Source organism: Pungitius pungitius, chromosome 17 (genome assembly GCF_949316345.1).
Source record: "Pungitius pungitius chromosome 17, fPunPun2.1, whole genome shotgun sequence".
NCBI lineage: Eukaryota > Metazoa > Chordata > Actinopteri > Perciformes > Gasterosteidae > Pungitius > Pungitius pungitius.
In genome coordinates, this window is record NC_084916.1 from 10,273,793 (window position 1) to 10,546,811 (window position 273,019).

At 42.2% G+C, this 273,019-nt stretch overlaps 33 protein-coding genes and 7 non-coding genes across 66 annotated transcripts in view; 30 read left to right on the top strand and 10 right to left on the bottom strand.

Annotated features, from left to right (window-relative positions):
* Positions 1 to 10,928: 10,928 nt before the first annotated feature.
* LOC134107042 (zinc finger protein 846-like) lies at positions 10,929 to 12,366 on the bottom strand. Its single transcript, XM_062558314.1, has 2 exons — positions 12,140 to 12,366; positions 10,929 to 11,954 (listed from the first exon to the last, which is right to left on the bottom strand). The coding sequence occupies exons 1-2, from the start codon at positions 12,309 to 12,311 to the stop codon at positions 11,155 to 11,157; spliced, it is 972 nt and encodes a 323-aa protein (XP_062414298.1). The 5' UTR covers positions 12,312 to 12,366; the 3' UTR covers positions 10,929 to 11,154.
* A 4,332-nt stretch (positions 12,367 to 16,698) lies between these two features.
* LOC134107041 (gastrula zinc finger protein XlCGF8.2DB-like) lies at positions 16,699 to 18,287 on the bottom strand. The gene is made up of 2 exons (XM_062558311.1): positions 18,060 to 18,287; positions 16,699 to 17,913 (listed from the first exon to the last, which is right to left on the bottom strand). Exons 1-2 carry the CDS (start codon positions 18,229 to 18,231, stop codon positions 16,919 to 16,921), a joined length of 1,167 nt encoding a protein of 388 aa, XP_062414295.1. The 5' UTR covers positions 18,232 to 18,287; the 3' UTR covers positions 16,699 to 16,918.
* Positions 18,288 to 19,216: 929 nt separating this feature from the next.
* si:ch211-57n23.1 (uncharacterized) lies at positions 19,217 to 22,577 on the top strand. 3 transcript variants are annotated; one of them, XM_037474254.2, is made up of 4 exons: positions 19,217 to 19,708; positions 19,846 to 20,017; positions 20,656 to 21,211; positions 21,804 to 22,577. In XM_037474254.2, exons 3-4 carry the CDS (start codon positions 20,667 to 20,669, stop codon positions 21,943 to 21,945), a joined length of 687 nt encoding a protein of 228 aa, XP_037330151.2. In that variant the 5' UTR covers positions 19,217 to 19,708; positions 19,846 to 20,017; positions 20,656 to 20,666; the 3' UTR covers positions 21,946 to 22,577. The 3 variants fall into 3 exon arrangements, with proteins under 3 accessions (XP_037330151.2, XP_037330152.2, XP_062414299.1); XM_037474255.2 differs by having other exon boundaries at positions 19,217 to 19,441; XM_062558315.1 differs by having other exon boundaries at positions 19,217 to 20,017; positions 20,660 to 21,211.
* Positions 22,353 to 24,543, bottom strand: chrac1 (chromatin accessibility complex subunit 1). Its single transcript, XM_037474258.2, has 3 exons — positions 24,286 to 24,543; positions 23,968 to 24,094; positions 22,353 to 23,335 (listed from the first exon to the last, which is right to left on the bottom strand). The coding sequence occupies exons 1-3, from the start codon at positions 24,442 to 24,444 to the stop codon at positions 23,247 to 23,249; spliced, it is 375 nt and encodes a 124-aa protein (XP_037330155.1). The 5' UTR covers positions 24,445 to 24,543; the 3' UTR covers positions 22,353 to 23,246.
* gatad1 (GATA zinc finger domain containing 1) lies at positions 24,064 to 26,905 on the top strand. Of its 2 annotated transcripts, XM_037474252.2 has the most exons (6): positions 24,064 to 24,163; positions 24,869 to 25,392; positions 25,522 to 25,644; positions 25,734 to 25,793; positions 25,996 to 26,179; positions 26,254 to 26,905. In XM_037474252.2, exons 2-6 carry the CDS (start codon positions 24,904 to 24,906, stop codon positions 26,442 to 26,444), a joined length of 1,047 nt encoding a protein of 348 aa, XP_037330149.2. In that variant the 5' UTR covers positions 24,064 to 24,163; positions 24,869 to 24,903; the 3' UTR covers positions 26,445 to 26,905. The 2 variants fall into 2 exon arrangements, with proteins under 2 accessions (XP_037330149.2, XP_062414296.1); XM_062558312.1 differs by lacking the exons at positions 24,064 to 24,163; positions 25,734 to 25,793.
* Positions 26,906 to 27,291: 386 nt separating this feature from the next.
* On the top strand, positions 27,292 to 32,625 carry LOC119219221 (protein naked cuticle homolog 2). The gene is made up of 9 exons (XM_037474251.2): positions 27,292 to 27,507; positions 27,613 to 27,639; positions 27,724 to 27,797; positions 30,196 to 30,250; positions 30,663 to 30,754; positions 30,978 to 31,073; positions 31,168 to 31,303; positions 31,397 to 31,543; positions 31,657 to 32,625. The coding sequence occupies exons 1-9, from the start codon at positions 27,483 to 27,485 to the stop codon at positions 32,094 to 32,096; spliced, it is 1,092 nt and encodes a 363-aa protein (XP_037330148.2). The 5' UTR covers positions 27,292 to 27,482; the 3' UTR covers positions 32,097 to 32,625.
* A 133-nt stretch (positions 32,626 to 32,758) lies between these two features.
* On the top strand, positions 32,759 to 35,620 carry lrrc14b (leucine rich repeat containing 14B). Its single transcript, XM_037474250.2, has 3 exons — positions 32,759 to 33,168; positions 33,350 to 33,975; positions 34,487 to 35,620. The coding sequence occupies exons 1-3, from the start codon at positions 32,893 to 32,895 to the stop codon at positions 35,163 to 35,165; spliced, it is 1,581 nt and encodes a 526-aa protein (XP_037330147.2). The 5' UTR covers positions 32,759 to 32,892; the 3' UTR covers positions 35,166 to 35,620.
* Positions 35,621 to 35,695: 75 nt separating this feature from the next.
* Positions 35,696 to 37,331, bottom strand: LOC119219226 (cytochrome b-c1 complex subunit 7). Its single transcript, XM_037474259.2, has 4 exons — positions 37,244 to 37,331; positions 36,433 to 36,501; positions 36,177 to 36,343; positions 35,696 to 35,889 (listed from the first exon to the last, which is right to left on the bottom strand). The coding sequence occupies exons 1-4, from the start codon at positions 37,260 to 37,262 to the stop codon at positions 35,812 to 35,814; spliced, it is 333 nt and encodes a 110-aa protein (XP_037330156.1). The 5' UTR covers positions 37,263 to 37,331; the 3' UTR covers positions 35,696 to 35,811.
* Positions 37,332 to 37,770: 439 nt separating this feature from the next.
* On the bottom strand, positions 37,771 to 40,925 carry mterf3 (mitochondrial transcription termination factor 3). Of its 2 annotated transcripts, none has more exons than XM_037475126.2 (8): positions 40,814 to 40,909; positions 39,979 to 40,340; positions 39,722 to 39,874; positions 39,462 to 39,651; positions 39,087 to 39,234; positions 38,907 to 38,978; positions 38,669 to 38,830; positions 37,771 to 38,560 (listed from the first exon to the last, which is right to left on the bottom strand). In XM_037475126.2, exons 2-8 carry the CDS (start codon positions 40,331 to 40,333, stop codon positions 38,366 to 38,368), a joined length of 1,275 nt encoding a protein of 424 aa, XP_037331023.2. In that variant the 5' UTR covers positions 40,334 to 40,340; positions 40,814 to 40,909; the 3' UTR covers positions 37,771 to 38,365. The 2 variants fall into 2 exon arrangements, with proteins under 2 accessions (XP_037331023.2, XP_037331022.2); XM_037475125.2 differs by having other exon boundaries at positions 37,774 to 38,560; positions 40,803 to 40,925.
* Positions 40,926 to 41,150: 225 nt separating this feature from the next.
* On the top strand, positions 41,151 to 47,525 carry ptdss1b (phosphatidylserine synthase 1b). The gene is made up of 13 exons (XM_037475162.2): positions 41,151 to 41,417; positions 41,591 to 41,682; positions 42,305 to 42,349; positions 42,470 to 42,594; positions 42,739 to 42,897; positions 43,293 to 43,444; positions 43,579 to 43,720; positions 43,897 to 44,009; positions 44,190 to 44,255; positions 45,126 to 45,225; positions 45,690 to 45,749; positions 46,144 to 46,222; positions 46,301 to 47,525. The coding sequence occupies exons 1-13, from the start codon at positions 41,239 to 41,241 to the stop codon at positions 46,393 to 46,395; spliced, it is 1,407 nt and encodes a 468-aa protein (XP_037331059.2). The 5' UTR covers positions 41,151 to 41,238; the 3' UTR covers positions 46,396 to 47,525.
* Positions 47,526 to 48,032: 507 nt separating this feature from the next.
* nup153 (nucleoporin 153) lies at positions 48,033 to 61,447 on the top strand. Its single transcript, XM_037474345.2, has 22 exons — positions 48,033 to 48,165; positions 51,240 to 51,459; positions 51,554 to 51,829; positions 52,200 to 52,339; positions 52,616 to 52,744; positions 52,990 to 53,106; positions 53,240 to 53,299; positions 53,459 to 53,512; positions 54,365 to 54,505; positions 54,591 to 54,643; positions 54,814 to 54,949; positions 55,170 to 55,331; positions 55,428 to 55,523; positions 55,619 to 55,703; positions 55,799 to 55,900; positions 55,995 to 56,645; positions 56,782 to 56,961; positions 57,156 to 58,046; positions 58,275 to 58,679; positions 58,847 to 59,065; positions 59,179 to 59,365; positions 59,706 to 61,447. Exons 1-22 carry the CDS (start codon positions 48,037 to 48,039, stop codon positions 59,791 to 59,793), a joined length of 4,521 nt encoding a protein of 1,506 aa, XP_037330242.2. The 5' UTR covers positions 48,033 to 48,036; the 3' UTR covers positions 59,794 to 61,447.
* Positions 61,448 to 61,932: 485 nt separating this feature from the next.
* Positions 61,933 to 64,356, top strand: LOC119219566 (tektin-5-like). Its single transcript, XM_037474831.2, has 9 exons — positions 61,933 to 61,937; positions 62,081 to 62,249; positions 62,410 to 62,535; positions 62,647 to 62,852; positions 62,980 to 63,232; positions 63,445 to 63,552; positions 63,649 to 63,792; positions 63,914 to 63,993; positions 64,114 to 64,356. Exons 1-9 carry the CDS (start codon positions 61,933 to 61,935, stop codon positions 64,310 to 64,312), a joined length of 1,290 nt encoding a protein of 429 aa, XP_037330728.1. The 3' UTR covers positions 64,313 to 64,356.
* Positions 64,357 to 65,040: 684 nt separating this feature from the next.
* stmnd1 (stathmin domain containing 1) lies at positions 65,041 to 68,430 on the top strand. The gene is made up of 5 exons (XM_037474598.2): positions 65,041 to 65,220; positions 66,337 to 66,520; positions 66,592 to 66,716; positions 67,202 to 67,333; positions 67,421 to 68,430. The coding sequence occupies exons 1-5, from the start codon at positions 65,155 to 65,157 to the stop codon at positions 67,826 to 67,828; spliced, it is 915 nt and encodes a 304-aa protein (XP_037330495.2). The 5' UTR covers positions 65,041 to 65,154; the 3' UTR covers positions 67,829 to 68,430.
* A 1,694-nt stretch (positions 68,431 to 70,124) lies between these two features.
* Positions 70,125 to 79,468, top strand: rbm24a (RNA binding motif protein 24a). The gene is made up of 4 exons (XM_037475029.2): positions 70,125 to 70,613; positions 71,682 to 71,805; positions 72,091 to 72,145; positions 76,718 to 79,468. Exons 1-4 carry the CDS (start codon positions 70,446 to 70,448, stop codon positions 77,058 to 77,060), a joined length of 690 nt encoding a protein of 229 aa, XP_037330926.1. The 5' UTR covers positions 70,125 to 70,445; the 3' UTR covers positions 77,061 to 79,468.
* A 1,654-nt stretch (positions 79,469 to 81,122) lies between these two features.
* Positions 81,123 to 102,397, top strand: cap2 (cyclase associated actin cytoskeleton regulatory protein 2). Of its 2 annotated transcripts, none has more exons than XM_037474283.2 (13): positions 81,123 to 81,327; positions 84,610 to 84,737; positions 84,849 to 84,949; positions 86,080 to 86,157; positions 94,573 to 94,716; positions 95,421 to 95,506; positions 95,960 to 96,065; positions 99,874 to 100,054; positions 100,279 to 100,442; positions 100,554 to 100,677; positions 100,767 to 100,849; positions 101,056 to 101,196; positions 101,327 to 102,397. In XM_037474283.2, exons 2-13 carry the CDS (start codon positions 84,620 to 84,622, stop codon positions 101,408 to 101,410), a joined length of 1,410 nt encoding a protein of 469 aa, XP_037330180.2. In that variant the 5' UTR covers positions 81,123 to 81,327; positions 84,610 to 84,619; the 3' UTR covers positions 101,411 to 102,397. The 2 variants fall into 2 exon arrangements, with proteins under 2 accessions (XP_037330180.2, XP_037330181.2); XM_037474284.2 differs by having other exon boundaries at positions 81,123 to 81,312.
* Positions 102,398 to 102,498: 101 nt separating this feature from the next.
* On the bottom strand, positions 102,499 to 104,919 carry LOC119219234 (aurora kinase A- and ninein-interacting protein). Of its 3 annotated transcripts, none has more exons than XM_037474285.2 (4): positions 104,781 to 104,919; positions 104,164 to 104,277; positions 103,783 to 103,939; positions 102,499 to 103,642 (listed from the first exon to the last, which is right to left on the bottom strand). In XM_037474285.2, the coding sequence occupies exons 2-4, from the start codon at positions 104,254 to 104,256 to the stop codon at positions 102,633 to 102,635; spliced, it is 1,260 nt and encodes a 419-aa protein (XP_037330182.2). In that variant the 5' UTR covers positions 104,257 to 104,277; positions 104,781 to 104,919; the 3' UTR covers positions 102,499 to 102,632. The 3 variants fall into 3 exon arrangements, with proteins under 3 accessions (XP_037330182.2, XP_037330184.2, XP_037330183.2); XM_037474287.2 differs by lacking the exon at positions 104,781 to 104,919 and adding an exon at positions 104,703 to 104,766; XM_037474286.2 differs by lacking the exon at positions 104,781 to 104,919 and adding an exon at positions 104,698 to 104,764.
* Positions 104,920 to 104,954: 35 nt separating this feature from the next.
* On the top strand, positions 104,955 to 108,974 carry vps28 (VPS28 subunit of ESCRT-I). Of its 2 annotated transcripts, none has more exons than XM_037474289.2 (10): positions 104,955 to 105,086; positions 105,989 to 106,052; positions 106,160 to 106,188; positions 106,318 to 106,355; positions 106,479 to 106,568; positions 106,683 to 106,788; positions 106,901 to 107,002; positions 107,489 to 107,542; positions 107,620 to 107,711; positions 108,060 to 108,974. In XM_037474289.2, the coding sequence occupies exons 2-10, from the start codon at positions 106,013 to 106,015 to the stop codon at positions 108,178 to 108,180; spliced, it is 672 nt and encodes a 223-aa protein (XP_037330186.1). In that variant the 5' UTR covers positions 104,955 to 105,086; positions 105,989 to 106,012; the 3' UTR covers positions 108,181 to 108,974. The 2 variants fall into 2 exon arrangements, with proteins under 2 accessions (XP_037330186.1, XP_037330185.1); XM_037474288.2 differs by lacking the exon at positions 104,955 to 105,086 and adding an exon at positions 105,104 to 105,319.
* Positions 108,975 to 111,172: 2,198 nt separating this feature from the next.
* Positions 111,173 to 119,200, top strand: mapk15 (mitogen-activated protein kinase 15). The gene is made up of 14 exons (XM_037474943.2): positions 111,173 to 111,721; positions 112,877 to 112,975; positions 113,244 to 113,273; positions 114,080 to 114,170; positions 114,472 to 114,602; positions 115,301 to 115,464; positions 115,635 to 115,774; positions 115,877 to 115,934; positions 116,537 to 116,674; positions 116,898 to 117,003; positions 117,100 to 117,418; positions 117,868 to 117,998; positions 118,153 to 118,299; positions 118,380 to 119,200. Exons 1-14 carry the CDS (start codon positions 111,638 to 111,640, stop codon positions 118,572 to 118,574), a joined length of 1,833 nt encoding a protein of 610 aa, XP_037330840.1. The 5' UTR covers positions 111,173 to 111,637; the 3' UTR covers positions 118,575 to 119,200.
* Positions 119,201 to 119,660: 460 nt separating this feature from the next.
* On the top strand, positions 119,661 to 139,839 carry grinaa (glutamate receptor, ionotropic, N-methyl D-aspartate-associated protein 1a (glutamate binding)). The gene is made up of 7 exons (XM_037474749.2): positions 119,661 to 119,807; positions 134,315 to 134,654; positions 134,911 to 135,026; positions 135,163 to 135,363; positions 135,767 to 135,895; positions 136,711 to 136,854; positions 137,997 to 139,839. Exons 2-7 carry the CDS (start codon positions 134,351 to 134,353, stop codon positions 138,144 to 138,146), a joined length of 1,044 nt encoding a protein of 347 aa, XP_037330646.1. The 5' UTR covers positions 119,661 to 119,807; positions 134,315 to 134,350; the 3' UTR covers positions 138,147 to 139,839.
* Positions 139,840 to 140,172: 333 nt separating this feature from the next.
* On the top strand, positions 140,173 to 147,725 carry si:ch211-199g17.9 (uncharacterized protein LOC108180085 homolog). Its single transcript, XM_037474770.2, has 10 exons — positions 140,173 to 140,343; positions 140,976 to 141,020; positions 141,107 to 141,169; positions 145,282 to 145,356; positions 145,525 to 145,572; positions 145,695 to 145,749; positions 146,832 to 146,921; positions 147,003 to 147,066; positions 147,173 to 147,239; positions 147,364 to 147,725. The coding sequence occupies exons 1-10, from the start codon at positions 140,328 to 140,330 to the stop codon at positions 147,435 to 147,437; spliced, it is 597 nt and encodes a 198-aa protein (XP_037330667.2). The 5' UTR covers positions 140,173 to 140,327; the 3' UTR covers positions 147,438 to 147,725.
* On the top strand, positions 142,154 to 142,286 carry LOC119219786 (U8 small nucleolar RNA). Its single transcript, XR_005120545.1, has one exon. It is a non-coding gene; the product is annotated as a U8 small nucleolar RNA (small nucleolar RNA).
* Positions 142,613 to 142,745, top strand: LOC119219762 (U8 small nucleolar RNA). Its single transcript, XR_005120521.2, has one exon. It is a non-coding gene; the product is annotated as a U8 small nucleolar RNA (small nucleolar RNA).
* Positions 143,077 to 143,209, top strand: LOC134107187 (U8 small nucleolar RNA). Its single transcript, XR_009942683.1, has one exon. It is a non-coding gene; the product is annotated as a U8 small nucleolar RNA (small nucleolar RNA).
* Positions 143,538 to 143,670, top strand: LOC119219763 (U8 small nucleolar RNA). Its single transcript, XR_005120522.2, has one exon. It is a non-coding gene; the product is annotated as a U8 small nucleolar RNA (small nucleolar RNA).
* On the top strand, positions 143,999 to 144,131 carry LOC119219761 (U8 small nucleolar RNA). The gene has a single exon (XR_005120520.2). It is a non-coding gene; the product is annotated as a U8 small nucleolar RNA (small nucleolar RNA).
* LOC119219787 (U8 small nucleolar RNA) lies at positions 144,459 to 144,591 on the top strand. Its single transcript, XR_005120546.2, has one exon. It is a non-coding gene; the product is annotated as a U8 small nucleolar RNA (small nucleolar RNA).
* On the top strand, positions 144,970 to 145,108 carry LOC119219764 (U8 small nucleolar RNA). Its single transcript, XR_005120523.2, has one exon. It is a non-coding gene; the product is annotated as a U8 small nucleolar RNA (small nucleolar RNA).
* An 85-nt stretch (positions 147,726 to 147,810) lies between the features above and the next one.
* Positions 147,811 to 159,249, bottom strand: fam83hb (family with sequence similarity 83 member Hb). Of its 2 annotated transcripts, XM_037474769.2 has the most exons (9): positions 159,091 to 159,249; positions 155,164 to 155,320; positions 154,152 to 154,346; positions 153,713 to 154,045; positions 152,883 to 153,047; positions 152,607 to 152,731; positions 151,931 to 152,488; positions 149,483 to 151,820; positions 147,811 to 149,148 (listed from the first exon to the last, which is right to left on the bottom strand). In XM_037474769.2, the coding sequence occupies exons 3-9, from the start codon at positions 154,272 to 154,274 to the stop codon at positions 149,128 to 149,130; spliced, it is 3,663 nt and encodes a 1,220-aa protein (XP_037330666.2). In that variant the 5' UTR covers positions 154,275 to 154,346; positions 155,164 to 155,320; positions 159,091 to 159,249; the 3' UTR covers positions 147,811 to 149,127. The 2 variants fall into 2 exon arrangements, with proteins under 2 accessions (XP_037330666.2, XP_037330664.2); XM_037474767.2 differs by lacking the exon at positions 155,164 to 155,320 and having other exon boundaries at positions 147,812 to 149,148.
* Positions 159,250 to 164,252: 5,003 nt separating this feature from the next.
* LOC119219744 (receptor-transporting protein 2-like) lies at positions 164,253 to 165,838 on the top strand. Its single transcript, XM_037475134.2, has 3 exons — positions 164,253 to 164,410; positions 164,572 to 164,737; positions 165,205 to 165,838. Exons 1-3 carry the CDS (start codon positions 164,299 to 164,301, stop codon positions 165,557 to 165,559), a joined length of 633 nt encoding a protein of 210 aa, XP_037331031.2. The 5' UTR covers positions 164,253 to 164,298; the 3' UTR covers positions 165,560 to 165,838.
* A 330-nt stretch (positions 165,839 to 166,168) lies between these two features.
* On the top strand, positions 166,169 to 182,342 carry LOC119219419 (ankyrin repeat and IBR domain-containing protein 1-like). 4 transcript variants are annotated; one of them, XM_037474620.2, is made up of 21 exons: positions 166,169 to 166,379; positions 168,780 to 169,121; positions 171,122 to 171,293; positions 171,433 to 171,564; positions 172,228 to 172,419; positions 173,019 to 173,136; positions 173,278 to 173,498; positions 174,197 to 174,285; positions 174,406 to 174,550; positions 174,836 to 174,996; positions 175,231 to 175,319; positions 175,585 to 175,709; positions 175,815 to 175,949; positions 176,175 to 176,261; positions 176,380 to 176,446; positions 176,545 to 176,690; positions 177,369 to 177,547; positions 177,661 to 177,712; positions 177,844 to 177,900; positions 178,027 to 178,150; positions 178,500 to 182,342. In XM_037474620.2, the coding sequence occupies exons 2-21, from the start codon at positions 168,934 to 168,936 to the stop codon at positions 179,939 to 179,941; spliced, it is 3,921 nt and encodes a 1,306-aa protein (XP_037330517.2). In that variant the 5' UTR covers positions 166,169 to 166,379; positions 168,780 to 168,933; the 3' UTR covers positions 179,942 to 182,342. The 4 variants fall into 4 exon arrangements, with proteins under 4 accessions (XP_037330517.2, XP_037330518.2, XP_037330515.2 ...); XM_037474618.2 differs by having other exon boundaries at positions 166,170 to 166,379; positions 175,579 to 175,709; XM_037474619.2 differs by having other exon boundaries at positions 166,170 to 166,331; positions 175,579 to 175,709.
* Positions 182,343 to 182,882: 540 nt separating this feature from the next.
* Positions 182,883 to 185,556, top strand: snrpd1 (small nuclear ribonucleoprotein D1 polypeptide). Its single transcript, XM_037474625.2, has 4 exons — positions 182,883 to 183,039; positions 183,702 to 183,778; positions 184,822 to 185,013; positions 185,331 to 185,556. Exons 1-4 carry the CDS (start codon positions 183,026 to 183,028, stop codon positions 185,405 to 185,407), a joined length of 360 nt encoding a protein of 119 aa, XP_037330522.1. The 5' UTR covers positions 182,883 to 183,025; the 3' UTR covers positions 185,408 to 185,556.
* Positions 185,557 to 186,389: 833 nt separating this feature from the next.
* ggcta (gamma-glutamylcyclotransferase a) lies at positions 186,390 to 189,155 on the top strand. Its single transcript, XM_037474624.2, has 4 exons — positions 186,390 to 186,687; positions 188,362 to 188,507; positions 188,588 to 188,720; positions 188,880 to 189,155. The coding sequence occupies exons 1-4, from the start codon at positions 186,571 to 186,573 to the stop codon at positions 189,000 to 189,002; spliced, it is 519 nt and encodes a 172-aa protein (XP_037330521.2). The 5' UTR covers positions 186,390 to 186,570; the 3' UTR covers positions 189,003 to 189,155.
* A 128-nt stretch (positions 189,156 to 189,283) lies between these two features.
* adnp2b (ADNP homeobox 2b) lies at positions 189,284 to 197,029 on the bottom strand. Its single transcript, XM_037474622.2, has 4 exons — positions 194,747 to 197,029; positions 193,917 to 194,038; positions 193,138 to 193,242; positions 189,284 to 192,995 (listed from the first exon to the last, which is right to left on the bottom strand). The coding sequence occupies exons 2-4, from the start codon at positions 194,022 to 194,024 to the stop codon at positions 190,236 to 190,238; spliced, it is 2,973 nt and encodes a 990-aa protein (XP_037330519.2). The 5' UTR covers positions 194,025 to 194,038; positions 194,747 to 197,029; the 3' UTR covers positions 189,284 to 190,235.
* Positions 197,030 to 197,152: 123 nt separating this feature from the next.
* Positions 197,153 to 203,276, bottom strand: azin1b (antizyme inhibitor 1b). The gene is made up of 11 exons (XM_037474623.2): positions 203,104 to 203,276; positions 202,273 to 202,416; positions 201,708 to 201,906; positions 201,371 to 201,544; positions 200,956 to 201,128; positions 200,578 to 200,791; positions 200,346 to 200,420; positions 199,891 to 200,056; positions 199,562 to 199,671; positions 198,767 to 198,984; positions 197,153 to 198,659 (listed from the first exon to the last, which is right to left on the bottom strand). The coding sequence occupies exons 3-11, from the start codon at positions 201,807 to 201,809 to the stop codon at positions 198,584 to 198,586; spliced, it is 1,308 nt and encodes a 435-aa protein (XP_037330520.2). The 5' UTR covers positions 201,810 to 201,906; positions 202,273 to 202,416; positions 203,104 to 203,276; the 3' UTR covers positions 197,153 to 198,583.
* A 7,317-nt stretch (positions 203,277 to 210,593) lies between these two features.
* On the top strand, positions 210,594 to 216,229 carry atp6v1c1b (ATPase H+ transporting V1 subunit C1b). Its single transcript, XM_037474914.2, has 13 exons — positions 210,594 to 210,776; positions 211,913 to 212,096; positions 212,206 to 212,273; positions 212,406 to 212,491; positions 212,637 to 212,731; positions 212,903 to 212,994; positions 213,508 to 213,606; positions 213,890 to 213,958; positions 214,245 to 214,337; positions 214,688 to 214,781; positions 215,001 to 215,098; positions 215,251 to 215,374; positions 215,463 to 216,229. The coding sequence occupies exons 2-13, from the start codon at positions 211,965 to 211,967 to the stop codon at positions 215,559 to 215,561; spliced, it is 1,149 nt and encodes a 382-aa protein (XP_037330811.1). The 5' UTR covers positions 210,594 to 210,776; positions 211,913 to 211,964; the 3' UTR covers positions 215,562 to 216,229.
* Positions 216,230 to 216,802: 573 nt separating this feature from the next.
* si:ch211-215i13.3 (uncharacterized) lies at positions 216,803 to 219,372 on the top strand. 2 transcript variants are annotated; one of them, XM_037474143.2, is made up of 3 exons: positions 216,803 to 217,149; positions 217,366 to 217,510; positions 217,964 to 219,372. In XM_037474143.2, exons 1-3 carry the CDS (start codon positions 216,813 to 216,815, stop codon positions 218,196 to 218,198), a joined length of 717 nt encoding a protein of 238 aa, XP_037330040.2. In that variant the 5' UTR covers positions 216,803 to 216,812; the 3' UTR covers positions 218,199 to 219,372. The 2 variants fall into 2 exon arrangements, with proteins under 2 accessions (XP_037330040.2, XP_037330041.2); XM_037474144.2 differs by having other exon boundaries at positions 216,811 to 217,149; positions 217,366 to 217,490.
* Positions 219,373 to 219,858: 486 nt separating this feature from the next.
* On the top strand, positions 219,859 to 242,357 carry spire1a (spire-type actin nucleation factor 1a). 11 transcript variants are annotated; one of them, XM_037474133.2, is made up of 20 exons: positions 219,859 to 220,475; positions 223,598 to 223,629; positions 229,863 to 230,147; positions 231,966 to 232,091; positions 233,642 to 233,722; positions 233,804 to 233,968; positions 234,105 to 234,191; positions 234,810 to 234,939; positions 235,505 to 235,546; positions 236,319 to 236,366; positions 236,599 to 236,756; positions 236,955 to 237,024; positions 237,115 to 237,254; positions 238,181 to 238,204; positions 238,611 to 238,640; positions 239,440 to 239,577; positions 239,696 to 239,766; positions 240,205 to 240,232; positions 240,327 to 240,490; positions 240,575 to 242,357. In XM_037474133.2, the coding sequence occupies exons 1-20, from the start codon at positions 220,130 to 220,132 to the stop codon at positions 240,831 to 240,833; spliced, it is 2,424 nt and encodes an 807-aa protein (XP_037330030.2). In that variant the 5' UTR covers positions 219,859 to 220,129; the 3' UTR covers positions 240,834 to 242,357. The 11 variants fall into 11 exon arrangements, with proteins under 11 accessions (XP_037330030.2, XP_062414356.1, XP_062414355.1 ...); XM_037474134.2 differs by having other exon boundaries at positions 219,860 to 220,475; positions 233,642 to 233,716; XM_062558372.1 differs by lacking the exon at positions 238,611 to 238,640.
* Positions 242,358 to 244,080: 1,723 nt separating this feature from the next.
* klhl38a (kelch-like family member 38a) lies at positions 244,081 to 249,460 on the bottom strand. Its single transcript, XM_037473591.2, has 4 exons — positions 249,195 to 249,460; positions 246,821 to 248,177; positions 246,540 to 246,645; positions 244,081 to 246,137 (listed from the first exon to the last, which is right to left on the bottom strand). Exons 2-4 carry the CDS (start codon positions 248,174 to 248,176, stop codon positions 245,848 to 245,850), a joined length of 1,752 nt encoding a protein of 583 aa, XP_037329488.2. The 5' UTR covers position 248,177; positions 249,195 to 249,460; the 3' UTR covers positions 244,081 to 245,847.
* A 1,744-nt stretch (positions 249,461 to 251,204) lies between these two features.
* fam91a1 (family with sequence similarity 91 member A1) lies at positions 251,205 to 269,521 on the top strand. 2 transcript variants are annotated; one of them, XM_037474328.2, is made up of 24 exons: positions 251,205 to 251,460; positions 252,231 to 252,315; positions 252,628 to 252,779; positions 253,759 to 253,816; positions 255,066 to 255,133; positions 255,397 to 255,510; positions 256,052 to 256,142; positions 257,329 to 257,391; positions 257,589 to 257,695; positions 257,797 to 257,835; positions 259,439 to 259,551; positions 259,793 to 259,899; positions 260,044 to 260,156; positions 260,275 to 260,361; positions 260,503 to 260,632; positions 261,974 to 262,122; positions 263,296 to 263,430; positions 264,350 to 264,463; positions 264,750 to 264,822; positions 265,227 to 265,373; positions 265,842 to 265,943; positions 266,280 to 266,403; positions 266,514 to 266,583; positions 267,288 to 269,521. In XM_037474328.2, exons 1-24 carry the CDS (start codon positions 251,389 to 251,391, stop codon positions 267,471 to 267,473), a joined length of 2,499 nt encoding a protein of 832 aa, XP_037330225.2. In that variant the 5' UTR covers positions 251,205 to 251,388; the 3' UTR covers positions 267,474 to 269,521. The 2 variants fall into 2 exon arrangements, with proteins under 2 accessions (XP_037330225.2, XP_037330226.2); XM_037474329.2 differs by having other exon boundaries at positions 260,047 to 260,156.
* Positions 269,522 to 272,242: 2,721 nt separating this feature from the next.
* The window catches only part of lratd2a (LRAT domain containing 2a), a 16,576-nt gene continuing 15,799 nt past the window's right edge, over positions 272,243 to 273,019 (top strand). For 2 of the 3 annotated variants that reach the window (XR_005120471.2, XR_005120472.2), the window contains exon 1: positions 272,243 to 272,615. Coding sequence is in view for 1 of the 3 variants with exons in the window: in XM_037474060.2 (XP_037329957.2) it covers positions 272,570 to 272,615; positions 272,784 to 273,019 (282 nt within the window). In the remaining 2 variants the exon portion in view is untranslated. Of the gene's footprint in view, positions 272,616 to 272,783 lie in introns of all 3 variants that reach the window. The other variant, XM_037474060.2, reaches the window with a different exon arrangement.

The following is a 273,019-nucleotide window of genomic DNA, read 5'->3' on the forward strand; positions in this document are numbered from 1 at the left end:
TGTAGAGATTTGTGCCTCTTGCCCTCACCTTTTTTTTGTTTGTCCTGCAGGTGAGGGGCGGAGTATTGGCTGGCCCTGCCTCCAGAGCACCCCGGTATTGGCCCACACTCCGGCCAATCCGATATGGAGGGCAACTATAAAGCCTCTCACTGTGCGCTCTCTCAGTCTTGCTTTGTTTTCCATTGAGGTTTGTGGTGGGGGAAGTGGGACTGAGGTAAGACTGGGGTACCCTGTACACACCCACATCCACGCAGAGTTACTGTTATTCCACTAGGTTATGGGTTGTTGCCACCGATGTATTTCTGTTATTTTGAGCATTTGTAGAATAGAGTCAGGTCTTTTGTTTTCCTTTTTCTTTCCAGAGTTGAGCTAGGCCTGGTTTTATTGTACTTTGATAATTTTGTTTGGCACAACCCCCACAGTACACTCTCCCCCCGCCACCTTTTTCCAACCTACCCGTTATGTTCCTTTTTTTGTAAATAAACCTACTTATCTTTAACTGCCTCACACGGTCCCTGTTTTATTCCCCCATTGGATGTCAGCGTTTCCCTCTTAACCGGAGGAAACGTAACAAACATTAATTCCCTCTGCTTACTTTTAAGGCAAACTAGGCTAAATAATAATACATTTTATTTATATAGTGCTTAACATGGTAACACTGATAACCGCCCCAATACACGCACACAGACATGCACATACTGGTCTATGACTGACTGCTACTGTAACTTCATGTCACCAATTCTGCCTGCAAAATTTGCAAAGTGCACGGTGATCTTTAGCTGTATGCCTAATGCCTAATGAATATGTATATTGCTTTGGATTAATTATTTGCAGTTTTAACTATTGACTTAACTATTGAGGACACAAACATCCTCTCAGGGTCATTCTGTAACACACTGAGATTCAGATTAAATTCAATTCACTGAGATTTATCAAAGCAACATACACTTGCATAATCCGAGCTCTTTCCAGAAAGACCCTAACGAGGCGATAATACAGCACATTATTTCATGCATTTCTTTGACCATCCGCATTGAGCTCAACACTCCCCCTCTATCCTAACTGCGTAACTCTCCTCCTGTTGTGTCCCACTATCCTCCCCTCGTCCTTTAGTAGCCTCACCTATCTGGCATGTTGATGCTAGTCTGGCATGGTCATTCTGGTTGATTGACTATCTCGCTGCCCCCCTTCATTCTTTCTCCTAGCTCCTACATACACACCCATGAGACTTTCGTCCCAAACTCTCCTGTCTCCGTATCTGTTCAACCTGCTTGGCGTCTTACTATATCTGTCTGTGGGCCTCTTTCTAGCTTCTCCTCTCCCTCTGTTGAACTGTTACTCATGTACCTGGATATATAAAAATAGCTGTATCCTTACTTACAGTTTCCTAGAAATGATCATAATATGTTGAGTATGAGTACATGTTGGAGAATAATGTTTTATTAATGTACATCACTAAGCTTCTTTCCGGGAGTTCTTTGTGCTTTCTCGCCTAGCAGGTCTCCGTGGATCGTAGTTTCGTGCGGACCCCGGTTCTGACTCCTGGCATGGCTCTGCTGACACCTGCTGCTGCCATCATCATTACTTTAAATATGATTCATATTACTGTCATATTAAACCAACATCTTTCTGCTCTCCCTCCCCACAGAAGCCTCTGTGGATGGTGGTTCGACCTGATGGAGGTTGTCCCTGCAGTGGTCCTGCCGTACACTTGTTCTGCTACTTGCAATTACTATCATTTCTGTTTGAGAAATTTAATGTATTGTACATCTTTTACATTGTTGATTCTGTACACATGACATCCATTGCAGTCTGTCCATCCCGGGAGAGGGATCCCTCCTCTGACATTCGCCCTAAGGTTTCTTCCCTTTTTTCCCCATTCAAGGGTTTTTTCATATTTTGGGAGTTTTTCCTGTGCCGAAGTGAGGGTTTCGGGACAGAGGGTCTTGCATGTGTACATGTGACTGTAAAGCCCTCTTAGGCAAATTTGTAATTTGCGATTTTGGGCTATACAAAATAAAATGAATATAATAAAATGAATTGAATATAGAAACACTTCCCTCTACAATATACTGTATATTGATCGATTTCTCTCTTAGTGTATCTATGTAATTATGTAATGACAAAGTTCAATTGAGGTTTTAACCAAGTTTCTTGAATGTGAAAAACATTTAGTTTGACTTTCAGATCAGCTAAAACGTTCTTGCCTTTATGTAATTAGACTTCTGGCATTCCATTGTAGGACATGCATCCCCATTATGAGGTTCATCATCCTGAGCCTGTCCATCATAGTTGGGAGGGTTCAACATTTTATGAATCAGATAGGCCTTAAATTCTTTAATCCACAGTATCCTTTTGGCTGCCTCTTCATATGTGTTTATTCTGTCACTTTCTATCTTTTGTTGAATTGCCAAATTCATAGTTTTGCAAATGAAGGCCACAAAAAAGATTTCATCTACAATTATATTATCCTAATTAATCTCTTGTATGCATGAATGTAATTCCATTTGACTCTCATATACGAAAAGGGGAAGGTCCAAAAGTGGTTGTCTAATCCCAGATTTACTTCTATCATTTCTCTGGGTTTCCCTGGATGTGACTTCATTATTTTCCTTCACTTTTTTCGCTGCTTCTGCATAAGACACTTGGTTAAGTATTTTATATTTCTGCACTTCCCATGCTTGCATTTGAACCAGACATCTTCCAAAAGCACCGCTGTGTTCACTGACGCAGTTACAACATTTATTTTCTTTTATTTTGACCAGATTTTCCTAATTCATGCTCACCTCCACATCTTGCACATCTCGGCTTCCACTTACTTTGTCCTGAAGTGTGTTCCATTCTTTGACACCTGGAGGTCCTTAAATTGAGCGAACACATTCTTATTTCATTAGACAAGATCATTGCAAACTCGAGCAGCACTGATTGTAAATGACTTGCATCTAGATGGGACTGGAGGCTTCTCCAGCAGCCAAAGGAAGAGGTCTCACTTCACTACAAATTAAGATTTTGTTAGATAGTAAATCATATTTGTATTAAAGAGGTCTTGTGAGGTTGACATGTGACATGACATGTAATGTAATATCATTTAGTAATATCAAATTACATGTAATGTAATATCATTTAGTCATGGATTGTTGTTTGACCAAAAGTTGTCTCTATTAGAAGAGTATATTAGCATTTTAAAAAATACATTTTACACACATATCCTGTTTAACTGAAATTCAGGTTTCCAAATATCCCACAATCCAAGTATTTGGTTTATGTCTTCCTCCTACTCCAAATTAGTTTTATTTTAGTCAAAATATTTTACCTTTTAGAAGAATATACCTCTGAGTTTTGTAATAAGTGGAAAATGTTTGAATGGGAGTTCCCTATCAGGGAACTCGAGCTGCGTAAAGACGCTGTGGGAACTCCTCTGCGTGACCGCGTCATGAAGCACGCGTGAAATCTAACCAATGGCGAGCTGGTACGTCATAGGCGGGGGACGCCGGGACCAGGGCGCTATAAAGGGACCCGAAGGGCAGGACCATTCATCTCTGTGCCTTCATCTAATGCGGTAGTGAAGTTTTCCCACCTAGTAATGGCTGAGCGGTTTGTCCAGTGTGTTCCCCCTTGCACCCGTTTTATTACGGGCAGAGACTCACACGACCTGTGTGTTGTCTGCTTAGGCATGGAGCACGCCCAGCTAGCCCTTGAGTGGGCTAGCTGGGCGGATTGTGAGCACCTGTCGTGGCAATCTCGCGTCTCCCGTCGAGCTCTCTTCACTGAGGACAGCTCGATGAGGCGTGCTCCCCGCGGCTCCGGTCCACCTCGTGCCGAGGCAGAGCGCCGGATGTCTTCATGGGGATCACAAATGGATCTCGCGAAGGATTCCGGGACGGCTGAGGCCTTTTCCCGACCCTTCACCGCGGGATCCAGGTGCTCGTTTTCGGCGTCGGAGGCACGCTCCGCGGCTTCCTGAGAGACTTTTTGGGAGAGATTGAGAGTATCTCAATGGGTCCTGCGCACGATCGACGAAAGGCTACGCCACCCAGTTCAGGTGGCGGCCGCCTCGATTTCGCGGGGTACTACCCACTTTGGTAGACCCCAGCAGGCTCGGATATCGGAGCGAGAAGTACAGACCCTGCTGTGGATGGGAGCCTCAGAACGAGTTCTCCCTCCAGACAGAGAGTTGGGCTACTACAGCCGCTACTTCACCGTTCCAAAGGAGGATGGGGGTTTGCGTCCCAAAGGGAGAAGAGATACTAGATCTCCACCGTTTGAACCGCGCTGTTGCGGAGCTGAGCTTCAAGATGCTCACTCTCAAACAGATCGCGGCACAGATCAAATCACAGGGGGCGAGGCCCGGGGACTGGACCCCACTCCGAGGTGGTAAAGCTCCTGTGGAAAGGCCGTCTTACCGAGGTAGACCTGTTTGCCTTCGGAGAGACCACTCATTGTCCTCTGTGATTTCTCCCTCGCGCATCCTGACCCAGGCATGGCCGAGGTCATGTCTGTACGTCTTTATCTCCGGTTGCTCTGCTCCCGGGGATTCTGGAGAAGGTCCGTCAGGACGGTGGTTGTAGCCCCGCCCTGGCTGGCCCTAGTGTGGTTCACGGACCTTTTGTCGCTCCTCGCAGGTCCTCCGTTGGAGACCCCCAACAGGGTGGACCTGCTGTCTCAGGTGTTGGGGTCCATTGTTTACCCTCACCTCGGCGGAGGTTGCAGTGAAATATGTGGCTCTTAAGACCCTCTTCCTGCTCGCTATTTCTTCCCTCAAGAGAGTTGGAGATGTGCAATGCTTGGAATTTGCACCCGGTATGGTGAAGGCGTTCTTTCTACCTTACCCCGGCTATATTCCTAAGGTCCCGTCCGCTACGGTCCGGCCTATGGTGGGTGCTGCAGTCTTTCTGTCCTCCCCCGTTCCTGAGAAGAAAAAGCGTCGGACCAGGCGAAGCTTAACCTCCTCTGCCCATTCAGAGCCCTAGACTTGTACGTCCGCAGGACCTCCCTGTGTAGGCTCTCCGAACAGCTGTTTGTGTGTTTCAGGCCTCCCAACACTGGTAGCCCGGTAACTAAGCAGAGGATGCGCAAGTGGGTGGTTGAGGCCATCACACTTGCTTATGAACCGGCCGGCCAGCCCGCACCTCTGCTGTCCGGGCCCATTCTACTAGGGATATGGCGGCTTCTAAAGCCCTGTTGTCGGGAAGAGTATCGCTACACGACGTGTGCATGGCCTTTCAGAGATGAATGGTCCTGCCCTTCGGGTCCCTTTATAGTGCCCTGGTCCGGCGTCCCCGACTATGACGAACCAGCTCGCCATTGGTTAGATTTCACAAGTGCTTCATGACGCGGTCACGCAGAGGCGTTCCCACAGCGTCTTTACACAGCGTCTCGTTCCCTTCAGGGAACGAAGGTTACATACGTAACCGAGAGACGATTGATCTTTGTATTTTGACTTTTTCTAAATCTGCTTTATACAAAAAATAATTAGGCAGGATGAAGTCTTTAGTAAACATCACTTGATCCTCACACTCGCTTTTCAGTTTAAACAAAACATATATATTAATATATATTTATATCAAACCCGTTAAACATTAAACATACGCAAGATATGTTCACTCAATGCAACAGAGATTCAGGGGATGACAGTAAATCTTAATGACATTAAATTATATTACATGTCATTTACCTGAAGGTTTTATCTAAAGCAATTTTTATTGCATATTTAACCCATCTCACACAGTGGGAGTAGTGTTCTGCAGTAAGGGTCCTCAATGAGCAGTTGGGTGTCCTCCTCAGGGACACTTTGACAGGAAATGGAGTTGGGAGGGTTCGAACTAACAACCTTGCGGGTCCCAGCGCAGCATCTCTACTCCATGCACCAAGGTCGCCTCTGTCTGACTGTCTGTCTGTCTGCCAGAAGAAGAGATTGCTGAAAAGACTTTTCTCTCAAATGGAGCATTTGTGTTCCCTTCTTATAAAAAGCATCAACTCCTTTTTATTCTGAAAAATTGCTCAGACTATTTCCTCACAGGAGTTGCATCTATGACATTTCACCTTTGTGGGTTCTTCTCATGTGGACAATTAAGTCACTAGAAGGTCTGAAACTTCTTTCACATATTTTACGGGAATATGGCTTCTCCCCAGTATGGATTCCCTAAATGTGACTTCAAATGTGATGCCTCAGTGAATGTTTTCCAACAGGTGATGCAGGAATATGGCCTTTACCCAGTGTGAACTGTCATGTGGACTTTTAAGCTCCTACTATATTTGAATCCTTTTCCACATGTTTTGCAAGAAAAAGGTTTCTCATCACTATGGACTCTTGTATGAGTCTCAAATGCTGATTCATGAGAGTTGTGAGGGAGAAGCTGGTGGTCAATGTTTAGTTCAACTACAGTGGTGCTTTCAACTGAAATGTTGCTATAAGATGTTTCCTGTACCACACTCTTAGTTTCATCAGTACACGAGTCCAAAAGTTGATCTTCACCGTGTCCCCTTTCCTCACAAGTAGGAGTCAACGTAAAGGCCTCCTGCTTCGGTTCAAGCTGCTCTCCCTCTGGACTGCTGCAGAGTTCCTCCTGTTCCTCTTTAATCTGTGGAGGATATGGGTCCTCTTGGTCCACACTGGGCTTCCTCTCCTGGAGACAAAGCTCCTGGTCAGAGGGAGCCTCCTCCTCCTCCTTACAGACACGTGACTGTGGGAGCTCTGGAGGGACAAAAGAAATACAAGACAAACGTTTGAGCGCATAAATACAACGATGACCATAAGCATCACGTGTCCTACTGTTTATTTTTAAGTTGAATTAAAAAAGTCACGTTGGTTCGAAAAACCTAAAAAATGTGTCTTCATTATTGCTTTAGAGAAGATGTTTCTAACAAAGTTGTACTCACCTATCCTGTGTAGCTTTACTTCGGGTTTCCAAAAAACATCCAACAGTCTGCGCTGCCGGTCGATCTCTTCCTGATACTCGACGACGGTTCTTTTAAAAACTCCGAATATTTCCTCAGCAGCAGCAGATATTCGCTCGTTGACAAACTCTCTTAAATTCTCCACTGAAGACATTGTTGCTTGGTTACCGAGGAAATAATTACCTGCACTGAAACAAGACCGAGCAACGGAAGAGTGTCACACTATAATGTTCCGACTGCAGACCTCAGTCACATTAAGGTTCCGCTTCTTACTGTGGTAGGCCCTTTCTCAATATGCGTTCTTGCATGGTCTTTTGTTCTCGTGGACTCGTGAATTGTCATCAGTCGTAGCCCGAGTGAGAGCCAAATATCCCAGAATGCATTTCACCTCAGCAACAGTCAAGAGTCAACAAATATACGGAAACAAACACAACTTTAAGTCGAAGTTTATAAATACCAATATATGCCAGTCACGAATTGTCCATAACAAACACCATGTTCAAACATAAGGATGTTCATAAGTGTTCGTGGTACCAGAGCACCCTAGGTCAAAGATCAATGATTGATGTAACTGGTTCAGGTTCTCAATGGCCTCTTGCATCTCTTTTTCTGCTCCAACAAAATGTGTACCAATGTCAGAGCGCATGATGGAAACCTGGCCTTTTCTGCTTAAAAAACAACATAAGGCATTGATGCAATAACTGGTGGCAAAACGGTCTGCGATTTCTATGCACAGCGCGAATGGCGAGACAGGTGAAGATTACACCATAGCTTTTGATGTTACTCCAGCCCCATCTAGCTTCATAGATACCAAAATAGTTGACGCCTACGTTGGTAAATGGTGGCTGATCTGGTGTTACACGATCTACTGGTAGGTTGGCCATTTTTTGCTCTCCCACTCTGCCTTCAAGCCTCCGGCAGACTACGCATCTTGAGATAAGCTTCCTTTTGGCAGAGGTGACTAGCGGAATCCAAAACTTTTCCCTTAGCCGAGACAACATATAGTTGCGCCCACAATGTCCAATCTTTTCATGAAGATCGAGCAAGAGGAGGGTGGCACTTCTGGAAGCTTTTGACAGAATTGCTGGGTGTTTCTCACTGTCTGTCATGGTGGATTTATTCAGCCATCCTCAAACTCTTAAGACGCCATCTTGCAAAGTAGGGACAAGCTTGTATAGCCAACTACTTCTTTTGACAGAACCACTAGATAGAGGGTCTTCACTTGCTTTTGACTGTGTCGAATGATTTCAGTTTCTGCAGCCATCAACTGTTCCCAGTTCAGTGTTTTCCTTTTAATGTCAGATTTGACCTTTTTCATTCGTTGCTGCATAAGTAATTTTAGTCTTGCTGGATCCTGGTCAACTTGACTGATGGCGCGCTGTAATTCTTTTCTCTTGTCCATCAGGTGGATCAAAGTTTGCATGGCAACAATGAGTGAGGTCAGGTCCCTGCAATAACTGTCCATTCAATGACACATCCTGAAAAGAGGCAGTGCAGTCAAAGACAACACTAATTTTCTTTTTCTTTGGGTGTTACACCCCATGGTAAGCAACGTACCAGACCCTGTAATCATCACGGTCAATCTGCTTTTCAGGAACTTCATCAGCGTAGCCTTTCTCCAGTATGCTTTTCATGAAATCTTTTTAATCTTTCAGGAAAACATTGTTCTTTTCCAGTTTTCTCTTCAGGCTAGCAGCTTGCTGTACTGCCATGCAGCGGTTGCTTGGCATCTTGGCTGCTTCATATTTCAATGGAAGTCCTATGCACCATCCACAAACTTTGTAATACTTTACACAGACATCATAAACTGCTTGTCCTCCTGCGACATCTCTTCCTTGTCATCATAGCGACGTTCTGGAAAGTCAGTGTTGTACTGCTGAACCATTAGTTGTTCTATTTGTACCACTGAAATTCAGTTGACGCTGTAATGAGCTGACTCCACTTTGGAATCAGTAGGCTTGTCCTTTACAGGTCCACACACCATCAAGCCCCGGACAGTCTTCACAGCGTAGGGCCCATCATCTTGACTATTGGATTTATGCCATGGTTCTATGGCTTTTGGGTTATTAGCTCCAATGAGAAGGCCTACGTCAGCATCAATGTGTGGTAAGGTTACTTCCTGAAAATACGGCCACTTTCGCAGATGTTGTTGAACTGGAATATTTATCTTTTGAACAGGGATACTGTTGTGTGTGAAGACTTTTGGTAGCTGGACATACCTTGTGTCTTCAAGGCCACACACTTCCAGTTCTGAGAGCATGTGACTCTCGAGTAGTTGCTGTTCACCAGGTTTATCCTGAGCCATAGTGCTCAACAAGATTTGAGGTTTTTTTCCTCTAATGTTTAGTCTCTTTTGCAGCTCGTCTGTACAGAACGTGGCGGTACTTCCAGGATCTATAAACGCGCATGTCTCTATACACCTTCCCCCTTTACGGGATCTGACTTTTACTGGCACAATTGATAGCATACACTCAGTGTTCTCTGTCCCAGCATACCCAACTATTTATTGTTTAACAGACTTCTGAGCTCTGGCGACCTCTTCATTTGAATTGCTGTCCGTTCTCTCTACTGTAGGCAACATACTATTAGTAGTTTCCTTCGCTATGTGAAGAATGTCTGGGTGTTTCTGTTTCTCTCTTCTTGCATGTTCGGCTCAGATGACTTTGTGTTAAGCAGCCAAAGCACATTCTTTTGTTTTTCAGGAATTCTATACAATCCTTCTGCGCTAGCTCTTTAACTTTTAAGCAAGACTCCAATATGTGATCTTTTTGACAGAAAAGACATGGTGACTCGAAAGTACCTGCTGCCCCAACCGGGTCGGCCTGTCTTGCTGCCGCATCGGGCCTTTTTCTTTCCACCGACACATTTGTTGTGAAGCTGCTTCCTACTTTTGAAGAATTTATCCTTTTCTTTGCTTTTGCCTATCATAGATGAGAGTCTGTCTTGGAAGTTTCCAAACAGTGGGTCCATAGCAATCTTTGCTTGATGGTCAATAAAATTAACAAGATCGGCAAATCTTGCTCTGCGTTCTCTACTTTCCTTGAAGTAGTGTTTAAAAAAACATAGTTTACAGAAGGTCTACTTACCTATAGGCTACCTGAATTTCTGAAAGTACTATATTTCTAATTATGCTATTGCTACACTTGTCTGCTGGAATTAATTGAACAAAAATAAAAATTCATAAAATTCCATGTGAAAAAAATTACTTCTCACTGTTCTCAGGTCAAATATTTATGCAATTTAAAATGCGATTAATTCCGATTAGTTACAAAACCTCTAATTAATTAGATTAATATTTCTAATCGAGTCCCGGCCCTAATATATATATATAATATATATATATAAAATCCTAGAGTTAATTTTCCGGTGTCAGGCAAAAGTGTTGAAGTCACACTGCAAAAAGTTGATTCAACTCTTAGTCATTTGTACGACAGAGCTGGAGTCATTATCCAGTGTCAAGATCAGATTCATTTGCGACACTTGGTAGAGTTAAATTAACTCTTTGATTGAGGTTTTAAATGCAACTGTACAGTGTCACACTTCTTGGTATCTGAAAACCCCAGAACTCTTTCACCAGGTTTATTTTCCAACACTTTGCCTAATGGCCATGAAAGAACTAAAATGATACTACACTATGTTTTACATTTAGTACAATGTTTGTTGTACAGAAACATCGGAGATCTTATCAGCATAGTTCAGTCTGCATGTGCATTTAAGTGAATAACACTGCTTGAGTTACATCTGGTAAGCACAATGTAAAATTATTCAAAGTTTCTGAACTTGCACTCTTATGCGTGTTTACCTCGCAATATATATTTCAACGTCTTTTCAACCGGCTAAAAAGTTAATGAAAGATGAAACATCAACGTGCCAAACTATTTTTTTAACAAGAGACAATATTATCATTATAATTAATAATAGTAGTGATAATTAATGAACTTGTTGGCCAAATATATATATGTATATTGTGACGTCACGGGAGGCTACACCGCTCTCGGCGGAACAGTTCATTAAGTGCAAGGACACCAGGTTAATGGCTTTTAATGAGGAGCACTGTCTTATTTGCACATCCTTACAGAAGCGAGCATTTTTGGATAAAATTAGCAACATCAATCTTCATTAAGGTAAAGGAAACATGATAGTCCATCTTCACGAATCCGACATCGTACACGGGATTTCGTTCCTTTCTTTACCTTGTCTGACGTAGTCTTTTTAATCAGAAAAATTGCTCTGACTATTTTCTCACCAGAGTTGCATCTATGATGTTTCACCTTTGTGATTTCTTCTCATGTGGACAATTGAGTCAGTAGAACTTCTTTCCCCACTGTGTATTCTTATATGACGTTTCAAATGTGATGTGTCAGTGAATGTTTTCTCACAGGTGATGCAGGAAAATGGCTTCTCCCCAGTATGGATTCTTGTATGAGACTTCAAATGTGATTTCTTAGTGAATGTTTTCCCGCAGGTGATGCAGGAATATGGCTTCTCCCCAGTATGGATTCTTGTATGAGACTTCAAAGTTGATTTCTTAGTGAATGTTTTCCCGCAGGTGATGCAGGAATATGGCCTTTCCCCAGTGTGAACTCTCATGTGGGCTTTTAAGTTGCTACTATATTTGAATCCTTTTCCACATGTTTTGCACGAAAAAGGTTTCTCATCACTATGGACTCTTGTACGAGTCTCAAATGCTGATTTATGAGAGTTGTGAGGGAGAAAATGGTGGTCGTTGTTTAGTTCAACTACAGTGGTGCTTTCAACTGAAATGTTGCTATAAGATGTTTCCTGTATCACACTCTCAGTTTCATCAGTACACAAGTCCAAAAGTTGATCATCACCGTGTCCCCTTTCCTCACAAGTAGGAGTCAACGTAAAGGCCTCCTGCTTCGGTGCAAGCTGCTCTCCCTCTGGACTGCTGCAGAGTTCCTCCTGTTCCTCTTTAATCTGTGGAGAATCTGGGTCCTCTTGGTCCACACTGGGCTTCCTCTCCTGGAGACAGAGCTCCTGGTCAGAGGGAGCCTCCTCCTCCTCCTCCTTACAGACACGTGACTGTGGGAGCTCTGGAGGGACAAAAAAAATACAAGACAAACGTTTGAGCGCATAAATACAACGATGACCATAAGCACCACGTGTCCTACTGTTTATTTGTAAGTTGAATTAAAAAAGACACGTTGGTTCAAAAAACCTAAATAATGTGTCTTTATTATTGCTTTAGAGAAGATTTTTCTAACAAAGTTGTACTCACCTATCCTGTGTAACCTTACTTCGGGTTTCCAAAAAACATCCAACAGTCTGCGCTGCCGGTCGATCTCTTCCTGATACTCGACGACGGTTCTTTTAAAAACTCCGAATATTTCCTCAGCAGCAGCAGATAGTCGCTCGTTGACAAACTCTCTCAAATTCTCCACTGAAGACATTGTTGCTTGGTTACCGAGGAAATAATTACCTGCACTGAAACAAGACCGAGCAACGGATGAGTGTCACACTATAAAGTTCCGACTGCAGACCTCGGTCACATTAAGGTTCCGCTTGCGTTCATGGTTGCAGGTCAGCCTGCTTGCTGCGCCGTATCTGCACTCTGGGGGGTGAGAAGGGTTGAGAGGGTTTGAGGGGGGGCAGCAGCCATCGCTGGTTGTCCGAGTCGCTCCGGTCCGGCAGCCCCAGTGACGACCCCCTGGTGGAGGTGGGAGCACCGCGGTGATCTCCTCCTCCGCTTAGTTTTCCACTAGATGTCACTGTAGACGTACCAGTTATGTGCAATCGATTAGGATTTTCGTCAGATGATCTTGAATTTCAAAAATGAAAGACTCTTTCTTCTTTATATTTGCTTCACAAATGTTCTATTTTTAGTTCGATTATCATCAGCAAGTTAGGCAAGTGTGAACTCTTGTTGATGCAATAAAAGGGTTATAATGGTTAATCCTGAGAATATCATTCCTCTTGTGAGATGTATGGTTCTTTGAAGGAGTCGTTCATATTCTTTTTTAGCCATAGCAAAATTGTAACAACGTAGGAAATAATGCTGTGCATCGTATGGCCATATACTGTAAACACTTGCGGCTGGGCTTCAGATAACCATATCTGGTAAACATGTGGACTGGGGAAGTATAATATGCGTAACGCTATCAGGGCAGGAGTGACAGCGGGGCAAAAAACTAACAGCGACAGCTGCAGCGCCACTAATAAGGCAGAATAGAGAAGTACAAAAATACATCTTGTGTTATAACCGCCTTTAACAAGCCAGTTTTGACCATTTCTTAGTGGGGGAAAAATATAAGAGAGGTCACAGTCTGACAGCCTGAACGCGTTCATTGAACGCGTTCATATTTTGGGCGAACGTGAACTGAACGTACTGTATTAATGCCCGATGAATGTTACTGTGAACTCGTTCATTCTGGTGTCTGTGAACGGCGCGTTCTTTCAGGTTAACGTCGTGTGTAAAAAGGTGACAAGACGCTCTGTATTGTATGTGTGCACAACTGTGACTCTCATCTCATCAGGGACACGCGGGTATTTGTTGGCTCTTTTCCTCAGGTCTCACCGGTGATCAACTGGCATCCGAAATCCTCATGCCCAGTCCTTGGAGTAGCTTTTTCTACTAATCACCAGTTTTTATTAATAGCGAGTTTTTCTACTATTTTATTCCGTCAAGCGGTAGAAAAACTGTGCACAAGTGCCTAATCAGCTCATCTCGGGAATCACCTGGTGGAAACATGTCAATATAAGCAGGAAAATAAAGGGGGCGTCAACGCCAACATACACTCAACTAAAGGATTATTAGGGACACCTGTTCAATTTCTCATTAATAGAATCATCTAATCAACCAATCACATGGCAGTTGCTTCAATGCATTTAGGGGTGTGGTCCTGGTCAAAACAATCTCCTGAACTCCAAACTGGATGTCAGAATGGGAAAGAAAGGTGATTTAAGCAATTTTGAGCGTGACATGGTTGTTGGTGCCAGACAGGCCGGTCTGAGTGTTGATGGTTGTTACGCCCTCCTCTACAGGCAAGGATACCGTAACACGCCATCACACGTGAGCTGGCCACAAGGTGGGTGAGGTGAAATAAAACAGTGGGCGCACAAGCAGGACCAACACAACACTGTACCATTCAAACCAGGTTTATTTGACCTATACAACGGTAGTGGGGGAAAAGGGGCTGAGCGGAACCAAAGCAAAGAAATTAACCACTGAAAAAGACCCCTACTCTACCTAGTCCAAACACAACCTGCTAAACTCTCTGAAAAATACAGGGGGTGGTCCTCCCAGATCTTACCTAGTGTGTATAGACAGAGGTTTATCTACTGATAGCATGTAAACCCCAGGGTCTCTTACCTACACACTCCCATTGTGCAGCCCCCTTTTCCCTGGGACAACTGAAGAAACAAAAAACGGAATAGTACAAACAATGGGATGAACACAGACAGAATAACAAAAATAATTTAACCTTGACCAGTTCAAGGTTCAAACACCAACGTACACAAAACAAAAGAAACGTCCCTTTGAACACCGCTCTGCTCAAAACACAAGTTTGTTCATTCGTTCCCATAAGTTCTGTTTAACAACAATCCTTCGGCTCTCTCTCTCTCTCCAACAGCTCTCCCCTTCTTGTCTCTCCCGACCTCCTTTAAGCCTCTACATCCTGCAGTTGATTGGCTGTGGGTGAGGGTGATTAGTGGCTGCAGGTCGGAGCTGGCAGGGGAGATTATTGCCTGGTGGGTGTGTCAGAACACCTGTGGGAACACAAAATCAAAACATACACACACACCCCCTCCCACAAGCAGGCCAAGGCACGTAACAATGGTAGAGTCAGAATTTGGCGTAAACAGAATGAGGACATGGATCCATCATGCCTTGTTACCACATCTTTGGGATGTGGTGGAACAGGAGCTTCGTGCCCTGGATGTGCATCCCACAAATCTCCATCAACTGCAAGATGCTATCCTATCAATATGGGCCAATATTTCGAAAGAATGCTTTCAGCACCTTGTTGAATCAATGCCACGTAGAATTAAGGCAGTTCACAAGGCAAAAGGGGGTCAAACGCAGTATTAGTATGGTGTTCCGAAAAATCCTTTAGGTGAGTGTATATAAAATATATGTCCTTAACATGAGAAGGTCCAATTAAACAACATACACACTTTGGGCTCTTACAATACATTTTACACACTTATTCTGTCGGGTTTCCAAATATTATCCCACAACCCAAGAATTTGGTTGATGTCTTCCTCCTACTCTACATTATATTTAGTTTAGTCTTTTTGATCGGAAAAATTGCTCAGACTATTTTCTCACCAGAGTTGCATCTCTGATGTTTCACCTTTGTGATTTCTTCTCATGTGGACAATTGAGTCAGTAGAACTTCTTTCCCCGCTGTGTATTGTTATATGACGTTTCAAATGTGATTTCTTAATGAATGTTTTCCCGCAGGTGATGCAGGAATATGGCTTCTCCCCAGTATGGATTCGTGTATGAGACTTCAACGATGATTTCTGAGAGAATGTTTTCCCGCAGGTGGTGCAAGAAAACTGCTTCTCGTGAACATGGATTCTGATATGACGATTTAAATTTGATGTCTCAGTGAATGTTTTCCCACAGATGCTGCAGGAATATGGCTTCTCCCCAGTATGAACTCTTAAATGTGTCTTCAAATGTGATTTCATAGTAAATGTTTTCCCACAGGTGATGCAGGAATATGGCTTCTCCCCAGTGTGAACTTTCATGTGGGCTTTAAAGCTGCTACTATATTTGAATCCTTTTCCACATGTTTTGCAAGAAAAAGGTTTCTCATCACTATGGACTCTTGTAAGAGTCTCAAATGCTGATTCATGAGAGTTGTGAGGGAGAAGCTGGTGGTCATTGTTTAGTTCAACTACAGTGGTGCTTTCAACTGAAATGTTGCTATGAGATGTTTCCTGTACCACACTCTCAGTTTCATCAGTACACAAGTCCAAAAGTTGATCTTCACCGTGTCCTCTTTCCTCACAAGTAGGAGTCAACGTAAAGGCCTCCTGCTTCGGTGCAAGCTGCTCTCCCTCTGGACTGCTGCAGAGTTTCTCCTGTTCCTCTTTAATCTGTGGAGGATCTGGGTCCTCTTGGTCCACACTGGGCTTCCTCTCCTGGAGACAGAGCTCCTGGTCAGAGGGAGCCTCCTCCTCCTCCTCCTTACAGACACGTGACTGTGGGAGCTCTGGAGGGACAAAAGAAATACAAGACAAACGTTTGAGTGCATAAATACAACGATGACCATAAGCACCACGTGTCCTACTGTTTATTTTTAAGTTGGCCGTATCTGCACTCAGTTCATATCTGAACTTGTGACAAACAATGCCCAAGCATGATTACATGATGCTTAAATATTTGAAGAATTTTGAGTTCATGTCTGGCTAGTCCTGTACGATGTCCGATTTGGATGAATCCACCCGCTCTGTCTGACTATCTGTGTACCGAACCCCTGCCTGATGTAACTTGACATGCATTAAATCGAATGGGGAGTAGGGAGAGAGTAACTCCATCAGCATGCTGTTGTGGGTCGCAAACCATTGCCTGATGATGTTGGAGCGATGGAAACTGGCATTGTCCCAAACTATCACGGACTTGGGTAAGTCATCTCCAATGTGACCCCTCTCTTGTTCAGGGATAAGGTCCCTGTACAGTGTGTAAAAAGGTGACAAGACGCTCTGTATTGTATGGCCCAATAATGTGTGCACAACTGTGGCTCTCATCTCATCAGGGACACGCATATTTCCTCGGCCTCATCCTCAGAAATGTATAGAAATATGTTAATTTATTATGACAACTTGTTCAACCATTTTGCACCTAAAAATTCTTGCAATAAACTAATGTTAAAGGAAACCGCAGAGAAATGTACATAATCATTTGCATGGACGTACCAAAGCGTTTCCAACTTGTTCAAAGAAATGAGAAAATGCTTTTTTGATATGCACAAGTGACACAATTATGTGAAGTTTGAACAGGAAGTTTTGAGAATTTATTTTTCACATATTTTTTTCAGGATTATGGCTACTGCCCACAATGAGTTCTTATATGAGACTTCAAATTTGATTTCTGAGGGAATGTTCTCCCACAGGTGATGCAAGAATATGGCTTCTCCCCAATATGGATTTTTTTATGACGATTCAAATTTGATGTCACAGAGAATGTTTTCCCACAGGTGATGCAGGAATAGGGCTTCTTCCCAGTATGGATTTTTATATGACGATTCAAAAATGATGCCTCAATGAATGATTTCCCACAGGTGATGCAGGAATAGGGCTTCTCCACAGTATGAACACTTATATGTGACTTCAAATGTGATTTCATAGTGAATGTTTTCCCGCAGATGCTGCAGGAATATGGCTTCTCCCCAGTATGGATTCTTGTATGATACTTCAACGATGATGCATGAGAGAATGTTTTCCCACAGGTGATGCAGGAAAATGGCATCTCCCCACTATGAATTGTTATATGTGACTTCAAATGTGAATTCTTAGTGAATGTTTTCCCACAGGTGATGCAGGAATATGGCCTTTCCCCAGTATGAACTCTCATGTGGGCTTTTAATCTGCTACTATATTTGAAACCTTTTCCACATGTTTTGCAAGTAAAAGGTTTCTCATCACTATGGACTCTTGTATGAGTCTCAAATGCTGATTCATGAGAGTTGTGAGGGAGAAGCTGGTGGTCATTGTTTAGTTCAACTACAGTGGTGCTTTCAACTGAAATGTTGCTATGAGATGTTTCCTGTACCACACTCTCAGTTTCATCAGTACACAAGTCCAAAAGTTGATCTTCACCGTGTCCTCTTTCGTCACAAGTAGGAGTCACCGTAAAGGCCTCCTGCTTCGGTGCAAGCTGCTCTCCCTCTGGACTGCTGCAGAGTTCCTCCTGTTCCTCTTTAATCTGTGGAGGATCTGGGTCCTCTTGGTCCACACTGGGCTTCCTCTCCTGGAGACAGAGCTGCTGGTCAGAGGGAGCCTCCTCCTCCTCCTCCTTACAGACACGTGACTGTGGGAGCTCTGGAGGGACAAAAGAAATACAAGACAAACGTTTGAGCGCAACGTGTGTATAAAACATAAGCATCACGTGTTCTATTGTTCGATTAGTAAACTAAAGTTAAAAAAACTCGTTCGAAAACAGATGTTTCTAACAAAGTTGTACTCACCTATCCTGTGTAACCTTACTTCGGGTTTCCAAAAAACATCCAACAGTCTGCGCTGCCGGTCGATCTCTTCCTGATACTCGACGACGGTTCTTTTAAAAACTCCGAATATTTCCTCAGCAGCAGCAGATAGTCGCTCGTTGACAAACTCTCTCAAATTCTCCACTGAAGACATTGTTGCTTGGTTACCGAGGAAATAATTACCTGCTCTGACACAAGACCGAGCAACGGATGAGTGTAACACTATAAAGTTCCGACTGCAGACATTAGTCACATTAAAGTTCCGCTTCTTACTGTGGCTGCAGTTCAGCCGCCTTCTTCTTTTATATATTTGATTGAATGGATGCGTTTCAAAGGTTTGGGGGATTACAATAATCAGGGGTGTTGAATGTCCCTAAATGTCTTCCATTACATGCTATATTAATCTTTTAGGGAGGAAACATTAGCTCCTCAATTACAGCCTTGAATTATATGCATGGCACACTTTTAGTTCTGACTGTTAAACTATACTTTGTCACAAAACATCGTTGTAGCAAATAGCAAATGTCCGTCTTTGAAACCATCTACAGATTTGAAAATTCAGTTGGTTAATGACAAGACTTTACGTTAAACCAAATGATGGAAATAAATAAAAAAAGCACATATTATGCTGAAATTACAAAACTTGTGTTTGTTGAGTTTAAACCGAATTATTATTGTTTAAGCATTAAGCAACACAGCAAAAAGGCTAACAGACGAAAGAGTTTAACCTGATGGCTTTAACCTTTTTCTGTCCATCTGTTTTTATTTGCCACTGACTCGACAAGCAACAGATTTCCCATCCCTCCCCCCACACTGTCAGTCACGACCAGAAGTCAAGACTAAACCAATTAACCTTGGTGACAGGTGACACATAATCGTTTTGTATTACCAATTTTTATTGGCCATTTCACACAATTCATAAAAACAAAAAAGTGCAGGAACTATAGGTCTGCATTTATCACTATTGAAATGTGCGTTATTTGGAAGAAATTCGGGGTGTGACTGACTTTAGCCCAATAATTACATTAGCGTATTTAACAATGAATCCCCGACCCCACATCCCCTTATCCGACGGTTCCATTTGGGGTGACCCAGAGGTGAAGTGTCCCCCACGCGCCCCTTCCTTTTCCCCTTCTCAAACACACAGCTTCTGTGCACAGCACCTCCAGCAGGGGCGCCTGCAGCCGCAGGGGGCGCCAATCTGCCAACTCCCCACACAGTGAAACGATAGATGATAGAAAACTGCTTCGCGGAGCAGAGGATTTTTTTTTTTCAAGTGCTCGTGCCGCGCCCCCCATGAGCCCGGTTCGCCCGTGGCCAGAACCGCCACTGACAATAATTTACCCTAAAACACAACAAACAAGGTAACTTCAAGAACTATTTAAATAAAATATGCAATTAGAATGTAATTTTTGGGGATCAGCTAAATGGGCTGTACATGCCCCCGTGCCGTAACGCCCTGAATAGAGGTGCATTTCATTTTGAAATGTGGTTCACATGACCGCAGTCCTTCTACAATTGTCACAAACTCACTGCCTAGAAATCTTCTAGTAAAAACAGTTAAATAGTTTACACAAAAGTCCTACAGCTGACTCTGCCACCGCTGGACACCATATTGTTTTAATTCTAAAGTAAGTTTCAGATATTTGTATCTGGGGTTACGTTTTTCCAGCATGTCTGTCTGATGTTTGCACTTTTAAATCACTAACAGATTTCAGACTGTGTCTTCGACGTTCTTTGCGGCATGTTTCCTTCATTTATTCCACAGACTGACGATAAATCATTGCTCCTGGCCACGCACCAGGCCAGTGGGGGAAAAAAGCGATTGACACATCGCTTGCCATAGGCAGCAGTCAACGACTCATTTTTTCCAAATACTTCAGTCTGTGAGCGACGCAGCTCTCACAGACTGCTTCGTCGCTTTGGTTAACTCTTACAAGGTAAGACAATTACATACGGAAGACACTAATGCAACCGATGCAATGTATTGAGAAAGGGGATATTTTTCATGAGATGAAAAACGTTTCAGTAATCAGAGGTTTTGGATTAGCCGAGATGCTTTCAACTGCTAACAAAATAAGAGTGAAGCCTCCGGGAATAAAACGTAGGAAATCAAGTATAACCTACATTTCTGCTTCAGTCTTTTATAAAATACTGTACCGAAAAATGTTATTGGTGAACAAACGTGCTTGTTCTAGTTTTTATTAAAAATGACATGATTTATACTTTTATTTTGTAGGTAAAATCTCACAGTCCATACTTTTAATTGGCGTAAAAATTTACGCCAATTGGTACGAGACCCCTCCCTCCTCCAGCAAAAATTTAGCCAATTGGCGTAAAAATCTACGCCAATTAAAAGTATCACTGTTTTTGTGCTTATATTTGTGTTCATTAAACGTTCCAAATTGAGGAAATGCAGATAGAGGAGCTAGTGTGTGGGGAAAAAGCAATAGCTTCACAGGAAAGGACCGCAGGGGAAAACTGTTTAGTGGATAAGATCTGTAATGATACCTTTTCAACCAACTGTTTGTGTCAATGTGAATACAACCACAAGCCTGATCTACCCTTCATGTTTCAGCCAGTTTGGAGATGCTCGGGGGGGCAGTGAGCAGGGTGGTGCTCTGTCTGTCCTGCTCTCTCCTGCTGGGGGTCTCTATCCCAACAGACGGTGCAGGGGCAGCAGGGCCTTTTTCTGTACCCCCTGAGCAACAGTCTGGGGGACCAGACGTTGAGGATCAGGAGTGGGGTTCTGGATCATCTCTTCTGCACCTTCTCCACAGCTTCCCTGCTGACAGCCCCTTCATAACCGAGACTCCAGGAAAACCAGTCAACTGCACCCAGCGCTTCTGGTTACCACCATCCTCTCCGATCTGCTGGGAAAACATAGCCGGACCCGAGGAGTTTGCTAGGTCGCGTCTACTCGTCCTGCAGAACAGGGCTGCCCTGCAGGCTGTGTCTACTACCAGCGGCGTGGAGGAGGGAGGGGTCTCGTACCAACTTCAAGCCCGAGGGGAGGTCCAGGGGATCCACTCAGACCACCTGAATGTGGTAGAAACTATGCAGACCATGGAGAAGGTGTTTGCCTCTCTGAAGGAGACCAGGAAAGAAGGGAAGGAGCAGGGAGTCCTCACGAGGTGAGCACCAGAAGTACATGGACTATTTGATGCATTTAATAACCTTGGGGATTGTATGAAATTGTATTGGGGTTGAAGAGGACGGAATCCTGAAACCTCTGATTTCTCAATTAATGATGTAGGAACATATCTATTTACATACATTACAACAATATTATTTACAAAAAAAGACCATAAAAAACAAAAAGGTACAAGCCCCACTGTCCAGAGACAAATCTATTAAGTTTCTCTTATGTTTCTGTTTCTTCTAAACCAACACAAGTTGTGGGATTATTCCTAAATCAATGTTAGTGAGGCAGAAGAGAACTGTGGGTCCGGGTTACTTGTTTGTTCTGAACATAACACTGCTTGAATGCCAAGGAAGACCGAGTGGAAAAACTATCCAGACAAAGAGTGAGGTCATTCAAATGTTTTCCTACAGCCATCTGTCTGAACATCTGGTTGAAACGAGGCATAAACAGCTGCAGAGAATTAATGTAATTCAGTGATTTATCCCAATTGGATGTGAAAGAACAGGATTTTATTTCACAGACTCTCATGCAAGGTTGTGTGTTAATGTGTAAATAAAACTGTGGTCTGTCATCCCTTTCAGCATGAAGGAGCATCTTGCCAACACAAGAGACACCATAGATGGAAGAGAGCACATGGCGAACAACTTGGAGAGTCAATTTTCTAAAATAAAAAATACTTTGCTCCACATGCAGTTACGACTGCATCAACTCATCCTGCCGTGACTGTAACACGAATGGGTTGTCCTATTTGTATTAATATATTTAGGTTCCTGTACAGCGATGTAGCAATTGCATGCCTGCTGAGGATTATGTTATTAGTGAAACTTGATATACACCATGTCATCAAAGCAACGTTAAAGTAACGTGTCAACTTGTATTAGCTGAGACAAATAAACCTCAAACTATGATTGGCGATGTAGCAGACAAAGCTGTTAAATCACATTTCATATTTCCAGTTTACAGAGAGGTTCCACATGGAGATTTCATGGGCATGGCAGCAACCTCTCATTAATCCACAAGACATGTGTAAAGCTGGGAATGGAATAATTCACTTGTTCACACATCATTCAAGATGAATCAACTACATTTCTCTCTGGTTGTAGTGTAAAATACGTGCAGAGCAGCATGAATATCAGACAGCACAAGCTTTTATTTTAGTATCAAATCTAAACAATAATTTGTAAATGCATTGGGATGACTATGATGATACGGTAGTCTGCTGTTATATACAATTTAAATATTTACATCTATTGGGACGATTGTACATTAAGTTTGCAAAGATGTTGAATGTTCATGTACTTAAGGTGGGAAGAAAAGAGGCATTTGTACTTTTAATTAAACAACTTTCAAGTAATGATGAACTACCTGTAACCAAAACGTGACTCTTTTAAAGCCACAATGTAGAACTTAACTAGAATCAGGAACAATGACATATTTCACTTCAACACCTGTAAAATAAAGTGTTGACCAAATCAAATTATAAAGGTATCCTCTCAGAAGCTGAAACATCTATGCACCAACTGTGAGGTATATTATTTTTTGGTCTGTTACATTGAATTAGTTAGCTTAGAGAGCAAACACCTTTCAAGCACAACATTAATAAGACAGCATTACACCAGAAACCTTCAAAGATCCAAATCCTAAAACATTAGAATCTTGAGATGTGATTCACACAAAGGTTGATTTGTTCTGCCCATTGTTACAAATTAAGATTTCTGGCATCAGGAATTTATCTCAGACATACCGTATAACTACCATGTTTCTTTAAGACTCTGGGTGTTCATTCTTTGAAGGTCATCTCTTTGAGTCTTCACTTGATTTCACATTTTTTCCCCAAATGTTGCTTTACTTTCCGTTCAATGTCCACTGCTGTCTTCCATTATCCTGACAGGTGAACTCTCTAAGTGTATTCAAAGGCATTGAGAAAGTTTGAGGCTGTCTCTTCTGCCAGAGCGCTCAATGAATGACACGACATGTACATTTGAGAACATCTGTCCGGACATAAAATGCAGGCGATGTCTGTTTTAGAAGTCTGGGTCGTCGTCGTTTCCGTCTTGCATTTGCTCCAAAGATTGAAGATAATCGCGAGCCAAGATCTTCTTAGGTAGGATATCTATTAAAGAAATATCGTACATAGTGTCAGACTACTAGCCTGGATTTATCCTCTTACTATGGCTGCACAGTGGCACCCTGACCGGTGCACATTTTTCTAGTTGTGTAAAGTGCTGTGAAACAGAGATTACGGAAATACATCTTGAAGGGTGTACTTAAAAAATAAATCAATATGGGCAACATAAATGTATAGTACAGTTTACCGATAAATAACTAGACATGGTAGACTAGACAGACACTTTGTTCAATTTGCTAAAATGAATGCAGTCTAATAAAACAGTATAAAAAAACAATCCTATTGCTGTTAAAAATAGAGGTGCTGATTCAACTTCATGATCATCCTGTCAAATGTAGTTTGTAAGGAAGTTGGTATGGTGACCGCATTATACCGAAAGACACTTCTAATAATTTGGGAAATATACACGACATGTAAATATACAACATATACATACATATAACACCATGAAGTTAACTGTACACTTTGTGGAGAGCAGATATATTGCAGGGCTTTTGTATTAGATTACATAAAACTTCGCGATCTACAAAAGCACTACACGTAGCGAAGAGCTAGCAGAGAACATTACTAGCAGCAGACGGTCCCTGCAGGTCCATGAAGGCTGCAGACCAGCTCACCTGTAAGAAAGTGGAAGGTCTCCATCTCCTCTGCGGTGTTAGCCAGGTCGGTGTACGAGAGAGAGTTGGTCGCTTTTCCGGGGCCGTTGTTGAATGAAGCCACGGCCAGGTGCTGGACAAACAGCTCCTTCAACAACACAAGACCAAAGTCAGCAAAATGGAGAAAGTCAAATAAAAAAAACGGAGCAGCTAAAGGGTACGTTTACAGTTGTCCGAGAAGCCAGCAGGCGTGCTGCTCGTGGCCTGAGGAGCTGGTGTAACGGTTTAACAGGTTCGCCTGTTACGCCGTAACACCGGCTAGCATCAACGGCTGCTTACTGTCGCCTTTGTGGTGAGGAAAAGTGCGTCCTGGTTGATGCTGGAGACATCGGGGGAGCTCTTCATGATCAACCTCACTCTGGATATCGGGAGGGAGATGGTTTTTTTGTTAGTCGACGATTGGTCCTCTTTGTCCGGAGTGTTTTGAGACATCTTCATGAGGGCTCGCACGGGAGTTGGGGGTCTATTTTGAACGGTGACGCTTTCTTCTTCATCAAATTTACGGTGATTGGAGGTGGGTTCATTGAGTTTCTGCCTCCTGCTGGAGCGGAGGAACACACTTTTTGTGCCGATACTACTACTACTAGGGCAATAAAATCATGTCATTGCATTGATGAATGCATGTCCATTTTGTAACTAACCTGTGTATACTGTATACTTGCTGCCCGCTAAATATGTCACACTATTCGGTCGTACAGTTATTTTCGCGTAATCAATTAATAATGATTTCTTGTTACTTGTTTTCTGAGTTTGTATCTATGTGGAAATGCACTTATTGTACGTCGCTTTCCATAAAAGCGTCAGCTAAATGACATGTAATGTAATGTAATAATGACGTTTACATTTGTGTGTGTGTGTGTAGACTCATCCAGTCCACTGGTGGCGCTTGACTAAAGAATGGGGAACCGCAGAAGAAGAGTCGATGTCAAAGAGGGGAAGAAGAAGAAGAAGAAGAAGAAGAAGAAGAAGAAACGGTGGCGTTCGCAATGGCGTCGATTTGGCTGCGAAAATAAACATTGCGAGTGGCGATCGCTGCGATTTATCTGTTGTCACAGAAAGGAAACATCTGTCTCCATATTTGTGTCCTTCGGGGGAGTTCCGTCGGTATCGGTGTCGCAGCCTTCGTTCTCGTTGATTCCTGTACGTGAGCAAGGTTCGTTTCCCCGATTGCTAACGATGCCGCTGGGCTTGAAACCATGCTGTGCCGTTTGCAAGACGAACTCCTCCTCGATGTGGAAGAAGGGAAACCAGGGAGAGATCCTCTGCAACAACTGCACGGGAAAGAGCAGCAGCAGCAGCAGCAGTAGCGGCGGCGGCGTTGGTGGAGGCGCGTCAGGCCCCTCCATGTCCTCCATCACTCTGCCCAGCAACGGCGGGGGAAAGCAGGTCGGTTTGTGTTTCTCTTGAGTGCAGGCCACCCTCTGTGGTTGATTTCTGTGACCCACTGGGACATCAGCTGCATCAGCAAATGGCGATATTTCAAAGCTTGAATATCTGGTTTGCGTTGCTTTTTAGTCCAAGCAGGAGATCCACAGAAGGTCTGCGCGTTTGAGAAGCACCAAGTACAAAGCTCCTGCATCTGAGAAGAAGGTGTCAACAAAAGGAAAAGGAAGAAGACACATATTCAAACTTAAAAATGTGAGTGTTCTTATTTATTTATCTTGTTGTGTAGCTGTCCTATTAATGTTTGTATTTGAACTCTCTATCTATGTAATCTCTTTCCTCAGCCAATCAAAGCACCAGAATCTGTAGCAACAATCATCACATCAGAATCAGTTTTTTATAAGGTATGGTGTTTATTCTGACTGAGCAAAAGTAACCTCAGGCTTCTGCTCAATATCTGAATAATCAATCAATCCAATTTTAATTTAAAAGCATTTCCTGATCTATTTCTGTATTTCTTCATCTTATTGCAGCTCAAACTACTACGGTTGAACTAAACTTTTATGAGATCCAGGCTGTTTACAGTGTTTATGCTTGTTTCCTTAGGGGGTTTACTACCAGTCAGGAGATGTGATCAAAGTAACAGATGAGGAAGACGGGAAGCCGTACTATGCTCAGATCCGAGGATTTGTGCAGGACCAGTACTGTGAAAAGAGTGCTGCACTCACCTGGTTAATCCCAACACAGGCGAGCCCAAAGGACCTGTTTGATCCTGGGACATACATCGTTGGTGAGCGACTGGAGATTCAAATTTCCAGATTTTCAAGACATTTATGTGACCGAGAACAATCTGATTTGTATTAGGTCCAGAGGAGGATCTGCCCAGAAAGATGGAGTACCTGGAGTTTGTGTGTCACGCCCCTTCTGAATATTTCAAGTCCCGGAGCTCTCCGTTCCCAACCATCCCCATCCGACCAGAAAAAGGTTACATCTGGACCCACATAGGACCGACACCGACCCTCACTGTCAAGGAGTCTGTCAGTGGCAGCAGTTAGCACAGCTGTGCTATGGACTTCAGTTTGTTGCTTTTAAACAGACATATATGTACATTTATGTAATATAATGAAAATATGAAGTGGTTTAACCTCTGCCGTTACTTCATAAACCAGCTGTTTTTCTGAAAAATTGTACACATATTATTTTGTATATAGTGCAGTGTTTCCCCTAAGTTTACAACTTCAACTACAAGCGCGGGGGTAGTAGTTGGGCTAGAGACTCTGGCGCTTCTGCAACATTCGTGACATATTTATGTCAGGGTGGGACTGTTGTGCATGGAAAAATAGCAAAAAATACTTTTTTTCAGGGTTATAATGGTAGGGGAAACACTGTAGTTTAAAACATAAAAGCTCTTCTTCACCATCCTTTTGTCTGATTGTTTCAGAAAATGGTATTTATTCATTAAGTTTCTGTCTTATAATTTTTCCCTTTGTGAATTAAACTGTAATAATGACGACAATATGGTGATAGAAACAGTAAAGCAAGAGTCGGCACAACAATCTTGATCCCACGTGTCTCCAACACTGCATCTTCACCTCATTTTCAGGTGGGTTGTATTATGGTGCTTTTGAGAGTCAGATGATGGTTCTGTGGTGTGGAAACAATACAGGGGTGAAAATATTTTTCATCAAATCCTAGAAATTGTAATTCTATCATTCGAGTTAATCATGCGCTTTGCTAAACCATGTAACCACCAAGTATTAACCATATGAGCTAAACACTAATTGAGTTTAATTTAAAAAAAAAAAAAATCAACTGAAGCAAACAACTAGCGTTACATGTCTCATGTCCCACTCACTACTGGAGGGGGGAAGCTGGATCCCGTTCAAACAAAGAGGGAAGTGCATAGGGGGGAACGCTCTCGCTTTGCCGCCTTACTCTTGGATGTCTCAGTCACATCAAAGATTCATCTCGTCTGCTTTAACATCTGCGCTCGTGTCTCAAAGCCTTTTTTGCTGCCAAATGTCTCATTTATTTCCGCCTGATGGATTGTACGTTATGACGTTGATATTTTGATCAACCGAACAATCAGGAGTATGGGCAAAGTCCAGTCCAAACTTGGTGAGGTGTTTTATGACATTACATTGTTTTGAGTTTAAAAAAAAAAGATTAAATAGCTTCGGACTTTTATTATATTCTCTCTTAATTTCTCTCTCGTTTGGACAGTTTCGAAACGCAGACAGAGTCCTGAAGGTAAACCGGTTACCACAGAAACTGCACAAACAACGCACCGACTTGAGTTCTCTCACGTGTTCACAAAATGCTTATTTTCTGCAGGTGGTAGTTTGGTTTCCAATGTGCTGACCTGTCAAAGCGACCTGGAGCGCATCCACAAAACCAAACTGACTGAGGTAGAACATTTATTTATGATCTATTTTCTTTATACAATATTGCGCTAAGAACTACAGACGCAACTAAAAATCTCCCACCTCCGGGATTGTAACAGGAAAAGATCCCACGAGGCTTATTTTAGGTTTCCTTTGACAGTGTAAAGGTCCGTTGTTGATGGATCACCAGGTAGGATTGAGTCACTGATAAAAGGAATGGGATTTTGCCACCTGGAGCTGTGCACATGTTTAATCACAGTTAATCACAAATATTCTATTGATAAAATACACAATCGTTTAGTGTTATATGATAATCTGAGAGGGGGTAGGAGAAAGATGTTTTTCTATCAATCAGGTAAGGAAATGACTGGACCTGACTAAATGAATAGCCTAATAGCTACACCTACACACAACACATATTAGAGGGGAAATTGATCCCCAAGATTATCATCTCAAATGTATTTTTATGTAATTTTTTTTATAAGTTGACTTGTATTCTTATGAAAAGGGCGATAAAAAACACTAGTGAATAGCCAACAGCTTCATGTCATTTAAGCCAATTTTGCGGTAAATCATATTTGCTCACATCACATCCAAGAGACATAAAAGTCGTTTGGAGGTAGTCGTATGTTTATTCTTCCGCCCTACACTCCTCCTCCTCTATAAAGAGACCTCCAAGTCTATGAAGTGCAACACGGCCACCCCCTCCAAACAGCAAGGTCTTTATATCTAGCTGGAGGAGAAAAAAAAGTCTCCACATCTGGTACTGCTTTCCTTCTCCCGTCAGACGGACTGTGAGAAGGGGAGAGGAAAAAGATGTGGGGAGTGGGTGTTTGATTGCGTAAATGACCTCGCTGGTAGACTGTGAGCATTAGTGAAGCATTCACGTAAGGGTACTCTTGAATTGTATTAAAAAACGTAAATTATGTAAAGGTGAAGTAAGAAAAACAACCAACATGCCATTTACACTTTTTCTGCTGCTTGTTTGATGTTTTTAGCGGAACTGTAAAAGATTCAGTGTGAGTCGTCACAAGTGTTGTTGTTTTGAGGTTTATGAAATGTGGTGTGAAAGGTCTGGAAAGTTACACAATTTGGAAAATGTTGTCAACTCTGCCAAGATGTTTAAAAGGTTATAGTGGAGTTTATGCGCTTGTTAATGACGGAGATTTTCTTGTCATTATGTTTTCCAGCCTAATATAGTTTGAATCTCCATGACACCACCACTTCAAACAGAAAAAGAAATCCAAATGTATGATATTTCAAATACTGCTTTTGGTCTTACGTCAACTCTCTGTCTGTGTGCCTGATTACAAACTCTACATTTATTAAGTTTTCCATAGGTTAAAAACAGTGCACGTAATTCCTAAAATCACTGCTATTTTTTAGGTAAAAGAATAGATGAACTGTTTGTATATCACTGTGTTTAAAGATCTTCAACTTCTTCTTTTTCTACTCCTACGTTTTTTTTACATGGAGTCACGGGAGCATCATGTCTCAATGTTTGCGCCCCCACAGTGAAACTTCCTGTCCAGGTATCAAATTTTCAAAAAAGGCCATTTGACATTCTTGTAGAGACAAAGGCAGCTACTGTTCTGCTGACATTTGAAACTCTTCCATATCGGGACGGAAGACGGATGTATAACGAGGGTGTAAAGCACGACAGTGATTCAATGTACTGCACACCTTTTTGCTACCTGCACCATCTCTTCCACTTTCCACCCATTCCCCCATGTAATTCAACCCAGCATCAAAGCCTCACAGCCGGCAGAGAGAAGAGGCTGATTGGTGTGTATGTGGGTGTGAGGACATCTGCCCCACAATCAGTGTGACGTTGGTGACGGACGGTCAAGTCGAGAGAGGAGATAAGAGTCTTGTTGGAGCTCTCGGTTCTCTCTTTCTCTGCAGAGCAGACTGGTTTCCACCTGTGAGAGGAGCGAGTATGTCTGATCGGATGTTTGAAATGTAACTAAGGCATTTGAACAGGGTGGCGCTGCATCCCATTGGCTGGAATTTATTGTCTCTAATCTGGCCGTAATGACTTTGCATTTAATTTTCATATGAAAACTTCAGGGACACGTCAGTTACGTATGATAGTGAATAAAAGCTCAAGATGTCAACAGTTTCAAAATGAGAACCAACCATGAAAACTCAAATGGTTTTCTTGCTCCTTTGCTTTCTCACTGTCTCGATATTTGTTTCCATAGAGAAATGCTCCATTTGATCAAATATGTTGAAGTAATTTTTCTAGACAAAAGTCAAAAGACAGTTTTTCTAGAACCCCAACGTGTTTGGTTTTGCTCACATCTTAGGGACCAATCATCTCACCCATGGGACATGAAATGCTCTTAATTGCTTCCTCTGTTCTCTCCCTCTCTAACATGTGTTCTCTCAAATAATTTAAACTCCGTCACTCTTTTAACAGAGCCTGTACGTAGAATTGAGGGCCAACAGGTCGGGCCGTAACTGCAACCTTGAAGGTGAGTAGAGAACCGCTATGCACCTTACGGCCATTTATCCCCTTCAATCTATTCCAAAGTGCTTGATTATTATCAGAACCGGAAGCCGTTTATTGCCACGTATACAGGGATTTGTTCTGGTGATTGGCGCAATTTTTCGAGACAAAGGGTAGGGGTTGTACGTTAGCAGAGAGTTTGGATACAAAAGCTTTATTACGTCTCCTACGTTCTTTACAAGGAGAACACATCTGTTTGTGTGGAAAACGTCCACCTTTTAGATTCAGTTAGTTTCCTCGTTGGTGCTAATATTTTATTGCAAATGAAGCTTTAGACAAGGCATAACCAATTTGGAAACGTCAACAAAGGTACAATAGTGAGCCTCAAACTGCGTCTGCTGGGTTGACAACATAGTTGAGCTTTGTGTGTGGTTTAGTTGTTCTGCCACCAAAGAAGACACGCCATGGAAGTAAAGGCATCCACTTCCGGGTCCATAAACAAGTCAATAAGAGGAACAGCCATGCTGATGTGAGTATCTCTATGTCCCTGCAGTAAATTATTTTAGCACTTTCCAACCAACTGACGCATCTGATATTTATCAACATGGTATCTAAAATCACAAGTTGAGGTTTTTTAAGCTAAGCGTCTATGAGTCAACTCAAACATTATAAATTAATGTAATGTTTAATTTTATACCAACTACAGTTATGTGGTTAAGCCTTTATTGTAGCAGAACTGTGTGCACATACAGGTTACAAAGTGTCACATGGTGCCTGATGAGGACACCCAGCGGGAGTGGGTCTTTACACTGTACAACTTTGACAACAGTGACATGGTCAACCCAGAAGTACGTTTCTTTCATTCTTTCATTTTTGTTCAAATGAAGGAGCATTTCAGCTCGGCCTGTCCACAGTGTGTATGTGTGTGTGTGTGTTCTGCAGGACATGACCAGTCTGATGCATTCCATGTATGAGGTTCTAGAGGCGTCGGTCAAGCCGCCTTGCGGTGGCCGCACACCCTTGAAGATAAAGCTAGTTGTCACTCCGTCAGCTGACCCCGAGAGCATCTTACAAATAGGTAAAAACACTTGTATTTAATTAATGGTAGACATATCATTTTATGTCTAAACTGTGTTTTTTGACAGCTGTGATGATAATGTCCCTCTCTCAGCAACCGAGAAGGAGCAGAGTGCGTTGTCTCAAGATTCGGGAAACCAAGGGAGAAGTTGTTATTGCGTGGATGAAAACATAGAGCGCCGAAACCACTACCTGGATCTAGCTGGCATTGAAAACTATACCTCCAAGTTTGACAATACAGGTAGATACACTCCTCTAGTGTTGTTGTGGTCTGTGCTGCATATATAATCACTTAAGGGATTAGCTTTCCTTTGGAAAATACATTAAATGTTTTTTAATTCTTCTTTTTCCCAGAACCTCTCTCTCATGAGCCCAGTAAGGATAATCACTCTGCCCCTAAGCACCACCCTGTGGTGATCAGAGAGAGGTACGTCTCCCCTGGGTCTCCCAGAGGCCTCTCTGTCCCTCCTTCCCTGAAAAGCAAGGCCGTGTCAGTTGGGAAAGACAGAAATGGAGGACAGGGAAAGTCTTGCCGATTACATGGTCAACTCCCGGCCTCAAGCGGCCGTCCTTCCCAGCCTGCAGCCCACAGCGTCCTGCAACGTAGTCACAGCAAGAGGGTGCGCTCCAGGGTACCAGAGGCCCCCCGCTCCACACCAGGGGGAGATAAGGAAATGTTTTCCATTCTTCAGTCCCCTCGAGCACAGAGACACGAGCACCATCACCACCATGATCACCACCATCATCATTATTATCATCATCACCACCACCACCCTTGGGGAAATGAATTTTAATGCATTTGAGGCAGTTGGGAAGAGGTGGCGTAGACTGTCTACCTGAAATCCCATTAATCATTTCTCAGTTCAATCAGACAAAGCCCATGCTTTGTTTTTTCACCTTTCTTTTATGCCTGTGATAACTTTTACCCAATAACGGAAAGACAACTACTATTTGCAATATATTCTGCACTGACCACAGTGTAATGTTTTATTATATGTGTTTTTAATCCCTGCCCGAATTATGCATTATGGCCTCAAGAGACCACAATGCATTGCAGCCATGTGGTGTATTTTGATAGCAGCAAAATGCCATTTTATAAGAAAAAAGTAAATGTACCAAAAAAGGAGATATTTATCTCATCATCAGCTGCCTTCTCAAATGTAGTCAATGTTACAAACTGATTTGATTCTGTATCCTAGTCATAGATTTGATTGTTTCCGTATTGCCGTTTCTACTCTCACAGCCTTGTTGTCTTCAAGCCTTGTTGTGAGTGTAGGCCTCACAAAGAGGAGGTAGTGACACGTTTCCCAGTGGCATTCAGATGTTGTTCCCACTCATCTCTCTTGCGAAAGTTTCATATAGACACTGTCCCCGATGAAGGACGCGAGACAGCTGCTTCTATTAATAACCTCAACTCCCTTACCTCCCACGTGGCTCCTGTGCTTCACCAGAGCAAGCCTGGCTCCAAACAAATGCGCAACACCCAGAGACGGAAGACAACAGAGGAAATCCACGAAGCAGCAACCGCAGAGCTGCTCAACAAACAGGACCTTCAAAACATTAAAAAGAATATAATTAAAGCCTGGAATCATGAAGTCACTGCGCTTCGTTGCTGCTGAGGGCTTCATTCAGAGCGGACCAAGTGCTGTGGAGAACCTCAACTGTGTGTCTTTTAACCTCTACCCGCTTCTCTTCAAGGCCTGCTACCTGCATGAGCAGGCTGACTTGCTGCGTGTTCTGGTCCAGGCATGGCCTCTTCCCGTGCTTGACCTACATAGCCTGCTGGGACAAACTGTTGACTGCCAGATGGACCTCACTTCACAAACCTGCAGGCTTTGTTTGGAGTCGATTCTGACTGGCCTCAAGGTACTTAGATGTTAGATCTTATATGTCTTATTATGTTGATGTCATTCTCCTTGTAGTACCACGTTTCCTTTAGTATTTCCGTTTGTGCCGTCATTGCCATTAAACACACCTGCATCGACCTATATCAGACTAGAGAACCCAGTCAGATGATTTCTAAATAATTTCCCCTTGTTTGTCCAAGGATTACGTGCTGTCACCTCCAAGGACATACGCCAAGAGGCTGCATTTGGTGGACCTGACCGCCCTGAAGGATGTTGAGCACCAGCCCTGCCCCTGCCAATCCACACTGGGTCGATGGGCAAGGACCCACCTCCTGACCCAAATGTGCTATGATATCATGGTGGCCATGCAGGACTGCGACGTGTCATCGTCTGTCTTTGAAACATCCATCGATGTTCGTCTGAACGGCTTTGTCACAGGCCGCAATTATGAGCTGGTGGCTCAGACCTTCGTCCTCCTGCGCTACTGTCCACTGAAGCTCCGCTTTGTCAGTTTTCGGGCTGACTCGCTCTCCCTCAAGCAGCTCTTCTATGTTCTTCGCCTCGCAGACACTGAGTCCATTTTAAAGCTGGAGATAGTCCACAATGTTCCGCTAGAGGCGACACACTTGGAGGTGCTGCTGTCCAAGGTGGCATTCCCCAAATTACAGTCTTTGACGGTGCCGACTGGGGCGTTGGATATTAGGAGGTTGGCCTCTGATGATGACGTGATGTCCATCATCGGTAACCAGCTGGCACAACTGAGCGGCCTGACTGAACTCTACGTTGGTTTCTCAACTCTAACTGGACACCTACGCAAACTGCTTAAGTGAGTTAATGGACAAAGATGGAAGTACGGAAAGGTGTCCTTGTTTGTCGTCATGTGGATGAGATGGATGGCTCGGGTGTCTGACCTCAAAAGCTTTAACATAACTTCAACCAGTGTCCCAGCACATGGCAGCTTCTAGGCTCTTGTTTAGCAATGGGGGGTGGGGGGGGTATTTTGTTGTTAAAATTGCTGACATGATGCCAGAGTGAGAGACAGACGGCTGCACCGGCGAGTTAGCCAGAAACCCGTTGGGATGTGGTTGCAATGTAAATAGAACAAGAGCACAAACCACGAGCAACAGAGCTGTCGATCACAATCTGGCATCTAACTTTTTACAAAATGATCTACACATGTAAGCCTTTCTGGCACCAATCCTATATAACACGTATAGGACTAACAGCAGCCACAATGCGTATCTGCTCACTGTATCACTGCCGAAAAATGACTTCTGTTCAAAAGTTGAGGCAGAATTTTCTTAACGCTATTTGTTTTACCCCTTTGCTTTACCCAGTCCCCTCAACACTCCTTTGCAGTGCTTGGAGTTGGCGAATTGCTGCCTGAGCCGCGTTGACATGACCTACCTGTCAAACAGCCTCCACAGTGAGTTCCTGGTCCGCCTGGACATCAGTGGGCATGACATTTTCAGCTCTTTCCCTACCTGTTTCCACAAACTGCTCTGCCGCTGCTCAGCCACATTGGTCAGCCTGGCCCTCGAGGAATGTAACATAGAAGACGAGCACATGGACGCCTTCATTGATGCGCTGACTTGCTGTCAGGGTCTGGAGGAGCTCAAACTCCTGGGGAACCCCTTAACCTCTGAGGCCCTGCAGAGGTTATTCTCTATGCTATCTGTGGGTTTTCCTCAGCTTAAATACATAGAGATGCCAGTTCCCCGCCAGTGTTACTCTGAGAGTGTAACTTATCCTCTTAATGATTCAGATTTACTGCTGTACAACAGGGAGTTGTTTGAGGAGGTCAGGGGTCAACTGATGGGGATCATGGAAGGAGCTGGGAGAGAGAGTGTGGAGGTGTGCTCCCCACTTATGGGGGCCTATGACTCAGAGATCAATGAAACCAGCAATGAGCTGGGAGTGTCCATGTTGAAGTCTTTTAACAGCGTCATTGGGAACTTCATTGGTTGCATAACTGAGGTGAACGACAGGAGATCACAGGACCAGGACAATAATTAGTGGGCTGCATGTGAAAGGACCAAGTAAGTTGGCCGACAGATGGTGATGACCTCTGATTAACACAAATTTACACCTCTGCTTAGCACAAACCTGAAGCCTCCATTAGAATAAACATTTTCTTTTTTTTCCTAGAGTGCTACATAAGGTTTCTAGTAAACTGTCATCACCACTCCTTTGCATGATTGAAGGGCAACACTAGGAAAATATATCAAGAAAGCTTGATTTGTTTGACTGTGGTTTAATATCCTAGATATGAATTTTGATGTATGACCATTTTGTCTAATAGAACAGTCTGGAAGCCAAAGAGATGTGCCGTGCAGTTAAATGTAGCTACAATAGAGTTATGGAAGATACCTGAAGTTTCACCTAAGAAATTGTTTTTATAAAACTGGATTTTAAATGTAAAGAGCACATATTTGCAACATGGAATATATCTGATAAACAAGTATACTCGTGATTGTTTCATTTTGTCTTCCCAATAAATCAATCTTAGCCATGTAGCCACTATATCATAAAAACACTTTAACATCTTCCAAAATGTACAATTTTTTAATGAGCTCTGTTTTATATAGGTAAGATTTCATCTTAAATATTACACCAAGGAAATGACTGAATACGAGGATTAACAATTTTGACCAGGAACCATCTATTTCTTCATCCACTCCTCCCTTTCGTTCCTCTCACGGATCACCTCCTCCAGATATGGTGTAAGGTAACGGATATCCTTTAGGGAGAGAAAAATAATAAAACATGGGATTAAAATACAAAATTAGGCTTTTATTGCATAACATTTTTGATCAATCAAGCACATAATCAAAGACCCTCCGAAAACATGTATTTTATTGATCATTTTACATTACATGAGCTGACGCTTTTATCCAAAGCGACTTACATTCTAATTACAAAGACTCAAATTCAATATATAACAGTTTTGTACCAAAGAATGTATTAATTCACTTTCTCTACACCTGGCTACAAAAATCACTTTAATAGTTGAATTAAAGGCCATACCTCTTCATATTTTGTCCACTTGTCTTTAGGGAGGATCTGCTGCTTCATGGAGAGATCCAGGGCCCTCTTCACCCTGAACATCCTGTCATTGTACTGGGACTCTGGTAGCCTCCTCAGAGCCTCTTTCACATCCGAATCCTCAAGGATCGTATCATCACGCATTAAACCTACAGAAAGAAAATATGTAAATCTTTTTACTTCAAAAACGAGTTTCACTAAGGTTTAATAAGCTGAATATTACATGACGTGAACTTACCTAACTTGTTGAAGCCACACAGGTTATAATACCACTTGCGGAATCCACCCAGGAGCTTTCCTGTCGCGACTGTGAAGGGGACAAGAAAGACGAACTGTATCAGGATAATTTAGGCAGCGCGAACTTTAATTTAGATGCGAGCAAATGATATATTGATATAGCTTCCACCAGTTGCGGGGTGAGGAGCAATGATATTCGTTACAATGGTAATAGAACTATTAATGTCTCAGGCCACGGAGTACTTCCACCCAAATAACGCTGGATTACGAAACACGCCTGTGAGCTAACAATCGTTAGAAACTACATTATTTATATATACCCACTATTGACCAACCGTTAGATAACTTGCCCCTATGCGGAACGACAGAAACAACACAATAGTGCCACAATGCTAAGGAGGTACTTAGCATAGGTCAAAGGTAATGGCAAGTAACAGCGTATATCCAAACAAAAGCCATGACATAAAACAGCTTTCAACAAAAAGGTAAGTAACTATAAATCAACCAAAGCAGGACGGGTGTCTGGCTGTAAAATACATATTTTCACAGTGATAACATTACCAACGGAAGCTATCGGTGAGCTAAAGTTAGCTAAGCTAACTTAGTACCCTTAGCAAGTTAGCACGGGGACACTAAAGGACACACACCAGCAAACCGCGTCCTACGGCAGATGCAGTGGGACAAAATAAGCATAATTCTACTTAGTGCGTAAAAGTAAAACATTGATGATAACCTGTACGTACAACATTATCTTTGGCGGGTTTATACAACGTTAAAATTGAAAATCTAATTAGATAGCGATGCTACTGTACCTGGTGCCCTCGACGCCATCTTTATCACTGTGCGAGACCGCGGTGCGTCATGGGTAAGGAGGCGCCTTCAGCTCGCAATTTAAAGATAAGGTAAAGATAAAGAGGTTTTCATTGTCACCGTATTAACGAAATTTCATTTGGTAGCCCTCAGCCTTCCAGCAGCAGCGAACAAACAATATAGAAATACAATTTACAGAACGAGTAAAAATGTTCAAATAAAACATTACTGTGCAAACCTTTTTCTTACGTTAACATTTGAACATTGGAGTTACCAGTTTCCATGATACATTATTGTATGTAGAGCTTATTTGTATGCTTGGAAAATAAATTTGATATGATCAAAAGTCTATCAAAAGAATTAAAGGTTGTTGAATCTTTTAAACCCATTAGCAAACTAAATCCAGAACTGAATGAATATGAAGGTGGTATAATTATGGTGGAAGACCATTAATATATGTTCTTGAGTAAAGATCAGTCAATTGTACAGATCCTTTAATCATAAACTTTTGCATTCATAATCATATTCACAAAATAACCAGTTTAATAACTGTATCAAAATTAACCTCAAAGATTTAAAGTGAAATTGGTCATTATGCAGTTAACCTTTTCAGTGTTGTTTTTGTATATTGTATTTGATCAGAATTCTTTTTTTTCAGTAGCTATTTTGGGTAGTTACAATCTTCAGTATAACAATGCTTCAACCTGTAAATGCCGATTTTTTGTTTATCTTACATCAACATTGTCACCATTGAGTAAAAAGCATAATATTCAACTTGTAAATGTAACGTATTAAGCATCTACATGTATAATTAGTATTTTTTTCTAAGTGAGACCTGACCCTCGTCTCTAATTAGTCAGTCTTCAATAAATGATCAATAATATATTCATTATCAGCCCCTAAATCTTTTACAGGCACTTTCTCATCACATTTAGGATATTTTAAAATACTTTTGAAAGAAATATAAGCAGTATTTCAGTCAGAACAGCAGATATAAATCCTGAGCATTTATTAACAATCACATTACAAAGCAAATAATGTATTTAAAACTTAGACAGTTTGTTCATTCTGTGTGCTTGGCCCCTAGCTTTCTAAAGTCCTTGATAAGGTCCTATCATGAAAAATCAAAGTGTCTTTTGGAACAAATAAAAATCTACCAGTGTGGCCAAAGCTAACTCATTACAAAAAGGCTCATCAGGCAATGACACAAGGCGGTCCAGGGAGATGTAGTTTGGCAGAGCTGGATCATACTGAGCTTTACCAAGGTACTCAAGGAACATGTGGCGCTCTCTGATACGCAAGTATTTGGAGTTGAAGACCTATGGGAGGATATATCAGAACTTACGGTTAGAATTCTGAACATGGACAATATATAAAAGGAGATAGTTGTAATTTGGTTTTAAAAAGTAAAAACCACAACAGTCTACCTGTGGGAACTTGGCGATCAGGTTGTGGGGCAACTTCATAATATTGTGGAGGAAGTCAAATATTTTTGTCAGCTTCCTTTTATCAGCAGTCAGGACTTTTGGGACAGCAATGACAATGTGTTGAATCTCATTTTCCTTGAAGCCAAGCTCCATCTCACACACCTATGGAACACATTAACAAAAAAAATTGATTTTGCCGAAACAATGTTTTCTGATAATGTTTTTTGTCCTTTATTACCTTTAAATTTTCTTTAACAGGCTCCAAACTGCCACACAGTAATCTGGGTAGTCGAGCTACAATGTTCCGTGTCTGAAGAGAGAAAAGGAAAATTCAAACATAATTTTTGTGAAAAAATTAGACAATGCAAACATGGCTAAGCTCCTCAATGAAGAGGTCACAGTACATCAGTTAGCTTACATTAGAGTCACTGAGTTTGAGTTGCTGCTGATAGAACCCCAGTCTGTTGTCCAGCCTCTTCACACTGAAGTTAAGCAGATACGGAGATCTGGACACCATCGATGCTACAGTCTCTGAACTGAACTTCTTCGACTTCAGATAATTCACCCTTTACAAATAACAAAAATATTATTAAGACAAGGAGTTGCAACTCAAAAGATGGAAGATGACCTGACCAGTCAAAACAAAAATATAGTTTGCTTTGTGGGGACATCTTGTCCGACTAATTCAATTTAGAAGAAATCAAATTGTAAAAATTATAAAAACATTTTGGGGTTTTTTTCCGATTCTGGAGATCCCTAACAAGCCAGAAAGATAATTATGATTCTATGTCACCTAGACTGTAGATTTTCCAAACTCTCAGTGAGAATGAAAGGGTTTTGCGTTATGATGTAGCCAAAGCGAGAGTCCTCCACCCCAATCTCTTTGAGGAACAGCAGCCTTGGGGCCACATCTGTGTTGAAGTTGAGCCTCAGTAGCATTGACCCCACGTTGGGCCTTTGTTCAATCTTCCACAGGTTAACACCTGCAATGAGAGGATGAGTGATCACAAACGACTCTCGCATAGATAATAATAATAATAATAATAATATTACCTATCTGGACCAGTTTGCTGAGCGTCTCAGAATGGTCCACATAGTCTTGAAGAGAGGTGGAGGCAGGAGGCATGGCAGAAGGAATAGATATACTGACAGCCTCTTCATCACTGATCACCTCTAATGCTGAAAACTCAGCAGCTGCATCCAGATCTGGAAAATGAAGAAAGTACAGATGAAACGCATTCAACTGCCTCTTAAGATAGAAAAAATGTTCAATGAAAAGGGAGGGTCAACTAGAGCAAACAAATAAGTACCTAATGACACCTGGCTTTCCAGCACAGCATCCCTGATGGGCAACATGGGGCTCTTCAATGCTACAACATCAGTACAAGATGTTTCCTCAACATCCTTGTTTTCCTTAGCCCCGGTTCCCAGTTGTTTGGCAGCCAAGTCGCTATAGGAGAAAACCTGTTGTTTCTGCATTTGTTTAGCCAGATTTGTTTTGTGGGACCCCTTAAAAATTGAGGATCCATCTAGTATTTTGGTGGGTACCCCTCTAACTCTAATGCAATGGCGTACTTGGGTGTAATACTGCCAGGTACTAGCCACTTTCTTGGAGCAAAGAAGGCTTCTGCATTGTAGACACAGATGTGCACAGGAGGTAGCCATGGAGATTCTGCAAAAAAAAAAGTTTGTTTGAGAAGCTGTGCATAATAGGAATTACCATTGTTATTATCCGTGGGCAAGTACAGTCCACCCCGTCAGATACGCAGATATCAAAGTACTTTATATTTATTTAAGTCATATGTGTTTTAAGTGCATATCATTGAGAATACACTTATGCTTATATACGGCCAGCATTATGTAACTTAACGTAAACGTTAATCAACGTTTGCGGTTAGAATGCTTTTGCGTATAGAAAGTTGTGTTCATAAATACAGAAAACCGACAAAAAGACTAATTTACCGTAACATGCATTATGTATTCATGTAACAGGTAAGACTTGTTCTACTACTAGAGGCTAGCTTAAAGTAGATTAAGCATTAGCATTAGATGCTAGCGAGCTACCAGAGTGAATATTTCTTTAAAACCTGGGGGGAAAACACTGAACCGAATAGATTATTTTTGGTTTGATTACCTTTGACTCACAATAATTCAAAGCTAAGTGCAGCTCGGCCGTCCTCCAATGTATCGCACAATGTCAACCGTTCTCACGTGCGTTTTAACAGAAGGACTTTCCGGAAATGTCACATTGTGGAATGTACCATAACAACATATTTGTGGGTAACACTCAATGCATTTAATATACACATACATGGTTTTTTTTAAATTGCTGACTTGAAATAACTAAAAGTAGAAGATCTGTGATTTATAAATTGTATTGTACATATGGTGGCTGCTTTTTATTTGAGTGAATCTTAAAACGCGTAATATTACCGCCAAACACCCCTATTAGCTCTATGGTTCAATCCGTCTTCAGGGTTTCTAAAAGAGGCGTTAGCTTCAAACTTGTCTCTCTGCTTTCAGAACATCTAGTTTTAACCTGCGAAATCAAAGAAAGAAACTAAAGCGACATGGCAGACTCTGTTTTTTCCAGAACACCTCGGAAGGATGACGTCAACTATAACTTACATTTCCGACTTATAAACGAGCAAGAAGTGGACGATATCTGCCTTGATTTCTTCTATAAGCCTCACACCATCACACTTCTGACACTCACTGTGCTAAGTCTCATGTACTTTGCGTATACAAGGTAAATGTGAAGCGAAATTGTGATAACTGAACATTGTCGTCAAAAATATTCAGTCATTTACGTTTCAAAAGAGTACATAAGTACTCTGTTGAATAATTAGCTAGCCTGACTGGACGTACGACTTTGCTAACTATCTTCTGATCTTGGTTAACATGTGGAATGTGATATTACAGGGATGATGACAACTCTGACAACAACCTCCGAGTTGGTATTTTGGTAGTTGTCTTTTTCTTCTTGGTCATCAGCGTCCTGGCCTTTCCTAATGGTAAGATTTGTATCTAAAACTACTTTGGCTCCAACATTAAATGCTGCGGGCACAAACAGGCAGCTATTTTGATAACAACGTTAGTTAAAATTCTCATTTTTTAAGCTCAAATGACAATATGCTTTTCTTTCAGGTTATCAAATTTGAGGATTTGCTGCTTTTTTATATGAAGTGATACTACATTCAATACATCTTTTTGTTTTGTTTGAACAAATCAAGATGTTCCTAAGGAATTTAGGAAACTATGAGGGTTTTTCAAATTATTATTACGAGAATAATCATCATATAATGTGAGTGGTAGCTGCAGCCATACTTGCATAAAAAGACACAAGTGCCAATCTAAAACTATGTATTTGGTGTGAGTGTAATGTAAGGTAAAAACCTTTACCTCTAGATATTTTAGCTAATCTTCTATTGAAACTGGTTTCCTGACAAATCAGTCAGATAGCACAGTTGTCAAATATAGAAGTTGATGTGACAACTGAGTAACTCCATCTACAAAGGTAACTGTGTAAAAATACTTAATGGACCCCAAGTTGAGAATTTTGGTCAAATTGACCTCCTCCTCAAAAAGTGCAAATACGCGCAGGGTAACTTACCAATATGATGCTTCCTTCCTCAGGACCTTTCACTAGGCCACATCCTGCCGTATGGCGAATCGTGTTTGGTGAGTGCTCCTCCACATGTGTCACAATGGTTTTGCATCATTCACACTAACCCAGTTCTTTCTGCTTAGATCCAGCTTTCTATTTTCTTTATTCTAACTCATTTTCTCCTGGCTCAACAGGCCTTAGTGTTCTGTACTTCCTGTTTCTTGTCTTCCTCATCTTCCTCAACTGGGACCAAGTTAAGATACTGATGTACTGGCTGGACCCAAATCTGCGCTATGCCACGCGGGAAGCTGATATCATGGTGACTTTGTTTTTGAAACTCTATCTTCTGAACTACCAGAGTTTAAAGCCCATCTAATATTAAATGTTGTAAGATGTCAGAATGTTTGGAAGGGTGGAGACATGGGGATGCTTTTTTATAATTCACTCACCTTTCCCCTTACAGGAATATGCTGTGAACTGTACAGTGATAACATGGGAGCGGGTCCATTCCCACTTTGACATCTTTGCATTTGGCCATTTTGCTGGCTGGGCAATGAAGGCTGTGCTCATCCGCAGCTACGGCCTCTGTTGGACCATCAGCATCACCTGGGAGCTCACTGAGGTAACATGCCAGGATGTGTGGTTGGACTCGATCTGCTGTTTTTAAAAATCTGTTTAGTTAAATTCCAGATGTTCAAGGACCTAAACAGAAATTCAGTAATGCAAAAAGCCCGCACAGGCCTACAGCATTGGTTGAGCTCGATCTCTAGAGTCAAGAAGGGTTGTTTTTGTTTGGGAGAACTCAAAATAACAAAGCGGTAGTATGAGCTGGAGTTTCTGTTGCTGATTGTTGACTGGTGGGATACGATTATGGGATTTGGCTGACCACCAAATTCATTCATCATAGAATAAACTATGACAGCAGGTCCTGAGACCAACATGCGGCTGCTTAAATAACAGAAATTTGTATATTTATATATTGTATAAATACATTTTCACTCATCTTTTTTTTTACAGCTGTTTTTCATGCACCTGCTGCCAAACTTTGCCGAGTGCTGGTGGGATCAGGTGATACTGGACATACTGTTGTGTAACGGAGGGGGCATCTGGCTGGGAATGACTGCCTGTCGTTTTTTGGAGATGAGGACTTACCGCTGGGCCAGCATCAAGTCAGCAAAACTTGTGTTCTCATACCTTTTTTTTTTCTTTGTCTGTTTAAAAAAGCCTAAACAATGTACAAACTAATTGTTGTTATAATACCGTGGTTGGTGCTAGATGTCAAAGGTGCACATTCTCTGTTCAGGGAAATCCACAGCACCACAGGAAAGATAAAGCGAGCCGTGCTGCAGTTCACCCCGGCCAGTTGGACTTACGTGCGCTGGTTTGACCCAAAGTCCTCCTTCCAGAGGCTAACTGGCATCTACCTCTTTATGATCTTATGGCAGGTAGTGCATTCTTTGATGTTTACTTTTTTGTCCGATTGTCCCAGCTATTAGAGCTGTGTCTATTGATTATCTCCCTCTTAATGGATCAAATATTCCTCTATGGCGTCCTGCTACTCACACTATTAGCCATACGAAATCATGTAGTCTTGTCTGTCTGACACCCTTTACGTTCACAGCTGACAGAGTTGAACACATTCTTCCTCAAGCACATCTTCGTCTTCCAGACGTCTCACCCGCTCAGCTGGTGTCGCATCCTCCTGGTGGGAGTTATCACTGCCCCCACTGTACGGTATGTTTAAGCTTGAAAACAACCAATGAGCAACAATAAACATGATACATGGTATGTACATGTAGATTATGAGTAGATTAAATAAGAAGTAAAAAAAATTCTTGTTATAAGCTGTTAAGTCTTTGTGGAAACCTAAAAAACGTTTTTTCAACCACAAATTGCCTTTTACTCCCCTTTCAGACAATATTATGCATATCTAACAGACACTCGTTGCAAGCGAGTCGGCACCCAATGCTGGGTGTTTGGGTGAGTATCCTTTGTCTCATCACGACATATTTTTCTCTGTCCTAGAAGCAAGCTGTGTCAATAGCAGTTTTGAAAACTCTGTGTGCCTTCCAGCCAAAGTTGTCAGTGCTTAGATTAACATTTTTTGTTTTACTCATTTACTCTTTTTTTTACTTGTCATAACAAGAGTCAAATTCACCTCTATGCGCCTTTCGGCTTAATCACAACATTGTGGTTTTAGCATTGATGGCAGTAATTTGGCAAGCAAATTTAGTAAATATAAGTAAAATAGATTTCTGTTTTTCCTCAAACAAATCAGAAAGGCAGGTTTGGTACTTGTGTTACTGGTGTATTCCTGTTTATGGGTTGAAATATTTTGATAGGCGAGGCGCGTATGTAGTGTATTCCAATATGTAGACAGATGAAAGTTCTCGCACAACTAATACTTAACAGTGAATGGAGGCTTCCCACACGTGGCAAAATGCAAACCTAAACCTAAACCAATTCCTTCAGCTCATTTAATTTTATTTGTCAATTAAAATTCAGAACGTAATATAATTACTGACCTCACTCGAGATACAAAGCTGCCAACGCCCTCTGTTTTCACCAGTTTCCATGGCAATGTGACAGGCTCTCACTGTCAGTGTGAATTTTGATATCATTGACCTTGCACTCTTATTTGAGGTGCAACCTTTACAATTTAAATGAGTTTCCCACAGCAGTCAGGTGAATCAATATTGATATGAATTTGATGGCTGGGAACAGCAAGTGTTATGCATCCAAAAGAGGCTCCACTGCAATGAAATGTTGTTGCCAGGAGGGGGGGGGGGCAAACCAAAAATATCCATCCATAACCATCCATTTATCAAATGTTCTTGTATTCCCCATTAGGGCCATCGCTTTCCTTGAGGCTCTTGCTTGTGTGAAATTCAGTCATGACTTGTTTTCCAAGACACAAATTCTTTATGTATTCCTGTGGCTGCTTTGTCTGGTAAGAAAAAAAAGTGTGCATATGTGTGTTTGTTCTCATTGAGGACATGATTCACTTCTGCAGATGCATCAGAATACGCATCCTGTGTAGATATATTAACACTGGGGTGCATTTGTGATGTGATTTACCTTTTCAAAAAGGGACACAAACCACTCTTAATGTATGCTACCCACCTTCATTGTCAAACATGGAAAAATGATATCATGCCTTACCTTAGATCTAGTTATTTAAGATAACATTAGATTTGTAACAGTCACAACAAAAAGGTTTGTCAGGTACATTTAGCGTGTTTTAAAGCTGGCCATTTAGACACAGCAGCATCTTAACATACAAAGCGAGTATAGACCTGGTGTTTCTGTTACATGTATCTGTTGTGTATATTGCAATACCAATTCTTCTTTAGGTTGTGTATTGTTCTGAATTGCTTTTAATCAAACTTATTTTGCATCCTTTTGTACGTTTAGGCACTCCTCACACTTCTATGTTTATATGGAATGATGTGGTATGAGCTGAATAAACTGAAGGTGAGTTGCTGCTTAAGTTCTTGATTTGGAGCTTCAGTTATTAAGCTTCAGTTAAGTATTCATTTACACAGTAACTTAAAACCAATGAGAAATCTTGTTTTACTAACTCATTGTGGTTGAAGTTGAACCCAAACGGATCCTTTGATTTATCAAAACACAGGAGTTGGTATTACTGTCAAGTGTCCCAGTAAAGACAACATGCACAATGCCAGGAGCCTAAATTAAAACAGCTAAAGGGAATTTTATTGTCTTGTCTTCATTCATTTTAATATTTGCACAAATGCTTTTCCTAATATTGATAAAGAAAAATGAGGGACTTCTAGCGTGGTGTTTAGTCACTTTTCAGAGCTGCCCATCGTTTGGTTCATCGGGCTGCACTTCCTTCTGTTTCCAGAGCCTTTTTACACAAAGCGAGGACTGCGATGACAGCAGTGTGAGCGACTCATGTGGTTTTGTCCCACGGGGCCTTGCAGGTCAGTCTCATAACAGGCAGATTGGTCGCAACTCTTCTGAAAAAACTCCATCATAAATGTTTGACATTTCCTCCATAGCTGAGGGGGCTGCTTTACGAAGTTGTCTACCAACAAAAAGGAGGAGAGCTTGTGGGAAAGGCAAATCGGGGAATGACCATGGAGGAAAGCAATGACCGGGAAGGATTCCGCCAACGACAAAAATACAGTATGCATCAAATAACTGAATGTTGTTAAAGTTGCATACAGGGTTTAATTTAATGTTAAAAAGTTGACTCAAAAGCAAAGTTACATTAATAAGCCTTCATATATATTCTTTTAACTCTTCAGGTTGTAATATTCTAAATTAGCTAAATGCTTCAAAAAACTTCTGACAGGTGTGTTGGTGTTTTGGTGGATCTTTGTTACGGATCACAGGGTTAAAACATATCAGGTGTTCAATGTTTAATGTTTTTGTTACAGGCCTAGCCTAGAATTTTTTTATACAAAACAATACATAAACTGTAATGCTTGCCTTAGCATCGTCCCTACAAACAACATTTTGCCCTTTTCTACATTTTTTTTAAAATGACAAAATATTGTTTTTGAACACTGCACTGTGGGGCAAGTATGCTCTTTTGTTCTTAATATTTCTAAATGTTTACACTTGACAAAATATACCTTTTTATGAGAACACTAAATATAAATTTTCATTGTGTGTGGCATTACGTTTGTCTTTAGAATTGGTGACGATTGAATGTTATGTTATTTTTTAATATTTACAAAAAGTTTTTGTAATTATTTAGAATACATTAAAGCAATAAAATGACCAACCCGATGTATCTGAGCCTTTACACGTTTCCCTTTTTGGTCAACATCTGCACTGTTGGATTTTTGTGTGTCTTTGTTTTTAAAGAGGAAAGTGAGCAGTGTATTATAAGTTTACTGACAGAGAATATTGTGACATTCAACAGCAGACGTTAATCATTTGTGTGAAATGATTCAGTCAGTTTATTTTGAGTTTTTACTTGATCCAAACATTAATAACTTAATTAACAGCTCCATAAAATATGTTGATAATATTGTTCAATGATGCTTTGTTTTTCATATTGTGTAGAAATGTATTTTATGATGTTCCTTAAAAGTTACTAATTGAATTTGTATTGGTGTTTTTGTAAGAAACCTTTTCACGAGCCTGTTTCAGTTTTTCTGGCCCTTTGAGGCATACAAAGCTTTACCTGTCTGACTACACTATTTAATATAAAATGTTGCATTCTGTTCTTGCCTCATAGAAGATGTCTAACCAAAAGCTTGTGAGGTTACTTTTTAAATCAAATGATATAAAATATGTTAATTGTAACCTCAAATGCACTACTTGGTGTTACTGACTGATTTTCTTTGAAATGGTACTTACGTGGATTTTGATGTAAGATTACGTAACAATACATACAAATCCAACTAGTTTACAGAGATGCCAAATAAAATTTCGGCGGCAGTGTACAGAGATGAAAGTCATCATCAAATAGTGAATGTTTAACGCAAAGGGCTAACTATTATCGCATGTAGTAGTTTATTAATCTTCTCTTGATTGACCAACAAAGATTCAACATTATTGACTCTAGCTCCACAAAAATAACTAAATTGTGCTTCCCAATGATAATGCAAAAACATATTTAGAGACCATAGCTATATCACCTCTATTTTTAGTTACATGAGAACAAATAACAGCATTTTAGAGACATATGGTACAAAGTTCGGTTACATCCAATCGTCCTCTTTGTTGTATTCAGATACTACATTTCCCAAAGTGCTTTGCGAGTGGCCGTGGCTTCGGCTGGATGACAGCTATCCGGCGCCGAAACGCCGATAGACACTCAGACGAAAGAGCCATGGCGGCCACGGGTGGAGGGAAAATTAGAAGCAGGAGATATCACATCGCCTCTAAACCTTACGCCAAGAGTAAACAGGTAAACCAAATGAAACGGCCCATGTTTAAAAAACCCGTCGAAGACGTTACAGGAATTGCACTGCCATTATGTCTTAGCTCTTGTTATTGTTTTGTTGAAGATATTGTATGGCCTGCTGTTAGCGCTCGTGGCCTCCACGCGTTGCTAGCATGTAAAGGAAATGCTAGTAAACTGGTTATAGATTAGCACTATCAGACGGACTTGACAGGTCAAATCAAGGCATAGTGATTCATTAAGACCAGCTAATCTGTGTTGTTAAGTAAAAGTACACATGGGATACGTTTTGTTTAGCTCCGTTAGCCTATCTACTACGGTATTAGCGTCTAGCTAAATTAGCAGAAAGCAAGTAACGTTAGAATTCAAAGTATTAGCTTGTGTAGCTAATGCTAGTTAGCACGCTAGCATTAGCGAGCAACGTATTGTTGTCTCCGATTTTAGAGGCACCACACTTTCGCAGGAAGAATTGACCTGACGTTTCGGTTCAAAATTACACATGTCTGCATACATGGGTAGGGACCTTTGTTGCAATTGGATTTTAGAATTATTTGTCACGGCTGTCGCAGTCATTTTGGATGTTGGGCTAGCTAACGTTAGCAAGATATCTGCCAGTTGGATTGCGCAGGAAGCATCGGTCGATCGTGAACCCACATGGTTGCCTGAGTGGATTCATTCACCGCCTCAGCTACCGTTGCCTTCCATACTGTTCCAACGTGTTAGGTGGACAACACGTGTCTATATACTTGAATGATCCATTATACTATTATATCTATACTCATTAGCCATCATGTAAACTATTGTATGGACCTATAATCAAAATGTAATCTAAATGTATTTCTGTCCGCATATTGGCGAACAGAATATTTAATATTATACCAGGGAGTTTTTTTAATAGCTTAGTTTAGTTGTGACAAACCCAAAAGTGATCAAATACACGAACATTTCGCAAGGAACACACTGATGTTCATGGTGGAAACTAATGTCAAGCCTACACACACGATTTGAATGAATAGTCATTGTTTTAGTTTATATCAGTTATCCGCACGTGTTTTGACATCAACCACTTTGTTTTGATATAAACACAGTTCAGATAAATTTGTCATTTATTGTCCTTGCAAAGCATCAATGCTTCGTATAGATTCATTATGTCTGACTTTTCGGTATACCTATTATTGATAGAAGATTATGTGGGAAACAAATTCCGGAAATATCAAGCACAATTTATTTTAGAAACAGACAAACCTCAATAACCAGGCTCCGAAGTGATTAAATCATTTACTGAGCATTGAATGTCTGATTTGTGTTTTATTATTAATTAATTGAATCTACGTGGATTAGTGCATGAATATTGGGCATGTGGTAGTTAAGATCTAGTTGTGCATCAATACACAGCAGACTTTTGTCACAAATGCTGTGGTTTTCACATGTAAAATCAATATATAGTTTAATTCCTTTAAACCATATTTTGTGAACAAAGGAACATTTTCTATTATGCGAATGCTACAAATAGATATATTTGCTTTTAGAGAGGTTTAAAATTATGAGATTCATTGGAATAATCCATTGATGTCAACAACACGTTATCCTACAATCAATTTAGTTTAGTTTGAATAAAATTGTGTCAAAGCTTCATAGTCATGCCAAATAGAGTAAGGATTATGTCTTCTAATGCCTATACATCTTTTAACTAAAGGCAAATAGTGTGGAAATGTTTAAAGTCAAACACGAATGACTGGACTTAAGTTGCGCAAAACTATGATTATCGAAGGTCAGTTTAGGTTTTTTCTTCTGCAGCTTGGTTTATCCAACACAGCCGGATAAATAGCAGAAGGAGCTTGAAAATGAATTAAGTAATGCTAGAATCGTCTTTCTTGATTCATCAGTGGGATTACTTGTATAAAAATGGGACTGTTCACATACAGTATATTAAATATAGCAAGCCACTTTGTGAATCTAAAAATGTTAGCAGGCGCACGCTCGTTACGTTCATGTCAAAAGCTAGATACGCTGATTTACTTGGGCACTGGAATATTCAATCGTAGCAGTTGGACATGATGGCTCCTCGAGAGCAATGCTCAACCTTTCCCATCTTCATCTACCTTCTTGTCATCAGAACAACATAACAGAATTCCGGTACATTAGTTACTTTCCCAGTCAAAGAGCCAAAGAAATAATTGTATCAATAAAAACTGGTGTGCATACACCCAGTGGGGAAAAAACTAAATTTGCTAGCTGTCTCGCTTAGTTTTGTTCAATAATCTTTGATACAGCCGTCCTATTAAATAAGTTAATGCATTCGTAAATTTAAGGCTTTGTAGTCTCTTGATACAACTTCAAAACATGTGCATGAAAATATTCATGAGACAGACCGTAAGTCATGAAGCACTTAATGCTGCTGTATTCCACCATTGGAGCCAATTACGCTCAAGGCTGTAAGTGTCATGTTACTTTCTTTTACTCTTGTGAACACAATAGTGTTTCCCCTGGGTACTTGTCTGGATTTCTTTTTAATTTTAAATCCCCCCCCGCCCACACTACAATATACTATTAACTGTAGTACATTGTACATACATTTCTTCCCTCAATTCTACCCGGGTGAAAAGTGTGTTCTGCATATTCACTTCTGGGAAATGTATTTTCAAAGTAGGAGACCTATCAACAAAAATTAATATAGAATTTAGTGCAGTGCTGGCCCCCTGCTCCACCGAAGCATATTCCGTGCCTGACCCACTTTCACACTGTCGTCCCTGGCTTGTTTTGCTTCGCACTGAAGAGGTCTGATGGCAAATTGGCCTGTGCTCATATTTTGGATTGTAACGTGCAGTGTTTCTATTTTGTGCATCTGTTTAATATTTAATAGAGCGTAACAACAAATTATGGCATCATTTTTGGAAAAACCTGTTATAAATACAGCGTTGTCTTTTATCAAATACTTATTTTCAAAGCTATAGTCTAATGAGAAGCTTCAGATATTTATGGTACTTTGTGGTCACTATATGCAGCTGTCTCGGCCTCACATTTCATCCTTTTGTTTACAACTTTCTCTCCCTCTGCATGTTTTTTCAAATTTTTATCAGCAACCGTCGGGCCTCATCAGTCGAGTGACAGACACGGTGAAGAGCATCGTTCCTTCCTGGCTGCAGAAATACTTCAAGAATGAAGATGCTCCTGAAGGAGCAGAGGATGTTCTTGAGACAGTCCGGAACTGCCTGCCACCACCTCCTCCGAATGGCAGCGAAGAGGCACCTCCTCCCGTTGATGGGTGTGACTCCCCAGAGCCAAGCACCAGTAACATGGGTCAGTCACTCCTCACACCTCTGTGAGATTAACTGGTGAACTTAATAGCCAATACATGAGGTGCTTACCTGCGACTTCTTTCTCTCTCGCACAGAGCCCTCAACCAGCCGGGCGTCCCTAAACTTTCAAGATTATGTTCTTTCTCGACCTCCACTGAGTCGTTCCCACCTCCAGTTCCCTCCACTGGATGCCTCCTCCCCGACCCTGGGGGCCTCCAGCAGCCATTTCTCCCAACCCTCCACCTCCTCTGCCCCTGGACCTTTTTCCACAGGCTTCTCCTTGGTCAAAGAAATCAAGGACAACCTCTCGCAGCACGAAGATGATAACATCTCCACCACTAGCGGCTTCTCCTCCCGTGCCTCAGACAAAGGTCAAAGCAGAATGACTTCTTCATCTAAACACTGATTTTATTGACTTGTAACATGTCTGTCTCAGAAAAAGCGTTGTATAACTATCCCATTTTCCCTTAATTGTCACCACCGTGCTGAATTTACCACCTTTGCATGGCACATTATGCTGCTGATTCAAATGTACAAAACTATACAAAAAAGTCAGTCTGAGCCCACTGAGTTTGAGTTTAGTTATTCAAACTGCTATGGTTTCAGTACATAGTAACTTTAATTCCAATGTGGATTTCCTCTGGCCTGGCTATGCTACTTCGTTAAGCTATATTTATGCGTGGGTGCTTTCTTAAATCTGTTTTTTAATAATCCGTGTTCTTTGCTACTCCCTATTAACAGATGTCCCTACTTCCAAAACGGCGTCGCCTCCTCAACTTTGGTCCCCCGAGATGGAGAGAACACACTGTGGGCCTCAACCAGCCCAATCCAGTCTGAGAAAGCCTTCTTTTAACCTGTCTGTATTTGGAAATTCCTCCAATGTGAGTACATGTGGGTTTGTCCACCGACATACACACAGAAGAGTATTTTGGTTAATTTGCATTATGTGGAAAACCAACGTTACTGTCACTCCACTTCCAGCCACTATTGTGATTTGTTGCATTCAGCTTCACTTATGTGATTTAACATGTTTGACATTTTCAAGAATATTGAAAACATATTATTATTAGGTGAATTGCAAGTTTGCTTGATACATTTTTTTTAAATGTTAGGCAATGTTAATTAATCCTAATATTATAATGCCATGTTTCTTCCAGTCGTCATTAAACAGCACATTACTAAACTCCAGCCAGCTGGGAGATTCACCCTTCTACCCCGGGAAGACCATGTATGGTGGGGCATCTGCGGTCAGGACCTCCCGTGCTCGCCCTGGAACACCGTACCAGGTGAGCCAGTGAGAACAGCACAGTCCATGAAGCAGGAGACTTGTGTGTTCAGATTCAAACATCATCTCATGTTAGAATATTGTGAGCTAGCATGCTTTGTGTTACACATTATATTCCTATATCGACATGTGCATTAAGCGTTGTGGCTGTTAATTTGAGCAACACTGACGTCCTAGGACGAATGTGAGTAGTGTGAATGTTAGTCCTTTTTAATTGGATACTAAATTAGCTCATCCGATCTGCAGGCCCCTGTGAGGAGACAGATCAAGGCCAAGCCTGCTGGGGCTCAACCCTGTGGGGTGACCAGCGCCACAGCCAGACGCATCCTTCAGTCCTTGGAGCGAATGTCGAGCCCCCTGGCTGTGAGTTTAGACCAACACACACACACACCATTGTAATTTTGTCTCTTCAAATGTTATTTTACCTGTAAGTGACAGTGGTTAGACGTTTGACAATAAACTTGATAAGTGACACAATTCGATTTTTCTTTTGCAGGATGCCAGGAGAATCCCAGCAGCAGCAGCAGCAGCAGCCGCCTCCTCCCCGCTGTCAGCAGTAAGTGCTTTCGATATATTTACATTTGTTGTAAGCATTGATTTGCATAGACTCATACAATGTTCATTCTAAATGTCCTTAAAAGATAAAAATCTTGACATAAAAACCTTTTTTTGTCCAACGGTGAAGTAGTTTTCTGACATGAGTTTTATTTTGCAGTCAATGGATGGCACAAATCTAGATGTTTCAAATTTCCAGTCGAAAAGGAAACGTGTAAGTACAGATTTTTTTCAAACTAGTGAGAATATCCTCTTTCGCCTGACTTTTCAAAAATGTGTTTGCGTGCAGCTGTCCACGTTGAGCTTTATTTTTGATTCATGAAATGTGTTCCGTATGTCCCTGTGGGACTCTATCGGCGAGTGTGTTTTGTAGTACGTCTGAATATTGAACGGGGAGATCAACGTTCAAACCCAGCAGCACTTGTTGTGGTTTGTCTTTCTGTTACTTCCTGTCCCACTGTCTGTTGGCCACCTTTACACCAGTTAACAGGATTCTCTTCGCCTGGACAGTTGTTCGCCTCTCTATTTTTCTTTTGCAAGCGCTGTAGAGCAGAAGCGCAACAGAAGTGGTTGCATGCGTGTGTGTGAGTGATTTAAGAGAAGTTTGTTGTTGAATCCTGCCAGCTCTGGGTTGGACTTGTCCTCAGTGATAACTGTCAGGCATTGCCATCTGCGACAGCTGCTCTGTAGATCCTAACAATGGTGTATTGACGCTCACAGTTATAACATAACAAGAAGGCCATCCATGTAGTTGGGCCTTTTTGGGGGCCCACTGTTGCCTCAGGATTATTATAATACCACTCGTACTACATTTTTATTTTTTATGCCATTATTGATGATTGGCTGATAACTTTCTGACTTGACATTTCAAAAATCAACTTGCCTCTTGTGGACAAACATTCTCATTGTAATCCTGTTTCTAAGTTACTTTAAACCTAGTTTGGCATTTCTGTTATTATATGATATACAAACAAAAGCTTTATCAAACAAATATAAACAGAAAATGCAGCGGTGCCACTGTAGTCTCATCTTTTGTTTATATTTACCACTTTAAAAAAAAACTCAGATGGATTCCAGCCTTCCACCGGTGCAGAAGCTGGTGGTTCCAGTTGCAGCGTCGGTGTCAGGAAACCGCTCTGTGTCCTTCAGGCCCACCTTAACTCCTGGAGGAGTGAGCCGAACTCTTGACAGGACCCCCAGAGAGACGGTCAGAAAGAGTGCGGAATCATATTACACCATTACGTTGTTCCCTTTAACCAGATGCTACATTTATTGTTGCTTTATTCCCTTAGCCTAAGAGACAATCACCGCAACTTTCCGAAGTGACCCCAGGTCCATCTAAAAGGTAAAACGGGATTGCTCTAATTGATAAATTTAGACTTAACTAATAGAAAAGGGCACTAAAACCTGGCCTAGTTACTTTCCACTTACTGCTCAATGCCTGACTGCTCCCTAAACATTGTTTTATTTCATTTCACTGACGTTGCATGTTGCTGTTTACCCTTTTACTCCTAGCACAAAGATTCCCAGTGCCCCGGTCTATCCTCTGTCCAGCACGCCTGCAGCCAGCAGTGTGACCTCCGGAGGGGGCAAGATGAAGAGAGAGAGGACCAGTACACGGCCTTCCTCCAAGCGCTCCGAAGAGGACGAGGTAACTGCATTGAACGCTATGCATATTTAACTTATTTATTAATATTATGGTGTTGGTGCTTTTTATGCCGGGGCAATATCAGACACATTTTGATAGCCATGCCAGGAGAAAGGTCATTAATCCAGATCAACTTGGAACACAAGTTCATCTCATTTTACTAGTCTGTAAAACGTTCATAAATTGCAGTCACTGATGCTCCCACCTTGTTTTCTGACTCTAGGTGGCTGAGGTTCTGGACCTACCAACAATTTCACTTCCCATCAGCACCTCTGCCTTGCCAAGCTTCAGCTTCTCTTCCCCTCTTCCCCCGCTCGCCAACACCAACAGCACAGCTCCCAACCCCACGCCTGTTACTCCCGCTAAGGAAGTGGTCACAGATAAGGTCAGTCTTCAAATTGTATCGTTTTGTATCACCGCTGCTCTTAATATAAGCAACGTAATTTATGCACTTTATCCACTTTATCCACCTTTTTTTCAGGCACCAACGATCTCTACACCTCCCTGTCTACCTTTTACTTTTTCCTCTCCTATTGTCAAAGCAACTGCTGCTAGTCCTCCCGCCTTTTCCCCCTCAGTAAGTAAATGGTTTATCTCAATGTGAAGTTAATCAATGATTAAACCTCTATTTACAAACCGAAACAATGACATATTTGTTTTTCCTTTTTGTAGGCTGGATTCACTTTTAGCGCACCCGTAGCAAAGTTAGGACCCTCCATGTCAAATGGGAAGCTGTCCTCTCCCATAGTTGCAGCGCGTAAGACCATTTTTGTCCAATCGCCATGACGCAGAATTTTTGCATTTCCTGAGAAAGACTGGGTTTGATCTTTTGTGTTTTCATGTCTTTCGCAGTGAAGTCAGCAACAAGCAAAAGTCCCGAAGATTTTGACGGGCTTTTCAAGCCAGCTAAGGCCCTGAAGCAGGGCAGTGTGTTAGATCTTCTCAAGGCGCCTGGTAGGAATCAGTTACTCGTCGCACATTCACCGTTTTTGTTCTGCATTGTTTGGTTCACCAGGTCGTTCACCGTTTTAATCCTGTCTCCATCTAGGCTTTGCTTCGCCTGTTGCCGGGACTTCTCCAGGACCAGACATTGCTCTGCTGCAGACCTCCACACACACCACAGCCCCCTCCTCCTCCTCCGCCGCCACCACCTCCACCTCCCTCTCTTCAAAAGGGTTTAGCGATGTGTTCAAAGCCCCACCAGGCTGGAGCTGTGATGTCTGCATGGTGCAGAACAAGCCGTCAGAGACCAAATGTGCTTGCTGTATGGCCCCGCAGCCATCTTCATCCAAATCTATGGACATTACACCTTCAGCTGCGACCTCAGTTGGGCTAGAAAGCAGCAGCACGAACACCACCTCCACCACTACAACGAACGCAGGTTTCGGGGCAATGTTCTCCAAACCGGCAGGAACTTGGGACTGTGATACGTGCCTGGTTCTAAACAAACCTGACGCAGTGAAGTGTGTGGCCTGTGAAACGGCCAAACCTGGGACAGGGCTTAAACCCTCACTGACTCTTCCTTCTGCCTTCTCAGCTGTTAAGACTGTGTCCCCGCCTACAGCCCCCGTTTCTACAGTGTTCATCGGATTTGGAGACAAGTTCAAAAAACCTGCGGGTGCATGGGAATGTGACACGTGTATGGTAGAAAATAAGGCGGAGGATACAAAGTGCGTGGCCTGCATGAGCGCTAAACCAGGTAATGACTTCAACAAAGTGCCACACCTTGGGTTTTGTTATTCACAAGGGTAACATTGAATTAACCCCCAATGATTTCAAGGCCTCTTAAAGGTAAATTTTATCAAATCATCTGATTCCTCTCATCTTCACAACAGGAGCCTCAGCGGGCGCCTCTTCTTCAGCCAGCAGTGCCCCAGTGTTTGGGTTGGGAGATGCGTTCAAAATGCCAGAGGGAGCCTGGGAATGCGATGTCTGTCTTGTACAGAATAAGGCGGCTGATGTGCAGTGTGTCGCCTGTCAGGCAGTCAAACCCGGAGCTAAAGTGGAGCCCAAAGGTAAAGGCAGTTATCTGAAAGTAACATGTGTGTTTTACAATTTCATAACATTTTTAGTTTGCCTCCATGTTGGACTGTCAAGATAACCATACAAAATAAATGTAGCCCAAATGTTAGGTTTTGAGAAACTTGACTTTTTTGCTTTGTACTTAATCTAGACATTTTTTAACTGTTTATATTTTATTTCTCTTAAGCTTTTGGTTCATCAGCTGGCGGGACTTCAACCTCTAATTCTGGAGGCTTTAAGTTTGGCGCACCAGACAGTACATCCGGATCCGGATCTGTAGGTTTCAAGTTTGGAGGCTCCTTGAAAGAGTCCTCCTCTTCATCGTCAGATGGATTCAAATTTGGAGTCCCGTTTGGAAGCTCCTCATCAGAAACAACTTCTAAAGACACTACTGCGTCGTCAGGGTTCAAATTTGGCAGCTCATCTGAGGGCTTTAAATTTGGGACTGCCTCTAGTGATGATAAAAAGTCTGACCAATCCGCTGCAGGTTCTGGGTTTAAGTTTGGAGCAAGTGGTGGGATAGCATTTGGAATTGGCTCATCCAGCACAGACGGTAATTCTTCTAAGGGCGGCTTCACATTTGGACTCTCAAAACCAGAGGAGAAAACCCCCGACACCACCACCACCAAACCACCCCGTCTTAGTTTCACTCCTCCTGCTGCCTCTCAGGAGAAAGGTGAGGGTGCTGTATCTTCAAATGACGCCACCTCCACCACCACCACCGGGTCAGTGTTTGGAAGTTTGGCGAGCGCTGCACCACAGGGTGGCTCTGCTTTTGGATCCATACAAACGGACAAAGAGCCAGCGGCTCCCACGTTTACATTTGGAAAGCAAGAGGAAAAAGAAGCAGCAGCCGCCTCGTCGGCTCCGTCGGCCTTCCTCTTTGGTGCCGCTAATAAAGATGCAGATGCTGCACCACCAGCAGCCGGGAACCTGGGAGGCTTTTCCTTCAGCAAGCCCAGTGCGCCAACGGAACAAACTCCTCCCCCGTACAACTTTGGCAAGGCGGCAGACAAGAGTGAAACGTCTGCAGCAGAGGCACCAAAACCCTCTTTTAGCTTTGGCCAAAGTGCTGCAGGTGAGTGAGAGCTATTGTCGGAATGAGTTTGTAGATCATTTATTTGGTTACAAAAGTGGATTTTCCTTCCGAGTAATTTTGTAGTTTAGTTTTAATTAGATCCATTCTGTGACTCATGTTGTAGAATAACGTTCCAACTATTGTAAAGGTATTTCAACAAAACATTTAGTATTTCACTTCATATAGCCATCATATGAATGAGTGGTATATTCTCTGTTCCCCCGACAGATTCTTCTACTGCTCTGAAACCAGCGTTTTCCTTCATGGCCGGTAATCCCACCAACGCCACCACTTCATCATCCACCACCTCGACGCAAAGTCTGTTCGGCACGACCAACAGCATCAACAACACCAGCTCCGCTCAAGGCCCCGCTCCGAGCGGCTTCATGTTCGGTCAAACCGCCGCCGCGCCTGGTGACGCTCCTCCGGCCAAAGCCTTCCTCTTCGGCCAGGGTCAGGACAGCCAGGCGTCCGCACCGTCAGCTGCACCTCTGAACTCTACGCCTGCTCCATCCCCAGCTCAGCCCTTTATCTTTGGTGCACCCGCCACTGCTGCCGCTCCTGCGGCTGCCGCCGCCGCTCCTCCATCTTTCGGCTTTGGAGCAGCCGCACCCACCACTGCCTCGACTTCAGGTCCGTTTTCGCTCACGGTGGTTTCTTTCCAGCAGCGGGTATCATCGTGATGTTTTGGACTTGAGGCGCAACAATGAACCATTTTCATTCAAAAGCATTGAATGTTTCTTTATCATTTACTGTCCGTACATGTGTTTATCTTCAATATTTTTTCTTTTCACAAACAGTTCCCTCTGCAGCCCTCTCACCATTTGCATTCAACCCGGCCCCCTCTGGTGGATTCGGGGCCAATCAGAATTCGTCATTCGTTTCCACCTTCGGGTCCCCCTTCACAGCCACACCTTCACAGCCCCCGGCCTTCGGGGCCAAACCCAACACCACGCCTGTCTTTGGACAGCAGACCAACTCCACACCTGTCTTTGGGGTGGCTGCTAATTCTGCACAAGGTAGGTGATGGAGTAAAAAAGTCCTCCACGGTGCTAAAGGCTCCGGATCCTTGCATTATGAAAGTATAATCGTCAAAACTTCAAAGATGTAAGTGTGCCAAATTTCTACTCAGGTGGAGGCTTTCAGTTTGGAGGAGCCAGTGCATTTGGTGCCACAAACAATCCCTCGGGAGGAGTGTTTACTTTCGGAGCAGGAGGGGCACCATCTCCTGGCCCCCCTGCAAACACCTCCATCGCACCACAGTCAGGACCACCTGGGGGTGGATTTAATTTTTCACAACCCCCAGCATTCAATATTGGGTGGGTTGTGTTTCCTTGGTTTGCAATATTTGAACAATTTCCACAGTAGTGGTACTGTTTAGTAGAGACCTTCATTAAACAATCCGTGTTGCTTCCTGTGTATTTCAAAAAGTCTTATGTAAAATATGCTTTGAGGGTAATGTGGTCAAGCTTCAGACTCAGTGTTCTATGTAATTCTACATATTTGGTCTCAATGGTGGTGACTTGAAGCTGTAGATGAAACATTCAACGTTTTGTCAAATACCTGCTTTTCCTTACCACTAGTATTGCCCAGTGGTTACTGGTTTACTTCAGTTGTTTCTAAGGTCAATACTTACAGTGATGTCATTTGCTCTTCCAGGTCAGCGAAAACCTTCACCGCCGCTCCTGCTGGGCCGCAAACCATTGCTGGGCGCAAGATCAAGACAGCGGTGCGGCGCAGAAAGTAGAGCCACGTGGACTCGACCATAACGAAGACTTGACTTTGACATGACTGTATCCCCACCGAAGGCTAAATAAAGTCCTGCGAGGTCGCAGCTAGACGAACACTGGAGTTTCTTGGCCGAGGCTCGAGGGCCAATCTGTGCTCGGGCTGGACGGGCCGCAGGCCGAGCGGATCATTCACAGGTTTTGTGACAACTGTAGACTGAACAAAGACACCAACTTAAAAAAGAACAATCAAGGAAAGACCCCCTGCTCGACATGATGAAACAAAACAGTCATATCAATATTTTCAACACCGGCAAATTTCTGCTAGACTTTAGGCATCACTTTTTGTAAGCAAACTACAAGCCTGGAGAGTTGAGTATACAACATTCTATTAATTAGCAAGGGGGATCAGGTTGTGTACTGCGATATGATTCAAGGAGCCGCTGGAGATGTGGCGTGCTGTATGTACAGGGACGAGCGTGTAAACTTTGTGGTGAATGCAGCGTGCTTGTTTAGTTTTTTTCCCCCTCCCCCCTCTTATGTACAGACTTGAGGTGTGTTTGGTTTATTTGTACATGCTGAGGTTGCGTGTCGACGTGCGTATGAAAACTGAACGTCAGAGTCAGGGGCCGCTAGCTAGCTTTGCCACAGGGGAGTGAGCAAATGAATGTTTAAAACAATAACAAGGGAAAGGAGGAGGCGGGGGAGGGGGAAAACGTATCCATGCACTGTGGATGACGGACTGGGCCGGAGGCATCACGCCCTAGTTCAACTCTTTTAGGTCTTTGTAAATGCATAGTTTCCAAACTCGCCTCTTTTAGTTCTTTGACCTCTGGTTCCCTCCACTACTTTGCTTTTGTGCCGTCTCTCTCCCTTGTTTCCTCCTCCAGCCAGAGTCCTTATACTCTCCCTTTACCTCTCTTTGTCTTTTTCTTAATTGGCCTTTGAATATTATTATAAAACCGTGTAAATAGTGATTTTCTTTTTCTTTTTTATCTGTGAAGTTGATTTTTTTTTTGTGTGTGTGTGTGTTAAATCCGCATTCAGCATTATTGTCTTTAGGATTTATGTAAATTCCTATATTCAAAGTTGCCCGAATCCATTTAAAAGGAGCTTAAATGCAATTGGAGAGCCTTTAATGACTAAAGGTATATTGGCTTTTCTGATCCACTTTTGTTTGGACCAAAACCAGTATTGTACAAAGTATTAAGTATATATTTTTCTATTGCGTGTTTAAATGGACGAGGGTGACTTTGGATGATAAGGAAATCAGTTTAATTTTAAAGCCATGATTATTACTGGATGAGTGATAAAAATTAAAACCATGGGAAATTACCATCAATAAAACTATAAAATTAAGTCATTCTATTGTTGATCTTTTCATACAGAATCCAAAGTGCATATTAGATCCTTATCAGATGTATTAACCAAATATAACACCGAAGTCATTATTTAAACGGTGAATTATCAATATCTATACAATATTTAGTGTGTCTACATAGAAGTGATTTTGAAAATTAAGTGTTTAAATAATAAATTCAACCATGATGTTTTTGTTCATTAAATACACCTTATACAACAGTTTGGCAATAAATTCTACCGTGAAGGTTTTACTGTTCAGCTTTTGCTGAAACTGTTCTATAGATTTGGTCAATAAACTGGTACAGTTGGAAAAAATGTGTTTTGCCATCAGCTGGCCTCTTTTGGGATTTAAATGCATACACTTGTTTCATGTCTGGTACATTTTCTGGGGGACCTTTTATTATACATCATACACCTGTTCTGGCAGGTTGTATTAAAAATTCCTAGAACTTTAGTTGATACGTGACATTAATGATAAGGACAATGTTCATCTTTGTTGAAGCTAGGTTGTAGAAAATGTAGCCACGTTAATGTGTTCAATATTTTCTGAAACTGACGAATGTTTTTCCATAGAGAATCCGTGACGTTCTGTATTCTTATTTATGCAAATGGAGCGCTTGTAATAATTCCAAGTTCCAAAGTCACATGGAATACATTCTCTATGATTGGCTCATCCCTGAAACAGAACTCACTTTTGCTCCTGAACTTGAACTGAGCGCAGCAGTTTCCCCATCAGACCGTGTTAAGTCTCGTTTTGATTAATTTTACTGTATTAGTTTAAAAAGACCTAAACAACAATGTGGTAAGTACATCTGTTCAGTTTCTACAGTCTTTTTATTTAGGCTTAACTGCTTCATGTCAAACGTTGCGTTCATTTGACAGAATTCTAGCGGTGAAATCAGCGTCTGTTTTTAAAAAAAAATAACATCGTTGTCTAACCGTCAGGCAACGTGCGCTGAAAGAGGACCAGTCGATGAGGCCGGAGGTCAGACTCTCTCTGCCCGCACTGACCACCTGCAAAACCCTGCTGAGCTTCAGACCGCAGATGCGAAGCAACCGATTGCTGAAGCTCGGCGATGAGGTCGCCTGTTCTCTGGGTGGTGATATCGCGCCGGTAAAAATGTTCACCCCATCATAATATCATGTTTTTATAGGAAATATTTCCGTGATTACATTATTTGCAAAGTGAGCGTGAGGATGCATCCTAATGAAGTAATTAGATCTGTAGGATTACTATAATGCGTCATGCGATGTCTGCTCTGGTTTTTTGGCAGGTCCCCTCCTCTGCTCTGTTCACCATGAGGCACCTCGGCTCTCGTCATAAAGAGGTCAGCCAGTGGCAAGCCCAGATATTTGAGAGCATCGGGCAAGTGGATCTTGAACTTACTGCTGTGGAGCAGGTACGTAAAACTTTTCCTTACTTGAAGATGCAAAGTGGAGGAGGAAGGGAGGGGGGGTTAAGCGTAATCCCTCTCATAGTTTGCTCTGTAACGATGGTTTTGTGTGTTCAGAGCAAAGACACCGCTGAGCGCTGCCTCCAGGAGAAGCAGCTGTTCGGTCAGCTCATCGGCGGCTGCGTGGCCATCGGCTACGGCCTGTGCTCGGCGGTCCAGGGACAGAGCCGCGTCCTCGACGAGCTCAAGAGGGAGGAGCAGCTGAACAATGAGATCAAAGAACTGCTCCAGAAGCAGATTTGCGTCCTGCTCATCAAGTCCAGGTCTGACGGACACTCCAGAGTTATTATTCTGTTGTGCAGAAATAACGGCGTCCCTCTGCTTGTTTACCTGTAGTAAAAGCCGCCATCTGTTGTCTTGCCTTGTTTCCCCCAATACCTCCTCCTCCAGCTCCCTGAAGGAGATTCGCACTCGGCTGCTGGCCGATTTTCAGGACAAGAGTGAAGCCATCAAGCTCACCACCAAATGCATCAACCATCGCCTCCAAACCTCCAGCTCCGAGCTCCCCGGCGGTCAGCACAAGCCCAACTACGTGAGCTATGACCACTGGCTGTCGCACTGCAAGGCCCTGAAGGGAAAGGCCGATCACCTGATGAAGGACTCGTCTATCTACAGACAAAACCTGCGTTTCACCCTGGTCAACGTAAGACGATACTCGCCACGCCTGTAAACTTTAGACAGAGGCTCCTATTTTTAAGTTGTTTTTAGTTTTAAATGTTTAGTGCAGGTTCCTTTGAAACCCTCATTTATTTAGGTTTCTTTCCAGCACGGACGCACAGTCATATCAACGTCTGACCATTGATCGCTGTATTTGATTGTTTGCAATAACTTGGCCGGTACGTGTGGTTATTTTAGGAAAAAAATGCCCAGGAACGCCAACGCCGCAGCGTAGATGATGCCCTGAGACAAAAGATCAACGAGCTGAGCCAGCTCCAGAATGCACTGGTCTGGGAGAGGCAGCGGGTCAGCCAGTCTTACTCAGTCTACCGGCCACGCAACATTTGCACTCGACTTTTTGTGATGTGCACTCATTTTTCTGTGGCTTTCTATAATCTCCAGTTGAGGGATGAAATGACTGATCAGACAAGATGCGTGCAAAACGCGGTGGGTCAGATCAGGAGCTGTGATTCCAAACTGCAGCAGGCAACCCAGCGCCTGGACATCCTCGACCAGAGACCCAGACAGGAGCTCTGCCTGGACCAGGTGAGTTACACTTCAAACCTGAACTAGTTGCAGTCAGAAGCACAGAAATGTTCAAATTACCTTTCAATTCTCACATCGGGTTATGATGGCTTCAACGTTTGTTGGTTCCTTTCTCCTTCAGGCCTTCTTCACCCTCAGACTGGAGGAACATGACCTGGCTAACATGGCGGCCGGACTTCTCTCCGTACTGAAGCACGCTCAGTAAGTCTGTCGTTTCGATACAAAACTGTGTCCCTAGCCTGTCGCTTCATGTCCTTATTTTTTTAGATATTTTGACCAGATTATTTTTTAACATCTGTGCATGTTATACCTTATTTACAGGCAGGAACTTGAGTGCACACAAAAGACCATGATCACTGTGCAGGACCACATTGACCGAAATGCTCGTACCATGGGGGAGGCGCAGAAGTGTCAGAAACTGCATCAAAGTTTCCTCCCTGCTCTCGACCCCGCTGTCGTCTTTGCCAATAAGCACGCAGTGCGCCCCGGCCGGTCCAGCGCTTACTCTTATCTGCAGTAAGGCCTGCTAGAGTGCGTTGGCGCTCTGAGGGCCTTTTCCTAATGTTGTGACAAAATGTAATAAAATATCTGTATGCAAAATGACATTGGCTCCTCCAGATTCAGTCTTTGCCTCTCCTAGCTTGAGGCCCCTATGATTTCAGGTGGTTTTATAGTTTAGGAGCATTTTGCCTGAACAAAAAAAACTGTTTTGGATTTTCAGCTGAAACTTTATAATGTTAACTGTTGGGTCCACGCAAGAAAGATGATCATGTCTTTAAGGTCCTTTCTATTAATGTATATTCCAGTATGTTTCAATACATTTGTTCAGTATCAGTTCATATGTATTCAGTAGTCACTTCATTTATGGGATTGGTAGTTTCAAATGTTTTGAATATTCATTTATACTGGGAAATAAACACTGAAGGGTATCCTGTCATTTTAAAACATTACATATGTACATTTTTGAGAATGGTTTGGTGTTGAGGCGTATGGGCGGTAAAAGGTCTTTGTTTGACATCGGGCAATCTTTCTGAAATCCTGGATTCAGAATCACAGGGTTCAGCTGGAAGCCTCCAGAGACAAAATAATAATAATAATTAAAAGTAGATGAGCTGTAACCGAAATGTGAACAAAGTGTCTTGCCCCTGAATCACCCATTGCTTGTGCCTGCGTGTCACCTCTGTTACCGGGTCAGATTTATTGTAGCAACGGCCCCGTAGCAACGCCACGGTACCATGGAGACGGCCTGTCTGTGTGTGAGTGAAGGAATGCAATGGGTCACTACACAGAGACAAAACCCACGCAGGTGTCATTAAAACGGAAATGAATGTATCTTATTGACATCGGCACTTTGAGGTGAAAATGGGATGCAACAGCTCGTCAAACACCGCGGTCCGACCGCTGAGACCGGAAGAGAAAGGAGACGAGGTACGTTGAGCTCGATCTCACTAGCAACTAAACGCTGGGTAAAAATGAGGAGAGTGTTAAAAGTGCTGTATCGACTTCAACAGTATCCGACAAACCTATTGCACTCCGACACAGTTCTTACTTCAGCGTGACGTGGAGGGCCGTTAGCGGTGCTACGGCGGAATCTGTGTCCCAGTTCATTTAGTGACCCCCCCCCGCTGGTCAAGCGTTTCTGCTTCTTGCCACTGAGTCATTAATTCGGTATTAATTGAATTAATAACCATCGAAATAAAGCATGGGACAATGTTAAAATACTTTACCGCAGTGAAAGTAGCAAATCCGTCTGTAAATAATTTATCTTAAGTAAAACTCTTCAGCAAAATGTATATTTGCACAAGTAGCTCATGCAGGCAGGATTAAATAAATACCCTTTATTGTATGTTATTCCGTATTATATTATTCAATGTTTTGAGAGGATTATTGGATATCAAGATATTGGTTGAATATATTCCAAGTTATACTGTTGAAATCATCATTCATATAATTTTAAAAATTACCATAAAACATATTTATATCAATAATAATCGGCATTTGTGTTGCGCCTCGGAATTTGCAATTTGATTGAAACATGTACATGGTTGTACAAAATGTACGCAGCATTTAAATTCTATAACTAGTCCACATTATTTAATAACTTATAAGAGTAATGGTGGTGCATGGAGAAGCGCTGTGCGCTGGGAGCTGCAAGGTTGTCTGTTCAAATCCCAGCTGCTCCATATGCCACATTGAAGTGTCCCTGGGCAAGACACCCAACCCCTAATTGCTCCCCAGGCAAGAATGTAATGCATGGATTATAATGCAATGTAAGTCGCTTTGGATCAAAGCGTAAACCATATGACATGTAATGTAATACTACTGTTTCTTTGATCTGTCAATTGCATCACGTAATACAATAGGATCACAGAAAACTAATTTAAAAACTCTGCGCTAATGTTGTTTTGAACCATGTTTCTAGCGTTACTGTGTTCATGACAATGTGTAAACACAAAGGCGCCACCATAACGACATCATTCATTTTGATGTCCGAATGAGGCCCAGTATGCTTCTGCATCTCGTACTGTGCCTCTGTGCTGTCAGGATGAAGCAGGAAGTAAAGTGGATGGTCGTGGAGACTCCGCCGTGTCAAAGGTCACCACAGACAGCGGGGTGGTGATGGACAACAGGGACATCGCTGTGCTACCTGGGGCGGTGCTCAGAAACCTCACTCCTCTTTCCTCCGAGGATGTCGGAGAAGGCGACGCGGACGGAATTACAGAAGAAGGTGACTGATCTGAATAAAACCACGTGTCTCATGCGTGTGGAGAAGTGTTTTTATTTGTGTCTGTCCTACAGGAATAACACAGCAGGAGAGCACACTGCAGGAGAGGCCAAAGACACGAGAGATCCTGGAGGAGTTGCTGAACCAAGGCATCATACCACTGGGACATGCCAGGGCCCATGAGGCCTATAGCATCGTGGCGAGTACCTGTTGTACATTGATATTGTATGATTCAAATCAACTGGTCTCCAGCTGATTCGACTCCAACAATATCACTAAGTGTTTGAACATGGTCTTGATAGCACGCTACGTTTCTGTGAGCAGATCTAACTAGGCGTAACAAAATGAGAAAGATTCAACTTTAATGTTAGTTTTATGTATACATATTTTTTCTCAGTTAATGCCAAATATTTTCAAGTTGTTCTTGATGTGATGGATGTACCATCCAATCTTACCACGTATTTAAAAGAATCTAAATAATACTCCCCTAAAAGAAAACGCTCTTAAAAATACATTTGAAAGCATTTCTATACAGGATGTTGATGATTTCACCTGGCAGATTAACTTTCATACAGGCATCAGTTAGTTAAAGTGGAAAGTGATTTTATTTACCTGTAATATTAAGATGTTTTTTTCATCTCCCTCCGCTCTGAATTTGTGTGCATGTTTGTGGCAACGTGTCAGCTTGACGACGGGCAGGGGGTCAGGCGAAAGCCGCCCGTCAGACTGGAGTCCCTGAAGGCCAGGAAGGCTCAAAGTGTCACCAACATAGACGACATTGAGGAGAAGATACGACTGGCTGGGGAAAGACGCACGGTACAGGTGTTTGTTTGTGTGTCATCCCGTACCTGTGCTCTTTCTTGAGCGTGGGTGACTCATTTGCTCCCTCCATTTCTGTCCCAGTTAGAGCAAGACAAGCTCAAGATGCGTTTGAGGATGAGGTCGGCCCATGTCCGGAGCCACGCTCCCACCTCCAGCACAGAGGAGGACGAGGAAACAGACCTCACTCCTGTGGAGCCACTACAGTTACCTCCCACCCCGAACCCACTTGTTCCCCACAGCCAGATAACACGGGAGGAGGCCGAAGGTGGGGAGTGGGTGAGAGAGGCTGTAGGAGACGGCAGAGAGGACATCAATACAGCTGTACAAAAAGGAGGGAGGAGAGGGAAGGGAGGTGAAGGGGGTGAGACGGCAGGGCAGGGGGTCAGTGAGGATGGTGACAGGAAAGGGGAGGATGAGGTCTCCCAGGTGGAGGAGCTCACACAGGACAGTCTCTTCAGAGGATCGGAGATTGAGTCTTTCAGCATGTAGAAGACAAAGAGATGTTTCATTAATCACCCAAATGAGCCGTGAATCAGGAGCCAAAAATGATTCCTTTTGCACAGAAGAAATGTTGAAAAATCATAGAAAGATTTATAGAGTAAATTGTATTTTAATAAATTTATTTGAAATAAGCTGTGAATGGCTATGGTTGAAACTAGGCTAATGTAGATATAAATTGTTTGTGTTTTAATGAAATAAGCACATCTTGTTCTTCAGGGAACAGCGTTGTAGCTCAGAAATAAAGCACAAAGGAATATGAGGGGTTTCTTTACAAATTATTATAATGTACCTCAGTGAAGCTTTATTAAATATTACCACGACTTCTTGCCAACGTACCAAATAGATTTAGTTTTACTTTAATTTGTGAAGTATGATACTTTTTAACCTCCTTTGGCATGTGAAGGTTGTACCTGTTCTGATGGACAGAAGATGGCGCTGTTTCAGTGGTTTAAAGTCACATCACTGCTCCCTGAAGTCAGTGCACCTCATCCAATAAATTAATTATTAGCACGAGGTTTTGGCTACATGTGGAATATAAATATGTAAAGTGAAATTGTCATTGAGCAATAAAGTTGAATGCATCCATTTTACATGAATGTGTGTGTATAAAACTGAATGAAAGTAGCGCATTTAACATTTTAACTTTTATATGCATTTTTCAGTTTTGGGTTGTTGAGCAGACCTTGGTGTGGCTGAGTTGAAAGTATTCAGCTGTTCCAGTGACCTTTGGCCTTTAGCTCTTCTCCTTTGACAGGTGTGCGTATTGCAGCCAAATGGACAAAGTCACCGATATCAGCCTTTGTCTTGCCTTTTTTATTTATAGGGGACAGCAAAGATTGCATTAAAAAGATCTGGTGATTAACCCTGACACATGATTCCTGCACACGTGACACAGAGTATTTCTGAAGATTATTGGAAATTAAAAATCATTAAAGCTTTGAATGGGCCCACAGCCTTTTATTGTGTAGGATTTTGACTCGTCAGCATGCTGCACATGCAGAACATAACAATTGGACGCAACCTGACCGGATCCCCTTTGTTGAGCCTCGGAAACTTGATACTGGTCCCTTTTTCAGGACTCCACTCGGACTTTGAAGCGCGTGTGCCCGCATGAATAAAATAGTGAGAGAAACAAGAGACGCATAAAGATGCTCTATCGGGTTGCATGTATTTCTTCTGTGGAGTCCTGCAGTGGCGATTCACCTCCAGATAGATGTGACAGTTCTTCTTTTGTCTTTCACAACAAATATGAAGCACAATGATGCGCCCAATGCGTCAGGTCGCCGTGTTCCATGGTTACATTTGACATGTCGGCCACACAGCGCGCTCACAACAGGCAGAGCTGCCATCAATGATTAACAGCACGTTGGCCTCTCACGTTACTGCGCAGTTATCCGGTGATGCACCCACGAGCAGACCTTTTCTAATCATTGATGAACAGAGACTCTTGATTGAGTTTATCTCCGACTTGAGTCTCTCCGAGTACAATAGCTGTGCGCTGCCTGATTTAATTATTAAAATGTGATCGTCGTCTTTTGGAGATAGTGAGGGTGTATTCGTCAGATTATTTTCTTCTCAATGACCCAAAAAACACATTCAATCATCAATTACATTGACTTAAAGATACTTTCAAATAATAACAGAAGTCATATTGAGACTATTTCATTGAAGGTTGTGGAATATCCTTTTTCAGACCTGGTATAGGTTCATTGGGTCGATTCGGTTATGACCTCATAGTGAAGGAGTCATTGAAGACACAGTTGGCACGAGGCCTCATGGCTGTCAGCGTGGGCTCAGAAACTTGCCAAAACTCTGTCAACCCCCCAACAAGTGGACTGTCATGTCATGTTTGAAGAATGAATCCTTCCAGCTGCGCCTCAAAGCTGCACCTGTCTGTCTCCTGCTGCTGTGTGTGTCTGTCCCCGAGCTGCATCCAGTTGGGAGACATCATTCAAGCAAGAGACAACACAACTGCAAATGCTTTTAACGCTTTATTTCACGGGAGGGAACAATAATAATCATATCCATCAGATGTATATTTTAAAGGGGAAAAAACACCCTTGTCCTATTTTCCCCCCATTTTAATTGACTGAAAGTCCCCGCAGCGCTTATCATCAGTGTGATTGGGCTTTTTTTGGCCTCCGATGGATGTGATTCCAGTGGAGGATCTGTTTTCTTTCTCCTCTTCTGTGAGAGGGAGCTCCAGTGTTTCACGCTGCAGGTTTAGCCAGCTGTTTGTGCGCGCCAGTGGGCGGCGCAGAGATGCACTGGAAGTTGGGTGGAGTTTGGAGCAGCGCTTTTAGGAATGGGTCCCGAACCTATTTAGTTAGACAGCAGAGTTACCAGGAAGAGCTTGAAACACCTGATGGTCTCTGTGGGACAATCCGCTCCACATAACTCTCCTCTCAACTGTCGGAAGATAAATCTACCTCCAGGCTTACTTTTTGTCGATTTTTTGTGTGTGTCTTTTCTCTTCTAAAAAACGTACACAGACGGCTGATATCTATTTCGCTCTCCCTCTCTCTCTTCATCCAAATAATTACTGATAAGGAGACCTTGCACTATTATTTTTTATTGTTCCTATTTATTGTATTTTGCACTAACGATGCACAGCACGCAAAAGGACACGACCTACACGAAGATTTTTGTCGGGGGTCTACCCTACCACACCACGGATTCAAGTCTCAGGAAATATTTTGAGGTGTTTGGTGAGATTGAAGAAGCGGTGGTCATTACCGACAGGCAGACCGGCAAGTCTCGCGGTTATGGATTCGTAAGTATATCTCGACTAAATACATCGCTGTCGGTTTTACTCGAAACAAACTTTCACGCATGTGGGAATAATCCTGCCGTGAAAATCGGCTGTTGCAACATGGCTAACATTCATTTAACTGCAGTCACGGGGTGTTTATGTATTGATAAGAAGTCCCTGGTTAAATTCGTCTTTGGCCTCTGTTGGAATCTCGCGCACCGACTTGTTGCGCTTTGGTGTGCGCGCTTTCCCCGACACGTCCGAAAGTGAGCTGCTCTCAAATTGACAGCTCTGAAAAAAAACTCACGGTGATGTGTTAATATTACAGAATGGGTTTCTAACACTGTTGCACCAATGTCATCACCCAAAAGCTGTTTACCAAGGGAAATATGTTGCACCCAGTTGTTTTACGATTGACGGACAAAACCCATTTCAGACCCAGCAGCAGTCCGATGCTCTACTCAGGCATTCTATTTCTATTTCATGTTACTTTAAGTGAATTTATATAAAACTGCTGTTTCAATATACATCTAAGAGGCATCTTCAGAGTTTTCAGAGTTTTCCTTAATACCTATTGATGTTTGTTTCTTTGCAAATGCTGGTTTGTATTTGAGATGTATTTACTCCAACTTTTACTATCAGGAATCAGGAAACATTTATTACCATAATATGTCAGACATACAAGGAATTTGACTTGGTCGTTGGTGCATGACAATCACCAGAGTTTTGCACTATCCATCCTCTTCTGTATTTTCCCATGGTAAATGCTTTAGTCGGTGAGGTTGTTAAAAGAAGAAGGATGTTGGCTTTACTGAAGCAATAAAGTCTGTAAAGGGAGTGATGAGCCAGCCATGTTCAGTCAGTCCTCTCAGCCTGGCTCCCCTTCAGTGAGGACAGTTCGACACATCCTCACAAGTGTGCCGACTAATACTCTGTTCATGACGGCCTGATGGGGCAAGATGGGCTCAGACAGACGAGTAACATGCAGACACACCACCATCTTTATTAACCAACCAGCAGTGAATGGAAACAACTTACACACAGATTCTCAGATATCCACATACGTTTACGCTTTTACTCCTGTGGCAGGTGACGATGGCGGACCGCTCGGCCGCAGACCGGGCCTGCAAGGACCCCAACCCAATCATAGACGGCAGGAAGGCCAACGTCAACCTGGCCTACCTGGGGGCCAAGCCTCGGGTGATGCAGCCAGGTAAAAAGATCTCATCTCTGTTTCATCTCCTCAGCAAGCCACAGAAACGTGTTGGACATGTGCAGCGGTGTTTTTTAAGGAAAGATGAATAAATCCGACCATGTGTTATTCAACATAGCGAGTGTATTCGTCCCACTGTGTTTGTTTGGGATCACAAAGTGTGGCATTTTATTAGCAAACAAGAAAATCAACCTTCCTGAGTTTCACCTCAGTTTCTTTTTTTATGGATTCTGTCCCTTCTGCCTCTTCTATTTTTTTTTTTACATCATGTCTTCTGTTCTACAGGCTTTACCTTTGGTGTTCCCCAAATTCACCCTGCGTTCATCCAAAGGCCTTACGGGTAAGTACGGACCAGAGGAATGTTGGGATGTACACGTGCCTTGAACAATTTAAACATGTTGTAATTTGTCTCTCAGTTGAATGTGTGATAATGTATGTGTAATGATCCGTCTGATTCATCATTTATTTATCCTTTGATCTCTTTTTCTCCCCCATCAATAATTAGAGTTGTACAATAAGTTGATGTATTATTTTTCTTTATCACTGTCTACCAAACCAACAGCCAATTAAACTGCCATTTATAGGATTTCCTGTTCATGTGTGTGTTTGTGTGTGCGTGAGTGCTGAGTGGACAATGATGAAAACTTTCAGCCTGACTCAATGTTGTCTATCTTTCTCTGGTCCGACAGGCTCGCTCTCGGTTAAGCTAAGTGTGCTGGTTTGTGACATAATCACAGATCAGAGACGGGAAATACCTGTAGACTCAAACAAACACAAACAAGCTCTCGAAATGGTGATTATAGATGCATGTATGTGGGTTTTGACCTGTTTTCTATTTTATTTGAGTAGAACTTTGTGTGCGGTTATGAAGTGGTGTTGTTAGCTAAATCGTGTGTTTTCTCACTTTGATGACAAAAAAATAAGCTGGATTGATTGAATCTTTGGGGTGTCTTTTTACTTTTTTTGTGGACGCGTGTTAACCCTCCATTGGGGAGCTTTAGCGTGGCGTTGAGCTGTTTTGTCTAACAGGATGTGCTATTCCATGTTTATTCTGGCTGTCTGGTTGAAGTGAGACGTGAATTGTCTGTGCCCCCCCCCCCCCCCCCCGACCCCCCCCCTCCCATCTCCCCTCCATTTCTCACACGTTTTTCCCAACATAACAAATCCCACCACTGCTTGTGTGTGCTAAAGGCATCCTCAGTTTCTCACGTTAACACAGCGCAGCAGCGATCAATCCCAAGTGTGTCTCTTTGCCACATGACCGCTGGTCCACTCTGTCGACGCTCGCTTCTTCTTCCCTGTCTCCCAATATCTTTGTCTTTCCTCATATCTACTCGACAAAGGCTTTTGGTCTCATAGCACCATTTCACCATTTTCAATATCAAAGTGAATGTCTTTGTGAGTGAATGACAACAGTTACCATGTGAGCTGTAGTCACACCGATATGTGTGATTATGTGCGTACATGTCTGGTTGCATCGGTACATGTGAGTATGTGCTCCTTTTGTGTTTGTGTGTGTGTGTGTGTCTTTGTCCGTGCACATAGTCCCAAAGTCTCCAATGTGACACAAACAAATCTCTCTCTCTCTCTCTCTCTCTCGTTAAGGAAAACAAGCACATCCATTGTGCCACACAAAGCCCCAAATGCTGACGCTGCATGAAGCTCTGTGTTGTGTGTGTGTGTGTGTTTGTGCGTGCGCGCGTGCATGTGTGGTGGGGGGAGGGAGAGAGCGTCAGTGTGCTTGCGGGGCCATCTCTCTGTCATGTAAGAGCAGACTAGGGGCCATTTAAACAGAACCAGAGGGGAGGCTTTAGGGGCCACATTCATGTACAGCTTTTCCACGTGCACATTCTTTAACCGTCCGATTTGAGCCAGAACCATCCGTCAGTTTGTCTTTCACCGGCAACGAGTAGGGACATTGCTGGAAAATTCATTATCAGGCACAACACAAACCAGCCAGAAGCAAAGGTGCATAATGTGTCGCTTAAACAGCGAGAAGATAAAACGCAAACGTCTCTCTTGTTTCTAACCGACACAAACGGAGCATTTTCATGTCAGGATTCAAAACTTTGTCTGCCCATGCATATAACTGCCATTGTGACTAATCTGAGTGGCTTTGTACATGTGTTGTTTATGACTTAAGTCTGGACAACAGGACAATCTGTGCCTCACTCATAGTATCAGAAGTCCATTGAGCATCTCTGTTGAAGCAGGACAGGTGCTGCCACCTCTCATGCTTCCATGACACAAACCCACACAAACACTGAGCACAAACCCACACACACCACACAAACATCAGGGTGCCCCCAGCCGATCGCTCACGAAGGCAGAGAACCTTTATTTAGCCGTGAACTTTATAGACTGCTGGGTCGCGGGAACACTGCATTCCAGTACGGACACACTCACACAGAACAAGTCGTAGCACTGGCTTTCAGCATGGCTTCATAAACAGCTACACACTTAGAGGTTTGTGTTGTCCTTATTATGATGAGTGCCTGCGGGTAAAACAAGTTGATTTCTTTCATTACAGGCCACGTTGGATGGGTCAGACAGTGGTTTGCTTCCCATGGCTAAAACCTCAGCTTATGCTATATTGCTTATGTGTGCAAGTCTACCCGATATTCCCATTAATAAAGTCATAGTGGGACATCTTAGACAGCTAGTGCAATCCAAAAAATGCATTGGGCTTGGAGTTAGATTCAGAGAGCAATGGAAATAGTTCACACCACTAGTTCTTCTTTTGAATGTTAGAATAGTTATCTGAGCTGGAACGTCTCCAGTAAATCATATGAAGTAGCAGCTGTTAAAACAGGTTGCAACTGAAAGTTTGAGTGGAATGCAAGCTGTTTCTTTAATACCAAATATGTAGAGTCCCAATGGGCAGTTTAAAAAAAAAGTACAATGTGACAGAACCTCAGAAATTGTCTTTTTCGTTAATACATTCTTCACTATCAAAAAGAAAGTTAAATTTAACTTCTTCTTCATGTATTGAATTGACTGCAGTAGTTAGTGAAACAAAGTAGCAGATGCATCATTAAGCACTTATCAATAATTCTCACAGTTTACCAACTAGTGTCATGTGACAGAGTATGTGTAACTATGAGAGTTGTCTTTGCTACTGGTGTTTGACAAAATAGGTTAATATTAGCTTTTTATTACATATTAGACAATGGCCCTCTAGTGTGTCACTCGAATCCAGTATGAAGAGTTACCTCCTGTCTGCTGGTGGCGAATGATTCACCGATTTGACCTCAGATAATAGAAGGAAATGTCTCTCCACCGTTTTCTGAGGGAGTTTTACAGATGACGTCATCTAAAATCATCTTGGAAACCTGCCTTTCCCTGCTGAGTTTCATTAGTGATAGTTTCAAAGGGGAGATTTAGTATCACATGATGATAAAATGCTCTTTCTGGAGATTTGGATTTAGAATCCAAAAATCTTTTCAATGCTGACATTTTGTTCAGAAATGATTCCAACCCGCGTATGTGTTTAAGGATGACCTTTGACCTTTACAGACGGCCACACCAGCCCTCTAGTTTCAGTTCATACCCTCCCTTTTCTCTTTCTTTGGTGTCTTTTCATTTGATTGATTGTGCCGTGCAAGTCTTGTAATCAGTTTAGTGGAGATGTACTCTTGTCACATTTTTCTTCCTCTCTGAAGCCTTGCTGTTGTTTTGTTTTTCATGTTTTTCCACTTGAGATGTGGATTGGGTTGGATAATGAGTGCTCACAATAGGGTTGCCAACTATAGATCCTGCCTTTAAAACTGTAACATTTTCTGTCTTTTATACCCCATCAGGAGTCAAAAAGGTTGCCACCTGATGCTTATTAATGCAGATTAAACTGATTATATGATCTTTGATGTTCTCTCAACAGATTTAGGAGCACATATCAGTTATTGTAGTTTTGACAAACATCAAATTGTTTCTGTCAAGCCTAATGCCTCTCATCCATTTGAATTAAAGTGAGATTGAATATGTGTAAGTGGAGGGAGGGGGACACCAAAGATTCATTGCTTCCACCTACAGTCAAAAGATGACGGTTTGCTTCTTGTTAGCATACATTTCCAAAGCTCCCCTCACTCTTGCTGTCCAGGCCTTATAGAGTCTGGGGGAGGGGGTTTAAGGCTATGTCACGAAGGGCAGAATGTGCTCATTGTTCATAATTGTTTATTTAATCGAAACATCCCTCTGGGTACGAAGCCTAGTCCCGGCTCCCCCTGCTGCCTCCCCGGCTCTTTGTCCACACACAGAATGGGAAATGGCCAGCAGCGTCCCCTTTTTCAAAACTGTCCAGCTGTCAAAGTGGCAGTGACATTTTCACAATGCATCCCTGGGCTCATCTCCTCTGTCCGCACCCCCCACCCCCGGGGACTGTAAGCCTCCCCGTCCTCCCCACCCATTAGCCCTTCAGCAAGCAGGGGGGCCACCAGAGGCCAAATCCACATGTGACGAACAAACCAGCTGCAGCTTTCTGATCCTTAACTTTTTCTTTTCATCTCACCTTGCTCTATGCCACTCTGTAGTTCTGCCTCCACAACCACAAATTCAAAACTGACCAAAACAAGATAAAAGAAACCTGAAAATACCGGCATCCCGTCTTCCAAAAATAGAGGGAATTGTTCATACATTTTCATAAAAACACCTCTCGGTGTTCAAAGTTGTGTTCCCCTCCCAGTCTTCTTTTAACCGAGTGATTTCTATTTTGGCAACCCTATAACGTTCTAATCCCTACTAGCAGGCATTTCCTTGGTGTTCTTGACTGGTGGATTGGACTGGGGCTCAGTGGTGGGTGGTGGGAGGGCGCTGGGCCGCAGTGTGATGCAGTTGGGTTTGGGCTTTAGGGTGGATGCCGTTACTCAAAAAACGGGCTGAATCAAACTAACCTGTCGTATGTGTGTTTGATTCACAGCATACCGGCCCACTATGTGTACCCTCAGGCCTTCGTTCAGCCTAGTATGGTCATCCCTCATGTGCAACCTACGGCTGCTGCACCCGCCACTGCCTCCTCCCCGTACATCGACTACACTGGAGCTGCCTATGCGCAGTACTCTGCTGCTGCAGCCAGCGCCGCCGCCGCCGCCGCATACGAGCATTATCCCTACGCTGCCTCCCCCGCCGCCGCAGGCTACATGGCTGCCGGGTACGGCTACGCAGTCCAGCAGCCTTTAGCCGCAGCTGCCCCGGGCTCAGCCGCCGCTGCAGCCTTCGGTCAGTACCAGCCTCAGCAGCTGCAAGCCGACCGCATGCAATAGCAGCCACTGCAACCACTGGACATGCAGAGAGAGAAGTCCCACCGCCGGCCACAGCTCATTGGTCTTGAGAAGGAGCAGCGGCAGAAAAGGAAGAGGGAGTGGCCTTGAAAGTGGGCGTGTCAGCAACTTGGAGGCAGAGTAGCTTTGAAAAGGTGATGGTGGTGGTGGTGGTGGTGGTAGTGATGATGGTGATGGTGAGGTGGAAACTTTTGACAGTAACTTTCCAACTTGCTGTGCTTCAACCAAAAAACAAGAAAATGAAAAAAAGTCACAGAACAAATAATGGAAAGTGATATACTATTTTTGTTGTTGTTACTATTATTATTATTATTATCCATACTATTATCATTGTGGTAGAGTACTTATTTTTAGAGAAGAAAAGAAGGAACTAATCCCTGTGGTTGGTATAGGTGTTAAACTAAGCCTTTAAGTCCTATTGCTGTCTTCAACGTTAGTTTAGAAAACTGTTCTCTTTTTTTTCACTTGTGGTTTTCCACAAGTGACTTCAGTTATTTGATGCCCTCATTACATTTATATTTATTATTATTATTACATATTGAGGGCTGTTCTTGTTCTTTTTGTCTTTTTAAGTGCATTTTTTTCTGATAATCAGGGAAATGGATCCGTTTCCAACATGTTAGCTATTACTATGTGACCTCTGTCAGGAAGGAGTTGTATCTCGTTGTGTCACACATATTTGAAGAACTACTTTTTTATCTTCCTGATACTGAATGTCCCTTTTTTACTTTGTGTCTCGACCTCTTGACCTATGCAAAGCAAACAAATCACCAGTAGTCAAAAAAACTAAGAAAAGCACCAAAAAACTGAAAATGAACTCTGACTTGATTCTTGACTAAAGGGGGGACGTAGATGCACTGACAAAAGGAGAGAGGTTGCAAACGGCTCCAGACAATGGAAAACACTAAATCAGTTGCTTTTTCACATGTTTTCGTCGCACATACACAGACACACGCATCCAGAGCTGCACACATAGCACTCAAAGACAAAGGCAGCACAGTTGTGTTTCTCTCTGGTTCTGGGACGGAGGGAAAGAAAGAGCGAGAGAGAGAGCAGCTGCTGGTGGGGGTGGACAGAGCCGCTCCAGCGCCACACAGACGGATCACTCTGGAAAGGAACGCATCACTTGTGCTCGTTTGTTGAGCTGTCACATTTTAATCCTCGGCCGGGCCCATTTGGGAACCGACTTCACACCTCCCACCCAACACGGAGCCCCACAGCACAGCCCCACCCCCCCGTCCCCATCCTCCCGCCGCCCCTCCAACCCCACCCACCCCACAGTCAAGCAGCCCTGCAGCTGTCAGCACTTCCACCTTTGTAGTGCTGGAGTCTGGTGCCAGGTACACACTCAACAATACACGCACACACGTTATCACCAAAGCCACCGCAACAACTAGTCTGCCTCGTGTCTGTCAAGATCACCGTGTAGGTTTGAGAGGGCGGGCTGTGACTGTTTGACATTATGCTGGTCTGCGTGCCTTACATTTTTACTGCTATTTAAGAGAAAAAAAAGAAGAAAAAAAGAGAGAAATCTACTATTTAAAATATTTATTTTTGAGAGTTGACTATGTTGATGCTCTGAGAGTAGAGACTTGTGGTACTGTATAAATAATATTATTATGTACTCATCTCAAGGCATATATAAGTTATTGATTAGTGTAGTTATAATATTATTATTATTATTATTAACATACTCAACCAAAAATGTAATTGTAGGAGTTATTTAAGATAATGTTATGTGCACTGTACTTTTATTTTTTATCTTTTTGATTCTTTAGAACATGACATTAAGTATTAGCCTATGCCTTTTGTAGGGAAGAAACTTTATTTAAATGCAGGCCTGTTTGCATGCAGATGGTACTCTGCCTCTTCTGTGTTTAGATATACTCATTTTCACAATAAACAAACAGAAATGCTACTTTCTCCACTAGAATGTATAGTTGGTAAGGTTTCAGTAGCGGTGCTTCTTTTGCTTAAAATTCATCAGATGGGCTATTTTACACTGTTGGGAATTTTTATACTTGAACTATTTCTTACAAGGGAAATATGAAAAATAAATGTAAAAAAAGAAGCTTTTCATTGTCACTGGATAAAGGCATGTGAAGTGTTTCTGTTTAAATGCAAAGGTCCTGTTGATATTAAAACATTTACTTCAGAATTTCAACACCATTTACTTAAAATTGGAATAAAATGTTCTATATTTAAAAAGCTCAGTGGTGTGTCTTTCAATACAAAATGCATTTAAACTGATGTTTCAGGAGGTGATCAATCACATTTATGTGATCTGCTCCCATATGCAGCTTTTCATCCTTCTATACAATCATCTATATAAATAATATGTACTTTGTTCCGTGCTATGTATGGAGTTGTTCAATATTAAATAAACACAAAATTCCCTTTTTAATTAACAGTCAATAATTATTTGTGTAAAATATTGAACGGAAACTAAGTAAAAGAAAATTACACAAACCCAACTGATCATTATGAAACGTTATTGAACTACTGTCAAAATCAAATATTTAATTTGGTATCATTTTTATTTCATTACAGACATTTTAATGCCTAAAAACCTAAAGGCAGCCTTTAGATAAAGGCCAATCATTAAGGCTTCTAATGCTAGCTCCCTAATTGGTTAGCTCAGTGTACTTTTGAGTATGAAGTATTTGAGTATGAGTATTTGACTGTAAGATCTATTTTGACGTGGCTAAATCAGGTAGCGTTTGTTGAGCTTCGAGATCCTAACAAAACCTCATCGTTTGAAACACGTCCATTACAGTCACACCCACAGCTTACACAATAAAGTCTCTCGGGACTCAGTATATCTCTGATTCATCCAATCTCTAATCAATAAGTCATGTTGTAAAGACTCCACTGCCCTGTTTCCCCAGTATTTTACTCGGTTACAGGGAGTATGTTGGTCCTTGGTGAAAAATAAGACTAAAGATCATGACACAACATGGACGCCAAGGCCATTATCAGGAATCTGGAATCAGGAAACAATTATTACAAAAATATGTTAGACATACAAGGAATTTGACTTGGCGGTTGGTGCATAACATCAGACAGTAAGACAATGGACAACAAGACAGATAAGACAACATTGTGCAAAAAAAAACCCAATTTGACAAGGTATAATAATAAACAATTTAAAAATAAAGCATAAGAAGGAATTTAAAAATAAAGTACACCAGCGTACAGCCGGCCATACTCTACACAGGTGTATGTGCGTGTGAGTGTGAAGGGAGTGACCGGTGGAGAGGGATGTCAGAGTCAGTCAGTCAGGACTCAGACTGCCGACGGGAAGAAACTGTTTGTGGCGGAAGGTCCTGGTCCTGATGGAGCTCAGCCTCCTGCCAGACGGAAGTGGCATCAACTGGCGTGAGAGGGATTCAGTTATCTTAATTGCATCGGATCTCTTGATAAAACAAAATAAAGCGGTTATTCTATTAAATTGATGATGTAAAGCTGCAAGAGGGTGCTAACGGGAACCAAGGGCACCCAAGATAAGTTTATGAATAAAATGGTAATATAAATGTTGCAGTGTTACTTGGTAATAAGGTACGCTATACAATAAAAAACGCTAATTATAAGCAGGTGACCATGTGCAAAATGCACACAGAATGAGCAAAGCACACAGAAGGTTGCCTAACCCTTTTGGCAACTCTTAAAGTCAAAATAGACCAATCACAGAGAAAGTGCAATGTGCACTATGGGCCTTCTAAAAATTGGATAACTGAATAAATTGTTTTCTTTCCATGGAGGCGTTATGGAAGTGTGTGTAAACCCTAACTCTACATTAATATCTCTCATCACCCAGCATGTCAGAGCTGGCCTACTTTGACCATGCATCCCATACATCACCACATGGTAAATTATCACATTTTGGAGGGGTTTTTGGGGGGAGGGAAAGGAGGGTATGGGGGTCAAGCCTTGGCCTTAGCTCAGGTCCTGAGTTCAGGTCCATTCCCTCCAGACTCCCCCTCACCCCCCCCCTCCCTCCTGCAGGCTTCGCCCCGGCGTCAACATCTCTCGCCTATTTATAGCAAGCTCTGTCCGATGCTGCCACGTTGCCTGCCGGGTAAAGTGCTCGTCCTCCCCAGGAGGAGCTCCTGCGGCACTGAGTCACGGTGCTCGTCTCTGCGCACCGCGTCCGTGCAGCCGGGTGAGCGCGCGGGCTTCAGGGCGACCGATCGAGCGCAGCGCATCCGTAGACCCTCGAAGCGGAGCAGAGGAGGTGGGTGGGGTGGGGGTAAGTTGTTTTCTACCATGTCGTGTTTTTGTTCAATTTTGGTAGAGCCGAGGGGGAGGGGCAACGGCGCGTTAAACATCACCTCCACCCGCGCTTTTATTGAGTTTGTTTTTTGCCTTTAGCCTCGTTTGTGCGGTGTGGCGTTGCGCATCGGATTTGAGGGGCGGTGAGGGTCCTGTCAGCATGCCAGCAGTAAGCCATGTTTTATGGCGAGGCGTCATCTTTGGGGTGTGAGAGTTCCCGCGGGATGAGCACCTGTGGTCCGCCCACACCGTAACATGGATCTTAATGCGCGACACAAACTGTCGATGTTTGTCAAATCTCACCTAAAGGACCGTTTAGTTGTTATATTGGCTCCCCCCCCTCCTCCATATTGGAAGGTTGACAGAAAAACTTTGGTGAAACTCAACTTTTTTTTAAACACAACACAACTGCTTGCAAAAAAATAAGGAAATAAAAAGCAACTCATCTGCTGACGAAGACCACGTGACATGATTGAAATGTCCCAGACCGCTATGGACCCGACTGCTCCCATTCCCAGTCCATTTTAAATGGCCATATGTACAGCTGTAGCATACACACGGATATACTTTAGTCTGCTTGTACAGTGTAGCACAAGCCCTTGACACCTACATTAGACCTACATTAGACCTACATTTGGTTATTCGTGACATTTCCTTATATCTTACAGTGGGTCCATAGCAGCAGGCTGCGGCCCAATATAGCCCCACAGATCAGATACCAGGTCACAGGGTTCACAGGACGCAGGCTGGTCACAAGTGTGCTTTCTCAGCTGTTGGTTGGGGTCCTGTATGTGGCAGACGCTGTGGCCCACCTGTCTGCTGGAACAGAGGGAGGAATGTGTTCACTTACTGGGTTCTACTAATGTCTACTCCACTCATCCGAAATGCATCCGTGGAATAATTACTTTGGCTACAAACACTTGTTGTTTGTTTGTCGTTGTACATCGTTTGTAAGCCATTGATGGTTCAATCCACTTCTCTCTTCTGTTCCTGGGATCAAAAAACTAATGAACTACTGCTAATGTATTTATTCATAATTGGTTAATAAGGGGTCTTACCAGAGGTGGGAACAAGTCACTGTTAGGCAAGTCACAAGCAAGTCTCAAGTCATTGCCCTCGAGTCCCGAGTCAAGTCGAGTCAAAGACGAAGCAAGTCCCAAGTCGAGTCACAAGTCACAGCCAACAAGTCTCAAGTCGAGTCACAAGTCGTACCATTTTAGTTTCGAGTCATTTCGAGTCCTTTTATTATAGTGGGGACGGGGAACCCTGGGTGATGGTGCGCTGCCTCACAGACCTAGACTACGAAGGGAAGGGTAATGGTGGATCGACTGTGACTGTGTTATAGTGCTGTAACGCTCACCCCAATGCTGCAGCGTAAATAAGGAGGCGATGACTGGCTTGCAACTCCGCTGCATTTATTTATATAAAACAACTCAACTTCGGTCACTTGGCCGTCACCGCCGAACGAACACTTCCGCATACACGGCCCCCCAAAACTCGGGTTGTCTCGCGTAACTACAGCTGGTAACGGAGCATAACGTGAACACATGCAACATCTGCATAACTGATTAACTAATAACTTTAACTCAGCTCATTACACTACTTTAAAACGGACGTTGGGATAATGTTGGCGAGGATTTCCATCGGAGTCTGAATCCGGGTTCAAAAATCCCGATTTTTGTAACCATGAACGAGCTGTCTCGTTGATACGGTCAAATGGACTGCAGTGATTGGATGTTGTGCAGGCAGCGCGCGCTCTCTGCATTCAGGTGGCGCACATTTTTTTGACAGATGCAGATAAACAGAGCGGCGCGGTGGTGTGAAAATGTTTTCCCCCAGTTTTCATGGGAAGTAGCAAGTCTTCTCGAGTCAAAGGGCTCGAGTCCAAGTCAAGTCACGAGTCATCGGTATTCAAGTCCAAGTCGAGTTGCAAGTCTTTGTACGTTTTGTCGAGTCGAGTCTCAAGTCATCAAATTCATGACTCGAGTCTGACTCGAGTCCAAGTCACATGACTCGAGTCCACACCTCTGGGTCTTACAACAATCAATCCAATCTGTGGATGTAAATAATATAAATTTGTCGATAAGAAGATGTATTTAATTTCAGACACGGTGCCGCACTTTTTGCATATGTTCAAACGACAATACTCACTCTAAAAATGGACGAAATGTGAAACATTTTATATGCTGCTCCAGCCGATTGAGCTCTCCAGGTTTCGGGCTGTGGTGACCCGGAGGGCAGGAATAGCAGCTGAGTCCTGCGACTGTCATCTGGCACGTCTGAGTGGTTTCTCACAGGCTCACAGCCTGGTTCATGTGATGCCTCCTGTTGTGTTTTTATGGATCATTTGGAAAGTGACTAAAACAGAATACAGCTCACACCATTGGATTGTTTGTTGGACAGGAAGGTAGCGGGTGTCAGATTAGGAAGTGTGTGTTACCTAGCAGTAGTTTGCGCAAACATGCGTAGGGTTGCTGGATTGAATTACACTCTGTTGACTAATTGCCTGCATTGCCCCATGGCGAGGCATATGGCTGGTCAGTGTGAGTGGAAGAGATACGATGTGTTTCAGTGGGATTCGGTTACGGCTGGAGGTTCATCTCATAGTGGTGAGATGAACTTGACAACAGTGTCAGCACATTTCAGCTGAGTTTGGATACAGCCTGTATAATTATGTCTGTTGAATGTCCAATACAAATTACAGATTACTTGCAGTTTATTAATTGTTTGGATTTTTTCAGAAGTCTGTGGTTGTATATTATTATTCGTATATATCAATTTGATCCTTTATTTCATTTCATTTTCATCAAAACAAAAACCCATTTGATTTGACTTAAAAATGACTTCTACATTCATTCCACTGCACCCAATTCTGTCTGTCCTCTCTGTATGGCTCCAGTCTCTGTCCTTTCTTAATCTAGTTGTGTGACACATTCATGTGTTCACGGCAGAGGTGGCAGAGCGCCAGATGGCTTTAACAGGGACCCCACTTCATTGGCCACATTTAGTTTCTCTCTGCAATGATATGTGCCAGCTATTTGAAAACAGGGGGCCGCGGCGTGGGAACTTTAAGCAGGGATTAAGCCCTCACAAGTCATCCTCTGCTCAGGACCCATGTGCTGATCTCTTATCTGCCCGTTCAGAAGGGGGAAACACTTTTTATTGTGCCATCAATGAAGTGAACCAACGTACTATATCACAAAACAAATACCCAAGATTAGAGAGCTCACAGCTTGAGAAACCACTCTTTTGTTTCTAGGTCTGTCACCATGGAAGGATTAGTGGAGCGGCTGGAGCGAGCTGTGACTCGCCTGGAGAAGATGTCCATCACCATGCAGGCGGCCAGCGGCATCGCCAACGGCGACTGTGCCAACGGCATCGATGGAGGCAAGTGTGCGCCTCAATCAAGACGTAGTACCACAACACGCCAAGGCAAGGCAATGGATGAAATGAAGAGAAAGCTCAACTAAGAGCAGCCGTTTCTCTGTGTTTCTCCAGGTTCCTCTCGGTGTGTGGAGGCCTTTGACGTCCTACTTAGAGGTCCGTTGTCAGAGTACCTGAACTGCAGCCGGGCCATAGGAAGGGAGGTGGAGAAACACGTAGGTTGCGTTTGATTCGCCCACTGTATCCTCTCCAAAGGCTTTAGTCTTACTGTCCAGCTGCCAAAATCCCAATAAAGCACACCCATTTTACATACTTTGGTCAGTGAGGAGTTTTTAAACAAGATCCATCCAAGTCCCTCAACTTAGTGGAAGGGAAGTACTACTTTGTGAAGTACCTGCTTAACTCCTTGTGTAACCCCAGACGGTGCCCTCGGTTCTAAATTGTGTTCGGTTAAGTACCTGTACTTGCAATATAAAGGTGAGTTGCTCACAGGATTTAGCATCCTCTCTAAAGGAGCACAGATACTAGTGGAGCAACGAGTGCAGTCTGCCTGTGTCAGCTTTTATTTTAGTTATAAACCAACATTTATTGTCCTGCTTTAGTTTCAGCTTACATTGATACTGGAAAACTGCACAGTAGAGATGTTAGTGTATGGGAGGGTCATGATCCAAGCTTTCATGTCCTCCACGAAGCCAAGAACGGGAGTGTGGCTGAACTTTGACCATACATTTTTTTGAAACACTAGTGGACCACCTTTTCTTTTTTGGTAATGACATCTACTCCCATTAGGACTGTGAGTGTGTTTTCTGGTCAGTTGGCAATGATAGCACTGTTATGTCCTTTAATAAATCCAGAACACAAGAGTAAAGGCAGGCCCAAAGAAATCACAGCTAAAAGTCCCCTTGTATTTCTTCCTTTGTACCTTGAGAGAAGATCTCTACCTCCATGTAACATCCCTGAACAGGGTGAGAAGGAGGGGGAGTACGAGAGCCAGAGGTAGTTTCTTTAAGTTTACAGAGCTCCTTTTATGGACAAAGCCTCCCTGGTGGTTCCCTTGGCCCGAGACTGAAGGTCTCAAACACACACAGGACACAGCTGGTGGGGACAAAACCAAGCTGTGTGTGTGTGTGTGTGTGTGTGTGTGTGTTATTAAGCTTTGTTTTCATGCCAAAGACACATTCATTTTCGGCCTAGATTTCAAACATGAGAAAATAAAATACTTTTTTTTCATTGCACTGTTGCAACATTGCCTTTACAAGCATACATCATATTGTTACATTCAGCTTCTCACATTCCCTGTATTAAAACACTAACCTGTTTCACTTTGCTCCTTTATGACCTTCAGGCGGACATGGTCAACAACGCACTGCAGGATCAGAGAGCTTTTCTCAAGATGGCCGCCGCGCACCAGGAACCTGCACAGGTACTGCTGCAAATTCACTCAAGAGTGAACCTGATATGTCAGGTTTATATCAGTGTTCGACCTTTGATGACATCATTTAATGAACAATAAAATTACTTTAGAAATATATTTCAAAGTAACATGATTATAATTGACTGGGATACCAGCTTTCACTCAACTGCTGCAAAGTGATGCTCAGTGTAACTCTCACAACACTCCGTACCAAACTGCATCCAACGTTTCCCATCCAACATAGAGAGCGCCGTGTCAGTCTAGTTCCCCCCCTCTTGTGTTCCCCAGCAGACCGGGCTGTTCACAGAGGGATTACGCTGATCTTTGACTAAGAAAATGCCAATACAACACATTCCCAACATGATCACGTATAGAGACGGGGGAGGGAGGGGGACCGACTTTGTGGCTGTGTGTGTGTGTGAGAGAGAGAAAGCTGATATGATATCATCCCATTGGCCTTCTGTTTGTATTGTGTGTGTGTGTGTGTGTGTGTGTGTGTGTGTGTGTGTGTTACAGGGCTTGTAGAGCCCACCAGGAAGTGATTACTCCCTATCTGTTAGGACATTGGTCAAGAGGCTGTGAAAAGAGCATTCAGTGATTGTCAGAAATGCAAACAAGGAAGGAGTGAGTGTTTTACAGAGAGATGGATGGAGCCAAGAGAGGTGAAGATGATGTTTACGACTTGCCAATGACATGTAATCAGAAAACACTATATCCTTTTAAATTAAGGTTAATTAGGTTGAAAGGTGTGCGAGGCGTTCATGTTCAACACTAAAAAGCGTGATTAAAATAATATGTTCTGAGTAAACTCATTGTCCAGTTGAGACTAGTGGTGCTGAGGCTTAGTTCTCTATTCACAGTCAACATGACCCATTAACCCTTCAATGTACACACGCACACGCGCACACACACACGCACACAAACACACACATACAACTATCATTAGTGCAACCCCTGTCCTGTCGACCTCACTCATTCATGCCTATATCTGTAGTCCACAATGCAGAGCAGGCATATGAGCAAAAGTGTGTGTGGCCAGACTCACGCGCACACACGCACACACAGATAACAAACCTCTGGCCTTTCTCTGCAGTGCAGCCCCCGTTGTGCTCTCTGACTTTTTATGGGCATGTTCTATATTTGAGCCTGTGTGTGTGTGTGTGTGTGTATGAGTGTGTGTGTGAGAAAGAGAAAGTTAGAGTGAAATAAAGTAAGCCTCTCTCTCATGTGACCTCAAGTTGGCCTGTTAGCGTTGTGTGTCTGGCAGTTCAGACACACTGTAGACTTGCACAGTTACAGTCGTTCTCCCATTGTCGCCCTCCACCTTTGATCCAATGCTTGTTTAGCGAGTCAAGGCTCGGACGCTGTGCTTTTGCAACACACTGCACTTCAAATAATTTGAGCCAAAGTTTTTGAACCTTTTGTCGGCTCTGTGTCCCTGCCTCCGCTGACGTCTTATCCATGCAGCCACATGGAAGTCTATATTTGCATTTAGAAACATCAATAAGGATTCACGTCATTCTGTTAATCTAAGTTCAGAAATGATCCACTATGTAAACTAGTTCAGATGCAGAAGTCAATGTGAGCAATGATGTCATAAGTCTGTGACTTTAAAAACCTGCTTTAGTTAAGTTTTATATTGAATTGAGTAATACTGTCTTTGTGATAAGCCAACTGCTTCATGAAGCTGCCCAATTGTTTGCAATTTTGCTTCCAGCAAGAAGAAACACTCGTTTGAATTAAAACCATGAATTACAACATGTTAGTTGTAGAGGTGCTGGTAGCCAGGCCAGCTGTCTGAGATGGGCTGCCCAATCAAAATCTAGGAATTAATTAATTATTGTAGCCTCTCTGGAGCTGGCAAATTGCTGAAGGGAAAATATGAAGAGGTGTGTAACAACTGGGTTACTATAGGGGGGAACGGAATGACCCACAGACACTGGTTCACCGTCGGAAATCGTTTTTATTGTTGTCTCTCCGGCTTGCTCTCGCCTCCACCAACCCTCTCACTCGCTCCCGTCCCTCTTAAGTAGACCGGGAAGCATTCATTCAATTGTTCTCAGCTGGAGGTTCATCACCTCCAGCTGTCACCATTCCCCGAGCCACTCCCCCTCTTTCTCCCTCTGCAGCCGAGCCGAAACCACGCCCGCCACCACATACCCCCACCGCCCGACTTAGGCCGGGGAGCCGTCCGGCCTAGCTTACTCCCCCCCCCCTCCCTCCAGAGGGCGAGAGAGGAAGTCCGCCACGACCATCTGCGTCCCCGGCCTATGGACCACCTTGAAGTTAAAGGGCTGCATGGCCAGATACCACCGAGTGATCCGGGCGTTAGTATCCTTCATGCGGTGGAGCCATTGGAGCGGGGCGTGGTCCGAACAGAGGGTGAATGGGCGTCCCAGGAGGTAGTAGCGCAGGGAGTCCACCGCCCACCGGATGGCCAGGCACTCCTTCTCCACCGTGCTGTACCTGGCCTCCCTCTCCGACAGCTTCCGGCTGATGTAAACCACGGGGCGGTCGACCCCCCCCACCTCCTGGGACAAAACGGCCCCCAGCCCTCTGTCCGATGCGTCGGTCTGCAGGACAAAAGGGAGAGAAAAGTTAGGTGTGTGGAGGAGCGGCTCCCCACAGAGAGTCTGCTTCACAGTCTCAAACGCCCGCTGGCACTGCTCCGACCACTGGACCGGATCTGACGCACCTTTCCGGGTCAGGTCGGTCAAGGGGCTGGTGAGGTCCGCAAAGCCGGCGATGAACCGTCTGTAGTAACCTGCCAGCCCCAAAAACCGCCTCACCTCTTTTTTCGTCTTGGGGCGTGGGCAGGCCGCAATAGCTGCCGTCTTGTCTACCTGAGGGCGCACCTGCCCCCCCCCCAAGTGGTACCCCAGATACCGTACCTCCCTCCGTCCAACTGCACACTTCCCCGGGTTGGCGGTGAGCCCGGCCCGCCTCAGCGACGCCAGCACCGCGTCCACCCGCCGCACATGCTCCGCCCAGGTGGTGCTGTGGATGATTACGTCGTCCAGGTACGCAGCTGCATATGCGGCGTGCGGACGCAGCACCTTGTCCATGAGGCGCTGGAATGTGGCCGGGGCACCGAACAAGCCAAAGGGAAGCATGGTAAATTGGTACAAACCATACGGAGTGGAGAAAGCCGTTTTCTCTTTGGACTCTGACGACAGGGGAATCTGCCAGTAGCCCTTAGTCAAATCCAGGGTCGTAAAGAAACGTGCAGTGCCCAGCCGGTCCAGGAGTTCGTCGACCCGGGGCATTGGGTAGGCATCGAATCGTGATACGTTATTCACCTTGCGATAGTCCACGCAGAACCGCACGGCCCCATCTTTCTTGGCCACCAGAACGATGGGGCTGCACCAGGCGCTGTTGGACTCTTCTATTACTCCCATCTCCAACATAGCCGCCAATTCTTCCCGAACTACTTTTCTTTTGTGTTCGGGCAGTCTGTAGGGTCGTGACCTCACAGTAACACCCGGGGGAGTCTCGATTCTGTGCATTATCAGGTCGGTCCGGCCTGGCAGGGGGGAGAACACATCAGCAAACCGCTTCTGCAACTGGGCCACGTCTGCCCTCTGGTCCTCAGAGAGCCGGGCCTCACACGGGAGCGGGGTGGGATTGGCCGCTTTTGGCACCTCCGGCCCCAGGTCCTCTCTTTCCGATACTGTGGAAATCAGAGAAACAGACTCCGCCTCCCTCCAGGCTTTCAGGAGGTTCAGGTGGTATATTTGTGTAGCACCGCCCCTGTCAGACCGCACCACCTCATAATCGACATCCCCCACCCGGCGTGTGACCTCGAAGGGCCCTTGCCACTTAGCCAGGAGTTTTGAGTTGGAAGAAGGAAGTAATACAAGTACCTTTTCTCCCGGTGTGAATTCTCGCAGCCTGGCTCCTCTGTCGTACAGCCGTTGTTGTCGTTCCTGGGCCTGGAGCAAATTCTCCCGTGACATCCTACCCAGTGTGTGGAGCTTTGCTCTCAGGTCCAGGACGTATTGGATCTCGTTCTTACCGGGGCTCGGACCTTCCTCCCAGCTTTCTTTAATAAGGTCCAGCACCCCTCTTGGTGATCTGCCAAACAAAAGTTCAAAGGGAGAAAACCCGGTGGAGGCCTGGGGGACCTCCCGAACTGCAAACAGCAGAGGATCAAGCCATTGGTCCCAATTACGTTCATCTTCGCTAATAAATTTACGGATCATAGACTTCAGCGTCCTATTCATACGTTCCACCAACCCGTCAGTCTGGGGATGGTAAACGCTTGTGCGGACCGACTTAATGCCTAGTAACCCGTAAAGTTCTCTCAGTGTGCGCGACATGAACGAGGTGCCCTGGTCTGTTAGAATCTCTTTCGGGATTCCAACCCGGGAGATGACCTGAAACAGAGCCTGCGCGACGCTCTTTGCAGAGATATTGCGCAATGGCACTGCCTCCGGATATCGTGTTGCGTAATCCATGAGGACCAACACAAAGCGATATCCGCGTGAGCTCCGGTGAAATGGCCCGATTAAATCCATGCCGATTCGCTCGAACGGAACCTCCACCAAAGGCAGAGGCCGCAACGGGGCCCTCGGAATGGCTGGTGAATTGACTAACTGACATTCCGGGCAGGACGCACACCAGCGGCGCGCGTCTCCCCGGATGCCTGGCCAATAAAATCGGGTCATTATCCGGTCTAGTGTCTTCCCGTATCCCATGTGACCCGCCATCGGATTATAATGAGCCGCCTGGAAAATCATTTCCCGGCGGCTTTTCGGCACCAGCAACTGGGTGTTTTCCTCCCCCGACCGAGTGTCACGACTCACTCTATACAGCCTGTCCCTAATCAACGAAAAGTGCGGATACGACTGTGCTGCGTCAGGGCGCACCAGATGACCATCAATTTTTATCACTTGGTCGTAGGCTGAGCGTAGAGTATCGTCACGAGACTGCTCGAGTGGAAAATCTTCCATGGAGCGGAACTCGGGAACCGCCGGAGTCTCCACGGGAGGCTCCGCCGGTTCCCCCTCCCCCTCGGCAGCGTCGGACGACCTCGCGTCACCGCTGAGCACCGCACACGTACCGCATATCCCTGTCGGCCGTGAACGCACCCCCGCAGCCTGCCCCATTAGTGTGTTAAATCCCTCCCAATCCGTTCCCAAAATTACGGGGTGCGTCAGGTGGGAGCTAACCGCGACCTTTATCCTATATTTTTTTCCCCTGGACCTAAGTTCTACGGATATCATGGGATACTCGTGAATGTCCCCGTGCACACACCTAATCCTCACCCGCGATGCCTCCACCAATGCCCCGGGCCGAACCAGGCTCTGATGGATCATAGACTGTGAACAGCCCGAATCAATCATCGCCTGGCGTATACCCCCCTGGATTCTTACCGGAACGCGGTACGTCGCTCCCGGGCCGGGGGAGGGTGCTGGGGCGCCGGCAACCCGGATCACCTGCCCCACCTCCATCAGCGGGCAATCTCTCCGGAGGTGTCCCGGCTGCCCGCACCTCCAGCACGCCTGCCCTGGCGTTTGAGACACTCCCCGTGGGTTGGGAATGGCGCCGCCGTCTGCTGCTGCCCGTGGGTAGTATGCCGGGGGGACCGCGGCCTGTCGCGGGGCCGGTGTGGGTCGCTCCGCTGGCCCCGGCTGCACTCCCCGTGGGTTGGGAATGGCGCCGCCGTCTTCTCCTGTCCGTGGGTAGTATGCCGGGGGGAACGCGGCCTGTCGCGGGGCCGGTGTGGGTCGCTCCGCTGGCCCCGGCTGTCTTCCTCCCCCGCTGGGATGCACCGCCAGATGGTCCTCGGCCAGGGTAACCGCCGCCTCCACGGTCGGGGGTCGGTGACACTGCACCCACGCCGCCGTCCGTTCCGGGAGCCCCGCCATCAGCTGCTCTAACACCACCTTTTCCACTACGGCCTGCGCCCCCCCCCGGCCCGTTCGGGAGCAACCATCTGGCCGCGGCGTCCAGGAGCCGCTGTCCGTATGAAAACGGCCGGTCCTCCGGCCCCAGCCTGGCCTCGCGAAACCGGCGGCGGTGGTCCTCCGGGAGCAGTCCCAGCCTGTCTACCACGGCCTTCCGGATGGCCGCATACTCCCGTCGTGCCGCCGGTGGGAGTCCCATGGCCGCCGTCTGCGCTTCCCCCGTCAGGAGCGGTAACAGCCGCACCGGCCACTCGTCCTCCGGCCAGCCACACGCCTCCGCCGTCGCCTCGAAGGCCTCCAGGTATGTCTGGACGTCATCCTCCGTTGTCAGCCGGTGGAGTGTCAGCCCGGCCAACGCCGCCATCCCGGGCGCCGGCGGGGGTGCGGCGGGCCGCCCCACGAGCTGCTCCAACACCTGGGCTTGTCTCCCCACCTGGGCTTGGAGCGCCCCCAGGAACCGACGGTTGGTCTCCGCCTGGTCGCGCTGGACCGCCGCCAGCTCCCCGATCATCCGGCCCAGCGCCACAAACGGTTGGGTCGGCATCTCCTGCGTTTTGTCGTCCATCATTGTCCCCCCTCCCCGTTGGGCGCCACTGTAACAACTGGGTTACTATAGGGGGGAACGGAATGACCCACAGACACTGGTTCACCGTCGGAAATCGTTTTTATTGTTGTCTCTCCGGCTTGCTCTCGCCTCCACCAACCCTCTCACTCGCTCCCGTCCCTCTTAAGTAGACCGGGAAGCATTCATTCAATTGTTCTCAGCTGGAGGTTCATCACCTCCAGCTGTCACCATTCCCCGAGCCACTCCCCCTCTTTCTCCCTCTGCAGCCGAGCCGAAACCACGCCCGCCACCACAAGGTGATTCCTGTTTGGATTTGATGCTAGTGTGTAATCTTGGCAGAATATTTTCAGGTTACAGTGCACTTGGGAATACAGCTATATTTGTGTCTCCTCTCACTGAGCAGCATGATTGAGTGAGGGGAAGTCCAGGGACTCACAGAATACAAGTCCTACTCTCAATGGGAGCCGCAAGGACTCGGTTGCGATGTGGAAAGAGACAGGTGGTTGTAATGGACGCTATTGGATGGCAGAGAATGTGTCTTTGCTCTTTATTAATTTTCACATAAAATATAGTGCTGAAAGTATCATTTGATTTATCTGTTAGTTGAATCTACCATTCTAACCATTTTTAATTAACAATTAGTTCTATTATTATTATTTTCAAGCAAAAATGCTGTATATGCTGATTCCGACTTAAATCTCAAGATTTAATTATTATTTATTGTGTAAACTGAATATTTCAAGGTCATAGTTTAAGTGGTAATTTTACAGGATCTTTGCACATTTGATAGACAATTCAGAATTAATAATCTTCTGTATAATCAGTAAATTAAATACTTTTTATTGTTTCTATTCTTGTTACCTCAAATCACCCTCATCATCCATTTGTGCTTAGTAAACCCAGTATGGTCGCTGCATTGGAGAGGGGAGATAAACTGCTTTGAATCTCCTCGCACACACATATTAGATGGATTTAGATCAGGGAACGGAGCGTCTACCTCAGCTTATCGAGATCATGTGCAAATCATTGGAAGAGGAATTTTTTTGGGGGGGGGGAAAGGAGAACATCTACCTCTGCTACTTTGCACGCAGGCGTATACAGCACTGTGTCCCACCTACAGTCTATGAGTACTATACAAAGAATACTTTTAAATGTTTAAACACACACACCTTGGCACACAAATGGAGTAAACCCAGCACTTCGCAGCTAGAGATACTTCACCACACATCAGGTTACCGACATACTCTTGGCTTATCTCAATGCTACTTCAGTATCGGAGCGTGTTCTGCAGCTTCTCATCTGAATGAAGAAACACTCTTGTCACATTAACAGTAAATGTTTCCCATAGCAGCTGGTTCACTCCAGATCAGAAGGAGAAAACTGCAGCAGCAATTCCCCAAATGAAACATTGTGTTCCTGGGTCTATGTGTGCGGGTCCATGTGTGATAGGTAAACTGTAAACACTAGAGGAGCAGTATGCCTTACAAGGCCAGAGGGATCTCCCCATGAACAGAGGAATGTCTCAAGAACGAGGCGACGGGGAGGGCAGCCGAGAGCTGGGAGACGGGCTATACTGTTGCTGGGATCTGGAAGATCCGATGGAAAAAAGCTCCGGCTAATAAAATGAGTTGCTGTCCTGTAGCCTAGTTTAGGAATTACTGACTGGCAGCGAGACACACCTGGGTATGGTCGGGAGGGGAAACAACGTTGGAGTTGTAAAAACTAAAGCATCTAAGCTATGTCGAAGGAGAAAGAGGCCGTTGTGTTTCGCTAAAGAAGTTATCTAACTGGTGTTCTTGCTCCCGGGGCTTTTTGTGATTTGATTTTAAACCAACGTGTTGTTTAAAAGTCCAAATTTCCTACCGCTCCACTTTGTTCTTTCATCTCGACCCACTCGTCTCTCCCGCTGACACCTCCTTCTGCTCGTTCTAATAACTTCTTCCTCTGCAGACGGAGTTGCACGACTTGCTGAAGCCGATTTCGGGTCACATCCAGGAAATCCAGAGCTTCCGCGAACGAAACCGCGGCAGCAGCCTCTTCAACCACCTGTCAGCCGTCAGCGAGAGCATCCCCGCCCTCGGCTGGGTGGCCGTGGTAAGGAAGAGAATACACACACAAATAAAAAGAGGAAAACACATTTAAGAACAGGCGTTTCATATGAAAACCAATAAAAATCACATAAACACATGTATATAAATGGATGATGGACACCAAAGTAGACTAAGACGATTTGTAATCCAAAGTAAAATGTCATGTCATCAAAGAAAGGAGTCGTAGAGGGAGATTCATTTTCTCCTTAGACATTAATCCTCTATATATTTACATATGTTTGCTGCTCAATTGATGCTCAGAATCTTACATACGGCTCCGTTGATTGCAATATTGCATCCTATTAACACATGAAGGATAGATTAGTATAACTAAACACAGCATACCATGTTTTAAATCCAGTATCCTCTCATCACTCTGTTTCTCGTCAGACTAAAACATTTTTTCTTCTTCTTGTTCTGTTGTTGAGGGATGAATATAATTTAGATTAAGATCGATGCTTTTCCACTTGGGTACTTAAAGAAAAACCCTCTCGAGCAGGCTCTGGTCAGTGTTCGTTGCTGTCAGAAAGGCACTTTTCCCTTCTTAATGACCTCTTCTGCGTTTTGCTCTTAAATGAAGACAAATGCTGCTGATGGACAAAAGCTTTTTTTTTTCAGACAATCGTATCAGAAGGTTTCGACTTCATAGTGCCTCCGCCACATTCACAATGAGTTAAGTCGCTTCTAATTACCTTTCATGCCTCTCAGAGTCAGAAGCCGGGTCCGTATGTGAAGGAGATGAACGATGCTGCAACCTTCTACACCAACAGAGTGCTGAAGGACTACAAGGAAACGTAAGTCTTTCTAATTCTATCAAAACCACAACAGCGATGATTAATTCATGCAGGATAAATCCTTTACTGCTGACACTATATACTATGCTATAAAGTAAACATGCAGACTAGTGTAATTCATCACAGGGAACGTTGAGTTTACGTTTTTTTTTTGTATTTAAAAGCAGCATCAATTACACTGAGACCAAAAAAAACTGAGCTTCAACAGTTTCTGTTCTTAAACTTCTTGGTTGTTTCATTTTGTGATATTTTTTTGTCCACCAAATAAAGCAACATGCAATATTCCAGAAAGATGCATCATGAGAAAGTTTGTCAGTAAATCACTTAAATTTTCATGATTTTCTGCTTTAACCCGTCCACTCGTCTCCTGTCTCCTGCACTCCCTCGATCTGCTGCGTCCCACCTTCCGTTTTCCTTTCATCTGACCATCACGTCTCTCGCCAACCTCCACAGGGACAGGCGTCACGTAGACTGGGTGCGCTCTTACCTTTCAATCTGGACCGAGATGCAGTCCTTCATCAAGCAGCACCACACCACAGGACTGGTGTGGAGCAAGAGTGTGAGTACAGATACTTTGCCTCCAAAAGTTAACACTTGCCATGAACTATGCATTACACCTGCAACAACTTGTTTATTATAATATCTGTATTCTCATCTAGTTTCCATTCACAGGCCTTGATATTTTTACATCAGAGCTCAGATTAACTCCTGCTATTTGCGTACACTTCCATTTTTAGTTATGCAGCAGCCAGTTACATAAATCACTGCAGAGAGCATGAATGAATGAATGAGCTTCTCGCCGGTAGCTGCACCCTGCGGTGTTCCATAGAGCTCCCAAAACCTCCCACACACACTTCTGTTTATGGATGTCAGCTCTGGGACTACTCTGCACTCACACTCACTAGATCCCAGAGATTGTGATGGCCCGCAACCAAATCCTTCCACACACACTTGACCTTTTTTTTCTCCTGGTTAGCTTGAAGGGTTTCTCATCTTTTTCAGTTATGGTGCAATTTCCCTCTTGAAGGAACAATTTTACTATTTAATTTTGTATAATTTGATTTAGATTTCGCTGTACATGACGGTAAAGTTTTGGAGAACAATTCCAGTATTATGTCTGTGTGTTTTTAGGGTAAACATGACTTTTTAATCAGAAGACAGGCTTCATTTTGCTCAGCATAAAGATTGATACGGACATTCCATCTTATTTAGTTAATTTCGCCATGCAAAATGGCACTGAAGATTTTCCCGGGCCGATTACATTTCAGACATATGCAGCGTGTTACCTCAATACTGGACTAATTATACAAATTGTAAACTTCATCAGATGCAATGTTGTTTCCCCGTGTATCAATTCTTTATGCCAAGTTACATATCTAAGTGGCTGTGAGCTGTAGCTTCTGCTCCAGTAACACTCCTGTCTCATCTAACTAGCATCACAACATTTTAAACAGCTCCTTTAACATCAAATGAGTAGGTCAAAACCTTAGGTGAAGCTAATGCTCGACAGCTGTGCATGCATTAAGAAACTTGAGAGCTTGCAGACGCTGTTCGTGTATCAGCTGTTGTCCCTGAAGTGAAATGACAGAGCTAAAGTGTGTGTGTGTGTGTGTGTGGGTGTGTGTGTACGTACAAGGACAGGAGTGTGTGGTACCAACAGGTGGTCCTCAGGGTTCACTTGAATGGAGGTTTTCTTCACAGAAACACCCCGACAAAGAGTCTGTGTGCACGTACAGCCTGAGCCGTAACATAAACTGCAGGGCTGGTGCCCCTTTAAAACAGCCGTCATCTGCTGATCAGATAGGGGTTTGGTGACACACTTATGCACCAACATGCACAGGCTGGCATATACACTCACCGGCCACTTTATTAGGTACACCTGTCCAACTGCTCGTTAACACTTAATTTCTAAGCAGCCAATCGCATGGCGGCAACTCAGTGCATTTAGGCATGTAGACATTGTCAAGACAATCTCCTGCAGTTCAAACCGAGCATCAGTATGGGGAAGAAAGGTGATTTGAGTGACTTTGAACGTGGCATGATTGTTGGTGCCAGAAGGGCTGGTCTGAGTATTTCAGAAACTGCTAATCTACTGGGATTTTCACGCACAACCATCTCTAGGGTTTACAGAGAATGGTCCGAAAAAGAAAAAACATCCAGTGAGCGGCAGTTCTGTGGGCGGAAATGCCTTGTTGATGCCAGAGGTCAGAGGAGAATGGCCAGACTGGTTCGAGCTGATAGAAGGGCAACAGTGACTCAAATAACCACCCGTTACAACCAAGGTGGGCATAAGAGCATCTCTGAACGCACAGTACGTCGAACTTTGAGGCAGATGGGCTACAGCAGCAGAAGACCACACCGGGTGCCACTCCTTTCAGCTAAGAACAGGAAACTGAGGCTACAATTTGCACAAGCTCATCGAAATTGGACAATAGAAGATTGGAAAAACGTTGCCTGGTCTGATGAGTCTCGATTTCTGCTGCGACATTCGGATGGTAGGGTCAGAATTTGGCGTCTACAACATGAAAGCATGGATCCATCCTGCCTTGTATCAACGGTTCAGGCTGGTGGTGGTGGTGTCATGGTGTGGGGAATATTTTCTTGGCACTCTTTGGGCCCCTTGGTACCAATTGAGCATCGTTGCAACGCCACAGCCTACCTGAGTATTGTTGCTGACCATGTCCATCCCTTTATGACCACAATGTACCCAACTTCTGATGGCTACTTTCAGCAGGATAATGCGCCATGTCATAAAGCTGGAATCATCTCAGACTGGTTTCTTGAACATGACAATGAGTTCGCTGTACTCAAATGGCCTCCACAATCACCAGATCTCAATCCAATAGAGCATCTTTGGGATGTGGTGGAACGGGAGATTCGCATCATGGATGTGCAGCCGACAAATCTGCGGCAACTGTGTGATGCCATCATGTCAATATGGACCAAACTCCCTGAGGAATGCTTCCAGCACCTTGTTGAATCTATACCACGAAGAATTGAGGCAGTTCTGAAGGCAAAAGGGGGTCCAACCCGTTACTAGCATGGGGTACCTAATAAAGTGGCCGGTGAGTGTAGAGGTGGCTTTACAACCACACACACAAACACACACTGCTAATCCCATTAGTCCATACGCTCCCGATCAGGCCTATGGCAAGAAGGAATTTTGAAAAAAAGACAGGAATCAAAATTATTTTCATTTATTTTTACAATTTGTCCCACTGAGTTGATAATGTTAGTCCTCTCGCTCCTGTAGGCCTCTGATCAGTTAAGTACATTCTGGATGAGAAAACCTTTGGGGTCAAGACTGTCCATCACAGCTTCACTTCATATCTCAAACTTAAGTTGTGAAATAGCTATCTACTAACAATCCTAAAATATAAATAACAAAAATAGAAGCAGCAGATTCCCAAATTTTAGAATCTGTATGAAGTGAGAATTTGGCATTTTAGCTTTAAAAATGACATCAATGATTTACCGATTATCAAAATAGTTTCCAATTACAATTAATTGGTACCAAAAGTCCCTTATAATTTAAGAATTCCCTCAAACAAAAATGCGCAGTGTTTCTCTGCTTCAGACAAATGTGTTGCATAGACCTGAACACAAACAAACACACAAGCAGCCATGAACACAAAGGAGCAGTCAGATGGTTTTACAGCCATGCATGAACACACACATGCTGCTTCTAATCCAGTGGCATGCGCTGAGCCGTTTAGTGTAACAGGTCCGCATTGTTCAGCAGTGATATTCACGACACATGTGCCTCCAGTCAAAGATCAAGTCGGCTCAGCTGTACCCAGAAGCGCGGAAAGTGACAGTTGAACTGCTGTGATAGGTGTGTGTGTGTGTGTCCGGCAGCTGTGCAAGGTCCTCAGACTGTGTGTGTGTGTGTCTGTGTGCCTGTGCTTCTGTTCATCGTATTAGTCAGTCGGTGGCCGTGCACTTTCACTTTACACAGCTCATCAGATCAACCAAAGTGGCTGTTCATTACAGACACATTGAGGTGGACTTGAGATGAACAGAACACTGATCATACAGACACTGTTCAAAGCTGTATTTAAATTCTAGCAAATATCCAAGTTTCCAAAGAGAGAGGGAACATTTCAGGTAGATTCATCTTTGTCAAATAATGCATGAGATGTCTTGAATATTGAAATTTGTTAAATTTTTGTGAGTTTGAATATTCTACCCAGTGAAAACATCACCAGAACAGGACATAATAACCTTCACCACGTCTAATGGAGCAAAGGCGAGCTTGAAGATATTTCTTGTGCTGTACTCCCCCTGCTGGAGAGATATGTTATCCACAAAAGAACTGCCTGTGGTGTGTGGTCTCTATCTGACATTTGCCTTTTTCTACCGTCCAGGGCCCCATCGCTCCTCCTCTTTTTGCGCGCCCCAGTGCTCCTTCCTGTCCTCCTCCGCCTCCTCCCCCCGGCCCTCCTCCGGTCTTCACTGATGATGACTCCCAGCCTCAGGCGGACAGAGCGGTGGCCCAACACTCTGAACTTTTTGCCCAGCTCAACCAGGGCATGGACATCACTAAAGGTGGGTTGGATAAAGGTTATACGATATGCATGAAAAGGACGTACTGTAGCTCCCGTTGATGACTCCTAGATGACTCATGCCCTGCGATATTTCTGTTAATGTCATGACAACGCACTGTTTTAAGCAATTATATTAAATAAATACAGAACATTTAAGGTCTGTAAGTTTTCTACTACATCCCTGCATGTGCATATGTCACTTCCCCTCATGTCTTCCACCTGTAGGTCTGAAGCATGTGTCGGATGAAAAGAAGACCCATAAGAACGCCAATCTGCGTTCGCATGCAACTGCGACCAAAACCAAGTCCCCAGGCACCGTAAACTCGCCCAGAGCAGCGGTCCAGAAAAAAAACCCTCTGCTGGAGCTCGAGGGGAAAAAATGGAGGGTGGTATGTGAAATGTCTTTCTTTCTTTTTAACGAAATATTAAGGAAGATATTATATACTCACCTGGTGGTAAGTCTTGTTTTATCGACTGAATCTGTCTCATTGTGGTTGCAGGAGAACTTTGAGCAGAAACACGACCTGACGATTGAGGAGACGCAGCTCTCACAAGTTGTCTACGTTTTTGGCTGCAACAACTCCACAGTGCAGATAAAGGGCAAAATAAACTCCATCATCATAGGTGAGCAGACGGAAGATAGACTGAGATGTTTTCATTTAAATTCATAATTTCGGATTCTGACTGTCTTAATGTGGGTTGAATCCCTTCAGACAACTGCAAGAAGTTGGGTTTGGTTTTCGAAAATGTCGTTGGGATTGTGGAGATCATCAACTCCAAAGGAATTCAGTTACAGGTGAGAAAAAACATTTATCGAACACATGGGCCGCAAAGGACTCTAAGTTCAGGGTTATCTATCTTGTATATAAACATATATCTAAAATTGGGAGGATTTCTGGTTTTAGGGCCTCTGAATGTCATTTGAATCAGTCGTTTGTTGTTGCTTTTTAATTCTGGGCCAATTGCGCCACACATGGGTAATTGCAAGATGTCCTTCTATAGGTGTTGGGAACAGTTCCCACCATTTCCATCAATACGACGGAGGGCTGCCAGGTGTACCTCAGCAAGGACTCCCTCCACTGTGACATCGTCAGTGCCAAGAGCTCTGAGATGAACATCCTGATTCCACAAGACGAGGAATATGTGAGTGTCTGGAATGATCTGGAAGTGTTGTCTCTGTAGATGTGTTAAGCCAGTTGTCCTCTGAATCTTACCTGTGTGTAGTTGTTGTTTCACAGTTGCATTCACGGTTGGTTTCTTGGTTATTCCACAGAGGGAGTATCCAGTACCGGAGCAGTTCAAGACCGTTTGGGACGGCTCTAAACTGGTGACAGAGCCTACTGAAATCGCAGGCTGATGATGCTTCATCTCCATCACCACCGGGTTGTCATTTTTTTTTTTTTTTTAGGATCTCTGTCCGAGATATAAAAGAGATTACTGCAACAAACTAACTTTTGGTCTACCTGTTGTTTCTGTATTTGTGACTCCATGTCTCTCTAGCACTTTGGAAATTGAGTGGGTGAGTAGGTTGATAGTCCAACTCGATAAAACACATCCCCACAGAAAAAATGGATTTCTTCTGGAGTCCCCAAAAAAGAAAGACCTATTAACCTTTTCTTAAATTTCTGTTCCATACCAAAAAAGGGATCTATGTGATAATATGTAACTGTTGAAATACAATCAATTATATGACAATATGCTAATGACTGTATTCAATCAATATTTACGGTATGAGTAAAAGCAGCATTTGGTCCACAGCAGTAAAAGTAACTTTATAAAAAAAGGCTAAAGATTACATAACATGCACGTAATTTCATTAAGTGCTCAGGCAGACAAACATGACTTACTTTGTATATTTTCATTTAATGAAGTGTATTTTAGAAATGCCTCATGTGTATAGTGAATGGTAGTCACTCGTCATGTAATTTCGCTGCACTTAATGAATGAAGATATGCCCCACTGCTCACTATGTTCTGCATCAATGGCCAATGTCAGTCTTGCTTGTGTTTGTATCGTAAAATCAATCAGGTCAGATGAACAGTGTCGGATTCTGTATCAGTTAATTCAACTTGAAATAATTAACCAATTACTTTCCCAGTTGTTTCTGTGAAAACGTAATGAGCACTGCATTTGTACTCCTTAAGAAAACTGTAGAAGTAACCTTCCCAATTGGGCACTTATTAGGCTCTTCACTACTTGGTACTAAGATGTAGCACATGGCACCACCATAAGATAAGGAAACACCAGTAAACACTACTAATGCTTTATAAAACTTTTAATTAACATTGAAGCAAATTGATTTAATTGTGTCATAATTTTTCAAATAAAATCAAAACCCTCCGTTCTTGATTTTTGCAAAGGGATTTGAAAGACATCAGCATCATAGACACCAGAACGAGAAGAAAAGTATGGTGTCAACAAAAAAAATACACATGGAACACCAGGAAAGACAATAGAGATATAATGAAAATGCTTTCAGTTTGAAAGTAGCTTAATATCAAGTGAACTGATTTCAAGCTCTGGTTGCACGGATGAGACATGAATTTTTGCACTATAAAACACAAAGGTTTTAACATCTCTTAGTGCTTGATTACAGTATTTCCCTGAGAGTCTTGAGTAAAGAGCATCTTGTCTTCTTCATCCTCCTCCTCAACAAGAGATTTGTAAGTGCTTGTTCTAACCATCACAGAGCTTATGTTACTCTTGTTTTTGAGTGGACTCCTAGCTTGCAGACCTCTGTGTGCAATCACCCTGAAGCCTTCAGAGTCCTGTGTGAACAACATGGCCAGACTGTCCTCATCGACCACTGTGCACGAAACCGTCGGTGCTGTTTTCTTTAAAGGAGAGCTGCTCGGCTTTGTCCAATTAAAATGTGACTCAAGGCTCTCATCTTTAGCAGCGCTTTTACGCATGCACAATGGAACATTTTTTTGAGGCGATGCAGTTTTGGGCTTTGTACATTTATGATCTGAAAGGGGTTCAATATGAAAGAGAGATGAGTGCTTTCTTGGGGACTTGAAGGACAAAAACCTTCTGTTTTCTTTCCCTTGATCCATTTGAGAAGAATGAAACTGTTCAAAGGATTCTTGAGTCGAGGTCCTAGCTTCCAAGTTATTCTGAATACCAAAGGTGTCCTCACTTTGCAGACAAGTAAGAAAAGCTGGTTCAGAGTCGCAAACATTCTTTGCTAAAATGTTTTTTTGCCCTTTTTCAGGCAGGTAGAATTCACTTTCACAATATTGGCTACAGGTGAGCAATGGGTCCTGACTCCACGCCTGTGGAGGTTGACTATCACATGGCAATGAGAAGGCTGCAATTAACCTCCTCTTACTCTGTGGTGGATTTATATCCTCCATTTGCTCTTCTGCTGCCTGCCACTGTGCTGCTTCCCTCTCAGCCAGATGTTCCGTCTTCGCCTCACGATTCACTCCAGGCACAGAGCTGTCAAAGTCAGACATTTCAAGTCTTCGTTTTGTTCCCAGTGCTGCGGGTGTGGGTGAGGTTACGACATGTGTGGCCGAGGTAGAAGATGGAGAAGGCTGCACTGGATCCGTGTTTGGTATTTTGGAATTAGACATCTGTTTGAGAACTTAAGGCAGAAGAATTTTTTAAGGATTATTTAAAGAAATTGGGAGATATTTTCAATGTATACATTCAGCAAGTAAATGGTTTACTGCCGCTAAATAAGCTTCCGACTGATTCAGCAAAATAGGATTTTTTGCAACGTACCTCTGTCCCGAGGTGCAAAAAAAGTTGAGATAGAGCTCTGTTTGGTCTTTGGCATCTCCATTTTAGTCTGGGTGAAATTGAGTGCCACAGCCAAACTGTATCCTCCGCCTCCAGCAAAGGGATTCAGCTGTTTAGAGATGGGACGGGCCAGTCGTTTCTAGACACAAAAGAAATCAGCTCTGCAGGTTAAAATGTGATTCTAATTAGACACTGAAGTGCAACAAACTGAGAAAATTTGGACTTTCAAGATGATTTACTGTAAGTGGTAGAGTGTTATTAACATCTGCTTTGAACAAGTTATTAAATGTAGTAATTCACTGCTTTATTGACAGGTAATAAAATAGCATTCAGTTGGATATTTAATCAAGTTTCCACAATCACCTGTTTAGCTTTTCCTTTCAGTTGCACAGTATCCAGCCAAATACCACATTCCTCTTCAGCAGAGGTCTGCAGCGACGGTTTAGAGGTCTTCATGGCCGAGTGTGAAGAACAGATCTGTAAAACATATCAGAAAAATAATATTTCTGCGTAGGATAATGTAGTTTTTTCTATAATACCAACACTACAAGATTGATCAAATGGCGATTCTACAAATGTAACGTTATAACTAAAATGGACTAACAGAAATTCAACAGAATCAACGGTTGTTAATTGAATTACTATTTGTCCTACATCTATTTCAATTGTCTTACGCGACACGCAGCTCACTAAAAGTACAGTTTCTATCGGACTTTCCTCGTCGTTATTTAATTCACTTCACGATCAACGTTAGTCCACAAACTAAATCAGAGAACTGCTTGTTGACTAGCTAACTCCAGTTAGCCAATTTCGTCAACAGCTAACGAAGGGTTATTTAATCACAGCCTTATTGAAATTCTCCATTTAATGCAATAATCATGATATATCAGAACTGACCTCACCAAATTGTACAGGAATGTTTTAGCTTTTCCTTTTGGTTCACAATACTATTTTTAAAAACTCCTAGCTATTAAATTCACCTTATCCAGAAATTCGGCCCCGATACCGTTTGAGTCTGGCGCCTCGACGATAGGCTCCCGTAGAGGTTGACTGACTGAAAACGATGTAATTAAGCCTTGAAAGCTGTTATTTGCTGTAACAAAAGCTTTAACGTTGGTGATTTACAAAGTCTAATGACACATTAGCGTTACTTATGTTAATATGCCAGTATTAATCTCAAAAGTTATTCATTTTTAGCGAGGCATAACGGCCACCTAAGATTTTGACGTCTGCGGGTCCCCACAGGAGGGAGTGTTTACATAGTCGTCACAGCTGTTTCCCGGAAGGTAGGGGAAATGTTTTTTAATTTTGTATATTAAACACCGATATTGAACAATTCTGCGGGTGTTCTCCACGTCACCAAAGTTATGATTATTAATACAAACTTTAGTGTTAACATACAGCTATCTATATCGCCTAGTTATAGTCAGGCATAAAGGGATTGATTGATAGCTAGCTCCAACAGCTAACGTTAACTTTGGGCTAGCTAGTCTGGCAAAACAAGAAATCGAAGGCTTCGGTAGGCTGAAGGTTTTTCTCTAATTCTCCGTGAATCAACTACTTCTTAGATTCCATTGTACGATTTTGAATCTTTTAACTTTTGTATTGTGGTAGCTGGCAGGTCTTAAACAGATTTCCAGAACATTGCATATAATTGCTATATAACAAGGTATACAAGTATCACGTTTTAATTGTTTTCCTTGTTCTTACGGTGGCTGGCAAATACCTTAACGTACAACGTTTTTTGAGTGTATAACGTTACAATTTACTCGAATGGGATGTTATACGACCGTCTACGTACTGTTTACGTCATTGTGTTGGCTCACTCACAGGAAAGAATATATATTAACGTTAAGTGTCTCTCACCCAAACCATGACCCCAGTGCTTTACCGCACTTAAACAGGTTAAAGGTATCTGGTAGCCTCAGAGAATGGTTGTTGTAAAAGGAACAAAGACGCATCTATTATACCATAAACAATGGCCACTCTGTAAAATTGTGCGATGCTAGTCTTTCTTCTTTTATTTATTCATGTCTATGCTATTACAGGCCTTGCCCTCGCCCCAGGGTCTGGTGCATTAACACACACCTATAATACCCAAAAGAAGAATGTCTTCTACACCATCTTCGGCTTCGTCACAACCATTAGACAGTTATTAAAAAAACATTGTAACTTAAATCTTTTTCAGATCAAGTTTGGATATATCTGCATCATGTTTCATGGTATCCCAGTTACAGGAGGTGTGGGAGGAGGTAAGCCTTTTTAATATATCTAATTAATATAAATTAGGTATTTGAACTGTTCAATTATCCTCCTATCAACAGTAAATTATAGTTAATGTCACAATTTTTTTCCACAGCTCCGGCCAATAAGCCCGAGTTATATGAGGTATAAGAAAATACTTTTGTATGCCTATATTTTAGTTTTAGCAAACAGGATTTGTAATATAACCCAAATAAACTCAGTTATCAGTTATTTTGATCAGCGATATATGATATTCCCCTTGTGTCTTTTCAGGAGGTTAAATTATACAAGAATGCAAGAGAACGAGAGAAGTAAGTGTGTGATATACATTACCAAGTACAAGCCTCTTACAGACACATGAACCAAAGCATTCCTAATGTTGTTTTTGTTGTAACATATTCAGTCATTCATCATTATTTATCCTTTATATGAAGGTATGACAACATGGCAGAGTTGTTTGCTGTTGTCAAGACCCTTCAGGCCCTTGAGAAGGCTTACATCAAAGACTGCGTCACACCAAATGAGTGAGTTATACTTGAGTTGCAGTTTGTGTTTAAAAGACAGAATATTAACAGTAATTACTCCTTTAACTTTGATTGTATAGTTTGTAATTAATGTGTTGGACTTGTGGGTTTCAGGTACACTGCTTCCTGTTCCAGGCTGCTAGTTCAGTATAAGGCTGCTTTCAAACAGGTGCAGGGCTCTGATGTGGGGTCCATCGACGATTTCTGCCGAAAATACAGAGTGAGTTCTTTTTTAGATGGCAGAATATTTTGTAAACTACATTTTACACAAATTGGCATTAAAGTTGTTCTACTGGTTAGTTTTTTCTAAGGATGTCCTTTTTGTTTCCTAGCTCGACTGCCCACTAGCCATGGAAAGGATTAAGGAGGATCGGCCAATCACCATCAAGGATGACAAAGGAAACCTCAACCGCTGCATTGCAGATATCGTTTCTGTATGTCCTCTTCTTTTTTCTCTCCAACAAATTAAACATTCAGACCAAATAGGAGGCTTATCTAGGGTGTCTGCCAGAATATAAAGGAGTAATTGTTTGTAAAATGATATTGTTTTTTTGCCGCGTGGACACCTGCGGCTTATAGACCGGTGCGGCTTGTATATGTACACATCTTTTTTTCGTTCTAAATTTAGACAGTGCGGCTTATATTCAGGTTCAGTCAGGAATTTACAGTAGTGTTCAGTTAAAGTGTTTTCACTTGATTTGGCTCATCCCGTGGTCAGTCATTGAAGTAGGTGAATGGGCGTTCCCAGCTGTATTCACTGAAATTGTGATTGTGGCAAAGACTGTTGCCTGTAGTAAAAAAAAAAAATGTATGTGTGTGTGTGTATATATATTTATTATTATTATTATTTGTCAGAAATTCAGGATGTTTTAAAAGTATGTGTGAGTAGAGTACTCATTATTTCTCATTGTTTCTTTCAGCTCTTCATAACTGTGATGGACAAGCTGAGACTGGAAATCAGAGCCATGGATGAGGTAAAGTAAAGAAAAAAGGTCAAACAAATAAACAAATTCTTTGAACTGTTTTAAATGATTATTTTCTATTGGTCCAGATCCAGCCAGACCTGAGGGAATTGATGGAAACCATGAACAGAATGAGCAACATGCCTCCAGACTCGGAGGCTAATGACAAAGTCAGCCTTTGGTTAGTATCACTAACGTAAAAGATCTTTGTTTGTTTGTTTGTTTGTTTGTTTGTGTGTGTGTGTATACTCTGTCATCCAGAGGTGCAAAATTGATGAATAGTAGGATTATAATAACTAAAGATTAATTAGCACTTACTAATTCAAATAGTAACTATACACGTATAATTGTAATCTGTTTTCTTTCTCCATAGAATTACAAATGGTAAATTCCTTTAGTATACTTTTTATTATGAAATTTAAAAAGTTGCTTGACTGTTTCTTAATTTGATCCCCAGTACTAGATATATATCATTATGTGATAAGTTTTGTCATAACTGTTAACTACCTTTTTTTTAAATTCTCACCAGGTTGACCACCCTCAGCAGCATGTCGGCCTCTGACGAGTTGGATGATAACCAGGTGCGCCAGATGCTGTTTGATCTTGAGTCGGCCTACAATGCCTTCAACCGCTTCCTCCACTCCTCCTGAAGCATCTGTCCACCATTGAGCCATCTGTCTGAAATTCTGACTCTAATATCTATTAAGTTATAAAAAGAAACTCTACTTTTTCCTTCTGGTTATTGGTGGATTTATATCTGTGCAAAATTTTTGTCTAATATCAAGCAAGTTCTTTCTTGTCATTTTGATTTACTTTGATGTTCTTTATTCATGTTAACTATTTCAACTTCACCCCCTTTCATACTCCACTGTGTCTGATATATCATGCTGCCTGCCACCTCTGTCCATCATGGTCACCCTTTTATCTGAGCTGCTCCAATGGCCTATTTTCTAGGACAAATTGTGATACATCTGTTAACATTGGATGTTCTGCCCCTTACAAAGCAGTTTACTTATTGTTTTGTACTATAATATCAACCTATCTAATTCCATACTTCGGTTTTGCAGTGCACAACAAACTGGCATGATACAATTATATTGGCGAAAGCCTTTGACCATAGGGGGCTGCAGCCAGGGTTTTGTATTTGGAAGATTAGATTGTTTTTCTCTGGTGCCCTAATTCTATTACATACCTGCCACTTGGGGTCATATAATCACCTTTTGCTCCTTGTAACAGTTTTATATCACGTTATTACTAAAGAATCCTAAAAGCTGATATTTGGGAAAATAACGCAGTTGATAGTTTTAAGATTCAACTGCACTAAAATTTGATATGGACATTTGTGTTAACATCTTTTAGTTAGGGGAGCACATTGCAATTTATCATTGTAAATAAGTTTAAATGAGCATGTAACTTTTTAGAAATAAAGGTGAAAAAACTCCAATGTGTGATGATCAAATTTATTTGACCAAAATTATAGAAGAATCAAAACGCAATCATGTTTCGACTTCTGTTTAGGCTTTCTTTCCCGATGAATTGTGTATCTGCTGAGCAACCTAATGCTCTATGACAAGATTATTTTTTTGCAAAAGAAACCATTTGGCTCCTATTGACCACCCATCCCACTCTGACAAATATCTGGTCAAAGAGAAGTTAGATGGAAAAGTATCAACTTGACTGCAGGTTAGATGCCTAACCTGAACACCAAATTGCACTGACTGTGCCCATATATCGTGTCAATGTGCAACTCTTCAGGGAAAGTCTTGCTTTTTGTCAGTTACTTTTGTTGCTGGTCAGATGGGAATGTATACATTTAGCAAACAATAAAGCCACAAAGTGATGAAAAGTCAACCGAATCCAGCAAAGAATGTTTGGATTGTTGAAGAAATTGTCATACCTCATTAAGGTCTTGCATGTTGTTTGAGTTTCCATACATATTTGCAAAGTACATTTAAATCCTTAATCCTTAGCAGCCATGCAGGATCACATCAGCAGAGGTTTCCAATAAATAAACTCATAAGTTAGGGACATTTGACCGATAAGGAACCCAACCTGTGCAGGTGTATCCCCAGTCTGGTCAGTTAAACAAGATCCACTGGGCCAGTGGTGAGGCTGATTGGGGTTGTGCTTAAGGTTACAGTCGGGCATGTAGAAAGTTTGCCCGGACACGGGCTGAGGCTGTTAGCGCAAGCTGCTGGGGAACAAGTCCCATGACTTCTGTTAGATAATTTAAAAAGAGAAAGGAGGAAGCAAACCAAGGCAATCGAAGGCACGTGTTCAAAAATTGGAAGCCTGGATGGGGACGTCTGGAAGAATTCAGCCAAACAATTTCTCTCGTTCTCAGAGATTTATTTGTCAGATCACAGGTCAGGTATCAGCGCTGCGTTTGCAAAGGCAGGAGCAGTTCTGTCGGCCTGCAGGCCGGAAGAACAACTAACTAAAATCAGGAAGAACATCATGTTTTTTAACCCTTGTAAGACAGAAAAGGGAAAGATTTCTATTGGCCCTAAACTGGTATTGAGGGGGAGCAGGTTCTTCCCCCACAACACAAGACCCAGTCACTTACGATTTAAGGGTCTTCTAATCGTAATGTAAACAAAACGACCAAAGTGTGTGTGTGTTGTATGGTGCTTGGTGTGTCCCTAACTCCCTTTCTTGTCAGACTTGTGTCTGCCTGCTCGGCAGCTTTTGATTATCACTTCAGCGCGGACTAAATTTCTTCCACAGTAGCGCAGTAGTAGAAAACTATCGGAGCAACTTTTTTATATGGTTCAGACAATAAAACCCAGTCGAGAGTTGATTGAAAACAGGCGGTAGTGGTAGTGGGGCCAGGTTGAATGTGATACATAGGTGTCCTTCATTGTTATAATACTGTCAATATACTCGTCAGTGTTCAGTCTCCAATGTATCACTGAAATGTCATGGAAATAAATCATCCAGGTTTCCATCCGCTAATACATCATCTATTTTTTCAAGCCTGAAACTGGATAGCTTTAGTCGCCCCAGATACATTTTTATCCAATTCTGAAGGAACATGTATCCTTTAGAGGTGCCTCCAAAACATATACATTTTTGGCTAAATCAAAGATGAAATAAGCAAACCTCAACACCACTTTGTGCTAGTAAATTTCACAATTTTCATGACTCAAAAGGCCTGTTTTCAAATATGTTGGTTTCTTTTGTTTCCTTGTTTTTTTACTGAAGAGTGCACGCATTCTGCTGTTCGATTGATACTATAACAATTGGTTCAGTAAAAAAGGGCATCATCGTCCTTGTATTTGTATTCTCTTATTTTTCATTTATTCACATTAGGCTAGCGGTAATAGGAGTAACAATGTCGTTTGGTCACAAAAATCCAGTGTAACAAGAAATATTGTGTTTGTAGTAATAGAAATGTAGAATATTATAGCATTTGTTATAAAAAAGATTGTCGCATTTCAACCATTCTAATCGTTGTACTTGTACCTTGTACCTTGTGAGGACTGCTCCCTATTTCTTCTGTACTATGAAAAAGTGCTACTTGGATGGGGGCCATGAAATAAAAATGTGTACAATTACAGAAGAAGCACACCCATAGTGTGACCCCGGCAGCGTGCGTGCTGCGGCTCCTTTAAGAACCGGGCGGCAGCCTATTTGTTGCCGGGACGACAAGCAATGACAAAACTCCGGCTCGACAAATTGTGGCAGCAAGCAGTGTGGGGATATCGAAACTTGTTGTGAGAACAGCTTGGCAAACAACAACCGATTTTGTACAGTGGAGGTGTACAGGGTGTATTTTTTATTCTCTAAATGTATTTAAAACGAACCAGCTCTGCAGCAGGCTAAGGACGTCACGTGGTCGCGTGTGTTGCTCGGTGTTGCCAGATAGGATTCAAACGGCCGAAAGGACCGTGTTATGCTGCACGCCGGTTTTACTGAGGGTTGAGGAAATGATCATTCAATTTGAAGGCGCATTTCTGACGGACGTTGCAACCGCTATTTAGTCATTTCTACCAAGCGTTTTAACTGTTTTCCGGAATTCTAAGACTGCTGATCTCTTTCGGAAATCATCCAACGTCACGGTGATGCTTTCTGCATGAGCAGAGGGACGCACTAATTAAAACAAAAATGAGCAAAAAATCAACAAACGTGCCTGAAGTGGAGGACCACATTTCACTCAAGTATGAAATCAAGAAGAGACTTGGTAAAGGGGTGAGTGACCTTTCTGTATCTTAATCGAATGGATATCATTGCTGCCCCTTTGACACGAATCGCACTTGCACAACTTCTGTTACTCAACAGTTGCAATGCTGTTTTTTTAACACCCCTCTTTACATGAATTTCCTAAACAGTCAACATTAATGTACAGACAAAGAGCTCTCTGTCTGTACATTAATGTTCACTACCTCGTTAAGCCCCCTCTGTACTGAAATTCCTGAAATTACCCAGACTTAATGTCCTAAATACCAGTGATGTAAGCAAGGTTTTTTTTTATTTACTTTGGCAGGACAAACTCAATCTCTGCAGATCAGCTGATTTGTGGGGACACTTTTAGAGTCTACTCCCCATTGTCTTTCTCTTCACTCTGCATTTGCCACAGGAGTTCCATGGTTTTTTTCCATGGACTGTCCACAGAGACTCACAAATAGCTGCTCTGTTTGCAATGGCCAGGTGGTAACTGCCGCGTCATAATGGCTAAATAGACATAACTGAGGGCCTGTGACTCCTGTTATACTTCAGCTTAACCTGTCTACAGTTGACTGATGTACTGAAGGCCTCCTATGCTGTAGGAAGGCAAGTCATAATGGGCAGCACTGTGCAGTTTGGGTTTAGAGGGTCATAACATGCTGTTACAACAGCAGACACTGCTAAATTGTTGCTGCTGAATAAACTGTGTTTTGTTATGAAAACAAATTCTTGACTCGAATTGTCCATTACGACCCAAAAGATACCTGATTCACACCAGGGCTGTGTGAATCTGATCCATGCTGCTCAGATGCCTCACTGCTGCCTATGTTATGCTTGACTTCACCGTCCTCATCAGCACCTCGAACCGTCCCGCCCCATTGGGGCGAGCTACCATTGAGGACACAGAGATCATGTCCTTTTCCTTTAGGAATATGGTGCCATAGTAAACATTTTGGGCAAGTGAACAGACACAATGTTTTGGTGTCCTTAGAGCAGTGTTTCTTATGCCAAATGTAATGTACAACAATGTAGACAACAATTTTTAAATGGATCCAAAAAAAGATATAACCGCTGAATGAATTAAACATAGGGGAATAAAATACCTAAAATTATTAGAACTTTTAGCTGACTTTCAGATCTGTATTTCCTTAACTTATGACCATTTCTTTTCTCTCACAGGCATATGGCATTGTATGGAAAGCAGTTGACAGACAGACAGGGGAGATTGTGGCAGTGAAGAAGATCTTTGATGCCTTCAGGAACAGGACGGATGCCCAGGTGTGTGGTTTAAGGGGTTTTGCAATAAGTGCTAATAAATTAAAGTCATTATTGGACCCTGTGTTAACTTTACTCAAGAAATATTGTGTAGCAAATAAGTTTTAAAACCTTTTTTCTGATAATTGTCCTGCAGTAAATTAGGTACCTTTGCCATTTCCATAGAAAGACGATTCGGCTAATGACTACACTGATTGAGAGGCTTCTGTGTATAGTTTACGGCTGCGTCTCGCTTGCAGATTACTAATTGTAATTTTCTTTCCTTTCGCAGCGCACATTCAGGGAAATCATGTTCCTCCAGGTGACAATAATAGTTGTGTTCTCAGCCCCATTTCTTTACATTTGCTTTCCTCTATATCTGTCTTTGTCCCGTCTCTTTCATAGTATACAAACCATTGGGGACTCTTTATAAATAAACACAAACGGCTGGGTCTGAGATTACAGTTACTCACTCTGAGTCAGTGAATGAGCTCTATCGACTACTCTGCAAAAGCGCGCCTCCACAACAAAATGGAAATTCCTTTAATACTCTTTTCTATGAACACTTTTGCAGGTAAATAGCCGCTTTATTTAATGCAGCTACAGCAGTTGTACCATGCCCCTCCTGCTCTCACACACAATGTTTATTATTCCGTGACGTTTTTTTCACAGTTTATTGATTTATGAACATGCTCCAAAGGTTTCTGAACCCATTTGGCAGCTCCTCAGTTAGCTGTGTGAAAACCATCGAGCAACACAGCGGGTACAGCGTGTTTAAAAAATGGACAGTGACAAACTTCTACTTTATTATTATTATCTGTGAGGAGATGGATCATGGAACAATGTACCTGTCTGACATTGCTTTATATCAACACATTCCTGTCTAATTCTTAATCTGCTGACCTAGATTCATATGACTTTAAACTGTACCTCTGCCCCCTAATCTTCTGTTGTAATCTTACAGTGAAATTCCAGTGTTATGGCCATGGGATTTATAGTGACCACAATGTAATCTCATTATGTATCTTTTCCCAGTTGTTTATACAACCTTTACACAATACCTGAAAGATAAGATTGCCTTTACATTTGTGCGGTGTCTATCAATAAAAATAATAATTCTGTGTTCAGGAGTTTGGAGATCATCCCAACATTGTCAAGCTTCTAAATGTTGTGAGAGCTCAAAATGACAAAGACATATACCTCGTCTTTGAATATATGGGTGAGTGCTGCACGTTGTTTTGTAGAAAAACGTAGCTGCAAACTATAATAGTTAAACAGCTATGACATCAGCATGGTGAAGATTAATGCTGTATTGGTTCTCAGCAGTTTATCTTGGCATTGAAAAAGCTGGCTGCACCGTCTTTATTGCTGAGTCTTGCTGGGACTTGATTTAAATCATTGTGCGATTAGGGAAGATCATGTAATCTATAACTCGATGCCAAAATCCCAAATAATAGATGATGATTTACGATTTAATCTTTGGTAGATGTCACTGTCATATTCTCATACATTTCTACTAGATACCGACCTGCATGCAGTGATAAAGAAAGGCACCCTACTGAAGGACATCCACAAACGTTATGTGATGTACCAGCTCCTCAAAGCCATCAAATATCTGCATTCAGGAAATGTTATTCACAGGGACCAGAAGGTACGTCATGTGTTCATTATTAAGCCTTATCCGTTTCTGAGAATTCAAAGTATATGTTTTGGAATCTAAAACGTACCACGGTTCAAGAAATCCGACTTAAATTCCGGCATTGTACTTGTATCATACTTGTACTACTACTTGTATCATGGTATCAAATGTCAATGATTTCCTTTTAAGTCTTTTTTATCATGGCGGCTTAATTTCTCAATTAATCAAGTAGTTTTTCGTTTTTGATCTCACAAGTTCAAGTTGAGCTTTTTAACTGCTTGATTTAGTCGACTAACAGTTGAAAATATAAAGCTTTAGAGTCTATGCTGATTGAAAACCCAGAAATTAATTCTTACAGATCTAATGTCTACTATTGTATAATTCAATTCAATTCATTTTATTTTGTATAGCCCAAAATCGCAAATTACAAATTTGCCTCAGAGGGCTTTACAGTCTGTACACATGCAACATCCTCTGTCCCGAAACCCTCACATCGGCACACTGTTTTCATTCAATCACAATCATTAACACCTACACACCCGCATTCCTAGAGACTAAAATGTCTCTTCTATTCCACGTCTTTCCATTCCTGGTGATATTTGTTTTCACACCTTACACGAGTTGCTCAATTTGACCTCTCTGTAGATAAGTGAAAGCCAAACTATTATTGTCCCTGTGAAGAGTGTTTCTCTTGCCTGTGTTTCCCACAGCCATCCAATGTGCTGCTGGACACTGACTGTGTAGTCAAGCTGTGCGATTTCGGCTTGGCCAGATCCCTCAATCAGATCCAGGAGGACAGCGGGAATCCAGCGCTGACAGAGTACGTGGCGACGCGGTGGTACCGAGCTCCTGAGATCCTGCTGGGATCCACAAGGTATCAACTTGGCTCTGTGCAACATGTTGTTCTAAAAATAATTAAGCAGGTGACATTAAAACATTTTAATTAAAGGGAAAAAATACTTCTGTGGAAAGTAAGTGATGAGTGTTCCAGACAAAATCACGCAATCAAGTCTGAATATGGATCCTTTGTCATCTTGTCTGAAGGTACACTAAAGGTGTGGACATGTGGAGCCTCGGCTGTATCCTCGGAGAGATGCTGCTGGGAAAAGCCCTGTTCCCCGGGACATCCACCATCAATCAAGTAGAGAAGATCATGAGTGCCATACCACACCCCAGCGCAGAAGGTAATTAAAGAACTCCACATTAAATTCCTTTAGTGAACCCATTACTTTCAGTGATGGGCTGCATCAATTAATACTAATCATTAAATGTGATTCAACTTTCAGATGTTATCGCAATCAAGTCTGAATATGGATCCTCTGTCATTCAGAGAATGTTACTAAAGTAAGAAAACTTTGTTCTATGTTCTGAAAATCCTACCGTACAAAGCATGTTAACAATGAAATTATTTTAAATGCTTTGTATGTGCAGCCTACTTGTACATTTGCATAAACAATGCATATTTTGAATTTCAGTCAGTCAGCTCAGATGGATTGCTTTGTATGTAAACACAGTGCTTGCACAGTTGCAGTTATAGTGATGCTTCACCTCTTTCTGACCTTGTGAGTCCTGGCAGAGAGTTAGTTTTGTGAGTGGTTATACCAAATGTGGTGCTGATTTCAGTGCCTGATCAGAGAGACGGACAAGTAACTATTGTGGAGAGGAAGTGACAAATCAAAATCATTCAAAAAACGATTGGTTATATTTATCTTTTAATATCAAACTCAAATTTCACCCACAATGATGTTCAATCACATCATTGTAGGTAATGTGTCACGTTTTGACAAGGAAGAAAATATCACAGAAAAAAATAAACAATAAATCTTGTTCAGTTGCATCAGTTTTTATCCTTTTTTTAAACACTGTACAACATCATTATGTTACAGTAGTGGAATACTAAATATCTGAAGTAGCCTTTGAAACATCTCTTTTCATTCCTTCACCAGACCACGGGTTCCTTTTGAGGAACTTCTCCAGCCCTCTTCGCCTCCTGACGCTCTAGACCTGTTGAGAGGTTTGCTAGTTTTTAACCCAGACAAGCGGCTGACTGCTGAGCAAGCTCTGCAACACCCATATGTAGCCAGGTATTTTTGATCAAGAGCTTGAACTAATTAATTTATTGGCAAAAGTCTCCTCTAAAAGCAACATGTGTTTTATTCTGTTCCCTTTAGTGAGCATATGTGAACAGTAAAACAAATATATACTGTATAGATAGAATTTTATAGATATCAATATGCAGGAAATTATGGCATTTTAGTGCCTTGAATGTCTATGATTAATCTATATTTGTGTTTTCTGTCTCTGGAGGTTTCATAATCCGTCCAAGGAGCCAGCTCTTAACTATGATGTAGTGCTAACAGTGGATGATGATGTACAATTATCTGTTGTTCAGTACCGCAATCAACTTTATGAGGTAAAAAGTCAGAAATGTTGTCAAAATTGAATTTAATCTTCAACATTTAGATAGCAGTAATCACAAGTTATAACAAATTGTACTCCTGACCTGCAGATGATACTGGAGAGGAGAACTACTCAGGGGGTGCTACGGCTCATCCAGCCAAAAGATGGAGACTGTGTCAGCAGCACTGAGAAGCCTCGTGTGAAGGACGAAGTAGAGAATTGCGGAGTAGCAGCAGATGGGGACAAAGACCATGAGGGGAAAACGCAACGTGAAAAGACTGAAGAGACAAACCAGGAGCCTTCACATCTCGCCATCACCAAACCTGAGCCTGTGAACGTGCTCTCTCCTCCTGCTGTTGGGAAGACGAGTCTATTATCCAGCCCTAGTTTTGGAAAACTCACATACAACCCCATCACACATGCCCCAAGTATGTCTGAATTATTTTTTTTCCTGAGCCAGGTTTCGGAATTCAAAACCTTTTTGGTACTGATTAAAATAGGTTCATAACGCAACCTGAATGCTATATTATTATCACAGTATTATACCACAATATCTAGGTCTATAGAATATTTGAAGACAACATTTTGAGATGAATTTATTTTTAGCTTTTTGTATTGCAAATATTTTTCTATTTGTTTAGGTGAATGATGATCAAAAGGAGGTGGAAAAGACTGTCTGTAATTGTACATTAAATGATTTAAGAGGCACCGGGCTGTTTACATCGCAGTGCTGGTATCAGATTTGTTACAACAACACAACAACAACAACAAATCTGTACCAAACAACACAGCTACATGTATTTTACATAAATCTTTCAAACACTGAATATAACCCCACTGTTTCAGGTAGAAAACTAAAACCCCTTTGTTCCTTCAGATGGTTTTGTTAAAGGTCCAGTTGGTCCTCCTCATCACTACTCCTCTGCTGCAGCCAGCAGGAAACTAATGGCACAGACCAGTAAAGGAGATGTAACAACATCACCAACAGAGGGCGTCCACACTAATGTAGTAAGCAATGCACCTCAGTCCATATCCTGTTCAGTTTTGTTTTCTCAAGCTGTGATGTAACCTTGTTTCATTTCCACATCCTTTTCTCTCCTACTCATGATGTTACTGTGGCTCTGCCCGTAAGTTGCTCTTTGCTTGTCCCCACCTTCACTAGTCCATGGACCAGATTCTCCAGCGTGGTCGCTCAGCCCCTGGGGCCCATAACCGCTCTTTTTCCTCGACCCTAAACCAAACCCAGAGCAACCCGCTGGTTCGCAAGGATGAGCTTTCCTCCGGGCTATGCATCACATCTGCACGCCTGGTGAGTATGCCTCAAACAAAAAATATACACATATTTTTAAGCTGGATGATTTGTTTACATTTGGTTTTCTTTCCATGTAGAACCAGCGTTCCAACTCTCAGGTTCGAGAGGCTCGGCCTCCGACACGGTTCAGCAAGAAGGTATTTCAGAGTAACTGTAATGTGGCAGCTGCAGGCGACCCACGAGCCAAACTTGGCAGCTATTCCCAGGCCTATGGTACCATCAACAAAACTGATCTGGACAATCTGCTTCGAAGCCGCCCTTACAACCAGTAACTGTTGTCATGTCAGCGGTAACAAAGGGGCCGAATGAACACCCTTGAGATTTGACTTTGACAAGGATGCTAGACGCAAGCTGACAGTAAATCTCTTACACTGAATTTGTAGGATTAAACTTTGAAGACTGTTACACATCGCTTATGTAGATTGCATTCATGGAGACATGATTCATCAACTCAACAACAATTCTCAAAAGGCTTGATTATCAACCCGACCAAAACCACAGATCTTCAGGGGCCTCGAACAGCCTATTTGTCATTTTGTGGTCATTCACAAATGTGATATACACATGTTTAACCAAATTATCAGGTGAAATGAAACACTCATATGTTGAAAATTCATATTTTGTGTTTTAACTAATTGTCACAGACAAAAGGGGCTCGTTGAATACTTTATACGGTGTACCTAATGAGCTTCAGGCTAATGGTTTATGCACATGATAATTGTAAAATATGCAAATAATTGTTTGAATTGATTTTGCAATAATGCATTGTTGTAATGTGAATGCAGCAGCAGCAAGCCTAAATGTACAGAAAGAAAAAGCATGAATCTTTCTTAAACAGTTGTTAATGTTTAACATGGATGACTGTGGCAATACCAAAGTTTGATAATAAACTGAGTTGAAAATACTTTGATCCTTGATTACTTCGACCTCTTTGAGCTTCAAACTTGTAAAAATATTACCTACAATTTATGGTAATTGGAAGTTTAAAGCTTAAACTCTCTGGGGGAACTGCTAATAACATCTGAGACATGTCAAAGGTATATAAAGGTCTTTGAAGGCCGTTGAAATGTAGAGTGAAAGTGTACAGTAATCAATGATTGGGATGGAAGTTCTCTTTTAACAACTCTTATCCGACATAAATACTCTGTAAGTAAAATTGCATTTAAAAAATCCTTTACAAAAAGTACAAATAATATCTAAATTACCTCAAGTAAAAGTACATTAGTGTCACTAAAATGATCAATTTTGAGGTTGTAATTTTTTTTTAAGTATATGCACATTTTATTTATCACTCTAAGATGACCCTAACGAAAAGCACTGCGTCATTATGGCGCGAGCATAGATACATTGTGTCCACGCGGAGTTTCCCACACACCACGTGACCACTTCGTTTGGTGTCGTCAGAGGCTCGAGTGACCCAGCTCAGTTGATCAGTCCGAGTCCAGCGACTAGGAGGAGGAGGGAGAGCTAATGTGGGCAGCCACTGTAAATTGAACACATTAAAGGTACGTGGGTTGGACTCCGCTGGGTCTGAGTTGCTTGTGTGTGTGTGTTTAATACGTCGAAACGGTTGAATTAGCGTGGTAAAATACGCCGGTTTGCGCTGCTAGCCAGCGGGGCAGTCGTTAGCAACGGTCAGCATCTTGCCGGTCGCCAACTGTCACGTAACGTCAGCGAGGTGGAAAAGCGGCGAATCGACACAAACAGATGGTGTTATCTGCTGCATAACGCTTTACGTTTATAGCTAAATAGACGCGGTGAGTCACTGCTTAGCACCGTAAACTTGATCCTAAAAAAAGAAAAATACTCATGGATAAAACATGGCGAAAGGGGGATGCTGTACACCCACCGCCCAACGTTCATCACTCGCCGTTTATCCATGTGTTGTTCACAATGGCGTTCTTGCAAGAAAACATTTGTGAGTTTGGATTCGAAGTAACCCAAGCAGATGCTCTCGGTGCCGCAGTGTTGGTCTGCGCCGGTGGGGCCCAACGTCGGATGGAGGGAGTGCGCCATGACAACGAGGCTGACTGTGTTGTATTCATGTGTCTGTTGTGGATTTTCTGGTGTCAGCCTTTAAATAATATATATATAACGTTATATGTACAACATAATATCATCGTTATTAGTCCAGGGTGGTCGTTAAGTGGAGTCCCAGTTGCATTTCGGTGTGTTTATAAGACTGCGGTCATGTGGACCGCATTTCAAAAGGAAATGCGCCTCTATGTTGGGTATTACGGTAAAAGGGGCTGTACAGCCAAAAAGGCACTGATCATCATTTGAAGTGTCTTTTATCAATATTTGAACTCTCTTTAAATCAGATAGCAGATGGGTAACACTCTTTTGACACTTGGTCCTATTTAAATCTGATCTCCTCTATTAACTTGTACATTTACATGAAATATTAATTTGTACTTTTTGAGATAACTGAAGGCAAAGTTAGTACTTTTGCCATTATATTCGTCTTTTTCTCAATCTTTGAACTGTCTTTAAATTAGATAGCAGCCGGGTAACACTCTTTTGACACTTGATCCTATTTTAAGTTGACCTCCTCTATTACCATCTCAAATTACATGAAATATTACTGTGTACTTTTTGAGATACTTGAGGGTAAAGTTAGTACTTTTGCCATTATATTCGTCTTTTTCTCAATCTTTGAACTATCTTTAAATTAGATAGCAGCTGGGTAACACTCTTTTGACACTTGATCCTATTACACGTTGGCCTCCTCTATTACCATCTCAAATTACATGAAATATTACTGTGTACTTTTTGAGATACTTGAGGGTAAAGTTAGTACTTTTGCCATTATATTCGTCTTTTTCTCAATCTTTGAACTGTCTTTAAATCAGATCGAAGCCGGGTAACACTCTTCTGACACTTGATCCTATTTCATGTCGACCTCCTCTATCACCATGTACATTTACATAAATTATTACTGTGTACTTTTTGGGATACTTGAAGGTAAGGTTAGTAAAATTGCCATTAGATTCGTCTTTTTCTCAATCATTGAACTGTCTTTAAATCAGATACAAGCCGGGTAACACTCTTCTGACACTTGATCCAATTTTAAGTTGACCTCCTCTATTAACTTGTACATTTACATGAAATATTACTGTGTACTTTTTGAGATACCTGAAGGTAAAGTTAGTACTTTTGCCATTAGATTCGTCTTTTTCTCAATCTTTGAACTGTCTTTAAATCAGATACAAGCCGGGTAACACTCTTCTGACACTTGATCCTATTTTAAGTTGACCTCCTCTATTACCATCTCAAATTACATGAAATATTACTGTGTACTTTTTGAGATAACTGAAGGTAAAGTTAGTACTTTTGCCATTAGATTCGTCTTTTTCTCAATCTTTGAACTATCTTTAAATCAGATAGAAGACGGGTAACACTCTTTCGACACTTGATCCTATTTCACGTCGACCTCCTCTATTACCATCTCAAATTACATAAAATATTACTGTGTACTTTTTGAGATAACTGAAGGCAAAGTTAGTACTTTTGCCATTATATTCGTCTTTTTCTCAATCTTTGAACTATCTTTAAATTAGATAGCAGCTGGGTAACACTCTTTTGACACTTGATCCTATTACACGTTGGCCTCCTCTATTACCATCTCAAATTACATGAAATATTACTGTGTACTTTTTGAGATACTTGAGGGTAAAGTTAGTACTTTTGCCATTATATTCGTCTTTTTCTCAATCTTTGAACTGTCTTTAAATCAGATCGAAGCCGGGTAACACTCTTCTGACACTTGATCCTATTTCATGTCGACCTCCTCTATCACCATGTACATTTACATAAATTATTACTGTGTACTTTTTGGGATACTTGAAGGTAAGGTTAGTAAAATTGCCATTAGATTCGTCTTTTTCTCAATCATTGAACTGTCTTTAAATCAGATACAAGCCGGGTAACACTCTTCTGACACTTGATCCAATTTTAAGTTGACCTCCTCTATTAACTTGTACATTTACATGAAATATTACTGTGTACTTTTTGAGATACCTGAAGGTAAAGTTAGTAATATTGCCAATATATTCGTCTTTTTTTCATTTCTGAACTGTCTTTAAATTAGATAGCAGCTGGGTAACACTCTTTCGACACTTGATCATATTACACGTTGACCTCCCCTATCACCATGTACATTTACATAAAATATTACTGTGTACTTTTTGAGATAACTGAAGGCAAAGTTAGTAATTTTGCCATTATATTCGTCTTTCTTTCATTCTTTGAACTGTCTTTAAATTAGATAGCAGCTGGGTAACACTCTTTTGACACTTGATCCTATTTCACGTCGACCTTCTCTATTACCATCTCAAATTACATAAAATATTACTGTGTACTTTTTGAGATACTTGAAGGTAAAGTTAGTAATATTGCCATTATATTCGTCTTTTTCTCAATCATTGAACTGTCTTTAAATCAGATACAAGCCGGGTAACACTCTTTTGACACTTGATCCTGCTTCATGTTGACCTCCTCTATTAACATGTAAAGTTGCATAAAATTAGATTTTGTAGCTTATGAGCACAGGTGAAATCAGTAAGAATGACATGTTATTTGTCATTTCCCTTCCCTCTATGCCCATGTATATTTCTATAAACCTTTACTGTACAGTTTGAAATAAGAGAAAGTCAGCGCAGTTGGTACTTTGTCCCCTTCAGTGCAGACCACAGGATGTACGATCCAGGGGCCCCTATCAGGCCATTATTCCTCCTCGGTTGGATGTAGCTGCCGGTGGACTTTTGTTTTTGTACTGACCGCGTTATGCGTGTTCCGGTTACGAAAGGAGTTGCTCCTGCGGGGGTCCATGGGTGGGACCCTCCTCTATCGCTCCAGCAGTTCTGGGGCTGCACCTCATTTGACTTTGACCTCAGATCAGACAAGCTAACCCTCTGAATTAAAGCATCTTACTAAGTGCAGGAAAGGAAACTTACAAGGTTACCCGCAGTAGCGGCAAGCGAAGAGGAAAGAGCCCAGTGCCAAAATGCGGTTCCACGTGGGACCGCTCAGCCTGCACATCAGATTGAGGCAGAGCCCATAGATGGCAGGAGGCCGTAACAACCTTTCTTGAAGTCGGGTTGTTTGGACAACAAACCCTAACCCTAAGAACTCCATCAAAGGCTAAATACTAGCACGAGATTGATAGTGAACAAGTTCCGTAAACCTCTATGGCAGACTGTAACCTTCAGGAATCAGGAAACGTTTATTGTCATAATATGTTGGACATACATGGAAATTGTCTTGGCGGTTGGTGCATGACAGAAGACAGTACAATAATGATGACATAGTGCAAATGAGATCAAAATAAAATAAGTGTATAATAAAATATATGCTATGGGTTAGTACGCTAAAAACTAAAGCTATGGGTTAGTAAGTTAGGGGAGATAAGAAAATTATAAATAAAAATATAGATTATAGATTAAGTGCACCAGCTAAACAAGTGACGAGTGACAAGTGAAAGTGACAAAGTGAATGAATGAACATGGGAGTCCGAGTCAGTCAGGGGGGGCCCCGGCCTCTGTTGATGAGCCCGACTGCCGAAGGGAAGAAACTGTTCGTGTGGCGGGAGGTCTTAGTCCTGATGGACCGCAGCCTCCTGCCGGATGGAAGGGGCACAAACAGTTCATGTCCAGGGTGGGAGGGGTCGGCTACAATCTTTCTGGCCCGCTTCAAAGACCTGGAAGCGAACAAGTTCTGGAGAGACGGAAGATTGCAGCCAATCACCCTCTCTGCAGAGCGGATGACATGCTGCAGCCTGCCCTTGTCCTTGGCTGTGGCTGCAGCGTACCACACGGTGATGGAGGAACAGAGGATGGACTCCATGATGGCCGTGTAGAAGTGCACCATCATCGTCTGAGGCAGGTTGAATTTCTTCAGCTGCCTCAGGAAGAACATCCTCTGCTGAGCCTTTTTCGTGATGGAGCTGATGTTCAGCTCCCACTTGAGGTCCTGGGTGATGATGGAGCCCAGAAAACGGAAGGAGTCCACAGTGGTGACGGGGGAGTCACACAAGGTGAGGGGGGAAGGTAGGGCTGTATTCCTCCTGAAGTCCACGACCATCTCCACTGTCTTCATTGAACCGGTGCTGATGGACCGAGAGGCAGAGACGTGTTTCCCCAGCTTCACGTGCTGCTTCATGTCGGAAGCGAGACTGAGTCCGGACCGGCTGCTTTCCGGGGGTTTTGTCTTCAAGCAACACAATACTTTTTTGGACCTTACACTGACCTACCCTTTAATCAAAAACAATGTATATGCGGCGGGGCGTTAGGGAGAGAGACCAACAACGCCACCTGGGGACTTGCACCCCAAGAATTATAGAGAATACCTAAGGCACGCAAATACTGTGGACTAGGCTCCATTCAACCCCACCACATATATAATTTCAGCAGACATGTCTGCGTCCAATCAAAGGAAGGCCCAAAGTGGGTGAGACTTTTTCTCTTTGGGTGAAGCATTCTTTTATGGCTGCCAAGCTGCATGGGACACAATACCCCAAATCTGTGAGACAAAAGTAACTCTAAAACTGGTCTATAAAATATCTTCATTAAAGAATATGTTTTTGTGTGCATGAGTATGTAAATAAGTATATTTGGTAATTGATTTATTATTTCTTTATTAAAACTGGGTGTTTTGGTTAGTTGACACAAGGCAACACTGTGCAGTTAGGTCATTGACCACAGTCAATATTTTTGTTGTACCAACTACTGATATTGAATGGGAATGGAAACAGGAACATTTAATGGGCGAAATGTTTGAAAATCAAGCTGTTAGGGCTGATCCATCTGACAGTGAGGACAGTGACAACGAGGAAAGTGAGCTTGAAAGGAGTCAGAAAGATTGGATCCCTGCCAGACAGTTAGGAGATCAGGGGTCCGTCAGGGGTCAGTCAGTAGAACAATGTGTGTCCTTCATTCATTCATTCATTTTGAATATGACATTCATATTTGTACTTTCTTAGGATAACGCATGTCTGATCAAAGCGACAGTGAGTCTGTGGATCAAGATGAGGATGAAGACATAGTAGAGGCTGAACACCCCACAATACATTTTGTGCTCGCCCTGGCATAACATTTCTAATGATATCATGTCCCCCCTTCAGTATTTTAAGATATTCTTCAGGTTATTGTAGGTCAGTCGAATGTGTATGCCATACAAAGTGACACAAACAAGCCCTTTAAGTTTACATGTTTTGGATGTGGATTTTGTACATACAGTGTTGGTAATTTCATTTCTTTGTTTAATATTTTTTAATTTATGTTTGGATCCATTTGTAGTTAATGTCCTCAAAATGAACTTCTTTCTAAATGCCTACATTGCTTTTTTGACTTATTTCACTTTATATATACAAGTTGCCCTGAGGCAACAAACCAAAATCAAGTTGGGGGGGGGGCGCATACATTTTATGGTTGATAAAAGCTCCCCAAATATGGGATGAAATATGTTTTACTCCACAAATTAACGTCATGCCAATGAAGAAAAATTAAAAAGGACTATGAAGAGAGAGTTCAACAGGGCGTAAAACCGTTGAGAGGTCAAAAGGCACTGCGGCCCTGCACCGCCACCGCCTTTCGGCCGACCCTGCCCCCGGTCCAATTGTTCTCCGGGACAGACAGTCCTCAGAGCGACCAACCTTGTTGCATCGCCAGGGCGTTAATTAACCAACTCCAGTCAAAGGACCCTGTAGCTAAATAAAAGTGAAGGCTGACGCGTGCCGGCTGAGGCCCACCATTGGCTCGGCTTCTATCTGATTTAAAGACAGTTCAAAGATTGAGAAAAAACGAATATAATTGCAAAAGTACTAACTTTACTTTCAAGTATCTCTAAAAGTACACAGTAATATTTTATGTAACTTTACATGTTAATAGAGGGGGCCAACGTGTAATAGGATCAAGTGTCAAAAGAGTGTTACCCGGCTGCTATCTAATTTAAAAATAATTCAAACATTGACAAAAAGACGAATATAATGGCAATATTGCTGACTTTGCCTTCAATTTTCTCAAAAAGTACACAGTAATATTTTATGTAACTTTACATGTTAATAGAGGAGGCCAACGTGTAATAGGATCAAGTGTCAAAAGAGTGTTAGCCGTCTTCTATCTGATTTAAAGATAGTTCAAAGATAGAGAAAAGACGAATATAATGGCAATATTACTAACTTTATCTTCAGTTATCTCAAAAAGTACACAGTAATATTTTATGTAAATGTACATGATGATAGGGGAGGTCAACATGAACCAGGACCAAGTGTCAGAAGAGTGTTACCCGGCTTCGATCTGATTTAAAGACAGTTCACATATATAGAAAAGACGAATATAATGGCAAAAGTACTAACTTTACCTTCAGTTATCTCAAAAAGTACACAGTAATATTTTATGTAACTTCACATGTTAATAGAGGAGGCCAACGTGTAATAGGATCAAGTGTCAAAAGAGTGTTACCCAGCTGCTATCTAATTTAAAGATAGTTCAAAGATTGAGAAAAAGACGAATCTAATGGCAAAAGTACTAACTTTACCTTCAGTTATCTCAAAAGTTCCACAGTAATATTTTATGTAACTTTACATGTTAATAGAGGGGGCCAACGTGTAATAGGATCAAGTGTCAAAAGAGTGTTACCCGGCTGCTATCTAATTTAAAAATAATTCAAACATTGACAAAAAGACGAATATAATGGCAATATTGCTGACTTTGCCTTCAATTTTCTCAAAAAGTACACAGTAATATTTTATGTAACTTTACATGTTAATAGAGGAGGCCAACGTGTAATAGGATCAAGTGTCAAAAGAGTGTTAGCCGTCTTCTATCTGATTTAAAGATAGTTCAAAGATAGAGAAAAGACGAATATAATGGCAATATTACTAACTTTATCTTCAGTTATCTCAAAAAGTACACAGTAATATTTTATGTAAATGTACATGATGATAGGGGAGGTCAACATGAACCAGGACCAAGTGTCAGAAGAGTGTTACCCGGCTTCGATCTGATTTAAAGACAGTTCACATATATAGAAAAGACGAATATAATGGCAAAAGTACTAACTTTACCTTCAGTTATCTCAAAAAGTACACAGTAATATTTTATGTAACTTCACATGTTAATAGAGGAGGCCAACGTGTAATAGGATCAAGTGTCAAAAGAGTGTTACCCAGCTGCTATCTAATTTAAAGATAGTTCAAAGATTGAGAAAAAGACGAATCTAATGGCAAAAGTACTAACTTTACCTTCAGTTATCTCAAAAGTTCCACAGTAATATTTTATGTAAATGTACATGTTAATAGAGGAGGTCAACTTAAAATAGGATCAAGTGTGAAAAGAGTGTTACCCAGCTGCTATCTAATTTAAAGACAGTTCAAAGAATGAAAGAAAGACGAATCTAATGGCAATTTTACTAACCTTACCTTCAAGTATCTCAAAAAGTACACAGTAATATTTCATGTAATTTGAGATGGTAATAGAGGAGGTCAACTTAAAATAGGATCAAGTGTCAAAAGAGTGTTACCCAGATGCTATCTAATTTAAAGACAGTTCAAAGATTGAGAAAAAGACGAATATAATGGCAAAAGTACTAACTTTACCCTCAAGTATCTCAAAAAGTACACAGTAATATTTTATGTAAATGTACATGATGATAGGGGAGGTCAACATGAACCAGGACCAAGTGTCAGAAGAGTGTTACCCGGTTTCTATCTAATTTAAAGATAGTTCAAAGATTGAGGAAAAGACGAATATAATGGCAAAAGTAATAACTTTACCTTGTTATCTCAAAAACTACACAGTAATATTTTATGTAACTTTACATGTTAATAGAGGAGGTCAACATGAACCAGGATCAAGTGTCAAAAGAGTGTTACCCGTCTTCTATCTGATTTAAAGATAGTTCAAAGATAGAGAAAAGACGAATATAATGGCAATATTACTAACTTTATCTTCAGTTATCTCAAAAAGTACACAGTAATATTTTATGTAAATGTACATGATGATAGGGGAGGTCAACATGAACCAGGACCAAGTGTCAGAAGAGTGTTACCCGGCTTCGATCTGATTTAAAGACAGTTCACATATATAGAAAAGACGAATATAATGGCAAAAGTACTAACTTTACCTTCAGTTATCTCAAAAAGTACACAGTAATATTTTATGTAACTTTACATGTTAATAGAGGAGGCCAACGTGTAATAGGATCAAGTGTCAAAAGAGTGTTACCCAGCTGCTATCTAATTTAAAGATAGTTCAAAGATTGAGAAAAAGACGAATATAATGGCAAAAGTACTAACTTTACCCTCAAGTATCTCAAAAAGTACACAGTAATATTTTATGTAAATGTACATGATGATAGGGGAGGTCAACATGAACCAGGACCAAGTGTCAGAAGAGTGTTACCCGGTTTCTATCTAATTTAAAGATAGTTCAAAGATTGAGGAAAAGACGAATATAATGGCAAAAGTAATAACTTTACCTTGTTATCTCAAAAACTACACAGTAATATTTTATGTAACTTTACATGTTAATAGAGGAGGTCAACATGAACCAGGATCAAGTGTCAAAAGAGTGTTACCCGTCTTCTATCTGATTTAAAGATAGTTCAAAGATAGAGAAAAGACGAATATAATGGCAATATTACTAACTTTATCTTCAGTTATCTCAAAAAGTACACAGTAATATTTTATGTAAATGTACATGATGATAGGGGAGGTCAACATGAACCAGGACCAAGTGTCAGAAGAGTGTTACCCGGCTTCGATCTGATTTAAAGACAGTTCACATATATAGAAAAGACGAATATAATGGCAAAAGTACTAACTTTACCTTCAGTTATCTCAAAAAGTACACAGTAATATTTTATGTAACTTTACATGTTAATAGAGGAGGCCAACGTGTAATAGGATCAAGTGTCAAAAGAGTGTTACCCAGCTGCTATCTAATTTAAAGATAGTTCAAAGATTGAGAAAAAGACGAATATAATGGCAAAAGTACTAACTTTACCCTCAAGTATCTCAAAAAGTACACAGTAATATTTTATGTAAATGTACATGATGATAGGGGAGGTCAACATGAACCAGGACCAAGTGTCAGAAGAGTGTTACCCGGTTTCTATCTAATTTAAAGATAGTTCAAAGATTGAGGAAAAGACGAATATAATGGCAAAAGTAATAACTTTACCTTCAAATATCTCAAAAAGTACACAGTAATATTTTATGTATCTTTACATGTTAATAGAGGAGGTCAACATGAACCAGGATCAAGTGGCAAAAGAGTGTTACCCGGCTTCTATCTAATTTAAAGAGAATTCAAAGATTGAGAAAAAGACGAATATAATGGCAATATTACTAACTTTACCTTCAGTTATCTCAAAAACTACACAGTAATATTTTATGTAACTTTACATATTGATAGAGGAGGTCGAGGTGAAATAGGATCAAGTTTCAGAAGAGTGTTACCCGGCTTCTATCTGATTTAAAGAGAGTTCAAATATTGAAAAAAGACACTTCAAATGATGTTCAGTGCCTTTTTGGCTGTACAGACCCATTTACCGTAATACCTTACATAGAGGCGCATTTCCTTTTGAAATGCGGTCCACATGACCGCAGTTTTATAAGTCACTATACATTGCGTGTCATTAATATCACGTCAAGTGGTGGTTTTCAGCTGTGAATGTTCAGTTTTCAAATGTGAGTGTTTACTGCTCTTCTTTTAAATATTTGTAAACCTAATTTATTATATCATAAGTTTCCATGATCATAAATTAGCTATTAGCATAGAATAGCTGTTTGACTAATTTGTAATATTTAATGACCTTGTTCTAGAAAATAGAGACACACATTTCACACTGTATTCGGACATTTAGAAGTTCAATCAGTTCAATAAATTATTTGTATGTCAATTTATAATGAAAGTAAATAATATTGTTAAATGTAATGAAATTGATATGTATAATTGCAAAACAAATATCCTATTAACTGAACACTAATTAGTTAATAAATCAAGAGATTAATCATTACATTAATTTTAAAATAAAAATGTACTTTTAACTATAGTTGCAGCTGCGTTCCTCTAAGGAATGTTATTGTATCTGAACATATTTTGGACTGTTGGTGGAAGACACGTGATGGACATCTCTGACAATGTTCTGAAATTTACTGACCAAAATAAATATATTGATTAATCAAGAAGAATGTAGCATAATACGTAGTATCATTATACACTATACCCAATGCAATACATACAGTTATGATAAGTGTGTTTGCTTAACTTCTGTACTGTTTGGTCAGATTAAGACTTTTAAGGATCAGTTAGTTATACTTTTGAGATGTAGCAACATTTCTCTTCAGTTATTGCAACACATTACAACATATACATTTACATTGGTTCAACAAGAAAATGTTATCCTTCTAATAATCTATGACATTTTGAACAGAACAACTTTGTTACAACAGGATAAACTAGTGTTAAACCTATTAATGTTCATGTTGTAAAGAGGACAAAGATAAATTGACTCTGTGTTTTTTCAGAATAAACGCAAAGTCATCCACCATGGTTGCAGGATGTTACCTAACTGATCCACCTAAAGTGCAGCCATCTGCCTCAAGGCGAGGTGTCGGTATGGTTTGACATAGCAATAGCTGCTGACGTGGCGCATCGCAATGAAAAAATCTTGCCTTAGCGCTTCATCGGCTCTCAGCGACTCAGTGGGGGATTTATCTACCAGGTGGTCCAAATGGAATTGTAATAACGGCGCTACAAGGGTTTAGATTAAAATTATCTTTTTTTCTGTTGTTGATAGTGTTTGAAAGAACCACATGAAACATTAAGCGCAAAATGAGTCACTCATCATGTGACTGTAAAACAACATGACTGATTCTTTGAAATAAGCTCATTTTTCTTTCGTTTTATTTTAGCACTCTGACCTCTGTATGGGCCCCACTGCTTGTTCCTGTTGTCACTGGATTTCCTGGTGTTGCATTTACATGCGCATAGGATGTTGTATGTGGGTTTTTCGAGGTATTGTGGCTCTGGCTGGCCGAGTGAACCCCCCCCCCCCTTCAAATTCCGCTTGCGATGGCTATCAGCAGAATTCAGAGATAGTGGCGTTGTTTTTGTCCATCTAGCGTCGGGGGCGTCTGTTCTAAGAGGATTTGAAATCACCCACGTAATGCTGTACATAACCTTTTCACCCTTCTCAAAAATAACTGTATTGACTGGCTTCACTTTTGCCACAGACATGGAAGTAAAACCGTTGTGGTTGTTGAACTATTGTGTGTTGAATTGAGTGGCTGGCAGTCAGGGCACTGACTTTTGATGTCCTTTACTTCGTAGCTTTGACATTTGTTTGCTTCTGGAGTTATAATTATTTTATTTAAGTACTTCTTAAACAATTAACAGTTACAAGTATCAGAGTTAAAGACCGCCTCTGCCTGACGGAGCCAACCTAGAGCTCATCCACAAAACTAGTGACTGGCGAATAATTCAATTATTATTTCTAAGAATAATCTGATTATATTTCATTATAATTCTAGAATCTTTGACAATGTCCAAACATATGATTCACACACAGTTTCAGTTATGGATTATTTCAAAGGCTAAACTATGATAATTGATGGACAGAGAAAAAAAAAAGCAATTTCATAATATCACCATGTGCTTAAGAAAATCACACCGAGCATGTGTTTGTGCAAGACTATAACTGGTTTATGTAAAAAGACCCTGAGCACAGTTTGTTTCTTATATCAATAGAATTCTTTCACATGTGATTCCAGCCTCATATCCCAGCACGGACATCAAGTGCAAATCCTCTCCAGTCCACACCTAAATGCTTTCAATGAACATTGGACAGGGAGGGATCACATGCTTTGACTATGCGTGTCACATAATTAGTTATGGACTTCTTAACAACTCAATTACAGCTCTGTGTTTCCTCAGATGACAGATAATAAAACCTTAGTTGTGTTACAGAATTACTGCCTAGGATGTTTGTCATTTCATGTCACGAGACATGATAAACAATATTCAACACAGAGCAAACATTTCAATAATAGAGGAATTCTTTCTTTAAGAATTCCTCTATCATTGCTGCACTCAGTGTGCTCCATGCCGCCCTTATACAACCATTGTTGTCCGGAAAGCCGGCAGGGATTTGGCTCCTCAGATAATAATTGTAATCTGTTATGATCTTAATGGAGAATGTCTGTGTGAAGGAGAGCCAGCACTCGCCATGTTTGTCTGCAGTGTCTCATTGAACTGTCCCAGTGATGCACAGACAGATCATGTGGACACACACCAGACTCTGCATGCATTTACCAGGGAGAATTGGAGCAGTGTTGCATAACGCTTACTGTGTGGCCTAGAAAGTAGGGAGAAACAGTAAGCTTGATTTTTAACTTTCTAATCTGGCACTGAATGGATATTTCTTTTCTCATGTATTTATATATTTGTTGGTGGTACGTGTGAAAGAAATAGCATCATGAGAACTGAGAGTGTGTTTGCTTGTTAGTGCTTTGGCATGCATTATTTATACAGCTGTACTGTGGCTGTAGTTCAAATAGCAGTTCTACCTCCGTGTGCTGCGGACTCCAGCTTTATATTCAGCAATTAGATGAATGGCTTTTGGCTCCCATATTGCTGGCAGAGAGTTTCCTACAGGTCTTTTGTATGAAACCTACACAGTACATTGTAAAGCACCGATCAACGTTGTACAGCTGACGTCACTTGGGGAAAGATTTCTGTTTTCTAGCGTGCACTCCCGTGGCATACATGTGGTCAATCTGCTTTATACGGAGGACTGAAAGATAAATGACACAGAAACCCGTTGACCCCCCCCCGTTAATGGTGTGGCCTCCCGGGGGGAGGGACACTGCAGTAATGGCCAATATGTCAGGTCTCTTCTGGAAGCAAATAAGATTAATGATATGTTTTGTTACCAAGGTGACACCTTCGTTGGTGATAATAATGTCGGGACTGGGGGGGACAGATTTTGCAGTCTCCTCAATTTTACTCCATCATTGCTGTACTTTCTGTGCTGGTTAAATCAATGATGTTAGTGTTGGAAATTTACAGAATGATGTAGGTATGAATGAAGCCTGTAATCACTGGTAATCAAGTTTTCACTGAGAAGAGATTTATTCACAGCTCTTAAAAATGATCCAGCACATGGTCAAACCTTCTTATTTAAATAGTTTCACACACATGTAACAATGACATACCTTCAAAATAATATCTTTCAGGAAATTCTTATTATTCAAAGTCACTTTTTAGGCAAAAAGGTCAAACATCAACTAACTGAAAACATTTTTTTGGAACCTTATAAAACCCAAAACAATGACAAAAAGTATACATTTGACTTTAGTTGTGTTCTTCCTTTTGATCTCCCTGATCCGTTTCAAGGCCTTGATTTACAGCCAGATGCGTTTCCTCCAATGTGACCCTGCTCTCTTACCAGAGTAGTGCGCTCTCCTCTATTGCAGGTGCAAGTCCTTTGGTGATTCTTCTCTTTTTGTTTTTTTTAGCTTTTTTCTAAACCCTCACAGCTTAGTTTTCTCACTTATAGGACCTGTATTCCTCAGAGGTTTCAGCCTCAGTAGTTATTTTCCTGTTTATCCACAATAGCACCATATGAAGACCAATCACATTTGGATTTGTATCTGCAGAGTAACTATAATGCATATTGTAGGGTAAAGTAATCAATCCATAAAAGGAAGGTAAAACAGCTGGATGTTAAGGAGAGAGAATGCACCTGTGTTCTCTTTTTGCTGCATCATGGTTTGATTGCAGGTCACCTTTTCAATCAGGGATATGCAGTGCTTGTGTCTTTGCCAGTTTGGCCTGCACACTGAACCGTCATTACTTTTTCTCTGCTTACCTCTGAGACATTTGAGAGGTAATAAAGATGTTGACCTTGGAGGAATGTTCATACTGAAACATACTCGCCTGTTCAATGTACTCTATGCATATGTTTTTTTAGGTGAGCTAATCCTAAATCCTTTCTCCTCATCTCATAGATTGTTCTAGTAGCAGAGTGAGCCATCACCCACATCATGTCCCAGGACAAGAGTGGATTCCCTGTTATGGGTGAGAACAACCCGCTTCACAACAACGTCTATGGACCCCCTCAGCCGGGTTTCGGCATGCCCCCTCCTAACTACAGCCAAGCCCCCGGGGAACCGTACCCCCCAGCAACCGGATACGGACAGCCAGGCTACCCCCAGGCTGGACCGGGCTTCGCCCCTGGTCCCTACCCTCAGATGCCTTACGCTCAGATGCCCTACCCACAGGGACCCTACACTCAGGGGCCTTATCAGCAAGGACACCCACAGCAAGGCTTTCCCGTTGACCCAATGGGTGAGTGGTGAAACCAAAGAGGCTTTAATGATCATACTTCCCCTTTCCTAGGCCACTTTGTTCTTTTGTTATTAGACACTTGAATGGGAGGCCATAAACCATGACATAATCAAAAAGTTAGCACATAATGTCACGTCACTGTGCTATTTCTCTGTCCAAAAAAAACACATGCTCACTTGCGTGCACACCTCGCCTAAGTCATGTGAAAGGCCGGTAACAAAACAAACCGGTGGGCTGTTTAATTGTTGTTCTTCAGCTCCTACCGGCGGTCCTGGTTACCATAGCGAGGGGCCTCCATCTTACTACGACAATGAGGAGTTCACCGACTCTGGCTTTGAGGACAAGACCATCAGACAAGCCTTCATCAGAAAAGTAGGTTCTTGACTATGTGGAACAGATTAAATGGGTTAGATAAAGAGGGAAATGTTAGCATAAAACATTATAAATATTAATGAAAAAAAGCCAACGGAACATCATTTTTCATCTCTCCCCTCAATCCCCCTGTCAGGTCTTCATGGTTCTCACAGTGCAGCTGGCTGTCACTTTCTCGTTTGTTGCTGTCTTCACCTTCGTCGATGAGGCCAAGTACTTTGTGCGGCGCAACCCGTGGACATACTATGTGTCCTATGCAGTCTTTTTTGTGTGTCTGATCGTCCTCAGCTGTTGTGGAGAGTTCCGCCGCAAACACCCCTGGAATTTGGTCGCACTGGTAAGAACACGCCATAAAGCCAAATCCCTAAAAGGTTTTGTCATGTCGCAATGAATAACATCTAAACACAATCGTATAAAGACCACAAAGTGAGTAGCTTGGCATGAGCCCTCACGTCAGTCTGAGGACTGCTTGATGAATACGATACATCTTCGTATTCAGCAGTTTCAATTCTGATCATTTTAGAAGCAACATTTTCATCTGGACATTAAACTATTCAAGTTTGTTCAAGTTTGTTTGTGGGATGTGAGAGAGTAAATTTTAATTTTTCCAAACATCTATACTAAAGACCATGCAGATTGGTGTGTTATTTTCTTTTATGAAACCATCCGTGAATCTACTGACATGTAAAGTGTCTCATAAGTGCTGTTGACTTTTGGTATGTGTTGTCTGTGTCTTGCAGTCCATTCTGACCCTGAGTCTCTCCTACATGGTGGGCATGATTGCCAGCTTCTATGACACAGACACTGTCATCATGGCCGTTGGCATCACTGCAGTCGTCTGCTTCACGGTCGTGCTCTTCTCACTACAGGTCAGCAGACACAAACAGCTGTTTGAATAAGTGTATTTAGATGTCTAAAGAATAGCATCTGCACTCAGATTCAAAGCAAACGGGATCATTTCTTATGATTTAGATTTGTACAGTACATACATGTATATATATATATAGGGCTCTCAAAGATAACGCACCAATCAATGAGATAGTTGTGGCCGAGATTAAAGCCGATAATATACTTGAACCCAGTAAAAGCAAATTTGTCAGTCAGTTAGACCTGAGAGACCGAGACTGAAGCTGAAGAGAGATTATTGCATTGGAGGTAAAACAAACAGAGGCGCGACATACAGCGGAGAACTGTGCAGAGGAATTACTCCACATGTCAAAGAGAAGGGGGTCAAGTGGCAAACGGACTGATAGTGCCCCGAACATGTTGGCAGCTGCTAGGCTACTTCCATCACAACATCTGCCCCGCTAAAAGACAGTGGTTTGGAAAACTACTGTCTAACTATGGAGTGTTGAGAGCACAGCAAAGTGCATGAGGACAGCAGGAAGTGTCGCTAGTTCAAGATATTCTAAAGTGATTTCTTGTTCATTTATAAGATTTATAAGGACTTTAGACTTTTACTCGCGATAAATTGCAAATTTCATACAGTAAGGAGAGTTTAAAAGGTGTTGAATGAACACAGAGATGTACCAAAATCAAAGCAGACTGCACAAGTTTAAAACATCAAATATTTAAAAGACTTACTTTGGGAGTCTTATGAATGGTTTCAACTTCATTTGAAGTCAATTTCTTTAAGTCTTGTGTCTGACCTCTTATCATGTTTTCCAACATCTTGTCTTCACAGAGCAAGTATGACTTCACTTCCTGTCAGGGCGTGCTGTTTGTTTGCCTGATCGTGCTGTTGCTCTTCTCCGTTCTCTGCATCTTCATCCGCCACAGGATCCTTCACATCGTTTATGCCTCACTGGGGGCCCTGCTCTTCACTTGCGTAAGTTTCACACTGACACACAACTTCTCACAGTAAAATATGTGAGTTCTTGCCTCTATTTTGATCAGTTGGATGTCATTACTTGAGCAAAGGCTGTTCAATTCACCAAAGATAAATACTCTATAAATTGTATTATTGAATATTTGTGAGGTAATTGCGTCCAGGGGCCTTTAGTCTGCTCAATAAATTTTATCTGCATAATGTTTAAGGGGAAGGACAAAGATGTTTGCTGAGCAAGAGGAACGTGGGATGTTAACTTTGTCGTTAGGATTAGCATGTAGTGTTTCCCCTAGGTTTACAACTCCCGCCTGGTGGTGGGAGGGGGGGGGTAGTAGTAGTCAAGCAAACGGAGTCACTCTGGTGCTCTGTGCCCCGCTGCGAGCACTACCCGGACATTTTTGTCACATTTTCATGTCAGTGTGGAACTGCTGTAAATTGCACATTTTTCAGAGCGGGGCTTTTATAATAGTGGGGGAAACTCTGCCATGTGTTTTGGGCCGACAGAAGAGGAAGACAACTCCAAGAAGACTAGAATTCAGTAGATGAACAAATACATTTCTTTATTGACCTTTAATATACTGCTGCACTAGCTGGAGAAGATTGATCCTTATGGTGTTACCAACACAATCCAGTGTCACACCCAAGTTGTCTCAAAGCATATATGTACATTCAGACAGAACTCTGCTACTCACTGTTGTGAGTGACCTGTGAACCACTGAGACGATAAAAGACAATCCAGTAAATGGATAGATCCGTGAGATAGAAGTTCAAAGTGGTTTATGATATTGGGAGGAAGGATTTTATTGCCCCTGGATTTTGGCCGCTAAGATGTGCAATAATTTCATCTTTTGTTGTGACTATGTTGCCAGTAGAAACTCAACATTCTCTTTTAGTGATCTACCAGTCTGAACATGTTGGTCTGACCGCTGCAGCTTTTTGTTGTTGAATTCTAATTTATGTTCTAAAAGTTCATCCGAGTTTTTTGATAAGCCTGCTTTTTTGTGTGAGCCGTCTGCATGAGCACCCCTATTGCATCCATTACTGGTCCCATTCAAATGACAAAAGGGGCTTCGTTCTTTTATGCACTACTGTTGTCTCTGAAAATCTTTCAAAATGACTAATTCCATCCTTGTTCAATTCAGTTTTTGGCTGTGGACACTCAGCTTCTCCTCGGCAACAAGAAGCTGGCACTGAGTCCAGAGGAGTACATTTTTGCTTCCCTCAACCTCTACACTGACATCATCAACATTTTCCTCTACATCCTGGCTATTGTGGGACGCTCCCGTGAATGAGGATTCCCTTGAAGAGAATACATGGGAAAATTCCTCCCTTTTATTGGAAAATGTTGCTAACATGCTCTCTAACTCCTTTAGCCTTTTCCCATCTTTATTTACTCTCCCGTCGCAGCTACACCTTTTTTCAACAGGCAGTTATGCTGTGGAACAGGTGCAGCCTGTCTTAAAATCTAACTGAGAGGGAAACTATTAATTTGACACAAACTTGTCATTGATGACAAAATGGTCTTTCTTTTTCCTCAATTTGACCAATGCACTCGCTGTAACTGTGCTTCTACTAACACAGATGGCAACATTATGGCTACAGTACTTCATTCATACGTTACAAAATGTGTTATCCTGTGAATGTGTGGCACTCCGCTTCGCCTTGTTGCAGAAATTAGACAGAAAATGAGCGGGTGTCCAAAAGCGCCCAACATGGCTGCAGACCAGCTTTCCTCGAAAAGAACTTAGTGCTAGAAATGCCCTCCTCTTTCAGGCTAGAGACTCGGAGGAATCCCTCTGTCTTGCCTCTCACAGCTGTAAATAGTGAGTGTATAACTGTGTATAATACTTGGCCCCTCCATAACCCCGATGTGTTGCTTTTGGCTAAAATTTGCGCCGATATTAGGACACTTACCCAGTACACCAACTAAAATCCTTTGAAGGAAAAATGAAATAAATTTTGGATGTGAAAAACATGAACATACATTTTTATTTATAAAAGATATATTCTTATGGAATGTCATTGTGTTTTGAAATGTGTATTGTTCTAAAGTAAGAAGTCCGCTTCTTCATTACTGTTCTTAATAATTCACTCTCATATTGTCATTAACGTGAAGTGAGCATTTTGTGCTGTATTTGTTTTGTTTTTCTCATTACAACTGAACAAAAGTATTAGGAAGTATTGGAATCTCTGCCCACTTCCTCAACCAAGCTGATCCAACTTTCAGGACTTGAGAGTTCTACCACTATTATAAAGCAGACGGACGACAGACTTATCGTATCGATTTATTGAGCTTGATGTAGATAATAGGGTTGCTTTGAGGTTGCTTTTAAGATGAGGTTGAGGAAGACACCTGCTAATGCTATTGTTTTGTTTACAAAGACTTTTTCACTTAATGTGATTGTGAAACCATTTGTACACTGATAATACTCATAAGCTAAATGAATTAAATGAAATGCACTGAAAAGCCACCATCCTCACTGCATGTAAACACACACAACATGAAGGATATATTTAAAATGAAATGGTTTTATTTTGTCCGTATTGATTTTTCACCCCTCGCATGACCCTCTCCTCTCCTTTGCATGTGCTGATAATGCACACTATGCAGGTATTTCTTTTTGGTTTTGGAGAGACACACTTGTTGTTTGGCAGCCCTGGTAAACTTTTTTTCAACTCTTGTACTTGTATCTAACTGATGTGTAGGTGTACATAGAACTCCTTCGTGGATTGATGTGTATAGGTAAAGTAATTCTTGGGCTTTGTAGGTCTGTTGGCATATATTTGCATTGAATTAAATTAAATTGAAGTGGAGGCACAATCTTCTACATTGCTGTTTGCTTTTCATTAAAACTGATACATTGTAAAGGGTGTTGGATTGCATTTGTTCATTTACCCAATCCACTCTGATGAAGATTTTTGTGATGAAGGTAAACTGGTTGTGTTGATTTTAGATATTGACTAATAAATCAGCAATACACGTTATTATTTTGCCATTGCATCATTCTTTGCATGTGTTACAGATGAGACTATTTTTGTCACTTTTAGAATGCTCCAAACAATGTGTTTGTGTTTGACCAAAAATCAGATGACAGGAGTTCAATATCAAGTTTGCCATTTTAAATTTAAAATGCAAACAGCATTATATCTTATACGATTTACTATAAGGATGCAGTGGTAAATAATTCATTATTCCTTGTTTATAAAACATTTGTAGGCAGCCATTGTTCTTCTTCTAGCCACTAGGGACAGCAAGACCATGAAACACTTGATTTCACAAATTTCCATTATAGGTCAATAGAGAGAGATGGATACTGGTAGCCGGCGCACGCGGCCACTTCTAAGCACACGCACCTTTGGCGCCAAACTTCCTCCTTTTACACACGTCACAACTCCCTTCGTCCCGGACTTGGAAAGTCAAATGGGAGACTTCAGCCATCTTGATATTTAAGCAGAAGACTTCTGGAGTAAATATGATCGAAATGGAAGGTTGGACGGCATAAATTGAAGTTATACTCTGTGTTAATAACTATACTGACTTACTATAACAAGTCAACATGATTTTAGGCAGGTTGTCAAGTTGTGGTTATCCAGTTGTTGCTGGCAAACGTTTGAAACGAGCTAGCTAACCTCGCTTTAATTGTTAATGAAACCCAGTGTGCAATTGTAGTGATGTTAATGCAGAATTGTAAGACCGGGACATACTAGTCAGTTGTCTAGTCTTTCAATTATAACAGTTAAGGATGTCTTATTTCAATGTTGTTTACGTCATCAATGTTATAAAAGGAAAAAAAAAGGTTAACTAATCCCACTAATCCAGTCAAATGTTAAAGGTTAACCTTAGCCAACAAAAATCTGTTGACAGCTAACGTTAAGATATTTATCTGAGCCAAAAACTGCAAAGAGTAAACTTGAACTTAACTTTAATCCGACCAACAGTTAATTTGCAATCCTGTAATTTTAGCTGACTTTGGACGCCTGGTGATACACATTTAAATTAACGTTACATTAACATGGAGTAACACCGTTAGCTAAATTAGCTAACATTTGCTCACGGTGGTACATGATCTGGGACAAAAACTTTCCACTCGTTTGATATTAACTTTTTTTTTATTGAACAGGGCTCGACATTGAAGACATGATTAATGTTAAACTACTGAAAGAAGGTACAGTTTTACAAAGCACAGTACAAACTATTCTTGATAATCCCAAATCAAGGTTGATAAAGCGTATTTGTATTTGGTGCTGTCAGGTGGAGAAACGCTGGAGTGCAAAGTTGAACACTTGATGGGAAAATTAAGAAGGCTGCAACAAGGTTAGTGTTTGACTCACAGGATATCTTCTTGTTTTTAGAATTAACGTTACGCGCACATTGTATGACATACGTTTATTCACATAAAGGTTAACATTATAGTAGTTGGTATTTTACAAGGAGGGTAACGTTATCTGTTTTAGGTCTGTTCTGACCCAATAGTGATATCTTTCGGAGAAGATGAGTTTTGCTTTAATCTACGTTAGGTACAAATTATACACTTTGATTTCCCTGTAAACCTTTCTGGATGGAACATTTAAATTGAATTGGTACTTTATTTGTAACGCACTGTAACGCATTTCAGTCACGCGAAAGGTACAACGTGAAATCCAGCGAAGTCGCTTCCGCGTCCTTCCGTCTTCGTTTTGAAATGTTTTCATGTTGGCACTTTGGCACGATTTAAGAAATTGACGTCTAGGTAATGTTTCATGTCGTATTAATCAATTATGAGTTGTATTACATACAGTCCTGTAATTCATTACGTATTTGCTGCATGCATTTAAAATTGGAATCACGAAAACGGTATGTGGATCGACATCTTGACATTTTTTGTTCGTCTTTGTGTAGTTCTACTTCCGCATCCGATCGTAAAATCGTAGAGAGTTTTTCTTGAATTATACTATCAAAAACTGTTAAACGAGCAGTGGGTCGCATGTAGCTTCTCTTGTAGAGGTAAACGTATTATTCAGTGTCAATAGTTATTCAACACACGGGTCTGGATTTGATGGAAAGCTTCGTGAACGTGCACCAATCAGAAAGCTGCTTGTGCCGTCTGTATGCTAATTAACACGCGACTTCTTTTCGATTTAACTGAAATAATAGCATACAGAATTATAATCGTAATATGGTGAGAGTAAAGGTCTAAGTCTAAACAAAAGACGGTAAACTACATGTAAAAAGTACAAGATGAACACAAACCCCAACAAAACCGTGAGTGAGAACCCTGCGCCCGACGGTCATACCGGTTCGTACGAGCACTACACGCCATCTTCAGTGAGGTACATCCTTACCTGTTACTCCCTACCAAGGAGTATCAGATCATGATGAATGGGGAATCATGAGATATGATTAATATCTCCGTCTTTTAGGGAACGCAACACCCTATTAGATCCATTCTGATCTACTCTGTGAAATATAAACTACTTTTGATTAGTTACAAGAAATCAATATAATGTTAAGTAATCCTGCATGTAAACGTTATGGTATGATTAGCTTTATACAGACATTTAGTCTGAATGCTATTTGATATTCCAAATCGTTTGAACTAAGGTAATAGCATATATGACAATACTAGTTATGGGTTCAGATCGAAGGTCTAATTTTTAACAAAAGACTGGAAACTACATGCAAAAAGTATTAAGATGAACACAACCATTAGAACAACAAACCACGACTAAGACCACTGTACCTACTGATCATAGAGGTTCGGATAGTAGTCATTTACCATCTTCAGTGAGGTACATCCTTACCTGTTACTCCCTACCAAGGTGTATCAGATCATGATGAATGGGGAATCATGAGATATGATTAATATCTCCGTCTTTTAGGGAACGCAACACCCTATTAGATCCATTCTGACCTACTCTGTGAAATATAAACTACATGTGATTAGTTACAAGCAATCAAAATAATGTTATGTAATCTTGTATGTAAATGTTATGGTATTTTGGCTTGGCTTTATTACAGGCCTTTAGTCTGCATGCTGTTTGATATTCCAAATTGATTGAACTAATGTAATAGCATGTATGACAATACTAGTTATGGGTTCAGATCAAAGGTCTGATTTTTAACAAAAGACTGTACACTACATGCAAAAAGTATTAAGATGAACACAACCATTAGAACAACAAACCGCGAGTAAGACCACTGTACCTACTGATCATAGAGGTTCGGATAGTGATCATTTACCATCTTCAGTGAGGTACATCCTTACCTGTTACTCCCTACCAAGGAGTATCAGATCATGATGAATGGGGAACCATGAGGTATGATTAATATCTTCGTCTTTTAGGGAACGCAACACCCTATTAGATCCATTCTGATTTACTATGTGACATATAAACTATGTGTGATTAGTTACAAGAAATCAAAAATGTTAGGTAATCGTGTATGTAAACGTTATGGTATAATGATTAGCTTTATTACAGACATTTAGTCTGCATGCTATTTGATATTCCAAATCGATTGAACTAATGTAATAGCATATATGACAATACTAGTTATGGGTTCAGATCGAAGGTCTGATTTTTAACAAAAGACTGTAAACTACATGCAAAAAGTATTAAGATGAACACAACCATTAGAACAACAAACCACGACTAAGACCACTGTACCTACTGATCATAGAGGTTCGGATAGTAGTCATTTACCATCTTCAGTGAGGTACATCCTTACCTGTTACTCCCTACCAAGGAGTATCAGATCATGATGAATGGGGAATCATGAGATATGATTAATATCTCCGTCTTTTAGGGAACGCAACACCCTATTAGATCCATTCTGATTTACTATGTGACATATAAACTATGTGTGATTAGTTACAAGAAATCAAAAATGTTAGGTAATCGTGTATGTAAACGTTATGGTATAATGATTAGCTTTATTACAGACATTTAGTCTGCATGCTATTTGATATTCCAAATCGATTGAACTAATGTAATAGCATATATGACAATACTAGTTATGGGTTCAGATCGAAGGTCTGATTTTTAACAAAAGACTGTAAACTACATGCAAAAAGTATTAAGATGAACACAACCATTAGAACAACAAACCACGACTAAGACCACTGTACCTACTGATCATAGAGGTTCGGATAGTAGTCATTTACCATCTTCAGTGAGGTACATCCTTACCTGTTACTCCCTACCAAGGAGTATCAGATCATGATGAATGGGGAATCATGAGATATGATTAATATCTCCGTCTTTTAGGGAACGCAACACCCTATTAGATCCATTCTGATTTACTATGTGACATATAAACTATGTGTGATTAGTTACAAGAAATCAAAAATGTTAGGTAATCGTGTATGTAAACGTTATGGTATAATGATTAGCTTTATTACAGACATTTAGTCTGCATGCTATTTGATATTCCAAATCGATTGAACTAATGTAATAGCATATATGACAATACGAGTATGGGTTCAGATCGAAGGTCTGATTTTTAACAAAAGACTGTAAACTACATGCAAAAAGTATTAAGATGAACACAACCATTAGAACAACAAACCACGACTAAGACCACTGTACCTACTGATCATAGAGGTTCGGATAGTAGTCATTTACCATCTTCAGTGAGGTACATCCTTACCTGTTACTCCCTACCAAGGAGTATCAGATCATGATGAATGGGGAATCATGAGATATGATTAATATCTCCGTCTCTTAGGGAACGCAACACCCTATTAGATCCGTTCTGATTTGCAATGTCAAATAGTAAATTAATATACTTGGTACTGTACTTTGTACTATGGAATTATCCTTAACTGAAAATGTACTGCCATGTGAAGTAGTAGGGGGGTTGTCTGTCTTATTTCGGAGATGTAAAGGATGTTCAGTGGTCACTTAACTAATGATCTCTATATGCTAATTGGCACACCACTTATTTTGGATTGTACTGAAATAATATCATATTGAACAGTAATCGTTATGGGTTTAGATGGAAGGTCTGAGTTTTAACAAAAGACTGAAAACTACATGCGAAAAGTATTAAGCTGGACACAACCATTAGAACAACAATCCACGAGTAAGACCGCTGTACCTACTGATCATAGAGGTCTGGTTCCCGTCTCTCTGTCATCATCAGTGAGGTACATCCTTACCTGTTACTCCCTACCAAGGAGTATCAGATCATGATGAATGCAGATTCATGATCATATCATATGATTAATATCTCCGTCTTTTATGGAATGCAACACCCTACTAGACCCATTCTGATTTGCTATGTGACAAGTGAGCTGAAAACCTATTTTCTGTTTAATGGCTGAAATGGCATAATGAATAACACTGTAAATGTTTAACCTTTAATGGACTGATGTACATTATAATCAATTAGTGTTAATATTGCTCCATAATATGTTCAATGCTTTAAATGACACTGTTCTGTTTCAGGTAAAAGAGCTCTGGAAGAAGGAATAAAAGAGCTAATATCTGTCATGGACGTTTTGCAGAAAGAGCTCACAACCTGTAAGATACATAATCAGTTATTTGTGTTATTTTTTATGACATATAGCACTATTAAATACCTACTTAAAACAGTCAGTACCTGTGTTTGCTGCCCTCAAACGTTAAAGTGCTTTGTTTCTTTCTTTAAATGTTTACTGTTGTAAATTATAACTCATACTGTTTTGACAGTAGGAACTGAAAATTACAAACTGGAAGGAATCCAAAAAGAAAAAGAAGGTACTCAAAAATGAATGTATAATTGATTTTCGATGCCACGCAGAGTTCATGTCTCTCGTTGACTATTTGATCTGCTGTTAATATAGAAACAAAAATGAATGAGTCGTGGTGTTTTTTTCAAGATTTGTGCAGGAAGCTGCAATTTCAGTGTGAGGAGTCTGAGCAGGACGTTGTGAGGTGAGTTCCATACTAACCAGTTACAAAATATGATATCTATTTCTCCAAATGAGTTCGCTTACAAACAATGTTTGAAGTTCTTCATTTTGTGAGACCTCATTTGTTTGTTTGACATGTATAACACTAGATGGCAGCAACTCATCAGAATCCTCAATATTGCTGCCTTGTGGTCTTTCTTATATCTTTCCTGTATTTTAAGATTCACTGTGACATGTTGGATTGAAGTCCTTCTGTTGGTGCTGCATTCAAAGACATTTTTCATTTCTTGCATGATTTCCTATTCCTAAATTAAAATTATTTTGAAACTTTTTTATTTTAAAATTGGACTAATCGTTACTTTACAAGAAATGTTTACGATTCCACTGTACATATATTTAATGATTTATTCTCTATTGTCTATATTGACTGGAATCACTTCCTGCTGGGTGTATTTGAGATTTTAAAATGAGCATCAAGGCTCCTGAGTTTGATACCAGTCTTTGCTTTTGATGTCTCTGTTCACTTTTCAAATGGTATGCCTTTAGATGTTGATCTTTAATCTAATCCCCAAAGATATAATGATAGATGGCATTTAAATACAGTGTGATTAATTGTACTTACAGACTATATTGTTTGTTTGTCAAGCAGCGGAGGCCCAGTTCGATTTTGCTATCATTTTTCAATTCAATAAACTCACTTTCCTCAGAGGGCTTTACAGTCTGTACACATGCAGCAACCCCTCGCCCAAAAAGCTCACACCGCCTTAGAGAGAAACCTTAGGGAGAACAGCAGAGTAGGATCCCACTCCCAGGATGGACACACTGTACAGAATGAATAACATAAAAAATGTACAGGACGTTCAATCCTGATAACTGACGAGAATGTTTAACCGCGTATCAGTTTTTTGAGAAACCAGGATAGGGTGACATCAATCATCGGGTTGATTTGAACTGGCTAATGGGACATTTGTTAAACCACACCCGAGGAACGGGGCCCAGCTCTACTTTGCACACAAGTTTAGGTGGAAGGAAGGCTCTGGTAGAACTGTTTACATTTTCTTGTAGGTTTGTATTGTGTAGTTAGGGATGAGGTGTTTTCTGCAGGTACTTGAAGCAGAACAAGAACATCGAGGAACTGCTGGATAAGTACCAATGTGAAATCCAGGAGTTGAAGCTTAAACACCGGAAGCAGCGGTACCTATTAGAAGTGCAGATGAATCAAATTTCATTGTACATGTCAATGACGTTTTTATAACGGCCGGTCTGTTTTTGCAGGATGAAGTTTGAAAACCAACTTTACCAACTGATAGAGCAGCACAAGAATCTGCACTCTCTCTTTGTAAGTGTTTGTCATCTTTATTTTTTACCAACTTCTCTAAAACCAAATTATGTGACACAATGTGGATTTTGCTATTGACTCATAATATTCAAATATTTACTTCTAGAGCCCAGAAAGGCTCCCAGAGGAAATAGACAGTGCAGAGAATACAAAAAGTCAGCTGCTGATAGCTGGTGAGCCCCCTCTCTTGCGCCCATTCCTCTGCAAGCAGTAAAACATTTATTTATGGACATGAAAGTATGTTGTGTTTCTTTTTCTTTACCCAACCCCTCTCCTTTGGTTCTGTAATTCTTACAGAACAGATGAAGTTGGCCCAGCTGCACCGCCTCCACGAGGAGCTCGTTGAGATGGAGAAACAGATATCAGAGTGAGAGTATTCTTTGGGTATTTCAAAGAATCCTGAGGGTCCCTCATTTCATCCCCAGTTCGCTTTGTTCAGTTGTTGTCAGATGAGAACCTGAATTCTTCCAAATTTTTGGCTTTGGGGCTCCATCAGTTCAAAGGATGCAGCATCCTGCTGAACCCGGCTTATGTGAGAAATCTGCAATATTTTGTGGTAGATTGTGTTCAATTGCAGCAGTACCAACCTGTATAGATATGTTCTTGTGTTCATCTTAGTTACATGTTGTGTATTTGTTAAATAAAAGGGAATTCACTTCAATATACTTCAATACTTACTGTATATGTACACACAGCCAGATTCAAGTTAATGTTTAAAGAGATTTAATGAAAGACATTTTTGCAGTATTTCAAGTACAATTTAATACTATCCGAGGTTTCATAAAACAACAACACATTGGCCCCGTGCAATGGATTTCCCCCCACATAATGCCAATTAGTTTTTCCAGCGAAGACCCCACACTTACACATCAATTAAAATAAACCAGAGGCACTTTGAAAGTACAATGAGGATTGTCCACATCTAATTAGTAGATTATCAACAAGCCCCTTTTGAAATAAATATGTACATTATAATCCCGTATAGAAAACCGTGTAACCCCTGAAGTGTCAACATAGCTCCACAAGTCCCTTATGTACTGTCCAAAACGGTTTGAATCGCGACCGAGCTCTCGAGCAGCCTGGAAACTGTTGTGTGACTGAAGCTCTGTTTGACTGGTATTTACCGACCAACAAAGGCGTTATCGGCTGTGTGTAGGGCGTAGGACTCAGGAGTTAAGGGACTTACGTAAGGAAGCACTGCTCCTCCCTTCCTTTATAGGTTGTGACTAAATTTAAAGTGAGAAGTTAAAGAAACCAAAACTGGGGTACATTTTTGAGTTCAATCTGTCTTTTATGTACACAAAACTAGCACATTTCCAATTAGAACCCCACTCCACCCACCACAAAGGACTGTATGTCCCTCTCAATGGTATTTGACATCTTCCACCCTGAGAAGTAGGTTCACGTCACAATTATACAGTTCCAATTTTCTTCCAGTTTCTTTCATTCACTATGATCTCATATATTTGCCTTTAATCATCCATTCTTCATATGATTTTATTCCTCTTCATTTTCTCATCTTTGATCTCTGTTCTAGGTTAATAATTGACCCATCTGGCACACAGTTAATCCACAAGGACACTTTCTCCCATTCACTTTCAAACGATTACCAGCATTGCACAACAATGGTGTTTTAAGTTGTTTTTTAAAAGGCATGGATCTATTTTCTTTTCCCGGAGGTGGGTTGCGTACCGTCTTTCTTTCATCGTCCCTAACTCCCTCAGCCACGTTCATACAAGTTTAGTTTTGGGTGAATCGCCCTACCTTTATTTCTGTTTAGTGGAACATTGGCTGGTGTGCAGTCTCACTTGCCATATACGGTCAAAGTCGTACCAGGTCTTGGCACGCAGGCACATTCCAGACCCAATGACTTTGGTTTGTTTTCAGCATTTTTACATATTGCCTTTCAAGTTTTATTGCTTCTTGTTTAAATCCATGTAAGGCTGCAATGTCGAGCTGCAGAGGAACTTTGGTTGTGGTGTTGGCACATACGGGCAATGGGTCTCTTTGATCATCCGGCACAGAAAGTCTCCATTTAAAAAGGTGGCCCTCCATCTTTCGTTATCCCAAGTTATTCCCCATCTGTTGACAGAACAACAGGGATAACGTTTAATCAAACAGTGTATGAGCTCCCACATTTGTGTCCTTTCCCTCCTTCTTTCTACTGTTGATGTTATGAGGGTATATTTAAGCACATGTTTATCTACATTTCAATGACGTATTTCCATTTTCACACAAGTTTAAACATATCTAATAAAGTTTATAGCTCAGAAAGTTGCAAAGAAATTGTTCTTTCACACACAAGAGTGTAAACATCAGCTTTTGCACTAGTTGTTTACACCTAGCGTTTCTTCTGCCTTTTTATTACATCTCTTTCCCATCCACACGGCGAACATCCCGTTCAGTGATACCCTACCTCAAAGCGGCTGTAGACCTTCTTCTCCTTCCTCATACTCTCCATCCTCTTCAGTAACCCCTCCCGCTCCTGGACGTTGGTGTGTGGATTCAGGAACCGACTCTTTTTGATGGAGTTTTGTCTCTCCAGCCCCTTGTCCCCTCCGTCACCGTCTCGGTCCCCTCCCGGCTCTTCTCGCTCTAGTCGGTTCTTCTGGCTGTTGGCCGAGATCTGCTCCAGAATGACCTTGGTGTCATCTCGCAGGTTGCTGCTGTAGATGATGGAGCTGCCCTGGCTCTGGTATCGAGATGGGCCCGGAGCGCCAGTCGATGTCTTGTGATTGGCTGAAGTTTGGTCCGTAGCTGATGAACTCTGCTTTTTGCTGGAATCTTCAGTGGCCTCTCTGACGGTGCTCATGCTCCTGTCGTCCCCGGAAGATTTCTTTTCTTTGTCCTTGGGCCCCAGGAATCCCTTTAGCCTCTGAGTCTGCTTCTTTAAGAAGTCAAGTGTCTTCCCCTCACCCTTCCCTTCCCCAAGCGTATTGATGGATGTGTTAGATCCCATTACTTTGTGCAGTCCTTCCCTGGATTCGTCATGTGTCGAGGTTGAAGAACTATGAGAGCGGCTCTTTTTTAGTTCACTCTTTTCTGCATCCGTCGCGTCTGTGGTCAGAATCTCTTCACCGCAGGAGCGATGAGAATTAAAGGCTTTGAACTTCACCGGATCCTTCCTAAATAACTTAGGTGAAGGGAGCGGCTTTAGAGACTTGAATATGTCCTTTTTTGGAACCTCAGGTGCACTTTCCTCTTTAGGTGGTTGAGTGGTCTCCGAAGGCCGCAGGTGGCTCGGCTTGCCGATTATGGGTGGTTTTGAGGAACTAAATGAAGATCTGCGAGTGAGCTCCATCAGTTTTGCAGAGATGTCCATCTTCTTGGGTTCAGGCTCTGCTGAGCTAACGGAGGCAGCTGGGATCGTAGTTTTTAGGGGAGGTTTATCAGAAAGGTCTGGCTTTTTTTCAGCAGGCTCTGTGGCTTTTAGAGAGGACTCGACCTCCATTTTTGAGGCTTTCCTTTTTTCATTCAGGTCTTTGAAATACTGAAGTCTATTTGCTGGGTCATTGATATTCATATATAATGATGTTGTGACTTCAGCTGCTGTCTTCTTTCCCTCTGCGCTGGTTTTCTGAGGTTCTTCTTTAGCTTCAACCTTCAATTGAATCTCTTGTTCCCTTTGTCGTCGCTCTCTTTCCTCTTTTTCTTTCTGCCTCTCCATTTCTTCCTCCTTCTCTTTTGCCCTTTCTTTCTCTTTCTCCTTCTCCTTTTCTTCTGCCTTCTTTCTCCAATCGGAAGGCTCACGAGTCAATTGCCGTCTCTTCTCTAGGATCTGGGCCACAATCGAGGAAGTGCGCACTGTGTCCAGCTCTTCGTCTGCCTCTGTTGCTGCTTTTAGGCCAAGGCTACCACTGTGCATCTCTGCTTTGGAAGACGAGAATATGAGCGACGAACGCAGGCGAGAGCTACGCTGAAGGAGTGGGTTAACACGTGTACGGAATGATTCGTGTTTGGACAGGAGGATATCTGGAGCTTCTTTCACCTTTACGTCTACACCCACCTCCCTTCCCACACCCCTTTCTGTTTCTCTCTCCCTTTCCTTCTCAGCCTCCTTGGCCTTTTTGTCCAGTGCAAACGATTTATAGTCAGTGACTGATGGAAGCAGATCCTTGGTTTTGGTTGGGTCATAGTCTTTGCTGTTGCCCTCGTGTAAGTTGGGCTTTCCATAACGTGGCCTAATGGTATCTGGTCGGGGTTTTAGAGGAACATCTGGTGGCTCCTTTGTTCCAAAGCGAGAAGCCAAATATTCAGTGGCAGATGGCTGCTGAGACGGTGGAAGATCTTCAAACGCATCAGGCCCCAAAGGTTGAGTCAGACCTTCCTCTCCAGTGTCCTCATAAGTGCTTAGATAAGATTGGATTCTCCAACTCCTCATGCCTTGCTTAGCACCATCATCTTCCTCATGCTCTTGATCTGATGGTTTGGCAGACAGTTTCTTGTCCGGTTGGTGGGGCTGCGTGGGTGAATTCAGGCAGGCATATGCCTGACCGATGGTTCCCCTTTTATTGGAAGAATCTCCTCCATACCTCCTAGCTAATGGAGGTGCCTGGTGTCCCTCAGATCCTCTCAAGTCCTCAGAGGAAAATAAGCCCTGGCCTTGTGGTGGCTCTGGATCTGAGCGATAGCTAGAATTTGAATACTGGTCAATGGGGAGTGGTGAAGGACGACCTCGAAGTCTGTCATAGTGTCCTTGGCCAGATCCCGGCCCGGGCCCTTCATTGTAGTAATGGCTACTTTGGATCTGCTCCCTGTAAGGAAAATATACTGGTTTATAATGATTTGATTATACATGTATTGTGATGTGTACTTGTGATAATTTCAATTACAAACAGTTGAAAGATATTTAATGGTAAACTACCTTTGGAAATGGGTCTCATCCAGATTATTCATGACTCTTTGCCTCATGTACTGCCTCGAAGATGAGTAGTTTTCCTGGGTCCCCTCTGCATAGCTGTGCCTGTTGTAGGCGGTGTTACCCATCTCCATTTGTCTGGAAACCAGGGACCTCCCCTGCTCCATGTATGACTGCTGAAGACGAAACTGTTGCTGGGAATATTTTCCAATTGTAATTCCTGGACCAGGTTCAATGGTGTGGCGAAATGGATCAGCCCTTCGGAAAGGAAGTGCGGGGTTACGATCGGAGTCTCCATAGGGGTAGGCAGCGGGAAGCTCAGGCTGCCTGCGGAAACCTATCTGGTTACGCAAAGACTGGGTCCTCTTCAGACCATACTGGTTGCCCAAGTAACTGCTGGTGCTGCTGGAGTCAGACGGGGCAAGTGATCCATTGAATGCGTCAATGACTAGAGGCTCTGACTGAGCAAAGAGAATGCGAAACTCTTCATCAAAGGAGGTGACCAGCTCCCCGAGGAAGAGGTGGGCGATGCAGCGGTGGATCTTCTCAAAGGACCACATGAAACTGTTAGAAAATAAGAAAGAAAAGTGCATGCAAACATAGTAATTACATTTTGAGTGTGAATGGCCACGGAGTCTTAAGAATTATATTAAGAAATAATGAACACAATTGAATGGCTCACCTGTAGTTGCCACTGAGTACAGCTTTGCAGTCAGCAAGTAGGAAACGATCCTTCACCTGCCCTTTAAATGATTTCCCAGTGCAGGAATAATAGGTTATACCTGCCACAGTTCTCACCCGCACCATCTGTCAAAACAAATTCCAATCATGTCCATGGCCGATGCAAACCGTGGTAGAAATCACGTGTTATAAACAACCCAAAGAAACACAATCAATGCCAATGGTTAGCCAACTAGAGGCCCTGTATTTAGAGGAAATGTGATGAAGGCAAACTCACAGGATGCATGTCCAAGTTGACTTTGCAGTTGACGACCATAGAAACAAAGTGATGGGCTTCCTGCTCATCCAGCAGAATGTAAACTGGAATGTGGCGGGCAGCCGCTTCCAGAAGATCCGCAAAAATGTCAATATCTGTGAACGTGTCCATCACCACAGCAATAACCTGAAGAGCAAGAACACAAAAAAACTTGTTACATCATTCAATGATCAAAATCAAAGCAAGATAAAATAAGCTGTCTGTCTTTCATGTGCATGTTTATACACTTTTATGGAGAGTAAATTGTGTCACAGTTAAAGAAATGTTTTCCTTGAACAAAAAGACTGGATGGAGGAAGATTAACCACACTGACCCCCCCACACCAACAGGGTTTGACTCGTGTTCACTTAATGTAGGTTATATTTTAAATTAAGCAATGTTTTTGTTTTTGAATTTGAATTTGGCAGATAAAAAGTCAGATTAAACTAAGAATGACATAGCAATACCTACACATTCACTGGCAGCCCTTTTTGTTATTCAAGAGTTTGATTTGAACTGTACATGCTGATACAACTGAGCAAGAGGATACTCGTAACCAATGGTGTGTCAAATGGTGTGTTATGGGTGTTTCCCACCCATCCACTTTTAGGCTACCCATGAAAAGTATGGTATGAACCTCTTTAAACCAAAGCACACATAGAGAGATTTGTTGTTGCACACAAAATAAGTGTGCGTTAATGACCGTGAGAGACTTTGATCTCAGATTCAGATGCTGCTTTTGTCAGTAATAAGAGCTGAAAGCAAACAGGACATGCCAGTTTAACTACAGTTCACCCTCCCTTTCTACTTACTTGGCGTGCGTTCTTGATGAGTCTCCTGGCCTGCTCCTTGATGCTTGGCATGTCTGGGTCGGGAGGGTTGACCAGAGCAGTGACCTCCGTGGGCCCCATGAAGCATTGCTGTGGCAGCGGCCAGCCCAGGTCCAGCCCCGGGGCGTCCAGGTCGGACTGCATCGGCCAGTATGTGTCGGAGGAGCCTTCGACATCCTGACCTACGTCGTGGTATGTCAGCTCTGGCACACCGGAAGTCTGGCTGGGCGTATGGATTGTTGACTTGATAAATTCAATCTCTGTCTGTGACAGGAAACTGACCAACTCTTCTTTCTGGAGGAACTCAAAGTAACCCTGGTGTAACAGGAGACACACAAATATTCATTAAACCAATGCGCCTTTTAAAATATTGATTTGTTTGAAGCAGAGTCGAAGTACGATTTCAAAACTGGCGTTTTACCTGTATGTCATTTTCTATCAGAGCATCAACAGCTAGGCGGTACTCCTCACGGTAATGAGGGCACAGGTAGTTTGGGTCGAGTGGGTTGTCACCGACCGATGAACTCTGAGATCGGTGTGCCATGGTTGGAGAAGGAGTAGGGGGTCCAAGGTCAGGGCTCTGGAGAGGAGATGTAAAGCGGCGAGAAATGTGTACCTGTGCAGAAAAGTCAGAAAAGAGAAAGTCAGTGAAAAGATAGGCACAATGCTATTGATCATTACAGGTTTTTAATAAACTCAGAGCGGACAAAATTATATTCAGGGGTTAGTGTCACAATTCTTTTTGTTGTTGCAACCAAACAACACAGCACTGCTACACCTGTGGTATACAATACTCATAATCCAACCAAGTACTCCACTGGCCGTTGAGAGAATGAACGCTTAGTGTAAGGATAGACAAGAAGACAGATTACTTGTAACTTCTTGCACACAGAGTCTATTGTTGCAGAGTGAGGAGCTTGCAAGGGGAGTTTAACGAGTACACTTTTCCCATTAACACACCTTTGGTGGCACACAATACAACATAGTTATATTCCTGCAGATGTTGAAATTTCTAAAAGTTTTTTTCTTTTTTTCCAGCCATAGGGCACCTTTCTTAATTTATAAGGCAAATTAATGCAGAATGAAGAAATACATTAAACATATAAATCAATTATAATTTGGTTTGCAATTTATGTTTTGATGATTTGTTTTTGTTGTTGCCATTGGTATTATACAAATACAAAATAGGTGTGGCACTTGACTAAGAATATATGTTGACAACTCAGAACATGTAATATTCATCTGGATGACATTTGACAACAATAATCATGATAAACCTGACTCTTGACTCTAAGTTAAAATAACTTTGATCTCACTGGTATCATAACCCCACTTAATGCACTTTTAAGTCGTATTCAGCAACTCAAACTCAATCTGCCTTGTGAGAAAACTTTAACTACTAACAAAGAAAAACAACAAGACATGTAAGTCACAATGAGATTAAGAGAAGAGGACACTCAAGTTAGTGCAAGGGAGGAGGAAGAAAGGCATTTGGAGGTGTATAGACAGGTTCTCTCATCTCTCGGCTCAGTGAATCCTCATGCTTGTGAGTCACACTTCAGGTTGCTACTCGGAACACAGTCGTAGCACCTGAATTGTGAGAGGATGACGATGCTTTGACAATTTGTTATTCCGTGACTGACTTAATTGAAGGTAGTGCTGGGAACATTGTCAATAACAGTTTAATAACAATAACATTTTTGTTGAGAAAGAGAATCACTCCATAGATTCACAGATCAGGTTCCATATTCCTCACATTAATTGTACACGGAGGAATCTACTCATCTCTCTCTTACAGTCCCAAAATGCAATACGCTAAGATTCAAAAAAGAGATAAATGGAAGGTAAAGACAACAAAAACCGAACAAGAAGCTTTAGAATAAAGAACACAAGTGAGATAATAAAAACTGTATAATAATAATTAGGATCAATTCATCTGCAGATTATTTCTTTAACAATAAATCAATTGACTTCACAACTGAGGACCAGAAACCAGTCAATGTGTGTTTGCTTAAATAATTGTTAGTTCATTTTCCAACAGGATAGGAAATTTAAGATAAAGTAAATGTTTCCAAAACCCTCGAGGCCGACGTTGTACATGGTGGTGACAGAAGCACCGTCAGCCGAGCCAAACAGGACACTTCATCCTGACGGCTTCACACTGGAACCCACTAGTAAGTTCAAGGATTTAACGTGAGATGGTTAAACACATAGACATTAGATTTGTCCCTCCTGAACACGTGGTCAATACAGGAAGTGTTTCTGGCTGGATATATCACCATGGAGATGCACAGTCTTACGCACTGTGGTCTGCTGACAGCAGGTGCATGATCAATAAGGGTGCGTGAGGCTTGTGGCCTGGGTGACAGGGTGTCGATGTTGTGTTAGGTTCAACCTGCTGTTGAAGTGCGCTACGTGTTTTCTGTCAACTTGTTTGCACACTTCAGGGATCGGTGATGGTGGCGAAAGGCCTGAAAGTCCTAACCAGTAGGAGAAGCTGGTTTACTCAGAGGCCTGGTGAGTCACTGGGCAGCTTAGCCTTTTCTAGCCTGGGGAAAACATGCAACACACGGCCCTCTGATGATTCATCTGCTGGCAAAATGGCTGACATCCAGACATCTGCTGACTCGGTTGGAGCCATGGAAGTTGGGCCTTTGCGGTGGGCTTTTCCCATTTAAAAGTTCCATAGTGGGCAGCAAGGCAGGTTTGACTCATATACTGCTTTCATGGGATGGTTTTTGCTCCTCCCCAGTTTCTGATGTGAACGAATCTCAACTCCTTTTCGCTGTTCTGTTCATTAATTTTTCAAGTGTTGCAGCCTAACGTGTAACCAGGTGAATTATGCTGAGGCAGCAGTAAAGAACATACCTGAGGGCCTGGGATAACAGCCATGAGCTTAGAGGTGTGCAGCTGGCTGTGCTCCTCATAATATATAAAGCTCAGAAAAGCTGGCAGCCCTGTGTCGTAACACAACAATGCCAGTGCTTTTCAAATCATGAAATAGTTGAAACTACTGCGTTCCATTTCTGCTGCCAAAATAATTAGAAACCTTTGATTATTAATATCAATCTATTGATGAGGAAGATAACCACCAAAACTCAAATATATCCACTCATAAAACACAATTGATGAATTGAAAGAAGCCTGAAGAAAAACATGATTGATTATAAAAATGGCTGATGATTAAAATAGTGAATCGGTGAAAATCCACCCTGAGGTGAATGTGACATAAGTAGGTCAGTAGAGAGCAAAGTGGCACTAAAGAGAGCCTTTGACTTTCTCATTCGCCCTTGTGACCTCTAATGAAGCAACAGAAAAATAACACAGTGTAAGAAGCATGGAGGACTTTCTCCACCTGGCTGACTGGTGGGATATTCAAACCAGTTCTGCCTTGTTTGTTGTTTTAGCAACTACAGTAAGCATCGAAACTCAGACGATAGGGATCTTACTCTCTTTTCTTTCTCTCTGTTCTTCCCTTCGTTAAAGCTTTCTGTTTGCTCCACAAGGACAAACTTGCCCTAAATGCACCGCTGACAAATCCACTTAAAAACCACCACACGGTGGGCAGGCGCCAACCGACTGCAGCTCTTCGAAGCTGATGATCCCAATTTTCTGATGTAGCCAATGTTTGCTCACCGACCGTGCAAACGGCTCATTCTCAGCATACCGACCATGGGAAGAGGGAGAGAAATATCAAGCGAAGAGCTGACGGGAGGGGTAAAGGTTATCTGTCTCAACATGTGGATTTAAGAAACGGGCCTGAGGGCTCGCAAAAGTCTTTTCTGTTTTTTCTCACTTGTCTCTCACACTCACATGCATCTGAAAACTCCTCACTAAACACAAATCACCATGATTAGTCTGGCATAGCTTTTCGGTTGGTTCATCTGATTTGGAGTAAGTGATGAATACTATAAAATAGTTTTTTTTAGCCACTAATCTCCTGGTGCTCCTGTCAGAACTTTTCAATGCCACATTCATCAGATTAACGCACAAAAACATAGCTGAATGCAAACACCTCTTGTCTCTCTACATGTCGTCACACCTGTTGAAACGACTGTGGAAAGTCACACAAAAGACAGCTCAAGGTCCGGTGAATGTATACTGCATGTGAGTATAAATGGCAGCGGATATCCTCCCTCCTCCTGGCAGTACCTTACAGAGCAGCTCCGCTAGAAAAGCAGGTCCACTGCGGTCCTCATCGTGTTTTTCCACCTCCATTCATGTGCGCGGCTCACTTGGGTGTAAAAACCCAACAACAAAAGCTTAGAAAAGCTTCTACTTTACATCTCATCTCCCTAGGAAGCGCACTATTGCTCATTCATGTTTTACAATCACAGACAACGACCCCTTGTAACCTACGACAATGCAAACACAGCTATGAATGGGATGTAGCCTTGGTCATACTGCTAGTGTGACATTATGAAATCTATAACATCAATCACACGTCCAGGGACTCACCACAAAAAGAGAACTGGCAGTAAAAACCTTTACCCCAAAATTATAAACACACGTTGGAATATTCCTATCCAGTGAGTCACGTTGGGGGAATTGAGGCGAAGCCTGTAGGCAAACGTTGAGTCAATAGATGCTTGTTTGGTACTAAGCTGTAAAACATTTTTAATAAAGATAATATGAGAGTCTATAGATCGAGGCCTATGATAGAAGACATGGGGAGGGTGTTTTTTTTTTGCTTGCTCAATACAAAGCTGCAAGGCGAGAACCTTGTATTATCTCATCAATACCTCTAAATTAGAGGGATGTCAAGATAGCCTCATGACGACCTGCAATCCATACACGGCGTTATGCAACCAATGCATTGAACATGCTTGTAAAAGTGTCTCTGCCTTTTCAAGGGTGGGTATCTTATTTGTTTCTTGATTCCTAAATACCTACAAAGGGCAGGAGTTAGTCAGTGACAGCCAAGTTGGAGCCTTCTGTCTGCTTAGGCTTTGCAATGCACATCGACAGCTACTCCAATGATGGATCCTCTGTAAACCTCAGGCTGCTGGTGGGAACAGTCACTGATATAACCCTGATATAATTCTGCATACGTTAGTTGAGTAATGAATAAAATAGTATAGAATGGACTGGCATACAGCACATATCCCACCAGGATGGGACATAGTACAATAGATTTATAGTTAGCATACAGTTAGAGCATAATAAAATAGGATATATCCTTACATAGAGCAAGAAACTACAATGGAATAAAACAGGAGAGAGAGAAAACGGATATGGTATAAAACAACATAATAGTAGGCTATTCGTTTTAAAATGTATTCAAACAGGATGCATTACAATATAATAGACTCTCTGTACATATTGTTCTTTTGCCCCTTCATTTGCACTACGGTCCGTACCTCCTAAACTTTGCTGCAGCGCTCCGTCTCCTCTCTTCCTACCGACGGGTCTCGCTCGGTAGTCCTCACATCGGCCGACAACTCCACCCAAAAACAAACAAACGAAAAACCCTCGACGTGCACAACTTCCACTGGGAAGGGGGGGGGGTGATCGGGGGGGGGGTTGGGGGTGGGAGGGGGACCTCGAAAGGCCTGGTGGGGGACCGGGCTGCTCGCTTCACTCTGCGGGGTGTAATCCTCCGGAGCCTCGGCCTCACAGCGCGTGTGAATGAGGAAGGAGACGCGGCTCCTGGCTCTCCCTCCGGAGTGACTCCTCCCAGCCGAACCCAACTAACAACAAAAAAAAAAACCGTTGATCGCTGGAAACAGAAGAGTCCATTGGAAGCGGACTCCTCAGAGGCACTTTTGAAAAAAAAAGAAAAAGTGGGGGCCTTTATGTCGCTGCTGCTGATTTGGGATTCATTCGCCTTGATGAAGCAGAAGTTTATCCAAAGCCTTTTCCAAAGCTCTATGAACGTAGAGGATTTTTTTTTTTAAAGTTCTGCACTTGTTTTGTTTTATTTTGTCACCGTATCTTGTCTTGTGGCACGTAGTGTCGCATGTATTCGTTGTACCGAATGTAGCAGTCGTGTAGCCCCTGCAGAGACGAGATGGCGCCCCGAACACGTACTTGTATGTGCTTTGGTTCACAATGAAGTTTTCTAGAGCACTTTTGACTTTTGTAAGGGTCCGGCACCGGTTCCAAGCTGCACTATAATTTAAGACAAGAAGAAGATTTCCATTTCTCATTGTAATTCCCTCAGTTTTTTTGCTACTGAAGCTCCACTGGGTGTGTTATGACTAGTAGCTTCTGGTGGCTAATGCCAGCTAACGTTTGACATGTGTTTGCATCGAGCATTACCGTTCTGGTCTGCTTTATTCATCACTTTTCTCTTTCTGTGCAACTGCTCTTCAGCTTTATGCAACTGAAACATTGTGTGGACGAGTCGCACCGAATCAGCAGAGTCCTGCAGCTTTCCTTTCTGCAGACTTCACCACTCAGTTTGTCCTTCTTTAACATGGGAAGCACTCCGGCTAAAGCCTGTTAAGTCACAGTGCAGGTGATACATGGATACAGGGACAGTATTTGTCGATATAAGGGATTTGGCCAATGAAAAAGGTTTATGACTGTTTATTATGTTCCTTAATTTTTCTGCATGGCCAAATTAATTACACCATTTATTGATTGCATAATATAGACCAGAAATATTACTAATTATTCACTTTTTACTTATTCTATTTAGGGTGTCACTCACTTGCTCTCAAATACACCAGTAACCATGACATTAACAAAAGGCATATTACAGGTAAAAGTACATGCCACCGTGTGTAGGCTTGCATGTGCAAACTTTGTGGGTGCCGTCCTTTGTCCTAAAACGTGTCTGTGGCACAGAACACACCTTGTTTCACAGCCCTCTGATAGAAACACGCTTATGAATATTGCTGTGTGTTCAGTCCTGCTGGAAGGTGTGGCTCCTGTTTGAAAGCGCCAACGTGCTAGTGACCTCAAACTTCAGGAGCCGTATTTTACGTTTTTGCTATGGTCCAAATAAAGGCAAATGTGCAACTCTCAGTTTGACAGTGATATGAATCGAGAGTTGGGTTTTTGCATAGCGGCTGAGTATTACAAATAGACTATGACCAGTGGCAGTAGAGTCTGATCACATGACCGAGCTCTGATAACATCCATGAGCAGGTATACAGGCCCTGAAACGATGGGTGCGGCCGCTCTGTGGAATGTGCTTAAGGCATCTTACCACACCCAACCGTTTCCTCTCTCTTCATTACTCCACCCCCCCCCCCTCCTATCACCCTCCTCCGTCTATGAGTCACCTGGCAGCCATTGAACAGGTGTACAGGTACGGGCAGAATCCAGAGAGCACCTAAATCCTGGCATGGATCTCATCCTAACCTGCAGAGGACGATTTGAATTCCAGCAAGCTTTATTGTGGCTGTGAGAATCAAATGTTGACTATTTTTCATACACGTAGGGCACAAACATAAGCCAGAAAGCATTTTACAGTTTTAATGTATCTTCCTAATAAACTGTAAAACTTGGTTTATTGTGATAGATGCTAGACTATAACTTTGCTGTCACAGCGAGATGAGAAATGGGAGACAAAAGCACAACAGTTCTGTGGAAAGCGGAGTAGCTCAGTGGATCGGGAGTCACTCAACACCACCACTTTCAAGGTTCTGTCTCAGTTCCTTTTCAGACTGGGTTTTGTGTCAGATTTTGGTGGATGTCTACAGTCAAATCTATAGCTGTTGTCTCAGAGCAGATTTAATTACATGTACTTGGATCAACTGGAAGTTCCTTCAGCACTGTAGAAGGTTAATACAAAGGGGTCAGTCTGTGAGTCTGTTCTCGTCTTGTCCCTCTGGAGCCTGCATCGCTGAGACCCCGAGCTTTCCCAGCATGCTTTTCTCACACTGTAATGTCACACCTGAGTATAAGGTGACTCCCTGGAGCCCGGGGCTCTGAGGTCATTTTTGCACCACAGTGCCGGGGGGAAAGGGGAACACACATCCTCGCTGTACAGTGTATGGCTTGCTTCGTATGTATGCGTATGCGTGTGCAATCATGTTGGCAGTGTTGTGTCTAGTTGATATGTGATGCTAATGAGACAACACTAACTTCCCATTACCACCATACATATAATGATATTTCACATATAGATTCTTTAGTCTGCATTATGTGAAGAACCTGCGAATGAATACTTCTCAAAAGTAAAACAGGATCTGAGATGTGTGCGTGTGTGCGTGCATGTGTTACTAAAAATCAAAGTACCTAATTCCCTTACAGCAGATAACACCCAAGTAATTACTGACAAATTAGATTTACATTTTTTATCCTGTAAAACCTGCAGATGTGTGTTATCTGATGTGTGTGTGTGTGTTCTTCGACCTGAAGTCGATATCTTGTAATCAGTTTTTATTACTGGGTGCGACATCACCAACAACCATAAACTGCTTAGGTACAAGGAAAGTCCCACACTGTGCACAAGGTTTCCATTTGTAAACTATGTGCGTGGTCTGAGAGCGTCACTACATACCTGCGACAGGTGTTGTCCATCTGATGCTGTTACTTCCACTCAAAGGATGGTAATCATTATTGAGGAAACAGCATAACATAACTCGGCAGACAGGAGACAATGACGGAGTGAACAAGGAGGTGCTTTTTCAAACCAGCTGGACACCATCGCACTGCCTCTACCACTCCTAAACAAACTTGAGACGGCAAAAAAAATATTTCATGACCACATCAACAAATATTATTCTGTGAGATATAAAAAATAAAATAATTTGGAACACACTCTGACACAATACAGGTTTTCCAGCTTTATTTTTAACCTCACCAGACAGGACGCCTGTGCTCAGGGACATAAAGGAGTAGACTCTGTATTTACATAAAGTCAATATGTCAATATGTACTGAAATAGGATGAGGTGTAAAAGAACTTCAGAGTTACAGCAAGAGATAAAGAACTGATTTCCTCTCTTTCAAAGTAGAAAGGTGACATAGATAAGTGTTTTCACCAATAACAAGGCTTCCAATTTCCAAGAAATGCAAAAACGTATCTTCAAAGAAGGAGCAAAAGATCAACAGACAGACAGGACTGATAAAGCGTAAACACGCAGCAATTTTTCTGCAGACAGAACAGGCTAAAGTTAAGACAGCGCAACATGTTTAGGTGTGGTTTTATGTATTATAGTTAAATACATCTATTAATGTCATGGATATATTCCCTGACAGGACTCATCTATGGAAGTATATTGAATCACTGTAAATTGAATGGAAAGCTAATATAGCTTGCCTACTTCTGGGACCCAGCCAGTGGTTTGTGGGGAATCCCTTGAGCTCTTAAAAGACCTGTTTCCACTGCTCACCACCACGAGATGCCTCCCTTAACTCCTGCTGCACCGCAATCAAAGTCCATGTCGGTTTGTGGCGCGTGTCCATGCTGCCCCCTGCTGGGCCCAGCAGACTCAATGCACCTTTTTACCACATTATTGTAAATGCAACCACAACTACAGCAAATAATACAACTCATGAACGGACAGGCCAATCGTTTCACGGTATGAGCATGAGGAAATCTAAAAATGTGATGAGAAAAATTAGAGATGGTTGTTTAGTAGATAAATTGTTCAAATATGTGCAATCACCCCAAATAGAAAAACAACACCACTGAAAGAAAATAACGTATGAGCTAAAATTAATTTAATAAAGAGATTAAAAAACAACAACTACGATTTGATCTAACATTCACCTTGGGTAAAGGGGCAAATGGGGTAATGGGGTTTCATATATGATGCAATGCTTGTGTAACAAACACTCATTACCTACCGCACTAGTTCACTGTGGTGTGCACGCTAACATAAAATCCCCTATCACATGTTTATCCGGCGATGTGGCGCTGTTTCTGCGACACACAAACTTACGGTGGCCGAGAAGGTTCAGACAAATACAAAAGCAACAACACAACCGCAAACGCCACAACACAACACGAACGCCGCAACACGAAAATACAAAAGCCACATCACAACCGCAAATGCCACAACGCAACACGAACGCCGCAACGCAACACGAACGGCGCAACACAACACGAAAGCGAAAACGGAAGTAGCTGCCCACGGGAGCGAGCGTATTTTGGAGGAACGCCCACGGGAGCGAGCGTATTTTGGAGGAACGGAGCTGGAGGATGCCAGATTGTTTAAGAAGTAAGTGAAACATGATTCCTTGCGGCTACAGTTAAAGTAAGGAATCATGTTTCACTTACTTCTTAAACGATCTGGCATCCTCCAGCTCTGTTCCTCCAAAATACGCTCGCTCCCGTGGGCAGCTACTTCCGTTTTCGCTTTCGCGTTGCGTTGCGGCTTTCGTGTTGCGTTGCGGCGTTCGTGTTGTGTTGTGGCATTTGCGGTTGTGATGTGGCTTTTGTATTTTCGTGTTGCGGCGTTCGTGTTGTGTTGTGGCATTTGCAGTTGTGATGTGCCTTTTGTATTTTGTGTTGTGGCGTTCGTGTTGCGTTGTGGCATTTGCGGTTGTGTTGTTGCTTTTGTATTTGTCTGAACCTTCTCGGCCACCGTACAAACTGGACCTGCCCTGAGCCGAGGAGATGGAAAACGAAAGTGTGCCGGTAAGTTTCGTTTTCCTGTGTAGCAGCTGATGCTGGTAGATAAATACGGAGACATTCTGCGCAACAACATTCACAAGTCAACCAACGTCCCGTCGCAGAGGAAGAGTATCTCCCAACCGACCAGAATGAGCAGACCTACAGGTAACATATCATGTATTTAGTGTTTAATTCCTTTTATGTTATGTCTGATTGCTAATTAGTAATATTTGTTTTGATGAATTTGACCTGGCCTGAGCCCTTTGTTTCCCTTTAATTTCCTGTCATGTGCCAAGGCTTATATGTTTGATTTTCCATTTCTGCAGACTGGGTTCCTTCCTTGTGGATGGAGACCTTTCAGGATTTGCTGGAAGACGAGCTGGAGTACGAAGACCAGTGGAACTTCAACTTTAGCTACCAACTCACAAAGGATCTCACATCCAAGGAGAAAAAGAGAGGCTGGAAGATCTTCATCCAGTGTGTACACGGAAAGTATGTACTATTTTCATTACATATTCTCAAAGAATCAAGATGTATAACTTTAAACTCAGGGAAATTCAGGTTATAGAAGTTAAAACTAGCTATGAAAACTGTCGACAGAGTTTCTGTTGTAAAATAGTGCAGCCGTGTTGTGCTTTCCGTAATCTGACGAGAGTTTCTGCAATTTTATGTAGAAGAGGCAAGCAGCCAAGATTTTCTTGTTTAGGTGTGCTTCCTTGTCTGAGTAGTACTAATTATGGTGCCTTAAAAGAATGCATGATATGGTTTAACCAACAAAGTTATGGGAAGCCCTTTTTTTATTTAAATCTTAGCCAATTTTTCTTTCTTAGTTTCTGTTCATCACAGAAAAGACAAATTCCATCTGAATCTGAATCAGTCTCTGATAACGGAGCTAAGGTAGAATTGTACTAACCCTGAAAAGCTCTGACTAGTATATTTTGTTTATTCACTGGCCACAGTTTCCATTGTTCATCTTGCCGCAAGACCTGGTCCTCAGCACGGGTGACGCTGTTGTTCCGCTACATGCTGCGAGGAACGAGGGGGTCAGTGATCATGAGGCCCTTTGGACAGGCCTGCCTCACTTGCCAAAACGATCAGTTTGAACTGCCTGGTTTTTCCGAGGAAGACGTGGAAAACGCCTTACTCAGACTGTTTGCCAAAATACGGAAGAACTGCTACGGCGACGACAACGGTGATGTTGGGTTTTCAGGAGACAACGAGGTGAAAACCAAACCGCATGAGAAGGCCCTGTGTCAGGCCTGCAGGGATGGCATCTGCTGTCAGGAGGAGGACGACGACGATGACGATGATTAGAAGAATGTGGATGTGTGAGTGAAAGAGAATCAGAGGCAGAGGAGTGACAGTGAAAGGCTGGCAGGTGCTGTGTTGATGGGCTGAGATGTTTCTTTTTGGTTTGAATGACCCTTTTTTGGTATTTTAAAGTGGACCATTTTGTGTGTGTATTGTTTTGTTGTCATTTATGTTGTAATGTTCCTCTTCAGCATCAGCACCAATAATACATTCACTCCTGTAAATATATAAACTATATGTTACATGTTTGTCACTTTTAAATAAAGTTTTTGTTCACGTCAACATGTGTAGCTTTATTGTTGTTCAAATTCCTGTAACTAATTGAACTATCATGTAGCTTGTAATCTGTTTTCATTTTTTCTAAACACAATAGGTGGCTAAATCTATCATGGGATATTTTTTAGTTATTAAAATAAAAAATGAAATATACATATGTACATAATATGTACACAACTTACCTGTTACAGCAGCTGAAACATAACTTTTGGATATGGTCACAATATTATAACAACGTTTCACCAAACAACCCGAGGCAACTGACCAATCAGGTGAGAGTCCTCCGTGTGACAGCTGCTTCCGAGCATGCGCACTGCGCTTCTCTCTCTGGCAGCCACAACAACACTGAAGCGATCCAGCCAGTCTCGCCCCTTCGCTCTACCAGCAGCAGCAGCATCATCGTCGTCGTCGTCCCCACCGGGTCCGGTGGCAGCGAGGATGGTTCAGTCCAAAAGCAGCCGGAGATGCGAAGGACAGTGACAAGGCAATGGCCCTCGATGTACGCAAGTTCCCGAACCCACGACCAGTGACCAAGTGAATCGACCGTGTGAGTCAAACGGCGCAGGTTTGATGTTGTCCTAAGCTAACGCTAACCGGAGAGGGGCTATAGGGCTTTTCGGTAGCGGCATAAGGCTGTGCTGCTTTGGGTGGTAAAGTCTCCCCGTCTCCCGCGGTACGCGAGGCGGAACACGTTAACACCCGAGGTAAAGCGCCCCCCCCCCCTCTTTAACGTGCCGCTCGCTTCCCGGTTGTGTTCGACTGTCAGCGCGCTGAACAAAGGACTTTAACCGAGGGGCCGCGTGGACAGAAACATGCTGAGAGGAGTCGGCTGCTGTTTTTGTTTTGCGCTCCGGTTCGTGCTGACACGCTTCTTCGGGGGCAACCGCACGGGGCTCCGACCTGAATACGTAGCCTATTGACGGCTAAATGTCGCTGTGTGCCGGGGTGCTATCGAAGGAAGGACCATTTGCACCGTGTGTCACCGTTGCAGCTCCTGTCCGACCGGAGCTCGTCTTTAACGAGTTCGAAGTCTCCGTATGTTTTCATTTCATTCAGAAACCTGCCCACCGCCCGAGTGAGGTGAGACTTTACGTCATCACACGGCAGCGAGTTCTGATAACGGTGAAAGCACAACAGGGGGTCGTTTGTTTGTTGTTTGTATATGTACACGATATAGTATATATACACGATATAGGAACTAGTAGTAAATCAGATTTGATTGCGACGGCTCTGGCAGGTTGGGGGGGAATGATTCATTAACTTTAGATAATTCTACGGTTAGTCAATGCTTTAGATCATATATTAGTGTAATATTAATATCTTGGTACGATTGAGCACCTTAATTAATGATTATTTTCTCTAGCTCTAAAGTGATCAGTTAATTAGTAATACGTTTACATAATATTACGTTTAGGACTGCTGTTTTCTGACATTTAATTGCCCATCGTTTTAAGCATTTTGTCTAAACAATCGTGAGATATTCTGATTTTCAAGCATCGAAATGATATGTCCTAAGTCCTATGATAGTTCTAGATTAGCGTATTCACCAAGCATTAAAGTTCTAACCTTGTGTGTAAAGAAAAGCACAAAGACAATCCCAACGGAAACATCCTCCGAACTTGTGATTTGCTTATAAAACATTGTGATTGCAAGGTGAATTCTCAGGAAACCAAGACTGACTTGAGTTTTGGTCAGCAGGAATCATCTGACAAAGGTTTCCAGAGAACATTCATGCGTGTGTCATTCTTGAATTCATTAGTGGCTAAGTCTTTATTATCATATTATCTAAAATGGGGAGGCCTGCTCTGTGTGGCTTTATGGTATGTGTGTATTACTCACAATCCCCCCCCCGACCACTGAGTAAATGAAGGCCCAAAGAGCTTTTGTAATGGTCGATAATTGAACTGTCACTTCCCAGCACAAGACTTGCGTTCCCTGGAATTCCAAACTTCCTCCATGTCCAGACTTCCTGTCCTTATTTAGTATGAGACACGGAGAGAGAGAGAGACTGGCTGAGATACACAGAGTAGTGAAGTGAACTGGAAGTAAACCAGTGTGCACAAAACAGAGACCCAAGCAGACACACTGACCTAATAGCAACCCCCCCCCCCCACACACACATGGTCCAGTCTACTGCATCATTGGAGCGGAACTTGAAAACATGTTGTCTATTAATTGTCAGTGCATGCAGCTCCTGCGCGGCCCATATGCCTCCTTCTGTCAGCGCGGGTTTTCCACGGCTATGTCCCTGTCCGTCACTGCGTATGAATGGCAGGTAGAAGAGTCTATTCAGATGTTCCAGAGCCAGCCAGCGGCCAACTGTAGCCCGGCTAAAAGAGGCTCTTTGTCAGGGCCAGACAGATGGCCATAGAATGACGACCGTAATGATACCCTGAACGGCCCAACGCGCACTCGCATGCACACTCCGCTCATTACAGGCTGTAATGAGTGGACAAATTGTGTGCGTCCGAGGGAGGAAAGAAAAGAGGGAGACGTGGGAATGACGAGGAAGGAAATGAATCCGAACACACTGATTTGAGCCCGACTTGAGATCCTACAGGAGGTTAACCAGCTGTTGATGGTGAGGGTAAAGTAGGTTGTAGCAGCTATTCTTGTGGTTCTTTGCTTGAGGGCCCGAGAGGATCTGTACATCTTGTTTTTGGTCTACGATATTATTGCAAAATGTCAATAACCTCCCCCGCCTTGCTTGGCCTCTTTGTCATTATCTCTCTGTCTTTCTCGTGTCTTTCTTCCACCTGTGCTTTCGCCCTTCCATTTCCGGCGAGTACACATTATCGCCACAGCCCGTCAGCCAATCGATGGACAGATTTTTTTATACTTCTTCCCTTTATTTACCCTCACCAGCCCTTTCCCCACGCTCATTCTAATCATTTCCTCTCCTTTCCTCCAATCAATATCTCTCTCTCTCTCTCTCTTTTACTTTCAGGGCAGGAGAACACTTGACCATGTTGCTCTGAGTTGTGACCTGTGGCGAACGGGGGAGGAGGAAGAGGGGGGGGAGGAGGAGGAGGAGGAGTGAAGAGCAAAGAGGCAGACGAGGCACAGCTCCCCTTCGGTGGTCCTTTTGCAAACTTGAAGCCATGGGCAACACAGCCACCAAGTTCCGTAAGGCCCTGGTGGGTGGCGACGAGGCCCTGGCCTGGCAGCTGTACGAGGGCAACCCTCAGTTCAGGGACGGCCTGGACCCGAATGCATCGTACGGAGAGCAGTACCAGCACAACACGCCGCTGCACTACGTCTGCCGCCACGCCATGACACGTCTGCTCAGGTAAAAAAAAAAAGGAAGGTTTTGAATGTCAGAGGTGGTGATGAGAGTTCAACATTATTATAATGTTGTTAAGCGGTTATCAAATACAGCTACGGAGGGATCTATGCAAGTGAGTCGTGTTAAACGGGACGTCGGCCTCGAGACGCTTCTGTTTTGAAGGAAAGAACGGGGACTTTTTGTTTCCGAAGGGACATGATGTATATGCTGTCATCCTATGTTAATGATGTCAAAGGCCAACAATTATGTTGACACATGCCAGACAAAAGAAAAGCACATTAGCCACAAAGAACACTGGCAGTCAGACGCAATTAGACCCACACAGACGGCAATTAACAAAACTGCAAACAAGAGCGATCACCAGAAAAAGCAACTGAGCTTTTCGAAGTGAGCAAGAAAATGGGCACTCTGCCAATTTTGTATACTAAGCCTGTTAAAACCACTGCACAATGGTCTTCTGTAATTCTGGATAAACTGATTGAGTCTGAGAAAATAAGTCTCGTGATCTCTGAAAATTTGGAACCGGAAAGAACATACTATATACTTGAACCAGGTGTAAGCCACTCTATGTCTTAAGCTAAACAATCTAAAAGAAGGGGTTCAAAATGAGAAAAACAATAGAGAGCAAGACACCAGTTAGTCTTTAAACCCCCTGCAGGGATAATCAAACAGCTGATCCAGTGACTCGATATCCTCACCTCCTCCTACTCGCACTCTTCCTCTCTCCTGCCCCTTCTTTCCATGATTACAGGTCAGGATCAGAGGAAGCCGTTTAAAAAGGCAAGTCAATTATCTGTGCATCTGCATGTGTGCACACGTGCATGTGTGTTTAAAAGGGGCCGGGGGGCTTGTGACTCCACAACTGCTTAATGTGTCCCGGTCTGCAAACGTGAATATAACACACTTAACACACATTTGGTGTGCTATTTGGGTCCCTTGCTGCTCACCTATAATGGGCCAGAGAGGCGTGCTGCACGCACACTGTGCTCCACATAAGTATCAGAGGAAATGCTTTGTTCCAACAGCTCGTTTGGACACAGGCGGGCGGATAAACAACTAACAAACCTCAGACAAAGACAAAAAGAAGACTCGTGGAGAACAATTGTTGGCCCGTAGATGCAGAGTCTGTTTTTCAGATTATTTTTAACATATGCCCCATGGCTCGTTTCTAGGGGACGGATTGGATAGTAATCCCATGACATGTGCAATACTCGGAAAGCACAAGAAGACCTAATGCTGGGAAAATGGGTGCAGTTAAGGAAGTGTAACACGTCATCCTCATCAACTGAGAACTCAATAAGATGTATATCTGAACTGATAGCAACTCCCTTTGGAGTCTTCAAGGCACAGGACAGGTTTGGTTTGTTTTTTTATCACAGGCTTTCGTAATCATCTGTGTGAATTGTCCTTTTTTTCCTTTTTGAATTGCACTATGGTTTGAACTGCTTTGGTACTCGACAATTGCAGCATAAACATGTGATGTCCCCTAGCTAGTTATTTCTAGTACACTGATATTAGGACCGTCCTTCCTACATGGGCCGTTGAGCATGTATGCGTGTAGATGGGAGGGGAGGCGGGGGGGGGGGATTGGTTTGTTGTTGAGAATAATGAGTGATTGTTGCTGAGTGGTTGAATTGGCAGTGAGCTGTCATTAGGGGGAAGCTTCAGGCGCTCGTGGCTGAACGGATGAGAAGGTCAAAAGTGGAAGATTAGGCAGGATGCACCATCAGGCAACATCAATTTCTTCTGCTGGAGCAAAGGTTTTAAAGTGTTTTTATGTATATATTGAATCAATGTAAGTTCCAAAAATCTATTTCATTCCTTCTCTTCAATCACTTCTCGGGTCTCCATGTTCTCTTTCCTCCACATATATCTCTCTCTCGTATGTAGGCTTCACGTTTCTCTCTTCTTCCCTTTTCACCCTCTGATTTCAAACTTCCTTTTAATGTTTCTGTTCCTCCTGAACTCTTGCTTTATCCTTCTTATTTCTTCTCCTTGTCCAGGTCCTTTCTGTTTAGTAAAGAGGGGAATCCCAACAAGCGCAATGTGCACAACGAGACGTGCCTCCACGTGCTGTGCCAAGGCCCACAGATCCTGCTGCTGCCGGAGGGAGCGCTGTCGCCGCGACTGGCCCGACCCCAGAGGGACGAGCAGCGCCGAGCCGACTCTCTGCAGGTACAAGCGCTTGACCGCGCAAGTTGGATTTTTACACGCCGGCGTGACTTTGTTTATTTATTTATTTTGCGTCAACCTGGCTGAAACGTGGAAATAATGCAGTGCGTTCCTTTTTGTGGACTCCTTCTCCCACCGCCAGATGAGCCTCAGTTGGACCGGTGCCAGGCTGGAGGGAGGCCAGTACGAGAAGGCCAATGTCAACGCCACCGACAACCACCACAGCACCTGTCTGCACTACGCTGCAGCTGCAGGCCTGAAGAGCTGTGTGGAGGTGAGAGAACGTGTGTGGGTGTGTGTGTGTGTGGAACCCTCTGGAAGTTAAACCATGTGTTTGGGAGGGGCTTTCCAAAGCCCTGTAAGGCAGATCGGTCTTCTGTGATTGGATTTCACAACCGGTGAAATCTGAGGACGGCGTTATGCCTCGTCCCCGCATTAAGGGAGTCTGGTTTGTGTTTCATTACTGTCAAATTTCGAGTAGTGCTTCCTGCCTTGTTTTTCAAGGTTTTACTGCTTACGAATTCGTAATAAAAAATCCACTTCCTGAAATGAAAGAAAACTGAGCGCAACCCAGATATTACGCTTTAAGATATAAAGTAGGAGCACATTTATCTTCATTTCCTCCCTTCTTTAATCTTTTTTTTCATTCATCTCATTTTTTCCATTTTGCTAAACTGCACTTGGACTCTTCTTTTTTTGCCCCCGTTCCTCTCCTTGTGTTATTTTCCTCCTTCTTTCACCTGTTACTGTGTATGACCATATATTTGCTGCTTTTCTACCATCACATCTTCTCCTTTGTCCCCTTCCTCCCATTTTCTCATTGTCTGCTCCACTCGCTCACCCCTCTTGCTTCTTTTGTTCATTAAATTTCTTTTTCCTCCATGTTATCCATTTCTCTCCTTTTTTTTCGCCCACTCCTTTTGTCTCCTCCCTACAGCTGCTAATCCAGAGCGATGCAGACCTTTTTGTGGAGGACGAGGACAAGTTGACGCCATGTGACCATGCCGAGCGGCATCACCACACCGAGCTGGCCCTCAGCCTGGAGTCACAGATGGTTTTCTCCTCCTCTTCAGCTCAGCAGTCAAACACGGACGCTCATGGTGAAACCAACCTGCTGCAGTACAAAGAGGTAAGAGCACAGTGATGAGATCTGGGGGTTTTCATTCTGGCTGGACATTGAAGAAAAGTGTTTTATTTTTATGCCTTTTAAACAGATACTTAAAATGGCCATTTGTAAATCATGCATTTTTTTCTCCCATACTTCCACATTCTATGGAGAAGCAAAAATGGCAATCATTAACAAAACAATATAAACATCTATTTAAAAAGCATAAAAAACATTACTATTATCTAAGTCTGGTTATTCCAGTTTCCATTTTTACCAAAATCCAACTATAATATGTCATATATTCTCCCTTAACAGATTAACCAAATTACATTGCTTTTTGTTTAGTAACACCAGCAGTGTTTTTGAGGATTGGAGTTAAACAGAGGGTAACGGCAAAGATTTACAGCAGTGTCTGCTGCCAACTGGCAGGACTTTGATCTCTTTATTACTCTTTTCCAAATCTTTACTAATACCTAATCTCTTCCCCACCGACCCCTGCGCCTGCCAACCCAGACCTTTTCATATTTTTCACTTAAGTGCATGTCATCCTTTCCTTGACTTTGTTAATAACTTTCTCTTCCCCTTCCTTCATCTCTCTCTGTGTCTCCCAAACGTTTCAGCCTTATGAGGGACTGAAACTTCAGGACCTGCGCAGACTAAAAGACATGCTGATCGTGGAGACGGCAGACATGCTGCAAGCCCCCCTCTTCACTGCCGAGGCCCTGCTCCGAGCACACGGTACGTGGAAGCTGAACTCCCAGAGGTCTGCACAAACCTTTGCGGCACTGATGTTGCGATCGCAGTATTCAGAGAGCGTTACATACGTGCCTTGCCCCCTGCCTCTGAAGGTGTGATTACTCTCTCTTCGTCTCCCTCCAGACTGGGACAGAGAAAAGCTTCTGGAAGCGTGGATGTCGGACGCTGAGGGTTGCTGCCAGCGCTCCGGTGTGACCATGCCCACCCCACCACCCAGCGGGTACAATGCGTGGGACACCCTGCCCTCACCTCGCACCCCAAGGACCCCGCGCTCACCGCTCACGCTTACCCTCACCTCCCCGACGGACAGCTGCCTCACACCTGGAGAGGAGAGCCTGGCTTTGGTGAGACACACCCAGTTATGACTTTAAACGCGCTTAAGCGGTAACGGTGTTTAAATGAACACGGTGCAGAACAATTATTTCCAAACCTACTTATGTAAAGGAATTAGTTAATGTGAAAGGTAGATTGGTGTCACAGGATTAGAGAAAAGCAAAAAGATATTTACTCTGGGAGTGATTTATTGTATTAAATGGTACAGTGTTCAATGACAAAAGACCCACAATATCTTATACAAATCTGAGCTACAGGACATAGATTAATGGCTTGAATTCTCATCCATCCATCTTCTATACAGCTTATTCTTAGAGTGTTGCGAGCGGACTAAAGTTTGTAAAGCAATTAAAAATGTGTCTTATCGGTCTTATTTATTTAATTTGTATTTGTTTGTCTAATCTTGTCAGATTAAAGGGGGTCATGAGCCATCTTTAAAGCAATAACTGTTTTCTCTACTCTACTTTGTTGTTGCACATAAGCCATAGTGTCTCCGCTGTTGCTGCAGGTGTAATTACACACCCAGTACTTGTCTGACTGACATATTATATTACTTTGTATCATGATCTATAGACATTGCTGCTTTTGTCCTTTCACTGTGTACAAGTACGATGTCAATGTACAAAAAAAGTGTTCAATCTCACTTAGGGTCATTTTAGTCTAATCCGTAATTTTACTGCGATATAATTTACCTTCTATCTCTCTGCAGTGTGGGATCTGTCTCTGCTCCATCTCAGTGTTTGAGGATCCAGTGGAGGTGTCCTGTGGACACGAGTTCTGCAGAGCGTGCTGGGAAGGGTGCGTGCGTGCGTGCGTGCGTGCGTGTGTGTGTGTGTGCGCGTGTTCCTGTTTTCTTCAGTGTGTTTTTAGCGGTTATGAATTATTGATTTACAATGTTTGTATTTGCGTGTTTCTTAGGTTCCTTAATGTAAAGATTCAAGAGGGTGATGCACACAATATCTTCTGCCCGGCCTATGAGTGCTACCAGCTGGTGCCGGTGCATGTGATAGAAAGTGTAGTTTCCAGGGAGATGGACCAGAGGTATCTACAGTTTGACATCAAGGTACAAATGGACGCTCATACAGATATTGATGTCTATTTTCTCATTAAGGCTCACCAAAGCTCAAGAAGTTATTTGATCCAACTGTATATTTATTTTGTGTATTTGCCCCATGTCACTTCTCTGGCTTAAAAATTGTCTTTGTTTTTGTTTCTTCTTGTTTTGTTTTTTCTTGACATTGCCCCTCATCTTCTGCACTGCACATTCCCTCTCGTCTGTGTGTTCTTCTTCCTTCTATGCACTCCATATTTCATTTGAGTCTCATCTCTCTCTCCTTCCCTGTTGCAGGCGTTTGTGGAGAACAATCCTGCCATCCGATGGTGTCCTGCAGCACGTTGTGAGCGGGCGGTGCGGCTAACTCGACCGGGCCCGGGGGATAGTGACCCACACAGTTTTCCTCTGCTGCCCTCCCCAGCTGTTGATTGTGGCAAAGGTCACCTCTTCTGCTGGTACGCGTCATCATTCATTCATGGCTCCCTACACATATTTCAACACAACTGGTGAAGGAGGCCTCAGTGCTGTTGATCTGGAAACGTATGCAGGCGTCGATCAGAAATTTCTCCTCTGGCTTTTTCCGTCTGTTCTTTTTGCTTCTGTTTCTAAGAATTATTGAAGATTGTCACAATGCTTTGTTATCATTTTTCCGCACTTCGTTCACTGTTTAACACCCTCCCTATCTGCAGGGAGTGCCTTGGCGAGGCCCATGAGCCATGTGACTGTCAGATGTGGAGGAACTGGCTCCAGAAAGTTACAGAGATGAAGCCTGAGGAGTGTAAGTCTGTCTTTGTGTTGTTAGTGTTTTACTGGGGATAATTTAGGCAGCACCTCAGTTAGGCTGACGCCACAACAGGGCAGTTAACAGCAGCTGTCAGACGGCCTGCCGGGATGTGTCTAATATATTCTTCAAACACAGTGGCAGGTGTTAAGGTCATGGATATTTGTGTGTCGTGGTGGGTGGATCTACGGGGCAGGTGTGGGCCGAGGTCTCTAATTTGTGTGCACACGTGCGTTTGTTTGTGTGTTTTCCACAGTGGCAGGTGTGAGTGATGACTATGAGGATGCTGCTAACTGCCTATGGCTGTTGACCAACTCAAAACCATGTGCCAACTGCAAATCGCCCATTCAGAAGAATGAGGGATGCAACCATATGCAGTGTGCTAAGGTATACCCATTCATCTGTCCATCAGCTGCGTGTCACGATGTGCTGGTAACAAACGTTACCTTCTCTATGCTTTCATTCCTTTATTTACTCTGTCTGTGTGTGCAGTGCAAGTATGACTTCTGTTGGATATGTCTGGAGGAGTGGAAGAAGCACAGCTCATCAACAGGAGGCTACTATCGCTGTACTCGCTATGAGGTCATCCAACAGCTAGAGGAGCAGTCCAAGGAGATGACTGTGGAGGTATTGACGCACATGCGCAATCAAAAGAACCACGCAAGTGTTCTCTGATAGAAACGTGCTCAAAAAATATACAAAACACATTTCCACTTGCAAAAACTACCCCACAACCAGATGATGCATTATTGAAGCTCATGTTGATGTGTTCTGCAGCATTTAATGTGTTTGCATTCATGAAACACACACACCAAGCCGTTTGAGTGAAATCAAATTGCCTTTTGTTTACAGGCAGAAAAGAAGCACAAAAGTTTTCAGGAGCTGGATCGTTTCATGCACTATTATTCTCGCTTCAAGAACCATGAACACAGTTATAAGGTAATACACTTATTACACATATTTAAATCAATTCAAAGCGAAGTTTCCATGAGAGATTTGTTACAATCTGATGATCAATTGATGTTGGACATGTGTATTTTCTCCTCTTGTCTGTTAGTTGGAGCAGAAATTGCTAAAAACAGCCAAAGAGAAGATGGAGCAGCTCAGCAGGGCCTTCATTTGCCGTACGTCTCCCTTGTATGATACAGGGTGGCCGAGCCATTTGTTCCCAACACTATTCATTAGTCCTATCTGCATTATAATGCTGGCTTGTTTCATCCAGGTGAAGGAACTCCTCCGGACACGCGTTTCATCGAGGACGGCGTGAGTGAGCTGCTGAAGACGCGACGCGTCCTAAAGTGCTCTTACCCATACGGCTTCTTCCTGCAGCAAGGCAGCACCCAGAAGGAGATATTTGAGCTAATGCAGGTAAAATGCATATCCGGGACGACAAGTCCCTGCAGCAATCCCTATGGACTCATTAGGCCACAGGGTGGCTGAACTGGTTAGGACAAACAATTTAGTGGAAATCCGACCTTTTAGTTTTCATATTTCTAATACTAGATGATGGGTGATAAATTACATAAACACATATATAACAGGTTCACAAATATATTTACTGAAATTCAACCGGTAGTTGTTGCGATATTGTACTCACTTATTCAATAACTACATATTTAATATTCCTCAGAAATGTTGCACAAAGTTCTCCTCAACATACCACACATGGTGTTGGTGCAGTTTGTAAAGTATTTGATGTTTTAGAATGCGGGTGCAAAGATACAAAATGTAAGCTTTGCATTTGTTCAACTAGCATTTTGTATTGTTTTTACAAATTTTCAACATTATACAATAATTCATGAGTAATTATTCTCATAAGATACTCATAATTTAGCTCACTTGCAATAGCTTGATGATTGTGCGATGTTTTCTTCTAGTCATACAGAATAATGAGTTGTTGTCATTAGTGATGCTATTGGACGATATCTCCAAGCTGAGTGAGTTAAAAAAAGTGAGTTCAAAATGAGTCCAAATCCTTTTTTCTTTTTTAAAATGTCCTGTCTCTGTACAGATAGACGGTAACATGCTGGTTTTGTATCTCCTCAGACCGACCTGGAGATGGTTGTGGAGGACCTGGCCCAGAAGGTCAACCGGCCGTACCTGAGGACTCCGTGCCACAAGATTACCAGTGCAGCACGTCTGGTGCAGCAGAAGAGGCAAGAATTCCTGGCATCAGTGGCCCGAGGTGTCGCGCCCAACGATTCTCCCGATCCGCCCCGCAGAAGGTGACGACAAACACACTCTAGCTTTTGCTTCGTCATCCCCCCACTGGCAAAGACAAAGTCAAAAGTTAGCCATCACGTGCGGCACTGAGCAAACAGTTTTGTGTTTGTTCCAGTTACCCAGGAGGATCATGGGACTGGGAGTACCTTGGCTTCGCCTCCCCTGAGGTAAACTGTGACACCGTACACAAAAACACTAACTTTCCCCTAAACCTGCACTCGGTGACCTACTTTAGTATGAGGTCATCTACATGCATGACTACGGCTGCGGCTGACTTAGCTTGCTCATGTGTGTTAAGATGGGGAGTCGTCACTCTGTACTGGGAGCAGGAGATCCGAGAGAGAGACAGTCACAGGTAATGCGCTGTAGTTTCTGCAGTCCTCTGTGCTGAACATTGTGCAACTATTTGATACAAAATGGAATTGCAACTCAGCTTTAAACGTATTTTTTTTAGTAACGCATCTTTAATGACTGTTTCCAGGATTATGCTGACATCCAGTACCGTCGCAGACACCGGCCACGGCGCAGAGGAGACATGCTGAGTCTGCACAACCTCAGAAGCAGCAGCAACACACCAGAGACCAGTAGGAGGAGTGACATCACAGGTTGGGCCAAAGGCTTTACTACATTATACAATAACCACAAAAACCATTATAAAGAAGGTGTATATTTTATAGCATGGGGCATTTGGGAAATTAACTCTTAATGTTGCACCGTATGGGTTGAATTGTCATGTACATATAGTGCAATAACTCCTGGATCCTAATCCAGCTCCGTCTTATACGCTTTTATATTTTGTCTTGTCTTCACACCAAACAACCAGAAATAGGTTTTGAAGATATTGCTCCATGAAGCTAGTTTAATTGACGCACATAGAACATTGATCCCTGGAAACAATTTCCAATCAAACGTTACAAACCAGTCCTTATTTTAATGTGATATTTTGTGTACCAGAAAATCCAGAGAGGATTGAGGGCCGCAGAAGAGTGCTGGGTTTGCTGGATGAAGACGATCCGAACATCCTGCTGGCCATCCAGCTGTCCCTTCAGGAGTCTCGCCGAGAGCGAGGCCTGGAGGGGGGGACAGAGGGGAGAGTGGAGCTGGACCGTGGACCTGATAGAGGACAGCAGAGGATGCGGAGACCCTCGGGGGACCCGGGTGATGTTGCCCTGCAGTCTCTAAACACAGAAGGTCCTCCAGGAGCCAGAGGCTCCTCCTTCCCCGCTGCTCTCCAGAACCCTCCTCGACCCCCTAACAGGACAGACTCCACCTCTCATCCTCCCATGTCAAACCCTCTCCCGCTCCCTCCACCTCCTCCCTCCCTCAGTGCAGAGCTGCTGGAGCTGGGAGACAGCCTTATGAAACTGGGGAGCATAACCACTCCTTATGACCTAGACACACACACGCAGGAGCAGCTGTGCTCTCACCACGCATACAACCACAGAACACACAGCACTCCTTACACCATCGAACCCACTTACAGCGACGTCAGCCACAGACCGGAACAAGACCCACAAACCACTACATACGTGCTCGACCACATTGCCACTACTGAACCCAGTTACAGCCACTCCAGCGGTTATTTGTCCGAGGCTGAACACACTGCCTCTTGCTCACATGAACGCACCCAAGAACCGACTCACTCTGGTTCGTGTAACCGGGAGCAACGTGACGTCACGCCGGGACCGGACATCTCCTACAACCCATGCCCCGAACACATCGGCCCGTACACTCAGGAGCGCACCGCTGCCTACGCTCCCGAACGCCCACCCAGATCAGAGCCCCAGCCCCTTGCCCAGTTGTGCCTCCCGTCTCCAGAGCTTGAGCCGGAGCTGCTGCTTTCACCGGTGATCCCCCCGGGGGGGCCTTTCACCCCCAGTGACCCGCAGAGTCTGGAGCCCCTGGACCCAACAGCCAGTGCCCAGCTGCTGGACAACATCATGGCCTGGTTCAACAACAACATTAACCCCCAGAACAACCCCCAGAGCCTGGCCCTCATCCCCTCCCCACCCACCACAGAAACGGACTCCTCTCCTGACACACACACTGAGACTGAGTCAGAGAGCCAGACCTCCAGGGGCACGACCCCCGGCCCGCTCTGGCAGCCCCTGGAGGGCGAGCCAGAAGCAGGGGGTGGGTCGGCGAGCCCCTGTCGAGGCGCAGAGGGCCTGAAGACGTCGAGGCCCAGCACTCTGGAGCTAGAAAAGGGTGCGGACGCAGGGTGCGTGTCTGAACTGTCGCTGGACGAAGCGCACGCGCACCCGCGTTCGCACTCGCAACGCGGAAACAGTCCCGCACACACTGCCCCGGCCGCAGAGAGAGACCTGGACCGCATCCTTCAGCTAGAGGGAGAACAGTCACCTGTGGAGTGGGAGGAACAAGTACACCTGGTGTGACAGCGACATTACAATGCGGAGTGAACATCCAGTACAAGAAGAGTGAGAAGTAAAAGAGGGGAGAAAATCTTTTGAAGTGCTTACTGTATGTATTATACTGTATCTAGAGAGGACATGAAACCCTGGGGATTGGGTCCAGTAAAGATGATGTCATACGCTGATACAAGTGCTTTTGTCTGCTCTAAAAACAAAATATTTGAAGTACATCAATGGAATGCTACTGATTTCATAACACATGAAATGCTGCACATGTTTTTGTTTTCTTACTTTATTTATTTCCTGTATTTGTCTTGTCAGTCTGTCCAGGATGAAGTTTTGGTGCTGAAATCCAAACCTGCCTCACTTTAGTTAACACGCCGACCCGACCGCAAGCTTCCTGGAGCCAAATATGATAACTGTAACCTCGGAGCTTGTTCAGTGTACTGTACAACCACATGGGCCTAATTCTGAATTTTGGCCCTTTGTGCACACTGTGCCTGTTTTGTTAGAGAGCCGACACACTACGGATGATTTCTTTTGGCAGGCCGCAAAGTACGGCAATATACCTGTCTGCTCAGTGAACGTCAGGCTAGTGCAACGTGCCATCTGGATTTAATGACGGCTATAATTATTTTGTAAATCTCCAGCAATTACGTAAGAGATATAATCTTGTCCCTCTGCACGAGGAGGTCTGAGGTCAGAGGTCAGAATTCAGCATCATGCATTCTTGTGAGGGGGAATTGAACCCTTTATTTTTGGCTGCACCACTCTGCTACCCATTCCATTAAATTCTATGAGCTTGAGATGCGCTTTCATTTAAGTGTCCTCTGTATTGCAGTATTTTACACCTGCTTTGGCTCAGTTTTGGCATTGTGCAAAATGTTATATTAATGACAATTCTTGCCTCAAAATATTTATCAAATTATGTATCTCATCATTGTTGAATCACATTTTCAAACATGGATTTTATTAAATTATGCAATCAGAGAAATTAATACTGAAGCATATTTTTGTGTGAAATCAATCTTATCAATTTGTCAGTTAACACATTGATAACTGAGCCAAAGCAATCAGAATACTGTATATAAAAACATAAATTCTCTTTGCTTATCACTTTATCATTTTTATTCCACTACTGATGGCTAGTGCAGTGTGCTGTTTGATAGATGAGCGCTGGGTTGGGGTTTACTGTAGTTTATCCTCTTCTATTTCTTTATTTATATAGGGCTGTTTTTTTCAGTTTAGACCAGCGTTGTCTGTCCGTGTGCCTTTTTTGTTTCAATCATATTTGTCTATTTTTTGGTATTTATTACTGTCATTGCTTTTATACATGCAAAACAAGTTGTCTGAGGATTAATGGAGAACACACTACTTTGGCAGTTGCCACACACTGAGGTTCTTGATGCACGTTAGTATTGTTTTTTCTCACACCACAGGTTTATCATATTTTATCGTATCCCTGAAAACTGAATTGCAGAAAAGTGAAATAAATGTGTTAATTATTTACACTTCACACACTGGTTTCCACTAACAGTGTTATCTCCATGTTGTTCAAATGTGGCCTTTGATTTTTTCAAAATGCTCTCAATCTTTTTATCTTTAAACTTTATTGCCCAACTGGAATGTTTACAAGATAATTAAGCACTGCCTGTTGTGTTAAGATATGGTGCTGCTGGGAATGAAATCATAATAATGGAGCGTGTTTATAATCATACATTCATGCCAATCCCACAAATGTTGAGATATCCTTTTTAGTTGAAATCTGTGTGTCTGCATTAAATGTGCCAATTATGCAGAATGGGATTTGAGAAAGTGCATCACTTACAATTGAATATTAAGCTTGTTTAAAATGTGAGGTCCCGCGTGCTCCACTGACGTGACAAAAGCCCTAAAATAACCACTTTTTCTTTCTATATTCGACATTAAACTGTGAAGGCGATAGACTGGTTTTTAGGTGCTGATGAAGACCTTTCATGAGGCCTGCTGAGATGTGAGGTCTGCTCGTGTCGCCTATAAACACTTCAGACTGTGTTTCTTAAGGAATAGTTAACCATTTACTTTAGGTAACTATAGGATACAAAACAGAAATGGGGACTCTTTTAATTTGCACAAGCATGCTGTGTTGCACTAATCAGGTGGATGGATGTGGAAGGATGATTAGTGTTCTTTTATTATTTTCTTTCTTGTGTTGATTTAGAATTTCATTTATGGTGTCATGGGATGTATCATTTGGTAGGCCATATATCATTTATATTTTAATGATCCCTCATAAACCCACTTGGGAATAATAGAAAAATGAAATTGCACTTGCATAGATTATACTTGATACATTCCCAGTCGATCCATAAGAAAGGTTTGATGCGTGGCCAAAACTGTAAAGGAAAGTGCAAAGTTTTCTCTCAATAAAAACAACTGAAAGATTTTCAAGATTTTTGAACTGTACAAATACTGCCTTCAATCGTACAAAAAATTGATATAATCAGTTTTACTCAAAGAAGCACATACATATAATTAATACAACTAAAAAAAACGTTTGCTCTTCAATTAGAGCCAATGATATTTGTAACACCTGAGCTATTCCGACTGCAAGTTCAACTGGCTGCAGCAAAAACGGTGTGTGTTACTTTTGTGTTTAATTGCATGAATGTGTTGTAGTTTTTATCTGCCCATACTGGCATTGTCACGATATTGTTGTTAACTTTATAACTTCATTGTAAATTGAAGAAAAAAAACAGGCCACTTTAAACAAACAAAAAAAATCTATATATTTATCACATAGGGACTTGTTTAATGATTACCCCCTATTTCTACGATTTTACAATGATTTAAAAAGCGTATATGTTGTGAATAATTGTATTAATAAAAGACCAAACCATGAGTGTCCGTAAGGGATTAAATCGTTACGCTTCTTCCTGCATTGGTTGTTCAATGCTCCTCCGTTAGGTGGCGGGGAACTCGAACGTCCTCTTTGCTGTCGCTCATTTGATGACGTAGGTTTAGCGCGACTGAAAACGTTAAGCTTACAACAGCGGCCTGTGTTGTTTCACTCGACCGTTGTAATTTTTGTCTACTGTGGAGGATTTGTCTCTACATTCTGCCATCATCATGAAACTAGTCAGGTAAGTGGATGCTAAAAGTAATCTTTTGTTAAATGTTGCGATGTGACGCGATGAAACAACTCGATGCTTATGGATGGATTTAGATATTAAACGTAGAGGCGGATGAGGCGGGAAGCGGTGATCGTAATGAATGGAGGCTCTCCGGAGTTACAATGGTCAAGCACACTCTGAAATAACAAATACCAACAGTGTTAATCATATTTAGTGTTAATCGTTATAGTTTATCTTTATACATGATAGCCGCTTGTTTGCTAATTGCCTAACTTAACCAATAACCCGACACAAATGCTAGCTAACGTTAGTTACCTCGTAGGCCCTGTCCGTATCTCTGTTCAATGCAGTTCTCGTAAATACATTGAGCGACAGGATTTAAAATAAAGTTGACGTGGAGTTAATAAATGTATGTTTAGTAAACCAACATCCTTTCTCAGATCTAAGCACGCGGGATTGAAATGTTAATGTTTTCCCGCAGATCAGCGTTACCTTTTTGTTTTGGTGTCCAATGCTTCACAGTCGGTAGCTAACTGCTGCTAGGTGACGTTAGCTAGCCTGACATAGTCTTTTGGGATACACGATGTAAACTGTTCTTATTAAATTGTGAAAACCTTGTGAATTTTATAGAACGGCTTGTTCTCACTGTAATGTTGTTCATCCGCATTCAGGTTTTTGATGAAACTCAGCCATGAGACGGTTACCATTGAACTAAAGAATGGCACCCAGGTGCATGGCACCATCACAGGTAAGAAATGCAGAGGAGTCTTTGAGGTGTTTTATCGCTGCCTCCTTTTGTAAGCTGGAGGAAGTTCGGATTTGATTTAGATAGGGACCAAATGGCCCAACTGAAGTAGGCTGGTCAAACTCTTAAGTAAGGTCGTAATCTCTTTTGTAATGCAAATGTATGAATTTGAGTAGTTCTGAATCAACCGAGGGGTCATTTCTTGGAGTTAAGTTGGATTTGATTGTTTCAACCTTGAACAACCTTATTTTTTGCCATAAACTGCTTTCAGTAGAAAATGGGGCAGAAAGTCTGTTAAGTGCTGAGCCTGTGTTAACAAATCTGGCCAATGCCACTTGAGGCCCCCAAAGACTTGACTGTCAGGTCTACAGTAATACGGCCACCACAAAGCTTCAGTAACTGAGTTCTAGTATTTAGTTGAACCTGTCCACACTATCACAGAAGATTGGAGTTTTTGAAACGTTATTTGATTAGAAGCACAACCTAATATAATTTCAGTGTCTATATACCAGAACTCACTAGGGCTGCAACTAACTATTTTTGTAATTTATTATATTTCTTGGGTTTAATTTCCCATAGCAAATTAAAATGAGTTAATGTTGTAATTTGATCTGCAAATGTATTTGAGTAACAAGTTGATACAAAAGTGTGCAAATATGCCTTTAAAAGCAATGCAAGCGACGAGCATGTTGAGGGTGCATCTCAACATGCATGGGCAGTTAGCTAAAACGTACCCATCAGAAGACGGTGGCTCCAGCATGCTTGCTTTTTAAATGTTCCTGCATTGCAGTAGTGCTGCTTTGAAATGTCAATTCTGTTTTGCATAATCTACATTGTACTGTTTTGTTTAGTTTAGCTTGCTGATAAAATGCTCAGACTTTTGAAAGTCTACCTCTGAATCTTTTTTGGAATAATATACAGTGCGTTGCAGCTCTATAACTTACTGGCCGTATTTAATGTCTCAACAGCTTTTAATGAGAATGAACAATGGCATGTTTGTTTTCAAGCATGTATTAAAAAAATGCTGTTTCCTTTTGCATTTGTAGGTGTCGATGTGAGCATGAACACCCACCTGAAGGCAGTAAAAATGACCCTGAAAAATCGGGAGCCCACTCAGCTGGAATCGCTGAGTATTCGTGGCAACAATATTCGCTACTTTATCCTTCCGGACAGCCTCCCACTGGACACCTTGCTGGTTGACATCGAACCCAAGGTCAAGTCCAAGAAGAGAGAAGCAGGTGAGAAATGTTTAAACACCATGAAGTTGTACAGAAACGGGAGAACCTTTAGATACAGTGTAGAAATGTAGTTGATATTTTGGCAACAATGTATCCTTACTAGATCTACACAATAAGTGGGAAATTGGCAATGCGCAATAACGGTTGGATTTTGTGACAAAGATATGACTTGAGGGAAAATAATCCACCATTGGAAGTATGTGTGTGACACTGTAGCAAATCTTTCACTAATTATTGGCTCGCCTAAAGGTCAAGCGGCATTTTGTATTCTTGTCAGAAAGAGTATTCGCGTGTTGCTAACTCACTCGTGTTTTCAGTGGCTGGACGCGGACGAGGCAGAGGAAGAGGCCGAGGTAGAGGAAGAGGCCGAGGTCGGGGCGGCCCAAGGAGATGATCACCATGCTGTACGTGTTTTGGCCGCCACCCCACTGTTTGTACAGGATTTTTTTTTTTCTCAGAAGAAAAATTTTGTGAATTTCAATGTTTTTTTTGTTCAATTTGCTTTTTCCTTATTTTGTACATTAAAATCCCTATGAGGATAAAGTGACTCTTTGTATTATTGCTGCATTGCTGACGGGGTTTGTTTTGTTATTCTATCACATTGTTCCCCTGACATTGTATTTGCATTATGTGGCGGAATAAAGTACCATTGCATTGAAAGGTTTCCCCTAATGAAAGACATTCAACATAAACTGAAATGAGCCACGTAGTATCTAATACACATTTTTTAACTAAATACTGTTCTTGGGGCTTTGAAACCACCATTTACAACAGTCTGTATTTAAAACATGATATCTAAATGTCAAGTTAAACTTTATTAATTTCCCTACATTCAATTAGCACAGTTTTGTTTTATTGTACAGCAACACTTCTCAACCTATCTTTGAAACCCTAGGTTTGAAATTATTTCAATTTCTATTTATAAATGATATGAAACCTGATTACTGGAGCTATAAACGATCCCTAATTGGGTTGTTTACATAATTTGAATTCTCCTGGATCATAAATTCCAGGTTGAATGGGTTTCGTTGACCCCTAAAGCACAGGTTGTAAAGGTGGCGATGTTCACACCTACAGTGTTGGAATGTATGTTGGGTATACACAATATATTTTTATGTGACGCATGTCAGAAAGTACCTGGTAACTCAGCGTAGTCATGAGCGATCATATCACAGAGCCATTAACTTGTATACTCTTTACCTTAGCGCGATCCTGAAAATATTTTTAAAAATCGCTTCAAAATTGAGCGCGCTATGATTTTTTCGTATTCACAGTAGCGATATAGGGACGCGTTTTGATAGTCGCCAGCGTTGTCTCAATTAGTAACGAATCTGCCGCCGGACGGAACAGCCACCGCTGATGTGACGGTAAAAATTAGTGAGGAAGCCAGTTTGAGAACCATTTCGCACCTAACAGCGGTCTAGTCTGGTCCTCGACGGGCGCACGCGTTTGAGGATCTTTTCGAATTTTCTTTTCAAATCGAATTATTTATATAGAAATACGCAAGTCCGTTTCTAAATATCGACTTAAAGCTGTGCTCCTCATCCATGCAGAAAGATGTCCATCAATGCCAGCGGTCGCTTTATGTACTTCGCTTTTGGCAGTAATTTATTGAAAGAAAGACTGCAGGTGGCAAACCCCTCTGCGATATTTCACACTACTGGACGACTAAAGGTAACAAATTGGATAATGTAGCTTCTTTTATAGGGTATTATTACATTGTCCTGAGGATATTTTGCAGTTATACATTCATTTTGTGACGATTAGCTTGCAAAAACTATTTATGCATGCTGTTTTCTAAATTATTCCGTCCATCGGTTTATTACGGGACCCCGTTCGTTAACCATCAACTTTCAGCCTAAAACCTGTGTGGTTATCGATGTTACGGAAGCCGTTGAAATATAGGCAGAGGACCCAGTTACCTGTCCAGGTCGATGCCTAACTGTTCCGCGTTTCGTCACAAATAAAAACAACGTAACATAAAGTCAACTTATTCCCCTGCTGTTAACATAAACAACACATGTTATATATTTTATTCGAAAGAAATTCGGACGAATCCCGCATGTTTTTGACAAAGAATTAGGCATTCACGCGGACAGCCAACTCCGTGTCCTCTTCCTATATCTATTAACGCCTTTATGCTTCCTACAGCCGTCGTCACTACGACAACCGCGTAGTCGACTGAGAGTCTCCAGGTAACGGTTGCTCGATGAACCGAAACACTGGTGTCACGTCACGCCCTTCCCACACCGTGGTAAAGTGACGTGTGTGGCTGGCAAGTGACCTGGTGACTCCGTCCAGTATTTTCTCTGAGCCCCTCGATGATACCTTCAGCACCAGCTGGAACGACAGTGGCAGCCACGTGCACAGATAGACCCCTAGTGGTGCACAAGCACCTGCCCTTTTGCCCCGGATGACAAAAGTGCCCCTTCTGCTGGAGAACAATTTTTTCTTTAATCATCAGAATAAAAATGACTCTCTGTCATCAACCCCCCCTCACCCCCCCCACAAAAAATGTGTTTTGATATCTGACGGGGGCATTTATTTGAGATGTTGTTTCGCCCAAACATGCTCACAAGCCCCGCCCCTTGCTGATCGTGCAGTGCTGAGCGCCAAACAGGTGATGACGGTGTTTTTGCAATCCCACGTTGTTTGGTGATAAAAGAACCACATTAGCGCCGCCGAAAACACTACGTTGCAACTGGTCCGACGTTAACAAACAAAAAACTCGAAAATCTGGGATTTCCAAGCCTCGTCTGACTGTTTACTGACGTTTGTTATGTTCAATGAAGAGAGAGGTACAGACAGACAGACAGACAGAGAATTGAATGGCAGTTTTACCGTTCTACAAATTAGACCAGTTCATTAATTTAGTTTAGTTAAATTAAATTATTGAAATGAACGGTCTTAAGTTGAGCTACATGCCAGTCTGGTGAGATATATTGTGGTATATTATTGGTGTAATGCTGCTTATGCTTCAACAGAAACAGTAAATAACAATAAAGTACATCCTCGCCTCAAGTACTTTATTGCTTGATTACAATATGGCCTTGTTTTGTTTTTGCCTGTTATTCATTTAATAATTCAATTAGATACATTAAGTTAGTCTGTTAACAAAAAGTAATATATACATTGACAATATACTGTTTTTTAAATTTATTTATTAATATTTTTAATTTCATAAATATTTCGGGCAATGGGTGCCCTTTTATTTTGGTTTGAGCACCTGCCCCCCAAAATGTCTGTGCACAGTGGGCTCTGGTTGAAAACCCACAATGACTCATCGCTACTCACAGCCTTTTGTCCTTTTACTTTCCACTCCTGTCCCCGCCATGTTGGTGTGAGCAGGACCACGAGTTAAGCTTTGGTCTGTGCGAGGCAATTGAAAACAGCATTTGGCATGGTGGAGTGGCCACCATTGCCCCATGTCCGGGGGCCGAGGTGTGGGGGGTAATCTGGACTCTGAGCAGTGAGGACCTCCCGAGGCTAGACAAGTGAGACACACAAACACAGCGGTTAGTCACTCGCTGTTTGTCACCTCATTTAACCGCGTGCTTTTTGTTGTCCTCCTCAGACAGGAAGGGGTGAATGTTGGAATATACTCTCCACTGGAGGTTTCAGTGGAGACTGATAAAGGACTCATATTCTGCAGAACTTATCAGACGAACAATTTCCACGCCTGCCCTCCCTCTCCTCAGTACAAACAGGTGTGTGTGGGTCTCTTAAACAGACAGGTCCAGACAACTGACCTTCTTTTGTGACCATGATAAATCCACGTCATGCCATCAATTCAACTTTCCAGTTTACCTAACGTCTTTGTGACTAAATCAAAATGTGGATTGGAATAACACTCTCTCCTTTTGAAGGTGGTGTGTTTGGGTGCAGAGCGGAACGGACTCCCGGGGGAGTACCTGAAGAAGCTGGAGGCCATTCAAACCAACAACTACAGCGGCCCTTCGATGCTTGATGAGATCAGAATAGACGAATAGATGAATTAGAGCGACATAGTTCATAATCCTGAATATGTAAGCACCAGTAACCTCGCCCCTAAAACATTTTAGTGGCCGTTCTAAGAACATCAGGAGCAAAAATGGAAAATAAAATATACTTAAGACAAAAAAAATCCTGTTTCGAATGTAAATTGGCAGTGGTAGTGCATGAGCCCAAAATAATGAATAAAAAGATAACTGATGTTCTACTCTAAGTTATATGACCTTGGGGTCCATTTAATGTTTTTATTATGAAATGAAAAACATTGAAAGGATTCACATAAAAGGAATCCACTTTATTCGGTACAACACAGTGGCCTTGGACAGAATGATCATCTGGACCCCTTTCAGCATTTTCAATCCTCTACAAAATACAAGTTTAGTACAAAAGAACTGCAGTCAGGGGAACAAAATATTTATGGTGTCCACCCAATAACTTGTTTAATATTTAGTTGGATCTCTAGGGAAAATTTCCTCAAATCTACGCAAACTTTCATAATGGCACAAATCATAGTTTTATCTGACAGAAACAAAACTCATGAAAGCAACATGGTCAGATATATATATATATATTAACCAAAGTTCTTAAATGGAGAATTTATGACAACTTAAATATTTGTACATTCTTAAGAATTTGGCTTCAGAAAACTGCAAGATGAACATTCACCTTCTGCAGGAGTTGGTGAGCGAGAAACATTTCCCCCTTAGTCGGTTTAAATATAAAAAATGTTATAAACAAAACTACACACATAGGTCCAAATATGTAAAACAAAACAATACTATAAAAGGAAAAGCACAATATAGTAATTAACCAAATGTGAACTAAATTTCTGATAGTGGGAGACAAGCGGTGATGCAGGAATTTAAATTACAAATAGGGGTGCAAAAAAACAAAAGGCAGCTATTAAGAGCAAGTCAGTGCTTCAGTTGAAGTCAGTAGCCATTTGGAAGTAAGAGATGGCAACCAGATAGAAATGGTTGCAGCGCACCAGTCAAACCCCTTTATATCTCAGACAAATCAGGATCCTTATTATTATTATATTCTCTTTATTTGTGGTATAATGGGTAGGGACCAGACAACCAACTGAAATGAAAGAAAGCACCATTAAAATGGGCTTCAAAAGAGACTGGTAATGTTACGTGTGCACTGCATGGTGAACTTCTCTAGCGTATGATAGCGTCATCAAACTATCTAAGTCGTTTTCCCTTAGTTCATTAGGGATTTCACAGGTGTCACACTTCCATCTGCTCCCCGTCCGCAGCGTTCTCGCTTCCGCTCTCGTCCATCGGCTGTGGTTCGTCCTCGTCGCTTTCCGCCTGCTCCGAGGCCTCGGCGGGCTGCTGTTCGGGGATTATGAGATTGTGCTCGACTTTGCTCAGTTCTGTCATGTTAAAGCCGAGGAATACGGCGGCCTTGCTCCTCTTGAGGCTCTTCATGCACTTAGTGCGCTTCCTGCTGAAATGGCCTGACAGCTCCACCTTCGTGAGGGACAACCTCTTGCACAGCTCGTCGGTCTCCGTTCGGTTGGCGTAGGGGTTCAGGTTGAAGTACTTGGATATGAAGTCCTTGCGGCCCTCGCCGCTGCGGCACTCGGCCGGGTTGGGCTCCAGCGCCAGCTTCACCCCGCGCTCCCGCTGAAGCAAAACGCGTACGGATGCCGGCGCCGCCAACGCCACCGGTTGTGGTGGAGATGGAGGCGGAGGCGGCGGCGGGGGCGGGGGCTTAGGCAGCCGCTTGTCCTGCTCGCGCTTCTTGCGAATGGCCGCCTTTTGTTCCCGCTCCCGTTTGTTGGCCTCCATCACCTGCCTCCACGCAGCCTCCAGCCTATTCTTCGACAACACCTGCGCTTCCGTCTCGGAACGCGTCGTTGATGCGGCGGTGGTGGCGGCGGCGTTGGGGGTGGGGGGCGTGGCCGATGCAGCCGGAATCACCCGAGCTTGAGCCAGAGCCTGGTTCATGGTCATCCCTGGTGGCATTTGGAGGAAGTAGAGGGACTGCGTAAACTGCTGGACGGGTTTCTGCGGCTGTGGTGGAGCCGCCGCCGCTTTGTCGGGCTGCGGTTGTTTCGGGGAACACCGGCAGCGCTGAATGTGCAGCATCACCGCCTGCTGGGTGACCTTGCCCGTGTACACGCCGTTGCAGTATATGCACTTGAAGGCCTCCGTTTTGAGGATAGCGTGAATGGTGGGCGCCACTAAATGTTTTTGCTTTAGGTGCTGCAGGTGTTCGGCCTCACTCTGAAACTTCTCGTCACAGAAGGGACAATACGCACTGTTGATTTTTGCTGTCGCCGTGCAGATGTCCGGCTGGCTGCTGGGCTGCAACTTAATGAAGATCAGGTCGAGGGAATTTGTGACCAGGGCCAGGTTGACCTCCGTGTCTCCCAGGACCTCTTTTGGTGCGGTGGTGTTGACGTCAAAGTAAGGAAACAGGATTCCTCCAATACCTTTGGAGTAGACCCTGTACTTCTGCCTCAGAAAATCACAGTATGTCTTGCTTGTGGGATTGTGCTGCTTTACATGCTCAACTAGCTGTTTGATGGAAAAGAACAAAGCGGAGCAGTACAAGCAATTCAGGCCATGCAGAAGGTGTTGGAAGACGCTTTTTTCGGAGACTAGAATTTTGCATGTGAGGCATTTTACCGTCTTGTCCGGCATTTTTTTCAAGAAAGCTGCTTGTGCTGCCACACTTTCTGACTTGGGCGTGTTGGGTTTTTGCTGGTGAGCAACCTCTGTGTGCACATCAAAGACGTTAGAAGGGAAAAGTTCATTGCAGAGGGGACAGGTAATCCATTTCTTAGTTGGCGGGGTGGAGTTCTTTGTTTGCTCAACAGCTTTGAGAGGAGAACTTGAGCTCTGGGAGGCCGGCATTGCTACTTGCAGCGGAGCAAAAGTGTAAGTGGGCATGCCATTCATCTTGTTGCCAGTCGGGATCAAGTGACTAAGCAGGGACTGTGACGTCAGCATGGTACCTTGCAGGGTGACTTGTTTCGTTTGTGCATTTTGTGTATCTACGGCTGGCTTCGATACGCCTGCCACGTTGGCCCTCAGTCCCGAGGAGAAAACGATTTGCTGCTGTTGCGCTGGAGCCGAAACCAGAGCCACAGGCGCCTGTTTCAGAGACACGTTGGACATTGTGGGAAGCTGGACCAGAGACCCCGGTGCCTGAGGCAAAGCACCTCGGAGAGCTATCGTGGCACCAGGCTGGAGCAGACCTTTGGCCTCAGCACTAGCTAGTTGAACTAGCGCCGACGCTTGAGGGGGCAGAAACGCCTGGTTGGTTCCGGGGGCACAGATCAGAGTCGCGCTGTTTGTTCTTCCTAAATTCTGTAAGGCCACCATAGTCCCAGCAGGTTGGCCATTACTTGGTATAACCATGGACTTATTGTTGAAAATTTGAAGCTGCTGCGGTTTAGGAGCAATGTTTGGAAATGTCACAAACACGCCGTTCCCATTGGGTGACGCTTTGATTGTGACGTTCTTGTTCTCGTGAATCAGACTCTGCACTTGGGTGCTGACTGGGTAGTGCGACGGCTCCACCAGCATGTGATGCAACATTTGGTCGAGGTTTCCAGTGTTCACCTTGCACACCTTGCAGCAGTAGACCTTCACAGACGTAGTCCCTTGAAGGAGGAATCTGTAACCGATATACCGCTCTGCTACACTGTCCAGGTGCCTAAGGATGATGTGCTTCTTCATCGTGAAGATAGAGGGGGCCGGAAATCCACATTTCCGACACTGATACCGCTCATTTCCGCGATGGGCGGGTTGAGGCCCTTCCCTCTGCGGTTGTATGTAGGTGGCATGGAAGAACAGCATGTGCTTCTTGAGAGACTTGGGGTGTCCGATAAAGAGGCACTTAGAACAGGGTGCCAGGGCACAGAACGACTGCAGGTATCCATGGCAACGAGAGACGTGGCTCCTGAAGTTGTAGATGTTTTGCGAAGAGTACTTGCACATGCTGCAGCACAGAGCTCGAGACCTATAAGGCCACTGGATAGAAAAATAAATAAATGTCAAATATGCAGTTTGTACCAAGCATGTATGGGTTAACAAACAAGTTAATTACATTTTTAATTATGTGACAATTCCATTGTCAAGCTAGCAAATGAGCATCCAAACAGGTCATATTCACCTTTTTCTGTAGTCTGACATTGTATCCATCGGTGATGTCTACCCAGTCGGTTTCCTGAAACACCTCGTCTTCATCAGCGTCTTTCTCAGTCTTTTCATTGAGATCCTGCCAGAAAACAACACAAAGAAAACAACTGCTTTTTGAGTAACAATCGTAAAATCTCCATGATGAATATTTTGGTTCATAAATTAAAAATAAAGTCCTTCCTCTTCCCTGGAGAACCAGTTTAGGAAACTAATCCAAATCAGTAATCTATAAATCCAATATTGCCATCAATTGCCATCGTTCTGCCGATCGATTATCCTCAACAGCTGGATATCACAGAATAGAAACTAGACATGACATCATATTGCCAAACCCTGCTGGTTGCCATATCAACCAAAGACCAAAAAACCCATTCAATTGGTGTTTCAACTCAAAATTCCATATTAGTAAAATACGTAATACACCAAATGCATTTCTCCAGTATTACGAGATTGCGTGGCAGACTAATTCTTTCCCAATGTTTAGAATACTTTTTTTGTTTTGATTTTCTTTTTGTAGAAACAGTGATGGACATAAATCACAACGTAATAAGCATTGCATTTGTAACTTATTTACCCATTTTCAAGTCATTAAAAACACATTTACATATGCACACACACACACACACACACACACACACACAAACATTATATTTTAGACAACCTTATCTTAAGAATGAATTACACTTGTATACTATATTTAGATCCTTCAAATCTTAAGAGCAATTCTCAGCTGTCATCAAAGACCAAACGTACCTTCAGCAGGTTCTGACAGTCTTCGAGGCCAATCTCACCAAGGATATTTTTCACCGCCTTGCGCGCCTTTCGGATCTTCTCAATATTTCCAACTGGACACTGATACATTATTCCTCTGATGCCTTGTAGAAGAAAAAAACCGCTTTACTCTTAGCATCTACCAATTAAATGTATGTATGTACTTTGATACAAATTCTATGTTGCAAATAAATCCAGTTAGAAAGTTTCCTTGTAAAGGCTTATAAAGTAAAATGAGTAATACCACTTTCAGCTCTGGCTCCATGCAGTGAATAACACACTTATTTGCATTGGAAATGGCACAAAGAAAAATAACTTGCATACGGAAAAGAACGGCAACAACAAACGAATGTCAACAGAAAGGTCAACTTATTATGTTAAAGCATACAGTTATTAAGTTATTACACGCCCCTTACTGCTAGTATTATACAATTTGCACAAGGGATATAATGAAAATGTACTTCGAAGTGTATTCGAAGATGATAATTGCAGGGTAACAATAACATAACAGTTACGGTGCAACAGCTGATTTTCACGATTACACACGTCAGTCTCCGCGTAAATAATATAGCGATTCAATTGTTGGCCATTTCTGAAGGGAAACAAAAAAATAAAAAACTTATACAGGTGATTTAAATGTGTTTTGTTTTTACACACAGATCACCTATGAACTATATAAACGCTCGGCATCCATGCTAAGGCTGCACGTTGTTTCCTGGACTCGTTAAAAAGCCGCCGGCAGCGACGCGGCGGCCACGCCGCTCCTCCGCGCACGAGGACACCACACCGCCCGGCTGTCCACGGATATTTACCTCGTCCGTGTCAATTCACGTTGGTTGTCACTGTGCCACTTCCAACGGCCCTCAACTGCGTGTGCGTGCGTCTGGTGTGTGCGTCGGGGAGCTGCGTTTGCTGGTTCCAGCGCTGCTCACAGGTTTCCGTCCGGAAGCAGCATCCTCCGTCAACACGCACTCACCGCTGTATGTACAACTGTGGTCAAACACGGGAGGTGATGTTTGCTAACCCCCGTCCAGAGGTAGGCTCCTTTAGGTGAGCTTTTGTCCTTTTCTTCCCCTTATTGTGGGAAAAAAATGGCGCTCATGTTCAGGATCTGACGTAGTTGTTCCTATTTGCATACAGCACAAGCTGACCAATGGGAAGCTTCTCAGCACAAAACCAGAATACCTTTTTATTCTTTAACCAGGACTGTCAGACATAGTTGCAGTGGGTCCAAGTGATGTATTTTATATGTCTGTTTCTGAATTTCTTTTAATATTTGACTACTTTTTGTAGTCCTCTGTTCTACAACTGATAGCTAGGTTGGGGGCGTGGCCAATGCGACTCCCACTGGCAGTCAGGTGGTACAGGTCCAAGGCTGACCAATGAGCTGTCGAGAAAATGAGCTAAATGGGTGGATCTTTTTTTTATATGACGTCATATCATGCCACTTTTTCTAGCCAATGATATAGAGCCACCATTTTGATGGTGGAGTAAGTAGGAATGATAGGTCACATGTGCTTTAGCTAGCATAGCATAAAGTTTAAGGAGTTTTTCAATATTTTAAAGAATTACAATAAAATCAAATTGGCTAGCTACCATCGCATTGTAATGTAGCCAATAGCGAAACTTAATTTAGTACACGTCGGATCAAGCAAAACCCAAGCTACTTACAGCCAACCATAACCCTAAGAAAGGTCAATTCATCGAAGCAACAACGTGATGATAGTCACTCTAAAGCGTTGCGTTGTGGCGGGTTCGTAACTTTCAATTTCTTCCATTATCAATCTTTTGTATAAATCTTGGACAACTGAATAGTAGTACCTCAAGTCTAGATGTAAATACAGTACTATATCCATACAAATATGCTTTTATTTTCCATTACAATTCCCTACATCTATCAAATCTAAAAAACACTTGAAATGTTTTTCAATGTTCCGTTAGATGAAGAAGTTTGGTGTTAAAGTGATCAGTCACGACTTAATTTACATTTTGACTACCAAGGTTAAATCTACCATTGTGCACTCTTGTCAGACAATGTAAACCAGGATGAACAAATTATCTGTGGAAACAAAAGAACAACATGAGATAGTAAATGTGTCAACATTCATAATGGCTAGGTTGCAGCTTGTATTTCAAGCTGACAGCAATGATGAATTCCCAAAAGGTAAGACTGCTGAAGGACAAGGGAGTTGGATGGCATCGTCTCTAGACCCAAGATAGAGAAGAAACGGAAAAGAGATTTTTTCCATTGTGAGTTTATGGTAAAGATCAGAAAAACCACTTGGAGTTTGTTCATGCTCGCTCATTCATAGAGAATCAGCCTGGGAATTAAGATGCATCATTAAGTCTTTTCTAAATCTACCCTGTCAGTGTTGTGACCTTGTTAAAGTCTATTCATCTTTAATATGCTCTGTGGTGGGATTTTGTGTTTTTTACATAAAGTTTTCTGGTGTTTTATTTTGTATCATGGCCACCATGACCATTCCTTCTATCTACACTCCACTCACTTAATGTGATCTCCCAGCTCATCTATCCATCTTATTTCATGTCATGTAATTAATATTTAATTTCCTGTAATAAACACGTTAACACACGACACTTAATTACAGCTTTATTGGCCCCTCCTAGAGTAATGTTTGAGCTGGGACCATCACATACCTGTAATTCCTTTAAAGCAGAGGCTATTGATAGTTTCAAATTCGACAAGTGCACATCAGTCTGCCATTGTTATTTTAATGAGGTTAAAACTCGGGGTAAAGGTACCTGCTCAATAGTCAGTGTTTGTATTATTTAAAAACCAGCAACATGCTTTACTGAGACTCAAGCAAGCATCCTTCTGGAAGCTACACAAGCCAGAGAGAGCTGAGCGTTCAGGGACAGAAAGGAAATGATAGGACATATCCATGCATTGATGACAATTATTGATCTATGATTTAATTCTTTTATACTTCATTAAGATACTTTAACTATTAGGATGAATCAGCTAAAAAGGTCGCATTCTCTGATGCAACGTATTAAGCCTAAGCAACACTATATTTGTATTGAATTGTTTCCAGGACATTGAAATGCTGTACAATCAGAATATATACACCGGATAAGATCCTACCAGGTCCAAAACATATGGTTTTTAGAATAAAGATGGCCACTTAAAATTCAAGAACTTACGAGTACGAGTCTACAAATGTTTGTTGCACCAAAAATCACACATACAAGATAAGTGATTTCAATCAGAAATGTATTAAATTAATCACTTTCATTACTTAAACAAGCACAATTTACAGTCAATAACAGGCTATGGTCCATTAGTGCCTTAGACAAGCAAGTAATTAATACATTAGTCATTTATAACACACAAGGGCAGGATTCTTTAAAAACTGCAGTTCAGTAACAACACATTTTATTTTATCAGACATGAGACATTTAGCTGTACAAGAGACTATGCATTATGTCCCTCATAACTTAAGAGAGGCATGAGGAAGTTTATCATTTGTTGTGTGCACTGCCTCAAAGAGGTCTGTGTACAGCTAGTATGCCTTTTGTGTGAGAGCCGGACAAATAGGTCCGCATCTGCCACAGACAGATTGTTTAAGTTTGAGAAATAGCCCCTTTGTGACTTTCTCAGACCCTGTAAAAAAAACAAAAACAAGGACCCATCCCATGACGAGACACCAATGTGATGATCTGAAAAATCAGAGCTCTGGTGCTAAATGTCACAGCACTTATTTAACCTACAAAAGATTGTGTGCATTTAAAACCAGATTAACTTGTCTCTATTAGAGGCAAGAGGTGCATTAAGGTGTATGCAGCTTCTCTATTCAAGTTACAGCTCGACTAAGAGAGAATATCCCACAGCTATTACTTCATGCCTTTTGAGTAAAGGGGAAACCACTGAGGTCACAAATGGCCATCACAGGACACTTAATCCATGTAGCGTTAAAAAACACATAAATATCTCATCCGGAAAACACTGTTAGATGGTCCACAGTATAATACCTGGGCAAAATGCATAAAAAGCTTTAAATTTGCTCCAGTATTATCTGAGTCCAATAAATAAAAATGCATTGAGGTGAGCTGCATTAAAGAAATCGGTTACATCATTGTCATAATTTCATTTAGACTTTGCAAAGTGAAGTATTGAATCTACACATGGCAATGATTCTTTCAAACACTTCCAAAATGATCCACTAACAAAATGTATTGGTTTGGAAGAGACACGGGATTTACACGACTGTCAACCGCTGATCATTGGAGGACATGAAATAAATCAATTGTACACTTTGCAAACTGGATTTGATTTGGGAAACAAACTAGCCAAAACATATGGGATGGAGGAGAGGGCGGGGAGAAGGGGGGGGACCCCATCTCCAAAGAGTCATCCATTTTGTTGCATATCATCATTTGAGCAGGAGTTCTTTTGGCTGACAGATTTTTTGATTTGGGATATCGAACAACCAATTGTTTGGGTAGGTAGATAAAAAAAGTCAAATTTCTGGAAGAAATAAAAGGACACTGTTTTTCCCCACGGTGGCTGGAATGTGGAGCACATGTAGACCCTTGTCCCAAACAACTCGCTGACCCCTTTTTCCCACACTGACAGCGCAGACTAAGGGGGTCTGGGCAGTGTTGTACGGGACTGGGGCAGAGGGTAGTTACACACTGTACCGGACCATAGAGAAATTCTTCATGGCACTGTCCAGCGCCACACCGGCCCCCTGCATCTCGTACCTGTGGGCAACACAGAGCACCAAAATTGGTTTCTTGTAGCTGTAACATATTCTTTGAACATTAGTATTCGTGGTGAACCCTCTCCGGTTAACTCATTCCACGCTCACCAGTCACAAGTGGAGACAGTGTAGTAGACGGGCAGCTGGGGGGAGCTGGAGAGGCAGCTGAACTCCTCCAGGCCACACACTCCCATGTTGGAGAAGCAGAGCCAGTCTCCCACACTGAGCTCAGGCAGCAGGCAGCGCTCTACCACCTGGTCCAGCTGGTCCAGTGACGGGCCCCACAGGCTGCTGGGAAACACCTCCTCCTCAGCGCACATTACATGCTGGAGAGAGGAAGCAATCAGAAATGTTACTTAAAAAGACTGTGTCACAGTAAAGGTCATTTCTCCTACACGTGTAGAATCTCACTTGTCATGTGAAGTGCAAGACATGGTAAATGCAATAACTCTATTATGGTTTGCGACTGAAGTAATGATTGGCAGTACAATTAACATAAGAAGAACTGATGCATCATCATTTGCAAACTGTATTCCTATTGTTAATGAAATATCTTATTCTTTATATCCCAAACATGCCCATCAGCTAGCAAGCCAGCTAAAATTGGCCATTATCTATCGGTTCATTAGCATCCGGGCTTTGAGCTCTGATCCGGTGGGCAGTAGTCGGGTAGTAAAGCGCTGTTTGTTTTGTCGACAATAATCTACTGGATACACTTGAAAGAAAGAACACTATGTTTTAATAGTGTAATACCACAGTCTTTAGATAGGATATATGAATATATGATCCAGCTTCCTTAAACACTTATAATGCACAACCCCCTTTCCTCATTCAACTGGTTTTGGTTCAACTTTTCATTTAGTCCTGAATGGGGTTGACTCTCTTGGGTGAAGGCCTACTAACCTTATGCACTGACGGGGCAACGATGCAGTTTCCCAGCAGCTTGCGGCTAAATGGGCCATAAACACCCTCATTCATGTAGTACAGAAACTCTGTCTTTTCATTGTTCACACCTGTGTAGATTAAGAGCAGTCAGAATTACAAAACATAACATATTTCTTGGCAATGGAGGACTAGACCTCTAATGTTCTTAACGCAACAAATTTGTGAGCACAAACAATTCTGTCTTTTCTAAATCTGAAGAAAAAAATATGCCGATTTTCACAGTCAGAGTACAGAGACAAAGTGAACTACGCAGGACAAAGACAACCTCAGAGACTTGAGTAACTCACCTTGAGTGAGGCTGTCCCAGTGACGGTTCATCACCTTTTTGCCGATGACGTTCACAGCCAGGCTGAAAGCAGAGGCCACGTAGAAGCTGCCTGGCTGGGCCAACACTTGCACACCAGACATTGGGGGGAAGTAGGCATCCAGCAGCGGTCTGACTGCAGACTCTACCTGCACAATTACAGCAAATCTGCATTCAGAGAGTTTTCCAAATAAAACCAAAAAAGTGATCGCAAAGCTGAAAGCCATAACTTTTCTCCCGCTGTCAGTGAGAAGCAACTGCTGAGATGTTAAATAGAGCATCATTACTTTAACTTATACCAGCATCTTACTGTGTGTTCAATAACACCAAAGTAGCCTGAAACGTTGAAATCTATCCAAGTGTTGTATGTTTACAAAACTTATGTGTGTTCATCAGTTGTGTTTTGGGTCTCTTCTTTGCGGAACATGTTTGCCATACCTGATTGAGCTGACTCTCTGAGCCAGTAAATCCACCACCAATGTCCAGGATGTTCATGTTAAAGCCCAGATCCAGCTAGACAGAAACAATCAAGTGTTACCCTCATTGGAAAAAAATACCACACCAATAAAAAGGCATTCAGGAATCTTGAGTTTTGAGTTGTCACGTTCATTTTTAATTCCTGCACACTAATCAGTTATGCTTGTATGTTTTTCTCTCAGAAGGTACTCACCCCCATGTCAAACACACAGCGGGCATCTGACAGTGCATGGGTGTAGGCCTGTTGCAGGTCTTGGCAGGAGCTGGGAATGTGAAAAGTCACCCCCACCACCTGGACCCCAAGCTCCTTAGCTGCTTCCAGCAGGTGCCGGCAGCTCTTCAGAGAAAAGCCAAAGGCCATGCTGGTTTCAGCTGCGTGGGACTCTGTGTTCAACTGCAGCAACAATCTACAAGATGCAAAAAGGAAACATCAGCGATCAAAACATGAATGAAAACATCCATCTAGACCAAGTAATTATGTTTCTTTCATTGACACTGTCTCCCATTTTGCACAAGTTAACAAAAATGTAAATGTAGTCAAAGAGGTTTGCTCCTGGATTTGATCGCTTACTTTGCACCAGGGTGCAGGCGTGAAATCTTGGACAACTCAGCCTCATTTTCGCACACGAGATGTTGGATGTTGTTCTTGGCTGCGTGCTTGATGTGTGCCAGCTGCTTGCAAACGCCTGACAGAATGATGTTTTCTGGGGGCACGCCGTGGTCAAGCACCAGGCTTACTTCAGTCTGCAGGATACATATATTAGATGAGATATTAACACAACAAGGTCCCTCAAAACATCCAAAAGGGTACCAAGTGTGTTGCACAAGTTAGAAGGACACCAGTCATCCACTTGACTAGTAATCAATCGAGAGCTAGTCATGTAATTTCGCCAGAATGCAAAGTGATTGCACAAGAGTATGATGCAGTTTAAAGTTTGATAAACAGAAACAAAGCTACCCAAATTTGATTTTCAAAAGTGTCAAACCTTGTTGGCACAAATGAAGCCCAGGCCCAAGGAAGCCAGCACCTCGATGACTGCGGGGCTGCTATTGCACTTGACTGGGTAGTATGGCTGAAGCCGCGGCGCTGCATTCTGCCAGCAGACATGTTGCCGCATCAGGGCACCAAGGTCTCCCACCACAAATGCACTCTTCTCCACCTTTGAACGTAAGGAGGTGAAGGATGCACTGAGTAAAAATAGCAACTGATCAAACCAGTAAATCACAACAAACATTGGGGGCACACACTGATTGATAATGACAGTGTCATTAAAGCTATTCGAAGCATTTTAGAATTTCCCTTTACTATAGAGTAGAACTGACCAGAGTCTGCTCACAGATGTGTCCGTCAATGATATCTTCAAGGGTCACTCCTCCCTCCAGGAGTTCAATGATGTAGCTGGGTTTGTCAACGAGTCCTTTCATTTTAACCGTATTCCGCTAAGCCAACACTCATAAAGAACAGATAAGCAAGTGAAGGGGTCACGACTGAGCCAATTGGGTCCTGCCGGTATGCAACGAACTGGAAAAGGAGAGGAGAGGGGAAAAGACAAATCAACACATTACCCTTTAATTACAGCAACAGACCATGGACATAACATGGGGCTGATGATTTTCTACCTGAATGCATTTCTATATTTATGATCAACAGCTACACTAAAATAAGTCTGGAGTCTATTTTTGTTTGTTCGATACCCCTTGCTTTTCTTCTTCTTGTAAATATGTAAAAGCACATACTTCATTGAGCGTCTACCTAAACCCATTGACTTTCTCCCAAAACACTTTGTAAGCCAAAGTTCCAGCCACAGCACAATGCTCCCGGACTTTGTTTTCCGGAGTAGGCATATATGAAAGCCAACATGTGTACAAGAGACAGTGAGTCACTCACATGGACAAGTCAGGAGATGGACCTGTCCCTTTATCAGCTAGGATCCCAAGGTGGCTCAGCGTTGAAGTCAAAGTGCTCTCGGTAGAGAGCCGCCCCTAGGCCCCCTGGGTAGCGCTCATACACCTGTGCAGAGACAGGGAAGCCCTGGGGGACAAACACACATGATGTTTAGATATCAATACATATCACAAGCTAGATCACGTGAAATGCCAGGTCCTTGTCTGATGTCATCAAATCTACAAACTTTCCCGCTATTATCTTTGGATTCACATCGAAATAGACTAAATAGTATCTCCGCCCATTACTTTATGTCACCGTCTCTCCACACCGTTCAAGGTCTGCGTATTAATACAACTCGCGTATGTTGTGGTAAATAGTGACAAAATGTTGATATTTCTATTGCGTTGCGTCACCGAAAAACAAACAACAAACCCTACACCGTACTCGTTATTAATGTTTTATACATGGCAGGGTAGTTGTATTTAACACGGGTAAGCTAAAGGCGAGGGGACGCCAGAGAGCTGCTAATGCTCGCGCTGTTAGCCGCCGAGAGCACGTCGGGGGAAGAAGCTTACGTTAGAGCTGAATTCTGTTAATAACAGCGTCGTAAACACCAACACCGGCACAAAACTTCGAAACACTCCAATCTAGGGGGCCAATGACGCATGCTATGTACTCATATCTTTAAACGTAAGATTATTACATCCCCCAAACCCGTAATTCAATGAATCGGTCCGTCCTGTGAGGCTAGAAGGCAGAAAGAGCAGCCCGCCATGTTACGTCCGCCTGCTGAATCTAAGAAACTCAACCGAAGTATTACGCGTTACTTACGTGAGATAACGGCAAGAACGTTTCGGAAAATCGTCTTCTCTTTTTCGGCGGAATTTTTAAAGAGTAGTGGGCACCGCGATATAAGAAAGAAAGAGGGCGGTTTTTGCCATATGTTTGGATGAGGGACGGACGGCCGTTAAGCGGCGTCTTCTCTATCGGTTGATGGGTGGAGGATGACTGAAGCCCAACACAGGAAGTGGGAAGAGAAGTCAACCGCCATGGGCGGAGCCAAACCTTCATCTCCACCAATGGGCTTGCTGTGTTTTTAAACAGCTACCAAATATGTATTTCCGGGCTCCTCACAAGCCCCCGTGGGTCTGTCATGTTTTTTTTTAGGTTACATAACCATAAACCTCCCGTGGACGGCCACTCGTTTCAGTCAATCATTCCAAGACACTTGCTCTGGCATTCAGTGAGAGAGAGAGCGAGTGAAGAGTTATGTTTTTTAATTTATGCATATTATAAATGTATTATATGTTTAAACAAACAGCCTAATCATTCTTTGGGCCTTCACAAAAACGTTTAGGGCATTAGCTTTTTTCTTGTTCAATCTTCTTTCAGTCTCTCTGAGAATAGAAAAGCATGGCATTGTTTTAAATTACATGCTGTCAGCAATTCTCTGACTTCATGTATTGTACCTTTCATCATTCCATCCATCATTACATCTGGTACACGTGAAATATAAGAATAATTTAATTTGTATCCCTGATTATTTTTTTCAGTCAGCATTTAAACCTTAATGACTAAAAACACAAAATATGCACCTGTCTAGTGGCTATTTTACTTGTCTGCATTGAATCTGGGGGATCCTTAACAATTAATGCTGTCCGAACCTTTTGTTGTTGCGGCCTGACAAAAAAACATCTTGGTCAACTGCGATAATTTAATGTTTAGTGCTATTCAGTTTGATGAGAAAATATTTTTAATGAGAAATTAATCTCATAAGGCATGATGGTCAGGAGTTTAGTACAGCAGTGAATGACTAGCACCAAAAACTCCACTTTAGTTGTATGACTTGTTTTTCTGTGACATATGTAGTGGTTTGGCTGTACAATGGCTGCACTGTAAGAAAAAAATCCGTAAAAAAACGGATAAAGTCCTGGCAGAAAATTACCAGGAATTTATCCGTTAAAATCACGGACACTTCTGTTAATCCTAGAACGGATAATTCCGTATATTTACAGTATATTCTCTGTTCATTCACAGACACTTCTGTTAATCCTAGAACGGATAATCCCGTATATTTACAGTATATTCTCTGTTCATTCACAGACACTTCTGTTAATCCTAGAACGGATAATCCCGTATATTTACAGTATATTCTCTGTTCATTCACAGACACTTCTGTTAATCCTAGAATGGATAATTCCATATATTTACAGTATACCCTCAGTAGCATTTGCTACCAAGAAATGTCTTCACCGCGGAAAAAATCTGTACCATTTCTATGGGCAGTTTCTTTAAATCTGAAACATAAAATTCTGAATAGTCAGTAGCAGCCTACATTTTCTGGTAAATAAACTTCTGTTCTTCCACTTTAATGCTAAAATACAATGACAAATGGTATCCATCACCAGACCAATGTAATGTAATGAGTTAAAATAACTAAACATCCAATACAGCATATATAAATTCAACATGTTTATTTTTTATGCCATGAAGGATATGCATAAAAGTGCATTCAATGGCTACATTTTTAAATGACAAGTTTTTTACAAACTATTTTAACAATATGCAATATGCATATTTGGATTGCAATATGCAACAATAATAAAACAAATTTAACATTAAAACTATGATTCATAAAGTTCATTCCAGGGATGGCCTTGATCCTCATATGAGATCTGAGAATTTGTATAGCTTTAAACACATAAAAGACTAAAACAATGCATTGAACGACAATTCATCCGAAACTATGTGCGAAGCACCATTAAAAGTGCTCATTTTGTATAAAATTGTTTACATAGCAACAGAGTAAACAACGATACATTCATTATTAACGTGACAATAATGGTGGTGCACCAAAAGGTGGTCAGAAACAAGTAAAACAGCTTTTCCACTTTCTTTAAAACATTTACAAATACATGGCAAAACAGCTCAAATTGCCATCCATGGATCCCACGTTGTTTTGTTCAAACAGGAACTTCAGCAGTCTTGGAGGAATGGGCTGGTGTTTGGTCCTCTTCTTTTTGGCCTTTGACCCTCGCTCAGGATTTATTCCCAGGAAAACTCTTAAAGAAATGGATTTTGTTTTAAGCAACACACGTAATGAAATGCATGAAACAGAAAAATCCTTGTAAATCCAATTTGAATATTGTTCCATAACAAGACAACTACTAGAACAAATTAACGTTCGTAATAGGGCTTCATTATGGCCAAAATGATACGATACGAACGATTAATTATCACAATTAGTTTTTAAATTTTAACCAAAACCAATTGTATTGTCACATAGGCTAATTCTAACTGCTTTCCCACCCATATTGTGCTACATTCCTGCCATTACATCCATATAGTGCTGCATTCCTCCTTTATTGAAGGATACTATGAAGAAGTATGCCATTTCAGCTGTTGTGCGACCGCTTTTCAAACATGCGTGTTTTCCGTAAAAAGATACAGGCAATGAAATTTTCTGTTCACATTAACGGCGCATTTTAAAATCCGGTGCCAACAGAGCACCCGTGCCCGGTATCTACTGGACGAAGTAGGATTACGGTGCAACTTAAATGTCTGCTTTGCGCTCTGATGCTTTAAAGAGGATGTGGTTAGAGGTTAGAGTGCTAGTAAACACTAATAACACTTTACACAGCAGGTAACGTTAGCCTACTGTTAGCTACAGTAGTGACTGGATTAAACACGGCTAAAATGCTGACAGCTAAACGGTGTAGTGTGATTGTATTTCACTGTAGCGGGACGTCAAACAGTCTGCTGCTAAAGCTATGAGCTAAAAGACTCAAACTAGCACTGGTCACTGCTGTTGAAGGAGAAACAAAAAAGACCGGACAAAATGTTGCGTTTACTGGTAAACTGGTAAACATTGGGACCAACTGCTACTTGTTGTGGAATTTTCCTCATGTTACTCTGTGCTCTGTGACAATATCCATCTAAACGAAGCTGCGTGGTGCAGGGAACAACTGATTGGCTCATGGAGGCATGTGATCAGAGTGGTTTTACGGAGCTTTGGAAAAAAAAAAAACTTTGATACAGAGCATTCTATGAACAGATTCAATAATTTTAAATAATGCTCGATCACGTGAATTTGATTATGGGAAGCCAAAATCATGATTGTAATTAAAATTGGATTAATTGTGGAGCCCTAATTTGTAAATCATTTTATCCATTAATAATCTGGTTAAAAATCTTATATACGTCAAAAAAACTGAAAATGTAAAAGCCTCGTTAAAGAATAAATGTATATTATATTGCACAGATGTACCTAATGAAGTGTCTGGTGAGTGTATTTACAATGTCCAACTTAATAAACAGCAACACAATATGCTCTATACATAACATTCCAAAACAAAAACAAAGAGTTGCTTACCTTTGTATGAATTCCAGGGTGATTGACATCTCCTTTGGGTATTTTATGTTCAATACATAAAACAATGAGAAAGCGTAGCTCAGGGCCACAATGACGGAGTTGATATTGTCATTGACCACTTCCTGATCGACAGCGATCTTGAATCGTTGATCACCTTAAAACAGATATATTTAGATATTAGAAGATTAAAAATATAAACAAAAAAAATAACAATGCACATTCACTTCAGAAAACCACTGAAAACATAATTATTTAAATCTGGCTTCCTTATATTATTAATTTTTTTCATTAAGTGGTGTGGCCTTTGTTCAACAAACCCCCCTCATGCTACAGCAACTATTAAACCGGTTCCTACAGTAACTAATAGACCCTCCTCCTACAGTAATATTTAACAGGACTTTTACTCCACCACATTTACACTGGATGAAGTACAAGTATTTTAACCATGTAGCTTAAATTGACTGGCGCTTTGCACAGAGAGTAAAGAATAGAAAAAGTAAAGAGTTAGAGTTAACAGTAAAGATTAAGTGAAATCCATAACATGCATGCCTAAATATTATACAGACTACATACCCATGATAAGGATGCAAGGGGTGCTTGGGATGCTCAGTCCAGCAGCATTTGACTGTTTAATGAAATATTAAAGAAACACAAATGTCATGAACTATGTTTCCAATGTATACAGTAGTTACTGTTGTTGCCCAGGTTTTTTTGGGAGCTTTAAAGTCCATCTAAAACTAATTTTTAGCTCTTATACAAAAACCTCTGTGAATTTTATTTACTTTTATTTTGTTATTCGTATTTCTACTTTCTAAAGTTAGCTAAGAGTTTGTTTACTTTCTATATTCAGCTAAGAGTTGAGAGAGATAAGTAAGAGAACCATAGCCCATACATAATTAAATTAAAATCTCCTTTTCATTTTTTGTTGGTGTGTCCAAAGTCTGTGAAAATACAGATGCATCTTGGGTTCATTTTCTGGGGTTTAAATCCACACAAGCCATTACAAAAAAATAGGTCTAATGAATATCTGCAAAACAAAAACAACATAATAAAAAGTATTCACCTACCTCACTTTGGTGGAAAAGGAGATCAGGCTTTTCCTTGAATAGGGCTCCGCTCATAAACACTCTTCTCCAGACATGTTAATGTTTCTGTTGGAACACCATACTGTTCAAGTATACTCCTGTTTAAAATCCTGAAGCATTTTCATCTCATTTGCTATCTCTGTAATTGTGGTGGCTGGGACTAAATACTTTGCCGGCAAACCCAAGTAAAACCGAGCTAGATTTTCTGTGTAGGCATCTTGCACTTTATCACTCTCAGCAGCCTTACTTTGGTCTACTTCAACATCATTACTTTGGTCTGCATTACTCACATCAATTCCTTCATTCTCTGCAACATGTGCCCTCTCACCTGGAAAATACTGTTCCGCAGGTTCACACAGGTGCTATCTGGGTGACACTCCACCCTCTGTGCTATCTGGACAGATGAGATGAAAAGGATGTTTTTAAATTAAATGTCTTAGAACAGCCATTAAAGGGACAAGTTACAGTCAGACCCTCTTGTATATGGTCACTCAAGTGAGACACAAGCCGTTTAACATCTGCATATTCTCTGCTGCAAAAATTGAAGAAACACTTAAACTGCACAGACACACTCCGGTTCCAAGTTTTTCTGATCCCTGTGTCTGGGTGTGTTCGTGACACGTGAACAGCAAGGCAGTTATATGAGGAAAAGCTTCTTCCACAATCTTTTTGGCCACATGATAAAAGTATATTATTAAGATGTCTGTGTGATCTGCAGTGCTTAAGGTATTCTGTCAATGAGACGCATTTAGACTCAGACCTTACAAGCCAACATGACGGCACTCGTTAACCGGCGTCACCGGCGTTAACTATCTTTAGCCGGCCCAACTAGCCAAAACAGAGGGCTAATGGCTAAGTTATCATTTGGGGCTATGGAAACTTTAGCTAGTCCCTTGTCTTGCTAACAGGTGTTAGCTGGTTAGCTAGCTTCTAATTCTCACGGAGTGAAGAAAGTTTCAGAGCGGCATTTAGCTGGGCATTAGCCTGATAGCGGCGTGTGGAGACTGCTGAACCCGCCTTCACAATACCTGCTATTTCCGTGAGAACAACGGGGGGCTCAGAAACTGCACTAAAAGCTAAGCCCCCGAATAGAAGGTTACATTGTGCTTATCCGGTAAGGTAGCTAACGTTAAAGACAGGTTAACACAGACTGGACAACTCTTTCTAATTAAAACGATACAGAACTATATATACATAATACTATATTATTTTAGTTACCACAGAAGTGCAATAAGGTTTTTCCAACTCCGGTAAACGTCCGTTGATGACCGCTTCTTCATTCAGATGTTAGCGCGCGCGGCGCTTCATGCTCCCACAATGCAATGCGTCCTTAAAAAATACGGTTAAAACTACTGTAAAAAAATATAACGGAAAATTCCTTCACATTAACACGGTACATTGTACCTTATATTTACGGACTTTTCTTACAGTGTGTTATCTTGGTTTTTGTTACAGATACTCTGAGAGACACTGTGTTCATAAAACAATGTGGCCTAGAAAACCACAAAGCCTAAACAAAAGCGAAAGTCCCATATGAAAGCTCTCCAACTGATAATTTCACGAGCTTTTTTTTCAGAAACAAGGCCACTTAACTGTAAATTCATGCGGTACAATCATGCTCATTGGCATGAGGTTACTTTTTACGGCAATAGACCATCAATAGTTCTAAAATGAGAGAGACAATATACTGTATATTAGTTAAAATATTTGGGATCTGATTATGACTGCACGGTTAAAATAAAATGAAAAGCAAAATTAAAGCCTTTTATATGGGCTATTTCCTTTGATCAACAATGCAAAATTGTTTGAAATAAAGTAAGAAGATAAAGTTAACTATGTGCTCCAAGGTCCACGACAGGTTCCACGAGGACAGGATGAAATGAGATTTTATGCTTCAGTTCTGCTGAGTTAAAGGCCTTGACTGTAAGCAGGAAGGCAGGAAGAATAAAATATAAAAATGCCTGCATTCATAAACAATTCACAATACCACCAGCATATAAAATAAAAATTTAAACTATAAAATTATAACTTTTTCACAACTATGAATTAGTAATTGTAAGGGATGGTTGATTAGCTGGGCAGTTATATCCAACCTTATCAACTCATTATATGACATCTGACAAATAACAAGAGAACATCAGTAAAGAAAAGTCCAAACATTTTGGGATCCAGGGAGGTGCTGACTATTATAAATTATCATAAACTTTGATCAACTATTATTTCTTAATCTCCTCCAATGTACACATGCGGTTTACCATTTAACAGCACGCATCTGGGCTGGTTGGAATACCTTTAGTTTTATCATTAACACAAGTGGTTTTGACTATCGCACTTTGGCATGTTTTCCATGAAAAACGGCTATTCTTTAAAAAAAAGTGTCTGCTGGCATACCATCCTGTTTAACCCTGAAATATTGTTATAGTAATTGGTTTTAGTGAAAAAATTGTATAATTGTGGTATAGCTTGAATGATAATGCTTAACACAAACACACATGCTACCTTTGACGATCATTTAATGGTCATCAAAAATACTATAGTGACTTTTTAATCAAAGCGGCTTAAATAATCAAAACTTGATTAAACAAAGCGTAGAGCATGTGATCAAACATAACTAATATTATGCTTGTGTTAATAATATGAAGCAAACAAATTAAGTCTCAGAAAAAAAAGGTTTTCTAGTTTCCGTCCCGCTGCATCTTTACAAGTTTAATAGGAGGATCTAGAACCTAAAACTACACTGCATTTGTACTAAAAAAAATAAAATCTCACATTATGCCTTCGACCACTGAACAGCTAATCTTTCCGTTTTTTATGTCCGGACATTGAATCTTACACGGGTTTGATGGTCACGTGAAGGCCGTGCACTGCGCATCACCCGCTGCGCAGACGCACAACAACTGTCCCGATCAGCTGACTACGACTGAAACGCTATGTTGATGTGACTTTGTGTCGAAAAGCTTTTGTTATCTGCGCTATGAACGGGAAACTGACTCAGTTGAACTGAATCTCGCCGCGTGGACCAAATTCTAAAGCCACAGACGTCAAAGGTGAGCACGGAAATGTACCGATGAATGACGTCGTGAGAGACCGCGATGCCAACCAGCTCGTTTCGGTAGTGCGCTATCCGGGGATTTTTACAGGCATGAATCAGGTGCTAATATACGTCGATTTTAAAATGTGAGAATGGTCAACGGACCGGTCCAACATAAAGAGCAGCATCCCGTGGTCACGTGTTGTTCATGGTGTTTAGTTAGGAGGAGGGTCAGCATTTACCATGTCCTCTGTATAAACTGATCACATGACACACAATAAGCAGACACGGAGGCCAGTCTCTGCTAAGTTTTACTATTGCAACAACCAGTGTCTAGATTACAATACATTATATACGTATACGAGCATAACATGTTGCAATCATAGGGTTGTGTGAGGACGTTATTTAATCAGAAGCTAAATAGACGTCAAAAGAGGAACATGTTCTTAAAATGGCTGTGATTCATGATATTCACACATCCGTCCTCTAACTGTAGAGTGGTGGAAAAGTATTCATACCCATTACTCAAAGGCACAAAGGCATGTGAAAATACTCCGTACCTAACATAATGAATAAAATACAAGTCACGTGTTACAGTTAACGGTAAAGGTACTAAAGTAATATGTACAATAAACTTGAATGTCAAGAGTTGAAATTGACATCATGCAAAGTTAATGTATCATGTATAATATCGTATTTCTGGTAAGTAAAATGCACGGAGCTTTAAATCTCACAGTTTCAGGATGAGCCAATTTCAACTACTTTTATAAACATTATTTTTAGATTTTCAGAAACTGTTAAACCGGTCCAAAACTGGAATGTTTTTTTTGTGGACAATCTGCACATCAAATGCCTTCCAAATACAAGTAATTAAAGTTTCTGTTGCAAGAAACACCGAAATGCAATATTTTAAACACAACGGCTAAATACATTTAAAGCTGTAAAGGAATATCTAGCATGTTGTAAATGATCTGAACAGTAATAATTCAGATGGCTGAATGATTTTTACCGTCTCGTGGTACGCATCATCATCCCAATTCTCTTCCTACTCTCCCTCCTTCTCAGGAGGTCACAGTTGACCACAAAACAAATGCCCTGGCACCATTGCCAGAGCTCTACTGATCTACTCTGTCTTCTTCTCTTATTCCTCAGTGACTTCATCAAACACATACATCAAAACGGACATTCCCTTCCACCCACAGCCATGACAGAATTCTGGTTGATCTCTGCTCCGGGAGAGAAGACGTGCCAGCAGACATGGGACAAGCTGATGGTGGCCACCACACGCACCAACAACCTCTCCGCTAACAACAAGTTCAACATCCCCGATCTCAAGGTCAAACGCAGCATCCATGTGTTTTCCCCACTGAAGATATTGCACCTTCAAGTAGCCTTGTGGAGTTCTTATTGTTAATATTTTTGTGTGTTTTGCCTCTTATTAACAGGTCGGAACACTGGATGTCCTGGTGGGTCTGTCCGATGAACTGGCTAAACTAGACACCTTTGTGGAAAGGTAAACCTCTGGGTGTTAAAACCTTGCAGGAAGAGGTCGTAAAATCTGTTATTGAGCAGGAGACAATTGTTCACATAACCAAAAACCACATTTGTTGCTTCTCTTGTGTTTATTCCCCGTGTTGCGTTTCAGTGTGGTGAAGAAGGTCGCTCAGTACATGGCTGATGTCCTGGAGGACAGTCGAGACAAAGTCCAGGAGAATCTTCTCGCCAATGGAGGTTAATGCCGTTTTCTCACTTGTAACTGACTGGACAAACAGTGTTGTTTTATTTCACTTCAAATTAAGGCGTTATACATGCTTGTGTGTTCAAATGTACAATCATTAAGTCTGAGTAATGCAGATGAGTTTAATCTGTTCTTCAGTGGACCTGGTCACCTATATCACCAGATTTCAGTGGGACATGGCTAAGTACCCGATCAAACAGTCGCTGAAAAACATCTCTGAGATCATCTCCAAGGTAAAAATCTGCTGTTTCGATGTTTCCGGTGATCCAATCGTAGTTATTATGTATCATATGTTTGGTGCGGAAAATAATCCTCACTGAAGAAACAATTATGTCTGTTTATTCTCGTATATCATATATTTATCATATTTGTATGCTTATTACACTTCTTATTGTTATTGTTAGCAAGCGAGTCAGATAGACAATGACCTAAAGGCCAGAGCTTCCGCCTACAACAACCTGAAGGGAAACCTGCAAAATTTGGAGAGGAAGAATGCGTGAGTTATAAAATAATAATAACGTCTGTTGTCTATCACTTGTTTGCGTCGACTAAAGCCCAACACTGTGGCACTTCTTTAGCTTTATTACAATTTATTGGGTTGTACTAGCTTTGGTTATTTTCCTGTACAGCGGGTCATTGTTAAATTTAGTCCACCTGTAATATTTACCTTGATGGCAGCATGTATAAATGTCCTCCTTGTCCTACACACAGCAGTTACAAACAGTAATCACAGTAAATATTTTTCAGTTTCCTCCATAACATTAACTTCAACAGCCGTAACGCTATATATTTGACACCCTCTCTGAGCTGCCATCATTTCCTGCCGTAGATTCCAAAAGTTAATGTCACCCCTTGATGTTTCAACTCTAAGGAAGACAAGATTGAAATAAAAAAAAAATGCTTTGTTAAATTTGTACAATACCTCTGGACTCCAAACATTGTTAATAACAGTATTTGTGTGGCTCTACGAGAAAGATTCAAGTTGCACGCTGCATGTGTCATCCTTTAGAGGGAGTTTGTTGACCAGGAGTTTGGCCGACATAGTAAAGAAAGAGGATTTTATCGTGGACTCTGAGTACCTCATTACCATGCTGGTGGTTGTCCAAAAGTAAGTACAGTTACATCAATATCTAAATGTGTAATACATGGGGCCATTTATGGAGTAGTTGATAGTCATTGATAGTCATTTAAAAACACACCCAGAGAAAATAATTACACTTCAGTCACCAATGGTAGGTGTACCAGAGGCTTCTTCCGCCTTTTATCTCCACCTATTTAGAGTATGGAAATGGTCAAATTTCATATGAATTATCAGTGTTGGTATGAGCCATGGAAGGTATTTTGTAAATGTAAAATACATTGCTGTTGTCGTTTGCTTGCCCCCTAACCAGGACAGGTTATGCTGACTGGCAGAAGACGTATGAGACCCTGGCAGAGATGGTTGTGCCACGCTCTACAAAGTAAGCTACCTTGTTTTGTTAGTTTCCTTTGAAAAACGTAGGAAACAAGTCAACAAATAAAGAAGACAATTTTCTTTCTGTGACACATCTGAATTTAAAACATCTGAAATTGTTTTTTTTTAAACAACAGAAAGCTTTAGACTAAATAATATGCAGGCTATTCAAAGTGTATTTGACATTTGTTTCTTTTTTAATGAATGTGGTATTTTTTTCCTCAATGGGGCTCGAGCAAAGGCATTAAACAGTCCAGGAATATGAGATTACCACATTCCATCTTCTCCTCCAGGCTGCTGTTTGAGGACCACGACAGCGGTCTGTTCAGTGTCACGCTCTTTAGGAAGGCTATCGACGACTTCAAGCACAAGGCCAGAGAAAACAAGTACATTCTTATTATCTTTTTCTTGAGCTGTTTTACCCGCCCCCCCCCCCTGTCCCCCTGAGGGATCCTGGTTTTGGATTTCACATTATATTTCTCTTTTGTGTCTTTGTAATGATAAAATGTCACCAATGCCACTTCATTGTTGCATCACGTATTTGGTAACACACGAGCTGGCTTGTTATGCTCTAAAAAAGACTGCCGTTCTATTATGAGCTCGATCTGCTAGCAATTGACACACTTTCTCCAATTAGCATGACTGGGATCAGTGTGAATGTATTATGTGTCTGTATGTAGCCCTTTCAGTCGTGTGTTTGTACATTGATCGCTGATTGTTGGGTGTCCTGTACTAGGTTTACGGTGCGTGATTTCCAGTATAATGAGGAGGAGCTGAAGGCCGACAAAGAAGAGATGACACGTTTGTCCACTGACAAGAAGAAACAGTTTGTACGGCTGCTGTTTTCTGCATATTTAGCAATAGTGGAGAAGCAAAAAGGTTTTTTTACAAAGTGGCTGAAAGCCTGAAACCGCTTTGATATAATCCTGCAATCATTCTCACTGCTAATTCACACCGACAATTCCATTAAAAACATTGGGAATTTCAGACAGTTGACAACTATACATTCTTTGTCAGAAAATATTAAAATGCCTTTTCCATCCACCCAGGGGCCTCTGGTACGATGGCTGAAAGTGAATTTCAGCGAAGCCTTCATTGCATGGATTCACATAAAAGCCCTTCGTGTGTTTGTGGAATCAGTCTTAAGGCAAGTGACGACCCAGCAGCATGAAACCTCAGTGAAGTGCATCAGTCCACCACTCTTTGCATACATTGGAAATCTATAAAACCTTTAATATAATATTTGTTTGTTCTTGTTTCCTGTGTAAGATGGACTGACATCTGTCTTGTTTTCAATAGATATGGACTGCCAGTGAACTTCCAGGCCATGCTGCTGCAGCCCAACAAGAAGAACATGAAGAAGCTGAGAGAGGTGCTCTCCGACCTGTACAAACACCTGGACAGCAGCGCTGCCATCATCGATGTGAGTTCACGCACTCTTTGACACTTAATTATTGCAGAAAAGCAGGCAAAAAAAAGACTTTTTGTGTGTGTGTGTTATTATTTTGTAGGCCGCTATGGACATCCCAGGGCTGAACCTGAGCCAGCAGGAGTACTACCCCTATGTTTACTACAAGATTGACTGCAACTTGCTGGACTTCAAAGTCTAGATACATTTACCATCATCTCACTATCTGTTCGTTAGTGTTCTGATGTGCCATGCCCACATCCCCAAGCCTTTGATTATTTCCACCTTGATTTTCCTGTTTTCATTGGCAGCCTCTTTTCTCTGTGATGCTCCTGGTACATTCCGAGGTCCATATTGAACAAGTTGTTGGACTTCTGTTCTAATGCACTTGACAAATATGGGCTGTGCTCTTTGTCCTTTTTCTCTTTCTCGTCGTTCCATGCTCTCCTCTCAGCCTACTTTATTAAAAGCAACACAAACGGTACATATATGGGGAGGAAAATATATGTATGTTTAACATGGTATTTATTTGAAGCCTTTAAACTCAGTGAATATGGTTTTGTTTGGTTTTGTTTAGTTTTTGAAAGTGATATGTCTTAGCTCCATTTAAGGAATATCTGTTTACAAGTAGATGTGGATCGTGTTCCCCCCCATAACCAAGCTGTTATCCTGTGACATGCTGAAACGGATCATTTTACGGTGTCAAGAAGCAATAGGTTTGCTGATTATGTGCTCTTATCATTTCCGTATCAGAAGTTGGAGAAAAAAAACATGACGGGTCTATGTGCAAATACTGTATCGTCAGTACAACTAAGAATTACCACATATTTAAAATAAATGTTAAAAATAAATATTCTATGGGAAACATAACTGTCTTTGGCTCACTGTACTTTTTTAAGGAATTATCAGATGTTTTTAGGCTGAACATCGAAATCACTAACGATTCTAGGAAGAGAATAAAGTATATGAAGGAAACCATGGATACCATTTTTAAAATGAATTTGGAAAACAAATGGTTTATCAGAACAAATATTTGAAGAAGATTTTCTATTGAGTCACGTTTGACACGGTTGTACTACGGATTGGATCAAGATAAGTACCATATTTAGAAAACAACAAAAGCTTATTAATCCACATAATATACATAAAAAGGAAGTCATTAATACGGTTTTTATGAAGAACATTTTCTCTGCTCTGTAGCTTTTAGTGTTTTTTCATCTTTTTAGTGTTTTGTATACATTTCTCGACTACTTAAATATTTATTATTATTTAATCCCATATCAATTAATAAAACATGAATCAATATTGCATTTCTTTCTGTACATTGATAAACACAAAATCCTATTCTCGCAGACGCTTAACCCGCAACTCGGCGCACATTTGCGTGATGACGATGGTGACGTAGTGGATATCCCTCGCAGCCTATCAGCGGTCAGAGTGGGTGCACTTGGTGATGACGCAGGTAGCTCTGGTGGGTATCGACGCTGGTCAGCTGCCGTCGGTGGAGAGCGGCGTCAACATCAGCACCGCAGCCCGACGATGGAGACCGAGCCACGGATTGAGCCGCAGTAGAGACCCGGGAGAGGATGCTGCGGCCGTCGTGAGACGACCCCGAGCCGCGTTCAGCCCGTGTCAGCCGCACCTGCCGTGGATGATTGTCCCGATGGGTTGTGGAGGAAGTCGGGCGGACGCGATCATCGAGCCGAGGTACCATGAGAGCTGGACCAGGGAAACGGAATCGACGTGGCTCACCAATACGGACGTCGAGACCTCTCTGCCAGTAGCAAACAGTAAGAGCCCCCGCCTCCGTTTCATGCGTTTTCCCTGCATCGTCTCTCAATGCATGGAACGTGAGAAAACAATGCACAACAAAGCTAAATGAACCACTCTGCTGCCAGATGTTAACTCCTTGTAAAAGCAGTCTTGCATTTATCCTATTGTCTTCGTGTTGTATGAAGCAAGAATCTACGGGGTTTGATCATCAAGACCCTTAATGTTGTCCAAAGGTAAAGCTCTGGAGGCCAGCCTGAGAGAGAAGAGGATGGTGAACACAGGCACCCAGTGTGGGAAGCAGGCCCTCACGTCCACCAGTTCCAACCACCAGAGGAGACCCAGACGCTCCTTGAGTGATGTAGGTGTCACTGGTAGCAGGTATTGGCCAAACAACAGCCTCTATCTCTGCACACTCAGGGAAATACAGGCTGTGAGACCAAACATCTCTCCGCTGACATTGTATGTTTCATATGCAAGGTGTGAAATTCCTTCTGTCAGGCTGCTCTGCAGAATAAAACTCCAACTTTATTGGAATCAGTAAATTGATGAATGCCAAGTTTTAAATTTGACAATTGCATGTTTTAAATACATCATTGTTAAAAAATACATTTTTTAAATTAAAAAATATCTTAAAATCAATCAATCTTAAAAAAAACAACCTAAAAGTTACATTTTCAGCAAGAGAGAAACATTGATCTTTGTGTTTTATTAATTTAACCTTCCACTCAAGTGACAAAGGGTCTCAGTAGGGCACTGTCTCCCATTTGCTCTCTGTCCAGTGTGGTGACATTTAGATGATGTGACATTCAAAACTCTCACATCTTCCCACAGCAAACCACTCGTGAGTCCAAGAGGAGGGCATCAAAAGAGGCAAGTGCGTTGTCTAAGGATGGGCAGCCCGTCAACATCAACAGCAGCGGAGACGCCGAACCTGAGAACGTGTGTGATGAAAGATGAAGAAAAGCCAAATCCCTGTGAGGAAGCAGATGGCGGCCGGAGCTTTGAAAAGTTCACCAGAAGACGGGACGGTGATTCACAGACTTGTGCGGATGATATTTGCTCGTAACTTTGCAGGACTTTGACTGTCGATTTTGGTGACTTTACAATGAAAGCACCTGCATAATGTCTCCATCCAAAGATATTGGGATGCTGCATCCTTGTTGTGCCATTGCAAATGCATGCGTGAGGTGAAGGAGAGAGTGCATCACAAAAAGCGTGCACGCTCTCCCCGCCACGCTCTTCTCCCGTGCTTATGGTGCCGGTCAGGGAATGAGTCACTGTGTTAAGCCAATTTTAAAGAAAACTAGAACAGACCGTCCCATATGCACATGATAATCACAGTCTGCACAACAAATGTTTTCTGTGTGGGGCTTTCCTTAAGAATTTGCTTCAGTTCTTTGTGCAAGTATATTCCTTTTATTGTGAATGAAAAACAATGATGATGCTGTTGAACCTCAGCTAATGCTGTAAATGATTTTCTTTGAAATTACCCTGAAGTGCTGTTTAAAAACTGAGATTTGGAGGATTAATCCTTGAGGGCTGAAGACTGTCATTTCCAGCCTTCTCAAGATAAAGAAACAATTACACCCGCATGTGCCTACATCTTGATCTGAACTGCTCCTGTTTTCACTTAGAGAGTTGGTTTTGTTCAGTATTGTATGTTCTCTTACATTTTCTTTTATGTTATATTATGCTAAATTTTAATATTACAATGTACTGAACTGGTGAGTCATCTGTGTGGCTTACACTGATCTGCATGTTTAAATCAATCTCATATTGTTTCAGCATTGGTGGAAAATGTAGATCAAGTAAGGTGATTTAGAATGGGTCTTCGGGAGAGGGAGAATTATGGCCAGAAGATGGCGAAGTTGAACTAACATTTTCTGCTCATGAACACTGTTGCTTGTCAATCAACTGAGACAATGATGTTTGAATGTGAACAGGCAAGTTTTTGTGATGGAAAACAACATTTAAACACCACAGTATTTTTCTTTGAATTAAAATTGTTGTTAGTTTTAGTTTCATAAGTTGTGATACTCAGAGAGAGGTGAGATGTGTAGTAATTTCTCTTTACTGCCACAACCGCATAATTAATTAGCCTAAATCAATAACTTTCTATTAAGAAATTGATGTGTTTCAATTCCATTTAGATGCATTCCTACTACTGAATAATTGTTTTTGTATGGATAGCATTACTATGTAAATCATCCAATTGCAAGAAAACAAAAGCAGTTGAGTTCTTACTTTGTTTTATTTTTATCCAAGAGTTCCTTAAGAACATACGCAAGCATAAAAGACTGAACAAATGCCCCGCCATTTATTCCATGGAATAAAATACATCTACGAAGAACAACTTAGTCTGTGAGCTCTCACTGCTCTCACCATTATATTATAAATAGGCAATGGTAATAATATTTAGTAAAAATATATAATATATCCACATTACTGGGAGCTACATCTCAGTCAGCAAGAAATGGTATATTACTGTAAAACTGTAAAAACATACAGGTAGTGTACAAGTGTTTGCTGTAGTAAAATAATATTTTTAGTTTTTACGAGTTTTCAAATAAACTAAATGTACATTGTGTCCAACAATCCAAACCATTACATTTCCAGATTAAAATGTACCCTTTAACCTTTTACCTAAACTTTTGAGGGACTTTCGACCGCACATACCTGTTGGCGGAAGTTCTACGGCCTACAAATTGACGACTTCCGCTTTCAGTTTAAGACGATGGACAAGCGAGTCACGCGCGGTGTACTCGGCAGGCACTGAGACCACGCGGAACGTGCTGCGCTGTCAGTTAGCTGTCGCTCACGTTGAGCCGTTGATGCTCCTCGTTCTCACCGGAGAGAAAACAGCCGAGCTCAACCGCTGCGGGGCGGACAGACTCCGGGGGTTATACACGTTAATTAATTTCTCACGGTCGCTTTTTCCCCCTTCTTTCACCCCCCCCCCCCCATCTCTCTAAATGACGTGGGCATAATGAGGTGAGTATGGCTAAGCGACCGGGGACCGACGACGGGATGTTGACTTCGCCGACAATTCTCCGGGACTTCGCGTCCGGGCTGAGCTCCGGGGACCTGAACATGGACTGCGGCGACGGAGCCGCGGAGGTGTCCCTGGAAGACATCCTGAAGCTGTACAGCCAGCCGATTAACGAGGAGCAGGCCTGGGCTGTGTGTTACCAGTGCTGTCGGACTTTAGCGCAGAAACGCAGGAGAAAAAGCTCCAAGTCAGCCGTTGGTTCGGCAGTCGATTACCCGAGGAGAATTGAGGGACCTGGGGATGTGAGGATCGGGAGAGACGGCACCGTGAAGCTGCCCTTCGGAGATTGCACAGGTAATCCAAAACCAAGACCATCACATATACATCGGGATCCACTCAAACGCTCCGTCTGGGTTTGAGCCGCTGCGCAGCTGAAACGACAAAGACAAAACAGCCCTCTGTGACGCCTTGTTTTCCATCGCGTGTCTCGCAGGGCCAAACGAACGGAGCATCCCCACAAAGAGGCCGTTAGTGTGGCCGTCTGCTTCCAGCCATGTGGGGGGATTTGTTTACAGACGCTCGACGCGGTAATTAAAAAAAAATACATCACAGATCGCCGCATAGCTGCAGGGAATCAACGCGACAAAGAAAGCTGTGTCTAAATTATTAACAGACGGTCCCGTTCCTCACAACAAAATGTCTAATGTTTACACCATACACACGGTGGATGTTGTTGCTTCATTGAAGCGGCTGTGTTGACAGCGTTGGTCCAGAAACAAACAAAGCGAAGCCCAGAAACCCCCAAGCCGATGACTCACATTGCTGCTAAAAAAAACACTATTTGTGTTGTGACATTCGGGTTAAAAGCACAGATTGGTGAGAGATGCATGCACCCAAGGGTGATCTATTTTTAACACCAACTAAACACCTTTTTTTAGGACAATTTGATTAAATATAGCAGTGGACGATAACTTGCAAGCACATGAGCTGCACACTGAAAAACTGATTGGGAGCATCCACTTTTAATGGCTGTAGCTGATGAAGACCTATATGTCTGGCCTCGTGGGCAGAAACTGGCACATTATAGCAAATCATTCTAGACCGAATGACTTGAAGCCCACCGTATTTTTATATGGTCAAGCATACATAGCTTTATATTGAGGATTCAAGCCAGAACGACTCCAAACCCGGGGCTCAAATAAAAGTAAACGTCAGTTCAGGTGTGATGGCTTTTGAACTGCATTCCATGAATATGTGAAAGATCAAGTTGGTCGTGGGTAAGAGCAGGTGTCGCCATCAGCTCAGCAATGCTTTGAGCACTGAGGTTACATCCCATCTCTCCAGGGAACCTATTATCCCCATTTCCCCCCTGACCCCTCCATTCTCGCTCTCGCTCTCTCGCTCTCTCTCTCTCCCCCTTGCTTGCCAACCCTGCAGACCAGCTCTCCCTTATCTCGACATATTGAGCAAACTTCACACTCTCAGAGTAATCCAATTCTGCCGTTGCTTCATGAAGCTGTAAAAAATAGCCTAAACGGGATGATCCGACTTCATCAGTGTGACTGCCGATGAGTTTGGAGATTATTGGGGAGAATCCTTTCCTTCTCCTCTATCTGGTGGCTGGGTTATTTTGGGGCAGCTCTGCCCTGTCCTGATTCATATTAGGCCCGGTGATGAGAGAGACGTGAGAACTATTAAGCTTTCAGGAACTCTGCGTCCAGTTTCAGAGGGTTCTATGCCAGTGTAAAAAAATAAAAAAAGCATTGCTTATGCAATCCACATATGGCCTGTGCATGCGTCAGTGGCAAGGTGGCATCACTTGGCCAGCACCCAGACCACCAACACTTCACACCCCTTTCCTTATTGCTTGTATTAAGACTGTATATTTTTATGTTGCATAGAAAACAGAATTTGACGACTGAGCCATGCAGAGCCCCATTTAAGTATTTTTGGCTCACTTGATGAGAGATGTATACGCTACACTCCTGCTGCAGTCGGGTCAATTCACTGAGCATTGGGAGGAATATATTCTGTGCCAAGAGAAGGGCCTGTGATCCAAATAAGAGAGATGCTTGTTTACCCTGAAGAGTTCCATTGATTCACACCAGTAAAGAGCTTTTTCTTTTGCTGATTTGTTGCATTCAGTATTTTAACTGGAATGTAATTTATACAATACATTTGGTTAATTATGTCACTGAAGGGGTTTGAGTTTTATTTAAGGTCTTTATTTGGCTTTATGTGAAGCCCTCTTTTTCAGCTGTTACAGAGGTTGATATTTCACTGAATAGGATAGTCTGGGTGACACCGCACACTGCTCCAAATATGCCTCGCGGTGACTTAATCACTCCAGGAGAGACGAGGGCCGAGGCAAAGCGATCTCTCCTTGACTGGGACGAACAGAGGGCCCAGTGTTACTCAAATGACCGTTGGTGGATGACCCTTTATTTATTTTTCCTACCGTTTGTTGGCTATAATTCCTAGTGACCTAACTAGAACCGAGCTGAGAAACATGTATTTTCTGTCTCAAGCTCTGTTCAGGAAAAAAAGTAATCATATGCAGCCATACACTTCGGAGTAGTGCCATTTCGTTGGAAACGATTTAATCACTGGCTCCATTGATGGAATTTAAAAGGAAATGCAACTTCTAGTAGCATTCAGAGCGATGACGAATCTGGGCCAAGGTGTCTTATTTATCTGCACTGACCTAATTTCATAGTCTGAACAGGTGTCAAAGTCTGCACATCTATCTCCCTATTTGTACTTTCACCCCAGATGTTACTCTTACCAGCAGTAACCCTGTGTTTCAATCACTCTGATTAGCTGTCAGAAGTTGGCGTATGAAATTATTCAGTATGGGAATGACTTACTGTGCATACTTTTGAGCTCTTGAGACGTAGATACGGATGTTTTGGGAATGCAAGTTACGGAACAAGAGATCAGATTGTTTTTTGTTTTCTCTTGTCTTAAAAGGGAGAGAGAGAGAGAGTTTTCAGGTTTTTCTTGTCCTGTGACATGTTGTATTGTTTAAAAAAGGCCTAAAGTCTACATGGACGGTCACGATCAAGGTTGAGGTTCTTATTATTTGCTTTCTATTTTGAGAGAGGCTTTATTGGAAATGAAGAGATGGCACGGTCTTTCTCCAGAGTATGAGGGGACAATCCTGTCACCATATTCAGCAGCAGCATGTTTTGACACCGCAGTTTGCCTCGGGCAATCTGTGTGCAGTTACCGAATAGAAAACATAATGATTTATTCACAATAGTTTTGAAGCTCTCCCTACATTTAAATCTCCTCACAAGTTGAGTATTTTATGTCCTATAACACTGTGTGAGGTGTGTTTTCAGGATTTTTTAGATGTCCTACATAATTATACAGAACAGAACATAATAATAGAAATAATTCAGAAGGTGTGTGCACTATTCAGTATCTCAAGTGGTAATGAGTGTAATAACTCTTTCAATGTTCTGTCGTTACAGATAAATACCAGCCGGCTGCAACGTCACTAGAGGTGAGTTCCACATCCGTCTCCTTAATCACGCCATGTTCAGTTTCAGATAATTGTTCTTCTTTAAGCAAAAATCTTGTTTTGTTTTTTAAATGTTAAGAAATGTTATCTCCGTTATCAGTCTTGTTTTCACTCCCCATCTGTCATTCATCATTTAGTGATGACAAAACTAAATTTAGCAACTATTTTTACAGCTTTCCCACCACTGAATCTACTAGTGTGCAATTGCACCACAAGTAGGCTGGTGTTGCCACTGTGTTGCCAAATTGTTGACTTTGAGAAAAACATCTATGTGGAACCAATGCAAAGAGACATTGAAATAAACATTAACTGGTTATTGGTGCTGCTGACGAGTATTTCCTTGTGAGTTGGATATTTTCTCATCTGCAACTGGTCAAAATAGTCTTTGAGTGTCAATCAAAATGATGATGTAGAGCTGCTCCAGCAACATGCAATTAAATTGTTACTTGTCCAAATGTATCAACGAGCATTACACCCTTTCAGGTGTTTGTCCCAGCGGCGCAAATGCAATAGAGTGGGAGTGTCTTCTATGCGACGGGCCCCATCTACTTTGTCCAGTACTTGTTTGCTGCACTCTGATGCAGATGAGGACTTAAAAGAAGAGCATGACGTCTTCTCTTTTTGTTCATTAAATGCATTATACATTGATCTCCAAAACCACATGAAGAGACCGTGTGTCTAGTCTCTGTTTGGGTAAGCAAGGTGCACTGTGTTATCCCGGGAGAAGGCTCTCTCCAGTCTTTATGTACATAGATTAAGTGCACCGCGAATCTTCTGTCAAGTCGTAGCAGTCTGACCACCTTTCATGTTTGCCTTGCAGTTCTTGTGATCACAGGCTTTACACAGTTGGAAGTAGAATTCCTCTTACTCTGATGACCGTTCTGCCTCTTTCCTGATTCTTCTTATCTTATTCTTTATTTTGCTTGTTGATACTGAGTTACTTTTTGCAACCTTATATTTACTATGAATTAGCAGGGTGTGTTTGCCTTGTTGGTTTATTGGAAAAGTCAATGGAATCTTGCTTAATGGTCGTTTGTGCATGACTATCCCACAGAATCGACCACAAGGTAAAACATTGAGGACACACCTTGTTTTTTTGTTCTTGTTTATTTTTAGTCTCATGGATTGATAGCTTAAGCAAAGAGATAATAACGTGTCTGTCTCGTTTCGACTCAGTGGCCCAGTTGGTCCGTCCACCATTTTTGTGTTTACTGAAATTATTTGGATGCCATGAAAGTTTTCTTGCAATCTTCCCTTGAAGCTAAAACCTACACTATTTTGCTAATGACCAAATACAGACAGAACTAATGACATTGACTTTGGTCCAGAAATTCTCGTGTTAATTATCAGACTTGAGGTCCACACCTACTTTAGCAGGAACTACCACAGAAAGTGTTGTGAGACACGGCTTCATGTGTGTGTCTGTCTATGGACGGATGTTGTTAACCTGGCGAGATCACAAAGTCACAAAACGGTACTGATGTGGAGATCCATATGAGGCCTCGGTGTGAAGATGGTAGTGGGCTCGAGTTAAGACGGCTGGGAACATTTCAGAACAAGTGAAAAACACTCGCAATTTTTCACAACTGGAATTCTAAAATAAGCCGAGAAGGAACAGCCTTGAACTCCTTTTGGAAAAACCAACTTAATCAGGCCTTAATTATATTCTGACACATTCCATCACACAATTTGGTGAGATACTTCGATAGCTGTTTTGAAGAGGATTTTTGTCTGAAGCCTTGAAGAAAATTGAAGTCAACTAAAGAAAAATGCAATCCGTGCTTTCCTATTGGTGAACATTGTATGGGTTATCCTCGCTAAAAGCATGTGAACATAATTGTTATGAGCGTGATATCATTGATGTGATGAAAATAATTGAATGTTCTAAACATTAACTGTGACTATAAATTCACTTTGGCCTGACCCAATTTTCTAAAGTAAATGAACGTTTCAGAATGAGAGAGACTCACTGTGACCCTTTTTTTTTAATTGACGATGCTGGACCAAAGTGCATTGTCCCCCATGTTGTAGAGCCTGTTTTGGGAACCCCTTTTTAAAACTAGTATTACTCCTGCTCAATTGAAAATCTTTATGGCTTTTTCTAAACTATTTCTTTATATAAATAATTAATAATAATTTGTCTGACTGTTGCTCAATTTTGTGCCGAGGTCATGCAAAAAGTAAAGCTTTGGCTCTTGGATGCATTCTAGTAGTTGAAGACTAGGTAGTTAGCAAGTGCCGGTTAATGAAAGTAGTCTTAAGATTCATTTTCTCATTCTCCAAACTACTATGTACCCTTAATACTGTTCTTCACTCACAGACCTGTTCTTTTTGGGATCCACATTGAGTGTGTCATCATTCTCATTCATCCTCTTTCCACATGTTTGGAGGTTAGATGTATTTTGCAGTGGGATCAGATTCTGCACAGCAGTGCATATTTTTGCACTAAACTGTTCTGCCATCCGAGATGCAGCCGGTTGAACTGGGGCATCAAGTGTCACACTGCACATTTCTAAAGGAAAAAGCGTCATGTATTCACAATTACTGATTTTTTAGTAGAGTTTCTCAATATTCTTGATAATGAATTACTACAAGTTGGGCGATTATACTTGTGGGTCTGTTCAGTGTTCTGTTCAGACTTTTGAGTGCCTGGATGAACTGGCCCCCAGTTTGATCCCAGTATGCCTGACATTTACCAGTGACCTAATTGTTGTAGCCGGCTTTTATCCAAATAAATCAATAATTTGTATTCTCTTTTTCAGCTTCACTTAAAAGGGGATTTTAAGTGAAGCTGCCCCCTAGGGTTAAATTTCCGCCAAAACAGGGATGTTCACAGCTATCCCAAAACCACAGGAATGCAATTTATTGAGTTGTCGCAGTAGTTTTTGCATCAGGGTATTCTATTCATATACAAGGAAGAAGAAATCTATCTAATTTTCTTTGGGTCCAGTCAGCCCTCAGAAAAGACTTGAATCTCCACCTCAGTCAGTCAAGTTATCTGATCTCCTGTCACCAGTTTTTGTGTTTAGATACTTTTTATTTATTAATTTTTTCCTCTGCCAAAACCAAGTTTGCGTTTTATCGCTCACCTGTGGAGTATGACGTCATTTTATGTGAACCGGCTGATGAATATCTGTTGCACTCTAACCCATCTAATACATTTTACATGGATATTCCCTTCTGTATACAATATTCTTTAGTCTTTAGTATCCTATTTTTTCCCCCATAAAAGCTTGAGATGATGACACGTAATGTCTGTAATGGGTGTTTGATCCAGAGGGGCTTTTCCTGAATGCAAGTTGAACATAAAAGAGGTATTCAATGAATAGTGTTGCTTCAGACTGGAGGCAGCCGAGCGTATGCTCTTGCAGGGGAAGATCTCTAGCTTTAGCTCTGCTTATGTAACCGTCTGTTTTTTGTGATGGCTTTGCAAATGCTGGCGGCTGCTTAGCTGACTGTTTTGTGACCTCGGATGGTCTCGGTGTGGAAAGAATTGTCAGTTCTGTGGCTGTAGTCTGCAAGAACATAGTGTTAAGGGTTTTCATCAGTTTTTATGAAGCGCATGTGGCTAACCGTGACTTTTGGTACTAATCTTGTCTCGTAGACCTGCCCTAATCTGATGAATGTCAGTTGATCAGCTGAGTTTGATGTTGTAACCCTATTGAAAAGCTCAATGTAGTTGTATATATTTCTATACAAAAGTCTGTGTGCTGAGAGACACAGCAGCACATTAGCTGGACGTTTGCCTTTCTCCCGCGTTTATGTTAAAGAGCACCATTAGTGTTCCCACAAATGATTCTTTCTTTGCCCGTCTGCGTAGTGGTCGACTCACTGGTTTCTGCATCGTGGAAGCTCCGGTTGCACTGCTTGTTGAGCCAGTTTATACAAGGATGCGTATTATATTTTATATATGCCTATTTTTCAACCTAGTCTTGTTTTTAGGGTTGTTTTGTGTTTCATTTTGACTCGCATCAATTAAAATGGCAGTTTATCAAAGCTAGTTGGTTAATTTATTTAACTTTTTTTTTTTTCAAGCAACTGGTAAAGATGCCCAAAAAATAAAGTTTTAGCCTCTTCAGAGACAACATTTCTGTTCACAAGTTTCCAAATTGAAGCTGTTTGGCCCAAAATCTAATCAGATTTGTTTAATTATGTTCCCCTCTTTCTTTTGTTGTTGTTTTTCTTAACATCCGTGACCGCTTGACCCATTTTTAAGTGGAACTGCTGCACTTCATTTTGTTGACATATTTACAGGTCATGTTTTAGAGGAAAATGATGGGCACTAATAATAGGGATTTTTTTCATTTGACATCATAGTTGTTCGTTTAGCTACTTGTGCTTATTTGGAGTGAGTCAAAGTAAAGTCAAATTCTCTTCTTGTTTGTCATCAATCCTCAATATGTCTGAGAGTCTTGATGTGAAAAGGAGATTCTGAAGTTTAAAACAACCTGTTTTTGGAAATTTCAGAAATCATTTGAAAATGTAGGCAATTTCCTGTGCCTGAAACCCAGCAGTGGAACCAGATTAATGTTGAGTGTTTTTGGTTAATTATGTGAAACTGATATTTTCTGTGCTCTCCCGTTAAACCAGAGTTTATGCATGGAAAATGGATTCAAACAATTTACCCAAGCCTGGAAAGTATAGCAAATGCTCTTTAATTTGAAATCTAGAATAATGCAATTGCTCTAATTACACAAGAGGATTTTCCTCACTTGTTAGTTTACTATTCCTGGTCCAATGTAGATCTGTACGTCCCCGTGGACCAGGAATGGCCCTCTGCTGCTCCAGCCGTTCTTAACATCTCGCCCTCTCCAGCGCATGTTGTCGTACGGCTGGATTATAAAGTTACATAATGAGACACGAAGGACTAGGATATTTATTTTAGCCCTGGAACAGGATTATGAACTGCACACAGATGTTTGATAAACGATAACCGTAAAAGACCATGAAACAAATCTAAATAATTAGATTAAAAGTTTATTGTTAGAAAATTGGATTTTAAAAGTGCATAGCAATTTCATTTTGAAAATTCTCTTATTTTCACTGTTTAGAAAAAACAATATGAGATGAGAAATGGTGCATTAAAGGAAGATCAATGTCAAAAAACAAATCTATAGGAATATTCTTGGTGTGTTGAGTCAAACCCAAGGGTGTTGCTTTAGCGCTATTTGTCATGTTGGTTATGAAATGGTTTTCCTCTTGTTGCTGCTGTCAATTATCCCAAACATGCTCAGTCAACACCCTCCCCTTTTGTGAGCTACGCTTCACAGCCAAGTGCACCAGCCCCACCCACATCGGCACAGTCTGAAAAGGGAGGTGTCGAAATAAAACAATGCATCCTCATTCCTTTCCGGGATAAAACACACAGTGCAGTGATGACTCACAGCGCACCGTGCCTTTAGCTCATTTTATTACGTCTATAAAGCAAATTAAAAAATAGCTTTGAGAATACAGTACATTGTAGCAGGCAGTTTGTGTCCAAATATTGTGAAAACCTTGTACCGTGAGTCGGGTCAGTAACACTGACCCAAATCCCTTGTTTAAAGCTATATATGCTCAATTAAGGGAACCATAATACTCATCTAGAAACTAGGAAAGGGTAAGATACATCATATTTTCTTTCAGGATTACAGAATGGGATGTACCTGGGAACATTGGGAATTATTCCTTTTTATATCAAATTCAGTTCAAATGTACCTTCTTATTTCTAAGTTATAGAAATTTAAAATTGCAGCAAACAACTATTTATTTATATAGAGATATAGTGGCGTAACGTTGATTATGTGTGCGTTGGTATCGTAGCTTTGCTAAGATCTTCTACCTGTCCATGGGAGCACCGCTTTCACATGGCGGGTAGTTGGTTGCACTATTAGCAACGTTAGCATCAAGCGACCAATCGCTGTCAACATGTTTAGAGGCACTAAAAAAGCTCCCAATCTTCAGTCCTGAATGGAGTTAAAGATTCAAAGTTGTTTTTGACATATAATAGTTATTCTTTTTCTCTTTTGTATCTAGCTAAAGAGGAAATGAGGTGATATTGTGGCGACCATAGATGTCAGTCTTTATTATAATTCCCAATCCCCACTTTTTGTTTGTTTTCTGTCAAAAGCAAATCTTTTTTCTTTTTTCTTTTTTAGGTCTGTTAAATGGATTTTATGTTCCAGTACAGTAATGTAGTAATAGTAATGTACTGTCCTGTCCTATTTGTCCCACAGGTCATTGACTCATTGGGTATCATGATTTACAAAGCTTTGGACTATGGCCTCAAAGAAAACGAGGAGCGGGAACTCAGCCCTCCGTTGGAGCGCCTCATTGACCTGATGACAAACGCCGAAAAAAACCAGAGTGACCCCTGTCCTGACGAAGGCTACGAAGCCACAGAGGAGGAAGATGAGTGTGAGGAGGGAGAGGAAGGAGGAGAGGAGAAGGAAGAGGAGCCCGTCTCTGCCACCAACCCTGGCTCTGTCTCCAGCATTCGCAGCTATCAAGACCTCATCGCAGTAGGTTGCTGGATTCCATAACAACTCATGAAACCTTTATTTTTATTTTTCCTGTTAAAAGCTGGTGAAAGATACAAATACCTCAGAGATAAGTGCAGTGAGATGCAATTTCAACGCAAGTATCCTCACACTCTCCTAACATTTTGCGATTGTCATGCTGCAAAGGAACAGGCTGAAGAACAGACTCATGATCAAAGTCATATTATGCATATTAAATATACAGCTACCCCTTTTGCTTTGAATATTTCCCCTTTTCATGCCACTTTCATATTTGATCTTAGTAAAGCAGTGCATCCACATCATGGATCATGTCCCTAGTGGGCACAGTCATGCTGAAAACCAGCAGCTTGTGAATATAAGACCGGCAATTACAGCTGTGTAATCCTGCTGGTATTCAGGGGCATAGGTCTAGAAACTTTCACAGTCCGTTCTATATAATGAACCCGGTGTGTAACATGTCCACCATGTCTGTTTGCTGCTGTTGTGTGTCTTTCCTTGCCTGACTCCTAATTCCTCCAACAATCATTCTCTTGGTTGTAAACTGCCATATGGCGGTATGACGTAGCTGGAGTAGATTACCGCACATTCCTGACCGACGGCGTTCCTTCACTCTGCTCTCGGCTGCTCTGTCAGAGGGCGGTTGGATTGATGAGGGCACGGCAAAAGATTGAGGTTAATGAAATAGGACAGGACTCGCTTGAGAAACCTCCCACTAACATGGAAATGGCGAGACTTTGAATTTGCTGAGTGGCTTGTACTCGTTCCCAGGAGTGGCTCTTCAATAAAACATTGAATGTCCAAACCATGACAGTCTGTTCAAATATCTAAAGAGTGTTTAGCGAACCTACAATTGTCTTTGCTACACATGAGGTGTGCCTGACACAAATCATTCATTTTAGCATAAACTGTAAAAACAACCGATGCATCTGTAGTTGAAGCAGAGACTCCCTGCTCAGCTGTGTGAATTTCCCTTCAATTACCGAGACAGAAGACCGTCCGACATTCCTGTGGCGAGCCACGCCCTGCGTGAGAATATTAAAACATGTCGCTCGTCTGGTTTCCTTCTTTTGCGGAACTGGAGATAATTCGACAGCGGCGACATTGCTCTGCCAGATGGCCTTTATCATCCTTATAATCGCTGGAAAATGCCGTGAGGGTCAGAAATGTAAATGACGCTTGGTTGATACTAGTCAGCCAATGTACCGAGAACTGGCAGAACCGGTTCAGTTTGTCTGTAGACATAACTTTTGGTCCTGATGGAAGTATTATTATCGTGCTGTGTTGGGATCCGTAGGGGCATGTATGCTTTATGGCTAGTGTGAAACTAAATGATTGACTATCATTAGAATGATTAATAATCATCACTAAGATGATAATTCACAAAATATTTTTGATCAAAACGTTTACTGATACCTGCAAAACTAAACATTCCCATCAGCATCTGCTGTTATTTGTTTAGTGCTAATCAGCTGTTGCTAGCATGCTTGAACGCTAAGAGATGTAAAACATGTGTTCTGTACACTTAACTCAAAATGTCGGTGATAAAACCAATTCCTTTGCATTACCTATATGAGATCGTCAAAAATATTACGTTACATGTCATTTAGCTGATGCTTTAATATCCAAAGCGACTTACAATAAGTGCTCAGTTGTAGGTGCATATATATATATATATATATATATATATTAATCTTGCGTAATATCTTTCTCCCTCTATAATTCAATATATTTTATATCCCAATTTCACAAAATGCCTCTCACAGGGGTTTGAAGTACCTCCTGAATATAACCCAATACCTTTCATTCTCTCCACTAAAGCTATGTTCTTCCCACCTGCCCAACTCATCTGACGCCTCGAGTCATTACCAGGCTGTGTGTCGGGCTCTTTATGCTGAGACCAGAGAACTAAAAACCTTTCTGGAGAAGATCAAGAATGCCAAAGAGGTAAGCGAACAATGGTGTGTGTGTGTGTGATTTTCAGAGAATTAATACATCATGGTGATGGTTACAGGTGTCATTGTTTGTCTATTTGGCAAGGCTTAACTGTTTATGGACATAGTATGACTTGCTGTTTTTGGCATTTATTTCATTCATGTAATTCTGTACTAGAGTATTCATGATGGACTAATTTGATCTGCAGGATTCTCTATACAGCTGCTCAGAGATGGCGTGTTTCAGACTATTTACCAACTGTCTATCAAGATGTGCTGAAATTTGTTCCTTTTAATTTCAGTCATAAATCATCGTCATTCAATGCAGTCAGCACGGGAAAAATGGACAAATGCAATACGGAAAAGCTCATTAGCAGCTTGAGAAGGCGCAGATATTATAGGCCATATCATTGGTCTCATTTCAGCAAAGAATGTTATCACACTTTGGTTAAGCAATTTACATTTGAATGGATAACCATTTTCATAAAAATGTAGTGAAGAGCTCGTGGGTGAAAACATTTGCCCTCGTCTTTTAAAAAAAACTTGAAGGTAATCATAGTACAACTTTGTTTCCATTGAAACAAGATCTAGCCACGTGACTTTTCTCCACAGCCAGACAGAGTAGCTTTGCCTCAAACTGTGTCCTGGCTTTGTCTTCTGCATGAGGTATTCGTCATGCAAACAACCTTATGTAATATATGATTACAGAATCAAGTTTAACCTTGTTACATGTAAGAAGCTTACAGGAGGGGACCCCCATTGCTACGAGGGCAGCTTTGCCCTCCCTGTTGCACTCAATGTCCCTGGATACACTAATCTGTAACCATACACCATCGCACATGCTTACAAATTAGCAGGCTAGTCAATGAGTCTCTCTTTTAGTTCCTCTCACTGTTGTCTTCTCTGCCCATCTGGAAATGAACCAAAGCTGTTTTCTGCTGTGAAAGGTGTTGGTGAGCTACAGGTCGTTGTCATGGTATAGAAGAGGGTTTAAAAAGGTTAGACGTAGGAAGAATGAGGGTGTTTCAGTAAACCCAGGTGTGGATGAAAAGATGTGTGGGGCTTTTCTTTTTTTGGGGGGCTTCTCTGTCTTTAATCTGAAAATGATATTCTATTTATAGATCTTTACAGCACCCTGTAATATGCCAAAATGAGGGCAGCAACTTTGTCATGACTTAGTGCAAAGTCATGACTTCAGTTACCTCAAATAGTACGGCAGCATAATGACTGTTTACAATATCTACACTTGTGATATGTGGCAGACAACAAGGCGAGCGCTCCTTTGCATTGCCCTGTTTGACATTTAATCTGCTCACCCAGAACTTTCAACTAGTTGGACTCTGCAGGGATGTTTTCTATTTTTCTCCTCTGGTACACCTTCAATATGCGAATGAGACTATAGAAGCAATATAGAATTGCTTATGTGAAACAACATAAATTCACGAATTAACAAGACTTTGACAATATGGGCATCTTGCCAGTGACCGTGGCTTGATTTCAGCCATTGCTCAGCCAAACCTTTTAATGATTTTTGTTCTGCTTTTGATGTCTTTTCTTGGCTAGAACCTTCGGAAAATGGAAGGTGGGACTCGAGAGCAACCCATCCAAGACCTCGATGAGCTGCAAAATGCAGATTGGGTAAAAGTCAGGGTCTTTTCTAACTCTCAATCACATCATTTACGGACTGCCGTAATTATTATGACATTTTTTATTTTTTGTCACCAGGCACGATTCTGGGTGCAGGTGATGCGTGATCTACGAGATGGTGTTAAATTAAAGAAGGTTCAGGAGCGGCAGTACAACCCATTAGCCATTGAATACCAGCTCACGCCGTACGAAATGCTGATGGACGATATCCGCTCCAAACGCTATAAGCTGCGGAAAGTCATGGTAAGTATTTCAATGAAACCCTTTTTTTGTGTTTACAAACGGGTTAAATTTCTCTGCAGGTTTAACTGTCCAGTGCAAGTATTAAAAAAAAAAAACATCAACAAAACCCTCATCAAATTTAACGATGTCATTTCAGGTCAAAGGAGACATCCCACCAAGGTTAAAGAAGAGTGCTCATGACATCATTCTTGAATTCATCAGGTCAAGACCCCCTCTCAACCCCGTGAGTAGAACATAGTGACAGAAATCTACAAAGTAACCTTACTGTTTTATTTTTTACCATAATCATTAAACAATATAAGATGTTTTTCCACTATTAAGTTCATCAACATTTAGAGAGGGACTCCTGTGAAAATTTAAAAAATATATTTAAGCTAGTTTGGCAAACAACTCTGTTTTACTTGCACACTGGCATTCACAGAACATGCAAAATGACAGGGTGTGGATCATGGGAACATAGTTTCTCATCCGCATCCATAATCACATTGTGGTATTTTCAACAATAACAAAGGTTAAACTTACACTAATGGAAGAGTTTGATGACTGAATGCAGAGCAATCTCAATTTGGGGTAACCAGGGGTACATGCTCATTTTTATTGATTTTATTTATTATAATTTTAAATAATAATGTCATGTATAATTACTAAAGTTGGGTAAATAATTTGATAAACCACGATTCCTATCATCAATGCAACCATAAACTGCTGAAAACTCTCAAATGCTATTTTATTTTTGCTGGTTAGGGAGTTATTTGCTGAGAAAAAAAAAAGATTGAAAATAGTTTTGAAAACAGTCCCTCTTTTGCCGGGTACTCACTCCGTGTGGTGGTTGTCCTGACAGGTTGCAGCCCGCAAACTGAAACCCCACCCGGTCCGACCGCGGAGCCTCCACGAGCGACTGCTAGAGGGCATCAAAGCTGAAAGAAAACTCAGGCCGGTTTCACCGGACATGATCCGCAGAAACCGCCTCGGTAGGCCGCCAATAATTGCACATCTAGATATTCTAATGGTTTTTCTGAATTCAGTGTTGACAACAAGGGTCGCTTTGACCACAGCAGTGAGCCTTGAGCTCACAAACATCTGCTTACCGAGAGGGGAACTCTCGAGCCTTGAAAGTTCTTTGTGTTTGGAAAATACAAATCCTGTATGTAAGGATGCTCTTTGATGTTAGTTTTGTAAAAGCAAGCAGTGCACGGAGGTAGATGATCCTTTGGGTATGCAGCACTTATAATTAGCCAATTGGATAATATGATCCAAAACCATTTAAGGCTTTAATCAGATAGAAACAGCAAATATTTTGTCAGTCCGTACGGTTCAGCGCTTCTATGTTGTTAACGCAAGACTCCATTTGTAACGGTATTTAGGAAGGTAGTGTGTAGCAGTGCTTACACAATAATGCATATGGGAAGCTGTAAAAGTTGTTCCTAAACATAACATTTGTAATCTAAGACAATATGTGATGACTTAAACTCTCATGGATCTCTCTTCCCCCCATTTGCTTCCATTTCCTTAATTTCAAACCTGGGCATATCTCAGTCATGCGACCTCTTAGCATGTCTTACAGCTTTGACTCATCAGGTAAAGTTTCATGTCATCTTTTGTGTTCCTATTGTTGCACCCTGTGTTTCTTTTAGGGTTAGTCCCTGCTTCTCTTTTATTTAAACACACACACTCCTTTTATTGTTTTGTGCTTGTGCTGTACAGGTGTGTGTGTGTGTGTGTGTGTGTATGACACACTACAGTCGCCTATATTGTAGCTTTACGAAAACTTAACGTCAAACTGTGAAATGGTCACCATGCTCCTTGATGTGAGGTAGAAAAAAAAAAGGCGTAATCTATTTTTAGTCCCGTTGTAATTTCTGTTGACAGAGGGCCTTGGATATGGTAGTTCCTCACAGGGGACTGTCTATGGTCTAGGTGATGAAGGATAGTCACTGAGACGGACCCAGCGGGGAGAGAGGGGGGGGGGATTACAGATCATCACTCTGCCCTGCTTGTCACCCTAATCCACCCTCACTGACAGATATGACAAATTCTATAATGCTGTTGAAAAGTTGAACGGCAGATGACCGTCCAACAATGTGTCACTGCAGTGTCACAGAATGACCATAATCCAGATGGATGTATGGGAGTAACCTTTAGCACTGTGGCTGCACTCCTCGTCGTTCTCTGCTCCCCCTTCACTTACCTCTCCCTCTGTGCTTCCCACAACACACACGGCATCTCTTCAATTAACACCTGACAAATGCTTGTACCACAGTCCTCCCTGTGGTACAATGATGGTTTCGGAATGAAAAATAGGAATATAAGTGGTCCTGCTCATGGTTGTATTCCCATGACTCCTTTGCAGGTGCAGGGAAAAGCATCAGCACTCCTCAGGAATTATTTCGCAGCTCAGGTAAATAAGAGCTTGTGTCAGTGGTGTGATTTAAAAAAAAAAAAATGATTGAAGAAAACATCAATCAAAGCAATATAAGCATGCAGTAGGAGATTATCTTGGTCATCATCTTCTTGGTCATCTTGGTCAAAACAATAGTGGCATGATGGCCGGCTGTTACGTGAGGGGGATGATTCATAAGAGTTTACTGTTCACTTGGGACAGCAGTTAAATTGTTTCTTTTCACCCACAGACACCCCTGATGCACTCAGGAAATTGGCTGTCAGCACCCAGTTTCTGGACAGTAGCTCCCTGCTGGAACCCAATCAAGACTCCGCCCAGCAACTTAGCCAGAGGAAGAGGGTGCTCAAAGCACCCACACTGGCTGAGTTGGACGGCTCAGAATCTGACGTAAGATGTCTCACTCCTATTATCTGTTCTAATAAAACAATCATCACCTACTGAATTGGATTTCAATTAAGTGTCTTGAAAAATATTGATAGTATCCATGTTTCTACAAGAACAGATTAAAAAACTAAATTGACAAAAATAATTGAAAGATCTCTGTATCACGTGTCACTAATTGTAATGTAATCTTTTGGTTGACAGGAGGACACCACACAGAGCAGCTCCAGTATGTCCACATCTTTGTCCCCAGTGTCTGTCGGAGAGAAGAAGGGTAAACCCCTACCTGCAACATAATAGAATATATTACGTTCTGTCTGAATTGTTGTCATAATCCATTTTTTTTTTTGTCCCATGTGTCCAGTTCCTCCAAAGTTGCGGCCTGTGTCTGCAACCCCACATTCAAACGAGCGTCGGTCTCCACCGAGGCGGCACTCAATCGAGAAGGAGACCCCCACAAATGTCCGCCCTTTTGTACCTCCTTCCAGACAGACCAAGTCTTTGGTATGTAAATTCTAGCAGTTTCCTCCGTTTGATTAACCTTTACAGCCTCAAGACTCAAAAGTAGAGGACGGAGCTTGCAATATCCACAGATTGTGTGCATAATTAAATGAACACTTAAATCAGGTTGTTAATCTAAGATGGTCAATTATATTCCTTATTGGTAGTACTAAGACTATTCTCTTATCAGTCAAAAAATATTATAACTCAAGGAGATTCTACTGAATGAGTATAAAGTGCAGCCATAATATATTTTAATTGTCAGTAGAACAACAACTTATTAACACTACTATTCGAACGGACTCTAAATCCACAAACACTGGGTACGACACAATATATCTGTTGAATTTACTCCCGTCCTGTGACCGGTCATTCGTCTCCCATGAGGTCACTGGTTCTCTGAGTAACTCCGGACCGGTCGTGTGATTCCAGTGAGGTTGATGAATATAATTGAAAAACACAAGACAGGCCGCTGTATGAAAGGAATTCAGAAGAAATTGGTTCATTCACACCACTTTGTTAGTTCAAATTGCAGACCCCTTGTGCCAGACCAAGGGCCCTGGTTTAAACCACCAACAGAAAGAAGCGTATAAAGCCCTGTGTGAGACGGCTCTTAAAATAAATAAATAAACTTTTTTGGGGGGACATTGAGGTATCAAAAGCCGCTCAATTAGTTCTCCTACTCAACAATTAAATGATAAAAATAAAACTCTTTTCATAACCTGAAGCCATGTTTATTTACCTTTTTTTAAATTCCAGAACATATTTTGCCTTTCACATAAGGGTTGTTTTTATCTAGTAGATTTAAGACAGGAAGATTTTTGTTGCATTTTCCCCTCTTTCTCTGGTTGCCATTCTATACAATCAAAATGTTTCTCGCATACCAAAGACTTACTTTCCATCATTTCCTGTTTCATATAATGCTGCAGATGATGGCGGATCCCAGGGCAAAGGTAACCTGGTAACCTTCTATACATCTGTCCATCACCATCAACAGAGTTTTAGAGTTTATTTTTGATGTGCATTAGTCCCATTCTCGTCAACAAGATATCTCCGCAATGTCTGGAGGAAAATTCTACAAAAGTGACAAACATCCATTCGGACTCGAGGGTGAACTGATTTAATTTTGCCGGTCTTTCCAGGGCCACTTGTTATATGAAGATGTAGGTCTGCATCAGACCTAGTAACCGGTAGTGATTCTGTAGTCATCAGTTATGAATGCTGCCATTTCATTGAACTCTTCTCATATCATCTAATCAATTAAAGTTCAAGTGTTGAATTTTATTAAGCCTAGTTGAAGCTTGTGGAATATAAGGTCCCACCTGTTTAAATGTCCTGTTCCCTCTCTCTGCTGGTCAGGTTGAAGCCGCCAGCGGTGCTCAGGGCCCGGTATGTCACTGCTATTGCATATCTTCAAAGGCACATAACCCTGTTTGGAGAACTATGTGGGAATTTCAATAGACTGGTTTTAGATGAACGGGACCTGGGTTTAGATGAACAGGACTTTTCTATCCTGACCGTTTGTGTGAATGGGAGATTTGCAGCATTCTGAAAACGTCTCTGAGAAGGGTTAAAAAAAGTGCTGATGAGAAACAACCAGGGAATATTTACAACGGAGTCTCACGATTTCTAATCCAAGCCAACTGGAGGAGTAGCATTAAATGATTGGTGAAGAGCTTCCCTGAGCTATAACTTTGACATTGGCTCTGTGTTAAGGTGTTCAATAGAGGAATAGGCTACCAGCTATGCCACAAATCTCCAGGCTACTGCAGCATGCACCCTGATGGGGATCCACTAGCAAATTGGAAGCCTGACAATGGCTACAAAACAGTCATGTAAAGTCAAAAATAAACTCAGTGTTTCAAAAGAGAAACCTGCCACAATGAGCTAGATGTCCAGCTTGGAAAAATAATTTAAGCAAGTAAATTGATTGCGAAAGCTGTGGACCACCAGCATGACGTGCATCTTACATCACCAGCGTGCTGTGCATTTTCCGTCCATTGTCAGTGTCATATCGGTAGAAGCTTAATTTGGGGTTCACAGAGAACATATAAGATCAGTGTAGCCACCTTCACCCTGGCATCGCATGTCTTTGGTTTGCAATGGGTGTCTCACTGGCAGCAGGTTCCGTTGATCTGCATACGTACAGGTAGTTTGCTGGGGTTCATTATGTGTCTGTTTGCTACAGGAGGAGTTCTGCTACCCAGCGGAGTGTCTGGCTCTGACGGTGGAGGAGGTGATGCACATCAGGCAGGTTCTGGTCAAGGCAGAACTGGAGAAGTTTCAGCAGTACAAAGAAATCTACACTGCCCTCAAGAAAGGAAAGGTAAACACCACATCTAGTAGTTTCATTCTCACAGCGAATGAAACATTTTCTTCAGTCATTCAAATACGACAAATGCCATGTACCTCATACGTTCTACACCCCACACTTGCCTTTCTAGGTTTGCTTTTCCTGTCGGACCAAAAGGTTCTCTCTCTTTACCTGGTCCTACACCTGCCAGTTCTGCAAAAGGTAAACTCAATCAATATTACCAGTACTACACAACTGAAAGGGGAACTCCAAGTCTGTTTACTCGCATTGAGGAGTGTGACTTGGCTTTGATGTATTTTTGCAATGTCCCCTGTGAATTATGATTTAAAAAATCAGACAAAAATGAATCTTGTCAGGCGTTAGGAGTGCTACTGTTTATAGCAAATCAAGCTTTTTGTGGTTCCTGAGGGACGTTTGGAAAACAAAAAACAATTTGGGGGTGTGGAGTTATAAAAGTGAGGTTCATAGAACCCTTTATTTAGCCTGCTTCTCACCTCTGCTTTAGGCCACAGACTGAAAGGTACACTAGAATGTTTGGAATAAAAAGATCTGGTTTAAAAGGAGAAAGTAAATCTGTCAAGTGCTGTTTTTAAAGATTCAGTTCATGTTCAACATAAGGCTCATTTGTGTCTTCTCCAGGCCTGTGTGTTCCCCGTGCTCTAGAAAGGTACGTGGCTGTTGATTTAAATTAAACACATTTCTTCCCCCTCATTAAACTACATTTAAAGAAAATCTATATGTATTTTCCTTTTTTTCCTCAGATGCGGCTGCCATCAAAGCCCTACTCCACCCTTCCCATCTATGCTCTGGGCCCGAGTGCTATGGCTAAAGAAGAGGCAAGTGGAGCGTCTGGCCCTGCTGTACCAGAGAAGCACCCATTTGGGTCGGCACACAGTCGAAGTAGCCTACGCAGAAGTGTTCGCAGGTACGTTGCTGTAGAACTCTCATCTCTTTTCACATACTGAGGAAATGTCAAACTTTACAAGTCATTATACGTTTCTGTCCTCAGGTTGTCAAAGCACAGCAGCAACGATGGGCAGTCACTGGATGAGCCTGAGCTGCCCAAGGAGCTAACCGAGGACTGGGTCACCATGGAGATCTGTGTAGACTGCAAAAAGTTCATTACAGAAATCATCACCTCCAGCAAGCGCAGCCTGTGCGTGGCCACCAAACGTGCCCGTCTCAATCGCAAAACCCAATCCTTCTACATGTCGTCGTCCACCTCTGTCAACTTCAGGCCCTCTGAGCGCAGCATCAATGAGGTGTAGGGGGTGGGACTGCCCTTTGCACTTTCTTAATGCCTTTCTTAGAGCCAAGTCGTCTACTGACAAAAAAACAACCCAACCCCCTCAATGATGCCCGTCCCTCTCACCCCAAAGTTAAAGGTTCTTGTACCTTACCCTGTCTCAGGAAAAGTTGGCAGGCTATGATTGGTCATGACTGGTCATGACTGTATGGTAGCTGCCAGTTAACAAAGGAGAGCCATAAATCTATTAAAGTCAGTCAAATCGTTTAGATGCTAATGTTGCTATTGTGAACGAGGTAAGAGAATGTATATATTTGACATAAAAACGAATCAAAATGCCAAAAGCTGCAGATTTGATAGGTCATCGTCGGCCCCTCCCAAATCTTGGTTTTGCGTATATTTTCAAGTTCGTGTTTACTTCTAGCACTCAGGATTAGCAACAGATTGTCTTTTGACAGAAATAAACACCGTATATCTTCCTGTTGGGGTAAACCCTGCCACTCAACTCCCCTGCCCTCCACTCTTTTGCTTCCAATAACAATTATGCTAAATGTAACATCATTCATTTAAAAGTAAGTTTAAATGCATAATTACTGCTTTCTCATGTTGTGGGAATGACATTTGGGGGCAAGATTAGTCAGTTATTTTTCTTGGGTGGTTTTAGCTAGTAATTTTAATGTCAATTCAATTCTGTGCCTGGTGCCAAAATGTAATGTCTTTGAATGCTTTTGTAGTTATGGACCTCTTGTACATACGTGTGTTATAAGCTCAATGGGGCTATTTTTAGGGTTAATCCAAAGTTTTGACTCTACCCCTTTCCATTTTCCACGCTGGGCAACAGAAGCACAGAAATGTAAGGATATGAATGTGTACATGCTGTAAATCTTAATTGTTTTAAATTTAATATAAAATATGTATAGTTTTATCATGTCACACGATTTCTGCCTCTTGAGTGTCTTCTGTTGAAATTATTTTCTGACAACTTTATTGTTATTATTACCGTATGTTTGTCCATCTGATATTTTATTTTATTTCTATTGTATAGTTTATAAACTCCTCAGTGTTAAAATACTCTTCTAAATCGCACTTTTATTGGAACCAATTATTGTTATATTTATGTTTCGTATAATTAATACAAATTATTAATATTTTCCTTTTCAAATCGTGGGGGAGTCCATAATGCCATTTCTTAGTTCTTCATGAATGAATGAAAAAGTGAGAATGGCTAAGGGTTGTTTATGAGATGGACTAACGGCTAAAAACAGAGCACTCCATTTATTGAATGTAGGCAACTTTGTTACGGTCATTGAATATTCGTAATGAATGTGTTACCCCTTTCAAAATACTTTCTACACAAACATTTGTTCATATAGTATGTTTTGCAATTCTCAAATTCGTAAAAAGCCTAACCAGCCTGTTCAATAATGATGCCATGTTTCATAAATCCATACATCTGTTTTATTTTCACCTCTAAGGAATGTATGCATGTTGTACTGTGATCTGTTTCTTTTATCAAAGAAATTATAATAAAACATCATCATTCATACTTTGGCTCAGTGATCCCATCCAATGACATAATTAAAACATTTACTTTCACAAATGTGCGGTACTCTGTCCGACAGCAGAGGGCGATACCACAACAATGACAATAATCTATGTTGGGTTCATCCTCCTGTGGTCTCGGTGACATCACGTGACAGAAGGTGTGTATTACAAGCATTTAATGTTTTTTTCTTCTTTTTTTTTCATATACTTAGAATTGATGCATTCAATTATGCAAAATGAAGGGAGCGAATAATATGTAAACACTTATCTGCGCAGCCTGGAGGCGTTGCAGCTCTACTGCATCTCAAATCTGCTATTAAACAATCTGCTCTGTGTTTCATCTAGCTTTGTAGAAGTGGCATTAGGAGGTTACGATGGGATTGATAGTTGTTCAGCACACACAAAACCCTGTAAAGCGTGTATTTATTTTACCAATAACATGATGGGTTTTACAGAAAGAGACAATGGCCTCACTTTATATTTCTATGCAGGCGTTTTACAAAAACCTGTTTTGAGGCTCCACAAGTATTGGTTTCTTTCAAAGGAGACAACAATCAGATTTCATACTTATTGAGATCTTGGAACCAAATGTGTCTCAAAAGAATTGTTGAAAAAATGGTAATTGGATGTTACTGATGATTTCAGGTTATGGTTTACATTAATTTATTTTCCCCTCTGGATACACAATAGTAAACAATATAGTGGATATTCTGATTAAGCTGGAAAGAAAGAGCATGTAAATGTACTATTTCATTACCTAGATGCTTTTCAAAAATAGCGTGCTGCTCCTATACATGCAAACAGTTCTTCTGACCACTATTGTCATCTGCGTTTGCAAACACACACACACACACACACACACACACACACACACACACACACACACACACACACACACACACACACACACACACACACACACACACACAACAACAAATGGGCTTCAAATGAAATGCTATCCCTTGATGGGTTAGTAACAGACACTTAAAATAACCTGCCTGAAGGGTGACCCTCACACGGTGGTTTCTATGGACAGCAAGCGAACACACAGTCAATAAACAGACTGAATAGGCTGCGCATTTGGAAGCGGCTCAATAAAAAGTTTCACTGGGTGTTGTTCTGAAATGCTGCTCTGGCTAACTCAGTTAAGCATGTGACATCTGACTCAGCTGATGGCAAGTTACTCCCAACCATCACAAGCTCTTTTAAGCTGTAAAGTTTAAGATTGTTTTGACATCCTGCTGGTTGTTATATATCACTTTGGATAGTTGTTGCGTCTTCATAACAATTATTAGTTTAGGGATCCAACATCACCTCCACACGCAAACGCGTACAAAGAAGGGTATTGTGGGGCATTTAGATTGGCCGGGCTAACAAGGAGCCAATTAACGCCGTGACAGTCTGGACTTGCTAAAGTGGAGTCTACTACTATTCCCTTTAGATGGCTGGTCCTGAGCAAGCTCCTGTGTTTCCTCACTAATGGGCAGGGATTAAAATGTAAGTGAAATCTGATCCGGCATCTGTGTCCCTGAGGGTTGGCTTCACCTGTGGGCTGCATACAAGCAGGCCACACCATGCAAACAGTGAACCTCTCAGGGGGGGAAACTGGTAAGGCGATATTCAGCCTGAATGTTAAACTCGTCCTGACTCTCTTTATGATGAGGCATAAAGAGTCAAGAGGTTGTACATAATAACGTAACAGAAAGCAGTGCATTTTGTTTAATATTCTATTACAGTTTCTAATAAATATTGCCAAAGTGAAACATAATGCAATGTATTTGTTCCAACTGTGTTAACTGAAGAATGGAGAAGAACTGTGTCAACTGTTAGCCAGCGAGTACGTTTCATTTCCGTGTCCACAATGTTCCCTTGAGGACGAGTATGTAAACATGACTCAGTCATTCCACAGGCAGATTGAAAACCATTTATTTCTGTACCAAGTTCACCTAAAGATGGCTTAGTTCAACAATAACAACGTTTGTACCGCTTTTCAAAAACAGATTTACTGTCTTGTGCCGGGAAAGCCAAAGTAATAAATTAGAAATGATCTTTGCAGTATCACCACATAAATAGGTACAAATAACAGTGTTCCTTCATAGAGGAACAGGTAAATCAATATTCCAATTACAAGCATATAGTCCAGTAGGAAATAAAACATTAAAAAAAGAAAAGTACTACATTGTTCAAGAAAACTTGATCAGTGATGCAGTCTTCGAGACGTGGAGGCATGCTGTAGATGATCAAATAGGGTAATACCAGAGTTGCCATGGCAACTGTTACCAGTGGCTGGAGCTGGACCACGGCAATGAGCGTATGCTCCGTGAGGGTCAAGAGGGTTACAAAGCCAGGACAGAAGTAACAGTAAAAGAGTAAAAGGCTCCACAGTCTCATCGTCTAACATCCTCTGGTACATTACAGTTTTTGTTCTCAGATGAACAGAAGGTTCATTGCAAATCACACAATAGTGTTTGTGAGAAACCTCCTGCCGGCTACATGTGAACATAAGTCTGTTGTACAGGCCGCAAACACTGAAATCCCCCCTTAGCAGGCCACTGCATCCCCGCTTAAAAGCAGCATGTCCTCATACCAACAGAGGTTTCTGTGAAACCATTTATTTATCTAACAAGTGTGAAGTGAAAGGCCACTGAAATACTAAAATAATTACAGTGCTTTGGCAAGTCTAAAACATTGTTTTGTTCTATTTATTATGACATACACTACATATGTTGCCAGTGAAAACTTCCATGAGACAGTATGGAGCATGCTCCATTGGGGGTTGCAGGAACAATTCATGAAGTCATGACGTTGGCCCAGAAAAAATATGTTATTGTAAAATTGGGTTCTGATTGACGCTTGAGCAAATAAACTAGTAGTGCATTAGCAGCTTGTCTGTATTCTGTCACAATTCATCACTTTTCAGCTAGTGCACTCCAATATAAACATATGGGTAAAAGAGGAATGTATTTTCTCTGAAGAGCAAATTATATTAGTTGTCTGATCAGTAATTTTCCGTTTTTTTTTAAGTCAACAATCCACCAGACATATTATACATGTATTTAAAATGTATTAAATTATTAAAGGGAAATCACCAGCAGCTGGTAGGCAGTGATACGCTGTGTATAAATATCCAATAGTTTAAGGATTAACACGTTTAGTTACCATCTGTGGAAAGAGGTTTTTGGATTAGGTATGTGTCTGGACAGCTGTTTGTTGTGTAAGCACGTCTGCCTCTGGTCATCTCATGGGTCCATAACTTCACTCCTACCCCAGGTGCCGTGGGGATGACACTTCTGCCCATCAGCTGAGCTTCCCTTCACATGGAAGTCAGACTGGCCTAACATGCTGCCCAGTTGCACTTCGAGGTCCAAACGTCCGTCTTGGAGACTCAACACTCGAAGCAGTCTGAGTGCTTTATGACAATAACTCATGGCAAAGAGTGAAGAAAATGCTGCGAAACATTTGCCCAAGTGGCAGTTTGGATAGGGGGGGGGTCAGGGTGGGTTGCGTCTGTTGGAAACGCAGACTAGCGGTAGGGAGCCGTGGTCGAATAGCTTGTACGGTAAAGATCCTTTGGAGGTCCAAACGTCTGCCTTGGGGTCGTAACACTCGAAGCAGTCGGAGTCCTCGATGACATCGTGGCCGTTGAGGATCCGTCCGCCGGTGACAAAGAGCTTGTTGTTGATCACCGTGGCGCTGTGATGCATCCGCCGCTCCGTTAGGTTCTCACACTTGACAAATTTGTTGGCTTTGGTGTCGTAGGCAATCATTCGCCGGGTGTATCCTGGGAATTCGATTTTTTATTGATTACACGTACAATTCGTCTGACAACCAACAAATCCAAAGAGAAGACCTAAAGTAACGGTGACGTGTATCCAATGTTTGATTTAGTTTATTCATCTGTGCTGTGGAGCTCCACTGGCTCCACTGTTGTACTAGGAAAAGTGATCTTTTTATTATTATCGCCCTGCTGCTAGAGCAAAAACAAATGCAGTGTTTAGACCTGTTTGAGAATGGTTTAATAAAGTGCCAAACGCTATTAAATAGGATAAAAATACCTAAGAAGAATCTCCAGGAAAAAGCAACATGTAAAAAAAGACAACGCCTTTTAAATCCTTCAATAATCCACCGACCGTAAAAATGCCAACATTTATGATGTAGTGGGGCAACCATTCATTGCGCTCACCTCCTATGATGTAAATCTTGTCTTCGATGACAGCAGCAGGAGCACACACGTTTTTCACCGTCCTGGTTTCTAGGCTGGACCACAAGTCACGAGCGATGTGATAGACCTGTTGACACACAACGAAAAGGCAAACGTTGTCTTGTATCGTCAAATTTGTTTTGTCTGCTTGTGTGATATGCATCATCGCTTTGACTATCAACTATCTGTTGACAATGACGATGAATTTAGTTCCAGGCCGTGTCTCAATGTGCGTGGCAACAGTGCAGGGGGTCCGACTCTACCTGAATCAGCCTGACTGGATTCTGCATTGCGTCCTCCCCTCCGAAAACGTAGATCCTCTGATCACTGGCAGCAACAGCTGGATGCAGCACCGCTGTGGGCATCGCCGCCATGGCCTCCCATTGATTAAACATACTGTTGTATCGCTCAACAGACTGAGAGATCTTCTTGTCAACGCCAATGCCTCCCAACACAAAAATAAAGTGCAGATAGGACACACTTTGGTGGGCATATCTTGGCTCCAGCATAGGCTCCGCAGTCCGCCACTGGTTGGTCTTCAGGGAGAGTGTGTAAACTGTGGCGCTGACCGAGCTGTCGCCCGATGTCATGCACAGGCTGAGCCCGCCGACCACATAGAGGATGCTGTGAATGCACACATATGCAGCTTTGTAGAGGCGCAGAGGGAGCTTGGCCAACCACTGCCAGCGATGAGTCCTTTCATCATATAATAAGGCCTCTCTGGAGGTCTGTTCATTGTTTTTGCGTCCTCCAACAACCACCAGTGTTTCGCTGCAGGTGTAACGCCGCGGTGTGGTCCAAAGCGGCTTAAGTTCTCGGCTACACTTGGTGCTGACTGTCAGCATGAGGCGTCGCACTGACTCGATGATCTCGGTGCATAGGGTGGAGGACTGCACCAGTGGGTCGTTGGCAATGAACTGGAAGAGGTAAGTCGGATGGATGTAGCGAAGACGGACTTTCTTGAAGAGATCATGGATGGCACCACGCCGTGAGAAAGGGTCGTGGTGGATCCACGCCAGGAGGGTCTCAAACACTTGCTCCTCCTCAGCACAAAGTCGGTCATCTTCAAGGTAACACATGAGCTCGGGAAGAGACAGCTCACAGAAGTCCTCGGTGGCGGCTACGTCAGAGAAACACCTGACAGCCATCTCCTTTGCCCTCTCCCTCAAACTCTCACAGTGAAGGATCTCAGAGAGTCGTATCATGCTCAGGCAGTTTTCTGGACTCAGCTGCTCCTGGAGGAACATAGAACAGGCCTCGAAGAGATTTCCGTAGTGAAGCATGGAGGCTGCCTGCATGAGCGGCAGCACAATCTCCATGGTGATAGTGATGCAGCCTGTGTAGACATAGTCCATGATGCCAACGAGGACATTTGAAGAGATTCCCTTGAGGTTCACTCGGGCCTGACTGCTCTCCAGAAAGTTGCTGCAGAACATCGCCCGGAAGTATGGGCTGCTGGACACCAGGACGTTCCTGTGGCATGGGATCTCCTGGTGCTCCGTGCAGAGCAGGACGTCCGTCAGGATACGCTCCTGCCGGAGGATATTGAGCTGGACAAGTAGGTGGGAGGAAAGTTCTGTGTCTTTGAAAGAGAAAACCTCCCGTGGTATTAAGGCCATTCTGTGGAGAAGAAACGGAGAGAATCAATGATCAGAGTGTTGTACTTCTATTGTTGCTTGGAAAGAGATGGTTGATAACAACATGGGTGAGCACTACCATTACAAATGAAAATGTCATAACATGTTGTGGAGTCATTGGAGGTTATATCGTGACCCTTCAAATTGACTTCTTGAGGTTGACATGGTAACTCTTCAGCTTTCAATGAATGTAGCACCCACAGCATTATTATTTGTCTTTTTTATTTGTCTTTCGACTTCAACCCTTTGACAGAGAATGCAAGTGACAGCAAACCATTTAATTTATCACCCCGCTTCCAAACTCTTGAAACCCCTGTTGAGCAGCTGTCTTTAATGTGACTCACAGATTGCTATTTTTACCCCTCTGAATAATCTTGATGCATCCATGTAGCATTAGGCCACATCTCCGCTATCAAGCAGCCCATCAACGCTCACATTAGCAGAGCTGTGTTAACGGACCATCTGTTTGTCTGCCTATCCGCCCCAAATACATCTTTTTGCTCAATTGCAGTTGCTGATATCTGTTATCTAGTTATCTCTCTCGGGTTGGAGGGTTTGGGATGAGCCTACTGTTTAAACAGAGAATGTCATGGGACTATTAGCATTAACCACACCTAGCGACAACTTCTTGTTTACTCCCACTTACTGAGCCCAGCCTGTCTGAAATAGTTTTACCTGGATATTGGACTGCTTGTAATAACAAGAACTCCTTATTTTGAATTGTATCAAAAATTAAAACTTGCCCACTTATATATGAATTACATTTAATTCCTTTGGGATTATCCGTCATCAATATATATATATATATACAATTCATACATGTATATAATATAGCTTTGTTTGCCTTCTCTAAACTTGTATCACAGCATTCATGATCAAACTCAGTAACAAAAGGATTCAGTTGAAGCATTTGAATATCATATTTGAGTCAAACTGATGAGTTTGAGAGAAACATTTTCGGCAGTTTATCGGCAACATCTGTGATTGAGTGAATTCTTACCTTCTGCTCTCAGACAACCAATAATATCCAAAATGTCTGCTCGGTCTAGTGTTAAAAGTATCAGTCCCAAACAAAAGAAGGCCAAAACATTATCCAGAGGGAGAGTGAATAGCGTAGTCAGGGAGAAAAGGGGAACATGACACAGAGAAACGACAAGGCTTTCCAGTTAGGCGCTGTGGAGCTCGCCATGAGGCCACTGTGTACATTCCTCCAGCTAAGAATAGTATCCGGGGCCACCGTGACTGGAGCCAGCCCCCTCATGTGACACAGAGTTGTTCGGTACCCAGCTGCTGGCTTAATAGCTCGATTGAATGCAGTGGAGAGACACTTTACAATAACCGGGAGGGGGCGGGGATGGGGCGGGAGGGGGGTCCTGACTCAGCCATCAAGCCCACCCAAGCAGGTGTTTAATCAAAGTCTCCCAAAGATACCCTTGTCCATCTTTCTATGCTGCTTAAGTCTTCCCCCCTCCCTCATTTGGGTAACATAGGATGATGGTAAATATAGTGCAGTGCTGATGGGCAAACTTGATCAGGAGAAACAGCTGTAAGAATTGGGCTTAGTTTGCATCAAGATGTGTTGCTGTTTCTCTGCATTAGTTCATGCACAACTGGAGATAACTCTGTTACCTCTTCCTTCTTACCAAATGTTTTAATGAGAACAAGCAGCACAAGGGCCTTATCTTAAGCACCCATTTAACTTTATCTCGTGAGGTAGTGAGATGAAATATTGTCATATTTTCTTAGCGGCATACGTCAATGAACTGGAGTTACATGTGGTCAGATTAAATAACAAAGCTGCAAGAAAGTGAGCTGTCAGCAAGTCAGACATCATGATATGCGAGCACCCGCAGCTTTGGTGGACACAGGGAAATCTCATGTTACTGGTGACCAAGTGACAGCTTCATGCTTATAGGTCATGGTGGGTACAACAGAATCCTTCAGGGGCAAAGCTAAAAATCCAACAAAGACCAGTTACTGTATAAATGCAGAATGAGGCGCCAGAGGAAGAATACACTTTTTCACGTTTGTTTCTTATTCCTGGCATAAAATCTCCCTTTCATCCTTCAGTAGTTCTGCTGCAGAATGTCTAATAATGACGTGGGAGACATTTACTTAACTCTCCTGATGGAGCATATTGAAAGTGTATAGCTGTTAATCTTGATTTTGTGCAATTTTTAAAATAAAAAATTTGGTGGAATCCATTAAAAGCCAAATGAAAAACCCATAAATAAATGTCAGAGATATGTTTTCTGATTATATTTTGTAACCATTATCACTCAAATTCTGCAGAAAATTAACGTTTAAAAAGATTATTTTGATTTAGACCCTGGAGTTGTTATGTGGCTTTATGAAGGCACAATGTATGGCATGGTTCAGAGCATTAATCGGCACCATTCATATATTTAATATATATATATATATATATATATTAAATATATATTTATTGACAGCCACCATAATATACCCTATGCGGTTATTGACATCCACTGTGTCATACTATTAAAACCACCCCGATGAGACATTGAGCCACATACACCGTTCCCCTGCTGTAAATACTCACAGTGCAAATGTGTATTAATCCGTGCCTGAAAATAGACCCCAACAAATACACAATTAACTGCTCTTGAATAATACTTAATAAAACAACAATGACCTGCTGTTTGAGGAAGTTCGGCGGGCTTTATTTAAAATTAAAGAAATGTATTCATCATCTGTTTTAAACATGTCCATCTTCAGGATCGGATGTGCTTGGTAGACACACGCTGCAGTGATAAAGTCGCCCACTGAGAGGCCGCCGCATTGTTGACGCTAGGGTTTAGAGTGCGCGTGGTTCCTTGAGCCAAGTGTGTGAGGTGAACGACTGCTTCACGGGACACTAATCAGCTTCGATGACTCCATCACCCCTCATTTGTCACCTCTCTCCCCCCGAGCTCCATTCACATCCAGTCACGCCTCAACCGGAAGTGACGATTGTTGCCACGAGCGTGACGAACGGCTTGTTCGAAAATACAACAAGGAAGTGACCGTTTATTGTCAAGGAAAATAACCACCGGATACCTCCTCCTCGGGTCAGGGGCCGCTTCGATCGGTTACTGGGTGTCGGAGGGGCAGGGGGGGATACAGTCACCGTGGACTTGCCCGTTTGTGATCGTCTGGAGGGATTCTGCATTTAGCCAGCTAGCTAGCTAGCGATGAACACGGACGTTGAATTCCACATCAGGCAGAATTACCCGTGGACCAAGCTTCCAGCCAACGTCAAGCAGGTACCGAGCCGGAATGTCCCCGCAGGGCGCCGGGCGGCGAACATGTCAATGTCGCCGCGGGGCGCTCCTTCCTTCAAGCAGCTGTCAGTGTCGCACGACTCGCCAACCTCCCCTGCAGGAGGGTGGGAGGGAAGGGAAGAAAAAGAGGGGGGGCACATTCATCCGGAGCCACAGCTGGCCCCATCTTTACATTCCAGCCGTGGACGCTTCGCCGCGTCACATGACTGTTTTGTCCGTTATGTAGAGTCACATGCCTGCAGCGCGTGGGTTGCATTTTGGTTTTGTCAGATTGCGCTGATTGTTTGAGTGCGTTAATGCCTCATCCTGCATACAACGCTACGTTGTGGCGTTACGGCAGCCTGTCGAGGTCACGTGGAGGAGAGGGAAGAATGCTTCTTTTGTCAGGGCACTTAGCAGGCATATTGGGACACTGCCCGGATGGCCTGGTAACCCAAGACGTCACGGCGGGCGTGTGTGTTAACGGGTTTGTGCTCTTGTCACTTTAAATCGTGGTAAGGCACCAAGTTTCCCAGGTCTTCTTTTGAGGGTTTGCTTTAGCTACAATTTAAAGCCACTATTCCTCACTGTGTGGATATAAGTTCTAGAGGTCAAAGGTCGACATGGCCCTAAAGTCAAAGTCGGTGGCCTGCGGTTAATAAATGAACGAATGTAAAAGAATGTTCATTTTAGTTGAGCTTTGTCTTTGCCGCCTGGCAGGTTGACACAGTCACGACCATCGCCTCTGTCTTGTGTGTCATTTCGTCCTGCAGAGTTTGGGGAACTCACAGCGCGAGTATGAGAAGCAGGTGCTGCTGTACAGCATCCGCAACCAGCTGCGATTCCGCAATAACCTAGGTGAGTTACTTTTGTCCTCACAAGTCTTGTACTCCTTGTACTGACACATCGTTGGTAAACAAAGAGCAAATAAATAAATCCTCATTGCATTAAAAGCCTCAAGAATATGTCACATCAAAATGTACTAGTTAAATCAGGTACATATGGCGAAAACAAAATGCATACTGATACAACAGTGCTGCTAAAAAATAATACATCGTATTTGTTACACTTCATTGGTTTTTACTTGTTTCATTGATTGCGTGTAGATATTTCAGTAGGAACACTTGCTCTGGCTGTGACCGGTTGTGTGTGTGTGTGTTTTATGAGCAGTGCGCCACGTGAGGAAGGATGAACGCAAGTATTATGAGGAGCTCCTGAAGTACAGCCGGGACCATCTGATGCTGTACCCCTACCACCTGTCTGACATCATGGTCAAAGGGCTGCGGATCACTCCTTTCTCATATTACATAGGAATCATGGAGGTAAGCTCATTACTGTGCTGCAGATAAGATTCTTTCATTGGTTTGGGAACGTGCAGTGTTTTTAAAAAATTGAACCATGTATTTTTTCTTTCTTTTTGGAATTCATGCTGTAATGACAGTTTCAGACCAAACCTAAATCAAGGTTTAATAATAACAAGAAGGATCTGAGAATTTAACAACACCCTGCTTCCATGTGTGCGCTTTACTTGGAATCATAAAACATTATTGTATTCTCCTTAATAGATTTACAATAAAGGCATTCTTTTGTGCAGAAACACCTTTATTGTATCGTCAGTACATAAAGAGGAGAAACCTTTATCATTGGCTTGTATTCTTGAGTGCTGCATTTCAAATCAATTGCATGTTAAAAATGGTGTCACATGGTGTAATATATTTCCCGTGTGGATGGACTTGGCACCAGTCAGGCACTAGGTGTCAGTCACTGTCTGGTGAAGCATCAGGAACACGGAGGACTGATCGCGGGACAAACGCCCCCCAGAGAAAATCTCTGCTGTTTGGGATTGTGCAAAGTAATGCACCAGTTAATTTAGTTAGTGCTGTTATGGTACACTTGCAGCTAATAATCGTCGTATGTATTGTGTAATTTATTTGCATAATGGCCTCAGGGGTGTATTTCCTGTTCGGCTTGTGACTAAAATGCCCAGTGCTCTTTCTTATGACTAAGACACATGGATAAAGACCAACGTTTTCAGCTTCTGCTTTAAAATGACTCTCCCTATTTCCTATGCATGCTAAACTAAACTTGACTAAGCTTCAATTGGGACCAGTGAATTGCTGAAGGTTATGTCATACTTTAATAATCCGTCTTAAGCACGTAATGAAAATGGGGTGTAAAAATTAGCACGCTCGGCCAGATCTGCTAATGCGCTTATTAATCAGAGGCAGAGGGACACGGAAAGGAGAAAATTAGTTTAATTCTTCTTTTCTCCTATCTACTTTCTCTTTTTTTCACTTGCAGGATATCATGAACAGTGAGAAGAGTTATGACTCCTTGCCCAATTTCACTGCCGCTGACTGTGAGTTTTTCGTTCTGCCCTTTTCACAATTCCACCCCTTATCAGCCACACTGTTGAAATGACTTAACTGGGGTTCTTTGTATATTCCCCACTCCTTTCCTCTCTGTGTTTCTGAAGGGTTGTCTCTGTACAAGGTGCGAGATTAGTCAAAGTGAATACATGATTTATAGTAAGACTAACGTGGAATGATTTAATTGTTCGATTGAAATGCATTTAGTTATTTTGCTAAATTGTCAAACGTATTTCGTTGTTAACAATGCAAAAACTTGTATTTGCTCAAGCTTCTTATTTGTAGAATAATAGAATTCTCTTTTTCTGTGCCTTGTGTATTTTGGACTAAGGACCAAACAAGCCATTGGAACACGGCACTATCAGTTTTAGGAACGTTTCTTTCCTGTTTGCGTTCGTGACTCACTCCTGACGCTGCAGGACCTTCCCGCTGTGGAGACAGAAGGCTGCCAGTCGGCCCTTTGGAGCCGTGCTGCCGGGGGCTTCTCTCCTCTAATCTCCCTGGAGGAGCTTTAGAAGTGTGTCAGGCGGAAGTGGGTGGATGGAGAGGCAAAGATAGATAGAGAGAGAGATTTTTGTGTGTGTGTCTTGGTGAAACAAACGGGGTATGTGTGTCGGATTCCGCTGTCCAAAATGCGAACCTCCCTGACTGGACCCTGTTTGCATTGGCGTCTGTCCCAGCGCATTCTGGGCTCAGAATCATAGGCCAGAGGAGGAGATTTAGAACCAAAATTTGCTTTTGCCCCACTATACAAGCTATACAACCTGCTTTATGAGCCTGACTACACGTCTATTTTTAGTTACAGATACAAATGCGTGGATACACGATCGCTCTTATTATCTTTAGAAATACCGCCTTCAAGCTTGGCAACTGGATGAGAAGATGTTTTGTGTGTGGTTGTGTTGATTGATTTCAGAGAAAGTGTGTGTGTGTGAGTATTTGTTGACATCCTGTGTACGGTTTGGACGAGTCACTGTTGCCACTCGTCAAGCTCTGTCTCTTTCCAAAGTTCCTCTCCATCAGGCAGTTAGAAATACAAGTGGTACTTCTCAAACTTCTTGCTGTAATTCTCTGTTGTAATTGTAAAGCATCAGAGCCTGTAATGGAATGGATTTTAGAGAATTGCACTGCAGCCAGCTGTGTTTGCCTTATTTAATGTACAGCTACTACATGTTTATGGCCAGTTTCTGAGTCACGATTGAGTTTTATCGGATTGCCAAATTTCTCTTTATCCCACAGGTCTGCGGCTGCTTGGCATCGGGCGAAACCAGTACATTGACCTAATGAACCAGTGCAGGTCTTCCAAAGTAAGACATGTTTCTAATCTAGATGAGCATTTATAGAACAACACTTCATAGATCGATGTAGTTTGTTTTAGCACGTTTTTTACAATACCCATATGGGGTGGTCAACAACAAACCACATGTGAATTCTCACTATTCACCCTCTTAACAGTTACATTTTCTGTGTTTGTTGTCAATAAATTACCCCCACTCTTCATAATATACAATGTTTATCATAGATAGCCATGTTTATTAGATCTCTCTCCACTCTCCGTCTCCTTTGTCAGAAATTCTTCCGCAGGAAATCGGCGCGGGACCTGCTCCCGGCCAAACCAGTGGAAATCTCCGTGGAGCCGTGGTGGACGGCACAGACGGGCTACATCACCGAGGACGATATCAGGGTGACATAAGAGGATCGCTTATTTTTTTTTTCATGTGTCAGTTTAATTTGATGGTAGCTGTGTGTCACTGTGATGTTTAGGGGGGTAGGGGGAGATGACAACATTTAGATTTTTTTGATATTAAGATCATTCATTTCTTACACAGGGGCTACATTGCACGATCATAAGAATGAAATTTAGTGGTTAAGTGTTAGAAGAAGAAGAAGAAGTGTGTTTTGTTTCTTTTACACTGAGCCGTCGTTTGGAATTCATACTTGTTACCCACCAAGCTCCCACCATTAATCTCATGAGCCCCTGCTCTGCGTGTGGATATGTCACATGACTGATGAAAACCTACCTGCAAAGTTCGCAAAAGTTATTTTCCTTTCTACCAGAATACAAAGAATCCACAGTTGTCATATGAAAATGTAATCCTCCTCTTAGGGACTGCCCTACCACCCTTGTTCACTGGAGTGGATTTTTCACTGGAGTGGACAAACAAAGGCGCATGTGTACTACAGGTGTGCTTTAATATTGTGTGCTTGTTGTTTTGTAATCACAGATCTGTTCTCCAGCAGAGAAGAAAGCCATTGATAAGATGATAGACTCTGGTCCTCAGCTGACTGGATCCACGGAGTACAATGTGGTCCTAAGTGAGTATCTCTCACATATCGTGTTCCTATTTGAAGCCTGAATTGAATTAGAAACAATGGTTTCTAGTCAACACTATAATAAAAATTCATTTTATATTTGTCTGCATACCAAGAACTACTTTTCAAAACGTAACTGTTTCTTAAAATAGTAAAAAAAAATCTATATCTCTGCATCCGGAATCCATAAATGTATGGTGTCCTTTGAAAACTACTTTGACAGCTCAAGTGTGAGCATAGTGGCTGATATTGATGTTGCAGTTTAAAGTGTCTCATCAGTCTGCTGGTGTGGATTTGAAAGAGGAAGCACGAGTTTGTGTCCATGCAGTTTAGATCTCAATCAGAGAACAATCATGTGCGACCACCGGAGTGCTTCTGACTGAGTGGGAACAAATAGGATTATATACAGGAGACACGGGGCGGTCTGAATGCAAGTAGCTATTTAAATCCCAATCGAAGTACAATGACCATATGGCGCATGATAAATACCAATACCCTCACTGTGAGATTTGTTTTTGTCTCAAAATGAGTGAGCAGTTTTGCCGCCTCCCGTTGAGGACGCACACTTGGCTCCGTCCGCCTCTCCTGTCCTCGTGCGTGCTCAGACGGTCCTCAAAGTCACGTTTGCTGGCCCTCTCCTCCTAAACAACATTTCGAGGCTGCTGTCTCTTCACACAATGCCCCCTCTTCTCCCACAGTGCTCGTCTGTAAGCCCATGCTTAATGTGCCCCCCCCCCCCCCCCCCCCCTCCCTAACCATGTGTCGCATCGTAGAACACTGCGAAAACGAGTGGCGAGGAGGGCTCTGGCTCGTCTCCATGACGTGAGGCGGGAAGGACTGGGCCAGTCATGTTTCCGTTCTTGGCTAGAAATGGACGGCGTGGCGCTGCGAGTGCGTTTTTTAGGTCGAATCAATAAAAGGCTTTGGTTTTTCAATGATTCTGTTAATCTACAAAATGTTTCTTTGTGTTTATTCATCCAGCAGCGTTACTCAAACGGTTTGGAGTTTGGATTCACGTTTGTTATTTGGAGGAGTTAAGAACAAAAATAAATAATTTTAACGAATAATGAAGGGAAGACCTAGCCACCAAACAAATATCCAAATGGTTGAGTATTTAGGTAAAGCCTAAGATACTGTGTCAAATATGCTACCACATTCCCACTACATGTGCTTTTATTTTTTACTTCAGGCTTGTACAACCGGGGATACATCTATCTGGATGTTCCAATATCTGATGACAGCTGCATCTCAGGTACAGTGAGTGTGTGTGTGTGCACGCACTCAAACACTCTGCCATTATTTTTCCGAGAGTGATTACGTTGAATAAAACTAAATAACAAAATGACAACCCTGGGAACATAGGCGTGATTTACAGGTATATAATTATATCTGTATACATATATATATATATATATATATATATATATATATATACACTGTGTTTTTTAGTGCCCCCGCTGGAAGGCTTTGTCATGAACCGCGTCCAAGGCGATTACTTTGAAACGCTGCTCTACAAAATCTTTGTGTCCATTGATGAGCAGACAAACGTAGCGGAGGTAGGCTTTGGAAAAGGTTGTTACTGTTCTCAACTGCACTGCTGTGGTGTGTGTTTGTGTCTATTGATCGATTTATTCTTTTCTCCCACTGTTCCTCTCAGCTGGCAAACGTGTTGGAGATTGACTTGGGCTTAGTCAAGGTGCGTATCCACTTGCTGCAGAATGTGCAAGTCCCATTGACTAAAGTGCTGTTTTTCACAAGACAAAGGAAAAATGGTGGACCTGGGAAATGTAGCCCCGCTTTCTAAAATGGACACTGTCAAAACAGAGAGGTAATTTGCTCAAGTGCCGCTGTGGTTTTGAAGAGCTTTTGAGAGTCTGTATGCTTTAAGGCGCACAGTCTAGAAGGAGAAAGAAATGACTCAAAAGCCTTGTTTTGGTTTTTACCTCAATGATGTTTTAAATCCAAATTTTCAAATGTTAAAATTAAAACATACTTTTCCTTTGTTCTTTGAATTTGCTTACTTAGATAAGTCTTTCTTACATGTGACTCCTGATCGTTTGTTTTATACAGATGTACCACATAAGGTTTAATCCTAGTTGACGTTGCTTGATGAAAGTGAAAGAGGAAGGGATGTTACACAGGAGATAATCTGCTCAGTTTGGCTGTTTTAATTCTGGATACACACTCACACAGATGCAGAGTACACCTGAGACCGACTGTGTCAAACACACACACATTGTTTCAGGTCAGATCCATCATGGCCCCGTGACTCTACCGGAGGGTTGAGTTGTACCATTCCGGTTTCCCAAGTGTTCCCCATCGCACACAGAGCCAAACTCCCTCTCAGCGGTGTGACTGCTAGTGTGAAGAGTCGTTTTATTCCCGCTGCTAAATAGAGGCCCTTAAAAGAAGTGGCTGCAGGCGGCGTTTGCTCCGATTCCCCCGAGGAGAAACCCTGCAACTTCAGAGATGATTGGGAGGTCTCCTTTTGTGCCGAACTTTTCCCTCTGTGACCCAAGTTCAACTCTCTCTTGTGTAACGACTCACTTCGCTGAGTTTCTTTTGATATGATAATAGGAGAGCTAAGAGTTGACCTCAGCTCGCACCTCAGAGGTGCTGAAAGCCATCAAGTCCCCGCTACTCAACTCGGCTGGCCTGTTCAGCAAGAATAACATTATACATATAAACGGGTGATGGTGGTGCATCGAGTAGTGTGGTGCGCTGGGAGCCGCAAGGTTGGTGGTTTGAATCCCGCCTGCCCCATGTGCCATGTCGAAGTGTCCTAGCAGACACCTGACCCCTAATTGCTCCCCAGGCAAAATGTAACGCATGGCTTATAATGCAATGTAAGTCGCTTTGGATAAAAGCTTCAGCTAAATGACATGTAGTGTAGTAATGTAAGGCAAATCTTGAATTAAGCAAATCCTGTTGGAAATGTCAATTTGAAAACTTCTTTTGAGTTACCAGACATTAAGTCCTGACTTTTTTTTAACGTAGAGTCTGAACATCTCCCAAAAAAGTGTTCTGTCTCAAAATGTGATACAGAATTAATCTTCCTTTCATCAGCCCGCTAGGTCTATAAAGTAGTTACATACCAAAATTTGATCCTGAAACGTTAATAAACTTCTTTTAATTAATGTGCTGACATGTTCCTGTGTGTGGTGCTGTCCTCTTTTTCTTTCGTTCCCCGTTATCATCGTCAAACCTCACCAACTCGGTAGTCACAGGCCAGGAGAGTGACGGCTTACAGGTTGATGGCTCAAACGTCTTTTCACCGTGTTTTTACTGTCCTTTATCAGAATGCAGTTTCCATGTACTGTCGTCTCGGCTTCGCTGTAAAGAAAGGTCCGGTGATCAGTGCGGAGCAGCTCCACCCCTCCTGGAAGAATGCCCCGTCTCTCAACAGACTCAAGTATGTGCAAGGAGGCCAATGTCGACCGTTCACCCCTTGGGATGAAAGTGAAGTGCTGCCAGTGCTGCCCATACATTTGATTTATTTCACAAATATGTCTTAATTTGTCATTTTTACTATTGAATATTAACACAGTGGTCCACCTACTAACCCCTTTAAATAATAGTAAAAGTATTGTATCAATTTGAATTGAATAAGCCACTACGCTTGGTTTCATTTGTGTCTCTGTCCTCTGTGTTAGAAGCACCGTGGACCCCCAGAAGATGCTTCTGTCCTGGGAGCAGGGGAGTCCTGTCATGGAGGGAGGCTCCTCAGCCACCGACACAGACACCACTAGTCTGGAAGAAGGTCCGTGTGGCCGGACACGCACACACAGACACACAGATGTGAACTAGATGCACAAAGTTATGAAGCAGCATGTTCTCCTACATGCGTTGATGTTATTGCAGAAATTCATTATTCTTTTGTGTATTCTGTTGCGTGTCTCCGTAGCAGACGCAGGAAGCGTAAGCAGTCTGAGCATCCCAGCTGCACCCACAAAGAGGATTGCCTTCCTCTTTGACTCCACCCTCACAGCCTTCCTCATGATGGGCAACCTCTCTCCGGTTAGTGACTGAATGTGCACATGAGAAAGTGCACAGGAGGCGTAAAAGAGACCGAATTATTTCATCCAACGTGCACACTGCAGATGTTGATCCCTCCCTCCTCGTGTCCTCCTATCAGAACCTGAAGAGTCACGCAGTGACCATGTTTGAGGTGGGTAAGCTGTCGGATGAGACTCTGGACAGCTTCTTGGCTGAGTTGGAGAAGGTGAGACCAGCGATGGACAAAGCCTCCGTCATGAAACACTGAAGGATACTAAATGATGAAGAAAATAGAAGATATGATGTAGTTGGATGTGGGAATGCTCCCAGATATACACTCAACTTTTAACGTATTTCCTGGTTCCAGGTGGAGAGCACAGCTGAGGGCGAGGCCCAGCGTTACTTTGACCACGCTCTGACCTTAAAGAACACCATCCTGTTCCTGCGCTACAACAAAGAACTTACTCAGGACCAGGGACCTGATATGCCAAATATAGGTAATTATACAGTTACACCCTCTTTGGCATTCCCTTAATGGGCAAATATATGCAAGATCCAGGTGTCTAAACTTATACATGTTTATATATTTGGGAAGTTCTGATTTGCCTTCATCCCCAATAGCAAGCTAATGAAATAGAAACACATATTTCTTCTGCTGTCTGCATACAGTTTTCATTGAAGGCTTATTATCAGGTATATTGCCAGTTGACCTAATCTGTTATACAGATGTAGACAATAGTTACAACAATAGTTGTTATAAAAGCTATTTTCAATTTGGCAAATATTTAATCAGGCTTAAATTTAAGGACAGAGCTGTGAAGTGCATCGCGAACTTTGTTAAAGGTTTGCACGTGTGTGCATGTGTGTATAATTCATAGCACAAATGGCTCATTATGATCAGTGACAGACAGAAATGTTTTAAAACTAGGCAAAATTCAGGAATAGAAAAGATAAATTGTGGCAAACAGCTTCAGTAAATTTCCCCTATTCATCTACTTGAACTCGTTCTGCGGTCTTCGACAATAAGTAGCAAAGCATTTATAAGTAATTATTTTCGGGAACTCGAAGGGAGCAGCACAAATGAAATAGATCTTCTGTTTCGGCTGCTTTTGGCAAACACATGCCCCTCGTCAATGTGTGAGTAGTTCCCCTTGAATTTATTCCTGTCAATCTAAAGTCAAGCTTCAGTCTCGAGGGGAAGCAGCAGAGAATTACTCCAATGACAACAAAGAAAACCTCTACAGTTTTCATGTAATTGTGCCGCCAGATGCTCTTTGTTTGGTTTGGCAGCGAGCTTTGTTTCTGATTATCCCTCAGTCGTCTTCAGCTGCCGCGCCGACGCGAGCACGAGGGCTCGGGCTGAAGCCAAAGGAAACCCAAAATGATACAAATATTACATTATAAATAATATAATATTAATAAAAACAAATAACATAACGAGAGTTCCAAATCAGTTCTTTTGCATTTGCAAAAACTCAACTCTTGTACTGATTTTTTTTTCTATTATCCCCATTAGTACATAGACACTTCTTCCCCTTTGATTTATAATTGGGAGGGAAGATGTGATTATTAAATCCAAGAATTTCTCTGTGTCCTTTTGAGCGAATGCTCTTGACATCATGCATCCACCCATTACATTTTCGCTTATGGGATTTAAATTAATAATTGTCTCATATCTCTCCAGTGTATTGATGAGGCTTCAGTAAACAGCTAGTTAGCTTAGCATCTATTGCTGACTTCTCTTCTACTACTATCCGCAAATCGGGGCGTTGTTCCCAGCCTGTTTTGTAAATAAGCTGTAACTGTCTCTGTTTTTCTCCCTCCTCCCCCTCAACTAGGTTTCCCCTTGGACATGTTGCGCTGTGAGAGCCTGCTGGGTCTGGACCAGGCCACCTGCAGCCGTGTCCTCAACAAGAACTACAAGCTGCTGGTCTCCATGGCGCCGCTGAGCAACGAGATCAGGCCCATCAGCAGCTGTACGCCTCAGGTATCACTCCTGGAGGGAGGGAGAGCCGACGGGGGACTGTGTAATTTTGGATCAAATGTTGAATGTCTTTGAGGTGTGAGTTTGTGTTTTTACTCGGCAGTTCATGTGCGAGTATGTGTGTGTGTGTGTGTGTGTGTGTTTGCCCTCTTGCTGTGTGTACACACTTGTTTCCCGGAGTTATTTGTGTGTCCGCTTCGTGAGCACTCAGCCTGCTGTTGCCCCCAACAACAAAGCTACACAAAGAGAAAGGGAGGAAAGGCTCATGGGTAATTATTCTGCCTGGCCACACTCCAGCTCTCTAGCTGAGCTCAGAGAGACTGAGGGGAAGAAAGTTAAACTCTTGTTGTGCCATTCACGCTGCTGTTTGTTCTCCCACTGGTGGGACTCGGTGAAGTGGAACTCAGTGAATATTTTTCACTGCTTCTCCAACTCAAGAACAACACATATCCACAACTATAATTGGTGCTCTCAGTAGAATGCAGGACTACATCGGGTGTATCTGCTACAACCTGCGCTGTGCTGTGTTATCGAATGTTGGGAAAACCCCACGTTTGGACAAACGTAGGCTGTAAGTTGTGGTGTCACAGACGTCCCAATTCACTGGCCACCCAAAATATTTTGCATTTTGCTCTGTGACCAACTGGACAGATGCAGGCACGTGCACAGACATTTTTGGGGGCAGGTTCTCACACCAAAACAAAAGGGCAACCATTGCCAAAATTATTGATGAAATTTTAAATAATAATAATACATTTTAATAAAACAGTAGGATATCTTCAACATGTATATTTATTTTTGTTAACTCACATGCGGAACATGTCTCAAACTCACATAAATCCCCCGCCAGATATCAAAACACATTTGGGGGGAATTGATGACCGAGAGACCGAGAATATTTTATTCTTAAATATTGACAAATGAAGAAAAGATTGGGCTCCAGCAGAGGGGGCACTTTTCTCATTCAGGGCAAAAGGGCAGGTGCTTGAGCACCATTAGACTGTGTATCACGCATACACCTCTTAGTGGTGATAATTATTCTCCTTTGTCTCTTTTTTTCATTTTTTGTTCATGTAAGAAATGACATGAAATGTTAAAGTACGTCTGAGGATGTATGAATGTGAGCATCAGTTCCTGTACACTTAGAAACGTTTACATGTGTCTTTCTTCCTGCAGCACATTGGCCCAGCTATCCCTGAGGTGAGCTCCATCTGGTTCAAACTATATGTGTACCATGTGACCGGCCAAGGCCCGCCCTCTCTGCTGCTCTCGAAAGGCTCCAGGCTCCGCAAACTGCCGGACACATTCCAGGTGAGCCCAAACTAATAAATAATAATCACACAGGTAGAATTGTGAGGTAGAATTGTGAGCCCTACATGTACAAATATTGAGCGTGATCAAAGATGTGATTTGATTTTTTTTTAAATGTATTTCTTTGTGATTTATGTATTTCAATTTTACATGTTACACAAGATCGAAGTAGCTCAAAAAGACATTAAAAATAAATGCATCTTAAAAACGTATAAGAATATCAGTGACTCCTAGTTAAGACAAAGCAAAGCACTTCCGTCAAAAACGAGCAGTAAAGAAAAACAAAAAAAACGCATTAGTCTTTGATTCCTTCCCTTTTAAATTGTGAACTCGCCATTTCAGTTGGTAATCAGAGCACCGAAGGTTAAAGTCATTGCAGTTGGTTGACCTTCGTTTCTTAACAAAGCACCTCGCACATTACTGTCATATTCATACCAAACCCTGCAGCTGCATTTCCCCCCTCCAAGGCTTTCTGATGGTCTTGGTGCTTTTTAACCATCCTGGGAATTGTCGACAGGGAACAAAAGAGAATTTGATGAAGTGAATTGTCAGGGGAGAAATAATAATATGCAAATTCTTCATGTTCTATTTGAACATCATTTTTTCTTCAAGGTGAACTTCACTGTACAATTTGTTCTTTCACTTACTTATTTTTTTGTCATTATGTGAGTAGACGGTATGGATATACATTGAGAAACTTGTATATCCTATCACCATTGTGGAGGACTGAGAAAGTGCAAATAAAATACTAACTATTTTGTGCAAAGCCTTCTTGTAGTCATTAGTAATCACTTCCCTCAGTACGGTACAGAGTGATGAGCCGTTGTACTCTCATGATGCCGTACACCATCACACCCAGGTTCTGATGGGTTCAGTAATTAGCAGCATTTCCGTGATGCGTTTTTTTCTCTCGGTTCAGGTCTACGACAGGTTGTTGATCACCTCCTGGGGTCACGACCCCGGAGTGGTGCCTTCATCCAACGTGCTGACGATGCTCAACGACGCCCTCACACACTCGGCTGTACTGATCCAGGTAGACACACACGCACTGGGCTTCACTTTAACAGTATGGTTTTTGCCTCTTTTATGCTGGTTTGATTTAATTTAAACATTGCATCATATAATGTTAATGTAAATATGAATGTCATTTTCTAGCACATTTGATAAACATGCCAACCAAAGGGCTTTATAGACTACAAAAACATAGTATAACGAAGCCAGGATCAAGATCAAATTTAGAAGTAATGCAATAATTAAACATTTGGCAGGACCGTGTGGCTATGTAAACTGTACTGTGTGTGTTTGTGTGTTTCCCTCAGGGTCACGGAATGCACGGCCACGGAGAAATCGTTCACATCCCTTTTCCTTTTAATGCAGAAGATCTGAAAGGAGGTGAGTTAATATTTGGAGGTGAAGCTTTTAAGGTCACATAGTGACAGTGTTTTGCCAATTTAAGATCCAATCCGTGTAATCAAGTGCAAGACTTATTTGTGTTTTTCTCTGTCGAGCTCTCCTCCTTTATTGATGATGACCTAAACATCGCTTGTTTTTGGCTTTAAGGTTTTTAACATAATAATAATTTGAATACTCTAAAATTCCTTCTTTTATGAATGTGTGTGTGCAACCTAAAATTAAAACTATAATATATTTTCTATCAGAAACATTTACACCTTTTGTGAATTTAAATCTCACAAATACCAATAACCATATATATGGGATCCGGTTTATTAGTTTGAGTGCTAACCTTTAAGCTTAAATCCAATTGCTTGTGTTGTCTCTCCTTTTCTCCTGTGCAGAGTTCTCCTACTCCAACATGTGTGTGCACAAGGCGCTGCAGAAGCTGAAAGAGAACGTGGACCTGGAGCACCAGTGTGGCTACATCACCATGCTCAATGCCAACAACAGGCACCGCCGCAGGGCCAGCGACAGTGCAGAGTGCAGAGGTGGGCCGGCGTTTTTATCCATGTGCACATGCAGATGTTTGCAAGTCAGAGACAATATATACACCTGGTAGCTGGGTCTTTGCCTGTGATGGCAATTAGTCCCGATGGTGCTAATTTGATGAAGACTGCTCGCAATTCAGTTATTGTGTTTGTCTGCATAATCGCGTTCCTTACTGTGATAGCCTTTGCTAATGGATGTGGATCGAACAGTATTAGCCTTTAGCATGAGATTAACGGATTGAATGTTGGTGACATAATTGAACCCTGAGTTGGTTTTATACAATTATATTTGTGCACATAATGGTTACATCCAGTTTTCTTTCTAATTGACATACTTTGATTATTTATTATGCCATAAGAAAAGATTTCCAAAGTTGTGCATTTAACAGAAAGTCATTGAACCTGTGATCTCGGTGGGAATCAACCTTTCTCTGCCTTAATGCTGATTGAGATGTGTTGCTCTTCAAGGGGACACCCATCTAGGTGGAGGCCTGGACAACCACGGCAGCACCGAGTCATTTGAGCTTGTGACGGACGAAAATAACGGGGAAATCAAAGGAAAGACGGACCGTAGGTCTACTTTTAGGATTAATGAAGGAATCCTCCCTTTATTACTCACCTCGTGTTACCTTAAATTCTCACTTTTTTGCTTGGTGAATAGAGAATTAGTAAACGGAAAACTCTTGATTGAATTGAAAACTATATAAAAACATCTCTGTATTGACTTTAAGGCTTTCTGAATTAAAGGCAACACATGGTGAGCAGTTTTATTAACTAACCATTTACATGGTTATTTTATGAGTTAATTATAATATTTTTGAATATAATCCAATGTTTTAGAACTGTGAGAGATGAAATATGACAATAATGTTTGTCACACCCATGCCGCCTCTCTACTTCTTTCAGCCTTTTCGTCTGAAGATGAGTGGGTCCCCCTTGAACTCTGCTTCGGCATGCCCCTCTTCAGCTCCGAGCTCAACCGCAAAGTGTGTCAAAAGATCGCCTCACACAAACTGTGCAGCAACGAAAGGTACAATACGATCTAAACCCAGTATCCTCAAGGATTTCACTTTATACTAAAAAAAAGTGATAAAAGTGTCAAAATATTTGAGCTGGACTTTAGCTTTGTTCTCGTTTCAGCCTTCAAGAGCTGCTGCACTCGAGCCGAAAGCTATCGCTGAAGGTGTTGAGCTTCGTCCAGTCATTCCAGGTAAAAACACCCTGCTCATGCTGTCCTTTCTGGTTGGAACCAGAGTGCACCTGCAGAAAATATAAAGCAACAATCTTCAGCGTCAAAATGAGTTGTCAAGAATGACATAAATTCAGTCAGTAAAATGTAATCAATTACGCATATTATCTGATTTAATAAGTTATGAAATGACATTTTGGTATAATCAGGTTTTAAAATACACAATGTCCACTACAATATTTTGAGAAGGATACACATTTGAACTTGGGGAGGAAACACTGTATTGTCCATGAAAGAGTTGATCTGGAATTCTGATGATTTTTAAATGTTTTGTTTGTTATTTCAGTCTGAGGATTTGTTTAAGGATAAGAGCAAATGTAAGAGAAAAATACAAAGCAAAGAATAAAGGAAACAGCTCAAAATAATAGAGGTGATATGTGGAGTCAGACATTCCTTGTGTAACAGATTCAATATCTAATCATATCTGAGGTCAAAGGTCACTGTGACCTCACAGAACATGTTTTCTCCAGAATAATTGGGGGCTTTCTAAAAGGATAAATTTTGATCTGATGACATTTTGGTCAAACATGGATGTTTTTTTTGGAGTCATACGACTTTGATGCGGTAATTTAATCTTGTCCCAGATAATTTGATCCTTGTCCCAATCCCACATATGCCCCCTCTCCCTGGTGTTCTGATGTGTGGCCTTCGCCCTGTGTTGGCAGGACGGCATGCAGCCCTCCGACCTGGACAGCGGCGTGTCGAACCCTCTCAGTCAGCCCCCAGCGGAGTCTGGTGTCCCCCTGCCCGCCCTCAACCTCATCTTCAAGGACGGGCAGCTGAAGGAGTGGAGCGGACGGGCCCCTCCTCCCCTGGACATCACAGCTCTGCAGAAGGACCAACGCACATAAGCCACCCACCCCTCAATTATTCCAGATGCAGGTCACTACTAAAAAAAAACAAAAAACAAAACTAATTCATCAAAAAACACCATCCTCCCACTGAGGAAAAAATGCTATTTGAGTTCCAACCGAGCACCTTGTGTATCAGTATCCAGTCATGGGAACACAAGCCCTAGCACTTCATTCTCTTACTGTATGAGGAACCGTCCTTCTGACTGGGCTGCCGACACTATTTCAAATATCCCCACCGACTCCTCATATTGGTAGCAGGGCAGTGTTATCTGATGGCGTGGTGCTATTATGACAGCAGCATACAACCCGGAGGATCACTTGACTGCCCCCCCCCCCCCCCCCCCCCCCAAAGCCTACTCTTCAATCAATGGATGCTCTTTGAGGGCGGAGTGTTAAGTGGATAATAATTGTGTAGATGTTCTCAAAATGACCCACAGAATAAACAATGAAGTGTTGAACAGACATTTTCAGGTATTCCGAACAATATGCATATTCTAAGATCAAGTTCTTGGACTTATCAGAGTCTATATACAGACCCCCCCTGCCCCTGTTGTTCCACGTTAAGTGATCTAATGCATGATACTGTTGCACTACTCATACCATAAAAGAATACTTTTGTCTTTCCTTGTTATCAATATTGGGGGCATTTATTATTTGCACTGTGCAGGATTCGTCCAATCCTTTGGATGAAGTAATGTCATGTAATTTTCTTTTTTTAAACTGGATCCTTTGTGCTTACGGTTTTAGAGTTCACCACAAAGAAGTGTTTCCTCTTTGACATTGACAGGGCATTGGCGAAATTGCATTCTTTTTTTTTGTTATTCCTATTATTTCTCAGTATAAGAGAACACCAAAGACCATTTTCTTTTCCTATATACTTTTTTTTTAAATCTTCAGTTTTCTTTTATTCTGCTGCCTTATCAATCAAAAAAACAACCATTTCCTTGCTTGTGTTTATTTTTTTCTTCCTTTTTTTGAGGTACAAATACAAAAATTACATGATATTTAATGATTTAAATAAAAAAAGAAATCCACATTATTGGGCCACAAACTACCAACTATTGTGAAGAATTTGACCAGATTAAGCAAGTGTAACTAATTGCACAGAACAGGAACAGTCAGGTCTGTGTTTGACCCGGCTGCCACGGTTTCCTGCCAGTATTTCTCTCTGGATCCGCTCCAGGTTTTTGTGCCGGGCCGTGCCGTGCGCTGTTGGCCAGCCCAATATACTCCAAGGGAATCTGTTTACGCCATGTTTAAAAAAAAAAAAAAGTCTAGCGAGAAGACAACTTCGCTGTGAAGGCCTAGACCCCCGGGATGGAAATGCACGTGCTCTGCCCACCCTATCAGAGACGTCGTGGCCCAGAAAGTGTCGAAAATCTGACACAGTTTAGTGTGGCTCCAATAATATAGAGTTCCTTTTTGTTGCCCCCAGAATGCTGAGCTACTTTGTTTGTGTCCTTTTTTTATTTTTTTAAGTATTCAGTATACTGCAGTTTTTGACCCATTTGTGGTTGCTGTTTCTAATAATGTGATGCTGACATTGAAAAAAGAGACAAGGTCCCGTTGAAGCATGACGACAATGTATAAACTGTAGTGTGTATGTTGTGTATGCGTGTGTGTTGTACACCTCACTATTGATGTGTTTCATACAGACCTACCTTTCACAATAAGTGAATCAGACCTTCCTGTCCGTTATCTTGATGCAGTTCTCGAGCATCTCACTTATCCCCCATCCGCCCCAAGTTATACACATCTACCAGTGTTTAAAAAAAACAAAAAATGCTAGTTTTGTATGTCAGTCTATATTTTAGCAAATCTTTGTTGTAGCTTGTTTAATGGGACTGTGAATACCAATGATTGAGTTAATAATAACAATGCTCTTGTAATTAAATGGATTTAAAAAAAAAGAAAACGACATTCCTTCGATATGCCTTTCCTCCATCCCTGCGCAATTTCCCCTCTGCTCCAGATACATGTTATTGATACAAATACCTATGTAAAAAGTATGGAAATATGAATAAATATAATAGAATAAGAACAAACCCTTTTTTTCTTAATTGAAAATATGTAGTTGTTTTTTTCCTCATCTGTACTTTGAGTGCTTTGTACTTGTATTTCTACCTCTACCGACCACAAAATGTAGCCAATCACATTACACAATATGAAGTCGAACTCAGTAGATGTTTTTCTAGCCAGGTGGAACAGATGGCCTGCAAGATGCAGCGGCCCCGATGCTCTGTCCATCTGCCTCAAGAACCCATTTGCTCCCCCATCCTTGAAAAACAATGTATTTTATCTGCATGGGGAACCTTTTGAAAAGCTATGAAAACCGCACATTTTGGGGAGGAAGATGAAGGTGTCTGTCTCTGGCTGGCTCACCGGACAGGTGCAGCCCCTCGTCTCCCAGGCCTTCCAGCTCCAGTAATTTCCCAGCACCGCAAATTACAAGGTGTCACCAGGGGCGTAAACTGGGTCGTCCCACCTGAGGATAAGACGCTCCAAGAAGCACGTCACGAAGACTCGAAGGAGTCTGAAGATCTGGTAGAAGAGATGCACAATGATCAGTTCCAGTCCAGAACTCCGAATATAACCCTACACGGCTGCGCGGACCACTCCCCCGTCGTTAGTAAACAACAGGTTGATTGCCCTCAGCCGAAACTCATCCAAATGCAAAGCGGCAAGCACTTTGACACCCTAATCAGTGGACAACAACAACTGGCAGTCTAGTTAGCTTAAAACAAGAAACTGTAACATATAAAGCAGTCAAGTTTCACTTAAAAACAGCACAAGCAACAACAACAAGTTTAGCAGACTAGCTTGGTTAAAGAAAACATACTCAATCCGATTTCAAGTCTCCTGGAAGTCTGAAGATCTGGTAGAAGAGATGCACAATGACGTGGAAACCTGCATTACGGTATCTGATTTGAACCGTGTGACTCAGGTGGAATTACTAACAAGGGAAAACATTCAATCTGGATTAGACAGCGTGATCCTGAGCAGCTTGAAAAAAGCTCAGTCACTTAATTAACGTGATAGTCTGAAAAACGGCTGCTCAAAAGCCTGCGTGCTAATCTTATGAGTCCACCGTGGCCAATGAGGCCAATTCTGCCTGTTTAAACCAGATGAATGGATTACAGGGAGAGTTGTTTTCTGCGAGGAGACACCTCCCTTCATCCTTCGTATCTATTGCACTGCATAGCAGCTTGTAAACGTTGCCTCCAGTGGGGACTTGGCTCAATGTTGAGGTCAAACTCAGGTTCATCTGCCCAGGTAAAGTTTGGGTCTCTGTCTGTCGATGTGTTTCTATTTACAGCCTTTCAAACATCACCTCAGCATCTCTCCCAGGCTCTCACTCACAGCCATATTATTGCCAAGGCAGGTGTTTTCACGCGGAGGCTCATGCTGTGTTTGCCATTTCGGGGGCATATTGTGCACATTTTCCTTGCCTGTGGGATACAGTGAAAATAGCTCATAACTTTGAGTGAGTCGAAGCCACAAGGCACTACAAACATAATGACAACATAATTTTCCCACCAAGAGAAGGAAAAGGAGCAAACAAGCTTTATCTTCAGTTCATTCAAGGATGGACGGGTGGTTAAAGAAGGAAATATTACAGATGTTGAAGCCCTCAATGTGCTCCTCATTGTGAAAGGTTGTCATTTTTAATCACATTCCTTAAAGGCAGGTTCAGGTCAGCTTACTTAGAATAATTTACTAGAAGAAAATGAAATACAATTAAAACAAAAAATGAATAGATTAATTCAAATAATATTATGAATGAAATAACAAATATTAACAACAAAATACACAGATAAATGAATGATAGTTCAAATAATGAACAAACTAGAATACAACACAAACATAACAATAATACATCTCTAATATGTCTCTCTAGCATCATTACTCTATGCTGAGCAAACCCTTATACAACATGTTGCTCTAGATCGGAGAAGCATCATGGTCCAGAGTAATTACATTTATGTTGACCATCTATATGCTGAATATGTCTCTGAGCAAGGACACAGTGCAGACTCTGCAACAGCAAGCATAAGGCTGGATATGTTTTTTCTAGCTTAACTTGACAAAGCAGACAGCGATCTCATTCAAATTCAACAGCGTCTTCCACAGATCCTTTTGGCTCAACAAAATCATTCAACTATACAAGACAAAACTAGGATGCAAAAATATGTTCTTCGAGTCTCAATCCCACGTCACTGAAGTCTCGAGAGACAGTTGGACTCAATCATCTCAGAACGGATTTGACTTTTTATGTTTTTGTTGTACATTTTAAGGATAACTCTGTATTTACCGCTTATTGACTGTTACACAGAACACACAGGGAAAACCGTGTTTCTGTTTTTGTTTACAAAATAAAAAATGTTCACATTATGGACAATATTAAGCAGAGTTGGTATTTAAAATTGAACAATGTTGAAAGTAATCAAGTAATAAATTACTAGTATGGCATCTTTATTTTACAGTGTGTAAGTATTCACGGTATTTTGCAGTTATTAATTGCAGTATTAAAATGAATATATTTAAGCACGTCACAGTACTTTGTACAGCTTTGCTGTTTAAAATAGTTACATGTTACTGTGAGTAGATTATATTGATTATTACTGTAAAAATGAGTACAGTATTGTATAGTTACCGCAATCAACTTTATAGTTTCCATACTCTGGAATATACTACAGCAACTTGCTTTCCATTGGTTGCCAGTCAGCTGCTTTCACACAGGTGCACATTGCGGTGTTCTCGTTGTAGTCCAGATATCTTGTGTGCATTAAATTGTTTACACTTAAGGCGCCACATCGATACCAGCATTCAGGTCCTCGGCCGTGAGGAGCGCGGCATTAAAGGCACAGTGGGGGAAAGTACGCGCACTTCCGCTTTCACAGCGCAGCTGTGAGTTTAAGAGGCGCTGAGGCGATGCCAAACCCTCAGATCTGCTTTCCGTTCGGCGCCGGCCGGATCTCCGCTGCACACAGTGCGCAATGTATGCAAATCGTCACCACGGGGGACTAGTTCGTCGGCGGTGCGGACCCGGGCGCTAGCATCCGGCGTATGGATTCGAACCCTCGCGTCTCTCTATGCGGCACACGGCGGACAGAACTTTTAACGCAGGGCAAACAGCAGGTGAGTCGACGAGGCGTCACCTGGCGGATGCTTCTCCTCTCAGCTCCACCTGTTGATGTGCCACTAGGCGCCGCAACGCGGAGAGACACGTATGCGTAATTTGGGCAAAACCCTGTCCGAGGGCAGGGCCAATTAAGTTTTTTGTTGTTGTTGCTGCTTTCGCGTTAGGCGACCGGGGGACATCTTACGGCGCGCGATCGTATTACGCGAAGTGCCGCCCGGCGAGGAGCGGCATGGGGAACCAGATGGACAAGCTGTCGCATTTAAGTTACGCAGAAGTTCCCACGGTGGACCCGAACGGCGTGGACGCGGAGGACGGTCCGCGGCTCGGCGTCTCTTACATATTTTCCAACGACGACGACGACCTGGAGGACGGCTGCGCGATCGACGGCACGGCGAAGGAC

Excerpts from the sequence above, each read along its gene's own strand:
- LOC134107042 (XM_062558314.1), bottom strand. The coding sequence starts at position 12,311 with ATGTCTTCAGTGGAGAATTTGAGAGAGTTTGTCAACGAGCGACTATCT. Across the intron at positions 11,955-12,139 it reads AGTAAGGTTACACAGGATAG|AGCTCCCACAGTCACGTGTC; the intron begins GTGAGTACAACT and ends TTGTCCCTCCAG.
- LOC134107041 (XM_062558311.1), bottom strand. The coding sequence starts at position 18,231 with ATGTCTTCAGTGGAGAATTTGAGAGAGTTTGTCAACGAGCGACTATCT. Across the intron at positions 17,914-18,059 it reads AGTAAGGTTACACAGGATAG|AGCTCCCACAGTCACGTGTC; the intron begins GTGAGTACAACT and ends TTGTCCCTCCAG.
- si:ch211-57n23.1 (XM_062558315.1), top strand. The coding sequence starts at position 20,667 with ATGCTCGGGGGGGCAGTGAGCAGGGTGGTGCTCTGTCTGTCCTGCTCT. Across the intron at positions 21,212-21,803 it reads GAGCAGGGAGTCCTCACGAG|CATGAAGGAGCATCTTGCCA; the intron begins GTGAGCACCAGA and ends CATCCCTTTCAG.
- chrac1 (XM_037474258.2), bottom strand. The coding sequence starts at position 24,444 with ATGAAGATGTCTCAAAACACTCCGGACAAAGAGGACCAATCGTCGACT. Across the intron at positions 24,095-24,285 it reads TCCTCACCACAAAGGCGACA|GAGCTGTTTGTCCAGCACCT; the intron begins GTAAGCAGCCGT and ends GTGTTGTTGAAG. Across the intron at positions 23,336-23,967 it reads GACCTTCCACTTTCTTACAG|ATATCCTACCTAAGAAGATC; the intron begins GTGAGCTGGTCT and ends TTTCTTTAATAG.
- gatad1 (XM_037474252.2), top strand. The coding sequence starts at position 24,904 with ATGGGGAACCGCAGAAGAAGAGTCGATGTCAAAGAGGGGAAGAAGAAG. Across the intron at positions 25,645-25,733 it reads ACATATTCAAACTTAAAAAT|CCAATCAAAGCACCAGAATC; the intron begins GTGAGTGTTCTT and ends CTCTTTCCTCAG. Across the intron at positions 26,180-26,253 it reads TCCTGGGACATACATCGTTG|GTCCAGAGGAGGATCTGCCC; the intron begins GTGAGCGACTGG and ends GATTTGTATTAG.
- LOC119219221 (XM_037474251.2), top strand. The coding sequence starts at position 27,483 with ATGGGCAAAGTCCAGTCCAAACTTG. Across the intron at positions 30,755-30,977 it reads AGAGGAACAGCCATGCTGAT|GTTACAAAGTGTCACATGGT; the intron begins GTGAGTATCTCT and ends GTGCACATACAG. Across the intron at positions 31,074-31,167 it reads GTGACATGGTCAACCCAGAA|GACATGACCAGTCTGATGCA; the intron begins GTACGTTTCTTT and ends TGTGTTCTGCAG.
- lrrc14b (XM_037474250.2), top strand. The coding sequence starts at position 32,893 with ATGAAGTCACTGCGCTTCGTTGCTGCTGAGGGCTTCATTCAGAGCGGA. Across the intron at positions 33,169-33,349 it reads CGATTCTGACTGGCCTCAAG|GATTACGTGCTGTCACCTCC; the intron begins GTACTTAGATGT and ends TGTTTGTCCAAG. Across the intron at positions 33,976-34,486 it reads CACCTACGCAAACTGCTTAA|TCCCCTCAACACTCCTTTGC; the intron begins GTGAGTTAATGG and ends TGCTTTACCCAG.
- LOC119219226 (XM_037474259.2), bottom strand. Across the intron at positions 36,344-36,432 it reads GTGTGGCTTCAACAAGTTAG|GTTTAATGCGTGATGATACG; the intron begins GTAAGTTCACGT and ends TTCTTTCTGTAG. Across the intron at positions 35,890-36,176 it reads AGTGGACAAAATATGAAGAG|GATATCCGTTACCTTACACC; the intron begins GTATGGCCTTTA and ends CTCTCCCTAAAG.
- mterf3 (XM_037475126.2), bottom strand. The coding sequence starts at position 40,333 with ATGGCTACCTCCTGTGCACATCTGTGTCTACAATGCAGAAGCCTTCTT. Across the intron at positions 39,875-39,978 it reads GGAAAGCCAGGTGTCATTAG|ATCTGGATGCAGCTGCTGAG; the intron begins GTACTTATTTGT and ends TTCATTTTCCAG. Across the intron at positions 38,831-38,906 it reads CTGTTAAAGAAAATTTAAAG|GTGTGTGAGATGGAGCTTGG; the intron begins GTAATAAAGGAC and ends TGTGTTCCATAG.
- ptdss1b (XM_037475162.2), top strand. The coding sequence starts at position 41,239 with ATGGCAGACTCTGTTTTTTCCAGAACACCTCGGAAGGATGACGTCAAC. Across the intron at positions 42,898-43,292 it reads TCACCTGGGAGCTCACTGAG|CTGTTTTTCATGCACCTGCT; the intron begins GTAACATGCCAG and ends TTTTTTTTACAG. Across the intron at positions 44,010-44,189 it reads ATCACTGCCCCCACTGTACG|ACAATATTATGCATATCTAA; the intron begins GTATGTTTAAGC and ends CTCCCCTTTCAG.
- nup153 (XM_037474345.2), top strand. The coding sequence starts at position 48,037 with ATGACAGCTATCCGGCGCCGAAACGCCGATAGACACTCAGACGAAAGA. Across the intron at positions 53,513-54,364 it reads TCCAGTCGAAAAGGAAACGT|ATGGATTCCAGCCTTCCACC; the intron begins GTAAGTACAGAT and ends AAAAAAACTCAG. Across the intron at positions 55,704-55,798 it reads CTCTCCCATAGTTGCAGCGC|TGAAGTCAGCAACAAGCAAA; the intron begins GTAAGACCATTT and ends TGTCTTTCGCAG.
- LOC119219566 (XM_037474831.2), top strand. Across the intron at positions 63,793-63,913 it reads AGGAGCTCTGCCTGGACCAG|GCCTTCTTCACCCTCAGACT; the intron begins GTGAGTTACACT and ends TTTCTCCTTCAG. Across the intron at positions 63,994-64,113 it reads TCCGTACTGAAGCACGCTCA|GCAGGAACTTGAGTGCACAC; the intron begins GTAAGTCTGTCG and ends CCTTATTTACAG.
- stmnd1 (XM_037474598.2), top strand. The coding sequence starts at position 65,155 with ATGGGATGCAACAGCTCGTCAAACACCGCGGTCCGACCGCTGAGACCG. Across the intron at positions 65,221-66,336 it reads CGGAAGAGAAAGGAGACGAG|GATGAAGCAGGAAGTAAAGT; the intron begins GTACGTTGAGCT and ends CTGTGCTGTCAG. Across the intron at positions 66,717-67,201 it reads ATGAGGCCTATAGCATCGTG|CTTGACGACGGGCAGGGGGT; the intron begins GCGAGTACCTGT and ends GCAACGTGTCAG.
- rbm24a (XM_037475029.2), top strand. The coding sequence starts at position 70,446 with ATGCACAGCACGCAAAAGGACACGACCTACACGAAGATTTTTGTCGGG. Across the intron at positions 71,806-72,090 it reads GCCTCGGGTGATGCAGCCAG|GCTTTACCTTTGGTGTTCCC; the intron begins GTAAAAAGATCT and ends TCTGTTCTACAG. Across the intron at positions 72,146-76,717 it reads TTCATCCAAAGGCCTTACGG|CATACCGGCCCACTATGTGT; the intron begins GTAAGTACGGAC and ends TTTGATTCACAG.
- cap2 (XM_037474283.2), top strand. The coding sequence starts at position 84,620 with ATGGAAGGATTAGTGGAGCGGCTGGAGCGAGCTGTGACTCGCCTGGAG. Across the intron at positions 100,443-100,553 it reads AGGGGAAAAAATGGAGGGTG|GAGAACTTTGAGCAGAAACA; the intron begins GTATGTGAAATG and ends TTGTGGTTGCAG. Across the intron at positions 100,850-101,055 it reads CCAAAGGAATTCAGTTACAG|GTGTTGGGAACAGTTCCCAC; the intron begins GTGAGAAAAAAC and ends GTCCTTCTATAG.
- LOC119219234 (XM_037474285.2), bottom strand. The coding sequence starts at position 104,256 with ATGAAGACCTCTAAACCGTCGCTGCAGACCTCTGCTGAAGAGGAATGT. Across the intron at positions 103,940-104,163 it reads TGAAAGGAAAAGCTAAACAG|AAACGACTGGCCCGTCCCAT; the intron begins GTGATTGTGGAA and ends TTTTGTGTCTAG. Across the intron at positions 103,643-103,782 it reads TTTTGCACCTCGGGACAGAG|TTCTCAAACAGATGTCTAAT; the intron begins GTACGTTGCAAA and ends TTCTGCCTTAAG.
- vps28 (XM_037474289.2), top strand. The coding sequence starts at position 106,013 with ATGTTTCATGGTATCCCAGTTACAGGAGGTGTGGGAGGAG. Across the intron at positions 106,356-106,478 it reads AATGCAAGAGAACGAGAGAA|GTATGACAACATGGCAGAGT; the intron begins GTAAGTGTGTGA and ends CTTTATATGAAG. Across the intron at positions 107,712-108,059 it reads AATGACAAAGTCAGCCTTTG|GTTGACCACCCTCAGCAGCA; the intron begins GTTAGTATCACT and ends AATTCTCACCAG.
- mapk15 (XM_037474943.2), top strand. The coding sequence starts at position 111,638 with ATGAGCAAAAAATCAACAAACGTGCCTGAAGTGGAGGACCACATTTCA. Across the intron at positions 113,274-114,079 it reads GGGAAATCATGTTCCTCCAG|GAGTTTGGAGATCATCCCAA; the intron begins GTGACAATAATA and ends TTCTGTGTTCAG. Across the intron at positions 118,300-118,379 it reads GCATCACATCTGCACGCCTG|AACCAGCGTTCCAACTCTCA; the intron begins GTGAGTATGCCT and ends CTTTCCATGTAG.
- grinaa (XM_037474749.2), top strand. The coding sequence starts at position 134,351 with ATGTCCCAGGACAAGAGTGGATTCCCTGTTATGGGTGAGAACAACCCG. Across the intron at positions 135,027-135,162 it reads GACAAGCCTTCATCAGAAAA|GTCTTCATGGTTCTCACAGT; the intron begins GTAGGTTCTTGA and ends TCCCCCTGTCAG. Across the intron at positions 136,855-137,996 it reads GGGCCCTGCTCTTCACTTGC|TTTTTGGCTGTGGACACTCA; the intron begins GTAAGTTTCACA and ends TGTTCAATTCAG.
- si:ch211-199g17.9 (XM_037474770.2), top strand. Across the intron at positions 145,357-145,524 it reads GCAGAAAGAGCTCACAACCT|TAGGAACTGAAAATTACAAA; the intron begins GTAAGATACATA and ends CTGTTTTGACAG. Across the intron at positions 145,750-146,831 it reads TCTGAGCAGGACGTTGTGAG|GTACTTGAAGCAGAACAAGA; the intron begins GTGAGTTCCATA and ends TGTTTTCTGCAG.
- fam83hb (XM_037474769.2), bottom strand. The coding sequence starts at position 154,274 with ATGGCACACCGATCTCAGAGTTCATCGGTCGGTGACAACCCACTCGAC. Across the intron at positions 153,048-153,712 it reads TCATCAAGAACGCACGCCAA|GTTATTGCTGTGGTGATGGA; the intron begins GTAAGTAGAAAG and ends CTTGCTCTTCAG. Across the intron at positions 152,732-152,882 it reads TCAACTTGGACATGCATCCT|ATGGTGCGGGTGAGAACTGT; the intron begins GTGAGTTTGCCT and ends TTGTTTTGACAG.
- LOC119219744 (XM_037475134.2), top strand. The coding sequence starts at position 164,299 with ATGCTGGTAGATAAATACGGAGACATTCTGCGCAACAACATTCACAAG. Across the intron at positions 164,411-164,571 it reads CAGAATGAGCAGACCTACAG|ACTGGGTTCCTTCCTTGTGG; the intron begins GTAACATATCAT and ends CCATTTCTGCAG. Across the intron at positions 164,738-165,204 it reads ATCCAGTGTGTACACGGAAA|TTTCCATTGTTCATCTTGCC; the intron begins GTATGTACTATT and ends CACTGGCCACAG.
- LOC119219419 (XM_037474618.2), top strand. The coding sequence starts at position 168,934 with ATGGGCAACACAGCCACCAAGTTCCGTAAGGCCCTGGTGGGTGGCGAC. Across the intron at positions 172,420-173,018 it reads ACCTGCTGCAGTACAAAGAG|CCTTATGAGGGACTGAAACT; the intron begins GTAAGAGCACAG and ends CAAACGTTTCAG. Across the intron at positions 174,286-174,405 it reads TGCAGAGCGTGCTGGGAAGG|GTTCCTTAATGTAAAGATTC; the intron begins GTGCGTGCGTGC and ends CGTGTTTCTTAG.
- snrpd1 (XM_037474625.2), top strand. Across the intron at positions 183,779-184,821 it reads GGTGCATGGCACCATCACAG|GTGTCGATGTGAGCATGAAC; the intron begins GTAAGAAATGCA and ends TTGCATTTGTAG. Across the intron at positions 185,014-185,330 it reads GTCCAAGAAGAGAGAAGCAG|TGGCTGGACGCGGACGAGGC; the intron begins GTGAGAAATGTT and ends TCGTGTTTTCAG.
- ggcta (XM_037474624.2), top strand. The coding sequence starts at position 186,571 with ATGTCCATCAATGCCAGCGGTCGCTTTATGTACTTCGCTTTTGGCAGT. Across the intron at positions 186,688-188,361 it reads ACACTACTGGACGACTAAAG|GACCACGAGTTAAGCTTTGG; the intron begins GTAACAAATTGG and ends TGGTGTGAGCAG. Across the intron at positions 188,721-188,879 it reads CCTCTCCTCAGTACAAACAG|GTGGTGTGTTTGGGTGCAGA; the intron begins GTGTGTGTGGGT and ends CTCCTTTTGAAG.
- adnp2b (XM_037474622.2), bottom strand. The coding sequence starts at position 194,024 with ATGTATCAGTGTCCAGTTGGAAATATTGAGAAGATCCGAAAGGCGCGC. Across the intron at positions 193,243-193,916 it reads ACTGTCAGAACCTGCTGAAG|GATCTCAATGAAAAGACTGA; the intron begins GTACGTTTGGTC and ends GTTTTCTGGCAG. Across the intron at positions 192,996-193,137 it reads ATGTCAGACTACAGAAAAAG|TGGCCTTATAGGTCTCGAGC; the intron begins GTGAATATGACC and ends TTTTCTATCCAG.
- azin1b (XM_037474623.2), bottom strand. The coding sequence starts at position 201,809 with ATGAAAGGACTCGTTGACAAACCCAGCTACATCATTGAACTCCTGGAG. Across the intron at positions 200,792-200,955 it reads CGCCTGCACCCTGGTGCAAA|ATTGTTGCTGCAGTTGAACA; the intron begins GTAAGCGATCAA and ends TGCATCTTGTAG. Across the intron at positions 199,672-199,890 it reads CTGGGACAGCCTCACTCAAG|GTGTGAACAATGAAAAGACA; the intron begins GTGAGTTACTCA and ends TAATCTACACAG.
- atp6v1c1b (XM_037474914.2), top strand. The coding sequence starts at position 211,965 with ATGACAGAATTCTGGTTGATCTCTGCTCCGGGAGAGAAGACGTGCCAG. Across the intron at positions 212,995-213,507 it reads AATTTGGAGAGGAAGAATGC|AGGGAGTTTGTTGACCAGGA; the intron begins GTGAGTTATAAA and ends GTCATCCTTTAG. Across the intron at positions 213,607-213,889 it reads ATGCTGGTGGTTGTCCAAAA|GACAGGTTATGCTGACTGGC; the intron begins GTAAGTACAGTT and ends CCCCCTAACCAG.
- si:ch211-215i13.3 (XM_037474143.2), top strand. The coding sequence starts at position 216,813 with ATGACGCAGGTAGCTCTGGTGGGTATCGACGCTGGTCAGCTGCCGTCG. Across the intron at positions 217,150-217,365 it reads CTCTCTGCCAGTAGCAAACA|GTAAAGCTCTGGAGGCCAGC; the intron begins GTAAGAGCCCCC and ends TGTTGTCCAAAG. Across the intron at positions 217,511-217,963 it reads GTAGGTGTCACTGGTAGCAG|CAAACCACTCGTGAGTCCAA; the intron begins GTATTGGCCAAA and ends ATCTTCCCACAG.
- spire1a (XM_037474133.2), top strand. The coding sequence starts at position 220,130 with ATGGCTAAGCGACCGGGGACCGACGACGGGATGTTGACTTCGCCGACA. Across the intron at positions 230,148-231,965 it reads GCTATCAAGACCTCATCGCA|CTATGTTCTTCCCACCTGCC; the intron begins GTAGGTTGCTGG and ends TCTCCACTAAAG. Across the intron at positions 240,491-240,574 it reads CTACGCAGAAGTGTTCGCAG|GTTGTCAAAGCACAGCAGCA; the intron begins GTACGTTGCTGT and ends TTCTGTCCTCAG.
- klhl38a (XM_037473591.2), bottom strand. The coding sequence starts at position 248,176 with ATGGCCTTAATACCACGGGAGGTTTTCTCTTTCAAAGACACAGAACTT. Across the intron at positions 246,646-246,820 it reads ATCCAGTCAGGCTGATTCAG|GTCTATCACATCGCTCGTGA; the intron begins GTAGAGTCGGAC and ends GTGTGTCAACAG. Across the intron at positions 246,138-246,539 it reads CAAGATTTACATCATAGGAG|GATACACCCGGCGAATGATT; the intron begins GTGAGCGCAATG and ends TCGAATTCCCAG.
- fam91a1 (XM_037474328.2), top strand. The coding sequence starts at position 251,389 with ATGAACACGGACGTTGAATTCCACATCAGGCAGAATTACCCGTGGACC. Across the intron at positions 265,374-265,841 it reads CGACAGTGCAGAGTGCAGAG|GGGACACCCATCTAGGTGGA; the intron begins GTGGGCCGGCGT and ends TTGCTCTTCAAG. Across the intron at positions 266,404-266,513 it reads AAACTGTGCAGCAACGAAAG|CCTTCAAGAGCTGCTGCACT; the intron begins GTACAATACGAT and ends TTCTCGTTTCAG.